This window comes from Medicago sativa, chromosome 6 (genome assembly GCF_051527215.1).
Source record: "Medicago sativa cultivar Bolivia chromosome 6, Bolivia_mono, whole genome shotgun sequence".
Taxonomy (NCBI): domain Eukaryota; kingdom Viridiplantae; phylum Streptophyta; class Magnoliopsida; order Fabales; family Fabaceae; genus Medicago; species Medicago sativa.
Window position 1 is genome coordinate 69,027,095 of NC_140754.1, and position 288,358 is coordinate 69,315,452.

A 288,358-nucleotide genomic window follows, 5' to 3' on the forward strand; every position below is an offset into this window, starting at 1 on the left:
TAAAAAATAACAAATAACTAAATAATTAAATAGAAAAAAAGATTAGAAATCAACCTGGAGATACGTTTTACTATTTGATAAATCACAAGTTTTCTTTCCAACTCCACATAGGCTCTGTTAACTAGTCTCATCCTCACTGATATGGATTTCTTGTGAAGAAGTACCAAATTCCATGTTGTTGTTTTAAAAGGAAAAGGGCTTACACTACACACTACAAGCTGGAAAATAAAAAGCAAGAGATAGATATTTCAATTTTCATTTTGGAATAAATGGGATGAAAGTTTTTTTTGGAAGGATATCAATTTTTTAATATTTTTATTTTTATGTTGGTCAAAAAAGCATTAAATAGAAGAAAACAAAATATTAATTGTTGGTCAAAAACAAAAAGAAACTTGGTAAAAAAACAAAAAATGAAGAAAACAAAATATTGATATTTTATTAATTGTGTAATGTTAATATTAATATGCAAGAGTGATTGCAAAGAACTTTGATACAAATATCATTTTTGTTAATTTCCGTGATTTTGACAAAAGGGTATTAGTTATAGGGACGGAGGTAGTAATATTTTTGGACTAAACCTTCATTATGTAAAATCAATGAATAAAAAATTAAGAAAATTCATTGATATCCTATAATTTTGTTCGATACCGATAACATTCAAGAAACATTAATATAAAATATAAAATTTTAGTAATGGTTCAAACATTAAAATTGATCTAATGTTTATGATTAATTATAAATGTAAATGATTTTTATATTTAAAATGTATGCAAATTAAATCATTAACAATTTTAAATTTAATTTCATGTGTTCTAGTATAAAATTATTTTTTTCGTTTCTCTTTGGAATTCAATTTTTTTTTGGAAGAGAGTAAAAATAATGAATAAATATTCGCCTTTAGTCGGAAAGGATTAAGTTTTTACTGTAAGTTTAATTTTAAGAAAAGTCTGAGAGGGCTTAGATAGGATGAGTTGGGTCTAGTCAAGCTTAATCAGAGGTTAAGTTTACACATATCCCATTTGAGTGCATCATCGATAAAACTATGAAGAAAGAACTTTGCTACTAATTATAGTATTACCTAGGGATCAATCTTTACACTTGTGCATAGAGAAAACCTAATTTACACAGAAGATCATGTTAAGAGAGGTTTATGTTGTAAATCCCTATTAAAAATTTCTTGGAATTTTAGTTTTCAAAACATTTGCCATCAACGATTTTTGATGCGTTGAAGAAAGAACGAGTTGTGTCCAATTTAGATGGCATGTGTGTTATCACAATACGTATGAGTTGGTTTAGAAAGGGGGAATGTAACACGTTGTTTCTTGTGTTTATTTTGATATGTTATTAGAATAGGTGATTGGTTCAAATGTTATTGTGTTTGACTACGTGTGAATGTATTTAATTATGCATGGTTATAATGTGAACATATTGAGAAAACTAAGTCATTTACATCATTCATATTCCTCTCAACCAAAATAAATAAATGTTATGTAGGATGGAAGAATCCTTTATAATTTATTCACATTCCTCAACATGATTCATTGTATGCTCAATAACTACCTTTATGTTCATCTTGATCTAATTGATGTTTGATTGCATGAAGGCCACAACTCCTACATGTATGAATCATAACATGTTAAAGAAAAGCTTATGTAATGATAACAGTAAGGTAATGCAGAAATTATAAAGAAAAGAGATGAATATTAATACTTCAGCAATGTAACAGTACAATTCACTCTCAAATACAAGGATAAGGGCTCAGCCAAAAACAAATGAAAAAGATGGAATTAAAGAAGGATCTAGAAAAGCCGCAGCTTCAGGAAAAGAAGGGAGTCAGGGTTTCCACCAATTAATTCCACACCCAATGATTGGTGATACCTCCCCTATTTAACCTAGTTCTCCACGTATTTTCTGTTAGGGAATTTAGATCTTTTGCCACGTCCCTGCTCCTGTAATTCAGGATCCTGAGCCAAGTGTCCACTCTCCTCAGCTATTGTAATGACCTCTTTGTCCTTATTCATGGTAAACTTACTGATGTCCCCCCAAGTAGCTTCAGCTATTGGCAGATTGCACCATTTAATCAGTGCCTGAGATATCTCCTTGCCATTTTGCAATAGAACTCTAGTGTCCAGCACCGTTTCAGGTTGTAGTATTGGACCAACATCTGTGGTCATGAGGGGTAGAGGCATGTATTGCACATTGTGATCACCTTTGCATAACTTCAAGTTCACAATGTGGAATACTGGGTGAATTCTAGCAGATGGGGGCAACAGTAGTTTGTAAGCCACAGACCCAATCTTTTGGATGACAGGAAATGGTCCAAAGTACCTTAAACCCAACTTCTGATTTTGGTGCAAAGTAACGGAGTGTTGTCTGTATGGCTGAAGCTTAACCAAGACCATATCTCCAATCTGTAACTCAGCAAATTTTCTTTTGGCATCAGCATATTTTTTCATAATTTGTTGAGCTCTATGGAGGTTTGTTTTGAGAAGTTGGATGGTAGCATCCCTTTCAAACAACAGGGCCTGTAGTGAGGGTGGGTCATTGGTGGCAGTGTCATATTTTAGTAGTATAGGAGGGTCTCTGCCATACACCACTTTGAATGGGGTCATGCCAATACTACATTGATAAGAGGAGTTGTACCAAAATTCTGCCCAATCCAATAGTTTAGACCTTTTCTGAGGAGTTTGGCCAGCAAAGCATCTGACATACATCTCCACACACTTGTTGACCGCTTCAGTTTGGCCATCAGATTGTGGATGATAAGTTGAACTCATTGCCAAGGTAGTCCCACTAGATTTGAACAGATGTTTCCAAAAATTACTAGTAAAAACCTTATCTCTATCAGATACTAGACTTTTGGGAAAGCCATGTAATCTGACTACATTGTGTAAGAAAGCATCAGCAACCTTAATGCTAGTGAAATCAGCTCTGAGTGGAGTGAAGTGAGCGTACTTCGAAAGTATGTCTACCACTACCATTACCACAGTGAAACCATTTGAAGAAGGAAGTCCGGTAATAAAATCCATGGACACATCTTCCCATACTTGAGCTGGTATCGGTAGAGGTTGCAAGAGTCCACCAGGAGCAGTGGTGGAAGATTTAGCCTGCTGACATACTAAGCACTTAGAAACAAACAGGCGTACATCACGAGATAAGGAAGGCCACGTGAATTGAGAAGCAATACGAGCCTTTGTACGAGCAATGCCAGAATGACCCCCCAACATGGAAGAGTGGAATTCATGGAATATGGATTGAACAAGTGTATCATTGGGAGGCACCACAATCTTATTTTTCCAATATAAAATGTCCTGTCTCACATGGTATAAGGGGTCAGCATTAGTACCCTGCAGACATTGAGTTTTGATAGCAGATAATGAGGGGTCAGCATTTACAGCACTATTAATATTGGTCAAAAGTGGGTTGACTGGTCCAGAAAAAACCATGAAAAAGGACCTAGATAGAGCATCTGCAGCTATATTCTCCTTGCCCGGTTTGTACTCAATAGTAAAATCAAAACCCAGAAATTTATGTAGCCATTTCTGTTGCTCAGGAGTTTGAATGGTCTGATCAGTGAGGGCCTTCAAACTCTGTTGGTCAGTGTGAATGATGAACTTATTTCCCAAGATATAATGCCTAAATTTTGCCATAGCTTCAGTCACAGCATAAAGTTCTCTAACATAGGCTGACTTGGTCTGCATAGAAGGATTGAGCTTTTTAGAAAAATAAGCTATAGGATGCTTATCTTGGCTGAGAATAGCACCAATCCCTGTTCCTGAAGCATCAGTCTCCAAATGAAAGGCTTGGAAAAATCCGGTAGTGCTAAGACAGGTGCAGCAGTGATGGCTTGCTGCAAGGCAATGAAGGCAGCAGTGGCCTTAGGAGTCCACTCAAAATCATCTTTCTTGAGCAAGGCAGTCAGGGGTGCAGCAATGGTGGCATAATTCCTGATAAACCGCCTATAATAACCAGACAATCCCAAGAAACCACACAATTGTTTCAGATTAATAGGGATAAGCCAATCAAGAACAGCTTTTACCTTATCTTTTTCCATATGCACACCTTGATGAGAGATAGTATGCCCCAAGTAATCAATCTCAGTAAATCCAAAGCAACATTTGGACCTTTTAGCAAACAATGCATGTTGGCGCATCAGTTGTAAGACTTCAGATAAATGATCCAAATGTGAAGACCATGAAGGGCTGTATACCAAAATGTCATAAAAAAAAAAACTAAGACTGTTTTTCTGAGTTGAGCTTGGAATACATGGTTCATGAGACATTGAAATGAAGTTGGTGCATTGGAGAGTCCAAAGGGCATAACTAACCATTCATACAAGCCTTGATGTGTTCTAAAAGCTGTTTTTGGTCTATCTTCAGGTTTAACTAGTATCTGATGGTATCCTGATCGCAGATCTAGCTTAGAAAAATAATGTGCACCATGGAGTTCATCCACCAATTCATCCACTGTGGGAATAGGAAAGCTATCTTTGACAGTGATAGAGTTTAGGGCTCTATAATCCGTACAAAACCTCCAAGAACCATCTTTCTTTTTCACTAGCAAAACAGGGGATGAAAAGGGGCTATTACTAGGCTGGATAATACCCTGAGCAAGCATGTCATTAACCATTTGCTCTATTTGTGCTTTTTGGCTATGATGGTACCTATATGGCCTCACTTTGACTGGGTTACTTCCTTCCACAAGGGTAATAGAATGATCTTGGAATCTAGCTGGTGGTAAGGACTTAGGTTCAGCAAACACATCATCATAGGGTAGTAAGAGCGCTGCAATGTCAGGGTGCAAATTCTGGATTGAAGTATTATCTGTTGGTACAACTTTATCAAACTGCAAGGTAAAAGCTACATCTATCGAATAAGTGTGATTGAGACGTTTGATGTGATGAAACTGGGCTTGTTGTGGACCACTAGGTTTGTCACCATAAAGTGTGATAAAAGTATCTTTGAGATAAAACTTCAATGATAAGGCATTGTAATCAGCAATATGGGGTTCTAATGTTTGTAACCATGGTACCCCCAAAACTAAATCTGCACCAGAGATAGGTAACAAATAGACAGGAAGGTGTAGTGTGTTACCCTGAATGGTTACTGGTATATCAGAGATGTATCCCGTAGTAGTCAAGGAATTACCATTACCCACCAAAACATGAAAAGGAGTGCTTGCTTGAACCGGTAATTGCAAGGATTGTGCAATCCTGGGTTGTAAAAAATTATCAGAACTCCCACTATCAAGCAGAACAGTCACCGCCATGCCCTGAATCTGACCCTGAAAATGTATTGTACCCCTCCGATGTGACCCACTTAAGGCGTTCAATGATAGATGATGCTCTGAATCGGCGAGAGAGACGGAGTCAGGTGTAGGTTGCTCCGGTGGCTCCGGTGGTGGTTCACTGTCATCCTCATCCATTTGCAATAGAAAGACATGGCGATTTGGACATTTGTGTGTAATAGAGAACTTTTCATTGCAGTAGTAACAAAGACCTTTTTCACGACGAATCTGCATTTCGGCCCTGGTTATGTTTCTGACTGGGTTAGGTTTTGGTGGTGGGTTATGCGGTTTGGGGTTTGGTAGAAGTGGAGGTGTGGTGTTGGATTTTGTGGTGGGAAAATGATAGGGTTTGGACGAAGATGAATTGGGGATTTTTGTGGTTGTGGGTGGTGAATACTTATCCTCAAAGAGGCGAGCCAACGCATAAGCTCGAGACAAAGAAGCAGGGGTTTGAGAAATCACATCGCGTTTGATATCTTTCTGAAGGCCACTGATAAAACAATCAAAGGTAGCTTCAGGACTTAATCCTTCAGATCTGTTGGCTAAAGCAGTGAAGGAGGTGTAATAATCAACGACAGAGGAGGTTTGGGTGAGTTTGAATAAGTTGGGCCTGGGAGACTCATAAGGAGAGGGGCCGAATTCCAATTCCAAGGCCCGAGTGAACAGAGCCCAAGTCTGAAAGGGTTGGCTTTTAGACACCATCTGGAACCAAGGTACTACATCTTTCTCCATGTGCACCGCAGCAATGATAAGTCGTTGATTATCCTTTGTACTGTAATAATCAAAGAACTGCTCTGCCTTGAAAATCCAGTTGAGCACATCAGAACCGTCAAAGCGAGGGAAATCCAGCTTGATATTTCGCACCTGGAATGGGGAAGAAACTGAGGATGATGCATCTTTGTTGTTGGCAGCTTGCGCGGAATGAATCGCACTGAGTTGGGATTCGACACGGTCAAATCTCGCCTGATCCAAGTGACGTTGGTGGGCGTGCTCGTCGCGACGACGATCTTCATCTTCCACAAACTTTTGGAAAAGTTGCTTCAGCTCTGCAAGTGAGTTCTCCATGCTTCTCATACGTGTATTGTCAGCCATGGTTAACTCAATGAAAGCACCAAATGTAATGATAACAGTAAGGTAATGCAGAAATTATAAAGAAAAGAGATGAATATTAATACTTCAGCAATGTAACAGTACAATTCACTCTCAAATACAAGGATAAGGGCTCAGCCAAAAACATAAATGAAAAAGATGGAATTAAAGAAGGATCTAGAAAAGCCGCATCTTCAGGAAAAGAAGGGAGTCAGGGTTTCCACCAATTAATTCCACACCCAATGATTGGTGATACCTCCCCTACTTAACCTAGTTCTCCATGTATTTTCTGTTAGGGAATTTAGATCTTTTGCCACGTCCCTGCTCCTGTAATTCAGGATCCTGAGCCAAGTGTCCACTCTCCTCAACTATTGTAATGACCTCTTTGTCCTTATTCATAACAGCTTACTATGGTCACTGTGAAAATTGCTTGTGAAATGTACATAACATGTTGTAATATGATTGGACTTGTGTGTAAAGCATATCTATTAACAAAATATTCTTAAATTTCAAAGTTCATAAATTTAACAAAAAAAGGTAATTAAAATTTTTCCAAATGAGGAACTATATCTTTAAATATTTTTACCACTACTTGTTTTTTACGACAAAATTTTGGCTTCTCGTCATTTATACACAAATTTTTATGCTACTCACCAACATAATGCACAAATATACAATCTATAACCAAAAGACAATAATTGTAAGATGGATTATACAAATATTTTGGCAACCAATAATAATTATACAAGCTGCCTCTTGTTGGAAACAATGATGTGTATCTTGATGAAGCAATTGTCGACACCATTCCTCTGTACTTACATTCCCATGCACACCTTACCTTCCTAACCATATTGCACTCAACCTATGTTCAAAAGCAAAAAATTGGAACTATTAAACATCATATCAACAGCCTAGTAATACAGAAATTTCTCCAAATATTAGACTTTTATTTGGATCCCTTGTTCAGTCAATTTCAACACTTTCACTCTTTCCCTTCAAAATCCATGACCTAGTTTTAAGAAATACATAAGGATATGGATATGGAACTAACCTTCCACACCAATGTTTCTTATGTGTGCGCTTCTTTTAACACATGCAAGAATTCCTCTTTGATTCAAGCTTCAAACCATAACATTTTTAACAATATTAGAACTGAAAATATGTTTATTATGTCATATTATGTGGTGAGAATGTACATTTATATAGGTAGTAGGAGTCTCCTAGTTAACCCCTAATTAATAAGGAAGATTAATCAATACAATGACTAGTGGAGTTAAAACTAAATAGTCACAATCTTTTCAATATCTCCACTAAGTACTTGATTAATTATTCTAACAGTCCCCCTTCAAACCGAGGGTGTCACAAACCCTCAGTTTGTCTCTAAGATAGATGAATCTAGCAGTGGACAAAGGTTTAGTGAGAACATCTGCCCACTGATCTTGAGCAGGCACATGAGAGACCACCAGCTCCTTTTTGATAACCTTTTCTCTGACAAAGAAAATATCAAGTTCCATGTGCTTTGTTCTTGAATGAAGCACAGGATTGTGAGCTAAAGAGACTGCACTCAGATTGTCACAAAAGATTTGAGGGACTTTACTTTTTACTTGTAGTTCCTTAAGTAAAGACTGTATCCAGATTATTTCAGCAGAAGCTTGTGCAAGACTTCTGTACTCAGCTTCTGCACTGGATCTAGCAACAAGTGTTTGTTTCTTTGCCCACCAAGATACCAGATTAGGACCCAAAAAGATGCATGCTCCAGAAGTACTTCTTCTGTCGTCAGGGTCTGGATCCCAATCAGCATCACAAAACCCTGTGATTGTAAGGGGCTCAGTAGTACTGGCAGGTGTGAGAAGCAGGCCATGATGCAGAGTTCCTTGCAAGTATCTAAGAATTCTTTTTACTGCTTTCCAGTGCTCCTCCTGAGGTGCAGATAGAAACTGACACACCTTGTTCACAGAGAAGGAGATTTCAGGCCTTGTAATAGTTGCATACTGCAGAGCACCAACTATAGACCTGAAGTAGGAAGGATCAGAAACATTGTTGGAACCAAACTTTGATAATTTTGTGCTGGATGCCATAGGTAAGGCCATACTGTTGGCATTTATCATGTTGGCTCTTTGAAGCAGATCTTTGATATATTTTGATTGGGACAAGAGTAGAGAACCTGATGGTGAATGGTGAACCTCTATGTCAAGAAAATAGTCCAGTTTTCCCAAATCCTTGAGAGAAAATTCTGAGTTAAGCTTATGCACCAGTTGTTGAATGGTAGTGGTAGAATTCCCTGTGATGATAATATCATCCACATATACTAAAATAAAAATACATTGAGTTTTAGTATGTAGGGTAAACAATGAAGGGTCACATCTGCTTGACTTAAAACCAAAGGTAAGAAGAGTTGCTTTAAGTCTTTCAAACCAAGCTCTAGGGGCCTGTTTCAATCCATAGAGTGCCTTATTTAGCTTACATACCAGGTTCTTGTCAGAAGCTAACCAGGAGGCTACTCCATGTATACCTCTTCAGTAAGCAAGCCATTGAGAAAGGCATTGTTTACATCAAGTTGTTGGAGAGGCCAATGTTGAGTAATGGCTAGAGTTAAAACTGTTCTCACTGTGACTGGCTTAACAACTGGTGAAAAAGTCTCTGTAAAATCAAACCCAGCTTGCTGATGAAACCCTTTTGCAACCAGGCGTGCCTTATACCTATTGACAGTACCATCAGGGTTCTCTTTGACTCTGAACACCCACTTGCACCCTATAGCATGTCTGTTTGCAGGAAGAGATACAAGTGTCCATGTTTGGTTATTCGTCAGGGCATTAAACTCATCTTTCATAGCCAGATGCCACTTAGGATCTTTTAGAGCAGTTTTGTATGATGTAGGTTCAACATGGGTGAGTAAGAGAGTAGGATGAAGTCTGGGTTGGACAATACCAAGCTTACCTCTTGTTCTCATAGAATGAGTGTTGTTAGGATGAATTCTATGAGGAACAAGAGGAGGAGACACAAGACTAGCAGAGTGAGAGTCAATAGTGGCAGCAGAAGACTCAGGAGAGGAGTTTTGTGAAGGAGAAGGAGATAAAACAGTAATGGGAGTGGGATTTAGCACACTCATAGGTGTGGATGAAAAAGTAGGATTATGAGATGTAGCTGATGAGTTGACAGGAGTATGAGTAATAGGGGATGCAGGTTCAGATTCAATAGATGGAGGGTGGTGAGCAGACAAACCTGAACCAACAGATGAAAAAGAATGAGAGTTTGAACTAACAGTTGAGACAGATATTGAGACAGGTGTAGGTAAGAAGGTAGACAAAGTTGGACCATCTGGTTTAACATGGTAATCTGATTGAGAGGGAAACAGTTCATGGAAAGGAAATTTAGCCTCATTAAACACCACATCTTTGGAAACAAATATTCTACCATAAGCATCTAGACATTTGTAACCTTTGTGATAACTGGAATACCCAAAGAACACACACTCCTTGGAATGAAAATCAAGCTTGTGAGAGTTATAGGGTCTTAAAAATGGGAAACAAGCACACCCAAAACTCTTAAGAAACTTATAGTCTGGAAATTGGAAATTGAGTAAAAAGAAAGGTGACTTGTTAGCTAAAGCTGGTGTAGGCAGTCTATTAATGAGGTAAGTGGCTGTGAGAAAAGCATGATCCCAAAATTTGAGGGGCATTTGAGCATGGGATAAAAGGGTGAGGCCTGTTTCTACTATATGCCTATGTTTCCTTTCAACAGACCCATTTTGATGGTGAGTATGAGGACAAGTGAATCTGTGTGTGATTCCAAGATCATTAAGATATTTGGTGAAGAGTAAAAACTCACCACCTCCATCAGTTTGAACATATATGATTTTGTGGTTTAATTGAAGCTCAATCAAAGTCTTAAAGTTCTGAAATGTGTGGAGTGTGTGGGATTTAAGTTTCAAGGGAAATATCCAAGTGTATCTAGAGTAGGCATCTACACAAGTAAGAAAATATGTATATCCACATGAGGACTCAACAGGTGCAGGACCCCATAAATCACAGAAAATTAACTCAAGTGGTTTAGTATATGTCATTTTAGATGCATAGGAAGGAAGTCTATGAACTTTACCAAGACAGCAAGCATTGCAAAAATCTGAAATATTTTTATTTGGTAATTTGACATTACAAAGTTTGATAATGCTTTGAAGCACCTCATGATGAGGGTGTCCAAGCCTACTATGCCAAATGCTATACAAAGAAGGAAAGGACTTAACAGAACTGCTAGTTGAACCATTTGATAAGTGTTCAACATTATTACACTGAACATTACTAGAGCTGAAACCATGATTGACTTCTAAAGGAGTAAAAATTGAAGAAGTATATTGAGCTGAAACTTTATTGTTGACTCTAGGAGTATGGCAGATAGGAGCAGGAACCTTGAATGACTTGGTGTCCTCAAACTGATAGAGGCCATCAGGTCCAAGAACACCTCTTAGGAGCACCTTAGAATAGTCCTGAGATTTTACAAAACAATGATTAGCATGGAATTCAAAGTAAACATTATTGTCTTTTGCAAACTGACTGACACTAACAAGATTCTTTGTTATAGAAGGAACAAGCAACAGATTATTGAGTTTTAAAGTAGTAGTAGGGTGTAAGGGAGAAGGAAACTGTAATGAACCAACAGAGGTGATGGCCAAACCTTGTCCATTTCCAATATGGACCTGATCAGAACCTGAAAGAGACATGGAATCCATGAGGTTGGATGCATCAGGGGTGACATGATGGGTAGCACCTGAGTTAGGGTACCAGACATTGTTGAATGAATTGTGTGGATCTGAGCCAGTTAAGAAGGCCTGTGGAGCTTGACCTCTCTGATTCCCAGCCTGAGACTGTGTAGGAGGCCTAAGAAACTGTCCAGAATGCTGAGGACGTTACATGTTCTGCATCCATACATTTGGAGCTGCACCATAACCTCCTGGTGAGCCATAGGGACTGTAGTAATCATACTGTGGGGCAGAGAAACGGTAGTGACAATAGCTTGCATCATGACCAGTTTTTGAACATATTTGGCACTGAACATTGGATCTTCCACCAAAACGGCCACCTCGTCCTCTGAATCTACCACCAAAACGGCCACCACGTCCTCTGAACTGCCCATTTCTTCCTCCAAAATTAGGGTTAGAGTTAGGAAACTGATTGTTTCCAGTGCCATCAGTATAATTGTGGTTTTGAGAATTAGGACCATGAGATTGGGATTCTGAATTTGCAGTTTCAGTGAGATTAACTGAAACAGGTTCAGTGATGGCAGCTTTCTTGAACTTCTCATTTCTAGATTCTTGTGTGAGAAGCTGAGATTCAAGTTCATCTAAAGAAACAACCTCAGATTTCGCATTCACACTAGCAACAATAGGGTCAAACTCTTCAGGAAGTGCTTCAAGAACAACTTCAATTAGGTCCCTGTGAGAGACTGGATCTCCAATTGAAGCAAGAGACTCTGAAATTGCGCGAATTCGAGCAATGAATTCAGCGACAGTGCGTGAACCTTTAATATGGTATCTAGAGCTTCTTGATCCATAGCCATGTCTTCTGCTACGCCTTCTCCTACTCCCTCGGATGCGCAACGCGTAACTGCTGCAGCATCCAAAATCTTCAAACAAGTAGTTTCTGTTAAGCTTGATGATACAAACTACCTTCAATGGAAGCAACAAGTCGAAGGTGTTCTTCACGGAACGAAGATGGTGAAATTTGTGATTTCACCTGAGATTCCACCGGTTTATCTCACAGATGCAGCATGCGAAGCAGGAACGGAGAATCCTGCTTACACTGAATGGGAAGAACAAGATTCATTGCTCTGATACCATATTAGAACTGAAAATATGTTTATTATGTCATATTATGTGGTGAGAATGTACATTTATATAGGTAGTAGGAGTCTCCTAGTTAACCCCTAATGAATAAGGAAAATTAATCAATACAATGATTAGTGGAGTTAAAACTAAATAGTCACAATCTTTTCAATATCTCCACTAAGTACTTGATTAATTATTCTAACAAACAAGAGTGGTTTTTTATTTCATAATTAGTTTTTAAAAAAATGTATCATTAAAGAGTTTATATTAAATTTCAATACATTTACCTATCTCTCTAATTTTATACACATTTAATTTTGACTAAGATAACTTATGAATGGTGATAATTCTATCAGCAACTGTTTCAACATTTACACTGATTTCCTTTGAAAATATACAAATAAATCACAAGATTTAAAAGTATCTATCACATACTGAAAAGTTCAAATTTTTCACTGAATTTTGCAACAGCCTTCTCAACCTCAACTTGAAGAGTTGTTACAAGCTCTATCTAAGCTTGGCTGCCTGGTAACTTGTGAACTTGAAACCATCATCTTCGGAATGCTTTCAATGGTGTTGTTATACTACAAGAAAATCACTGATTTGCTACGAGACAAATCGTAGCTAACGCTTAGGTAATTTCTAGCAAAACTCATTTAGCTACTATTTAGTTGTGATTTAGTTGTCATACTGGCAGTAGCATGAATTGGACGGCGAAGTACCTTGCAAAATATTTCCTAGCTAATTGGCAACTAATAATGAGAAATTCCTAGCTATTTTCAAGATAATACCTTGCAAAGTACAATTCAAAATTTAAGTTTCCTAACTATTTGGCTAGGATATTGCCACAATAACTTTAAAGTATATCTCTAGCCGCAAGTTCCTAGAAATTTCATAGTTTCTTCCTAGCTATTTATATTGTTATAATTTTATTTTTTTTAGTATATCTAATCAAAAATTGATTAAGCTAGATTGTGAAAAATATACTTAAAATGTCGATTACTAGTCAATAAATATGCATTTATTTTTATTTTTTTTGAAGAATAATTATTAAACAATTAACAATAATATATATATATATATATATATATATATATATATATATATATATATGCACACACACACGTGCCATCACAATTAATCAAACAGTCAATTATATGTGCCCTAACATGGATTCATTTCAATAACAACACACGTTGCTAGTAAGTAACAACACATTTGCATAACTATACAAAAGCGGAGAAGTAATATAATTGGACTTTTCACTTTCTTCGCATGCCTTCACATTAGATACCTTCTCTCTCTCTCTCTCTCTCTCTCTCTCTCTCTCTCTCTATTTCTGCAAAAGAAAACATGTTATTGGAAACAAAGATGTGTATCTTGATGAAGATATTGGCAACCATAAAGCGTAGTATTAACATATGTCTACACGCTTTGTCTTCCTAACGACATTGTATTCAACATATGTTCAAAAGCCTAGTATTGCATAAACTTCTCCAAAAGTTAGACTTTTCTTTGGATCCCTTCAGTTTAGTTTCAACAATTTCACTCTTTTCCCTTCAAAATCCATGGCCTTGTTTTCAACAAATCTTTGCATCAATGGATATAGAAATAACCTTCCGTACCAATGTTCATCAAGTGTGTGCTTTTTAACACATGCAATAATTCCGCTTTGATTCAGGCTTCAAACCATAATACATGCAATATTAAAGAATGCATCATTAAAGAAATTAAATTATATTCTTAAAATAACATTTGTTGCTCATAATAAATAAACATTAATATCTGCAAGTTTACCAATAGATATGTAATTTTTTTTTTTGCACAAAGCAAACAATAACATGTATTTTTTCATCCATCACATGATTTTATACAAAATCAAACTGTATGTTACAACAGTTTCATTCACTTGATCTAGCATGTAACATATACAACATGAGGAGCTTTGCCATCATCAAAAGGCAAACTTACATAGTGCCTTGAAAACTCTTCCGTAATCTTTGAAGCAATCCCTTCCACAACATGAGAAACTTTTGGATTGCCTTCTTTCTACTTGTAGACCTTTTCATATTTGCTTTCTCTTAGCCCTACAACCAAAGCAGAAACGTAATATATGATTAGTCATGAGATAGTGAGAGAATGACAAAGTCACTACAAAAACTATTGTAAAAATATATATCTACTATCATAAAGATCAAAGGGCAAAACAATCATAAACAGGCAAGTAAAACATTCGAAACCACGTGTTTACTGGTGAGTTGAACAACAAAACATTGAATGAGACTCAAAATGTTGTGTATACTATGTATGTTGTTTTCTAGATGTTTTCAAAATTTGTATTGCATATTGAAATTCATGATCATAGATATTATATATTTTCATAAATTTGTAAGTCAATTCTAATAAATAGAATTGCCATTGCAATGTTTAAATTACCTGCTGAAAATTACTATTTCAGGAAGTACATTTAAACTATATATAGTCATACATGCAATTGTGAAATAGTGTCTACAACATGTTAAAAACACAATCATTTTATGATTTTTCACAGATTGTTATTATCACATTCTAACACGGGAATTGAAAAACTAAATCCAAAGTGTTATTAATATCAATAAAATACCATTATTATATCAATAACTTACTTGCAACGACTGCAGCTGCATATGCCTTTACACCTTGGACATATCCAATCATTCAACATGGCTAGTTTTTCTTCATTTTCCTTGTATCTGAGTTTAACACATATCCAATAATTTATTGTGTTATTAAAAAGAAATTATAATAAAATAGTCTACCTTTGTACTCTTGGTAAAATAGAATAGTTTTGATAATAAAACCTAATTAAAAATAATATAATGTGTACCAAACCTGCATAGGCATTTGTAGCAGAACTTGAGGACACAAGGCTTCCCATTTCCTTGGTTCTTACATTTATAAGTCAGATTTGTTGTTTTTTTATGGCACTTCAATGTTGAAAACCAAACAAACAAACTTGTTAGCATCAAAATGAACCTTAAAACCAGAAACCAAATGCATAAACCTTTTCTAAATAGTCAAATTTAACGTAAAAACATCATTATCCTACAACCCATCGAAGGCTTTTAAAAAAAGGGTATTCATTTGCAATATGTATCATGAGCTAACAATATACTCAATGAAAACTAATCACAATAGTCATTTATGTTAAACACAATACTTTAAACAACTATTTCAATCGTTTAATTAAACTTCATAATTAAGCTCATCCTTATAATCACAAATGTTGTTTATATTGGACAATTTTATGTTTGAGAAACATCACATGCATACTGTTTTTGATAATATATATTTCATTTCAACACTCAAAATTCATTAGACACCATCATTAAGCAAAGACATCTCATTAGAAATTACTTCACATTAAAAACTTTTTTCAGCGCCGGCATAGACACCAAAGACGAGATTAACACTCCGACATTGATAATCATATGAAAAATTAAAATAATTGAATGTAACTACATATCAGTGCTACATGGATCTGAACTAAACGAATATGCATTATTAATATTCTATCATCCATTGGTATCTACAAACATTACAAGGATCAAACATGAATCAAATCAAGGAGCTGAATATATATTAATAAATTATTATTTGATAATTATTTTTTAGCAACAGTGGTTTCTACCAACAATATTTATTCTAATGTCCTCCTTAGTTTGAATTTCATACAAGAACAAGAGCATTGTTAATCATGAACTAAGTGAAAAGACATAAAGAATTTGTATATTATATAAAGAATACAATGAGATAAGGAGCTAAATAAAATCATACAAAATGAACAGAAAGTAAGAAACAATCATGAAAGCTTAGAAATCAACCTGATGACAAGATGTGCCATTTGTGCGTGAGTTAGTAGCATCAACCTCAGTGTCATCGAGTTCCATGCTATTGGTAGTGGTTGCGGGAATGGATTGAATGGGAACGACATACATTGTTTTGGTCTTCTTTTGGATTGAACTGACACAAAACAAAGCTAAAAAGATTGACAAAACAGAGAGAGAGAGAGAGAGAGAGAGAGAGAGAGAGAGATTTTAGTTTGGTTTAAAAGTGTGAGATATTATTAATAAGTAGAGGGAAGGGGCTAAGAACAACATACATTGTTTCGATATGAAACATTGCATCTGTTCGGTTCGAAATAAATGGAAATTTTTGTAGAAGGGATAATATCAACTTTTTAATTATTTTTAGAGTATATACTAAATGGAAATATTGACCTTCAAATAGTTTTTTTAAGCAACCTACAAATCCATATACACTAAGTAATAAATATAGATTATTTTTATGATATTATAATAATGTTAATTTTTACCAAGAAAAGTGAGTAATTTTTTTTTTTTGAAGAAGGTAAAGTGAGTAATGTTAATTATAAATGTAGCCTCATATTTCCTTTGAAAATAATTTATACAGGTATCATATAAATATAATATTAAAGAGCTTGTACCGCTTGTACTCCATGAATATATTTTTTCCCCCAAAAAATATTGTTGGTAGATACTAGTGGATATTAAAATTAAAGAGCTACAAAAGAAAAGAGCATGTGCCGCTAGTACACCAAATAGATATATTTTTAGATACAAAGGCTTAGGTGACTTGGGTTAAGAGATTAAGACTTTACGGACGAGTCAACTACTTATTAACTAAACCTATTTTTGTTACCTAAAAAAGATATATTCTTTTTACCGGATTTTAATTATAATATATAAATCAATTATTTTTTTACTAAAAGTAGTAATACACCTTTGACCATTTTGAATTTACTTTAAAATATAAGTTGTGTTTAAATTTAAATTTTGATTTGTGTACTCATTTCCAAGATTCAATAATGACCCAAAATATATTAAAAATTCTAATATTAATTCTAAAATAATATTTTGAAACTAACTTTTTTATCCTTTAACCATTGAATACACATCATATGTCATATTTTATCGTTCTTAACATACATATCTATATGACTACGATATATATCAATTGTTATCGTTTTCAACATACAGATCTATCTAACTACAGTATATAAAACAAAATTTTAAACTTTTTAGTGCAAAAACATAGGATTCAAATAACACAAACCCTCACCATATCATCTTTTTCAATATATCAAGTAATATAATTTTCTAAGACTTTTTAAAAAACTCAAATATTTTGACTGACATTTTTTTCATCGCAAAGTTTAAAATTTCTACGAGATCTATACTCATCAGGACCCGATATATCACTTTAGAAAGGAGTTTACAAGAAAAATTGAAAAATCACACCTAAAACCCATTATAGGAGTATCGCAAAAAGAAATGATACAATAGGGTTTTTTCTCGATTTACCTTCAAACGAGTGATTGATCACGAGCGTAGATGAGTTGATCTATCACTTTGGCACACTTGGATCCAAGATAACCCCCCTGAAAAACTCCAACCCACCCCAACACTAGTGTAACGTTTTCGGCCCACACGATCAAATTAGCATTGGTGTTTAATTTCTAGCCCCCAAATATACTTTTACCCATTACATTAGCAACTAATATAATTATAAAATATCTAATCTTCTTACCGACTCTAATAATATGTCACCAATCATGCTCTTATCTAATTCTCAATAGAGTATTATTCCACTCCTATAATATTTTTAACCCTTAAAAATAAAAATAACTCTACCTGCTCAGAATATTTTTTTAAACTAACACGTTAAAAAATTATTCTTCAACTAAAACCTTGATCCAAGACTTTAAAAAATATAAACAATTTTTTTTAAGAAAATGATGGACCATCATTTGCATACCCTGATAGATAAAATAAATAGAAAACTGGGGGAACATAGAAAACCTAACCTAGTGAAAATAAAAAATAGCAGAAAACCACCTTAAAGGTATTACAATTCAGCCTAAAAGGTTACAAGACAACAAACAAACATACATACACAACCAACAAAATTCAGTGAGCCCACGTACGAGCCCGAAACTAAATTGAAAAAAGAGTCATGCATGATGAACATAAGCAATAACAACCAAATACAAGTACACGTGAACTCGGACCATTTTTTAATGGTCGTGAATCCAAACACCATCACGATAGAGGATCCATAAACCAACCACTCACAGTGACACATAACATCAAGTTGACATGGCCATTTCTAGCCAATCAATATGAATTCTCCTTCGTATGGAGGTTCCAACACGAAGAACCAACGCCCAACAAGCAAAGCTAGCAGTGAAGAGAACCACCAGAAGAACAAATTTGAATTTTAAACATAGGAACAACACCTTCGATGAAAGGAAAAAGTAGAACAATGTAAATGCCATATATATTCCTTGTTTTGATATCTAACATTTATCTTCATTTTGTTGTTGCTCTTTAACTATTTGCAAAAAGAATTGAGCCCAATGTTCTCTCATATCATCAACGCCATCTTTCTCATATGGTGATGGATCGTCATATATCTACAAGTTAAAAAAAAAAAAAACATTAAACAAGTGACATGCTTTTCATTAAACCAACATATATAGTAAAATGTTTAAAATGTAATTACCTCATCTAGTCTTTGAAAAATACATGTTTGAACAATGTCAAACATATTTTTCATAACATAATAACCACAAGCCCAATCATTGTTTTGTTGATGTGTCTACAAATGAATGTTAACTATTACTATAAAAAGTCAATGAATTTAAGACAATGCATTTACAGTGATAGGTATCAATATAGGCTTTTTGTTACACCTTTCAAGGTATCATATCCTCTCACAGCCCTAATAGAATAATATTCAACAAAAATATAAATATGTTCAGTAAACACGTAATTCTAATAAACAATCAATAAATCTCAACAAAATAGTAAAAAGAAATTTCACCTTTCAAGCATGTCCTTAAAAGTCTCGTTTGGCAAATTCCCCAACGAACAAAACCAGTAAGTTATATTATCATCTAGACAAATTACAAACAATTGACAGTGTTTGCTATAATTTCACAAACAAGAATCAGAAGTGCAAACAAACAAAAGAAGAATAAACTAGCAATTTGACAATGAAATTAGTAATATAAACTTATCCATTAACACGTGGTCCTACGTAACATTTTTTGGTTGATTAATCAACTTATTTTGTATGAATATTTGGATGGTATCATAGGCACCAGGTTTGCTGTTAAATGTCTTTATTAGATCAAAGAAACCAAATTGCTCGCTAGAGCCCTTGGAGATACACAAACGATGCAAATACCTAAGTTATTTAAACAATTGTTAATTATAAATCATGCGTTGCAAATACCTAAATTATTTAAAAAAATGTTAATTATAATTCATACATAGAAAATAAATTTATGTAAAAATATACTTACTTGCACTACAAGGACAAGACGCGCATGGAAATCCATTTGTTACTAACCATTGCAGTAAGGTCATCTACATCAACATAAAAGTATAGATTAGTTTTCTCATGATCCAATTCTATTTTCAAAGTTTCTTTCTTGTGTTTGATCATTTCTTCTTTGAAATTCGCAATATTCCTGATGAAATCTCCTTCATTTGTCATAAACATCTTCGAATGACTATCCTCAGTGGTAGTATCCAATGTAACTCATGCAGCATCACAATTGTTCGTCACCATGGTTATGTTGGAAATAATTAAATCAACTAGTACATAAAATATTACAGAATTATGACTTGAAGTTATTCTTCCTCACTAATCAAGTATATGATTGGACCAAAGAAAAAGTATTTGTTGACACCATTCAAAATCATGCAGCACCGTTTTGATTTTTTTTACATAATGTATCTGAATTCATTCTTTAGGAATTAAGTATAGTTGTACTAGTTTTCCTATAAAGTGGTTTGCTTATGGAAGTAAACCTCAAAAACAACAGCCTCATCGAAACACCCTTTCTAACATCTTGAAGAGTAGAGAATTTCAACTTATAATTATCACAGAGGCTACTACAAACACAGTAAAGGTTCATCTTGAGGTAAACATATGTTAAGGATTTTGATACTTTTTTAATGCACTGTAGAATTTACCACTGTTATTATCTAAAACTAATCTTCATTGATTAAATTGTTTTTAAACCATGTTGTCTGTGACAGCAATTGCAACTCGTTAAATTTTCTAAAGTGTTGTAGAAGTAAACTTTCAATGACCAGTCACAATTTTCTGTGTTAACAAATTACTGCCAATGCACACATAATCTACAAAACCAAAACTACAAAGCAAATGAATATTACCCAAAAACATAATCTACAAACAAACAAACCCCATATTGAAAATTATTTAACGAAAATGTACCTCCTTCATCCCAGTTAGTTGCTGTGAAAAATTCATTACAATTTCTCTTTGGAACTTTTCCATCTCATCCTATTGGACCTTTTTCATCTCCTTCAATTTGTTTTCGAACTCATTTTCAACCTTCTCTCGAATTTTATTTTCCATATGTTTGCTCACTGCCACCAGGTCATCCATAGAGATACGTTGTGAGGTGGATCTTGTAGATTTACCATAGTAATAGTTAAATCCCATGTACCAACCAGCAGTGCGTACACGACCCGGGCACTCTTTTGTCCCAATGGCTTTAGTCAAAATATCCTCAAGTTCTTGGGGAATATAAATACCCTGCGTGCTTTTATCAACTAACTCCCCCTATGACATATACATACAGAATGTGCAGCAATGCATAAATTACAAAAGAAACACACTTAATAAAACAAATATTTACTTACAATCTTAGAAGCCACCATTTTTGTTTCCTCAGATGTATAATCACCTGATGACTTTTGTTCTGGCTTTCAGCCATACTTCGTATCGTGGTAGTGTGGGAAGATCAATCAAATTTGAGCATTTTTCACGCATTTGTTTCATCCTCTCTTCCATTAGATTGGCTTTAAGCTTATCGTAACCACCACATAACAGTCTGTGTGGGTGGACATTTTTTGATCATTTTTGTTGCCCCTTTCCCTTTTCTCCTGTAAAAATAGAACACAATAAAATAAAATTCAATAAAAAAATCAAATTAGCTAAGCCATAGAAAAATCTATTATTTCAACAAACCAAAAATTTCGTTGTAATTCGACTCTTAACAAACTTATTCCACTGATCCTTAAAGATATATTTGTATTTATGAATTTGCATTGAGTTGCCATCTTTATCTCCATTTCCTTTGCTTTTCACTGCAAGATAAAAGTTTTTTTAGGCAACATCTTCAAATAAATCGAATACTCCATAGAAACCAAAACTAAACAAAATACCGTAGAATTAGAGAACAATTGCTCTTGCGAAGTAGACTGGAAGTTTTCTATTAGGCACATTTTCGACTAAAATATAATTTGTTTAGTTGTGAAGATTCTCTCCATTTTATGGATAATAAATACCACAAATATTTTTAATATTAGTAAGACACATAATTAGGAACAAAGGGCCCCCGAAAAATATCACAAATTTCTTGGCACATTATTAGGAACAAATGGTCCATTTTTTTATTTGGGAGGGTGTAAATAGAAAGCTTGGTTTTGTATGGGGTATATATAACAAATTGCATCAAAATGGCCAAAACAATAACAGACTTCAGCCCAGTATTTAATGTCAATGTTTTGGGCCTGTCTGTAGGAATATTTTACTATATAAACCCCCCAAAATCCATTTCTTGCTATATACACCTCACGGATAAAAAAAATTTTAGGGCCCCCTACAGGCATGGGCCCTAGGCCGTCGCACTCCCGGCCTATGCCTAGGGCTGGCCCTGCCCTTAGCGATGACGATAGGGGAACCTCTATAAACACTAAATATATGTGAAAAATCACTTATTTAAATAAAAAGAAAAAAGTATAACAATTTAAAGAGGTAATTTCAGGTTAAAAATTGACGATAAATCATTCATTTTTTATGGACGAAGGAGAAGAAACTAAAAAAGCTAACCGTTGCCTTATTATAATGTTAAAGTCGTAGACATTAATGTATTGTAACATTCGCTAGGAAATTCCCTTGCCATCTCAACTGAAAGCAACTCATGATTGAACAAGTGATGCCGCACAAACTTTTCATTTGTTCCCCAACCCAACTTTTTGTTGTATAGCTTGCAATTATTTTCAAACTATTGAATTTGCATACACTTCAAGGACAACAAAAGTCACTTTGTTTTATTGACTTAAGCTTTACCCTTTACACTTTGCTTACACTTGGTTAAAAATTGCAAAAGGTCGTTGCATTGTATCAAAATTATAAACATTACTAAAAGTCAAACCTAAATTGGTCCCTAGAAATAACTCTTACAATTGCTTTGGGACAACAAAGGAATTTCTAACTAAACAACCAAGCAAAAGGGTAAAGTTCAACCCATCTCATGACCTTTTACGAGTTCATATTTACTTAAATGATAGAATAATATAACCCATTAATGGGTCCATTTACTAAAAGAGTCTTACTAATTTACCATTTGTGTATATCTTTCTTATAAACAAACTATAAACTGAGCAAAAGTAAATGAATTAAACATGGACTCATTTTACAATGATATATACTAGATTACTAGTCATCCAATCTCCCTTGAAACAAATTAATTTTTTATTTTTTTTACTAAATATATACGTGAGTTAATTAGACCGTTCTGTATTTCCAAGGTCAAGATACATAGAGATTTTTAAGAAAATTTAGGGTCAAGCAAAGATGTGTGAAAATGTTAAAAGTACACTTACATAAAGAGATTTATATTTCCTTCATTCTTAGGTCATTACTAAGATTCGAACCCATAACCTCCAAAATATTTTTATCACTAAACCAAATCTTTGGAACTATTCGGCGACACATTTTAAAATTTAAATAGCGTTTGCTCACAAAAAAGTTATACATGTTCAAAACTGTGTCATCGTTGCGTCTGTGAAATTATTTGAATTTTAAAGAGAGAGAAAAACAGAGATGATACTATATCAAATCTTTTACATGTTCTCAATTCGGCAGTGATATTTAAATTCCCGTCTTTAATTTGTGAGACATGAGTTGTCCCTTTAACAATTAGTTCAACCTTAATATATAATATACATTGCATCCCCTTGATACCCTAATATATTGGAAAATTAAGTAGATTAATGTAACTTCACTCAATATGTTCAAATTCAAAAATACTACTCAAGTGAACAGAACAATATCCCACTCCAACTAAATTTATAAAACCGTGTATCAAAAAATTATTGGACTCTTCTCCAAAAGTATTGGACCCCTTGTTAATGCCGGCTTAAATGAACATTTCTATGATTGGTTCTTACAGCTAAGCCATACTTAAGACTACTAAAAATCCTTGAAGTAAAGGGCATGGCCTTCCATTCTAAAATATATGACCTAATTGACTGTTTTACATGTGTCAATACATATTTTTCATCTTTAATATCTTTAATTATATATTTGTAAAATTTATAAAAACTTAATATTTTGAAAATATTAATCGAGGTAAATCCAACACATTTGTCTTTATTCAATAGTAAAAAAAAATTACGGATAAAGTATGTTATATGAATGATGCACACATTCAAATAAGTCATTTATTTAAGGATAGAAGTAGCATTTATGTTTTGTAGCAACTGATGATCTTCACCTCAATCCTAATACTAGCTCAAACGAATGTTTATTTCAAGGTAAAAAGAAGTAATTGAAACCAGAGTACAATCATTTGTTGTTTTAGTATCTACTATAAAATACTAAGTAGAGAGAGAAGGGATCCACTAAAGTAGAATTTACCAAATATTTAAATTCTGTACAACAAGAAAACATATTTTTTTTAATTAACACTTGAAATATAATTTTCAAAACTAGTAAAATACTACTATATCACAATCAAACAATGTTGGAAAATTCAAGAATGATTGGCTAGTGGCACAATATTCTATATTTTAACGGGTCAACCTTGCAAACTATGGAAGACAAAGTCCACATTGTGATTGCTGACCTTGTTGGTGGATCTTACAATGCCGTATTTAGCCACCTACATCCAAACAAAAAATGGTCTACTTCCTCGGTTCCAAAACATTCATTCTCGAATTTTAGATCAACAAGTAAAAATGTCGAAATTATTAATATTAAGATAGATATAGTGATTGATGTGAGAATCTTTGTTCTTTTATTTATTGATGATTTTTCAATAATTAGCGTCGTTTTGTCTATCTTAAAAAAGACTTCCGTTGTTAAAAAGATTAACATTAAATAAAAATTAATTAACAGTTGGGTATAAATATCAATTAATGTATTTTTTTTTTGTTTAAGCAAGGTGGAATTTAATAAGAGTACAAAAAAATATATGGTAAAGTTACATACATAGTAACCAAAAAAAAAAAGTACATACATTAAAAGTAAAAAGACATAAAAAGACAAAAAGAATCGTCACTTTAGAGGAGCATTAAAAGTAAAAAGACATAAAAAGACAAAAAGAATCGTCACCTGACCTGAGAGGAGATTTGAACTCTCGTGGGGGAACCCCATGTACTTAGCAGGCACACGCCTTAACCACTCGGCCAAAGTGACATTGTTTACTTCTTTTTTAATGTTTTCTTTTGATATTGTTTACTATCTTCATATTATATTGGCTTGATATTGTTCATTAAATTAAATGTTATATATTTCATAATAATCATGTAAAAATTCCTGTAAAAAAAAAAAGTAATGTCAATTATATTAAGATTATCACTACCAAAAATTATATTAAGATTATGTATTTGAAAGAAAATTTTAAATATGTCTTGGATTTCTATTTCCAAAACACCTAAAGTTTCAAAAAGAAATTATCAACAATTAAAAAAGACAATATGAACTTTGGGATTCGTCATGATTTGATGAGTCATCGAGCCCCAACTCATCTAAATTTTTTTTAATAGTAAATGTTAGTAAGTTACTCCCTCCGTTTCAAAATGAGTGTCACTTTAGCCAAAAAAATTTGTTTTAAAATGAATGTCACTTTACATTTCCAATACAACTTTAATTTTTTTCTTCCAACTTTACCCTCTCCAACTTTTCTCTCACAATTTTTAATGCAACTTTAAGTTTGTCTTTTTCTTATAAAGTAAGGGCAGTTTAGTAAAAATGTTATGTCTAATGATTATTTCATTCCATTCCTTAATCTGTGTGCAATTGGCTAAATCGACACTCATTTTGAAACGGAGGGAGTAATTCTTATGTTAATTTTTTTCTCCTTTACCATGATACGAATCTCGGACCTTACTCATTACGTCCTATAATCATTTACCTCAATCAACTGTCCTACCCATCTCGTCCGCCAACTCATCTATAAGATAAAAAATAATAAAAAACAACAAAGTGAATTACTTTCGGTATTTTGGACCCCTAAGACACATTCAATTGCTTTCTGTATATTTCTATTTATTTTCTTGTATATGCCGTTTGGCAGAATGCAACAAGAAATCATTAGCTGGATAGAAAGAAAATAATAATAATAATAATAATATTAAACAAATACATATAAAAAACACTTATCTTTAACTTTAGAAAACAGAAAAACCCAAAAAACAAAACATGGACAACCTTAGCCAAAATGAAACCTCACAAACATGCCCTCATCAATGTTGTTGCAATGTCTCAATTTTCAACTCACCAAATTCACAAAACACAAAACCAAAACACAGAAACAGTTCATCCGAATGTCGTCGCACTTTCGCGTCATCGACGACATCTTCAATCTTTCCAAACACTCATTTCACAAACCATGAATCTCTTCCATCATTTCAAGAATCATTCAATGAATTCAATAAAGTTTATCCTCAATATTCTGAGACAGAAAAAGTAGATCATGTTAGAGATAAAGAATATTCTCATCTTTCATTTTCCAACCATACTTGTCTTGATTATATTGGTATTGGTCTTTTTTCTTACTCTCAAATGCAGCAATATCATGATTCATCGAAAACAAACATTTCGACTCATGAAAAAACACAAGAATCTCTACCTCAATTTTCCGATATGCCGTTTTTTAGTATATCCTGCAAAACAGGAAATTTGAAGACTTTGCTTCTACATGGTGGAAAAGATTCCGAATTCGAGTCAGCAATGAGAAAAAGAATCATGAATTACCTTAACATATCGGAAAACGATTACTTCATGGTTTTTACTGCTAATAGAACATCGGCTTTCAAACTTGTAGCAGATTGTTACAATTATCAAAAAAGTAGAAAGCTTTTAACAGTTTATGACCATGAAAGCGAAGCCGTAGAGGCGATGGTTAGTTCGTCTGAAAAACGAGGAGCAAAAGCTTTGTCAGCAGAGTTTTCATGGCCAAGGCTGAGAATTCAATCAACAAAATTGAGGAAAATGATTGTAAGTAAGAGAAAGAAGAAGAAAAATAAGGGTCTTTTTGTTTTGCCTCTTCATTCAAGAGTAACCGGAGCAAGATATCCTTATATATGGATTAGTATAGCGAAAGAGAATGGTTGGAATGTTTTGGTTGATGCATGTGCATTAGGACCAAAAGACATGGATTGTTTTGGTCTTTCGCTTTTTCAACCAGATTTTCTTATATGTTCTTGTTATAAAGTTTTTGGAGAAAACCCTTCTGGATTTGGTTGCCTTTTTATCAAGAAAAGTGCTACGTCGATTTTGGAAACAAATTCTTCTGTAGGAATAGTGAACCTCGTGCAAGAAAAAAAACCGCGAGATTCAATACTTACCTTACATTTAGAAGAAGAAGAACCATTTTATATGACATCTTTGTCTAGTATGATACAAACATCGCAACCTTCAAAATTCGTTGAAGGAGAATCTTCTGAGACGAAGATTGTAGAGGAACCAAGTGTGTCAAAACCATCTGAAATTTGTGAAATTGAGGAGGTGGAAAAGCAAGTTCAAATAGATGAAAAGGGTGTTAAAGAAAGTGATAAAAATGAAAACTTTGATATTGAATGTAGGTGCTTAGATCAAGTGGATTCATTAGGATTGTTACTGATCAATGATCGTGCGAGGTACTTGATTAACTGGTTGGTGAATTCGATGTTGAAGCTTAAGCATCCTAACTCCGAAGGGGTATCTCTAGTGAAGATTTACGGTCCAAAAGTTAAATTTGATAGAGGACCTGCAATTGCATTCAATATATTTGATTGGAAAGGCGAAAAAGTTGAACCTGTTCTCGTGCAAAAACTTGCTGATAGAAGTAATATTTCCGTTAGCTATGGATTGTTGCATCATATATGGTTTGCAGATAAGTATGCAGATGAAAAGGGAAGAGTTCTAAAGGACTGCAAAAAGAAAGATAAAGAAAAAGTCGGAATAACTGTCGTTACTGCTGCATTAGGTTTTCTGGCTAATTTTGAAGATATCTATAATCTTTGGTGTTTTGTTGCTAGGTTTCTTGATGCTGATTTTGTCGAGAAGGAGAGGTGGAGATATACTGCTCTCAATCAGAAAACTGTTGAAGTTTAGTGGTGCTTTAGCGTTATAGCGTAGAGGAATTTGAGCATATTGCTATTGTTCCGTGATATACTATTTGCTACAAACTGTAGTCAAATGGCAGCTGTTATGTCGCTATAGCCATGTAGCGATTGGAATATGACCAGGACGTTGTTCTCTGGGATCAGCGATTCGCAACATTTCTTTAAGCTCGATTGTGTTTTTTTTCTGTATTGTGTGTGAATTTGGCTGAAATTTCATGTATATGGAAATTTGATTTTCCAATGACCCTATTCAATCAATCATTCATTCATTCATTTGTTTAATGAGTTCAGAAACTAAGTTCAATATTCAAATTATGTTATGCACACACTTACGTTTATTCTTCTTTCCTATTTTGCTCTTGTTGAAGATGGCAGATATTCACTGATATGCGGACAGATGAGATAAAGTATAACGAGCGAAGTAGAGCGTCGGTCCATTGGGCTTGTCCCATTAATTGTTTATTAGGTTCCAACTTACAACTAAGAGGGTCGGGGGCGAAGCCCGAGAGATTAGGGGTAAAGTAGTAAACTTCGCTACGATTTTTAAACAATGTACTTTATGACACTTATTTGTTGCATAACAGAAAACGTACAGCAGCCACTCTGCTCTCATAGACGTAGGAACAATTGAGCGAACTCCATGACCAAACGATGTGTTCTCCCGTGTTTATCTTCTTCCTTTCGATCCGGATTTCCTAGTTCTAGCACATGAATTCAGTGAACATTGAAGGGCCAATTGTATCAAGATAATTGAAACAAATATTTGATTTTAAGGGGAAAAATATCAGCTAACTGCTGAAAGAAGTGTTAGTTCTAAACACCTCCCACTTCTAACCACCGAAAGAAGTGTTAGTGTTAGAACATCAACTAGTAACAGAAGATTAAAGAAAATGCAAATCACAAACAATAGAAGCATATCTCATTGGTTTGGTTGTCTTTTTCCTGCATCATCTTATCTATGACTGAAAATGATTAAATAGCTAACTTGCACCAAAATCATTCAAGTCTTGAAAGTGATGATAACTAGTTTGGTCATGGTTATGGGCTATGACAACTAGTTTGAGCTACAAAATTAAGATGAATGTATCATAATTGAATAAAAACATTTGAATTGATTATCAAACGTAATTTGTACTATGTTACAGTTATTTCTTTATTATGTTAGGTATGGCATGTGCTAATGTTTTTGCTCTGACATCATCTACCAAGAATCGTTTTATATGTGTAACAAACAAAAATGATTATACTTCTGTGAAAAATAAAATGCTAGATTGGAAAAAATTTCACTAGAGAAACTAGAAAATATTACATTGTAAGACTTGCACTAAAGACTTTATTTTTAAACTGTTAATATTTTTATTTTAAGTAATTGTCGGTGTTATCTTGAGTGGAATTTGAACCTTTAACCTTCTTATCATTCTATTTTTTTAACTCTTTAACCTCGGTCACAATATCATTATTATATCCTCTAAGACCACTTGCAATGGCTTATTTAATCTGAGTTTCAACAAGTTGTGCCTTTCCAATGGTGTATTGAAAGTCCGTTGAATAATGACATGGATGAGAGAGATGATTTATCCATTCAACACAATTGAAACCTGCCGAACCGCCACATGTCGAAGCTTGAGTGGACAGAATCTAGAGCGTGTAGAACACGCGCCGACATGTCGCATGGATAGCAGAAGACGGAGAGAGAAGAAGAATTCTGGAATGAGTGTTGCTTGCTGATTGGTTTCCAAGATTTTTATAATTTTAATAATTGGACCTCAATTATTTCGTTGTAAATTAATTTAAAAAAAATAAAAATACCAAAATTCATGATTTTTTTTTCTCTCTATAAATAGACACTTGGTTCATTTGATTTGGACACAGAAAAAAAACCAAATTTTTCACTATCTTCTTCGTATTATTATCTTTCTATTAGCAAACTAAGTGAAGTTTTAATCTTCTTTTTAGTGAAATGGATCCCAAAAAAAAATTGTTAAGTGTTTCTTTATTTTAATTTAATTATAATCGATAATTGTAATTTTATGTAAGTATAAAAACAAAAAATATAAAATTAAATAAGAATAAGAAATAAAAGGTGGTGGGGTAGAGTGTTGAATGAGAAAACCATTGGAGAGGTAAAAATTGAATATGTGTTGAATTAAGAGAGAGAAAATGATGTGGAGTGTTGGGAATTGAAAAAGTGGATGTTGAAGGTTGTTGAATGTAAATGATCATTGTAAATGGTCTAATAAGAGAGGACTTGATAATAAGGTCAACCCTTAAGATGACATCATCTTTCACTTGAGATTATTTTTTCTCTCCTACAAACCGATCCAAAACAAAATTGTAAACTAATCTAAAAAATCGAAAAAAAAACTTCATTTTTGGTTCAACATACTAAATGAGAGAATTGATTCAAGTCCACTTTCGATGTGAAGATTTATTTAACGGATGATTTGTTAGTATATATGTAAATGTTTTTTGAATATTGAGATATGTCTTAACTCTAGTGAGCCTCGTAAACCCAACTTAATTAAATTTTCTTCCATTCTTAAATCCAACCCAGTTAAATTTTGTTCCATAAAAAAAAACTTTATAAAAATATCCCCTAAAAAAAAACTTTATAATAACATCATTCATTCTCAACACACAAACAATATTTAAACCTCTTTCTTTTGTCAAAAAAAATAATTAAAACTCTTTCCATTCATTTCAATTCAAACACACTCCTTTTGTCAAAAAAATAAAAATTCAAACAAAACCTTAAAATTTTCCCTGAAGGAGTTAGTTGAAAAAAAATATACTCCCTCCGGTCTCAAATATAAGAAAATATTCCTTTTTTAGGTTCATTGAGTAGTTAATGTATCTGGTCTACATTGTAAAGCAGATACATTAATTATTCAATGAATCTAAAAAAGGAATTTTTTTTTTATATTTGAGACCGGAGGGAGTAGTTGTTTCCAAATCCACCACAACACTAGATTCATTCGGTGAAGTGAAAAAAAAAAAACATCATTTTAAGAAAACACACAAATCGTACAACACAAACATGACTTCTTCACTCCCCAACAATGTTGGAATCCTCGCTATAGACATCTATTTCCCTCCCACTTGTGTTCAACAGGTATATTATCCATCATCATGCACTTTCTTCTTCACTTCTTAGATCACTTTCAAAAGAAATGTTTTTTTTTTCTTCTTATGTGGTTGTTGAAGTGATTTTTTATGTTTATTTTTTAATTTAAAGTTGTGATTGTGATTTTTTGTTGTATTAATTTTTTTTTTTTTGCTTTTTGTCCAAATGGGTGGTTGAAATTGTGATTTTTATTAATTTTGAAGTTTGTTACTTTAAAGTTGTAATTTTCATGTTCATTGTGTTTTGTTTTGTTTTTTTTTTTTTTTTTCATTTGTGGGGTTAAAAAATGAATTTTTTTTTTGTTTATGGTGTGATTGAAATTGTGATTTTGATGTCTGTTTTATTTTAAACTTGTGATTTTTGTTTTTATTTTTAATTGTTATTAGAGATATAGTAAATTATAGATTATGAGTTAGCTTGGTACTGTTTAGTGATTAGTCTGATGCACTGACACTTCTGATTGAAGGCATGTCCTGATGTTCCACATTGAAGGCATGTCCTGATGTTCCACATTAATATATCATTTTCTCAAAATTTTATCGGTGCTGATGTTTTAGTGCGTCACTGTCTGTGTGTGTTCTTCATAGATAATTCTGTTTTTGTTTTTTCATTTGTGGGTTTGTGTGATTCTGGTAGGAAGCTTTGGAAGCTCATGATGGTGTGAGCAAAGGGAAATATACCATTGGACTTGGACAAGATTGTATGGCATTTTGTACTGAGGTTGAAGATGTTATTTCAATGAGGTAACTACTGTCAGTCTGTCACCAATTATATTTTGAGAAAATGAATTATTTAAACGTAGTGACATGTATCAGTGTCATGTTGGTGTCAGGCACCAGACACCTTTGATCAGAGGTGTCAGTGTTACAAAGATGTTTTTCATTCGTTTTAATCAATGATTTGATTAGAACATTAATAGCTATTCTAAAAAATTAGGAAAAAAAGAAAACTATAGTAATATAATTTCTTGATTGAATATCTGATCCAGCTAGCATTTGTGATGGACTTGTTTGATGCAGCTGTAACGGTTTTCTTGCTTTTATTTTGATGAATTTTTTTTGTGTTTGTTTTTGAAATTTCCAGCATGACTGTTGTCAGTTCACTTCTTGAAAAATATAATATTGATCCAAAGAAAATCGGTCGATTGGAGGTAGGAAGTGAAACTGTCATTGACAAAAGCAAATCCATTAAGACCTTCCTGATGCAAGTTTTCGAGGTATGTCATTCTCAGTTTTTGTAATCTCCAACTTTTCGCTTAATGATGTTTTTAGCAGATTGTGTTAGTTTATGAGGTTTGAACTCTGAACCGTCTAGTTTCAACTCTTTCAGTGTCCTTCAGCTCATCAACTGAGTTATCTGCTTGGAATGCTTAACGATTATGATGTCATTATTTTATCATATGTAGATTATATTTTTATACAAACATTCATAGTATATGAACTAGATCCATCAGCTTGATGAAATTCCTGGATCGTTCTCTGTTTGTGAGGTCACTTGTCTCTGGAATCACAACTTTTTTTAATGATCTTCTGCATTTTTTCGTAATTTGGGTCTTCACTACCATATTTCTGTAACCGACAACATAAATTTAAAATCATATTTCTTCACTACCAAGTAGCCGACCCCACTTAGTGGGATAAGGCTTGGTTGTTTTTGTTTCAAGTTGCATCCTGTATCTTGACCCTTCTTTTGGTATACTCATGATGAGTGACAAAAAAGATGATATCTGATGTAGTTTTTATAAAGATCCATCCGCTTTATTGTTTCCGAAACTTACGGATCAGATAAATTTGGTAGGAACTAAAGTGAACAAATTTTTCATGTTCTTATGGTACATCTCATCTTATATCATGTATGTTGTAATAATCAGGACTGCGGTAATACTGACATTGAAGGTGTTGATTCATCAAACGCTTGCTATGGTGGAACAGCAGCTTTGTTTAATTGTGTGAATTGGGTGGAGAGTAGTTCATGGGATGGACGCTACGGACTCGTCGTATGCACAGACAGTGCGGTATGAACTCCTAGCCAACAAATATCTTTCTCAGCTTCATTTCTTTTGCTACTTTTTTTGAGATTTACTTCTTCAATCTGTATAAAGAGATTGAATTGATTGTTAAATTTTTATCTTTTTTTTTTTTTCTTTCTATTATTTTCTTTTCAAATGATGTATTTACAATGTTGAACAAGCACCGTTGACATTATTTTTTCAGGTATATGCCGAAGGACCGGCTCGTCCTACTGGAGGAGCAGCTGCAATTGCAATGCTTGTAGGGCCAGATGCTCCTATTGCTTTTGAAAGCAAACTCAGGGGAAGTCACATGTCTCATGCCTATGATTTTTACAAGCCAAATCTTGCAAGTGAATACCCAGTAATGCTTTTCCACCTTCTCTGTATTAGTTTTACTTGCATTATAAATGTCTTATATGAAGTGGTCTTAGTTTTATGAATAAAGCATTTTTGTTATGATTACATTAAAACCAAATTCACTTAGGGCCTATTTGGATTAGTTTATTTGAGTTTATCTGCTGACGTAAGCAATTGTAAGAGACTATTTGTGAGAGCTCATGAAAACAACTTATGAAATACTTATAGATTGTTTTCAGCTTATTTCTATTACCTAGCTATCTTTATCTAGAATAGCTTATGAAAACTTCTTGTATCTTATACTGAATCAGTTCGACTTTATTTTTATATTTTTTTTATTGAAATATCTTATAGATAACAACTTATACAATATGTGCTTATGTTATAAGCACTTAATTACATAATTTTTCCAAACAAGGCCTTATTAGAGTCAAGTCCTCGACGTGTTGGAGCCGGAAAGAGTATGCTTCTATATTCCGATACTGGAGTGAAGTTTCGACACGTGTTGTACGAGTGTCAAATATTGCATCTTAAAGAGATAGAAGAAACTTAGTGACACTTACACTGATAACTTGTACCACAAGTTATCTAGACAGTTAGTTATAACTATCTTAGGTTTCCTATATAATACAGCCATTGTAACATAGCTATCCTACACCTCTATGAACTCTATATAGGTTGTAATGCTCCATTTGATCAATTAATGAGAATCTATTTCATTCATTTCTTCTTTCATAATATCAACAATGGTTTGATACTAAGATACACTTTCAATCTGAAGCTTTTGTGCTACAAACAACAATTATTACTGTTATGCTCAAATGCTTGTTGATTCTTTCTACCAACCAGTCTACAAACATAGATTAAATTTTCTGACTTTTAGTTTTAACCTTTTTCTCGTGTAGGTTGTTGATGGAAAACTCTCACAGACCTGTTATCTGATGGCACTAGATTCTTGCTATCGGGTGTTTTGTGAAAAGTAAGGATAAACACAACCAAAAAGCTCTGGATTTTTATTGTTTTCTTATTCTGTTCTTGCATGTACAGATTTGAAAAATCGGAGGGGAAGCATTTTTCAATGGCAGATTCTGATTATTTTGTTTTTCATTCTCCATATAACAAGGTAATCATATGATTAACTTTTGTAGTCATGCTGAAATCATTTCTCCATACTCGGATTCCAGTTTATTTTTTTAAAAAAGACGATGTTATGTCATAATAACGCTGCCTAAAATCAGCTCTTTGTTTAATAAGCAAATGCTCTTTGTTTAATAAGCAAATGCTAGTATGTTAATTTTTCTTCTTTACCAGGGTTTGAACCCTATTCTTTTGACTCTTTCAACTTGTTTTAACTTTCACGAGTGTTTTTTTTTTTTTTATATATTGCAGCTTGTGCAAAAAAGTTTCGGTCGGTTATACTTCAATGACTTCCTCAGAAATCCAAGGTTTGTGGATCTTTTGCTTCAATGCACTGTTAATTCTTGGTGCCAAGCTATATAATTCCATTTCCCTTTTGATGTGATTGGATCTATTTATTTAAGTATATCTACTATGAACTTGTGAGGCTGCTTGGGAGAAATTATGAAAACAACTTATGACACATTCATAAGTTGTTTCCAGGATAACTTATGAAAATAGCTTATAGCTTATATGAAAACAATTTGACTTTATTTTATCCTTTGTTATATAAATAGCTTATAGATAAGAACTTATACGATAATCGCTTATGCTAACCTATAAGAGCTTGACTAAGTTGTTTATCCAAACATGCTAAGATGATTTTTTATTTACCTTTTGATTAATTTTAATTGTAATAAGCCAAAAGGTGGTACATTTTTAGATTTCGTTTGAATATAGTAGTTTAACTTTTCTGCAAGATTTTCTAGTACTTTTTGGAAAAAGAGTAAAGCTTATTGAAACATGAAATTTCTGCATGGTTTACAAAGATAACTCTTTGCTTTATGCAAATGCAATATTATATTATATCATAGGGTTAATATATGTTTACCCCCCTGTAATATTAGCGAATTCCGGTTTACCCCCTGTAAAATAATTTGTTTAGATTCCAACCCTGTAATTTGAAGATTTTTGGTTTTGGACCTTCATGAATTTTGACTGTACAAAATCAATGATATGGCAGGTCGTAACCTGAAATGTCAATGATATGGCAGGGGGGATAAACCGAAATTCGCTCAAATTACAGGGGGCGAAAGTACCTTAAATTTTTTAATTTGATGTCATGAAGGTTCAAAATCAAAAAATCTTCAAATTGCAGGGTTGAAATCTAAACAAATTTTTTACAGGGGGTAAACCGAAAATCGCTAATATTACAGGGGGTAAACATATATTAACCCTATATCATATTCTGTTAGGTAATTTTCGAGTAAGCACTAACTGCTCCAAGAAAACCAGGAGTACATGAACCATAAAATAAACTTTTGTTTTAAGTTAATTACTTCAAATCCTATTTATAATTGTTTTTGTTCTCTGGATGTTATATTGTACCAGTTTTGTTGATGAGGTTTCGAGGCAAGCTCTAGCACCTTATGCATCCTTAACCGGTGATGAGAGCTATCAAAGTCGTGATCTTGAAAAGGTAGCTAATCTTGTGGAGTTTGAGTCATGCACATAGACTATAATGACTTCGAGAAATGTAACTTAAGTGTGGGTTTCGTTCAACAGTGACGAAAATTTATTTTAATTGAAACTGATTTTAAGTTAAAATGGTTTATATTTCGATACATTCACATGAAATGAGTTGAACAATAAATTTGAGTGTAATGTTCAAAAAACAAATATTGAATGTAGAAATCACGTTTGGAGAAAAAAGTTACAAACACTAGCTCCACGTTAAAATCAAATCTAAAAAACAGAATCAATCCAGTACCACCAAACATACTAAACTCAACTAGAAGTCTTTTGATCTAAACACGAACTTAGATGCCAGCGGTCGTTGTGATTCTGTAGGCAAACCAGCAAGCTGCAAAAAAAATATATGACGCAAAGGTACAACCGAGCACATTAATCCCAAAGCAAGTTGGCAACATGTACACTGCATCTCTGTATGCAGCATTTGCATCTCTCCTTCACAATAAGCACGACTCACTGGTATGGCTTTCCACACTTGTATCTTTGTTTATTTTACTTCCTTATGACGGTGACAACATGTATCTTTAAATGTGTAGGTAGGCAAAAGGGTAGTCATGTTCTCATATGGAAGTGGTTTAACCTCTACGATGTTCTCCTTCCGCCTTCAAGATGGTGAACATCCCTTTAACTTGTCGAACATTGTGACAGTGATGAATGTTTCTGGCAAGTTGAAGCAGAGAGTTGAGGTATGCATCTTTGACCACTTAAGTATTTTGGCTCTGTCCATCTTAAAAAAAAGTGTTTTGGCTTTGTTATAATGAAAGCACATAACATAGGTGTCGTCTGTGTTGTTTAAATCAAATTAAGATTGAATTTTGTTTGAAATAAACATGTCTGGAGTATGTGTCACACTGATGATCTCAAGCCCCTATGTTCAAACCAACGGCCGACATGCATTCTTGGTCACCAGAGTGGTTGAAAAATCTTAAGTGGACAAGCAGTTACACACACGTGAAAAATTTGATAGAGACTATGCTACAGTTGCATTATGGTTATCAGTATCTTACAAATATGTGAGCCATATCTCGATTTGGAACAAAACTGAACCGATCGATACAAAACTGAATCTCAATTAGCCAACCACATTTTTATCATTTCGTGTAGCAATCAGCCAATCACTTTTGTTTTCGTTATTTTGATTTATGACATGAATCTTTCGTATATGATAGTCACTTTTGTTTTTTGTAATTTCTGTGTCCCGTGTTTTCTCCCACCTTATCTTCTTTCTCCTCTCACATTCACTTGTACTATTTGTCTCCAAATATCATTTCTCATATTAATACCAAGCATCATCATTAACGGAACCTACTTTTGTTTGCAGTTACCACCTGAAAAATTTGTCGAAAACACAAAAATCATGGAGCACCATTATGGTGGAAAGGACTTTGTGACTGGTCAAGACTGTAACTACTTGCTTCCAGGCACATTCTATCTCACCAAAGTTGATTCCATGTATAGGAGATTTTACGCTAAGAAAGACGCTGTGACGAGCACGTGACAGTTCGATAGAAGATGATGACTGATATAATTCAAATATATAATTCAAATGATGAAATTTGAGAAAAGTAGTTTGTTCTGGTTAATCTTCTGTATTTGATGCCTTATGGCTATTTATTCTAGTTATTGTTTATAAATGATTTTTATTTTTTTATATGTAGTTTGATCAGTTTGTATCCAAAATCAGTTGCTCCACAAGTTGTTAACTGTTTTTCAAAGAAATAATATATTTGCTCAAAAAAAAAAAAAATAATATATAAAATTTAGAAGTGTGATGGAAATATGCAATTAGTCCCAACAAATACAGTTATTTTTGGTCTTGATCTCCGTACGCTTTTTTGTTTGAATTTCTTACCAGCAAAATCATTTTGGCTACTGTAGTGATTTCACGCAGTTCCACATAGTAGTTAATTTCGACCGTAGATTTGTGATCCAATGATTCAGATTTATCCAATGCTGATTTGACAATTTAACACAGTATGTGATCTCGACCCTTCATTTTTTATTAGACGGTTAGTAGCGGTTATTAGACGTTTAGGTTGGGGTTAAAACCCCAACACCCACAAAAAAAAAAAAAATTATGCAATTTTTTTGGATAAGTGGATGGTGTTTCGGTTCAAGTTAGGGTTCCAACGCTGAACCTTCAAATATATGGCTTGCTTTTTACATCACCAAATTCACTTGAAGTATATGAGCAAGAAATATCTCTCTTGAAAGTGACATGTATTAAAGTACCATTATCGATCATCCAACTGGATGCATTATCAACAACATTAACAACATCATGCTCTTCAATGAGAAACAAATCATCCTCTATCACATTACCATTGTCTTCATCTCAATCTTAATTTTTACCTTTACATTTGTCCTCATTCTCTTTTTCAAAGATTAACAATATCTCTATTTATGCCTCTTTTTACCACGGTTGTAACAATCAACAACTTTGTACCTATTCTTGGAATTGCTTCTGCTTTGGTCTCTATTATCTGAATAATAATTCATGTTTCTCCCCTTTGATTCAGTAACCAATACCACTGGTTTTGAAGACGAGTCTTGAGACTTTCTTTTCATGTCCTCATTCAAAACATTGCTTTTGACAAGGTATATTGACGGCACACCATCACAAGCATAGTTAAATAACGACCATTGAATTTCATCATAAAACTTAATACTTGTATTAGATAGCTGATTCATACATAATTCTTTGAAAAACATTCAAATGATATGCACATGAAGTTCCTTCTTGGAGCCTCAAACTAAACATATTCTTTATGAAATACTTAAGAAAATCATCTAAATAACAAACGTGATTACAAAAATAACATACTCAAAATTCAATCGAAACAGAGATCATTGACAAGAGCATACTTTTGTCATCAAAATCCACAAAGTCTTCCTCTTTGCTCTTTGACCACACACATGTGGCACATGGGCCTAAACCCCGTCACACACACAAACACAATCACGTGTAGGCATCCCATCATGAAAAACACAATTTCTTTTTTAAAATTAATGTTAGAAATTGGTGTCATTTTCTTTATGAAATTTCATTCAAAAAAGACAATATATATATTGTCTTAGCTAACAGCTAGATTGGCATATCATAGGTTAATTTTATTGTCGAGAGATGGCTTATATTTTCAACATATCTAACCAAATTTCTCTGCGTTTTCTCATCTTGCTGATAATCGCCTTTACTTTGTTCATGCAATTGGCTCCAGTTAGTGCAGGTTTGTCTTTATCCACATTGAAATTAACGAACTAAAAATGTACAAATTCATGCATGTTAATAATGTTCAAATATATTTTGAATTTTTGATAATCATGTATAATTCAATTTGTAGATATGAAGATAAGGAAATCGGGAAACTCACTATCACCACCTCCTCCACCTGAGTCTGCCCAACACCAAGGGTCGGGTCATTGACGGATTCAGAAATTTTATATATAAATTTTAAATATTGTAAATTTTATTATAAATTTTAAATATGAACGTATACATGCACACATTCTGTTTTATACAACAGTCTTCTAGTTTAGTACATTTCGTAATATAAGTGATCTTGACTCCATCTTTTAGGAAGACATTCATTGTTTACTTTCTTCTAATGGCTGTGTGCAAGTACTATTACATTGTCATTCAGTGGCTCATATATCTGACAGTGCATTATGTTCAGTTTATTATGGCTAAATTACACCAGAGGTTCTTTAAGTTTGAGGTTTGTAACAGATTGGTCATTTAGGTTAATTAGTCACACATTAGTTTTTAAGTTTGTAAACATTTTCAATTTAGTCATTCAGTTAACCAAATATTACAAAAACGAAGATGTGGCAGAAGGACTAAATCGAAAATGTTTACAAACTTAAAGGACGTGTGTGTGAATAAAATAACTTAAAGGATCAATCTGTTACAAACCTCAAACTTAAAAAACTTATGTGTAACTAAAATAACTTAAATGACCAATTTATTACAAACTTCAAACTTAAAAGACCCATAGTGTAATTTAGCCATTAATATACTATGACAAGTTATACTATATCGTGAGGGGTTAATATCTCAGTGAGGGCACTTGCCCCATCTGGGCAAAGGTGGATCCGACCTAAGGCCGGTCCTAATATTTTTTGTGCTTAGGCGAAACAATAAAATTGTGCCTTTTTAATTATTTTAATATTTTTCTTTTTCCTTTTTTTTGTTGCAAAAGATTCATTTATAGTCAAAGTTGTATAAAAATATATTTTTCAATAGAATTAATCAAAGTGAATTAAAAAGAAATATATCTATATAGTACTAACTACTAAGTAAAAATAATAATTTTGGTGCCCTTTAGGGCTGACAATGAACCGAACCAACTCGAATAGAGTTCATAATTCGATTCGACAATTGATTCGTTGAACTTGGTTCATGAACCAAATGAGCCGAACTTGAGCTGAACATTAAGTTCGTCAACTAATTGAGCTGAACTTGAGTTATATGTAGTTCGTCTCATTTGGTTCACGAGATGACTCAATTATATATATATATATATATATATATATATATATATATATATATATATATATATATATATATATATAACACCTAAAAAATATTTTAAATTTTTTAAGCAATTGATTTTACACAATTAGATAATTGATTTTATATATATATATATATATATATATATATATATATATATATATATATATTACTTTAAAAAATAAGACAAGTATTTAGCAATAATAGGATAAAAATAAGCTACATTAAAATTTATAGACAACGCCATGCCGAGGAACGCCTCTGTTTCCAGATGATATGGTGCAGGCTATTCTCGACACACCTCTGTTTGCGGAAGTTCAGAATGATAGAATAACGTGGATGATGCATCGGAACATGCATGAAAAATGGAGGATACAATTATCTATAATAAGAGAAACATAGACACAAGAAGGCAAAACTGGATTTGGTGGTTGCATACCGATGTTAATTACTGCGTGTAATAATAACCTCATCCAATCCGTTGAAAAATGGTATAAATTCCAATATACTTATGGGTCAAAAATTTAAATTCTTTGATTTTTGAGTTACGTGGTTCAAGTGGCTTTACTCATTTCCATACCTAAATTTATGTGCTTTAGAACAAACGAATTGAACCTAATGAGCCGAATCAAACTGTTTGTGAACTTTAAACGAGCCGAACTCAAGCTGTAAAAATTTTTGGTGTCAAACTCGAACCGAGGTTCGAACCGAGCCAATTCTCAATGAGTCGAGTCGGACTCAGACAGGTTTAATTCGACTCGACTCATTTCCAGCCCTAATGCCCTTGAAAAATGGTGCCCTGAACTTCCTCCCCTCCCGCTCACCCTCAGGGCCACTCCTGATCCACCCCAGGTCCGGTAATGCTCCACCGAGGTCATGACCCAAAAGATTTAGGAGATTCATTTCCCCTAGTTTTGGGATAGGCTTCATAACTCCCGTCCTGCAGAAACCCCTATTAGATATTAATTAGTTAGGGAGGAAAAATGCAAGGGATTAGGTTTAAAACACAAATGGTGGTTTTTGTTTCTGTATGAATTCACAACGCATTGGGGGTGTAACTCTCGAACTTGAGTGATCGGGAGTTATGAACCGAGGAAAGCAATTTCGGAAATTCGATGAGCCTATAAGCATATCAAAGGGCATGATGAGCAATTTTGATTGTAAGATGGACTAAATGAATGTAATTGTAACCCCTAAACTTCAGTGTCCATATTGGAATGTGCTAGATGGAATAGAAGATGGAAGGGTATCAGAGTCATGCAACACCATCAACTTACCTGCTCCAAAGCCAGATGTGAACCAACTCAGCCAAAGATATAGAAACACTATATTGTTGTTAATGGTCGCACCCTTGGCAAGTTGGCATTGACATTAATTTATCAAATTTGAACAATTAATTTGCAATAAACCTTACAAAGAAGTTGATGGTAGTATAACAGTATAACCATATATCATATAAACAAAATTATAGCATATATCTACATATATTGATTATAATAGGCTCCATGAGTATTGATAGATCATGAGGGGCGTCTGCATTTGTGAGAATGAGTGGTTAATCGTCCGCTTGCTCAAACTTCCACAAAGAGATAACTATTTATATTCCAATTTGACAAACTTTAAATGCAGTGTTCAGTGAAATTCTGGCACGCAGTAAGGATGTTGTACACGATGTCAGAACAAGTGCAATGTTATGAAAGATGTCAAGACATCGTGATAGCACAAACAATAATCAAATGGAAATAAATAATGCAGGAAGTAAAATGGCACAAGTTGTTTGTTAACCCAGTTCGGTACAACTTCACCTACGTCTGGGGGCTACCAAGCAAGGAAAGAAATTCACTATAGTAGTAGCAATTCGAAGCATACATAAAAACTATCTCCAGTCTACTAGCTTCTCACTTGATCACTACCCGTGCAATTTCTATCAAAGACTCTTCCTAGATATGAGATCCCCTAGTCGCTTCCTCTCAATCACAATCCACTCATGATCGACTTAAAAGAAACAACAGCAATGGAGACACTCCCCTAAACAAAGAATCAACTCGTGCTTATAAGCTTTGAGTGATTCAGAGTTTTACAACTCAACCAGTGGCGGAGCTACATATGCCTTTGTGTGGGCATGTGCCTCCACTAATAATATAATTCATGGTGTTAAGTCTACTTCATGCCCCCATTAGTTAGTAAAAACAACTCATATTATCAAAGTAAAATTAGTTAAATTATTTAATATCTCAATTATTGATAAATTGATCCATTAATCATAACTCATATTCCCTGTGAGCTTAACTCAGTTATTAGGGACGTTGTATAATACATGTAAGAGTCGTGTTTCGAACCCCGAACATCCCACTCCTTCACCAACCTACTTGACAAAAAAAAAATATAATATATATTTATTTATTTTTTTTTTTGACATTCATACAGAAACATTTTGTTTTATACATTTTGTTTTGAACATCCCACTCCTTCTCTAATAACAATGAAAAATTTTATTTTAAATTAAATGATCATTTCAATTTTTAATGCAATCTTAATTACTTTTTCTAATTGTACACTAATAATTATACTATTCTTAAGTATGGATGAAAATAGGTTAGGCCGACCTACAACCTAGTCCACATCAGATCAAGCCAGAATTTTTTCGTTTAACAGAGAAGACCAAGACTTTTTTAGAACCCTTTTAACTAAAAAATGTCAGGTTCCAACAATAGAAAATGTCTTTTAGGCCTAGAAGACCAACCTATTAAGTACATACAAATAACTTGCAAAGTCGAGCTCATACCAGCCTATTCCACTTTGTATTTATATAAACGTAAATATGTTAATATTTGATAAGAGTAATTTTGTAAAAGTATTATTATTTCTCTTGTATTTATATATTATTGTAAGATGTTTATTTTACTTTGACCTTAAACAATCTCAAATAATATGTATTTTTTTAGTAAAATAACATTTTTAGTATTATAGTATCTTAATATTGCCCCCACAATCTAAAATTCATGGCTCCGCCACTGAACTCAACTACACAGTCCAACTCTAATATCAAAGAGATACAAGAGTGGTTCACAAATAACAAAGGACAAACTAAAAACCCTAATTGACTCTTTTGAAAATTGAAACTTTAGTGACAAATTAGGTCTTGAGTCTTCCTTTAAATAGCCTGATTGCAGAATGGACTTGATGCATGAATCAGGCTAGACATCCAACTGAATCACGAAATTCTAGCACAAATATTCTGAAGCAGATCACATGTTTCCTTAAATGTTGCAACAACATACTTAAGAAAGACGCTAAGTATGACCGCCTATCTCTACTTCCATAAACAGCACGCTTCTTGGTCAACTTTTCACGTGAAACAAATCATCGGAGAAAATTCAAGAGTCTTCACATTTTAGATTAATCTCCAAGAAAGAAGAATAAGGCACGCAATGATGTAGTACCAACATGTCAAGACATCTTGCTAGAACTCTTGTTTTAACAAGATGCAGCCAACACATGTCTACAAACCTAATATTCAGTATACAATGGGGGCAACAACAGAATTAAATGAAAATTACTCTTCTTATTTCTTAAATTGCTCAAAGAAATACTTGTTGTTAACTGTCGTTGGACATTTTTTAAAGCAGTTCAATTATTTTATAAATGGGTTTAATCGATCTTAAAAGTGCCTAATGACAGTGAACTACTACGGGAAAGATGGACGACTATTAACTATCACTAGACCAACGACAATTGAAAAAAAGAGTAATTTAAAAAATGAGAAAAGTAATTTTCAAAACAAAGTGACTAGAAATGGGCTGCTCTCAAGTGGCATACATACGGACTTACTTACCCATGATAGTAAGCCCGCACAAATCATTTTCCCAGAAATCTAATTAAATAAAAAATAAAAGAAAATTGCTCTTATTCATTTTAAAATTACTCATTCCCTTAAGTTAGCTAGAGTTAACTCCCGCTCGACATTTTTCAGCTATAGTTAACTACCGCTGATACTTTTAACTACCGCTGATACTTTTAAGATCGATTGAACCGACTTAAAAAGTGATTGAACTGATCTTAAAAGTGCCAGCGGAAGTTAACTCTAATTAAGTTAAAGGAATGAGCAATTTTGAAAGGGAGAAGAGTAATTTTATAAATATAATGTTTTTCACTAATAATCCCAAAAAAACAACATATTAGGATAAAATCATGTAATTGAGATTGACAATATTTTACAATATTTTGACATCTAATTAATCTAAGTCAGGGCTGGCCCTAGGCCTTAGGCTGAGGGTGCGACAGCTTAGAGACCTTGTCAGTAGGGGATCCAAATATTTTTTTTTATATAAAGTGGGGTTTATAGGAATAATTCGTTTATGGGGTGTATATATAGCAAAGTTCACATAAGGCCTCAAACATTGACATGATGAAGGGCTGAGCTGAAGTCTATTAATATTTTTTGCCCTTTTGGCGTGATTTGCTATATGTACCTCCTATACCACAAAGATTTCTGTATACACCCTCCCTAAAAAAATGGTTGATCTTAATAATGTGCCAAAAAGATCATTATCGAAGAAATTGGTGATATTTTTTGGGGTCCTTTACTCCTAATAATGTGCTTCACTAATATTAAAAATATTGGTGATATTTATTATCCAATTAAATGGGATAATTTTCATAAGAAAACAAATTTTAGTTTAGTTGAAAAAGAACCCTATAGAAAATTAGCAAGTGAACTAATTTAAATCGAAGTAATAAAATGTTCGTTTCCACAGGGACTGTTTTAATCTTTACTCAGCAAAAGTGGTTAATGTTAAGATGTAATTAAAATGGGGGTTGCCTTAGGCAAATTGGTTTTGAGTGCAATTGTAATTAAAACGATAAGATTAATGTTGGTTTTAGAAATAATTTAGAGAGATGACTAGGTTATTCGATTCATCTGCACACCGCTCATTAGCAACCTCTTTCTTACGTCTACGAATGTCATAAAGTTAACGACAAATTACCAAAATAACTTAGGTCAATTCCTTGATCGTAAGTCCTCTTATCTAATTATAATTCCCTAATCTCTTAGGTGAACCTATAATCATCAAAGGTTTTAAGTCCGTTAATTCAATGATCACAACCTAACAACGCACTATCCCTAGATTGTCCATTAGATGGAACAGTATAAATATTTCTGAGTTATACGCTAGTGTCAATAGTCGTGTAATCTCTTGTTTGATTAACCTCTTGTGTCACAATGCGAGTGTTTTGCCGAAATCCGCAGATTTATATCTCAAATCTCAGCTTCCTATCATGGACTCGACAATGGAAAGGTTGGAAAAGAAAGGACCAAGAGTTGCACCACCGGAGGCACACCACCAGCAACACCATGCACCACTAGAAGCTGATTACCCACCTATGCACCCGGCGCTAGCTGAATACATACATAGCTTGGCAAATTGGACGGATGAGGCTTCTTCTCATTTGTACATTGAGCCCCCGCGTTTCTCTCAACAATTTTCCAAGATGGCAATCCAGCACAAGAAGAAGCCGGGTGGTTCTTATGAGAGGTTTAGCTCTAGAGATCATATGAGGAGCTACTTCCAGGTGAATAGGGAAAGAGCTGAGCAGAGGGAGAAAGACATCGAGGATGACTATGATTATGGAGAAAACATGGAGCTTGCACGCATGTTATCTGATGCTCCTCCACTGGAAGATGGGTTTGACCAGGGTGATCAGTCAGACCAGCATGATATTTGATTCTGCATTTTACATCGAATAATTTACTGGTTTATTTCAGTTTTTTTTATTTTCCTTCTGTCATTTGAATAAAAAAAATGTGTGACTGCTGCTAGTGTTTTGAATTTTTAAATTCCCCATATTTTATAATTGCATCTGGATTTGTCTATTATTAATGAATTTACTTTGATTCTGAAGTTTACCAGTTTAGTAGCATATAGTTCATCAATGGTGTGTCAAAAGTTCAAAGGAGGTAGAGCTTGCACAAGGTTCAACAGTGAAGTGTACGATAGTGTAAATTGTCACAACTTCTATAAATCTCAACCTGTAAGTTCATTAGCCAAATTTTTGTTTTCCAATTTTCACAAACATGAGTGTTCCATGCTGATACTATTTCTAGGATTTGCGAACTTTCTTTATGTCAATTGGTTGCATCTCATAACACACTAAGGCAAAGTGCTTGTACCTTGAGCCTTTGAAGCCTACCCTTTACAATTAATATTTCCATTTTTAAGCCAACTTTGAGCCAATAGGTTAGACCCCGTTGTTTCGGTGACAAACCATATTACATGCCTAGAGACCTTAGGATTATAAACCCAATTTTCGTTGGAGTTATGCATTGTTATGTGTTGGCAAAAATATAAGTTTGGGGTTGCTCATGGGATAGCAACTTTCTAAGTTTGGGGTAAGGGATCTAGAGAACAAAGAAATGATAAAAGATCACTATGCCTCATCTTACAAAAAAAAAATGAAAATCAAGTTGAAGTACAGAAATCAACTTACAAAAAAAAAATCATTATAAATTGAGACAAAAGAGTTGTAATTATAAGTGATTGAGAAGCTTCATGGTGCTCTCTAAATTCCCAAATGTTTGTCAAGTGGTTCCATATTGTGGGTGGTTTATTGTCAAGAAAGTAGCGTAACTCCAAAGTGTTGTATTAAGCCTACTTCCCAAATGATCCCACCTTTAACGGGGCCACTTTCAAGGTGTAACGGGGCCAAGGTTAAAGGTGAGATCATTTGGGAAGTAGGCTTAATACAACACTTTGGAGTTACGCTACTTTCTTGACAATAAACCACCCATAATATGGAACTACTTGACAAACATTTGGGAATTTAGAGAGCACCATGAAGCTTCTGAATCACTTATAATTACAACTCTTTTGTCTCAATTTATTATGATTTTTTTTGTAAGTTGATTTCTGTACTTCAACTTGATTTTCATTTTCAAATTTTTTTTTGGTAAGATGAGACATAGTGATCTTTTATCATTTCTTTGTTCTCTAGACCCCCTACCCCAAATTTAGAAAGTTGCTATCCCATGATCAACCCCAAACTTATATTTTTGCCAACACATAACAATGCATAACTCCAACGAAAATTGGGTTTATAATCCTAAGGTCTCTAGGCATGTAATATGGTTTGTCACCGAAACAACGGGGTCTAACCTATTAGCTCAAAGTTGGCTTGAAAATGGAAACATTAAATGTAAAGGGTAGGCTTCAAAGGCTCAAGGTACAAGCACTTTACATTAGTGTGTTATTAGATGCAACCAATTGACATAAAGAAAGTTCGCAAATCCTAGAAATAGTATCAGCATGGAACACTCATGTTTGTGAATATTGGAAAACAAAAATTTGGCTAATGAGCTTACAGGTTGAGATTTATGGCAGTCGTGACAATTTACACTGTCGTAAACTTCACCATTGAACCTTGTGCAAGCTCTACCTCCTTTGAACTTTTGACACACCATTGATGAATCATATGCTACTAAACTGGTAAACTTCAGAATCAAAGTAAATTCATTAATAATAGACAAATACAGATGCAATTACAAAATATGGGGAATTTAAAAATTCAAAACACTAGCAGCAGTCACACATTTTTTTTATTCAAATGACAGAAGGAAAATAAAAAACTGAAATAAACCACTAAATTATTCGATGTAAAATGCAGAATCGAATATCATGCTGGTCTGACTGATCACCGTGGTCAAACCCATCTGCCTGTGGAGGAGCATCAGATAACATGCGTGCAAGCTCCATGTTTTCTCCATAATCATAGTCATCCTCGATGTCTTTCTCCCTCTGCTCAGCTCTTTCCCTATTCACCTGGAAGTAGCTCCTCATATGATATTTAGAGCTAAACCTCTAATAAGAACCATCCGACTTCTTCTTGTGCTGGATTGCCATCTTGGAAAATTGTTGAGAGAAACGCGGGGGCTCAATGTACAATTGAGAAGAAGCCTCATTCATCCAATTTGTTGAGCTATATATGTATTCAGCTAGCGCCGGGTGCATAGGTGGGTAATCAGCTTCTGGTGGTATATGGTGCTGCTGGTGGTGTGCCTCTGGTGGTGCAACTCTTGGTCCTTTCTTTTCCAACCTTGCCATTGTCGAGTTCGTGAAAGGAAGTTGAGATTTGAGATACAAATCTGCGGATTCCGGCAACACACCCGCATTGTGACCAAAGAGGTTAATCAAACAACAATATGCCCCAAAGCAGTATTTTTAGTGATCATCTCGTTGATGTTGGAGGCTATCAGCTATCCTACATCCATCTGCTCATGTTCAGACAATAACAACAAGAGGATAAAAGCACGTATAATGATCATCTTGGCAGCAGATGAAGTGTTAACAATGGTGAATAAAATAAACAATGCCCAAGATCTAGGTACAGGAAGCAGATCAGCGGTGTCAATCCTTTGGGGGTTATTTGTTGGGTGTTTTCTGACCCAGCTTTTCCCCTCCTTCATCAGCCCTACGATCAGTCCATCCCATTCCTCTTGACTTCTAGGCCAATTCTCTAATAATCTCGTCCTTTCAACATCGCAAACCTCTGGTACCGGTAGCCCCAATGTCTGGTTAATCATATAGGGACTAAAATCAATCCTTTTTCCTCGCACACGAGTCTGATAACTTCCCTCTTTCTCACTAACGACATTTGTAAAGAATTCCAAAGTTATGGATTTGTTGCTTGACTTGTCCACCATAGCATTTAGACTCTCCCAACCCTTCTCTCTCAAAGTTCTCTCAAAAGTAGGGTGCCCAGTTAGTTTCTTGAGATCAAAACCTCTTTCGCCTATGAAATCATACTCCTTAATAACCTGAAACCTTTCCTCAGCTTCTTCAGAAGTGAATCTCTAGTAAGTGGGTGGTTGAATTTATGGTGGTTGAACTGGTGGTTGATTTGGTGGTGGGGGTTTGATGAGGATGCTTTGGTTTGATTTATGGTTCTTTTTCTTGTTTGCAAATCAGTGTTGTTCGATGTCTTGGCCAATTGTGTGGGTTTGGGTGAAATTTTTGTTATGTGTTGAAGGTGTGTGAGAAAATGGGTAAAAGAAGTTAGATGAATTTGGGGTTTAGAGATGGTTTGATATGTGTTTGTGGTGATGGATTAGTGTTTTTGGAGTTAGGAAGATGAAAATAGGGTGATGTTTGAGTGGGAATGGTGATTTAGGGTTTCAAGTCGAAATTTGAGCAGAGTTTCGCTTCAAAATGGGTTTGTATGGTTATGGAAGCGTTCTAGGTTTCTATAGATCTCAGAAATCGTAGCCCGATGGAAAGATATCGGAGCACGATGCACTTGTAACAATCAGAAGTTTAGGAAAGATTCCCGAAATCGTAGTCCGATTCCCATAAATCGTACTACGGTTTTTTACGATTCAAAAGTGTATTTTGCCTTCATAAATCGGAGCACGGTGGGAAAGGATCGTTGTCCGATTTTTCCTTTTTTTTTTAAAGAAGGAAGGAAGTAATAAATCGTAGTCCGATTGGAGGGAAATCGTACTCCGATTCTTTACGAGAGCAAACTCTAAAAAAAGATATAGAATCGTAGTCTGATTTGAAATTATCATGGTACGATTCTTCATTTATTTCTTGCTCTTTGTAGACTTAGAATATTTTCAACACCTTTCTCTTTTTCCATTTTTTTATACTGAAAGTAAAAAAATAAAATATAAATAAGCATATTACCTGAACTTAAATTCAGTGGGTTGCCTCCCACACATCCCTCGTTTTCCGTCATTACCTTGACTTCAGACGACCTCTTAAAGGTCAGTAAGTACCAAACCTACCCTTTCTTTGGGCAAGTCACCTCCATGATAGGGCTTAAGTCTTTGCCCATTCACCTTAAAGCTTCTCTCTCCATCAGGTGTCATCACCTCCACAGCTCCATGTTGGGACACATTCTTCACTATGAATGGTTCGGACCACTTGGACTTCAATTTCCCTGGAAATATCTTTAACCTGGAATTGAACAATAATACTGCTTGCCCAACATAAAACTCTCTATGGAGAAGGTTGCGGTCATGATATTTTTTCGTACGTTCCTTGTAAATTAGCGCATTTTCATACGCTTGCAACCTCATTTCTTCCAATTCATTTAGTTTAAGACGTCTCTTCTTACCAGCCTGAGTGTGATCAAAGTTCAAAAATTTAATAGCCCGGTAGGCTTTGTGCTCTAACTCAACTGGTAAGTGACAAGCCTTCCCGTAAACTAATTTATATGGTGAAAAACCAATAGGAGTTTTAAAAGCAGTTATGTAGGCCCACAATACATCATCAAGTTTCTTTGACCTGTCTTTCCTAGATGATGCTACTGTTTTCTCTAGGATTTATTTCAAGTGTCTGTTAGACACTTCCACCTGCCCACTAGTCTGAGGATCATAGGGAGTAGCAACTTTATGCTTCACATTATATTTTGCAAGAACACTTTCTAAGTATTTGTTGCAAAAGTGCTTCCCCCCATCACTGATCAAGACCCTAGGGGTTCCAAACCTAGGAAAAATGTTTTTCTTTAAAAAATTAACAACAGTATGGGCATCATTAGCTATGCAAGAAATTTCCTCCACCCATTTGGTCACATAATCCACACAGACAATGGTATAAAAGTTCAAATAAGAGGAGGGGAATGGACCCATGAAATCGATGCCCCAACAGTCAAAAGGTTCAACCTTAAGAATTCCGTTTAGGGGCATCTCATTCCTCTTAGAGATATTACATGTCCTTTGACACTTGTCGTAGTGTCTGACAAACTCTTGACAATCCTTAAACAGTGTTGGCCACCAGAAACCACTTTGTAACACTTTGACTGCGGTCCTTTCACCGCTGTGGTGGCCTCTATAAGCTGAGCTATGGCAGTGCCACATAATGCTTTTCACTTCATCACCTGCAACACATCTACGCAACAAACCATCAGTGTTAGTTGTAAACAAGTATGGGTCGTCCCACACATAGAAGTTTGCCTCCTTGAAGAATTTCTTCTTCTGCTGGTAGATGAACTCTTCGGGAATAAAGTTCCCTGCTTTAAAATTTTCCATGTCTGCAAACCATGGTCTTTCAGCTACCACAAACAGTTGTTCATCAGGAAATTAGGCCTCAATGGCCTTCTCTTTCTTGGTCACCTCATCGTTCTCCAACCTGGAGAGGTGGTCAGCCACCACATTCTCTACTCCCTTCTAATCTCATATTTCTAAATCAAACTCTTGCAACAAGAGAATCCATCTCAGCAATCGGGGTTTAGAGTCCCCCTTAGTAAGCAAAAATTTCAGGGCTGCTTGATCTGTAAAAATAATAACTTTGGATCCAATGAGATAAGAGCGAAATTTTTCCAGAGCAAATATTATAGCAAGCAACTCTTTTTCAGTAGTTGAATAGTTGACTTGGTTTTCATTTAGAACCTTGCTCGCATAATAGATGGCATGGAAAAATTTCTCATGGCGTTGTCCAAGCACTGCTCCAATCGCGTAATCGCTTGCATCACACATGAGTTCAAATGGGAGGTCCCAATTTGGTTCAATGATTACCGACGAAGTGACCAACTTTTTCTTAAGGGTAGGAAAGAGAACGATCAACAAGTGTAAGAGTCATTTTTGTTGGCTTTGGTTCCCTGCATCCTAACTTTTTCATCATGGATAATGACATCAGATTAATGCTCGCTCCTAAGTCACATAATGCTCTTCCAACACTCACCTTCCCAAAAGTACAAGGAATGGTGAATGCGCCTGCATCTTTCAACTTAGGAGGAAGTTTCTTCTGGAGGATAGCACTAAAATTTTCTAACGATGCAATATTTTCATCATCTCTAGGCTTCCTTATTCCAGTCAGCAGGTCCTTCATGAATTTTACATACACAGGCATTTAATCAAGGGCTTAACTAAATGGAATGTTTACTTGCAACTGAGAGAATAACTCCATAAATTTCTTGAAATGCCCTTCCTGCTTTTCCTTCTTTTTTGACAAGTGAGGGTATGGTAGTTTGACATAAGAAGGCATTTTCTGTTTTTTCTCTTCTGCTAAAATTTGACTTTTTGTTCTTCGCAGAATATAATCTACATCAATCAGCCTCTCATTATTTTCTCCCTCATCTCTCTTTTTCTTATTTTTTCTCCATCTGAATTTTTCTCTTCTTGTTCATCTTCAACTCAACCTTTTTCATTTTCAACTTCTTCACTTTCTTTTTCTACTAACACCTCATCCTCCTTCACCTCATCTACTTCTTTTCTTTTTGGAACAACTGGATTCAACACCTTCTTGTTTCTCAACTCTATGGCCTTACAACTTTCATTTTTGGGATTGTCTTGTGTGTTACCAGAAAATTCTCCATTTGATTGATTCGCCATTTGTTTTGCCAGCTGCCCAATTTGGTTTTCCAGGCTTTTTATAGATGCTTCATGATTCCTATGAGCTGCTTCTTGATTCCTTTGAGCTGCTTCTTGACTCGCTTTCATTTCTTGCATATTGGATGTTGCCATCTTCACAAAGCTAGTTGTAGCCTTTACAAAAGTCGATGGCTTCCTTTGTTTTTGAGGTGTCGGGTTAGGTAAAAGTGGGTTCAAGGTGTTGGTGTTTGAATATTTAAAGTTAGGGTGTTGTTCCCATCCCGGATTGTATGTGTTTGAGTAAGGGTTATTTTTTTTATGGTTTCCCATATAGTTGGCCTCCTTATTCACTCCTTTAGGTACACACTCCCCATTAGCATGGCCTTCTCCACAAAAATCACATCTAAGGGTTGTTGCTTGTTAGACTTAACCTTGACCCACACTAATGCCTTGAACATGTTTGGTTACTTCTTCCAGCTGTTTACACATGGCAGCTTGGTTAGCAAGTATAGCGTTGTTTTCACTCAACCCAAACACTCCCTTCTTTTTGCGCTCACTTTCAGCACGATACTCATTTTGGGCCATGTTTTCAATCAAGGTTTAAACCTCATGATCAATTTTTACTCTCATACTACCTCCAACTGAGGCATTTAAGAGCATTCTTTGGTTAGTCCTTAATCCTTCGGTGAAGATTTGCATTTGGGATTTCTCACTAAAATCATGGGTTGTACACCTTTTCAAGAACAACTTAAACCTCTCCCAAGCATCATAAAGAGACTCGCTACCCCTTGCGTGAAGTTTGATATTTCGTGCTTTTTCTCCCAATATTTTGACATAGGGAAAAACCTCTCAAGAAATTTCAGCTTTAACTCATCCCAAGTTTGTATTTTTCCACTAGGTAAAGACAACAACCAATCCTTAGCTCTCCCAGATAAAGTGAAGGCAAAAAGCCTTAGTTTCTTTTGGTCTTCGATAACATGGGCTGGTGGTACACAATATTGGCATGTTTCATAGAACTTGCTAAGATGCTCATGAGGACATTGGGATTCTCTCCCCTCAAATGGGTTATTGCTCACCCTTGTTGGACAGAAGTTTTAATGTCGAAAGCGACAGGGTTAGCTGGCTGAAAAATGTGAGTTAAGCCACCACAGTAAGTAGTTAATCCGTAGTCACCCATCAAAGGTCTAGGTGGGGGCGGTGGTGGTGGTTCTCCCATGGCTATGAGTTCAGTTTCAGCAGGATGGATGATTATAGGTGAAGAATTTATGGGTATACCTTCAGCTGATCTAGCTAATAGAACTGATGTTTGATTAGCCCTTGCAGTCTTTTCGATCTCCGGATCGTGCAACAAGTCCTGAGGTTGGTCTCTACCTCGCATAAACATCAAAAGAATACCTTATTAGCACTGCACCATAAACAACCAAATAATATTTTTTTTCAATATACAGATAAAAATGTAAATGACATAAATCTTAACAATTAACGTTGTTGCCTTGTTGAAATTAATCAACAGTCCCCGACAATGACTCCAAAAACTTGATAGAAAATTAGCAAGTGAACTAATTTAAATCGAAGTAATAAAATGTTCGTTTCCAAAAGAACTGTTTTAATCTTTACTCAGCAAAGTGGTTAATGTTAAGATGTAATTAAAATGGGGGTTTCCTTAGGCAAATTGGTTTTGAGTGCAATTGTAATTAAAACGATGAGATTAATGTTGGTTTTAGAAATAATTTAGAGAGATCACTAGGTCATTCGATTCATCTACACACCGCTCATTAGCAACCTGTTTCTTAAGTCTACGAATGTCATAAAGTTAACGACAAATTAACAAAATAACTTAGGTCAATTCCTTGATCCTAAGTCCTCTTATCTAATTATAATTCCCTAATCCCTTAGGCGATCCTATAATCATCAAAGGTTTTAAGTCCGTTAATTCAATGATCACAACCTAACAACGCTCTATCCCTAGATTGTCTGTTAGATTGAACATTATAAATATTTCTGAGTTATATGCTAGTGTTAATAGTTGTGTAATCTCTTGAATCAATTATATTGGGTCAGAATCATAAAAGCATTAAGAACCATTTATACTGAATAAACTAGAATGACATTCATAAAAAGTAAGAGTTTCAGACTACATAAACATCGGCTAGTACATAATCATCTCTTGACCTAATCGAAAAGGATTTAGCTACTCATGGCTAAAGCATAAATAACTAATGTAAAAGAAAGCTTCATTAAATGAATTGGATAACCAGCAATGAGTTTTGATGGTCTCCCACCTTGTTCTCAGATATCCAGCTCCAAAAGTCAGTTTCCTTCTCCAAAATTCCGAACCTTTACTTCAGAAAACAACTTCGCTTTTATAGGAAAAATCTCAGATGCGCTAAAATCGTACTACGATGCTGTAAATCGGAGTATGATTGCTCATTAAAATCAGATCCCAGCTAGAGCGTCTTCAAAATCGTAGCCGATGTGACGAGATCGGAGCACGATTTTTTACGAGACAAAATGTCTCAAAATTGAAGTCAAATCGTAGCCCGATGATCATAGATTGGAGCAGGATTTCCTCTTTTCTTGCAAACATCAAACATGTCATTTCTTGCCTCTAATTCATGCATAATCACCTAAACTCAGCTCAAAAATTCATAAAAACTGAAATAAATGAATGTATGACCTAGTCTCATCAGAACCCACTAGAGAAATTAATCTTTATCTTTTCTTTCAAAGGTTCCAAAAAAATAAATTACATCAATATAATAATGTCAACTTTCTGGAATTGATTGAAAAGATTGCATAGTTAAATTTGATAATGCAACATCATGCGGGACACATTTATGTATCATCATAATGAACTTGTTAGAGATACCTATAACATATAAAAATAGGAATGATGTACTTCTAGTATACAAAGGAGTTCTTCTATCTATTATTCCTCTAAAAAGTCTAACATTAATTTTGTATCATGTATTATTGTTGTTATGAGTTTAAAATTTGAGAATTTTGCATCCAAAAGTTTAAAATTTAGTTAATTACGAGTTAATATACTTTTAATTTTTTTGTGTTATTATTCTTAGGAGTTAAAATTTCAGTCTACTTCGCATGTGCTATTGTTATATACTTCTACGATATTTTATTCTGTTTTGGTGTCTATGGAGTATTTGATTTATTTTTAGACATTGCCTAAAAAAACATTTATTTGGTAGTTGATGTATATAAAGACTTTAAGTGCTTTTGCTAATGGCAATTTTTATCCGTTTGCAACAGAGCGAATTTACCTATTTTGGTTGCAGAAAAGTAAGCAACTGTTAGGATTCTTCGAATCCCCTCTGTATATTCGTTGTTGGATAATAAGTAATCTAAATGTCGCGTTTATTTATCTTAGGGTGACTATAAAAGTGATGAGGTCGTTAGGAGTTTCCTAAATAGGTAGGGTATCCTACGTCTAGGGTCAACAATTCCTATGATATCTTTGGCTAATTATTAATCAATTACTTCCTAGACAGATAGTTATCAGTAAAAGGATATAAATATCAAGATATAAGCATCCAGTTAGTGATAGAAATATTAGGCCCTGTCACAACCTAAATACCTAATCTAGGGTTGCACCTCTCACAAAAATAAAACTATGTCCTAATAAAACTTAATAGCGAACCAAAGAATAAATAAAATAAAATAAACGACAAATAATATTAAATAAATATCCAACAAAAATATACAGAGGTTCATCTTAGAACTCTAACCTAAAAAGATTTAGTTACACATGGTAACTAAAAACAAATTACTAAAGATAAAAACATACTTTAGAAAATCAACGAGAAGATAGAAACTCTCCTTCATCTCCAAAGTCGCCTTCCTCTTGAACTGCCACAGTTCTGAACGAGAAATTCTGAATGAGGAAGGATAGTATTTATAGTGAGAGTTTCTACTTGGGTTTGGGCTAAAAGTGCGGGCTTTACCCAAAATAATAACAAGAAAAGACGCTTGTGCCCCACATTTTCAGATGCACGGGGCACATTGCTATTGTGCCTAGCGCATGACTGTATGACAAAAGCCATACCCTAGGCGCATGAACAACTCCCTAGGCGCATGGATGCCTACTCCATGTGCTAGGCACATTGCAAATGTGCTAAGCGCATGGCATCTCCTTCCTGGGCCCAAATTCTCCGATTTTCTATCGTTTTAAGTCTTCGTCTTCAAATAACTTGTCTCAGGACTTGGGAACATAATTCCTCACATTTGTAAGTCTTCTTAGGCCTGTTGAATCTTCATTCGCTGCTTCCTTGAATCTTAACAATTCTTTGGATGTTCTTGATTTGCCGATTTGCATGATTTCTTCGTGAATTACTTCAAAAACCCCCTAAAATTGCTATGTTTCGGGAAAACTACAATTACAGACTAAAATATAGAAAACATTACAAAAGTCCCGAAATAATAGGAAATCATTCTAATACTCCTCCTTTATGCTGCTAAAACCTAATTAAAATAACTGAAAAACATGCTAACAATAACGTAAGATGACCTGTCATCAGTAGTGGAAAGCGGGAAAAAAAATGAAATGAAGAGTTAATAAAATCACAACAATGAACTAACAAATTTTATGATGTATTTATTAGCTTGTGTGTTTTAATCAATTAGCAAGTGTTTAAGAATATGTTTTGTTTGGATATGTTTAAGAATATGTTTTGTTTGGATAAGTATGATTAGGTAGTTACAAGAGACTTGATCTCTAAGTCATTGTGTATATATACTTGCTTGTAACTCTTTTCAATACAATGTGTGAATAAAAATTTTCAATACTATTATCTCTCTTTCTTCAATCCATAACAACCTCTAACCACCATAACCAACTTCATATTCTCCATTGAAACCCTAACCCTAATTTGACAGTGTTGCTTGCGCATGAATAAACCATAAGCTGCACTAATAGTATTATGCAAGGGGGCCATTTTCTCATATTATACCTAAGGTTCTTAAAACTCTAGGAACGGCCCTGATCTAACTATCACAAAATGAAACTAGATATGTTCGTTCACATTAAAATAATCCAACAGAAATGGTCAAAATCAATATTTATCAATAAGAATCAAATTTGATAATGGTCCAAATCAATATTTATCAAGAAGAATCAAATTTTCCTTCAAAAATCAATAAGAATCAAATTTGATATTATGAATTCACAACACTCACGCATTCTAAGACATACTCATTAACCACTTTCAGGGCAGATCCATGAACAAAGTTTTTGTGGGGCCTAACAAATATCAATTTATTTTGAAATTTTTATACTCTAGCGACCAAATTTTTGTCACTATTTTTGCCACTAATCAAGTTTGTGACCGATTTTTAATAGTTTGTACATTAGTGATTGACATTTGGGTTGCTTTATTCGTCGCTAATCAAGTTAATGATCAACTTTTATGCTATTACGACCAAAATTGTGGTCACTACAGTAAACAACTTTAAATTTTTAACCCTCATCTGCGCTAATAATTGGCATCTAGAGCCTTGGGTTCTCATTCAGGGAAACACGAGAGATATTGTGAAGGGTGAATTTTCTGGGAAACACGAGGGAAGTGTGAAGATTCATAGGTTTCGTGCGAAGCAAGAATGGCCAAGAATGGAGGTTTTGGTCCAAACATACTGGTTCTTGATGGGAAGAACTGGGAGAGGTGGAGCGCATTGATGAGATCACTCTTTGGTGCGCAAGATGTTCTTGAATTGGTGGAGAATGGATATGAAGATCTTGCTGCAAATGCAACAGATGTTCAAAGAGCTGCATTCAAGGAGCAGAAGAAGAAAGATTGCAAGGCATTGTTCTACATTCAACAAAATGTAGATTCAAATCACTTTGAGAATATCTCAAAGATAACAAGATCTAAAGAAGCATGGGATATCTTGGAAAAGTACTATGAAGGAAGTGATAATGTGAAGCAAGTGAAGCTTCATTCATTAAGGAGAAAATATGAGTTGATGCTGATGGAGGATGATCAAAGGATCAATGACTACATCTCCAAATTGCAATCTGTAGTGAATCAGATGAATGCATGTGGAGAAGAAGTATCAGATCAACAAGTTGTGGGTAGGATAATGAGATCTCTCACATCTAAATTTTATTTCATAGTAGTTTCTATACAAGAATCCAAAGATGTTAAAACTCTGAAGATTGAGGAACTTCAATTATCATTTGAAGCTCATGAGATGTTAGTGATTGAAAGAAGTTCAGAAAGAAGTTCTCAACAAGCCTTGCAAGCTCAAACCATCAAGAAGGATATATATGACAAAAATTCAAAGCCGAGAGGGAAAGGAAAGTTCAAGAACGGAAACTGGGGTAAGCCTGATGAAAAGGGTGAAAACTCAAAGTCTGGTGCAGCTTCTGGCAATTATCAGAACAAAAGGAAGGATGTTGATAAGAGAAAGATTCAGTGCTAGAACTGTCAGAAGTTTGGGCACTATGCTGATGAGTGTTGGCACAAGAAAGATGGAGGGTTGTCTTAAATTTTAATATGTTGTTGCTGTTATGATGTGAATTTTGATGAGAAAATGATGACGAACGAATTGAAAGATGAGAATTGAGGAAAACTAGTTTAGGTTTTCGAATTGAGTTTTAGTTTTAAAAACAGTGGATAATCTGGTAGGTTAGCGAAGAATTAGTGTTTGAATGATAGGTTGATGATGGAGTGAAGATTAGGGTCGAGTTTGGCGAGTTTAGGGTCGAAAACGGAGTTAGGAAAGGTCCCTTAATTCTAAATCGCAGATGCGAAATCGCAGAAAATCTGCGATTTCTGTACTCGAAACAAAAATAAAAACTGGGACTTTTCTGTTCAGAATTAGGTTTTGGTGTCTTCACAAAAGTCATAACTATGAATGTTAGCTTTAATTGGGCGTTGGTTTAACCTCATTCCAACATATAGAACTCAAAATATGATCAAAATACTACAGATAGGTCAGCAAGGTCGTGCTCTTTTCCAGGCTTAGGAAAATCAACTTTTTCACTCTTTTCTGTTCTGAACTAGGTTTTTATTTAAACATAAAAGTTGTAGATATTGATGTTATATTTCCGTTGGCTTTGGTTTTATCTCAATCAGACATCCACAACGTAAGTTATGATCAAATTACCATGCATGGGTCAGTACAAACGTGCATCCCTCCCAGCCTTAAGAAAATATAATTTTCCATCATTTTCTGTTTAGAATTGGATCTAGGTTTCTTCATGAAAATTGTAGGTATTGGTGTTAGCTTTCATTACCCATTAGTTTGAATCCATTAGTCCCTCTAGAACTTGAGTTATGATTTAAACACCACGCCTGAGTCATGCTGCGTTGTTAATGAAATTTCAGCACAATTCTTCTAGTGGACTCTTCAACTCCTATAAAAGAAATAGTAACTTTAATAAAGCCATTAATGTTTAGAGTAAAATTAAGAATCCATAGGCAACATATCTAGATGAGGGAATGTGTTCGAGCATAAAAGAAAGGGGTTGTTTCAAGATAAAAGCAAGTCTAAATATGAACCGGAGATAGTAACATATGAGAATCTAATGATGCTAAATATGGCCTGGAAATAGGGAGTGAAATACAATGATAGGAGGGGGGGACAAGGGTGACGTTTAAGATAGATGACTAAGCTAATATAGGTCCGTCGAATTAGAGATGAGCCTAAAACGGTGAAGTAGTATAAGTAGTAGAAGGGGAAGTAGAAGTCATATAGATAGGTAGTTCATGGCGGAGTGACAACGAAGAGAGTAATCCCTTAGGGTATTTAAAAAGTCTAATGTGGCAATTCGATTACGATATAAAATAGGAAAGATATAAAGAAGTGAAAAAGACGATGATGAGCGAGGATATGAAGTAGGTGCTTTTGGAGTAACTGACAAAGTCAAACTTAATCTCCGTAAACCAACGATGAGCTTAGGAGTATTGTTAATTGAAGAGTGAGAGAGTCATGGTAATCAAATAACTTAAGGCGAATGTTATATAAGAACGTATGAAGTGTAAAAACGAATAAAGAATATAGTGTAGTCGAATTAGGGGATCGTAGACAAAATGTAAGGAAGAATAGAGAGTTGTGAGTTAAGTAATGAAAGATAATAGGAATGATGATAGAGATGAATAAGATGGGAATCGATTAGAAGAGAGATATTAAGATGAATAGGAAAGCAGATAAGAGGTAATAGTTATAATGTTTTACGATAATAATAATGACCGGTATCGAGAGAATAAAACCTTGAATTATAATAAAGTCTTGGTGAGGGAAGTTTATGAAGTCGAAAGTAATGACGAGGTGCGATAATAAATTTAGATTAGAACAAGGTTCAGATTAGGAGAATGGTTGACGTATAAATGAGGATGAATGTGAGGACGAAGTAATAAGATGTAAAGTCGCGTTAATGAGAAGAATAAGTATGAAGGAGTTAATGACGATGGTGGAGTATAACCTAGTTGTAAAGAGAGGAGATGTTATGATAACGAATAAGTAAACAACTTAAGACTAAGAATGAGCAATATGGTATGATATCATAATAAAGTATATATAGTCGTAGAATAGATGAGAAAATAAAGTATGTCTGTGAGATAGATAATAAAATAAAATAGAGGGATGGTGACGTGAAAATGAGTCGCGCGTAAGGGTTGGATTAATGAAGGGATAATGTGGTGATATAAATGTCTTGAGAGGAAAAAAATGGTGAGGAATCTTAGGATTGTAATGAAGAGTGATGATGAGTAATGTTATGTAAACTTATAAATACGTGCGATGAAAGTTGATGAGGTCTATATCATAAAGATGCTAAGAGTGATGATGTCTGTATTATGATATGAGAACCGATGATGTTTATATGATAATGATGAAGAGAATGGTGAAATTTATTTCTAATAAAAGATGGGAGTGAGAGAGTTAAAGATCATAGAAATAAGAATAGGTGTTGTTTGTTTATATGGGCGATGAACTTGGAGATGTTTAAGGAGTATAAGAACAATAATGGTGACGTGTATTTTAGTTGATGATGAAAATAAAGAGTTTTAAAATAATTATTGCGGTGATGTTGTTGATGTTTAATAATATTTGGTGATGTAAGCGGTGATGGTTATATATGGTGATGTTTAGAGAGTATGGTGATGAAACGGTGAGAATATTTACAATTGGTGATGAAAATGGTGGTGTTTAATTATGGTGATGTTCTTGTTTATGTTGTGGTGTTTAGCATATTAGGGAGAGTCATGCATTAATGAATGATGTATTGATGATGTGTTGATGCATATTTACTTGACGAGTCGGTCCCCATGCATGCATACTAGAATTGAGTCTAGTAAAAATGGTGATGAATTGGTGATGAAAAGTCCAGTAATATATCTCTGGCAATTTGGTGATGAAAAGTCCAGTAACATATCTCTGGCAACCCGGTGATGATAGGTGTGGTACCACATTCATATAGGTCTTAGGATGAGTCCATATGCATTTAAATGATGTATTTGTTCTTGATATGTTTAAATGTGAAGTGTAATGTGATGGTGTAATATACGACATGTTGAGAAAGAATAATAGATGTTGATGATCTTGTAATGGTGGAATATTGTTCTTATGATATTTCAATATTGTGAATGTTTCCTTATAATTTGTTATGGCTGGATTTCTCACCCCTTTCTTGTTGTTGTATTTATGATGTCTGTACCTGTGGGGGTACAGATACTTAGGACGAGGAGATCTAGTTACTGGACGCTTAGAAGGTTGCGACGAGACTTATCTTCCGTCAATTTTATTTTAGTGATGATTAGACATGTAGTCGAATATGAGCTCTGATATGTAATAGCAGGGTTGGGGTTGACGATGAATTTATTTATCCTTGAATTTAAATCTTGAGAACTATAGTTATTTCTATTTCGATGTTGAATGACAAGAGAAATTTTTATTAATGAGATTAGAGAATTATTTTCTGTTGTTAAAATTATTATTTAAAAGAAAAATTTATGCTATTATGTGATATCATGTGAGGTTATGTAACATCCTAATTATTAAATTTATTCTTATTATTTAATAATTATCGTTGGGAAATAGGGTGTTACAAACATAGCACAAGATGGTTCAGATTCTGAAGTAGTGTTGTTGATGGCTACTACATGTGAAGGAAATCCACTGTGGGAAGATTGGTACCTTGATTCAGGGTGTTCAAATCATATGACTGGTCATAGAGAATGGCTGATTAACTTTGATTCATCAAGAAAAACAAATGTTAGGCTTGCAGATAGCAGAAATCTTGTGTCAGAAAGAATTAGATTGAAGAAATGCACTAATTGAGAAAGTGCTACTTGTTCCAGGAATGAAATGCAATCTATTGAGTATTGGACAATTGATTGAGAAGGGGTTTTCAGTCACTATGCAAGGCAATGTTTTGAATCTATATGATAAACAACATAATCTGGTACTGAAGTCAAAATTAACAAAGAGTAGAACTTTCTTGTGCAGCATTCAAAATGCTAGAGATGTGTGTATGTCAGTTGTTACTGATGAAGATTCAAACTGGTTCTGGCATATGAGGTATGGTCATCTAAATTTTAGGAGCTTATCATATTTGAGCACTAAGAATTTAGTATCTGGCTTACCAGTCTTAGATGCAGATAAGAAAACTTGTGAAATATGTTTGAAGGGTAAACAAAGTAGGCTTCCTTTTGGGTCTGAGAAGCCTAAAAGGTCAAAAACTGCACTAGAGGTCATACATTCTGACATTTGTGGTCCATTTGAGGTACCTACAATAGGTGGAAGCAAGTACTTTATCACTTTTGTAGATGAGCATACCATGATTCTATGGTTGTATACTATAAAGCTAAAGAGTGAAGCTTTAGAAGTGTTCAGGAAGTTTTAGATCTCAGTTGAGAAGGAAAGTGAAAAATCAATTAAGATCTTGAGAACTGATGGTGGTGGAGAGTATATCTCTAAGAGTTTTGAAGAATTCTGCAACAATGAAGGTATATCTCATGAAATCACATCTCCCTATACTCCTCAACATAATGGCTTAGTAGAAAGAAGGAATAGGACTATCCTTGACATGGCCAGAAGTATGTTAAAGCAGAAGAATATGCCACATATGTTTTGGGGAGAAACAGTCAGTACAGCTACTTACATTTTGAACAAATGTCCAACTAAGAAGCTGAAGAACAAAGTGCCAGAGGAAGCTTGAAATGGAAGAAAACCAAGTGTCAAACACTTGAAAGTGTTTGGTTCAATCTGCTATAAACACATTCCAGATGCAAAGAGAAGCAAGTTAGATGATAAAAGTGAAAAAATGATTTTACTTGGTTATCACTCAACTAGAACATACAAATTGTATGATCCAATAAGTAAGAAAGTTCATATTAGCAGGGATGTGATAGTAGATGAGAATGAAGACTAGAAATGGGAGACTAACACTGAAATAAGAAATGTGAACTCACATATCTTCACTGAATCTGATCAAAGTGAAGCATCTGATGAAGATATGGAGGTAATTCAGAATGACATTGAGACTGCAGTAGAAACTGATGATGATCAAGTCAAACAACCAGTTATGAGGCCACAAAGAAATAGGCATGCTCCAAGTAGATTAGAAGATGGTGAGGTATTGCCTGATAGTGCAGTGAATGATGAGGGTGAACTAATCCATTTTGCTCTACTAGCTTATGCAGAGCCTCTAAACTACAAAGAAACAATTCAAAATGAAGTATGGAAGAAAGCTATGATTGAAGAAATCAAGGCTATTGAGAAGAATAACACCTGGAAACTAGTTGAGTTACCTGATAAGAAGAAAACTGTTGATGTTAAATGGATTTTCATAGTGAAATTGAATCCTGATGGTTCAGTTTCTAAATACAAAGCAATATTGGTTGCTAGAGGCTTCCTACAAAGATATGGTGTTGACTATAATGAGGTATTTGCTCCTGTAGCTAGATTAGAGACTATAAGATTGGTGGTGGCACTGGCTAGCAGCAAGAGCTGGTCATTATCTCACCATGTGAAGTCTGCATTTCTAAATGGACCATTGGAAGAAGATGTGTACGTTACACAACCACCATGATTTGAAGTAAATGGGAAGGAGCATATGGTGTACAAGTTACACAAAGAACTCCATGGCTTGAAACAAGCACCTAGAGCATGGAACAAGAGGATTGATTAGTTCCTACTTCAAATTAGTTTCAACAAATGCAAATCAGAATATGGAATATATGTTCAGAAACTGAATGATGAGAATATAACTGTGATTTGCTTATATGTAGATGATCTATTGGTGACTGTAAGTAACCAAAGTGAGATTGAGAAGTTCAAACACATTGTACAGTGTGAATTTGAAATGACTGATTTGGGAAGGCTATCATATTTCCTTGGATTTGAGTTCAAAACTAGCAAAGCAGGCATAATGATGCATCAACAAAAGTACATTGAGGAACTTCTTGAAAGGTTTCAAATGACTGATTGCAATACTGCATCAAATCCATCTGAAAAGAATGCTAAATTGGATGAATGCAGTAATGAAGAAAGAGTGGAACCAACTGAATTCAAATAGATAGTGGGATCATTGAGGTACCTATGCAACAACAGACCAGATATATGCTTTGCAGTAAGTATCATCAATAGATTCATGAATGATCCAAGGAAATCTCATGTCACTGCAGCTAAAAGGATACTGAGATATGTGAAAGGTACTTTAAAGCTTAGTTTGATATTTCCAGCTACCAACAATGAAGGAGAAGCTGAACTAGAGGGATACTCTGATTCAGACTGGTGTGGAGATATAATGGAAAGGAAAAGCACTTATTGATACCTATTCAAGTTCAATGGTGCTGCAATCTCATGGTGCACTAAGAAGCAACCAGTTACTACTATATCTTCATGTGAAGCTGAGTACATTGCAGGCACATTTGCAGCATGTCAACCAATTTGGCTTGACAATGTGATGAAGGAACTTAGCTGTGATGTGAAGAAACCACTGAAGCTGAAGATTGACAACATATTAGCTATAAATTTGGCCAAGAATCCAATAGCATATGGCAGGAGAAAGCATATAGAAACACGATTTCACTTCATGAGAGAACAAGTCACAAAAGGAATGATTGAAGTGGAATACTGTCCTACTGAAGCTCAACTAGCAGATGGTTTCACAAAAGCTTTGAAGATTGATAGGTTCACTTGCTTGAGAGACAAGTTAGGTCTGATAGAATGTTAAGATTATGGATTAAGAGGGGTGTATTAGCTTGTGTGTTTTAATCCATAATCATAATTAGCAAGTGTTTAAGAATATGTTTTGTTTGGATAAGTATGATTAAGTAGTTACGAGAGACTTGATCTCTAAGTCATTGTGTATATATACTTGCTTGTAACTCTTTTCAATACAATGTGTGAATAAAAACTTTCAATACTATTCTCTCTCTTTCTTCAATCCATAACAACCTCTAAACACCATAACCAACTTCATCTTCTCCATTGAAACCCTAACCATAATTTCACAGTGTTGCTTGCGCATGAAGAAACCATAAGCTGCGCTAATAGTATTATGCAGGGGGCCATTTTCTCATATTATACCTAAGGTGCCTACAACTCTAGGAACGGCCCTGGTCTAAGTATCACAAAATGAAACTAGATATGCTGGTTCACATTAAAATAATCCAACAGAAATGGTCAAAATCAATATTTATCAATAAGAATCAAATTTGATAATGGTCAAAATCAATATTTATCAAGAAGAATCAAATTTTCCTTCAAAAATCAATAAGAATCAAATTTGATATTATGAATTCACAACACTCACGCATTTTAAGGCATACTCATTAACCACTTTCAGGGCAGATCCATGAACAAAGTTTTAGTGGGGCCTAACAAATAGCAATTGATTTTGAAAATTTTATACTTTAGCGACCAAATTTTTGACACTATTTTTGCCGCTAATCAAGTTTGTGACCGATTTTTAATAGTTTGTACATTAGTGATCAATTTTTAGCTATAGCCACACTGAGGCTTATGCAGGTCCGCCTCTGACCAAGTCATAAATTATCACTTATTCACTCCTAATTTTAGATATATATACGGACATGAGATTGAATTATACACATTGCTTAGAAATAATGCTTTGAGTGGATAGTTGCCATCGATCTTAATCTTAATTAACCTTAAACAAATCCGGTAATTTTTCATCTTAATGTTGGTTTTTTTTAACCCTCATCTTGCTTTTTTTTAATAAAACAAAAATTAATGAAAACTACTCAAGTCATAAGATGTGTCAATAATACAATTACAAGTCACAAATGCAACAACCCAAGACCCAAAAACAAGCTAACATCAACTCAACTCATATCCTACTAACACAAATAATAGAGCATAACACTTAAAACGATAAGATGTGTCCACTATTAATGATGCTCAATGCTATAACATTTATGTTGATCCACCACCATGCAACAATTAAATTGAACTCTCATATTTCATCTGAATTTTAAATACCTTAACATTTATTTTGACCCACCACCATAAAAAAATTTAATGGAACTCTCATCTTGATCTTTGTTCTGAATTTAAAAATAATAAAGTACCATGTGAAAATAAAAAATGTATCCATTAATATTGCTATTGCTCTCTAAAATTAGTTTGAAAAAAAATGAACCCTACGTACATACATAGAATAATTGCTTTATTTTTGTAACTATTAGCATTACGATTGACGTGTCATTCATAATGAGGTCATTGAAAGTAGGAGTAGTAACAATTCTTATTCAACGAGAGAATAATTTTTTATCCTAACTATGGCAGAAGAAAATTACACCACATGGGACACGAATCGTTTGTTTCCAACATATATATATGTATGTCATATTTCAATCATAGAATTAAAACATCTATTTCTGGATTCAAACAATTATTTTTTGGGAAAGCTCATTCGTTATCCCTCTCATGCAATTCAGTTTTATTTTCCATCCTTTTTCCTAGAAGACAAATAAAATTATTGACATTTGATACGTACTAATAGTAGATTTTATTAAGGAATAGTTTGTGTGTGCCTATGCTTTAGCCTACATACTTACATACCATACGTACTATATTCACTGACCCAAAAATATGCAGAGATATATACTTACATACCATACGTACTATTAGGCATTTTTTATTTTATTATTAAATAATCTGTCAAAAAAAATATTTTATTATTAAATAAGTTATGTTAACTCGTGAATAATTGGGCTGGAAATGAACCTATAAGTGGCCCAATTAATTTATTAATTAGGCCCAGGTATACAAAAATTAATAACATATTAATATTTGTATTTAAGTAACACCTAGTAATACATACCCTTTTTTGAGTAAAGATAAAACATATTTCCCCTAAAGAAATCCTATTTATTAGGAAGAAAATTCGATTAACGGGGAGCACCCACCTTGTGTGCCCCACATGTTCTTCGACACAAATTAGTCACCGCTAAACAATGATGAAAACTTCATAGCCGTAATATGGTTCCAAAACTCATGGTATTGAGAGAGTTGGTAACATAACTATCTCTCTTGAAAAAAAATCTGAGTCAAAGTTATGGTGTCTATGGAGATATCTCGAGGCGTCTAATGTGGGTTAACAACTATAATTATAGTAGAGTAAAGAAAATACATAGCTACTTATCACCGCATGTCGGGTGGAAACAACTTGTCCCAATAAGGAGCATAGTCACAAATGTAGGTTTGAATTCTTTGAGTCACTCCCATGGTGACACTTAACTGAATCGTATAAAAGTATCCTCTATCAGTTGAACCAAAGATTAGTCGAATAGTCAATCAAAGTCCGAAACTTTACGAATATGATAGTGGATCCTCTAATGTATTTATTTATTTTTTTGGTTACAATCCTCTAGTCTATTAAACATCTTAATTAGAAAAAATTTAAATAAAAATATTAATCAACTAATTAAAACAACTGACGTTGTCAATTTTTTTTTTTGGTTACATAAAAAATACAAAAAAATTAATAATTTGAGCTATGTTAGTATAAATGTAGTTTAATAATTTTTTTTATTAATATCCAATAATGAATAGTAATAATGACTTTTCTGGTTGGACATATAATTTAAGATACAAGAAATTATTTTGAGCAAAGTCAGTATCTTTCTCTCTTTTATTAAATGGCCCCATGTTCTATGTCCCTTTCAATTAAAACAAAACAATTAAAATAATTTTTTTTTAGGTAATTATACATCAATAGTGAATGGGACACTCTGCAGATGTTTCATTTTCTTTCCCATACTCAATAATACTTTGCCTTAAAGACTCAGAAATTTGAAACATAACCTTTTATATATACCCAGACAGTATTATCAGAGAGATATATGTTCTATCATAATCTTTGTGCTATGTTAGTATAAATGTGTCCTTTTTTGGTTCCCCATGGTTTACCCCATTAGATATCCCTACCATTGTCATGTTTTTAGCTGTACACATATAGAAAACTAATGTGTACCCTAATTTTTTTTTTATTTTTTATATGAAGTAACGTGTTATTATTAATTTATTTCAAGTGTGTACCCTTTGTCTAATTTTATTGTCACAAGTTTAAAATTTTGGCTCTCCACTTTCAAAATGAATATCTCAAATTAATGACTTATGTAACACTCTAACAAAAAAAGTCAAAGGAGATAAAACATATGTATAAAGAACAGATAATTAATTAATATAGGGAAGGAAAAACTTGCAAGCATCTTTTAGTATGAAGTATCTGATTTGATCCTTTTAGAAAAATAAATAAGTTTGTGTTTATTTATGGTATTTACTTTTTTTTTCCTAAAATAAACTTAATTATGAGAAACTAAAAAAGTGCGTTTTAAATTATATGTTTAAAATTCTTCTATAAATATTAAATCATTGTTTTTCGAAAAATTATTCTCTATGATTAACTTTCATCCTCTCTACCACAAATAAAAGAGAATTCCAAGCTAATTGAATATTAAAAACATTGCTAGAAAATAAAGCCGCACTAAATTATTATAAATGCATATTTTTTATCACAATGGCTCGATATAATTCTAACATACTCATATTGATAGCAAACACATGCTAAAATAGTCAGGTTCTATCAAATAGAATTAATTGTGTGTTGTATCAAAGTGGTATTTATCCAAATCCCACGTCGTGTAATGAAAAGAAAAAAGAAATAGAGTTAGTATATATAAATTAAGAGTTGGTTCAAGTTTTCTTCACAACATCTCTTGTCTCTTGAGCGTATCGGTGGTTTGGGTAGTTGTGTGTCATGAGAGAGTTTGAATTTTTTTTTTTTTTTTTTTTTTTAAGATTAATGGTTGCGTAATAACCTTGTATATGTAGATGTAAAGTATCGAACCACAATTGATATGTTAGTTATATATATTTTTTGTAGAGATTTTCTTTCGTGGATTTCTCAACATTGTGGTAGGAGAATATCCATGAACTTTATAGCAAAGAAAAATACAAGCAATATTTTGCATATGTTACCTGAATCTCTTTATTTTTTTGATGAAGACATTCTACCTGATCTGAAATCATATGGTAACCACTCAAAAATGATTAATTCCCATACTTTATAAATATTAATATTTTAAGATCATTCAAAAGGCCCCGCGAAGCTGAACCGCGCCACTTCAAATTTAAGATATAATAACATATCATAGAAATATAAATTTGACATAGATTATGGAGGACTGTGTATTCTTCAAAAAAAAAAAAAAAATTATGGAGGACTGTGTAAGAGGTCAGGAATAATGTAAGAGGAATCTGCCAAGTTTTGCGCAAAAATTGAATCTTGTTTGAATCTGCCAAGTTTTGCCAAGTTTTGACCACATGATGTGCACATTCAAAAGGAAAATAATAGCTTTATAGCATATCATTTATTAACTGTTCATACTTTATAAAGGATATATGTATGAAAATGTGTGCATAAGTTAGGGCTAAGATGTTAGTTTCAAAATACACAACAATTTTTTAATTGAAAAGTTAAGATAAAGAAGACTATCTTTTTAGCATTTTATAAAGTTTTCTGATGAATATTATTTATTTGTTACTCCCATATCTTGCTGTGAGCATGCATTAACACACCAGTAATCAGATTGAGTGCCCTAGTAAAAACTAAAGTATATACATGCCTGTTTTGGTTAAAATAAGGGTAGAAAAAATGTTCAGTGGTGAGGTGAGTGTACTTAACTTTTAGAAAATAAAATATTTCTATCATTTAAATTAAAAAAACGTTATTTATAACCTATTGAGAGCTCAAGAAATTAATGAAACAATCATTAACTAGACTTTACATATTTTTTGTTGAGCTTTAGAATATAAAACCATCTTTTCCAAAGAATAGAATGGTTAAAACAAACAAAAAATTGAGAAAAAAACTAAACATTTGAAGTGCAATACTAAAATTAAATTCTTTTTAATCACTTTGTTAGCATTTTGTTAAAGTATGACTCATAGATACAAGACACTAAAGAAGGCAAAGGGGTAATTTGTAAACTAAATCGTAGTAGTACTATATATATTACTTGTAACACTAAAACCCTAATCATCACACTAATACAAATACAAACAGAATTGTAGTTGTTATATAGTCGCAGAGGTGGACAACATCGGTTGATCTACATTAACAAATATTGTGTGTTCATTGTCTTTTATTTTTGTTTTTTTATTAATCTTCTGTTACTGGTTGATTTTCTATCAAATTTGAAGTTAATTCTTTTAAAATAATTCCATTTATTTCTGGTTGATTTTCTATCAAATTTGAAGTTAATTCTTTTAAAATAATTCCATTTATTTGAGTGCCGTGTTTACGAAATAACTAGTACATGAGATTTCTAAACACGTGCTATGCAATTGAATTTTGAGCTAAGTATGAGCTTTCTTAATTTGCATTGAAGCTCCATAATTTATAACCCAGATAGTAAGTAGGACCACATCTACAACACTTCACTTTCGAAAACGACACCACATTTAATTGCTCATATTCATGTCCATGTGAGATGAATTGGAAACTATATGGTGTCCAATCAAACATGGAGAATAGAAACATTTGAAAGGATGGGGGTTCTTGTGGTCCCTTTTTGCATGATTATTTATTTACTAATGTTATTAATGTAAGTGTTGCTCTACGCCTATAGGTCCTGACAAACGGGTAATTTTTCAGAATTTTTTTTTCTTCTACCCCTATCACCAAAAAAAATGATATGTCTGCCCCTACTTAAAAACAATTGATCAAAATACCCCTATTCTTCATTTTGGATGGCGAGCATAACCAATTTTCAACAATCCCTGCAAGTTTTCAGGTTTTTTTCTGAACAAACTGTATGTTCTCCATTTCAAATGGAGAGCAGGGATTTTTATTTATTTTTTTCCTGTTCTTCTTTTCAAATGGCGAGCAAGCCATTTTTAGTTTTTTTTTTGTGTTATATTTTTAAAATGGCAACCAAGCCATTGATTTTTTTTTTCGGTACAACTTTTTGTTTTTGTTTTTTAGGTACATTTTTTTTGTTTTATCCAGGCGAATTAGCCACTTTAGTCACTGAATGCAGATAAATTGCAAAATTGTCCCTGAATGTAGACTATGTTAGTCAATTTAGTCCCTGAATGTAGACTCCATTAGTCACTTTTGTCCCAGAAACAAACACACCTAAAATAATTTAGTCACTTATGTTGATCAATTTCAGGGACAAAAGTGACTAACGGAGTCTACATTCAGGGACTAAATTGACTAACGGAGTCTGCATTCAGGGACTAAATTGACTAACATAGTCTACATTTAGGGACTATTTTGCAATTTATCTGCATTCAGGGACTAAAGTGACGACTCATTTCTTATTCAGGGACTAAAGTGGTTAATTCCCCTAGATAAAACAAAAAAAGTGTACCTAAAAAACAAAAACAAAAAGTTGTATCCAAAAAAAAAAAATCAATGGCTTGGTTGCCATTTTAAAAATATAGCACAAAAAAAAAAAACTAAAAATGGCTTGCTCGCCATTTGAAAAGAAGAACAGGAAAAAAAATAAATAAAAATCCTTGCTCTCCATTTGAAATGGAGAACATACAGTTTGTTCAGAAAAAAAGCCTGCAAACTTGCAGGGATTGTTGAAAATTGGTTCTGCTCGCCATCCAAAATGAAGAATAGGGACATTTTGATCAATTGTTTTCAACTAGGGGCAGACATATCGTTTTTTTTGGTGATAGGGGTAGAAGAAAAAAAAATTCAATTTTTCAAGTGGTTTCATATTTTCAAGTGTCGGAGAAACTGCACACACTTTTTGGTCATTCCTTTGCTCTATAGTTTCTTCTCACATGGCATGCACTAGTTTCTTTTCTTTTCAACAAAATTGATAAAGTGTAAGCCTCATAAAGCAATACATCAAATGCATACAAACATCAATATCAAACAACTGAACAAGGTTCATTCAACTCTAGCCCAATTGACAACATAAAATGTGTCTCAAAAACACCACCTAATAGTATTCAACTAACTAGGACACGTTGTTGTAGTATTGATTGAAACAAAACAACGTAACAATGTTAATGCATTGAGGATAGTTTAGACTTTTGTGAGTTTACTATTTTTACGTGATTTGTCGGTGAACAGAACTAGGATGACGTGATCTAGATGCTCATATCCAGTAGACTACGGCGGAGACTATTCCTCAACGGTTGGGAGAAACTTGCAAAACAAGTAAGTGCTTCGACGTACAAGTCAGTATGTAAACTTGAGAGGGAAGTGTGAAGAAAGCGTGTAAAATACTTGGGTATTGCGGTGATGTCATGCTTATATAGACGAGTTGATGCATAAGTTTCCGTGAAACCCGACAAAGAACGTGAGAGTCAATTAGAGATCAATTGAACGATCAGATCATTCTAGGACGGTGCTCACAACTGACCTTCCCTAAGCGCCTTTAAAATGGTTTATGGGTTACCAGAGCTGTTGAACTGGGTCGTTGTATGGGCTGAAATCCAATCTGAAGCAATACTTTTCTGAAAGTTGCTTTTCTGACATCAAAAGTCTCCTAAAAACACAAGTAAAATACTTAAATTCTTATAGCGGTAGTTAACTACCGTTGAGGACCCGGCAGCAGTTAACTACCGCTGGCCCAGCGGTAGTTAACTACCGCTGAGAAATTTCTTTCTTTAATGGATTGCACAAGTTGGTCTTCTTCTTCTATTCTTTCAAACAACTATCTTAAAAAATCTTTATTGCCACTAGCATGCTTTTGAAAGGCTTTATTAATTGTAGGTTAATTTAATGAGATCTTGTGATGCCTAAGCCATCATCAATCATGTTATGTAGTTTTTATTGCAAAACCAAACAGAACCAAGAGGTCGGCGTTGGTACACATGAAGATTCTTTGTCATCTCTGTCTCCAAAAATCACCACTAATTCATATTTCATGAAGATGAAGCTTCATTGGATGATGCATGCTTTAAACATTGGATTTTTTTTCTTTATGCATATTTTAAATGAATTCGTTTTGTTCTTATTGAAGCTTCAATGGAGTTTTTCTATTTCTCCAGATCTACAAATGTTTCATCTTTTGAGACACTCAGATTTAAATTCCTCTCTTCTTCTTCAATTATTTTGTTCTTATTCAAGCATCATCATTAATCCACTAACCAACAACATGAATCCAGAGAGATGAATGTAACAAATTCAGATAATTATTTTGTCACTTTATCTCTCTATAACCAAAGTAACCAGTACCGCTTTCTCTCTCTAAAATCAACACTGCATTTTCCTCCCCATTTTCTTCTATAAAATTGGGTGTTGATGAAATTTAAAACGATAAAAAAAAAAAAACAAAAAAAGGAATTAGATGGATAATTACAAATCTTGATGTTGGTTGAAACAATTAGTGGCGTTGGGGGCTTTAAAGTAAATTACTTAAGTCAATGAGAAGTTATGAATGTCAAAAAAGCAATTTTTTACTTTTATTTTGTTTTGTATTGTTTAGACCATACACTACTATGTTGGAATTCTAGTCTCCTTTATTTTTTGTCTTGTCTTTCATCTCTATGAATCACATTGTTAATATTGAGATTTTTGTTGTTTATATCATTGGGTTTGTTTTTATGATGTTTTGATCAGACCCGATTTTGAGAGGATGCAAATAGCTCTACCGAGCAGGGCCTCAAAAAATTTGGTGCCCAATTTTATTTTATTTTTTAAATATGTATGAGTAAATTACACTCTCCTCCCCTCAAAGATGTTTGAATTACACACCCCTCCCCTCTTGTGTTAAAATATACACTCCTCTCCCCTGAAAAGAAAAATTTATACTCCCCTCCCCTATAAGATGCTTGAATTACAACCTCCTCCCTTAATAATTAAATGTGCACTCCACTTTAATCTATTTTAACTTAAATAAATATGATTATGATATATACTAATTTTGGAGCACCATTTGAGAAAAATAAATTCATTTCTTTATAATTTAAATCTCAATGCTAATTAAATTTAAATATTTTGCTAGTAATTTTATATTTTATAGTATAAAATTAAATTGTAATAACCATACTTTATTGTGAAGGTGAGAAAAACAAAAGAAGGGGGGTTGAATTGTGTTTTGAAAAATTCTTCGTTTCTCCTAAAACTGAACACACTGATCAGAAGCTAAGTGAAACAACTTCTGAAGTGATAATCAAAATCTGAACGCAGCGGAATAAAACAGAGAGAGAGAAGAAGAACGACACAAAGCAATTATACTGGTTCCTTCCACAATCCGGAAGTAGTCTTGTCCCCCTTGCACTTCCAAGGAGATTTCACTAAGAGTAATATCTGATTACAATTGCTCAAGCACACCTGCAAGAGACTTCCTTTGCTCAAGCACACTTTGCAAGAGTCTTCCTATGCTCAAGAACACAATCAAGAGACTTCCCTACTCAAGCACAACTGCAAGAGACTTCTAACTAAACAAAATTACACAGAAAATTGTTTAAGGTTGAACACTTGATATACAATCAGAGGTGCTCACAATACAAATCAGATACAAACTCAATAACTTAGGAATTTCTAGATGAAACTTTGAGACACAGAAATTCTAAGTGAATGTAGAACAATTTCAGCAGAGGTTTGGCACTTGTAAGAATGTTGTGAGTCTTTCGTTCAGCATTACCAAATCTCTAAGTCTTCACTCCTTTATATAGAGGTGTGAAAGAGACGTTGTGAAATTGCCAGCACATCAAAGAGTCGTTGTTGAAGCTTGATCTTTCACCAATGATCTTTTGCCTGATATGGTTGTTGTCCTATGAAGAACCAATTTGAAATCCATTCCCATTGTGAAGGAACATCTTTGCAGGCAAGCTGTTATTCTGGAGTTGTTTTCTTGTCATGTAGCGTGGACACAAAACAGAGTAGTGGAGAAGGTAGTTGTACAGTGCGTACAAAGTACAATGTCAACGCTTTTTGAAGATAAGGTTCTAATGCCTTCAAATCTTCACCAAAATGACCGTTGCAACCATCCACTAGTCTTCTGTAGTGTTTTCGAATCCAATAGACAGCTTTTGAAGTGTTGATCTTTGAATCTTCAGCTTGTGGTGATAATCAGCTTCTGATGAGCTTCAGCTTCTGATGAAGTCGCTTCTGAACTATCTGCTTCTAATGACTATTCGCTTCTGAAGGCTATCCGCTTCTGTTGACCTTCAACTTCTGATGACCTTCAGCTTCTGATGACTTTCAGCTTCTGATGACTTTCAGCTTCTGATGATCTTCAGCTTCTGATGATCTTTAGCTTCTAATGACGTCATCATTCGTCAGTAGCACTTATGACTTCAGATGCACTTCTTTTTCAGATGCTTTCAAGCTTCCTTTTAGTCCATAGCTCTCTATTTGTTCTTCAGAACCTTTATATGATGTAAATTTTTAACTATGGTCATGTACACTTGAACAAATATTAGCTAGTCCAATTTACAATTTTTAATACCTTGTTATCATCAAAACTCTTTAAGGTTCATTGTTAAACACATTTTGTTCCAACAATCTCCCCCTTTTTGATGATGACAAACAATAGTATTTAAAATTGATCAATTGTTGTTAATCTAATTAACAAGTTGACTTTGGGGTTCTGAGGTTTGTAAGCTCAGAATCTGAGGTTTGTAAGCTCAAACTCCCCCTGAGTCTGATAGTCTTTAAGGTGAGGTTTGTAAGCTCCCCCTAAGTTCTATCCAGGTTAATTAAATTCATTTAGCGCACAATAATAATATCAGAGCTTAAAATTGAAAGAATTAACTTATAGATAAGAAGAATGGTTCAATTAATTATTATTTGAAATTTGATACTCCCCCTTTTTGATACACCCCTTTTTAGGTAATACGAAAGGATAGAAGTTTTTCAAAATTTTCAAATATTATTAATGGGGCTCAGAGCCTTTAAATACTATCACATATACTCCCCCTTTTGTCATTATCAAAAATAACAAATAAACATAAAGGACAAAAGGATTTGAGAAAACTCAAACAAGAAGAGAGTATAAATATGATCAGAACCTATAGTCTTATCAATAATATGATCAAAGCAAAAATAAATCAGTAAATCAGAGCAATGAATGTAAACAAAAATATTCAGGCATTGTTAGTCAGAACCATTAAGAATTCAGAAGCAGTAAGAAACGTAAGACAAGAGGTATTCAGAAGCAAGAAATAGAAAAGGATTAAAACAAACAACAAACAAAAAATAAACACTAAGGTGTGCAACTAAGGTTTGGTTTGTAGTTGTTTCATCATCTTCTCCATTTCTTCTGCTTGCTTCTTCAACTGTTCTTCAAGAAGTTGTTGCCTCTGGAGAAGAGCTAATTCCCTTGCCTTAGCTTCTTGCTGTTGCTGTGCCATCTGCTGCCTCAGAAGCTTGAACATTCTAGTTTCTCTTGTCATATAGTCAGCTTCTGAGTAGAATGGCTTGTTTGACAGAAGCAGCCTTGAACTTTTCTTGGCTAACTCCATATCCTTCAAAAATTTCCTTACAGTAGCAGCCTTGATTCTGATGCATTTCCTACTTACAGATGCTATCAGATCAGTAGCTCTTTTCTGCAGGGATTCCCATTGCTCTTCATACGCTGATGACAAATCAATTTCCCATCTTTGCTGAACAAGATCTTGCATCTCTGAAAGAATCTTGAGCAACTCAATGTCAATGTATTCAGATTCCAGTATGTTCAAGGGTGGTTGTTCAAGAATTTCTAGGTCTGAGGATTGGTCAGAAGCACTAGGGGAAAGGTCTTGAACAAGAATGGATTCTGGAATGATGAGATGTTCAGCTTGGGTTGAGGATGATGGTTGGTCAGGATCAACGTGTGAGGTTGAGGTTGAGGCTTGAAGATTGACTTGATGATTGTCAATGTCCATGGGAATGTGTTGGGGAGAGGATTCAGGTTGTGGTTCAGGTTGTGGTTCAGTATGCTCTAGTTGTGGGTTAGATTGAGGTGGTTGTTGTGGTGATGTTTTTTGAGTTTGAATGTTGGGTTGGGGGTCAATGTCAACTAATGGTGATTGTGGTTGTGGAGGTGAGGAGGGTTTGTGTGGTTCTGGTGTTTGTTGTTGGGGGCTTTCTGAAACAACTTTTTAGGAAGCAACTGCTTCTGGGGTTGTTTCAGAGGCTTTCTCTGAGTTAGGTTCAACATTTTCAGGTATGATCATGTTGAGAGGTTGAACGTTGAGAGGTTGGGGGTGATGGCGAAGTATACTATCAATGACTTGGTCTCTCCTTACAGCTATTTCAGCTAACTTTTCATTGATAATATGACCCACTGGCTCATAAGTGCTTGACTGAGAGGGCTTTTTGGTTGTCTTGGTTGGTGTTGGATGGCTTTTTACTGGTTTTCAAAAAAGGAGTCCTATGGGTATATCATCATCAGAATCTGATGATGATGAGGATGCGGAATCTGATGATATATTGACTACCTCTTCTGGTTCAGGATCAGAATCCTTCTGAGCAGTCTCACTTGCCATCAGCATCAAGTGTTTAGCTTCTGAAATTACATACTCTTGTAGCTCAGATGCAATTTCCAAGACTTTTTCAGCTTCTGCCTTCTTCCCTTGTAAATCCTTCAAGGCCAAATCAGAAGCAGCTTCAGCTTTCTTGGTAACATGAGGAAAGTCCTTGGTCCTCCTTACTGCTGGCTTCCTCTTCTTCTTTGGTATTGCAGGTTGATCAAGAACAATACCAACATCCAGGATCAACCTTGAATCCATTTCTTCAATAGCTTCTTCAATTGATGGTACTGAGGAACAACCAATCTTGAGCTTGTCAGAAGCAACTTTTGCCTTCTTAACAGACTTTTCAACCTCCAGATACTCTTCTGCAGTCATCTTCCTCTTTGATTTTCTACCTCTGGCTCGTGGTAGTGCACCACCATACATCTCCTCAGGTACATCTTCCAACCTGATTCTTTCATTGGTTGCCTCAAAGTGCTCCTTGATGTAGTACATCTGCACTTCAAGAGGATCCTTCTTGCAGATGGGTGGAAAGTCCTTCATAAGATCAGACTTGACATGGGATTCACCTAAATCAGTTTGAAGCTTGGTGACAACAGTGATCAACTTCATATTCTTGAGGGTTTGAGCATTTATGAACTTCCCAGTCTTAGTATCAAGCAGCTTATCTGTGAAGGCTTCAACACTGCTTAGTTTGTCCAAAACTCCTCCTTGATAGAATATTTCTGACAAGAGTCTTCTATAAGGTACCCAGGTTCTATTCTGCAGCTGACTCTGTTTCAGACACTCTATCAAGTACTTGAACATGTATTTTGGCACGTTCACTTTTTCCTTCTTAATGAAGTGCTGGAGAAAGACTTTCTGTGCCAAATTGGGTTTCTCACTTCCACCACATGGAAGCAAGTCCTCATTCTGAATCTTCAGAAGCAGCTTCTTATCCATGCTTAGATCAACATACTTTCCTGCCTATATGGAATTGTACAGAGCCAAGTTTACTTTCTCTTTCCAGATGCGTTCTTCAGCTGTGCTTGAGAGATCAATTCTAGAGTATTTCCCAGAAGCTTCTCTACGGAGTACAGCTTCTATCTGCCATTCTGCAATTCTCACTGGAATACCACAGATACTAGACCTGATTTCAATGCCAGTAAATGGCTCAAGTCCCATTTCTTCTCTAGTTTTCCCTTCCAGTTCTGGATAAATCAAAACCATTTATCTTTCTTCAGCTATAGATGCAGCTTTGTCATATACCTTAGCTCTCACCCAGAAGTGTCTAACCAATGCTTCGTATGTCGGTCCATTCAACATCATGAAGTAATGCATAAGTTCTTGCACTTCATAGTAGCTTCTGATCCAACATTCATGGAAAGCGAGTGATTCAAAATCCACCGGATTTTCTATTTGAACCTGTAGTTCCCACTCTTCCAGTTTCATACTTCTTCCTCTGTAGTCATATTCAGGAACCTTTCGTGCTGTAGATTCTGAAACTCTTGAACTAGATGATGCCATTTGATGATTGAAGAAGATGATGATTTTAGGGTTCTAAGATTGAGAGAATGCGCTTACTTCGCAAGAGGTTTGAAAGCAAAGTGTTTGTTTGTGAAATGAGTAGTGTGTGAATTGACAAAGTGTTAAGAGTAAAAACGATTGCAATTCAAAAGAGACAAACATACATATCATTAATGACAAATTGGGGGCGCGTGAAAGTACTTTTCAAAGCTATTAAATCATCATTGCCCTTTTTAGTTATACACCAATACAGACAGGCCACGTCAGAAACTTTAACAGTAACTACCAAGTTAGTGGGCCAGAAGTTACCATAAAAAGTAACTCCCAACGTTTCCACTAACTCTACTATTCAGAAGCATAAAATCTAGCTTCTGGACTTCAGATGCTGACGTCATCATCAGAAGCTAGTTTTCCTCAAAACCTCAATAAAGAGCTTCTGATGGACTACTGCTTCTAAACTAACTTCAGAACCTAAAATCCTATTCAGGAGCAAGCAAACATTTAATCAGACACAAAGTGCATGTTCAAATTTTTCTTTATAAAATCAAACCTTTCAACAGTTAAAGGCTTAGTAAATATATCAGCCCATTGTTTTCAGTATCAATGAATTGTATATCTAAAATTCCTTTTTGAACATAGTCTTTGATAAAATGGTGTTTGATTTCAATGTGCTTAGCTCTTGAATGCAAAATTGGATTTTTAGACAAACAAATAGCAGCAGTATTATCACAATAAATGGGAATACTGTTAGCAATTATCTGATAGTCTTCCAACTGATGTTTCATCCAAAGTAGTTGTGTACAACAACTTGCAGCAGAAATGTATTCTGCTTCTGCTGTAGACATAGCAATAGTTGATTGTCTTTTGCTAGCCCAGGATATAAGATTATCACCGATAAATTGACAATTGCCACTAGTTGACTTTCTTTCAATCCTATCACCAGCATAATCAGCATCACAGAATCCAATTAGCTTATAATCTAAGGATTTCCTATAAAGGAGTCCAAGATTAGTTGTTCCTTTCAAATACCTGAAGATTCTCTTGACAGCAGTCATATGAGATTCTCTAGGATCTGATTGGAATCTTGCACACAAGCATACACTGAATAAAATATCTGGCCTAGATGCAGTGAGGTATAACAAAGAACCAATCATACCTCTGTACAGCTTCTGATCTACTTTAGCTCCTTCATCTTCTTTGCTTAAGGTGTACGTAGGGTGCATTGGAGTGTTCATCACTTTACAATCTTCAAGCTTGAACTTCTTCAGAAGCTCCTTTGTATATTTTGATTGATGAACATAGACTCCATATTTGCATTGATTAATTTGAATGCCCAGGAAGAACTTCAGCTCTCCCATCATGCTCATTTCAAATTCATCCTGCATTAACTTAGAAAATTCCTTGCAAAGAGATGCATTAGTAGAACCAAATATTATATCATCAACGTATATTTGCACAACAAGAATATCTTTCCCAAGGGTCCTTCTGAAGAGTGTTGTATCAACCTGTCCTCTTTTAAAATCATTTTTGATTAAGAAATTACTTAGTCTGTCATACCAAGCTCTGGGAGCTTGTTTCAAGCCATATAGTGATTTCTTCAGCTTAAAAACATGGTCAGGATATTTAATATCCTCAAATCCAGGAGGTTGCTTGACATACACTTCTTATTCTTTGACACCATTAAGAAATGCACTCTTGACATCTATCTGATATAATATTATGCCATGATTAACTGCATAAGACAGAAGTAACCTGATTGCTTCCAATCTTGCAACTGGAGCAAATGTTTCAGTGTAATCAATGCCTTCTTGTTGACTATACCCTTGTGCAACAAGTCTTGCTTTTTTTCTTGTTACTTCTCTTTGCTCATTCAACTTGTTTCTGAATACCCATTTTGTTCCAACAATGTTCTTGTGCTGAGGTTTGGGTACCAGATCCCACACATCATTTCTTTGAAATTGATTCAGCTCTTCTTGCATAGCTAAGATCCATCCATCATCTGAAAGTGCTTCATCAACTGTTGTAGGTTCAATCATTGAGATCAGTCCAATCATTGATTCTTCTTGTCTGAAGTATGATCTTGTTCTTCTTGGACTATCTTTGTTTCCAATGATTAATTCCTCAGGATGTGAAGACTTGTGCTTGAATGTGTTTCTGGGAAGATCTGCTTGATGTGAGCCATCTTGTGCTTCATCAGAAGCAATTTCATCTTGCGCTTCTGATGTGGGTTCAGCTTCTGGACTTTCTTCAGATTCAGCTATCTGATCAGGTTCTGGAGTAGCTTCAGGAACCTGTATCTCTGCAAAACTTTCACCTTGCTTTGAAGTTTTATCTTCAAGCTCTTTGTCATCAAATTTCACATGCATAGATTCTTCAACAGAAAGTGTTTCTGAATTATACACTCTGTATGCCTTTGACCTTTCAGAGTAACCTAAGAAGATTCCTCTTTGGGCTTTGGCATCAAATTTCTTTAGGTAGAGCTTGTTATTCAAAATGTAACATGTACATCCAAATTGATGAAAGTAAGAGATATTGGGTTTCCTTCCTTTAAAGAGTTCATATGCTGTTTTCTCCAAAATAGGTCTAATATAGATCCTGTTCTGGACATAACATGTTGTATTCACTGCTTCTGCCCAAAAATGTTTTGGTAAATTGTTTTCATGGATCATGGTTCTGGCCATTTCTTGTAAAGTTCTATTCTTTCTCTCTATAACCCCATTTTGTTGTGAAGTTCTAGGAGAAGAGAATTCATGGACAATTCCATGTTTTTCACAAAAAGCTTCAAATGGCTCATTTTCAAACTCTCCACCATGATCACTTCTGACTTTCAAAATCTTTGATTCTTTTTCAGATTGAATTTGAGTGCAGAAACTACTGAATACATCACAAGCAACATCTTTACTCTTTATGAATTTCACCCAAGTCCATCTGCTATAATCATCAACAATGACTAATCCATATTTACTTCCATATAAGGATGCAGTACTAATTGGTCCAAATAAATCAATATGGAGTAGTTCTAAGGGTCTGGAGGTTGAAACAACGTCTTTGGTTTTAAAAGATGATTTCACAATTTTCCCTCTCTGACATGCACCACAGAGTGCATCTGAATGATAGTCAATGTCTGGTAGCCCTTTGACAAGTTGTAACTTACTAAATTTAGAGATTAATCTCTAGTTAGCATGTCCCAACCTTCTGTGCCACATCCATTTCTTATCATTCACTAATAGAAGGCAAATCACCTTCTGATCAGCCAGTTCAGAAAAATTGATTTTGTAGACATTATCAACTTTCTTTCCCTTGAACACGATGGATTTGTCTCCCTTGTTGATTACAGTACAGTTGGTTTTCTCAAAAAGCACATCATAACCATTATCACAAAATTGACTAATGCTCAAAAGGTTATGTTCAAGACCATCTACCAACCATACATTATTAATTGAGGTAGAGGAATTACCAATAGTTCATGTACCTATGATCTTGCCAGTTTGGTTGCCTCCAAATTTCACACTTCCTCCTTCCTTCATTATTAGGCTGAGGAAGCTGGACTTTTCTCCTGTCATGTGTCTTGAGCAACCGCTGTCTAGGTACCATGATTTTTGCTTTGGTGCTGCTCTTAGACATACCTGCATCATTGACATTTTCAGATTTAGGTACCCATTGTCCTATGGGTCCTGAAAGGTTAGTACTTGAGGTTTTACTCTTCACTTCATGTACCTTGTGCTGCGAGTTGGATTGCTTCTGATTAACCATCACCTTAGGTTTTGGTACTTCAGAAGCAGTAACTGTCTTCTTCTGAAACATAGACTTCAGAACCTCAGAATTTGGTTTCACCAGACTCTGAGGAACAGGTTCTGATCTTTTCAGGATCCTGATCTTTGAAGTCTTGGATTCATATTTGATCATAGCCTTTGGCTTAGAGTTCTTTGGCTTTGAAGTAACCTTAGCCTTAGAGCCAGAAGCTTTAGGTTCTGATTGAATAACAGTTTCCAACTCAGCACCTTCAGGTACAAAGAAGGTTTTCAGACCTTCCTTGATGCATTCACAACAAGATTTAAGATTGGTTTTCTCAAGTTTAACTTCTAGAAAACCAATTCCTCTGCCATTGTTCTTGTAAATGCTATAAATCATAGAAGCCACTCTGCTTCTGTCAGTGCCAGATATGATAAAATCTTCAAGAGCAATTTCATGGTTGCTTAAAGGTTTTTCATTACACTTTTCTTGTAGCTTCTGACATAAGAACCTGAGCTGATCTTCATAAGTTTTACACATGAAGTCAAAGCCCCTAAGTCCTTGTTTAGAAGCTTTCAGATCCAATAGAGTTGATTTTTGCTGTTTTACCAAATCAGCATATTTTTCTTTTAAATCCTTCAACTCATTGGTTCTTACTTCAAAATGTGTAAGAAGCTTTTTAAGTGACTCAACAAGTTCATCTCTGGGAATCTTAGAATATACCTCATTTTCATCTTCAGAATCTGATTCTGATCCAGCTTCTGAAGTTATTGTGGCAACTAACCCAACTGCTACCTTTGCATCTTCATCAGCTTCCTCTTTATCAGATCCAGATTCACTTCCCAAATCATCCCAGGTTGCCATTAAACTCTGCTTGATCTGCTTCTTGAATTTGCTTGGTTTGAAAGTTGACTTCTTTGACTTGTCCTTTGACTTCTCCTTCTGAAGATCAGGGCATTCAGCAATAAAGTGTCCAGACTTCTTACAGTTGAAGCATCCCTTCTGATCTTCTTTCCTTGAGCTTCTGGAGTTACTCCTTCAGGCTAGAAACTTTCTGTTCTTCTTGGCCAGATACTGAAGTCTGTTGGAGAGCATGGCCATTTCAGCAGCATCTGGTTCAGAATCTGAACTTGATTGTTCTTCCTCTTCAGATTCAACCACTTTGAGTGCTCTTGATGACTTGCCTTTGGATGAAAGAGCTATTGATTTACTCTTCTTAGTATACTCATGTTCATTAAGACTTAACTCATGAACTTTGAGAGAACTAACAAGATCTTCGACACTTAAAGTGTTTAAATCTTTAGCTTCCTCAATGACAGTCACCTTTGGTCTCCATCTTGCAGGCAAGCTTCTGAGTATCTTGCTCACATGGTCAGAAGCAACATAGCTCTTCTTTAGAATTTGTAGCCCAGAGACTAAGGTTTGAAACCTTGAGTACATCTCCTCAATAGTTTCATCATCCTTCATCTTGAATAACTCGTACTGATGTACAAGCATGAGAGCTTTAGCTTCTTTGACCTTTTTGCTGCCTTCGTAGTTAGAACAGAGAGAAGCAAACATAGCTTTAGCAGTGGATTTGTCACTCATCTTCATGCACTCTGCGTTGGGTATGGCAGTGACAAGAGCTCCTCTGATAATGTGATGCTTCTTGTAGAGTTTCTTCAACTTAGGAGTATGTTTCTTTCTATCAACAGCAGCTCCTTCTTCATCAAGGTCTAAGCCACTAACACCATCTTCTAGAATATCCCATAGTTCTTCATCTAAGCTCATGATATAACTATAGAAGTTGGTTTTCCACCAAGAAAATTCTTCAGCATCTCCGTTGAACTTTGGAATCTTTTCAACACTGGATTTCTTGTCAACATTGTAATCATATGCAACACCTTTGTTGTTGTTGTTGCCAGATCCATTTCCAGAAACAGATTCGTCAGACATGTTTTTCTCAGATCTTGGACTGTTACACTGTTAGGTGTTATCAACAAAACCAAGGCTCTAGATACCAATTGAAGGTGAGAAAAACACAAGAAGGGGGGTTGAACTGTGTTTTCAAAAATTCTTCGTTTCTCCTAAAACTGAACACACTGATCAGAAGCTAAGTGAAACAGCTTCTGAAGTGATAATCAGAATCTGAACGCAGCGGAATAAAACAGAGAAAGAGAAGAAGAACGACACAAAGCAATTATATTGGTTCCTTCCACAATCCGGAAGTAGTCCAGTCCCCCTTGCACTTCCAAGGAGATTTCACTAAGAGTAATATCTGATTACAATTGCTCAAGCACACCTGCAAGAGACTTCCTTTGCTCAAGCACACTTTGCAAGAGTCTTTCTATAATCAAGAACACAATCAAGAGACTTCCCTGATCAAGCACAACTGCACGAGACTTCTAACTAAACAAAATTACACAGAAAATTGTTTAAGGTTGAACACTTGATATACAATCAGAGGTGCTCAAAATACAAATCAGATACATACTCAATAACTTAATAATTTCTAAGATGAAACTTTGAGACACAGAAATTCTAAGTGAATGCAGAACAATTTCAGCAGAGGTTTGGCACTTGTAAGAATGTTGTGAGTCTTTCGTTCAGCATTACCAAATCTCTAAGTCTTCACTCCTTTATATAGAGGTGTGAAAGAGACGTTGTGAAATTGCCAGCACATCAAAGAGTCGTTGTTGAAGCTTGATCTTTCACCAATGATCTTTTGCCTGATTTGGTTGTTGTCCTATGAAGAACCAATTTGAAATCCATTCCCATTGTGAAGGAACATCTTTGCAGGCAAGCTGTTATTCTGGAGCTGTTTTCTTGTCCTGTAGCGTGGACACAAAACAGAGTAGTGGAGAAGGTGGTTGTACAGTTCGTACAAAGTACAATGTCAACGCTTTTTGAAGATAAGGTTTTAATGCCTTCAAATCTTCACCAAAATGACCGTTGCAACCATCCACTAGTCTTCTGTAGTGTTTTCGAATCCAATAGACAGCTTTTGAAGTGTTGATCTTTGAATCTTCAGCTTGTGGTGATAATTAGCTTCTGATGAGCTTCAGCTTCTGATGAAGTCGCTTCTGAACTATCTGCTTCTGATGACTATTCGCTTCTGAAGGCTATCCGCTTCTGTTGACCTTCAACTTCTGAAGACCTTCAGCTTCTGATGACTTTCAGCTTCTGATGATCTTCAGCTTCTGATGACGTCATCATTCTTCAGTAGCACTTATGACTTCAGATGCACTTCTTTTTCAGATGCTTTCAAGCTTCCTTTTAGTCCATAGCTCTCTATTTGTTCTTCAGAACCTTTATATGATGTAAATTTTTAACTATGGTCCTGTACACTTGAACAAATATTAGCTAGTCCAATTTACAATTTTTAATACCTTGTTATCATCAAAACTCTTTAAGGTTCATTGTTAAACACATTTTGTTCCAACATATTGTCTTTGGTAATTTTTCACATATTTTAATTTTATTTTGGGTTGTTTTATATTTGATATTGGAGTTTAAAGCTATATGTTAATGAAATTGTCAATAAATAATAGCGAAAAATATGTATTCAAATTTTGATTATATTCAAATAGACTTGTAACGTTTTTTTTCCCAAAGTATGTTAGATTATGTTTTTCAAGATTATTAGAAATAAAAAAAATATTGAGGGATTAAAGTGTAAATTTTAACATAAGAAGGAAGGGGAATGTAATTCAAGCTTCTCTTAGGGGAGGGGAGTGAAATATTTTATAATATCTTTTGAGTAAGAGGGGAGGGGAGTGTATAATTTAACATAAGAGGGGAGGGGAGTGTAATTCAAGCATCTTTGAGGGGAGCGGAGTGTAATTTACTCAATATCTATTGGTTGTGAATTATTAGAAAATTGCTCTTCTCCCAATAGGTTTTGCTCACTCCAAACCAAACATTCGAAAATGCCCTTGGCGTGAGTTAACTCATGCATGTGTTAAACCAACGTGAATTAACTCACGCAGAAGGCTAGCATGAGTTAACTCACGCTGCGTGTCATTTTAAAGGTCAGACAGCAGCTCAATTTCTCATTTCACATCTATAATCTCCAAAATCTCTCTTAAATCACCCAAATTCAAAATTCCTTCAAGTTCAAATCAAACAACACTCCAATAACAAGTTAGTTTTCATAATCAAACATCATTAACCGTTTATGTTTATATGTTAGATTTTTTATGTTTATATGTTAGATTTTTCCTCTTAAATTAGAATTTTTTTTAGTTGTATGATTTGTTTAAATTTTCATTTTTTTTTGGCAAGAAATGATACAATGTTACATGTAAATGACTTATATTGCTTAATTGTTTCGGTGTTTGCATGTTTATGTTGTAGTTATGAGTTTTAGGGTTTATGTATAATTTGCACTCCAAGTGTTTGATGAAATGTTTGAATGAGCTATTCAATGATTGTTTAATTTTTATGGTGTAGATCTGAAACAATGACCGATTTGTTCAGTGTTTGAATAAGCTTTAACGGTGGAAATCCTCAGTTATTCAAGGTTTGGTACATTAATATCACGTTAAAAGGTCTGAAGGATCAACTAATGAAATCAACTAAGGACTCAACCCCGGAAACACAAGGCGAGATGAATATGTTTAGTATAAACGTCCAACATTGGACGAGGAGAGAATATCATTCAGTCGGCTAGAACAAACAAACGACGACGACATGAGGAACATGTTCACAATTTTTTGGCAGCACAACATGTTCCGGTAAATCGATATGTTTGCCACGTTGCTGAGACCGCCTGAAGATATTCTCAAGAGTTTGATTCCGCCAGAACTAGAAGATAATGATTAGGTTTTTCATTACTATGTAGTGTCTTTATTTTGTTGGAATAAGTTTAATTCTTGTTAGTTTGCTGAAGATGTTGGTATTGAAGTGTCTTATGTTGAATGTAGTGATTTGCAAGCATCTTTGAAAATTCAAAAGATTAAGAGAACACAACATGTATTCTGCCGAATCAGCTATATAGGTTACCACATCGAATTCCTTCGTATAGGATGAGTGTCATGGATGAGGATGCACTTCTAAGACGCTTTTTTGAGCTTGATCATGCTCCTCTGTCAATTGAAATTTGTCAGTTGGCAGGGCAGTAAGATTAAGTTCAAAGCAACATCTTTGAATGTCTTCCTTCATGTAATGACGGGAATGCAGCTCTAAGAGGTTTCTTTGAATTGGATCATGCTTCTCTGTCAATTGAAACTTGTCAGTTGGTAGGGCAGTAAGATTCAATTCCAAGCAACCTCTTGAAATGCATTCCTTTCTGTGATGACTCATCTTATATGAGGGAATTTGATGTGATAACCTATAGAGTTGATTCTGTAGAATACATGTGTTGCGTTCTCTTCATTCTTTTGAGTTTTCAAAGGACACAGCAAATGACTACGCTAAGTATAAGACACTTCAATGCCAGTATTTTCAGTAAACTTTCAAAAATTAAACTTAAATCCAACGTCATGATGATACCATATATATTTAGGGAGAATGTAATGTTATGTAGATGAAATTAAAACTAAATAAAATTGTGTATTTTTTGAAATTATTTTGTGTACTTGTGAAACTTTATTTGAATTTATTCAATACACAATTTTATTCAAATTTATTCAATAAGCAACTTTATTCAAACATATTCAAGCCATTACATTTAAAAGGAATGTAAAAAAACATCCAACTTTATTACAAGCCATTACATTTAATCATCTACTTTGTCGCTTAAGTCAATTGGGTTGTCCTCGACAGTCGTTGGGGCACCTGCTTTTGGTTGAGGACCAAAATAACAAGTCCTTCCGCTCCTCCTTAGACTGGAATGATTGTACATCGGCACGTTTGAATTGATTTTGTTTATGAAACCATCACATTCGTTTCCATGCCATGTCGGAGTCAATTTTGTTTTCTTCTTCTCACACTCATTTTTCAACTGAACATCACCTTGATTCTGAGACATAGTGAAGGAAGAGGAGGAGAGAGTGTGAGATGATGGTTTGAGAAATAATGAAGGTTGGAAGGGTATATTTATAGGGGAATGGATGCCTAGGTTGTATCTAAGCATTTTGGTGAGTCAAAAAACGTGTAAAAAAACAAGTTTTACCATTTGACCATCATCCAAACCGTCTAAAAAACGTGTTTTATGTGGTGCAGAAATGAGCGTGAGTTAAGTCACTCCACCGGCCAAAGGTGCATGAGTTAAGTCTCGCGGACTGCCAAAGGTGAGTGAGTTAAGTCACGTAGTGTGAGTTAACTCACGTAGGAAGTACCCAGCGTTAATTAAGTCACGTATGGGTAGTTTGGTCATTTCATTTGGGAGGGAGCGTTTTTTGTTGGGAGAAGAGCATTTTTCAAATTATTAATATATACAAATAAGTGGTAACCATTTCATATGCATAGCATTGGTCCAGCAGTTTCAGCTTTTGTTTCCATATCCTTGGTCATGGGTTCAACACTGACACGACTTTTTTCTTCTTCAATTATTTTTTTTTCCTTTTTTCTTCTTTAAGTAATTTTTTTCCTTTTTTCTTCTTTAAATAATTTTTTTTTAGTATGGATTTGAGGATCATATGTCCTCTAGACCCTCTTTTTTCTCCAATTCATCTCAAATCTCCTCAACATATTGAATTATATATTTACAAATATAAAGACAATATAACATTTTTTTCTTCTTATTAAAAAATTGTGTTTTTTTTTATTAGGGGCGTATTTTTATTAAAGAGTCAGGCCTCCATTTTCATAGGAACGGCCCTGGTTTTGATATAGAATGTTAGCTATAGTTTTCTTGGATGATGTCTATATAGATAGTAGTTATGGCCTGGAAACATTTTAAAGCACTTGGCACTCTTTTTCGTCATGTCATATGATTCTTAGATGCCAAGCAATGTTTTTCATATGCATAAAAATCTTCCTTTTGAGTAAGAAAACTTTTTCTATGTACTTGATTCAATTCAAAATTTTCTGAATCGTATGAATTCTCCTCTCTGCCATTGTTGGGCTTGTATCATGCATTTTGATACGATTCATGATTTTTTGAATCGTATCATTTATGAATCGATTCAAATTTATGTGATTCATATCAATGATTCTTTCTGGATTTTTTTTTCAATGTGTTGATTCGATTGACATGTTCTTGAATTGTATCAACCTTTTTCTGGGCAAGATGGTATCAGATCATATATTGTCTGATTCGTATCAATCTTCATATTTTCAGATTCATCCTTTTTCATAGTTCCAGATTCTAATGATTCAATTCATTTAGTTGTTTTTGGTCAAAATTTTGCACTTCCCACTTATGTCTATATATAGTCATATCCTCAGAACTCCCAAATTATTGAATCATTTGCATCTATTATCTCTAGGGTCTTCAAACCTCTCTCTCCACTTGTTCTTCAGATCAAACACTTTTCTAAGGATCATTATGGTCTTTGAGTCATAGATTGCTTGACTGTTTTAGGGATTGTAAGTTCATTGTTTTCAAGGATCTTGGTTGGAATCAAGGTTCCAAAGTGATTTGAGTAATTTCATTCCACATCTAAGGATATTGGGGGTTCTTTCTAATCTTCTCAAGTTGAAGGGGATCCAACCATCGGACATAGCAAAGAAGAGTTCGAGGTAAAGAGCTTCAAGGATTGCACGGGTGATTGAGGATTCGAAGATTTGGAGAATCACAAATTTCAAGGGTTACTTGAAGATTGGGTGTTGTGGTTGCATTTGAATTGAAAATTAAGGTAATTGAAGGAGTTCTTGTGATCAGAACATTGTAATCAAATTTCAATTTTAGTGGAAGTCTTTGATAGAGACCTTTTCTATCAAGAAGAGTAGATGTACCACGAAGCGAGGACGAAAGGGGGAACTACTATAAATCTCGATGTTGTTTCTCTTCCCTTTCCTCTTTTACTTTGTTTTATTTTGCGTATATGAATGTTTGATAATTGTTACTAATTGGTTAGAATGCGATCAAAGCTTTAATTGTAAACCTAGTCTTGATTCATTTAATTAAGTTTTCTTTCTAACTCAATATTGATCACAATTGAATTCAATCAAGGTTCAATGCATCAAGTTCAAATACCTTGTGTTCGTTAGTAATAGCTTGTTTTATTGCTTTTAGGTTTGGTTTGAGAATTGTCTAGTTTTGTATATTCTGATGAGAATTATTGATAGTTGATTGTATTAAGATTTAGCAATTGAATCTCTCAATTCAATAGTAAATTTTATTGTATTATTCATTACTTTAATTTTGTTATCAATATCAAGCAGGAATCCAATAAGTCAAACTCTTTTTAAAACACTCTTTCACTAAACTCAATTTTTTTGAAAAACTCTATTCACGCCCCCCTAGCGCATATTTTGGCTTAACATATAGACCAACAATTTTGGAACCTTATTAAAAAACGAATCCAGCCCCCTTAACTTTACCCATTTTTCAAATGTCTAATTTTGACCTGGTCAATGCCTATATGGCTTCTCACTTATGTGAGTTAGACGTCCCGTAGCAAAATTCATCCAATTTGAATCATATTTAGGTGGCTCAATGAAGGACATTACAATATGCTCATTTACTATAGATTCATGATCATCTTTTAAATATTCAAAATAATTTTAGAGTTTTGAGAGTTCCTCTTCCAAATTAAGAATTACCTTATTTTAGGCACTTATTTTTTTAAACGCCTTCATTGCAATGCCATGCATTTCTTCAATATCATTTTGTAATTCACTATAAGAAGGATTATAATCGGAGTCGAAATGAATTACCTCATGATGCTTGTGTCCCATGTGACAGGTCGACAATATCACTATTGTCCAGATCACTTAGAGGGGTTGAGTTATCATTGTCCTCCTATGCAATATAGGTTCTCCTTTCCTTTCTCTTTCCATTAAAATTAAAGTTGGACTTTCTACTCGCTTTGGTCAATTTTGGACATTCACTTTTCAAGTGATCCAATTCTCCACATCCATAACCATTTGGCACATTTTCTTCCTTCTTGAATTTAGCTACTTTAAGAATTTCTATCCTAAAGATTATGAGATTTTTGTCACTATGCTTCAGCCTATTGTTCTTAATGTATATATGGTACCGGTGCACAAATAATTCCATCTCCTCATCCTCGATGAGTTATTCATTGATATCATTATCCTCTTCCACCAAGTGTTTAGCCTTGGACGACGAAGCTTTGACCGTGAAGGACTTCCTTTCCTTTTTATTGATATCTTCATCACTAGCTTTCAACCTTAGGATCTTGTTCTCATGTTCATTGAGTTTACCAAAAAGAGTGGTGATTTCAAGAGTGTTGAGGTTTTGAGATTCTTTGATGACAGTGACTTTGGGCTGCCATTCTCTAGTCATGCATCTCAACACCTTGTTAGTACAATCTTAGTTTGAGATGGTTTTTCCTAAATTTTTTAATTTGTAAACAATGAAAGTGAACCTCATTTGCATGAAGGAGATGGTTTTAAAATTCACCATTCGAAATAGCTCATATTGTTGGATGTGGGTATTGATTTTTGATTTCTTAACGTCCTCGGTATCCTCATGGAGGGTTTCTAAGGTGTCCAATATTGATTTAGAGGTCTTACAATGTGAAACAAAGTGGTACTCATTTACGCCGAGGGCACAAATGAGTATGTTTATCGCTTTCAAATTGAATTGGACCTTTTTCTTATCATCATCTGTCCAATCAGCTTTTGAATTGTTTTACATGACACCATTAACATCTATTTGCGGTTCAAACCACCCATTGACAACGACATCCCAAACATCCAAGTTAACCAATTAAATGTGAGCAATCAAGCATTCTTTCCAATAGTCATACATAATTTTCACCGTAAAAATAGTAGCTATATTGTACTCCCCTTTAGGCTCTTTGTTCGTCATATCGACTCTTCTGATGATTAACCGTTAGTGAAAAGAATAAGGCTCTTGAGGCCACTTGTTAGTCTATATTACGATACAGGAAGTGTACTAGAGATGAGTGAATAGCGTTTTTCATTTTCAAAAGACTTTATGAAATCCTGAGTCAAAATCGATTATCACAATTGGATCGTGTTTGATAATGATGATACAAGTAAGGTAATGATAGGAAATAAAGATAAAAATATGAATTGAGAATTTCAATATTGAATATTATGAGACACATCAACAATCAATACACACATTCAAATTTCAAAACTAAACTATCTCAAACCAAAACTATTAACAATAAATCACACTAACAACTAATGAACACAAGGTATATGAAGAAATTGTTTGAAGTTAACTTTCAACTTTGATTTTGAGAAAATTGATTTGATATCTCAATTGATGAAATTGAGAATAGGTTTTGGAAAATAGTGAACTAACAATCAAATAATGATTACTTCATACAATGAATTCATGTACACAATTATAAGCTAAAATTAATTAAAAGGATATGGAAGAGAAGAACACCAAGATTTATAGAGGTTCCCCATTTTCATCCTCACGAGGAGAACGTCCTCTCATCGTGATAGAAAACGCTTCTATCACGGTGTTCCACTATGATGAAAAATGTTTACAAGTGTATGAATACACAGATTCCTTCGATTCCCTAATATTTTATGCTAAGCAATCACACAAGATCCAATATTCAAAACCTCCTGAAGTTGGACACGTACGAGATCTTTGAACCTCAAGCTTCCATGAAATCCTTAGAACTTCAACTCTGAGAATTCGTCTTTGCTATGTTTGAAGCTTTGATCAATTTGAACCATGCATTAATGAGAAACCCCTAAAACCCTTTGGAGGTGAAAGTGCCTTCTTTTCTTCAGGTTTTTTATCCACCACCAAGACCCTTGAGAGAAACAAATCTTACAAGTCATATATAACACTAACAACCTAGACCTTACACTCCACAAAGATCTTAGAAAAAGTCTTTAATCCACCAAAGATGTATAGAGAGAGTGTTTGAAGATTTCATAGCCTATTTGCAAATTGTTTCACTAAGTGGGAGAGTGAGTGGATGGAAGTATATATAGGTAAGTGAGATAGGAGTAAGTTTGGCCCAAAATAATACTAAAAAAATGGGTTTGAATCAAATCAGAAGAGTCTTGAGTCGATGCACTAGTGTAAAATCTGAAATCTTGGTTGTCATGAAGATTGATAGGAATCAGACATTCTTTGAACCGATTCAGATGAAGATTGATAGGAAAAAAATAATTTTGAGTTGATTCAAAATTAATTTTCATGAGTCAAACACCCGAGAACTTGAATAAACTGATTCAACATATACATGAGTCGAATCAAAACATTAAAAAAAATTAATTGAACAATTGTTCAGAAGCCTGACACCCAAGAGCTTGAATGCAATATATAAATCGAATCAAATCACTTAAAATGGATTTTGGAGACATTGAACATAAAACTTGACTCCAAACATCACAACCTTTCAAACAACAAACTTGTGCGGAGTATGTGATGTAACTGAAAGGGTGCTTTACTAAAACTAATGACATCACTCAAAAATAAATACTACTTAATCAAAAGTAGTCAAAAGATAGAAACAACTTTCACTTTTGCACAAGAAATCTTATTTCCTGGAACCTCACTTCGATCCCCTTCAAACTTGATTGTTTAAGAAACAACCCCCACACAATTATTTATGGAAGTGAAAATCACCTCCTTTTCCTCTAGATCATTGATGCTCCTGCAAGACCCTTGAATGAAACAAAACTTACAATTATCCTATAACACACTAATAATCTAGATCTCAAATCCTACAAGTGTTCTTAAAAAAAATGTTTCATCTGAAGAGGTATGTAGAAAAAGAGACAGAAGAAAATTTAGAGTGTTTTTGCAATTCGGTTCAATCGGTGAAAGAATGACTGTAGGAAACTATATATAGGAGCGTGAGATAAGAACAAGTTGAGATAAAAATAAAAATAAAAATAAAAAAGTGTGTTTGATTCGAATCAGATCCGAATCGATATTGTATTTTATGAATTTTGAGTTGTTATGAAGATCAAGTCGATAAACAAGAAAAATGATTCAAATAAAAGTTTTCCAGATAAAGATTGATTCGAATCACCATAATTTGAATAGAATCACAGCTACAGAAGAGTGGAATGAATCGAATCAAAGTGACTAGGAGAGAGAGTAATGATTCAAATCATGATTCAAAACATGAATTCCCGAGGGAAGCACTGAATCCAATCAAACGGCTCAGTGAGAGACATAAATTTGAATCAAAGTATAGCAGATAAAGTTTTTAGAAAATGAATAATGCCAACTTGCTTTTATCCTTTCACTAACTTCCTAAACATGATTTGTATGGAGTGAGTGATCGAGAATGAACGAATGAAGTACGAAAACTACTTAAAACATCAATCAAAACAAAAATAGAAAGACAAAACTAAATCACAAAATATCTTCAGTTTCAAATTTATTAGGCGTTGTTATAGTGAATCACGACGACACTTCTGCACATCTTGAACATTTTTGTTGCTTAGTGTGGTTTTTCTAAGCAAGGCTCCATTGATCTTGAAGATTATTTGGCTCTCTTCTGTGCGGGTTATTTGAAAAGAAATAAATAGGCACATGTTTCAACACATGGAGGAAAATACACATACTTTATGTGAAAAATGAATCTTCAGTCTTATTGGTAGTTGAAAGCGAGATACCTTACTTTTGTTTACGATTACCATAACTGGTGGTTTAACCCTCTTCAATGGTTGATGTAACACCCTCAAACTCCACATGCAATATTTAATAATAATTCAACAGATAAATACAAGGTTCAAGATGTTACTCCTTCAATAATCCAAATACATGCCTAATTCATTTTCATAATTATAAAGCAGTCGCAGCGGATTCATAAAGTAAAACAACATAACACCAACATCTCAACATCTCAAGGTATATCATCATACACATGAGGGTTTTCTCAATAAATAATTCAACAAATGAAAATAAACAAAATTTCGACAAAGTCATAAATCAGAGCCTACACCACCCAAACAAATGGCATAGGCGGAAACCCGCAAAAGCGAAGAAGCATCAAGCCATTCTGGGTACTCACAACGATCACGTGTCCTCAATCCTGCATGTCTACACCACCCAAACAAATGGCATAGGCGGAAACCCGCAAAAGGGTTAGAAATACTCAACAAAGGAAATCATGGACATAAGAATAGATTCAAGTAATATTCTCATGCAAGTAGGCATATCAATTCTCGAATTATAAAATCCTAGATACATCAAGTCTTTACATCACCACCTTATCATCAAATCAATTCACATTATTCATAATTCAACACCATCATTACATGTGCACAAATATCATCAAATATTCACATAACATCATCACTTGTAATCACATAATTGAATACATGACTCTCATATCAATCCATATGCATGCAATGTTCTAGACACAACTCTACATGCATGTGGTACCATTTTTGGATGTCGGAGTTCTTTTACCGATTTATCCCATCGTCACTCATCGTTAATTAACATCTTCACTTACCGATTTTTGGATGTCGGAGTTCTTTTAAACAATGCATATATTTATAAAATATAACACATGTCATCAACATCGTCACTTATACATACTCCCGGTCTCAACATCATCATTACTAGTCAACATCATCACAAGTCAACATCATCATTTTTCAACGTCACTAGTCAACATCATCATTTTTCATCGTCACTTTTTATATATGTATATTCATCATAAAAAATCATCATCACTATAATCATCACTAAACATTTCACACATCAAGGAAGCAACATCTCTTCATTGAGCAAAATAGAATTTTAGACGATTAATCATTTACACCTATTTAATCAATGTATCATGCATATATCAATCACTAATTCAACTAGTATTCATAAACTTATCATTATCATATAGTCATTTACAAGTTAACATAGCATGATTCATTATTCTACTAAGTTTGTCTATTTTCCAAAGTTCATCTATTTTCTAAGGTTCGCATAAGCTAAGTTTCATGTTCTCATTCATCTTCATCATTCCTACATCATATTCACTTCATTAAACACCCTTACTTCACTTCCCATAAAACATCTCATCCATTCAATTAGTCACCAATATTTCATATTTAAGAGAGCACAACATTTTACTTTGATTTAATCATGGAAAAACGTCTTTTGTCAAAAACAAGTTCCTACCCTTATATAGAGTTTAGAGACAATTGAAAGGTTTTAAAAAGGCATTTTTAAGGTTTCTAGCCTGACAAAAGGGTAGTCCGATTTCCTTAAATCGTAGCCTGATTTTTGTCGAATCAACACCAAAATCTGGTCAAAATCGTAGTATGATTTTGGCAAATCGTAGCATGATTTTGGGTTGATAGACAAAATCAAATTTTCAGTTATAAAACGCAATATTTTCCAAATAATCACTTTTAAGCCACTTTAGTCAATTACAACAAACCCAAATCAATCGAAAACGTAATCCATGACCATAACACCTAAACACTTTCACCACTTCAAATAATCAATTACACATCCAAAATCATGATTCTTCAACCATTTTCTCAAAATCTGAAAAAGACCACATAATCACTTTTAAACTATGAACTTATCACTTAAAACTTCATATAAACAGAACCCACACATATCCAATGATATGACAAGTACTTAGAACATGGTTTGAGCAATATTCATCAACAACTTCATGTTTTTCACATAATTAAGCTAAAATTTCAAAAACACTTATTTCATATAACCAAACACTAGTTTTAGCACAACAACAACACAATTCACAACTCTTATCATACCCAAAATTAACATAATTAATGGAGTACAAAAATTAACATGATTAATCAATATTTTATGAAAAACACAACAACCAAGATTCTACCCATGTCCTCAATCAATCCTATGAAGAATAATCTCACACCCATACCTTAGAATTCAAACCTTAATCTTTCCTAGCTCCAAACTTCCCCTCTACTTGATCTTCAAACTTGTTCTACCTCTTTCTCCTCTTGGGTTTCCTTTCTTCTTTCTTCTCTCACAATTTTCTATCTATTCTCGCTTTGTCTCTTTCTAGGTGAAACATACCAAATGAAATTCCAAACCAGGGTTATGACTACCACTAGTCTTATATACTCATCCAACTGAGCTTAGTTAACTTAATATCTATTGTGCTCAATCTCATTCTTACTAACAAATAACTCTTCTCTTTCTAATTCACTTAATTCTCCTTTTTTACCATTTAACTTATTCTAGTAATTCCACAAAGTTACTACTAACCTCATAAATTAACCTTCAACTCTAATTTACTTAAATGTCCTTCACTCTCCAAATTACCAAAAATACCCTTAATTTCTCTATATCTAATAAAACACAATTAACCCAACAATTAAAACACATCAAACAAATAAATAATAGTAAACAATTAAATAAATAATATCCTAAAAAAATTGGGCCGTGACATTTGTTCCATGGTTGTTTCTTTTCTTTCTTTCTTGTTTTTTCAATTTTGTATGAAACATTGTAATGACGTTTTTAGTCTTCCCTAACACTATTTGTGGTAGAAAGAAATTTGTTTGGTTAAGTTAATATATTTCATTTTGGCCTTTAAAAGCAATAAAAATAAATAAAAAAATTAAGAAAGATGGTACACATAAACATAAAACCAACACTTTATATATTAACATTTTTATATATTTTTTTTAAGTAGTCTGGATGTTAGAATTCATACATTTTAAACGTGAAAAAGTGGATGTTTGAGATTATATATGTTAGTCTTCCCTAATATGCAATATTCCTATTAACTAAACTAACCTCACCTAGACACGAAGAGAGAGAAAGAACCGTTGGTGCGTGGTCATATCGTCATACCTCCTCCAATTCTTAATTCGTTAAACCAAATTCACTTCCCAATATCAGGGCAGCGTTGGCCCCTTCTGGAATTGGTCTGGTTAGAGCTTGGAAGTGAGTGTTATAAAGTTAAAAAGTTTGAGAAAAAATATTATACCTTTTTGAGAAACAATAACAACTTTGTCCCCTCACATTCTTTTACTATATCATCACTACCATACAAATTAAACCAATGAAATTAAATTTTTGCTTTTTTTATGATCATATTATTTTTAAGATAAATTACTTATATCTCATACTATAAATAAAAAATTTAGAAAATGGGGGTCTTGATTTAGCTTGTGTTTAGATATGAGGTTAAAACCGCATTATGTTGTGATCTCGTGTCGCAAAGCACTCAATCGTAAAAATTGTGAAAGTATGTGTTTGAAGAAGATTATGCATCATCGTGATTTTCTACAACACATTTGATCAGTTTGAAGTATATCCAAACATAAACAAGCTCACAACAAAAGAGTTGAATGAGTTGAAATGTTTTTTTTTTTTTGACAAAAACAAACGATATTCATTCATTCAAATTGATAGAGTACATCAGATACAAACATCGCTAAAAACGTAAAGGGTGAATCTGCAAACAAACTCACAGCACCCAAGTTAATAGCATAAAACGGCAAAATGCCTACAAAAAATATGATAAAACCTAAGTCACCGAAATTAACATGCTTCCGGATCTGCAACGTTGACGCCCAAATCATTTGTTGAATTTGTAATTGACTGATGCCGATCTTTCAATAGGAACTAAACGAACACCGTGAAAAGACGTGAAATCAAACGCCGCACAAGACGACGAACAACACAGCGCCGCACTTAGACGACGAAATCACAAAAAAAAAAACACAAAAGAAGAAACTTGATCTATGTGAAAACCACTTATTTAGATTGAAAGAAAAGAGAAAAAAGATGTAGAGGGGTGATTCTAGGTCAAAAAATGACCTAAAACCACCCATTCTCGATGAACGAAGGGGAAAGAAAGTTTAGAGAGAAGTTGGAGTTTCTCTCACTAATTCAAATTTTATAGAATGTTAAATAATAATCCTTACGAATGAGTTGAAATGTTGAACTTCAAAACTCATTTTATTAAACAATGAAGTTTAAATCTTGATGGAAGGATACACATTATCATAATAACTAATATATGAGAAATGCTAATAAGTACCCTTGAGAAATATACGTTTGATCAAATCTTGATGGAAAGATATATATTTACATAAAATTCATAAATTATTTCCTCTTTTAAATCCTTAACAAGTGCCCTTGTTAACATAACCTCTAATGTATTAGTTAAAAAAATATGTTGGGTGCATTAAAAAAATATTAATAATTAACAAGTCCTCTTTTTAGAAATCTATCGGAAAAAATATTAAAAATTTTGTTAAAAAATTAAGTGCCTATTAATGCACTTAAATCCACATTCAATGCATATTAATAATTTCTAAAATATTTATCTCATAACTATAACTTTTTTTTAAACAATCTCATAACTATAACTTGAATGGTAAATGTTTCATAGACATTTGATATGTTGGGTGCATGTTTGAACCATCGTTTGTAGGAAAAAAAGTTAGAAAATCATTTGAAGTTGATACTTTTTACTTTGCTAACACTAAAGTCCATACCTTAATAGACTTCATGGAACAAAATTGTGATATAATCTACAACTTTTGCCAGTAATATTTGTGTTGTTTAATCTACACAATCATTATCTAATTCTCTTAGTGCTAGTTCAAGTGTACGTATATTTGAATTTTTGATAAATATCACTTCATATTTTATTACATCATTAAAAAAGTATACTAATAAAATATTCATATTTTTGTCTGCATTTTATTTTATATTCCCAATTTTTATGTTCTCAGTGTTTGTGTACTTAATTCCTTACACTGTGACCCTTTTATGCTTCAAGGATCCTCTTTTTTCTCCTCTCCATCTACATATACTAAGAACTTCTCTTTCTCTCACTCTCTCTCTCTCTCACTAAATCTAATACTTATTGTGTCATTTCATTCAAATTTCTTCACTTATTTGACAACCCATTTTTCCATATAATCTTCCAACCTTGTTTTCAAACTCAACCAAATAATTAATCCTCAAGAAGTTACCAATTATGGGTAAGGAATGGTATGGTGTTAGAAAATCTTCCAAAAGAAGTGTTATAGTTGAAGGAAATGAAACTACTACACCAACACCACCTAGTGGTTGCATGTGTGCTTTTTTTCAATTCTTTGATTTTCATCCATTTCACTTTCCAAACACAATAAATCATCAACAAGAAATCACATCTTCTTCATGCATCTCAAAAGAACACACTCTTGATGCCGGGTCTCGAACCGAGTTTCTCCAGGTTGAAAAGAGAAACTCTCAACCAAGTGACTTCTCGGGAGACAGACTCTCAAAAGAACACACTACTACTAGTAGTGTCTCAAAAGGTATAGTAATGAAGTTTAATTATTTTTACAGTGCTTTGAGGTTAAATTTTTTTCAAACAAGTTTTATTGTTTAACTACCTTTTATGTTTCTTTCTTTGTCTTTTTCTCCATGCTTTTTTAATGTTGTTGTACAATTTCAGGTGCTGAAGTTCCTAGGAATAGCTTGAAATCTGAGGATAGCATAGTTTCAGCTTCTCTTTCAAAAGAAGAAAATTTAAAAATTCCAGTAAGTTTATTAATTATTTGCCACTCTTTTTTCAGCTATGTATTTTTGGATTCAAGTTCTTTATAATGTTCACTTTATAGTACATAAAGTATTTTCATCACAAAAAAGTACATAAAGTAAATATTGTATGAACACATTTACGTGTTCTATTAAATAGACTAAGTTTACTTTCTGAAAATTTTAGTTTTTATTTATAAAATATATTTTTATTTTAATTGTTAAAAAGTTTTTAGATTAGAAAGTTTATTTTAAATACTGTAAAAATTTAGTTTTTATATACGTATTTTAATGGATAATATTGTGATAGAGATAAGGTGAAAGACAAGTTAAGAAAAATATCCCTCAAAAAAAAGTTAAGAAAAATATATTTTTAGATTTTATTTTTTTGTGATAACAATATTTTTTATGAATAGAATTAATGAAAAATAGTGTAATGACGTTTTCAAAATTTCTGAAAATGTTAGATTTTTTTTTTTTGAATAAGAAAATGTTAGATTTTGTTTACAAAATTGTAAGAGAAAATAGTGCAGAAAATATTGAATGTATATTGTACTATGTATATTATTTGAAGTGCAGGTGGGGAAAAAAGGCAAAACTTAGCAAATATATATATGGTAATTTTTTTCTTATATTTTCTACTAACTTTTGAGGAGACAAAATCTAAATCCAGTATTTTGAGTTTCATTTTTTGAAGTTCTAGTTCAGTTTGTTTATTTTGTAAAGTGAATAATGATGGTGTACTATAAAGTGATGATTTTGATTTTGACCCACACTTACTAATATTTTATTATTTTTTTTAAAAATCCAGAAGAATATTCAAATCAAAACAAAAAGGAGCAATAGTGGAAATTTGACTGATTTGTCCTCAGAAATTAGCATTTCACCAGGAACAAAGACACCAACTTTGGTTGCAAGATTAATGGGTTTGGATCTTCTTCCAAATCCAAACTCACCCTCTTTTTCTTCACCTCTTTCAACACCAAATTCACAAGGGAAGAGCAACATTATTCAACATCTTCACCAAGTTAGAACAAAGCAACAACAATTTCAAACCAAAGCAAGAAACAGCATTGATAGTAGTGAGATTACAAGAATGTCCTCATCTAGAAAAACAGATTTTGAGCATCATAGACTCTCTCTTCAAATAAACAAAGAGAATAATCTTGGTGGTGAGGATTTTGAGCTACCTAGATTTTCATTTTCAAAGAGGAAAATTGATGAGAATAGTTGCAAAAGTCCAAGTCACTATGCAAAACAAATTGTGAAACAAGTTAAGGAAAGTGTTGTTAGTAGAAAAGTTGGTCAAGACATTACCAACACTCTCAAAAGCAATCAGGTAAACTCTTTCATGCCTTAAAATTTTGTTGGATATATTATGATATCTAATTAAATAATTTAATGTCATATCATTTTTTTTTTATATCTCATCTCTAAAGCATGGATACTTGTAAAAAGGTGAAGTACCCGTATCATTTTTTTTTTTTTTTGCTTAGTATTCTTTTGTGAATAAAAACTGTGGTTTTCTCTTATATATTAATTTGATGATATAGTATTACATGTGTATGAGTTTTTTTTGCTATGTAACGAACTCTAATTTTTTTTTTTAAACTTTTATCTTGATAATTTTGCTGTGAATCGAAGAATTTAGCTTTCTCATATTATCTTATACTAGCGTCCAGACGGGCACTCCCGTGCCCGTCTGTCCGCTTTTTCTACTGCGCTAACGTAGGTATATACTTGACTATGTTTCTTTATATAAATTAGCATATATTTTTTTTTTTGAGAGATGAATTAGTATATATTATATCATACACAAAAATAATTTATTTAACACCATCTAGTATATATATAGCTTATGATATAATTAGATATAAACTTGATGAACAAAGATCTCTTGTTGCCATTGATCTAGCCGCTCTCTTTTGTTTTGGGTCTTGAGATGTCACTGTTGTTGGCACCCCGCTCACTTCTACTACAGTATCTTGTTACTCAATTGTGTTCCAATCTTTCCCTTCTTCCTCGATCTCTTCACTATAGCTATTTGCATGAAGTAACTCTTTTCTTCCTAATAGAAAACAAAAGTTGAATTACAATCAAAATTTTCCCCAAATAAATTATAGAATAAATAAATCATAAACAAACATATAGACAATTTTAAACATTCTTAGGCAAAAGAAAATAAAGCCTCTCAACAATACCGATGTAAATTCACTATATGTAAATTTCCCTCAAAGGCAAACGAAAAGTAGAAGACAAAAAAAAAGAATATATATTTTTAGATCACGTGCCAAATTAAATTAGTAACCATCTTAAAACAATAGCATGATAAAAGAAACAAACAATAGAAACATAAATTATTCAAAAAAAAAAAAACAATAAAAACATAAAGTCACCAAAGAATTGTTCCGGAATGGAAATGGGAAAAAAAACATAAGGAGTTTGTAAAAAAAACATATGGACTTTTGACAAACCAAATTACACTGTTACTTCATTTCCTATTGATTAAATTTTGATTTACAATAAGCTCTAACCTATATGAAAAGGATGTTTTGTCAAAAAAAAAAAAACTATATTAAAAGGGTGTATTACCTTTGCAATTTATCAAATGAGAATCACCATGGCTAAGGTTCAATTTTTTTCATTTATCCATGCAATCCAAATGCTTTGTCACTCTGGAAAGAAAGATAGTTACATTCATTACCATGTAATTGTTGAAAACAAACAAAAGCGAATTAAAAATGCATCCAAAACAGGTAAAATCAATCACAGAGAGCAAGGAAGTAACCAAGAGAGAAGATTAATAATCATAGTCACTACAACGGTGCAACGCTCAACCAACCGCCATGTCCTAGTTGAAAGATGGACATTTCAACAACCAATTTGCTTCTACAGCGTTGCCGCCTTTTCGGTGACATTTTCCCGTTACCAAAATGTGATCATGTTGAACTCCATATCTACCGCTCACCTTATCTCTGCGGGTGTTTTAATTCAAAGAGATGTTACATGTCAAAGGGAAGTTACACTATTAGATTTTGAAACATGGTAACTAACTTCACTTCCACCTATTTATTTTTTCTTCTTAGAATATTTTGAATTAATGAGGGGTAAACCACCATAGTCATATACTCCTTTTGAAGAATTTATAAATAAAAAGTGCATTAAAACTCCAAATATACATACTCCTAGAAAATCCCTCAACAAACAACATAATTTCCCATACATTAACGTGTCAAATAACATAATAAATTACCAATGCTGATGTTGTTGGCATTCGCTCCTAGTGCTCGGATTATGAGAAGAATATGACAGATAGTAGAGAGGAGGGGGAGTACAATTTTTTGTGCTGCAATATCTGACCTATTGGAGAAAATAAAAATTAAGTAGGCATAAACATGTAAAATACATGCATTCCTGAACATGCACTCAAACTCCTGTTTCATGGTCTTTTCAAATGTACTTTAAGTTCCGTTTTAAATACATGCACTGGACTTCAAATTGAAAATTAAGAAGTGTATCTCTTTACAGACAGGTACTTCCCTAAATTATAACAGTCAGGGACTTTCTAAATAATCTAAATATTAATTAATGATTATTCACTTACATCGTAAAAGTGAGGCACAAACATGTAACCAAATAAAAATTCAAGTCATATTGAACAACACACAATGTAAAATTCTGTGGAAAGAAACCATGAAATAAGAAACAAAAGAGAAGAAAGCATTTCATGCTGATAAGCAAACGCCAAACAATGTTCTTAAGAGAAAGAATGCATGAAAGTTTTGTTTTAATTTTTAAGCATTTGTAAAAGATTCCATGAAAGTGGATTGTATGTAGAAAATTATCAAGCAATTATAATTTTAATGAAAGTAAGAAACCTGTATGTTGAAGTAGGTTGAATTGGTCCTCCACACTCTGCGCACAAACTGGTTTCTTCCTCTCAGCAATTTTTCAATTATAGTATGCTTTATTCGTAGACTAGCGTCCAGACGGGCACTCTCGTGCCCGTCTGTCCGCTTTTTCTACTGCGCTAATTTGTGAAACTCATAAACAATATGTTTTTCTTTAATGTTTGTTTACTTTTTCTTGATATATCTTGGACAAAACTGTCAGAATTAAAAGAAAGATCTTACATGTAATTGATATAAAAACTCGAACTTGATTAAAAAGGTAACATGATACATTTTTTTTTTTTGAAGAGAGGTAACATGATACATGTTCACCTTCAATACAATGTAGTAATTCACCATTAATTTTGATTAATCAACACAAAATATTCATGTTCGCCAAAAAATTAAATATTTTATCAATGGAAATCCCATATTGTGTCATAATACTTTTTTTTTTTTAAAGAAATATTGTGTCATAATACTTGATCCTTAATATCTTCATGCCATTACTTCTGGGGGGGACCTTTTCCCTCACCATGTGTACGTTTTATGGTGTGTGCACCTTCTCTTGAAAATTTCAGCTATCTAATGTCCCATGTCTCAAGTTTGCTCTGATTTAAAAAAACTACAACTCTTGAGTAACGAAACTATAAACCTTTAATATATCCAAGCAAGAAGACAATCGGAGAATAATCAATATTAGTATGACAATAATTATAAGACTTTGGTGATCATTTCAATGGACAATTCACTTTCACTATTTCCTAAAATGAACGGAAAGAAGAAATTAGTTAGAAATATAATTAAAATTAAAATTAGAGGAATATAACTTTTATGTTTTCAAAAGAAAGTAAATATCGTGGTCTTACTCAATGTTGGTAAGTTTCTTTGAAAAAAAGTAAGTAAACTTCTATCTCAGTTTCTGACGCCTTTCCCTCTACATACCATCATCTCGTGTAAATATCTCATAAGTTTGCGTTTAGATTGCAGACTGAGGATGGGAATCTAAACAAATTTAGGAGTTACCCCATTCTTAAACATATTTCTAACGTAAAGCTACCACATAGTCTTATAGTAAAGTAGTTACATAATCAAAATTTCCTAACAAAATTTCACAACGAAGAAGTTATACTATGGATGCCAATCAATGTTCATAAGGATCATTATATAAACGGAAATGGAGTAAATGAACAATCCTAGCAAAGCAAGAAAGCAAGGAGAAGGCAAATATGAAACATGAAATGGGTAAAATGTAGCTAATATGGATAACTTAAAGTTTTCTTTCTAAAAGTGATAATAAATTAAATTAATGTGGTTAAGAGATGGTAATTATCGTTGCAGTTCAGAAATGCATTATGGCCTCTTAACTTAGTTGACTGATTTAAATCTATATTTGCACACACCATTTAAGTTACTTCATGAATATAGTTAGGAATGACTATTAAATATATTTTCTTCTACAAAGCATCAGCACATACAGACAGACATTATTAACATGTGAATACTGATAATTATTTAAAAAGATGACATGATTAATTGTAATTACATGTGTTGTTTGTGTCTGCATCGAATATGGATACGTGTCGGACACCAGATATGATTACGAAAGTGTCAATGATACATAAATTAGCATTGCAATTCACCAAATGAAAATTACCTTCACTACAATTGAAATGAAGGATGACCCCATAAAATTTTCACTGCACCATGTGATCCCAATATCTTGACCTCATCAAGATTGGTGTGTATGCTACCATGGACATAATAAACCAAATAAGAACAGATAAAAAAAATGTAACCCGAACAAAAAGGCTGACATCTTATATTGAGAGAAGAGCAGTATCTACCTTTCCTCAAAGAGAGAATAAAGAACATGAATGACTTTGTTAGTAACCGCATCTGCCTTACCGCGCCATTAACATAGCACGACCACCACCATCACCCGGTTAAAAACTTAGCCCCCCCTGCACCAATTGCTTTGTGATTTCTTCACTGCCACCAAAATGTCCCCATTTCCCTATCGCAAAACTGTCCGTTGAAAAACATGGCCTTGATGCCCCACTCCTTTCCTATTTCTTTATATTGTCTTTGTCTCTTCAAGACCAAGTGTAATAACGATCACTTGCTAAGAATAGAATTGGAATGATAAAAATCCAGATTAAAGTTCCCTGTCCTCTATGAATAGAATTGGTCTCCAGATTAAAAATCCAATTGGTATGAAAAATTAATTTTGGAAAAACACACTTACGGTAAAGGGAACCATAAATGTCCATCATAAATTCTGTTAACAATTCTCTAAAAAATTGAGAGACCAATAAGCAAAAATGCAAGATAGCAAACAAAAACAAATACCAAGATAACAAAAATGGGATCAGAATAAAACGAAAGAAATGGAGTACTAACCGTTCAGCGTGGAAAAAAAATGATCATGGTGAAGGGCTGTCATATACTCATATTGTTGTGCTTTTAAGTCCCCCAATAGAAAACATAGTCTACACTTATAAAAGTAAATTTTGTGCAATAAACATTATTTACTGATTTTAAAAGATATTAAACTTTTGATACATACTTGACAATGTCCTCCTTTCCTCTTCTGCAAGTAATTTTACCTTTTTCAATCAACCGTTGTTTCCATTAGATGACTTTTATCGCTTTGTATTGTTATTAGTAATTGGCAAATATAAACTATCATGAATCATGAAGTCCAAGTTCTTCAATAAAAAGTAGGAAAGAAAAGGAAGTATGCAAGTGGTCTATTTGGTTTTAAGGAGTTATTATGAATATGAATATTAGTAACCGTGAAAGGATGTCACTTAATTAAATTCAAACTCAAACTGTCAAGGGTATTTTAGGAAGTAAAAATAGGCTACACCAAAACTAAGTATTGCCTTTATTAATAGTTATAGATGATATTATCATACTAATTATTATCTAATTATTAGTCAAATGATATATTTATTTGTTAGCTTAAATCATGCCAGTTTTAACTTCTAGAGGGCAAAGGGGTTTTTTATTCATGGAAGAAACATAAAGGATTGCATACTTATATAGCTTCACAAGCAATTAACTTACATGATACAAAGCTTTTGACACTTTGGAGTGGAGCTTTCTAATTCATGTGCTAAAGAAGTTTGGTCTCAGTGAAACCTTTTGTGACTGGATAAAAACTATTCTTGAATCAACTCATCTTTCAATTTCTATAAATGGATCCCAACATGGATATTTTCAGTGTACTAGAGGTGGAGGCAAGGGGACCCTTTGTCCCCCTTGCTTTTTTTGTCTTGCAGAAGAGGTTCTTAGCAGGGGAATCTCAAAGTCTATTTAGAATGGTGAGCTTGAATTAATGTCAGGTACTATTAGATGCCAAGTTCCTTCTCATACTTTATATGTTGATGACATAATGATTTTTTGCAAAGGGAAGCTTTCTTGCATCAATTCTCTGATCAAGTTGTTTACTAGATATGCTCAAGCATCTGTCCAGATAGTTAGTACAAGCAAATCAACAATATTTTCAGGTTCTACTTATCTTGCCAAGATAGAAAATATTGTTGATCTCATTGGAAAAAGATTTTCAAACCTACTTAGCAAGGAGGGCTAAGGCATTAGAACCTTGGCAACTAATCTCAAACTCTGCTGAAACTAGTTTCACAAGAAAGGAGAATGGTCTGAGCTGATTCTTAGTAGATTATGCGAAATAGTAGTTATTTTCAAAGTCTAACTTATTCCTTGACTATATAAACAACAAACATGCATTTTCCGACAATTTGGGATCAGCTACGTGGATCAAATTACGACATAATGATTTATTATAATTACGTATTTGGTCTATATCATAGAAATTCAATAAAGTTTTGTGTTGGGTGTAGAGGCCTATCACAATTCACTATATTAAATTTCTTTTCATTTGAATAACAATTCACTATATTGATGAATACCTTGATTTTATTGCTGCTACTCTCAACTCTAGAGCACCTTCAAAAACTAAAAGGTTAATTCATGTCCTCATATGTTACAAGAACAAAAAATCTTGCAAGCACAAATTTATAACAAAAAATTACAAGGCCAAGGGTTTTAATTTTGGAAGGAAAAAAACTGGACAAGCTTAGAATCATTTAAGCTATATCAATAGCTCGACAAATCATAAAAACTAAAATAAAATAAAATAAAAAATGCAACTATTTTATATTACAGCTGCTTCTAGTAAGAATTGTGAAACAGCTTCCTTTGTAGGAAGTGAAGGAATTGCACCTCTTTCTGTAACTGTTATGGCACCACATACATTTGCAAAATACAAAGCTTTCTTCAGACTTTTCTCATTCTGCCAAGAAAATATAAATTTCATAAGAATGATTAAGATTTGATATGATTGTTAACTGAATAAGTCATACTCTTTAAATAGAACTCCCTTATACAGCATAACGACACATGAAATTGATTTTGTAAAATTGATTCTTGCGAAAAGTGAATTAAATTTAGCCTGATTTATGCTTGCATACGTTCATGTGCTTACTCGTTTAGCACAAAGCTACAAAGTTTAGCACAAAGCTAAAATCAATTATGAAAGCAAAAATGTGCTTACTCGTTTTTATTTTTTTACCAAAAGATATGAGTATACTCGTTAAGAGCATAATTAAACTGATAATGTAAATGTTCCCTTGACAGAAAATGATAATTTGATTCCATTTGTAAAAAAAAATAATCTCCAATTTCAGTTCCTTTATCTTTATTTCCATTATCAAGAGTTGATTCTATAAACCAGTAAAAATACTCTTTTTTACGAGGACAGTAAGATATTTATGGTTTTTAATCCCCAGTAAAAATATTTTTTGACTAAGGTATGTACAATTTTCAGCATCAATATCAATGAAAGTTAAGCTGAAATGAGCAAATACAAAGATAAGGAATTTAATTTTTATCTACTATGAAAATGAGTGAAGATTAAAAACAAACCTGAAAAATACTCGGATCAGAAGCTATACTGTACAGAAATCCACTAACAAATGCATCACCAGCACCAGTTGTGTCAACAGGTTTAACTTTAACACCTCCCACCCTGCCTCTAAATTCCTGCATAGAAATTTGGCCCCACAATTATTAGCCCATGTTTGGATAGACAGCTTAATTAAGCGCTTGTCATAAAAGTGTTTATGTGTAAGCTATTTTTATAACAAGATAAAATAAATTCAAATTTTGTCAAAAAAAAAAAAAATCAAATTGTTTCATGTAAGTTATAAGCTATTTTCATAAGCTATCCTGGAGAGTTTATGAAAATAAACTGAAATAGGTTATGAACATGTCGTAAGATATGTCGTAGGTTATGAACTGAAATTTGTGTAGTCTTCCAAGTGTTTATGCCAATAGATATGTTCAAATAAGTCAACTGAACATGTCTGTCCTACTATATTAAATTATTTTTACAATAACTATTTTACTATCAGTTTCTCACAAAAGATGAAATTAGTTTCTTATCTCAATTTTTTCAAATCTTTTCTAATTTAACTTCCCCTGAAATAGGCATCTACAACCTTATAAGGACTTTTTCGTACGTCAATGATCATAAACTTATTTTCATTCAAAAGCTAATCCAAACAACACCTTAGGCACCACTGTTTTGAGATCTGATAACTAATAGTAGGACGGACTCTTTAGATTGAAGTTGTGATAGGTGCGGTGTCTGACACAACACTGACACATTGATGACATTCAATTATTTGCATTTTCGCAAATTATTACTGATTTGACGTGGTAAAGAGTCATGTCCAAGCTCATTGTCTCTGTCGGTGCACACAAGTGCATCCAACAAGACATGTGACATCATATTCAAATTGATATAGCAAGCATACCTTTGTGTAATATCTACAACCCTTAGAACCTTCGGTAACAATTAAGAGTTTGAGATTACGATGAAAAAGTTTCTTCAAAACAACATCATCATCATTAGGATCATCACCTTCAGTCAAAAATGTAATCTCCTCCTCACTTATCTGTACATACATAAAAAAATACAACATCAGGTCTATGATTGAATGATGCTGTAATTTGTTTTACCGTGACAATGCTTACTGATTAAACTCAATAGGAAAAACGATAAACTTTTTTATACTGCCACAACATCATGTGTATAATTTCTTTACCTTAATGACATCGGCTTGATCCCATATACTCATTATGCCATTCCGAGCAGCCTCGGCAGACGGCCATAATGCCAATCTTAAATTTGGATCGTATGAGAGAATGCAACCAGAACTTTTGGCAATCTTCATAGCAGCAATGTGTGCTGATTTGCATGGGTCATCAATTAAACTAATTGAGCCAAAATGGAAAATTCTTGCCTGAAAAATTGATGTTATCAAAATCCGAAATTAAACAATAGGTCTTGCACCGCATTTCATGAAATAAACAAATGAAATTCAAAATACCTTCTTTAAGAGATCTCTATCAAGTTCTGATTCGTGAAGAAGCATATCAGCACTTGGATTCCGGAAAAACAAGAACTCACGCTCACCGTCGGATCTAAGTGTGACAAAAGCTAATGCAGTCCTTGCATTGGCATCAAACCTCATGCCAGAAGTATCGACATTGTTCTGCTTTAAAATATCAGCCAACATGTAACCAAATTCATCTGCTCCAACCTAATACACAAATAATAAGGAAATAAGATATGATTTTCAATATCAAATCTAGTTTCAAATTGTGAATTCGAAGACCTATTTTTAAGTCATGAATTGAATCTTGTTATGAATCATATACGAACATCAAAATAGTTCAAGATTCAAGTCATAATAAATCAAATGACAAAAGAAAAGTGTTTGACTACACAAATTTGACACAAAAAAATAGTCGACTACACTATACAATAGAACTAATCGAGAATCTCAGTTTTGAAACATGAACAAAATCTTGAAGGAAGATGAACATAAACTTATTTAAAATTATACCTTGCCTATAAAAGCAGATGAACCTCCCAATCTGGATATACCAACAGCAACATTGGCAGGAGCTCCACCAGCAGATTTCTTGAAAGCCGGTGCCTCGGCAAGCGACACTCCTCCCACAGTTGGCACAAAGTCTATCAACATTTCCCCGAAGGAAACAACCAGTGAACTTGTTTCCTTATGGTCTTCTTTTCTAAGATCATTGGATTCAACTGCAAAAACGCAGCAGCTTTAACCAGTATAAACAATGGTATACAACATTTTACTAGTTGCTAGTAACCTATGAAACACTGACACAGTATCGAACACCGTATACGCTTTCGATGTTGGCGTAGCTAGTAACAATCTAATTGCAGCGAATTCAGTCAAAATTTAACACATCATACCTGTAAGAGTCATACTATAAAACATTTTGTATGCTTACTCATTTAAACTAGAGGAACCAACATAAACATGTTCTCCTATAAACTGTTAACGAACAGAACCATCAAATGCATCATTAGTTCAATCAATGCAATTTCCAGATACTCGCATTTTTGCCACTAATGCAGGATCCGTAGTCAAGATCATATAAAGTTAATTTACTGATCGTGTAATTTGAACCCTCTAATCTCAAATCTATAGTTAAGATTATTAAAGTTGATTTACTGATTGTTTAATTTGAACCTTCTAATCTCAATCAAATAAGTGGTTGATATTGATTACTGCGTGTAACTATATGATGTGTCAGTATTGTGTCTAGTGTATGTGTCATTGTTTCCTAGCCCCACCCTTCTCTAAAATCGAACCAAATTTTTCATATCAACTGCTAAAAGGAAATATAGTAAAAATTTTAAGACTAGCAATGACTAAAGAAAGGCCACATTCATCATGTCGACGTGATCTGGTATATACCGATCAATGTATATTCAATCAACGTAAAGTGTATAAGTGGTTTTCCGTTGCAACGGAGCAATCATAGTTCACGGCAGAGGAGAAATCTGCAGAGGTATTTCTCCGGTGAGGTTCCAACAATATTACAGGGAGCGTCTAGAGAGAACTCGATAGAAGAGTCGGTGAAAGTGGTGAAAAATGTGTAACTTGTCCTTGTGATGGCGCACAGCACAACCACCTTTAGATAGGGGAGCTCGTATGTAACCGTTCCCATGAAACCCAACAACAAATGCGAGATCATTGGAGATTACCTCAACGGTTCTAATCGACAGAGATGACCTTCTATGCGGCCAAGTGCACGGGAGATCCTTTGTCGTCTATAAAACATTTGTATGCTTACTCATTTAAACTAGAACAACAACCATAAACATGTTCTCATATAAACTGTTAACGAACAGAACCATCAAATGCATCATTAGTTCAATCAATGCAATTTCCAGATACTCGCATTTTTGCCACTAATGCAGGATCGGTAGTCAAGATCATATAAAGCTAATTTACTGATCGTGTAATTTGAACCCTCTAATCTCAAATCAATAGTTAAGATTATTAAAGTTGATTTACTGAGTCTGTAATTTGAACCTTCTAATCTCAATCAAATAAGTGGTTGATATTGACTACCACGTGTAACTACATGATGTGCCAGTATTGTGTCTAGTGTATGTGTCATTGTTTCATAGCCCCACCCTCCTCTAAAATCGAACTAAATTTTTCATATCAACTGCTAAAGGAAATATAGTACAAATTTTAAGACTAGTAATGACAAAAGAAAGGCCACATTCACCATGTTGACGTGATCTGGTGTATACCGGATCACTGTATATTCAATCAACGTAAAGTGTATAAATGGTTTTCTGATGCGACGGAGCTATCCTAGTTCACGGCAGAGGAGAAATCTGCAGAGGTATTTCTCCGGTGAGGTTCCAACAATATTACAGGGAGCTTCTAGAGAGAACTCAATAGAAGAGTAAGTGAAAGTGGTGAAAAATGTGTAACTTGTCCATGCGATGGCGCGCAGCCACCTTTATATAGGAGAGCTCAAATGTAACCGTTCCCATGAAACCCAACAACAAATGCGAGATCATTGGAGATTACCTCAACAGTCCTAATCGACAGAGATGACCTTTTGTGCGGCCAAGCGCACGAGAGATCCTTTGTGGTCTATTATGAATCATGGAATCATAGGGAAGAAGATCATAATGATCAAACACGATATAGATTGATAAAACATAATAGAAATGCTATAATGAGTGTTCCTATATATAGATATTAGTTCGAGTATTTAACTCTAACTAAGCTATTAACTCTAGTTAACCAATCAACTAACTCCAGTTGTTTATGTTCGAGTACTTAACTCTAACCAAGCTATTAACTCTAGTTAACCTATCAACTAACTAATGTTGATTAACTATAGTGTAATATAGTCCCTAATCTAGCTAGGATTATGCGTTATTGGGCCGGTGACATGTATTGTGGCCCAATCTGGAAAAAAAGGACACATCAAATCAGCAGCACAAAACTCTGAAAAAAATCTCAAGCGTATTGCTCGTCTTATCCCATTTGTTTTTGCTTATTCTCGTCCTACGTGAGTTAACTCAAGCTGAAAAATACATCTAAGTGAGTTAATTCACGTTGAAAATACAAGTTAATTCACGCTCGGCTTTTTTTACGGGGAATGAGCAATTCTAAATGGGAGAAGAGCAATTCTCAAATCTCAAATCAGATTCTGTGAAACAAATCACAAATTTCATCAAAACCCATAATCCAAAACCCCACAAAGATGCAAACTTTGTCTTAAATTTCTAGTTCCAACATAGGTAAATAAAATCCTTAAAATTCTCAAACAAAAACAAACACAAAAAAAAAAAAAAAAAAGAGTAAAAGAGAAAGAAGAAAAAACCTGATGGGGTATTAGAGTGAGCCATTAATAAAAAACAATGGAGGTGGTGTTTGATTTTGTAACAACAACAAAAAAAAGTTTCAGAACAATAAGAAAAAAGCTATAAATAACTATGTTGTTGTTTGAATAAAGAAGAAATTAATGGACCGAAAAGGGTAGATGATAATATTTATGAATGAAAGGAGACAGAGAAATTCAACAACGTACGTAGCACACAGATTTTTACTACTTTTAAGTGTCGTTTAAAGTTTCGACACACGGATTAAGAAATGAAATAAAATGATTATTAGACATAACATTTTTACTAAACTGCCCTTATTTTATAAGAAAAACACAAACTTAAAGTTGCATTTAAGATTGTGTGGGAAAAAAATTAGAGTATTTATTGAGGGTAAAGTTGAAAGAAAAAATTAAAGTTGTATTAAAAATGCAAATGACATTCATTTTAAAACGATTTTTTTTCATAAGTGACACTCGTTTATGAACGGAGGGAGTATTATGTTTTTCCAACTTTTTGCCTACACTTTTTCAAAGTATCTTCTTCTAAAGTAGTAACGTGTTGTTTTTTTGCACATTTCATGCTGGTTTTGATGCATTTCATGTAGACACTTGTCATTTTTTAATCCCTTTAGACATATGGACACCTTTTTATGCTTTAAAAGAGGTTTGTTATGCGACATTTGAACAATTATTTTGTTGACAACTTATGAGATAGTCATAAATTTATAAAGAAAAAAAGATATTAACACAAACATTAAAGCAATATGAAGATAAAGTAAAATAAAACATAATGTGAGTATAAAAAAAAATTATCACAAAAGTTATCATAAAATGGTTTGTACAAATATCACTTATCTTGTTAATATATTTTGTTTTGTCCACTTTGAAAAGAAAAAAAAAAGAGCTAATAACTAAGAAAAATATTTCATTAACACTCATCCACTTGATTGACAACTTGGAAGTAACATAAAGAATGAGATGTGATAGATCTATCATGTTGGTGACGCGATGAAAAGAGATATAGAAATAAAAGAAAGCCTTGAATTTAAGTATTTTTATCTATATAAAAAAGGAATAAATTATTTTGAGCTGATTTTTATCTTATAACTTATCATTCATTTAAACTATTCTAATCAAAATTTCATCTTTTGTGTGAAATTATTTAAACATTTAGTTAAATAAGTATGTTAAATTCTATTATAATAGAAATGATTTCATTACAATATTAAGAACAATGTAACTTAAATATTTATTTGATAGTAGTATATTGAAAAAAATATAATCAAATATAATAAAATAAGCATACAATTATACACAATATAAAAAGCAGAAATGTGAACACATTAGTGCCCATCTTGATACTAGTAAAAATAATGCATTATAACCAAATACAATAAAATAGATGTACAATTACTCTTCATGATTACTACTTTTTCCTTAAGATTTAATTAACGTGTCAGTGTAAAATTAGGTTGTCGAACCCTTCCTTCTCACTCCTCGTCTCCGATTGAGCTTTCTTTTCTCTTCACTTCTTGATGTCGTTATCCCCTTGATCCAAACCCTTCCTTTTCAAGATGTAGACGCGGTGGTGGGTGGCACGATAATTGGCGTTTCGCCATACGCACCACTACGACACCAACTCTTCTGGTGGATGCGTTGGTGGTTCGTACGTGGGGGTTTGATCTCGTTCTGTGAGTCATTCTTGTCTCCTCATATTCAGATTTTGTGGCGATCTTTATTTGTTTTCGGTGGAGAATCGTAGCGATTTTTATTGTTTACGGTTGATGGTTGTTGTTCGTTTCCGGTGGCCGATGCAGCGCAGGTGGCTCATAGTGGGTGAGTTACGGGTCTGTGTCACTTATACTGGGTTTCCAGATCCATGTGTTTCCTACAGTGTTTGTAACGGTATGTTCCTTGCAGCGTTCTTACAAGCCTATGATGCTTCCTAACCTTCTCCGGTTGTCCTTTTGGTCGTCATTGACTTTAAGGTCTGCCAAGGGTTGCATAGTGGTGTTGTTATGTTGGTTGTTGGTGATTTGTCTTCAGATAAAATTTATATTTATTTATACGTTATATACAATTGAGTCGCTCTTTGTGATTCTATTCCATTGTAATTTCTCCTAATACAATTTATTTTCCCAAAATTAAAGAAAATAATTTGCTCTATTTAGAAGTTATCATATAAGTTTATAAGATAATTCACAATAAATTTAAGTTGTATTTCGTTGTTATGATAACTATCTTACCACTTTTTGGTTACCCAAAAGAGAAATTGGCTGACCCATTCTTGTATTTTGACAAGTGCAGATGCAGTTCGATCAAAAATTGATTCAAATATGGGACTTCATAAGGAAAGAGTGTGAGTGTTTTTTTTTTTTAAGATTACAGAAAGTAGAAGGACTCCCATGTTGAGTGGATATCCTCATGAAAGATGACTCATTCTTTTCGTAACAAATAACTTAAGATGTGAAAGAAGAAATAGGTGCAAAATCAAAGAACAGCGAGGCAACAAGAGCTAAAACATCATTGTGGGTAATACATAAGAAGGTAAGGGTCTCAATTTCAATGGATATTTACAAACAGTATTAGGAGTGAAAATGTGACATCTAGTTATTAGTATTTCTTATTTCGTTTAAATTTCATTATTTAACTGGTTTTGTAGCTAGAAGCTTCTAGTGGTATGAGTTGTGAATTTTGATTTAAATTTCTTGTCCTAGGTAACAAGTAATGAATTTTATGCATGCATCTTATGTATTTAAAGTCTTGATGGACAATGAAATAGTGAGATAATTTATTGAAATCATATCATCCTCTCATTTACTCTCATTATCATTGTTATGTTATAGTTGTTTTTCCAATGAGCTTCTGTCTTTAACTATTTCTCCAGACAAAAGTAAGGTATTACTAGATTCTAATCCCTATTATCCAAATCCGTGCTACAGGAAGGAAAAATATGCATCTTTTCCACCACCACCATGAAACAAGGAATTGCTCTCTTAAAGCGACCTAATAGTTATGACGTGTTCTAAGAACCGGGACTACTCGAGGAAAAATTTAAGTATGGTACCACTATGTTAGGAGGTAAATGCAACCAATAAGTATGTAATAGTTGTCGAAGGGAATGCATTACGAGTACATGTTAAGTTTACCATGTGATTCAATTTTATGAAGTAGTGGGAAGTACAAGATTGTTCCATTTAGTCGGAACATGTGAATTCATAAGAACAACTCCGGAAATTGAGAACCATGTGGCAGAGAGAGTGTGACATTCATTAGTCTCAACGGATTATGTCTATGGCCAGCTGATAAATCAGAGTGGCGCAATGGAGATTGATCGGTAAGGATTGAGTAAGAAGTTTGAAGCATCAAGTTCAAAATAATGAAACTCGGATAGTCGATAGAAGGCGTGGTAAGAATTTAATGGATGTGTCCTTACCTAAGTCAAGAGATGTTGGAATCACCTCTAGTATGGCAATCAGGTTGCTTAGTTAGTAATGTCGAGTACGCGCAAGAATCGTCAGTCGGTTAAGAAAGGATTATGTACTAAGACAAGAGGAATGCATGTAAGATTCAGAAGATTCTTTCTTGCGACTCAGGGTGACGACCTAGACATCAAGTGTAGCAACCAGTATCCGAATAAGGAGGTACTACTCAGGAAGAGTTAATAACACTCGAGCCTTATCTGGATATGAAGTTTTGAATACTCAAGTTCAGTGTTCTTGGAGCAAGGGAAGGAGATGTCGACATGTGGGTCAAGGATTCTACATGATTTAGGTTATGCGGTAATGTGTGTTTGAGATATACATATAAGTTAAAGAGGAATATAGAAGGACCCATCTTGAAGTTAGGAGTTTTACTACAACGGAAGACGCGATTCTTAAGTTATGTACGATGAGATTTATACCCTCTTATGCCATGCTTGTTAAGTGATAACGATACTCGCTATAATATTGTCGAATCCTGATTTTTATGGCCCTTAGAGTTAAGATATGCATTAGGGGACTTGGGATTGAAATTTATGTTAAAACACGATTTTTGCATCTCTGAAATTGATGAAACACGCCATAAGTGAGTAAACTCACTTAAGGCGTGCAAAATTTAGAGCCAACTCGTCATTGGCGAGCTTGGGGCGAGTTGCTCAACTTTTTCAAAATGTATTGACTCGTCCCGTGGTTCTGTAGTACTGTCACGGGCTCAGTTTCATAGTGTTTCTTTAAAATTAATTACCTCTTCATTCCAAGGACCCATGTGCTAATACTTAAAGTTTTCTCGAAAGAAAAATATCGGACAAGTATTGTTATCAGTAAACAAGGCATGACACTCGAGAGTATGGAGATGTATAAGTTGTTTCCGGATAGTGGGCTAAACCTTGTCGAATGCTTTTGGGAGTTACCATTTTAAGGTGAATCACTCAAGTATTAGATCCGAATTGTAAAGTTAAAGTTGACAACGTCAATATAGTGTTCACTAAGCGATCGTACAAAATATTCAGAATTTCGATAAGGTATTCAAGTGCAAGAGGTCTAAGTCAGAAATTTTGGGAATGTGTGAATTAAGAGACTTGTTAATAACTATCAGATGTGTTGGCGTGTTTGATTTAGTTTTCTCCATGACAAGTTTGTATAAGTACCCAGAAATTCATATTTATGTTGGGATTTTTGGAGAATTTCCTAAGACTATCTCAAGATTTTTCATCGTTATGAGATTGTGCCCAAGTTGTGTGGACCTATTCGTACACCCGAAGTATCAATTCAACAAACCATCAGTAGGCAAATATGGTTGTGACAAGGATATGTTGAGTATGTACATGGACAACAAGATGCTTCAACAGCAAGTAAACACTGCAGGGCAAACTTGAGATACATCAGAACCCCAATAGAAAGGCAAATCCTGAGTGCTTCAATTATTACAAGGATAGTGGTGCAATTAGTTACTGTTAAGCGGGTAGGCTACGGACCCGAGGCGACTAGTTGAGATTGAGCAAGGATAAGTTTCGACCACAACATTTTAAGATAATTCCAAGTTTTGAGAAGATTTCAAGGATTGAAAGGATCGTATCCGATAATATGCGGATTAAATCAGGCTTTATTGCATGTTTTCGGTGAAAGAAGTATACTTCAAACCCTTTTGATCGTGTATGATCGGACATCATGTAACTGAAACTAGAGATGGCATGTATTAGTCACAGTGATTGGTAAGTGATCTCTAAATTTCGAGGACGAAATTTCTCTAAGGGGGGTAGAGTGTAATATCCCATTCGTCAGCAATAGGAGTTATACCAATTGGACGTGTCAGAGGTGAGTGTTCAAGAAATTCATTTACGACGAGAAATGTTTTATGATGTAGTGTTAGTTAAGTACAGGTTCAGTTATCAGTATCAGATTAAACACGATTAAGACGAAGGGCATTCTGGTATTTGCATCAAGGGGGTATATAAGGGTGTTTGGAGTTAAAATCTTCATAACTTCATGTTGTTTTCTCTCTAGGTTTTAAGATTTGGGATTCTCTCTTCCTTCTCTCTAAAAGTGGCGACCCCTCCCCCAATCTTCTTCCCTCAAGATTCCATAGTTCATACAATGGTGAATCAAGCATGGATATTATTGACTTAACAAGCAAGAAACAATTAGAAGAATGGATTGAAGCTTTGGGGTTTGGTTTGGTGAGCTAAGAGCCATGAATGCAAGTTGATTCAAGAGCTAAGGTTTGATTGGAATGCAAGGAATGCATGTTGCTAAGAATCATGTTAAGGTGAGTTCTATAGATAGATTTCCTACCTATGGGTTTATGTAGTCTTGAGTGAGAAATATGGAAAATAACTAGGTCTTACACTAGAAGGATCTTAATACCCAAAGCAATTCTTGTTGCTCATATGTTAAAATTGTCATGCATGATGTATTTTAATGGTTATGTAAGTTGCTAGGCATGTAGTGTGCGTTGCAGGATCAAGATTTGATGAATTTGGGGTTAAAATGCAAAATCTGCATTACAAACCCGAAGAAACTCACTATTAGCGGAATTTTTCGCTAATAGCAAAATTCTTCCAGAGCACACACGCCATTGGCAAGTTGGGTCTGACCTCCCAACTTTCCAATTGGCTTGTTGGCTCGTCCTGTGGCCTGTAGTGCCGTCCGAGGCTTTTTCTCGCAATGTTTTCCAACCTAAAAACCTCTAAACATCATCAAATCAATGCACATTACATCGAACGATTCTTGAAATGAAAATCATGGACAATCTTAACATATATGACAAGAATGGCCCAAGAGAGTTTAAGTATGTTTATGTACGGGTAGCGATAAACCTAAGGATGGGAAGATTATAGAGCCTCGATGTAGATCGTCAAGAACTAGTATGTTAGTATGAAACCTTAGTATGTTAGGCCATGTATTGATAAGTATAAGCAAGTGATGATTCACCGTTAAACGAGTAGATTTCGGACTCGTGGTGATCATTCAAGTAAGTTAGGTATAAGCTCTTCATGTATGAACAAGACTATAAATAACATGTAGGTGTCGTGTCTCTTGCGATCCACGCCAAGGGGGATTTCAAGAGGTTCACGTTAGGGGGACGGGATACGCTCTGCAAGGTAGGCCCACATAGCTCTAAGAGGAGTCCGATGTACCTTATCTAGGAATTCATCGGTTAAGTAAGGGATTGTACTCGGGGTTACTCGACCCGATACACCTCGTAAAATGAACCAAGATAATGTTGTTTGTTACACGCTAACCTCTAACGTAATGAATGACTATGAATACGATATGATGTGATTATGATATGTTATGAGACATGTGTAAGTTTATATACAAGGACAAGATATAATGTCGATGATCTTAGTACCTCCCCGATCGACCAGTTCAAGACCATGTTATGAATGACTCTTGTTTAGGTCTTGATGCGTCTATCGTATCTTGACGTAGCGGTCTTAGGTTCCCTTGAACGCCATAACATGTATGATATAAGACAAGACTTGTAAGTTAAGATACAAAGAGCCTTATGACGATACTAGTATCCACGATCGTTTAGGTGAGCATGTTTCACACACGTAAAATCAACCGAATGGTTGTATTGTAGACACATGGTAACCTTAGGTTTTCCCCGAGGTTACCTATAGCCTAGGATTAGGTAGAACTCACTGAGACATTATGTCTCATCCCAATCCTATTTTGTTTCAGATAAGGGTCGGCCTTAAGATTTTTGGTGCCCTGGATGAAACTATAAATTGTGCCCTTTTAATTATTCAAATATTTTTCTTCTTGCATTTTTTGTTGCAAAATATTCATTTATAATCGAAGTTATCTAAAAATATTTTTTCAATAGAATTAATCAAAGCGAATTAAAGATATATATACATATACATAGTACAAACTATTAAATAAAAATAATAATTTTGGTGCCCCTAAAACAGTGGACAAAATCTTGGTAACCAGAAAAATTCTCCCAGCATTTTAACATGCGCACCGGTCTTGGACCCCAGTTCTCCTCATCAATGGACAGCTAAATAGGACAATGATCTGATAACCTACGTGACAAAGCCAACTGAAAACAATTTGGCCACGTCAAACACCATCTCTCCGATAACAGAAAACGGTCAATACGACTCATAGACTTTCCATCTCCCCGAAACCAAGTAAAATTATGACCCCTAAGAGGTAAATCCACAAAGACAAGATCTTCAATGAATTGGTTGAAAAAACTGCACCCTGCTTGAGAACTAGAGTTTCCAGCACTTTTGCGTTCTTCGACACTCCGGACCGCATTAAAGTCACCACACACACAAACCTTATGATCAGAAATATTCGACAACCGAGAGGAAATATTATGCCAAAGGTTTTGTTGACAAAGAGTATCACACGGAGCATAAACATTCAACACTGTAAACTCCTCACCAGTTTTCACAAAGCGACCTTTGATCCCTAAAACATGCTCAAACTGTAAAGACGCCCAAACCTCCACCTCCGAACAATCCCAAAGTGTAACCAAACCTCCCGATGCACCCGTCGATGGTAAAAACGAGTAATCAATATTAGGCTCATTCCATAAAGACTTACACACCACCCTATCGAAGACAGACAACTTTGTTTCTTGTATACACAAAATGAATGGTTTTTTCTCCTACACCAAATGACCCACCTCCCTTCTTTTTTCAAACCCACCTAAACCCCTGACATTCCAAGAAATAATCTTCATCACAACCACAACACACCACCCCCCCCCCCCCCCTCACACCGGCCTCGCGGCCTAACCCTCTTTCCCAACTCCCTCTGTTTTTTTCCTTCCCTTCCCTGACAACACCTTAAATCTATTATTTTTATCACCGTCATAATGCAACCCCACCAACTTCCCAATCCCCCGAACATCATCTGACAACGACTTATCATTACCGTGAAGCACCAACCAATTTGTCCAATCATTGCTAACCGACGCTTGTGAATCACTTTGAGAAGAACATTCTTTGTCAGTTGCCTTTTTCTTCGAAATTTTTGAATTCTTTAAACGTCTCAGATGAGACTTCCGTAGTGCACGAAGAACCTGTTTACGCTCACCTTCCGACAATCTTGCAATACGTTTCAAATTACGAGCACAATGACGAATGTGTCCACCACCTTTCTTCCTTGAATCTCTTTGCACACCAGATTGGGATGCTTTATGACATTTAGATTCAGATGGTTTTACATCACTAACAGAAACACGTTTTTGCCTATCTAACCAATCCATACTCCAAGGGCCAGCAGAAGCTGAATGAGCATTACCTGGAGGACAAGATGAAGCACGTGTTGCTGATCTCCCGTCACCATGAAAAATATGACGAGAATGGCACCCTCCAGCAACAATAATATTCGGTGTAGCCTCATGTTCAGCTGACTGTAGTTTCTGTCCAACACCCTGGTCATTCCTCATACCTGAACCATCGCTCCTAATTGCACCAATCAGAGACTTTGTGGACTGCACCACCAAGGAAGGCTCAGGCACTTCATTATTTTCTGATTGCACCTGATTCAAATTACCATGTTCAGCTGGTTGTTGATTCTGTCCAGCAGCCGAACCTATCCTCCTGCCTATACCTTCGCTAAATATTGCACCAGAAATAGAGTTATTAGACTGCTCCTCCAAGGAAGGCGCAACATTATGATCTGGTTGCACTTGGCTTGAACTCCCCACATTAGCACATGATGATAGCCGTGCTGCATTCACCATATCTTCCCTCTGCCATTCCTCAGATAAGTGGTGTAAAAGGGCATTAACATCCCCATCAGCTGCCTCCTCTTCTTGAATATCTTCTTGATGGGATACATCATCAGTTTGCACCTCTTCCAATTCACTTAAACAAGCATCCTCCCCTAGTGCAAACCCCCACTCCTCAACAATTGTAAAATCAAGTACATCACCTTCCACCATAACCTTGGCGCCCGTGTTAATAATTTTCAAGGATGACATAGAAATTAACACACGTGCGTAGTCAAACCGCTCTTTGTTCAAAGTAAAATCGTCCAACTTCAACAGTCGACCAATATCATAAACACATAATTTGAAAAATTCTAAATTCCACACATGCAATGGTACTCCATAAATCCGCACCCAAACACCTCTATCTCGGACAATCACATCTTTCTTCCAATTAACAACATTAGAGAAAAAAGTATGAAAAAATCAGCAGCTTCTGAAAGTAAACTACGAACATCTCCCTCATCTTCCCTACGAAGAAGTACCTTATCAGCTCCCATAGGAATAATTGACAACTTATCAAAGCCAGCATCAAAAATTCGATGTTGAATAACAGGAATATCTTCTCCATTTAAAACAGTAGCCACCACTCCCTTACGAGCCCAAAGAACATCTTGTTCCGATGGTGTATACTTCGGTACAAGCTTCTTTCCTTCTTTCACCACCTCTGCTACCTCCTTAACTCTCCCTCCTTTATAAGTCTCCAATGCTTCACCCAATCCCTCCCCACGTACCACTTGCGCATAACCACCATCTTTCCTCTTCTCTCCGTCATTAACAGTCTTACTTTTTTCTCCCTCAATACCCTTCCGACTCTCTAACTCTCCTTTTTCTCCCTCAATATATTTTCCTCCCTCTCCAAGATCCTTATCTCCACCATGTTTGTTTCCAAACCTATCAAAACTAGCCACCTTCGCCACTACCCTCCAGTCACCAAACCACACATTATTAATCGCCTGTAACAGCTTATCGACATCTTTCACATTCCCATATCTCACAAAACCGAACACCCCACCATTGACATTCTGTTTCCTTGCCAAATAAACGTCTTTCATAACACCACACACCTCAAACCCTTGCCTCAAAGTAATATAAGATATATCATGCGGTACGTTTGTGAAATAAAAAGAGAGAAAGTTTGGAGTAACCGTTTTAGGCTGATCTTGGCGAGCTGATACCTTGATATGTGAATGTGAACGTGAACTGTGCACTGGCTGCTTCTGCTGACCGCGACCTGTATCAAGACGTGAGAGTGCAATACGCTGCTTCCTAGTCGCATTCTGGTCCTGTTGGTATGGCAATGGATGTCGCGGTTCCAGAACATGACTATCTGCATAAGTAAGGCCATCTCGATCCTTAACCCTAGTTGGTCTATTGTACCGGACAACAATCCTTCCATCATTCAAAATCTCCTGATTACCTAGGTCAAAATCCTCCTCTGTATCATACCATGTTGACGAGTGAAATTGAGCCCTAACCCTAGACTGTCTCTGACGACGAACCCTTGACCTTCCGTGACGCTGATCTTCCCGAAGCCTATCCCGTTGCCTGGCCACCTGTTCCTGCGCTTTCCCTTTTCGCGATCTCACATCAGACCAGTAACCCCCATCCCCCCCATATGGTGGCACCCTGCTTGGCCCCCTTCCCCCCTATAGTACCTTACTTCCGGTGAAGGTGAATACCGACGCGGTTGTTCCCGGTGATGATGGGAATAACCACCACGCTCTCTCACCAGACCACACTCTCTCACTCTCTCTCTAGACATTTATTCTAAGTCCTTTTGTATAAGAGAACTTCCCACTTATAATCTAAAGTAGGACTCTTAACAAATCCTTAGTTTATAATCATTATTCACATTTTTTTAAATTAATGAGATGCTTTTTACAAATGATAAAATCGTGATGACTCAATAATTCGTCAAAAATCTATTTTTCTAGCAGTAGTGATATTGTACATATATTTGATGACTACTTTGTTTTTTTTTCTTCCCTCTTTTTATTGGTTAAAATCAATGGACAGAGAAAAAAGAAGAGAGAGGAAAGGAACATCATGTGAGTATATGAGTTCCAAAGTTGTCATAAAATGGATGCACATATATAATATATCTTTTTCTAGACTTTTTTTTGATAAAATCTTTTTCTAGACTTGACGTGGAATCATTGGTGCATCGGATAGAGGTCGAACCTACGTCATGCTTGAGGACATACAAACTCTTTAGCTCTTAACCTCAATTGGGGGAAACTCTCCAAAATACCAAAAAGTCTCACATTATTTGAGGATCGAGATTGAGTGTAATTCATAAACAACACCCAATGTCGCTAACGATACACAAAAAGTTCTTACATTATTTGAGAATCAAGATTAAATGTAGTTTATAAATAACATTCAAAGTCTTCAACCCAACAAAACTCCTTTAAAGATAGACAAAACAATGAATGTTCACGAAAGGATTGAGGTGGTTAATATATCGGAAATGCAATGTTGTCGACTTGAACTCTGAAGAAAAGGGTATACATATACAAGAGAAATGTTAGGAACACTCTCTTTCTAACACTCTCTCTAACACCCACTCTCCTATTAGGTGAAACACATGTGAGTACCACACTTTGGAAATGGATCCCATATAAAGTTGTGAGACCCACATGTATTTCACCCAATAGGAGAGTGGGTGTTAGAGAGAGTGTTCCTAGCATTTCTAACATATACAAATATCTCGAGTATTATGTTTTTCACACGCCGAAACTTTCACCATAACTTTTTCACTTGTAAGCAATTATATATATATATATATATATATATATATATATATATATATATATATGATATGATGGTTCAAATATAAAGAGGGTAGACAATCTTTGCTTTTTCAAATGATGGTTTTCTATTGGAATGCTTACATGGGAATTAAATCCACATTGATATAGCGGATTGGAGTACCATAAATGCTCATATTTTAATAAAGTTGACTTATAAAAATATGCACATGTAGTTAAAGAGTGATTGAGAAGGTATTAGTTTAACTCTTACCGTCAATGTGACAATCTCTTTGATAAATATTTCATTAAATATCATATGATATTTGACATGTCTACTCAAGCCGGTCACCTTCTACAATTCAACTCAATTAAACTATTTTGTAGTAAAAAAACGTATTTCTTATAAACATAAATATTAATAATTAATTTTTTTTGACAAAATAAATATTAATAATTAATTATTAGGTTAATATATTATCCTCTAATTTCTTTGACCCTTGGCTCAAATTAACTCAGTTATAAAAAATAAAAATAAAAACAAATATTATCAATGAGCCCCAATAGGAATGACTTTAATAATAATATTACCTAATCACCTAGATGATTTCAGATGCTACATCACAAGTTAAGATTACAAAGATGGTGTAACTTTATCAAGACTAACTATTAATAAATTCTTTAAAATATGAAGTTTTATTTTTTATTTTTGAGAGAGTTTAAAATATGAAGCTGACACTATCAAAAGTACAAAGTATTTTAGCTGCATTTTTTTAATGAATTAATTTTAGTTGCATGAAATTATATAAAAGTACGGACTTTGATGATTCATCTGAAAAACATAAATCATAAATTTGATGAAACAAATAGCTTGGCCCCTCTACCTGCTGTTACTAGGCAGATGGCAGCAGAATTACAGGGATTATTTTTGAGTACAACTGTGTCTTCTTCTCCTTCTTTGGGATTCCCTTTATTCATCATACAAAATAATGTTAGTTAACCTTGAAAATTTTACCCCATTTAAGCACTTCAAGACAAAGTATGATATGGGAATCATAACTTTTTTTTTACTTAGTTTAAGGTTAGTTATTCTAGAGGCTATTGTGAGTAACCAAAGTAATTAGGGGGTTCCAATGTTCTATATTATATGTATGTGGGTGTTGTGCCTAATATAACAAAAGATAAGCATTTTTTTTTAACAAACAATTGATTAGCAAAATAAACCATAACTAACTTCTATTTTTAATAACTGTATATTTAGTTTTCCTAGAAAAAAAAACAGTTGTATATGTAGTTAATATACATATAGTACACACTTGCGTAGACAACTAGAGGGTTATTAAGTAATTTTATTTAACATACAAACAGCTGGTGCGCTCCTAATGCCACACTGATAAAGACACTTTTAATTGCATGTTTGGTCCCTTATGTTTATTTTAGTTTTCAAGTTGGTCCCTTACGTTTTGAAAGTTTCAAGTTGGTCCCTTATGTTTATTTTAGTTTTCAAGTTGGTCCCTTACGTTTTGAAAGTTTCAAGTTAGTCCCTTATGTTTATTTTAGTTTTCAAGTTGGTCCCTTATGTTTATTTTAGTTTTCAAGTTGGTCCCTTATGTTTTGGACCGACTTGAAAACTAAAATAAACATAAGGGACCAACTTGAAAACTAAAATAAACATAAGGGACTAACTTGAAACTTTCAAAACGTAAGGGACCAACTTGAAAATTTTTAAAACGTAAGGGACCAACTTGAAACTTTCAAAACGTAAGGGACCAACTTGAAAACTAAAATAAACATAAGGGACCAAACATGCAATTAAGCCTAATATCTTCAAGTCTTCAGCTCCTTAGATAGAGAAAAATCTTACAAATATTGGAGAGGTGTCAGTGCATTACGTTGAGTCCTTGAGAAGCTTGATCATATACGTAGGAATATTTCTTGATTTTGGTAATGTCATTGAAAGGACATTTATAATTCCTTAATAAGTTCAAAAGGAATTATCCGTTTCATTCGAATTGTCATTGAAGTTCTTTGTCTGTTTTTGCACGTGGTCAGAAGAGAACAAACTATACTATCTGAGACTGATAGCGACCTCTTCAGAAGATGACAAAACTAATTTGAGTCTTACATGCTAACATGGCCTCCATAGTCTGAGTCCTTCATAAGCTACACTTATTCAAAGTCCATGTCTTTAGATTCTGACCCTTCAGAAGCTACACTTCTTTTGAGTCTGCTGTCCTTCAGATTCCAGTCCAAAACTTCAACATCACTTCAAATTCCAAATGCTCTTGTATATATTCTTTCAGTACCAAAACTGAATTTAATACATTGAATGTTAGTCTATGGTCCTGCACATTTGAACATACATTAGCATATCATGTTGTTCTTTTAATGCTTTGTACAAAACTAATTTTTGTTCAACAACATAAACATCAATATTTTCATAAGCATCAGATTCCTCTTCTTCATCATTGTCTGAATCAAATGGAGATGCACCGGGGGTGTCACTCTGATACCATGTCAGTAATCAAACATGAATTCAATGAAATTGTTAAATTAAAAATTTCAAAGCTTAAATGTAGTTATTATTCCCTATTTTTATTAAAATTGTGAGTTCTTGTAATAACAATATTGTAATCAAACATTCAATTTTTGTGGAAGTCCTTGATATAGAAGTTTTCTATCAAGAAGAGTGGATGTATTCCGAAGCTAGGACGAAAGGGAGAAACCACTATAAATCTCGGTGTCGTTTCTCTTTCCTTTCCTATTTTATTTTGTTTAATTTGAGTATATGATTGTTTGATGATTGTTTATAATTGATTTGAATGTGATCAAGTCTCAATTCTTCAACATATACCTTGTGTTCATTAGGTATAGCTCCTTTTATTGTTCTTAGGTTTGGTTTGAGAATCGTCTTGTTTTGTATTTTGTGTGAGAATTATAATCATTGATTGTATTAAGATTTAGCAGTTGAATCTCTCAATTCAATAGTAAATCTTATTGTGTATTACTTTGTCTTAATCTCTTTGTCATTGTTATCGTTTTGAGCATAAATCCAACTAGTCAAATTGTTTTCAAACTCGCTTTCGCTAAAAACTCGATAAAATTTTTAAAACGTTGTTCACCCCCCGCCCCCGCTCTAGCACATATTCAATCTTCCTATGTAGACAAACATGGAGTTTTGGCTTGGCCCCCTCCATTGTATCACTCTTTTATCTAATATATTTTGGGTAGGTTAGCTTCTTCTTCCTCCCTTTTTACCTAAAAAACAAAAAGAAAGCACTCTTTGGTCTCAGAAACCAGTCATAGACAAGACAAGGTGTGTTCGTTTGTTTTTTCAAAATCCATTATCTAGAGATAGTTAATCCATTATCTAGAGATATATCTAGAGATAGTTTTAACTGTGTCAATAGCCTCTTTCACACTAGATACCTTCAACAAAAAAAAAAAAAAACTCTTCAACACTAGATGATTTGTAAGAAAAAATTGATTCATGTTGTGCCCTCATATTGATTACAACATTGTGTGGCATAGCATCATCATTATTTCCTTGTATATCTTCTTATTGAGGAGGTAGAAGCAAAAACTCACCAAAAAGGTAAATAAATATGGAGGAAGTACCGTAGTCCTCTATAATATTATTTGTAAGAATAAACTATATTTTAAAAGTTATTTAGGAAAAATGGATAGTTTTAATCCTCGAAATAGTCCATATAAAAGGTAAACAGGGACTTAAGAGTGAATTTTTTTTAGGGACTAAATTTGAAAGCTCTTTATTTTGTAGAGACTAAATACATATTTAACCGTAAATTTTAATATTTTAATTTTTGTTAGTATAATATATTACATTAATCTATTGTTTGTTTTTTTTTACAAATAATATATTGTTTATTGATTTTATGTTTTTCGAAACAATATTATTCTTTAGATTTAATCTATATTCTACTACGTCATATATTTTAAGCAAAATCAATACTTTTCATTCTGTAATATTAATTTCTAGTATATTTTATCTTCTATCTTCTATGAAACCTAATTCTTTCGTCCTTGTGTAATATTAATAAAATATTAGAATATTAGAATTATATTTTAGACATTCAAAATCTTATCCAAATAAAACCGTATTTAATTGAACTAGATCGAATCTCGTGGGATTTTTGTTTTGGACCAGATTCCTTAAAACAGATCCAAATTGCACTTCAAACATCCCTTGTTCACATATTTTGATGAATGCTACACTGATGAACAAATAAAATGAGTGCACATAACTCATATGCTACACTGATGAACAAATATGATGAATGCTACACTGATGAACAAATAAAATGAGTGCACATAACTCATATGCTACACTGATGAACAAATAAAATGAGTGCACATAACTCATAAATGTTTTTTTTGGTGGTGGCTGGTTTTTTTTGGTGGTGGTTGGGATTCGAACTCCAGACCTTGCATATATTATGCATTGTCCATACCAATTGAGCTAAGCTCACGAGGACAACTCATAAATGTTTGATAGTAATGATAGTCTGTATTTACAATAATAAATTAATATTTTCCTCCCAAAATAAAAGATTAAATTAAGATATTCTTTAGAAATCTCGATATATACAAGATCGTTACAAATTTGAGTAAGAAACGGTCTAGGTAAATATTAAAAGTCGTGGTATCTTGAAATGAACAAATATAGTATTTATTTTTTTTTTGGTTCAAAACAAATATAGTAGTTATTAAACTCTTGGGATTTTATAATTTTTTTTTGGATATCACATAATCATACTTCTATTTATATTATATCGTTTTCTTTTTGACAAGAATAGTATTTTTTTTTTTTTTTGGTTCAAAACAAATATAGTAGCTATTAAACTCTTGGGATTTTATAATTTTTTTTTTTGGATATCACATAATCATACTTCTTTTTTTTTTGAAAGGACATTATCATACTTCTATTTATATTATATCGTTTTCTTTTTGACAAGAATTTATATTTATATTATATCCTAGAAAAGATAATTACTAAAAGTTGTCACCATTTTTGTCAAAAAAAAAAAAAAAAGTTGGCACCATTTCATGGCAACTTCTATTTATTCTAACGGACACAACTTTTCAACTTAAAATATATAACCGTTTCAAGACTAAAATTTAGCCTATAAATAATATCCATTACCAACCCAAAGTCACACATTTGGGAACTCTACACAATCTTTTTATGTCCTTCCTTTTCTTTTATCAGTGTCGTATCCATTATCAGTGTTTGTGTATCGTAAAAAGCACCGTATGATAAACATATTTATGCATAATTTATATTTCTTTGTGTATTTGTTATTGTATCTGGTACCAATGTTTGTGTTTGATCTTCACAGTTTCAGATTATGGAGTAATTTCTAATGAGCATCAATATACTATACTTGGAGCATACAACATTGAGTGGTAGAAAGGTAGATATTTAAGTTCCTTGACCAACTAATTTAAGATTCAAATTTTTATGTGTGCATATAAAAAAATATTTATGTTTAGAAATGCAAATATTTTAACTGAATTTTTGTTATTTCAAATAATTAGTCTTTGCATTTGTACACGAGAAAACATTGTTTAGCCCAGGAAAAAACATATGTTGGATGATCATTTCCTTGTCATAAATAATTTGATTTTTGTTTTTGTCAAGTAGACTTTTCGCTAGAAATTTACCTCTTAAGGTGAATAAGTGGGTGTCCGGAGTTAAAAACCCCGCCCTTGTATAATTTTTGAAGAAGGCAAACTCTCCCACTAAATTTGTCTCAATAACCCTACATATATTATACAATGTCCCTACCTACTAAACTAAACCCAAGGGGTCTTAAATAATTTGATTTAATTCCTACAATAATTAATAATCATTATAAAAGTGTAAAGTAATAATTAAAAATTAATTATTGAATATTAATTTCAGTTATCAACAACTTAAATGAATGTCAGTTATATCACATAATTATTCTTCGCAGTTATACACGGGAATACTTTCGTTTACCTAGAAAAAGAAAGCCCTTTGAAAGATTATTTATTTGTAATAAATAATTAATAATCATTATAAATCTTGTAAACAAAATAAAATAAGCAATTAAGAAATAAATATTAATTCCAGTCATAAAATATTAACAAACAAATATATCATTTGACTAATAATGAGATACTAATAATTAATATGATACTATTGTTTAATAGTGAATCAAAAGATAAAGATTTAATATTCATAAATATAATATAAAATAATATCTTTCAGAGTTAATAAAAAAAAATTAAAGATGTAATATGCATAAAAGTATTTTAATACAATTTTCCTTAGTGAATAGAAAACTTAGTATCAATGGGCTTAATTAATAGAATATTATTTAGGCTTAGTTGCACTTTTGGTCCTCGCATTTGAAACAACTCACGAAATTGGTCCTGGCTTTTACAAATCGAACAAAGCTATCCCTATTCTATCATGTTTTTTGCAATTTTCATCCTAACACACATTTTCCCTTCCCAAAACGATGATGTGTCTAATTTTTTAGTGATGTGGCCAAAATAACTCCTATGTGGCAATTCCCACATGGAAAATGTCATTAGACACATCATCGTTTTTGGAAATGAAAATGTGGGTTAGGACGAAAATTGCAAAAAACACCATAGTATAGTGATAGCTTTGCTCGATTTGAAAAAGCAGGACCAATTTCATGACTTGGTTAAAATGCGAAGATCAAAAGTACAATTATGCATATTATTTAATAGTTCCCCTGAAAAAAAGTATTATTTAATAGTTAATCAAACGATAAAGATTTGATTATCATATATATAATATAATATAATTATATTATAACTAGAAAATAGTATGCATTTGATGAAACATTAATTGTTTACTTTAAAAAATTGAAGTTTTTATTAATTATTAAGTAATGATATATTATTTTATATTTATTATGATTAAATAATAAATAAGATTTTTTTGAGAGAAAAATTTGAAGTGTTGAAAGATAGTCAATTTTTTTTATAGGATTTATAATAATAGTTATATTATATAAATGATAATCAAATATTTATCTTTTGATTAATTATTAAATAATATTTTTTTTGGGGGAGCTATTAAATAATTTTCTATTAATTAAGTCAAATGCTACGAAATTTTATATGCACTAAGGAAAATTATATTATATCATATTTATGAATATTACATCTTTCTCTTTTGATTAACACATAATGATGTTATATTCTACATTATAGTTATGAATAATAAATCTTCGTCTTTTGACTTACTATTAAATGATATTATCATATTAATTATTATCTAATTATTAGTCAAATGATATATTTATTTGTTAGCTTAAATCATGCCAGTTTTAACTTCTAGAGGGCAAAGGGGTTTTTTATTCATGGAAGAAACATAAAGGATTGCATCCTTATATAGCTTCAGAAGAAATCAACTTACATGATACAAAGCTTTTGACACTTTGGACTGGAGCTTTCTAATTCATGTGCTAAAGAAGTTTGGTCTCAGTGAAACCTTTTGTGACTGGATAAAAACTATTCTTGAATCAACTCATCTTTCAATTTCTATAAATGGATCCCAACATGGATATTTTCAGTGTACTAGAGGTGGAGGCAAGGGGACCCCTTGTCCCCCTTGCTTTTTTTGTCTTGCAGAAGAGGTTCTTAGCAGGGGAATCTCAAAGTCTGTTTAGAATGGTGAGCTTGAATTAATGTCAGGTACTATTAGATGCCAAGTTCCTTCTCATACTTTATATGTTGATGACTAATCTCAAACTCTGCTGAAACTAGTTTCTCAAGAAAGGAGAATGGTCTGAGCTGATTCTTAGTAGATTATGCGAAATAGTAGAGTTATTTTCAAAGTCTAACTTATTCCTTGACTATATAAACAACAAACATGCATTTTCCGACAATTTGGAATCGGCTACGTGGATCAAATTACGTCATAATGATTTATTATAATTACGTATTTGGTCTATATCATAGAAATTCAATAAAGTTTTGTGTTGGGTGTAGAGGCCTATCACAATTCACTATATTAAATTTCTTTTCATTTGAATAACAATTCACTATATTGATGAATACCTTGATTTTATTGCTGCTACTCTCAACTCTAGAGCACCTTCAAAAACTAAAAGGTTAATTCATGTGCTCATATGTTACAAGAACAAAAAATCTTGCAAGCACAAATTTATAACAAAAAATTACAAGGCCAAGGATTTTAATTTTGGAAGGAAAAAAACTGGACAAGCTTAGAATCATCTAAGCTATATCAATAGCTCGACAAATCATAAAAACTAAAATAAAATAAAATAAAAAATGTCAACTATTTTATATTACAGCTGCTTCTAGTAAGAATTGTGAAACAGCTTCCTTTGTAGGAAGTGAAGGAATTGCAGCTCTTTCTGTAACTGTTATGGCACCACATACATTTGCAAAATACAAAGCTTTCTTCAGACTTTTCTCATCCTGCCAAGAAAATATAAATTTCATAAGAATGATTAAGAGTTAATATAATTGTTAACTGAATAAGTCATACTCTTTAAATAGAACTCAACGACAAATGAAATTGATTTTGTAAAATTGATTCTTGCGAAAAGTGAATTAAATTTAAAGTGATTTACGCTTGCATACATTCATGTACAAGTGGGTTAAACAATACATTCGAGACTAAAAATCAATTCTAGATGCAAAAGCTACAAATTTTAGCACATAGCTAAAATCAATTATGAAAGCAAAAATGTGCTTACTCATTTTTATTTTTTTTACCAAATGATACGCTTTTAATCGTTAAGACTAAGAGCAAAATTAAAATGATAATGCAAATGTTCCCTTGAAAGCAAATGATAATTTAATTCCATTTGTAAAAAAAGTAATCTCCAATTTCAGTTCCTTTATCTTTATTTCCTTCATCAAGAGGTGATTATATAAATCAGTAAAAATACTCTTTTTTTACGAGGACAGTAAAATATTCATGGTTTTAGTTTTGGACCGGCCAGAAGGCAATTCAACGCTGACACGTGGACAGAACGTCCACCAGACCAAGGCACATCGTCTGAGGGAGCACACCAACAGCAATGCACGCCACCTCACTGAAGCACGCGTCCGCACATCAGACACCGCACACGTGTCCTCCAACGGGCTCCTGATGATGCGCCACATCTCATTGGGACGGTTATTCTCACACACGCACGCCTATATAAAGATGACTTAGCTTCACCCCCAAGGTATGATTCACTTTTCCCACACATTCCATCTCATTTCCCATACTGACTTAAGCATTGGAGTACTTTCGTCCCACCGCGAAGACTCATCGCCAACGTACCGGAGAACTTCCCGCCACCGTTGCCTCTATCAGTTTCTCACCGGACAGATTAGTTTTTAATCCCCAGTAAAAATATTTTTTGACCAAGGTATATACAACTTTCAGCATCAATATTAATGAAAATTAAGCAGAAATGAGCAAATACAAAGATAAGGAATTTAATTTTTATCTACTATAAAAATGAGTGAAGATTAAGAACAAACCTCAAAAATACTCGGGTCAGAAGCTATACTGTACAGAAATCCACTGACAAATGCATCACCAACACCAGTTGTGTCAACAGGTTTAACTTTAACACCTCCAACCCTGCCTCGAAATTCCTGCACAGAAATTTGGCACCACAATTATTAGGCCATGTTTGGATAGACAGTTTAATTAAGCACTTATCATATGAGCGCTTATCATAAAGTGTTTATGTTGAAGCTATTTTTATTACAAGATAAAATAAATTCAAATTGTTTTCATGTAAGTCATAAGCTATTTTCATAAGCTATCCTAAAGAGTTTATGAAAATAAGCTGAAATAGCTTGTGAACATGTGTCTTAAGCTCGCCCATAAGTCTTACAAGTGTTTATGCCAATAAATATGTTCAAATAAGTCAATCCAAATAGATTATAATTCCATAACTTATTACTGATAATACCAATTTGCATAAGCATAAACTTATTTAAAAGCACTTATGTGACAAGGAATATTAAATTATTTTTACAGAAGAAGATAGGAAATGAGAATGAAGTTTCCAACTTGCTAAAACAGTGAAAAATAGCTGGCAAGTTTAACATTACCTAATCTTTCAATCCATTCTGATGTTTTTTTTTTTTTTTTAAGGAATCCGTTCTGACATTGCCCTCAACTCAATCTTTCTTTTTCCAACATTAATAATTGTAAAATTAACAGTTAAAAAAATCTAAAATAGTTAGTACAATGTTAAAATTAACATTAAAAAATAGGACATTGTTATGTTAGTACAGTTGGATAGCCATTTAACGTAAAAACCTACTGTAATAATTGTGTGTGGTAATATTTTCAAAATAAATGGAAAATAGAATATTGCATATATATGCTAACCTAATTTGTAGTTAACTACCTAATTAACTAGCTAGTTTAAAATGAAAATACTATCAAAACTTTTTGATATATGCATTACTAACTTTCTTTAATTACATGTTTGATTTATTTTTATTTCATGTTATTTAACACTGATTAGTTAAGTAAGAAAGTGAAAAATTACATTCAGCAGAAGAATAAAAGCAGTTGAAAACTAAAACTTGTAAAAACTTAGTCAATGATATTTAGTGTATATGATTGGTTCACGCGGCTATAGGAAGTTGCCAAGAAATTTCACAGACCATTTTTGTCATAAGTTTTTCTCCTTGTTTTATAGTTACATATCAAAGACTTCACAAAAACTTACTCATTCATATTCTCAAACTCTTTTTTCATCCAAGTTCTCTCAATTCTCATGGCTATGCAATCACCTTCCTCTTCCTCTTCATTTTCCTCTGCATTCACTTACCAAGTGTTCCTTAGTTTTAGGGGCACTGACACTCGCCACGGTTTTACCGGCAATCTCTACAAGTGTAATACCCCAAATCAAGAATACCAATTAGCACTTAATTTTTAGTGTCTCTGAGTGTATTAAGGGTTATTAGTGGCTTAAGGAATAAAATTAGACTTTGGGTTTTTAGTGATTAACATTGTAACTTAAGGGCGTTTTAGTAATTTCCACATGAAACCTCCCCTATGTAAATGAGAAAGTCCAACATTTTAGTCAAAATGATTAATTTTCTTCTTCCTTCTTCCTTCTTCCTCCTGTACGATTCAGCAACCACAACACAAGAGACACATTTTCTTTCTTCCTTAACCAATACTACATGCAACCTCAAATTAAAATATCAATCATTTTACATATATCAATTTAGTATGTAAACCATAGAAAGAGAGGGTGAATTTACAGAAGTAATCTTTTTCAGGTATAATTTATAAGCTATCTTGGAGTCAATTGGATATCGGATCACAAGTGTCTGGAGTCTAAATTTCTGAGTTATAGTTTAAACTTTTCCCTTTTTGTAAAAACGTGGCTGATTGTATTTAAAGTTCTAGTTTAGTTCTCAAACTTTGTATTTTAATTTATGTCTGTTGTTAAAGACTTTTTATTGGAAACTTTCAGTTTAAAATCTCTGGTTGTTACAAATGGTATCGGAGCAGGTCAATCCAATTCGGCCTGTGCGTCAAGTTTAGAGTGATCCGATTAGGAGTGTCAGTCTCTTGTTTGTTCTATAGATTGCAGTTGTTTCTAGATTCTCAGTAGAATTTAGTGGGATGGCCGCTCACAGAATTGTATTGAGAATGGGAAACTACAAGCACTCCATAGAACATTTTTGTCATGTTTTTTAACAATGATTTTTAATAGTGTAGACACTAACTTAGTTACTCTCCCGGCTGCAGACGAGATGAGTAAACTAAGTCATTCTACCCTAAGAGATTTCAAACTCTTACCTGTCTTCCAAATTATCCTGAGAACAAGTTTTCTGGCGATGTTTTTACCCGGATGTTTTACAAAATTTGATAAATTTTGGTAGTTTAGAAAGTTTGTCATGTAGCATTCCAAAAGGAAATTTTATAAGACATTCTTGCATATATAAGTGTGTGTGTGTGTGTGTGTGTTTTAAGTTATTACATACCATGTAGATCACTAAGGTGATAACTCTAAGATGTGGTGTAGATACTATGAGGTAGAGAGTGTAGTAGTGTAATTAAGGATAGTCATTTCGTCGAGATTGAATGATTAAATCAGATGGTTCGTAAGTGCTCTAAACCATACCAGCAGATGCATGAGTTGGTAGTAGGATACTAGTTAGACTTAGGGTAGGAGGGTTTGCACCTAAGAGGATAATTACCCGAACATGTAGCTTAACAACCTTGCCTTATCTGTGAGAGTAGACGGAAGATCATTAAGGAAAACGTAGAGTCGGTAGATTAAGCTAGGAACCTTTTATTAGAAAAAGGTACTATTAGTCAACACATTCCGCGTTAGTTTCGCTAAAATACGAGATAGCTTGCTAGTGAGTTTATGTAGGTTGTGAATCCTCAATTAATTCTTTACCATGAGAAAGTTATTTCATATGCGCTTGGTTGGTGAATCAATTTTTTGTATGACTTGTTAGTAGATGTAGAATGTTAAGGAATTATGTATTTCAAGTGTGTTTCTTCTATTTGGTTTAAAAAATGTATTTAATTTACTCTTGCACTTGGCTTTAGTGGTTGACAAGCTTGTATGTAGCTTATAGTTAAATTACCAAAGCACCTTTTATACTTTATGCTTCATGACTTTGGTTGAGGCCTTTGTCACAAGAACCACTTATGAGGCTGAATTAGTTTTATGCAATGACTTCATGCTTTCTTCCGTCCTTCTGTTTTTATGTTATTAGTTTCATTGATTTGCTCCTTTTAACCCTTGCATTGATATCTCCATTATTGTGATCACTATCTTTGTATAGCGAAATTTTTGACATCAAAGGGAAGCAATTTCTAATAGTTTGTAAACTGTTTATTCTAGTTTTAATCAAATCAACTAAATGATTTCTATTTTTGAGGTTATAGAATTAGTTGAGAAGAATCTAGTACTGCTATTTTTTTAGAGTCATGTATAGGCATTTATTCATTTGCTCAGTTACTCTTTTCTCGTTTAAGTTGTTTATTCACTTTCCTGACACTCATTACTAAACTATGCAAACTTTGTTGAAATGTTGATTCATTGTGTCTTCTTTGAAGGGATTTGTCTATTTTGTTTTACATTGCTAAATTTCCATATGAGTAAAGGTTTCTCAAGTCTCAAACCACAATGTCTAAGTCCTTTTATTCATAATTTCAGTGTTTTTACACCATTAATTTATTTGTTATTAAATTCTTAACTGCATAATTTATCACTTGATACTAGCTTTCAAACTTGACACTGAATGGTGATCGATGTCATGTTCTACTTTTATTTTACAACGATCAACATGATGTTAAAAAAAAAAAAAAAAAAAAAAAACTAGTAGCGGCATTGCACATGGTCCCTTGCAAGTTGCAACTATTGTTGTGTTGACTTTGTTTCTTGCAAAATAGCCTATTGTTTATATTTGCATTTGGCTCTGCGGAATTTCAGTTTTTAATAATGTAGAGAATGTTCTTTTGCACATAGTAGCTCAGTTGTGGTAGGTATGACCTGTTCTTGCAACATATACATTTTTTCCTTCTGCATTTGGGGAAAGATAGATAAATTTGAGTGTCATTAGTAGATTAGGTGATTGTTAGGTAACCTTTGTTCATTATATTATCATTCATGCCAAATATACTTTGATATTTCCTTTCATTTCATTAACTGTGGGGGATAAAATGATTGTACCTTTTCTGGCTATCGAGGTTTCATTTTAAAATTGATTCTGTAGGAAAAGGCCATGCTCATGTTCCTCGATTGAGTTGGCGGAATCATATTGAGTCAATATGACATTAGCAAAAACTACAATATGGAGCATTAATAAAATCATGATGTTATAGTGTTTTGTCATACTCGCTCTAATTACGAGAAGCTCCCAATTGAATGTAGTTGGTTTTGTCATACTCATTGTGATCCCGTACAATTGCCGATGGAAATTCTTCTGAAACTATTTTTAATCATTATGTTTCGATTGCTGAAGTTTAAATCTTATTTTATAGTTTCTTAAGCACGATTTCTTCTAAATTATTTGGCACATTGAGTTGTTTTCCTCAAATTTAAGTTTTGGAAGTTTAAGTGTGGTTTAATAGTCACTCATTACTAGTTTATTTTAATGAGATGAGTGAATCAGGATAATCTATGCTATAAGGTTTCAAAATATTATTTACATTGCAAATCTTTAAGAAGAGAAAAAAAAAAGTTTTTCTTTCCTTGCAATATTTCCTTATATGTTTTGTAAATTAGAGTATGTTTTGGTAGATTAGCTAGTAAATCATAATGCATTCTGAAATGAAATAGTATTTAACATTCATGCATATCATTCTTGTAGCTTCCTAGAGAGTAGCTCAAGAGTAGCATTCCTTCCTAGTTAGAATTATATTTTCATTAGAATAGTGCAGCAGGAACTCGGAGATTTTAGTTAGGCCACAGAATTTCGGGGACGAAATTCATTTAAAGGGGGGAAGAATGTAATACCCCAAATCAAGAATACCAATTAGCACTTAATTTTTAGTGTCTCTGAGTGTATTAAGGGTTATTAGTGGCTTAAGGAATAAAATTAGACTTTGGGTTTTTAGTGATTAACATTGTAACTTAAGGGCGTTTTAGTAATTTCCACATGAAACCTCCCCTATGTAAATGAGAAAGTCCAACATTTTAGTCAAAATGATTAATTTTCTTCTTCCTTCTTCCTTCTTCCTCCTGTACGATTCAGCAACCACAACACAAGAGACACATTTTCTTTCTTCCTTAACCAATACTACATGCAACCTCAAATTAAAATATCAATCATTTTACATATATCAATTTAGTATGTAAACCATAGAAAGAGAGGGTGAATTTACAGAAGTGAAAAAGAATAAGAATATTGAAGATTAGGGTTCATGGATTGAAGATGGAGAATTGGGAATCAAAGTAGAAATTGAAGAAATTAGGAGCAAGGAAAGAATGATTGAAGCTTTAATCGTCAGTTTCAGCCTAGAATTAGAGGTGGGTTCCCCTCCCTCATTCCTCATGCATTATATTATGATAATTAGGATGTGTTAGTATATGGATGAAGATAATCATGAACCATGCATGTAGTTCTAAGTTATTGATGTTATGCATGTTAAATTATATGATACTTCCTTGATTAAAAATGTATGATATGTTTTAGAATTGTTTCATATGTTTGCTGGTTGTTGGGACAGATTTAGGGGTCATAAAAGACCCCAAGATATTGAATATTCATGTAGGAATTAGTGAGAACAATAGTGTAAAATTCTGCAACCCGTAACTGATATACCCTATTAGTAAAATACGAATATCTTCTGCTATAGAGATCATTTGTGAGTGAAACTTGGACCATTATAAAGTAGACAAAATTACCTACAAGATAGACACAAGAAATGTTGAATTCTATCGAGTAGAGTGGGAGAAATCCTAGATGCAAGTTAGATAGAAGTTTATGTTCAGCTTCTGGACCTGTATGTATTCTTTATCTAAACTGATTTAAATGGATATTTACATTCCAAAAGAAATGTTATATTTATAAAGTTGACATTCTAAGCTTTCCATGGAATACTCGTTTACTCAATCTGGACATCGTTTGATATTTTAATTAAATAGACGAAGTTGAAGTCTGATTTACTAACAAAACTGAGTTTTGGGACTGTTTTTGTAGAATTGTATGCACGTATGATGTTAGATGAAATAATTGTTAATATGAGACTTATGATTTAAAGTACACCTTGCATATGTATGTTCTATAATTCTGAGATGACTAAGCATTAAGATGAAGTATTAGCATTGGTAGAGTTCGATTGATAACATACTAAGGTAAATGTTATGTAAAGAATATATAAAGTTATACTATTTTACTTGTTCTTTTAATATTAAATAATATAACTTGACACTGGTGATTGTTAGTCATATGTGTAAGTAAACATAAAAAGAAATGAGTAATCAGTTAGTATACTTTGTTATTAATCGTTAAAGAAGTTACAAGATTACAAGATTTATATATAATCTTGAAAGTAGATCTTGTTTATGAATCTTGATCTAGAAAAGAATCACTGATGTGATTAGAGTTGATACTCATACTTTATGTACTCGAGTATTAAAAAGTAAAGCATGATAATAATTTGTGAGGGTTACACCGGAAAGGGTTTGATTCCACCCGGTGGGTTTACATTGGATAGGGGTTTGATTCCTCCCGATGGGCGGTGACTCTTGAGAATACTCACACTCAAGGGAATCCGAAGTAAAGTTTGACAATATAATATATATTGTGCTAAGTTATTATGAGGCATTGCAGGGCAAACCTGGATAAATTAAGATATCCAGTAGAAAGGCGAATCCTGAATGCTTAGTTATTAACAGTTTAGAACTGCAGGGCAAACCTAGATGAATCAAGATGATACTTGGTAAAGAAAGGAATTTAATGCTAGAAGTATATATTATTATGTCTTAAGATCATAATCTTCCAGAGATATAATTAGTAGTTATTTTCCAGATTGGCATACTATGTTTTATCCCGAGTTTGGGAACTCACTGAGATCGTAGTATCTCATCCCACTCTGTTGAATCTTTTTCAGGTATAATTTATAAGCTATCTTGGAGTCAATTGGATATCGGATCACAAGTGTCTGGAGTCTAAATTTCTGAGTTATAGTTTAAACTTTTCCCTTTTTGTAAAAACGTGGCTGATTGTATTTAAAGTTCTAGTTTAGTTCTCAAACTTTGTATTTTAATTTATGTCTGTTGTTAAAGACTTTTTATTGGAAACTTTCAGTTTAAAATCTCTGGTTGTTACAAATGGTATCAGAGCAGGTCAATCCAATTCGGCCTGTGCGTCAAGTTTAGAGTGATCCGATTAGGAGTGTCAGTCTCTTGTTTGTTCTATAGATTGCAGTTGTTTCTAGATTCTCAGTAGAATTTAGTGGGATGGCCGCTCACAGAATTGTATTGAGAATGGGAAACTACAAGCACTCCATAGAACATTTTTGTCATGTTTTTTAACAATGATTTTTAATAGTGTAGACACTAACTTAGTTACTCTCCCGGCTGCAGACGAGATGAGTAAACTAAGTCATTCTACCCTAAGAGATTTCAAACTCTTACCTGTCTTCCAAATTATCCTGAGAACAAGTTTTCTGGCGATGTTTTTACCCGGATGTTTTACAAAATTTGATAAATTTTGGTAGTTTAGAAAGTTTGTCATGTAGCATTCCAAAAGGAAATTTTATAAGACATTCTTGCATATATAAGTGTGTGTGTGTGTGTGTGTGTTTTAAGTTATTACATACCATGTAGATCACTAAGGTGATAACTCTAAGATGTGGTGTAGATACTATGAGGTAGAGAGTGTAGTAGTGTAATTAAGGATAGTCATTTCGTCGAGATTGAATGATTAAATCAGATGGTTCGTAAGTGCTCTAAACCATACCAGCAGATGCATGAGTTGGTAGTAGGATACTAGTTAGACTTAGGGTAGGAGGGTTTGCACCTAAGAGGATAATTACCCGAACATGTAGCTTAACAACCTTGCCTTATCTGTGAGAGTAGACGGAAGATCATTAAGGAAAACGTAGAGTCGGTAGATTAAGCTAGGAACCTTTTATTAGAAAAAGGTACTATTAGTCAACACATTCCGCGTTAGTTTCGCTAAAATACGAGATAGCTTGCTAGTGAGTTTATGTAGGTTGTGAATCCTCAATTAATTCTTTACCATGAGAAAGTTATTTCATATGCGCTTGGTTGGTGAATCAATTTTTTGTATGACTTGTTAGTAGATGTAGAATGTTAAGGAATTATGTATTTCAAGTGTGTTTCTTCTATTTGGTTTAAAAAATGTATTTAATTTACTCTTGCACTTGGCTTTAGTGGTTGACAAGCTTGTATGTAGCTTATAGTTAAATTACCAAAGCACCTTTTATACTTTATGCTTCATGACTTTGGTTGAGGCCTTTGTCACAAGAACCACTTATGAGGCTGAATTAGTTTTATGCAATGACTTCATGCTTTCTTCCGTCCTTCTGTTTTTATGTTATTAGTTTCATTGATTTGCTCCTTTTAACCCTTGCATTGATATCTCCATTATTGTGATCACTATCTTTGTATAGCGAAATTTTTGACATCAAAGGGAAGCAATTTCTAATAGTTTGTAAACTGTTTATTCTAGTTTTAATCAAATCAACTAAATGATTTCTATTTTTGAGGTTATAGAATTAGTTGAGAAGAATCTAGTACTGCTATTTTTTTAGAGTCATGTATAGGCATTTATTCATTTGCTCAGTTACTCTTTTCTCGTTTAAGTTGTTTATTCACTTTCCTGACACTCATTACTAAACTATGCAAACTTTGTTGAAATGTTGATTCATTGTGTCTTCTTTGAAGGGATTTGTCTATTTTGTTTTACATTGCTAAATTTCCATATGAGTAAAGGTTTCTCAAGTCTCAAACCACAATGTCTAAGTCCTTTTATTCATAATTTCAGTGTTTTTACACCATTAATTTATTTGTTATTAAATTCTTAACTGCATAATTTATCACTTGATACTAGCTTTCAAACTTGACACTGAATGGTGATCGATGTCATGTTCTACTTTTATTTTACAACGATCAACATGATGTTAAAAAAAAAAAAAAAAAAAAAAAAAAAAAAAAAAAAAACTAGTAGCGGCATTGCACATGGTCCCTTGCAAGTTGCAACTATTGTTGTGTTGACTTTGTTTCTTGCAAAATAGCCTATTGTTTATATTTGCATTTGGCTCTGCGGAATTTCAGTTTTTAATAATGTAGAGAATGTTCTTTTGCACATAGTAGCTCAGTTGTGGTAGGTATGACCTGTTCTTGCAACATATACATTTTTTCCTTCTGCATTTGGGGAAAGATAGATAAATTTGAGTGTCATTAGTAGATTAGGTGATTGTTAGGTAACCTTTGTTCATTATATTATCATTCATGCCAAATATACTTTGATATTTCCTTTCATTTCATTAACTGTGGGGGATAAAATGATTGTACCTTTTCTGGCTATCGAGGTTTCATTTTAAAATTGATTCTGTAGGAAAAGGCCATGCTCATGTTCCTCGATTGAGTTGGCGGAATCATATTGAGTCAATATGACATTAGCAAAAACTACAATATGGAGCATTAATAAAATCATGATGTTATAGTGTTTTGTCATACTCGCTCTAATTACGAGAAGCTCCCAATTGAATGTAGTTGGTTTTGTCATACTCATTGTGATCCCGTACAATTGCCGATGGAAATTCTTCTGAAACTATTTTTAATCATTATGTTTCGATTGCTGAAGTTTAAATCTTATTTTATAGTTTCTTAAGCACGATTTCTTCTAAATTATTTGGCACATTGAGTTGTTTTCCTCAAATTTAAGTTTTGGAAGTTTAAGTGTGGTTTAATAGTCACTCATTACTAGTTTATTTTAATGAGATGAGTGAATCAGGATAATCTATGCTATAAGGTTTCAAAATATTATTTACATTGCAAATCTTTAAGAAGAGAAAAAAAAAAGTTTTTCTTTCCTTGCAATATTTCCTTATATGTTTTGTAAATTAGAGTATGTTTTGGTAGATTAGCTAGTAAATCATAATGCATTCTGAAATGAAATAGTATTTAACATTCATGCATATCATTCTTGTAGCTTCCTAGAGAGTAGCTCAAGAGTAGCATTCCTTCCTAGTTAGAATTATATTTTCATTAGAATAGTGCAGCAGGAACTCGGAGATTTTAGTTAGGCCACAGAATTTCGGGGACGAAATTCATTTAAAGGGGGGAAGAATGTAATACCCCAAATCAAGAATACCAATTAGCACTTAATTTTTAGTGTCTCTGAGTGTATTAAGGGTTATTAGTGGCTTAAGGAATAAAATTAGACTTTGGGTTTTTAGTGATTAACATTGTAACTTAAGGGCGTTTTAGTAATTTCCACATGAAACCTCCCCTATGTAAATGAGAAAGTCCAACATTTTAGTCAAAATGATTAATTTTCTTCTTCCTTCTTCCTTCTTCCTCCTGTACGATTCAGCAACCACAACACAAGAGACACATTTTCTTTCTTCCTTAACCAATACTACATGCAACCTCAAATTAAAATATCAATCATTTTACATATATCAATTTAGTATGTAAACCATAGAAAGAGAGGGTGAATTTACAGAAGTGAAAAGAATAAGAATATTGAAGATTAGGGTTCATGGATTGAAGATGGAGAATTGGGAATCAAAGTAGAAATTGAAGAAATTAGGAGCAAGGAAAGAATGATTGAAGCTTTAATCGTCAGTTTCAGCCTAGAATTAGAGGTGGGTTCCCCTCCCTCATTCCTCATGCATTATATTATGATAATTAGGATGTGTTAGTATATGGATGAAGATAATCATGAACCATGCATGTAGTTCTAAGTTATTGATGTTATGCATGTTAAATTATATGATACTTCCTTGATTAAAAATGTATGATATGTTTTAGAATTGTTTCATATGTTTGCTGGTTGTTGGGACAGATTTAGGGGTCATAAAAGACCCCAAGATATTGAATATTCATGTAGGAATTAGTGAGAACAATAGTGTAAAATTCTGCAACCCGTAACTGATATACCCTATTAGTAAAATACGAATATCTTCTGCTATAGAGATCATTTGTGAGTGAAACTTGGACCATTATAAAGTAGACAAAATTACCTACAAGATAGACACAAGAAATGTTGAATTCTATCGAGTAGAGTGGGAGAAATCCTAGATGCAAGTTAGATAGAAGTTTATGTTCAGCTTCTGGACCTGTATGTATTCTTTATCTAAACTGATTTAAATGGATATTTACATTCCAAAAGAAATGTTATATTTATAAAGTTGACATTCTAAGCTTTCCATGGAATACTCGTTTACTCAATCTGGACATCGTTTGATATTTTAATTAAATAGACGAAGTTGAAGTCTGATTTACTAACAAAACTGAGTTTTGGGACTGTTTTTGTAGAATTGTATGCACGTATGATGTTAGATGAAATAATTGTTAATATGAGACTTATGATTTAAAGTACACCTTGCATATGTATGTTCTATAATTCTGAGATGACTAAGCATTAAGATGAAGTATTAGCATTGGTAGAGTTCGATTGATAACATACTAAGGTAAATGTTATGTAAAGAATATATAAAGTTATACTATTTTACTTGTTCTTTTAATATTAAATAATATAACTTGACACTGGTGATTGTTAGTCATATGTGTAAGTAAACATAAAAAGAAATGAGTAATCAGTTAGTATACTTTGTTATTAATCGTTAAAGAAGTTACAAGATTACAAGATTTATATATAATCTTGAAAGTAGATCTTGTTTATGAATCTTGATCTAGAAAAGAATCACTGATGTGATTAGAGTTGATACTCATACTTTATGTACTCGAGTATTAAAAAGTAAAGCATGATAATAATTTGTGAGGGTTACACCGGAAAGGGTTTGATTCCACCCGGTGGGTTTACATTGGATAGGGGTTTGATTCCTCCCGATGGGCGGTGACTCTTGAGAATACTCACACTCAAGGGAATCCGAAGTAAAGTTTGACAATATAATATATATTGTGCTAAGTTATTATGAGGCATTGCAGGGCAAACCTGGATAAATTAAGATATCCAGTAGAAAGGCGAATCCTGAATGCTTAGTTATTAACAGTTTAGAACTGCAGGGCAAACCTAGATGAATCAAGATGATACTTGGTAAAGAAAGGAATTTAATGCTAGAAGTATATATTATTATGTCTTAAGATCATAATCTTCCAGAGATATAATTAGTAGTTATTTTCCAGATTGGCATACTATGTTTTATCCCGAGTTTGGGAACTCACTGAGATCGTAGTATCTCATCCCACTCTGTTGAATCTTTTTCAGGTATAATTTATAAGCTATCTTGGAGTCAATTGGATATCGGATCACAAGTGTCTGGAGTCTAAATTTCTGAGTTATAGTTTAAACTTTTCCCTTTTTGTAAAAACGTGGCTGATTGTATTTAAAGTTCTAGTTTAGTTCTCAAACTTTGTATTTTAATTTATGTCTGTTGTTAAAGACTTTTTATTGGAAACTTTCAGTTTAAAATCTCTGGTTGTTACAACAAGGCTCTCATTGACAAGGGAATCCATACCTTCATTGATGACATCGATCTTCAAAGTGGAGATGAAATCACACCATCACTCATCAAGGCCATTGAAGAATCCAGGATTTTTATTCCCATATTTTCGGCAAACTATGCATCTTCTTCATTTTGTTTGGACGAACTTGTCCACATCATTCACTGCTACAAGACAAAGGGTCGCCTTGTTTTGCCTGTTTTCTTTGGTGTGGAACCTACTAATGTGCGACATCAGACAGGTAGTTATGGTGAAGCATTGGCTGAGCATGAAAAGAGTTTTCAAAATGATAAGAATAACATGGAGAGGTTGCAGCGATGGAAAGTGGCTCTGCGCCAGGCTGCTAACTTGTCCGGCTACCATGATAGTCCTCCTGGGTACCCAACTTTACTTCAATTTAAATTTCACAATAATCTCATCTTAAAAGGTTAAATGGGAAATACCTTTTTTATATATGCATTAAAACAAGTATTAGCTATTTATATTTCGAAATAGTTAGAAATATATTATGTATTACGATTACATGTATGTGATTGTGATGTTGTTAGATACTAACTTATCTTATTGCACATGAATAGATATGAATACAAGCTTATTGGAAAGATAGTCAAATGCATCTCCAACAAGATTAGTCGCCAGCCCTTACATGTTGCCAATTACCCTGTTGGATTGCAGTCTCGAATACAACATGTGAAATCGCTTCTTGATGAAGGATCCGATGATGGGGTCTATATGGTTGGAATTTATGGGATTGGAGGCTTGGGTAAATCAGCACTTGCAAGAGCAATCTATAATTTTGTTGCTGATCAATTTGAAGGTTTATGCTTTCTTCATGATGTGAGAGAGAATTCAGCTAAAGATAACTTGAAACATCTCCAAGAGAAGCTCCTTCTAAAAACAACTGGATTGAAAATTAAGTTAGATCATGTTAGTGAGGGGAATCCAATGATAAAGGAAAGGCTATGTCGAAAGAAGATTCTTTTAATTCTCGATGATGTTGACGATATGAAGCAACTCCATTCTTTGGCTGGGGGACTTGATTGGTTCGGTCGTGGAAGCAGAGTCATCATTACCACTCGAGACAAGCGCTTACTAACCTGTCATGGGATAGAAAGTACGCATGAAGTAGAAGGGCTGTATGGGACAGAAGCTCTAGAATTGTTGAGGTGGATGGCTTTTAAAAGTGACAAAGTTCCTTCAAATTATGAAGAGATTTTAAATCGTGCAGTTGCTTATGCTTCTGGCCTTCCGTTAGTTTTAGAAATAGTTGGTTCTAACTTGTTTCGAAAGAGCATAGAAGAATGGAAGTATACATTAGATGGGTATGACAGGATTCCTAATAAAGAGATCCAAAAGATACTTAGAGTGAGCTATGATGCTTTGGAAGAAGAGGAGCAGAGTGTGTTTCTAGATATTGCTTGTTGCTTCAAAGGATGCGAATGGGAAGATGCCAAATATATGCTCCATTATCATTATGGCCATTGCGTAACACATCATCTAAGAGTGTTGGCTGAAAAATCTCTCATAGAGATTAGTTCTGAATACCGTTTGGAATTACATGACTTGATAGAGGACATGGGTAAAGAAGTCGTCCGACAAGAATCACCTAAAGAGCCAGGAGAAAGAAGTAGGTTATGGTGTCAAGATGATATAGTTCATGTTTTAAAAGAAAACACTGTGAGTAAGATTGATATCTATGTTCAATTTTTTATTTAGTTTTAATACAACTTTGCTCATTTTGGACTAAATATGACCATCTCATACTAGTATTTTTTCCACTTAATTCCATGTAAATTTCTCTGTATCAGATTTTTATTGTGGTTGATGCATTTTTTATTTTTTATTTTGTTAAAAGGGAACTAGTAAAATTGAAATGTTATGTATGAATTTCCACTCCATGGAATCCATAATAGACCAGAAGGGAAAGGCCTTCAAGATGGAATCCGTAATAGACCAGAAAGGAAAGGCTTTTAAGAAGATGACAAACCTGAAAACACTTTTCATTGAAAATGGCCATTGTTCTAAAGGTCTCAAGTATCTTCCAAGCAGTTTGATAGCATTGAAATGGGAAGGATGTTTATCGAAGTCTCTATCATCTAGTATTTTAAGCAAGGCAAGTGAAATAACTTCATTTTCTAACCGTATAAATTTATAAATGTACAATGATTTTTTTTCCGCCAACATAAAAGAAATCACTATGAAAGCATAGTGTTTGTTTTTTAATTTATTTGTTTGTTTCTTTCATGTGTTTATGCAGAAATTCCAGAATATGAAAGTCTTGAGATTGGACTTCTGTGAATATTTAACACATATACCTGATGTGTCATGTCTTCAAAATTTAGAAAAGTTATCGTTTGAAAATTGTGATAATTTAATTACAATTCACAATTCGATTGGACACCTAAATAAACTTGAAAGGTTAAGTGCAAATGGATGCAGCAAGCTCGAACGTTTTCCACCTTTAGGGTTGGCATCTCTTAACGAATTGAATCTCTCTTTTTGTGAGAGTCTCAAGAGTTTTCCAAAATTATTATGCAAGATGACAAATATTAAAAAGATTTGGTTGCAGAAAACTTCCATAAGAGAATTGCCATCTTCATTTCAAAATCTCAATGAACTTTTTCAGTTAACACTATGGGATTGTGGAATGCTGAGGTTCCAAAAACAGAATGATAAAATGTATTCAATAGTGTTTTCAAAAGTGACAAAGCTTAGTCTCCAAGAATGCAACCTCTCAGATGAATGTCTCCCAATATTTCTCAAGTGGTGTGTTAATGTGACACATCTAGACTTATCGGAGAACAATTTCAAAATTATTCCCGAGTGTCTTAGGGAATGTCACCATCTTAAGCATCTTGATTTGTATGAATGCACATCTCTTGAGGACATTAGAGGGATTCCACCAAATCTTGAATGGTTTTCTGCAAGGGAATGCATTTCATTGAGTTCATTAAGTCGAAGAATGTTAATGAGTCAGGTTTGTTGTTGCTGTTGTTTTATTGCACTAGTATTTGACATATAGTATTTCATATATAATTCATAGTGTAATTATTACTCTTTTGTATAAACTAACAGCAACTGCATGATGCTAGACGCACTTATTTTCTTCTCCCAAATGGAACAGAGGGGATTCCAGATTGGTTCGAACACCAAAGCAAGGGACCCACAATTTCTTTCTGGTTTCGTAAAGAAATCCATTCGATTACTTGTATTTTTATTCTTCCGGAAGGCAATAAATGGGCGGCTAAGACAAGAGTCAATTTATTTGTGAATGGATATGAAATTGAGATAGATTATTGTTACCCCTTTAGGTATGTGTACTGGGAGCATACAACTTTGTTTCATACCCCGAAATTGAATGAACTCTATAATATGGAGAAAGAACTTTTGAAAAATGAATGGATCCATGTGGAGTTTAAGTTGCGGGGGGGGGGGGGGGGGGGGGGGGGGGGGGGCGGGGTTTATTGGAATTTGAGTCTTAGTGAGGAAGAGAAGAATAAAATATTAAGTCGTGTTCAAATGGGGATCCACGTGTTAATGGAGAAAAGCAACACGGAGGAGGATAATGTTATATTCACCGATCCTCGTATTAGAAAGACAAAAGCAGATGAATATCTCAATGCTTCATTATCATTATTATCACAAAAGAAAATGAAACGAAAGAAATTTTCAATCCGTTTAAATCCTAAATTCAGGGCTAGATTCAGAAAACAAAAAGAGCACCGGAGTTAAATTCTCTCAATTAATTGCAGGTTTGTCGATTGCTGTTTATATTTTACATTATTATTATAAACGTTGATTAATTTATGTATTTGTGCAGTCTAAACTATTGTTTGAAATTAATGTGGAGGATGGTTTGTAGCACAAAAAATTCTCATAGAAGGCGTGTCTGGTGCCCAACATGTGTTTGTGTTCGACACTTAAATTAATATTGTACATCAAGAAGAAAAATGAAATGGTATAACTTAATAGAAAGAAAATCCTTTTTCCAAAACATTGATTTACTTGTATCTGCTGCTCCTTAACCTTTTTCTTACATTTCATTTGAAGTTCAGACAAATTGGTTCACCATTTCTCTTTAATGTATCTCATGCTTTAATATTTCCCTTATTATGTCATTTTTACTGCACATTCCCTGTTTCTATGACGTATTTTCTTTTCAGAATGCCTTGTCGGTAATTTATGCAACTTTTCTCTATTTATAAACTAAGTATTCGTTCTTCTTTGACTGTACATTAGTTGTCTGGCTTTTTGCATTGTCATACGAGATGGTTCACACCACAGAATCTGTGGCTTGTTCGAAAGGGCGTTGGGTAATGATATGCTTTACAGCTCAGTTGGACATTGAGTATGAATGGGACATTGCATATGATCCTTCTGCATCTCGACGTATCATCATTCTTGCTATCCATGCCTGCCCCTGGTGAGTATTTTTGTTTTGACTAGGTGTTATGACTTCTGACAGATATTTCGTAGAACGAGAAAGGAATGTAGAGATATCTCTCCACTGTTGCTAAGCTATATGGGAGAAACATATATGTTTTTTGCTGAATGTGAATAGTTGTTCTACACAAAAATTTTGATAATGAAACGTGACTACTTTTTTGCTTCTATATTGTGAGTAATTATTATTTGATTTATGTAAATGTGCATACCAGGTTGAAACAACTTTTGTTGGACGGAGTCTCAAACCATATTGTCCTTACTGGAAATAAGCTTTTTGATCTACAGGAAGAATGTGGGATAAAGAATTGAATCTGAGAACCTACATTCATTAGATGCTTTTGCTAGAGTCGCGACTTTTGTTCTTAACAACCAACTTCAGTGTTCTGGTATTCATATGGTGAGACCTGATGTAAGGTTTTGTGGAGGATGTTTGTGCTGCAGATATTGTTTGAATTTGATGCTTTGGATAGCGTATTTGAACGTTTCACGTGCTTGTAAATATGTTCCGAAAAAAGCAAATATCAGGAACTTTGATGTTGCTAACTTTTTTTGTTCAATGATTGTTGATTTTTTTATTATATAAATTATGTTGCATCAATATTTAATAAATCATTAGCTTTTGATATCAATACAATATTTATTGGCTGCCATAATAAATCTTAATTTACACAATCAGATATGGCCCATATTTGATTGTGTAAATTAAGATTTGGTTATTGCAAGGGTGCACGGAAGGATAGAGAATAGAGGGAAAAGATTCCAAAACTTGTGACATGCCTAGATTTTCTACTTATCGTGCCAATTGCATATCTGATATTTAAAAGCCTTATACAACTTATCCCTTAATTGATAGTGTAATATTTCTTATGCTAAGCTAACAGAAGCTACATGAGGCTAGATGCACGAATATTTGATTGCCAACCAGAACAGAGGGGATTCAAGGAACACACTCTTTGTGGTGTCGTAAAGAAATCCCTTCTATAATTGAAAAAGTAGTCAATTTGTCTGTCAATGGCTATGTAAAAGTAGTCTGGATTCCATCGAATCAATAGGTTTTTACTTCATTTCTTTTTTCATGTAAATATTTCAGAAGATCTTCTAATAGGTTGTAAATGGAATATTTTTTTTTAGCAGGCTCATCAAGCTGGCGATTCTTCACATGTTCCTTCAATTGTTCAGCAAGAATCAGACAATGATTTTGTTATAGAGGATAATCAAGATAAGGATGAATGTAAAGATGTTCATTTTGTTATAGAGGATAATCAAGATAAGGATGAATGTAAAGATGTTCATCCCGAAGAGATGATACTGAAATTTCGCTAAACTGCTGGGAATTGATATTAATGCGAGGGATGGTAGCAAGGTTAATGATGACCTGGATCAAATGCTCAGGAAAAGAGTCTTCAAGAGATCGTGATGAGTCGATGCCTGTTCAAAGGAAGTCGAGTAGGATTTTATCACTCTGGACTAACGATTATTGTTGTTATTGGATTTCCAAACTGTTGTATATGGATTTCCAAATCCTATTATCTACCGAAGTTGTTACTAGGCTGAGTCACGACCAGGTCGCTCTCTTTAAGACGTTTCGTGGCACTGCGCAAAATTATGCAAGGCAAACTATCAACCACGCCGCCTCCAGGATAAAACAAGTCCAGCTACAACTGTTCGATTAACTACTGCACTGTAGAAAACCGTTTGAGAATTACACCTACAATATGGTATCAAGACCATTCTTTTAATACTGAAACCGCTTTAATATGGTACTGTTACCACTTTATTATGGTGCTGAGACCACTCAAATATGGTGTTACCACCATTCTAATTATTAACTTCTCCAACTATGATACATGATCACTCAAATATGGTTTTACACTATTCTAACGTCTAACTTCTTCAAGAGTCAAAGAAGAATATATTTTAAGATCGTTCATAATTTTGAAGGGACATTATACCGAAAAGGGATTATGATCTTAAATTATTATTTATTCCGTAGGACATAAAAATATCGAAGGGACTATGAACTTAAGACCATTCCTAATTCCGAAGGGACATTAAACCGAAAAGGGACTATGGTCTTAAGAACACTCTTAATTCCGATAGGGACAGAAAAAAGGAGATGAAGAGAAGAAAGACTCGTCAACACAAGTCAAGAAAGGGAGAAGAGAGAAAGAGTTCCCGAGAACTCAATGAAACTTTTTGGTGTGTTTTTTTGAACTATGTGAGCTCTCCTTTTATAGGGAGAGTTTGTAACTAATTTGGAGAAACTTAAGAATTAAGTAAACTTAAAAATTAAGCAACCCACAGATTAGCTCAAGTAACAAACTAATCGGATAAGTTCAAAAGAAACAAACCCACAAGATTAGCTGAAACAAACTAATACAAGAAAGATAGGAAATTCAGTTGGATTCTCACTCTTATCACAAGATTGGCAGAAACAAACTAATTTGCGTTATTTTATTCCTTTATTTTTCGTATTTTAATTATGAGTGAATGCTTGGTTGAATGAATGCTTGAATGGATGATGAAAAAATGATGAAATTGACTGAATTGATGTATTAATGAATGAAGGAATGAAAAAAATTAGGGAATATGCAGTTTTTGGCTGTGCAGGTTTTTTGCACAGACTTAACATGAGTTAACTCACACAGGCCATGTATCATGTGTGACTTAAGTCATATAGAGATTAACACTAGCGTGAGTTAAGTCAAACTGCGTGAGTTAAGTCACGCAAATTTAATACTACTTAACTCACGCAGGGGTATTTTGGTATTTTCAGTTGGGAAAGAGCAAAAATTGTTGGGTAAATAACAGAATTCACAATTTAAAAGAATGTGAATTTTTTACTTCAAAAAAAAAATGTGAATTTTATGCTGTCTAAGTATACTTTCAATCGTCCTGGAATACACTTTCCAAAATATATTTGATATTTTGTATAAAAAAAAATTGTTATTTGTTTAGAATGTTGTGGGTGAGGAAAATTCTTCCCTTCAAATGAAGACATTTTGATATATGCCCTCAACATTAAAAAATCTAGCTCAGTTGTATTATGTGCTCTTAACATTATAAAAGCTAGTTACTTTTCTATCTTATTCCTTGAGTATATATTGATGAATACAACAACAAAGCATTTTCCCATTATGTGTAGCAAGTAGATTAAATTACACCATAATGTTTTATCATAATTACGTATTTGGTCAATCATAAAGATTCGACAAAGTTTTACGTTGGTTGTCGAAGCCTGACACAACCCACTATATTGATGAATACCTTGATTTTATTGCTACTCTCAACTCTAGAGCACCTTCAAAAACTAAAAGGTTAATTCATGTGCTCATATGTTACAACAAGAACAAAAAATCTGGCAAGTCCAAAGATTATAATTTTGGAAGGAAAAAAATTGGAGAAGCTTACCATCACCTAAGCTATATTAATAGCTCAACAAATCATACTAACTAAAATAGAAATGTCAACTCTTATATTACAGCTGCTTCTGTTAAGAATTGCAAAACAGCTTCCTTTGTTGGAAGTGAAGGAATTGCACCTCTTTCTGTAACTGTTATGGCACCACATACATTTGCAAAATACAAAGCTTTCTTCAGACTTTTCTCATCCTGCCAAGAAAATATATATATAATATAAAATTCATAAGAATGATTAAGATTTGATATATTTGTTAACTGAATAAGTCATTCTCTTCAAATAGAACTCCCTTATACATCACAACGACAAATGGAAATGATTTTGTAAAATTGATTCTTGCGAAAAGTTAATTAAATATATAGTGATTTATGCTTGCATACATTCATGTACAAGTGGGTTAAACAATAAATTCGAGACTAAAAAATCAATTCTAGATTCAAAAGCTATAAACTTTATCATAAAACTAAAATCAATTATGAAAGTAAAAATGTGCTTACTCGTTTTTATTTTTTTACCAAATGACATGCATTTACTCGTTAAGAGAATAATTAAACTGAAAATGTAAATGTTCCCTGAACAGCAAATGATAATTTAATTCCATTTGTATAAAAAATAATCTCCAATTTTAGTTCCTTTATCTCTATTTCCTTCAGCAATAGTTCATCCCAGAAACCAGTAAAAATATTATTTTTTTTAACAAGCAAAAATGATATATATTAACACTGACAAGCAACGTCTTCAACACAAGGTGTACCAAAGAGATCAGTAAGAAGATCAGTAAGAAACCAGTAAAATAATATTCTCTTTTTCTTTTCGACGAGGACAGTAAAATATTCATGGTTTTTAAACCCCGGTTACAATAATTTTTTACTAAGGTATATACAACTTTCAGCAACAATATCAATGAAAATTAAGCATTCATGGTTTTTAAACCCCGGTTACAATAATTTTTTACTAAGGTATATACAACTTTCAGCAACAATATCAATGAAAATTAAGCAGAAATGAGCAAATACAGAGAGATAAGGAATTTAATTTTTATCTTTTTTTTTTGTGGTGGCTGGGATTCGAACCCCGGACCTTGCATATATTATGCATTGTCCTTACCAACTGAGCTAAGCTCACGGGGACATGAGTGAAGATTAAAAACAAACCTGAAAAATACTCGGGTCAGAAGCTATACTGTACAGAAATCCACTAACAAATGCATCACCAGCACCGGTTGTGTCAACAGGTTTAACTTTAACACCTCCAACCCTGCCTCGAAATTCCCGCACAGAAATTTGGCACCACAATTATTAGGCCATGTTTGGATAGACAGCTTAATTAAGCACTTATCATATGAGTGCTTATCATAAAGTGTTTATGTGGAAGCTATTTTTGTAACAAGATAAAATAAATTCAAATTGTTTTCATGTAAGTTATAAGCTATTTTCATAAGCTATCTTGGAGAGTTTATGAAAATAATCTAAAATAGCTTATGAACATGTCGTAAGCTCTACAATAAGTCTTACAAGTGTTTATGCGAGTAAATATGTTCAAATAAGTCAATCCAAATAGACTATAATTCCATAACTTATTACTAATAACACCAATTTGGATAAACATAACCTTATTTAAACGCACATATGGGACAAGGAATATTAAATTATTTTTACAATAACTATGAGTATTTTACTATCAGTTTCTCACAAAAGATTAAATCAGCTTCTTATCTCAATTTTTTCAAATCTTTCCTCATTTAACTTTCCCTGAAACAGGTATCTACAACCTTATAAGGACTTTTCCGTACGTCAGTAGTCATAAACTTATTTTCATACAAAAGCTAAGCCAAACAACATCTTAGGCACCTTTGTTATAAGATCTGATAACTCATAGTAGGACTGACACTTAAGATTGAAAGGTATGATCGGTGCAGTGTCCGACACGACACGGCACTGACCCTGACACATGTCCATTACATTCAATTATTTGCATTTTCGCAAATTATTACTGATTCGACATTATATACAAATTGATATGGCAAACATACCTTTGTGTAATATCTACAACCCTTAGACCCTTCAGTAACAATTAAGAGTTTGAGATTACGATGAAAAAGTTTCTTCAAAACAACATCATCATCATTAGGATCATCACCTTCAGTCAAAAATGTAATCTCCTCCTCACTTATCTGTATATACATGAAAAATACAACATCAGGTCTATGATTGAACGCTGCTGTAATTTGTTTTACAGTAACAATGCATACCGATTAAGCTCACTAGAAAAAATGATAAACTTTTTTATATTGTCACTACATCATGTGTATAATTTCTTTACCTTAATGACATCGGCTTGATCCCATATACTCATTATGCCATTCCGAGCAGCCTCGGCAGACGGCCATAATGCCAATCTTAAATTTGGATCGTATGAGAGAATGCAACCAGAACTTTTGGCAATCTTCATAGCAGCAATGTGTGCTGATTTGCATGGATCATCAATTAAACTAATTGAGCCAAAATGGAAAATTGTAGCCTGAAAAATCAATGTTATCATCAAAATCTAAATTAAACCATAGGTCTTGAACCACATTTCATGAAATAAACAAATGAAATTCAAAATACCTTCTTTAAGAGATCTCTATCAAGTTCTGATTCGTGAAGAAGCATATCAGCACTTGGATTCCGGAAAAACAAGAACTCACGCTCACCGTCGGATCTAAGTGTGACAAAAGCTAATGCAGTCCTTGCATTGGCATCAAACCTCATGCCAGAAGTATCGACATTGTTCTGCTTTAAAATATCAGCCAACATGTAACCAAATTCATCTGCTCCAACCTAATACACAAATAATAAGGAAATAAGATATGATTTTCAATATCAAATCTAGTTTCAAATTGTGAATCCAAAGACCTAGTTTTAAGTCATGAATCAAATCTTGTTATGAATCATACACGAACATCAAAATAGTTCAACATTCAAGTCATAATAAATCAAATGACAAAAGAAAAGTGGTTGATAATACAAATTTGACACAAAAAATAGCTGACTACACTATACAATCGAACTAATCGAGAATCTCAGTTTTGAAACATGAACAAAATCTTGAAGGAAGATGTTCAAATAGAATGTAACAAGAAAATGAAGAAATCAAATAACAAACTAGATGAACTGAAACTTATTTAAAATTATACCTTGCCTATAAAAGCAGATGAACCTCCCAATCTAGATATACCAACAGCAACATTGGCAGGAGCTCCACCAGGAGATTTCTTGAAAGCCGGTGCCTCGGCGAGCGACACTCCTCCCACAGTTGGCACAAAGTCTATCAACATTTCCCCAAAGGAAACAACCAGTGAACTTGTTTCCTTATGGTCTTCTTTTCTAAGATCATTAGATTCAACTGCAAAAAAGCAGTAGCTTTAACCAGTATAAACAATGGTATACAACATTTTACTAGTTGCTAGTAACCTATGAAACACTGACACGGTATAGATCACCGTATATGATTTCAATCCTAAATGTTGGCGTCGCTAGTAACAATCTAATTGCAGAGAATTCAGTCAATATTGAACACTTCATAGTGTCGTCAGTAAGAGGCATACTATAAAACATTTTGTATGCTTACTCATTTAAACTAGAAAAACCACCATAAACCTGTTCTCATATAAGCTGTTAATTAACAGAACCATGAAATGCATCAGTAGTTCAATCAATGCAATTTCCAGATACTCGCATTTTTGCCACTAATGCAGGATCCGTAGTCAAGATCATATAAAGTAAGTGGTTGATATTAAATACCTTGTGTAACTACATGATGTGTCAGTATTGTGTCTAGTGTATGTGTCATTGTTTCATAGCCCCACCGTCCTCTAAAATCGAACCAAATTTTTCATATCAACTACTAAAAGGAAATATAGTACAAATTTTAAGACTATCAATGACTAAAGAAAGGCAAACGTGATCTGGTGTATACCAGATCAATGTATATTCAATCAACGTAAAGTGTATAAGTGGTTTTCCAATGCGATGGAGCTATCCTAGTTCACTGCAGAGGAGAAATCGGCAGAGGCATTTCTCCACAGGGAGCTTCTACAGAGAATTCGATAGAAGAGTCAGTGAAAGTGGTAAAAAATGCGTAACTTGTCCTTGCAATGGTACGCAACCACCTTTATATAGGGGAGCTCATATGTAACCGTTCCCATGAAACCCAACAACAAATGCAAGATCATTGGAGATTACCTCAACGGTCCTAATCGACAGAGATGACCTTTTGTGCGGCCAAGCGCACGAGAGATCCTTTGTGGTCTATTACGAATCATGGAATCATAGGTCCTTTGTGGTCTATTATGAATTATGGAATCATAGGGAAGAAGATCATAATGATCAAACACGATATAGATTGATAAAACATAATAGAAATGCTATAATGAGTGTTCCTATATAGATATTAGTTCGAGTATTTAACTCTAACTAAGCTATTAACTCTAGTTAACCAATCAACTAACTCCAGTTGTTTATGTTCGAGTACTTAACTCTAACCAAGCTACTAACTCTAGTTAACCTATCAACTAACTCAAGCTGAAAAATACACCTAAGTGAGTTAATTCACGTTGAAAATACAAGTTAACTCACACTCGGCTTTTTTTACGGGAATGAGCAATTCTAAATGGGAGAAGAGCAATTCTCAAATCTCAAATCAGATTCTGTGAAACAAATCACAAATTTGATCAAAACCCATAAACCAAAACCCCACAAAGATGCAAACTTTGTCTTAAATTTCTAGTTCCAACATAGGTAAATAAAATCCTGAAAATTCTCAAACAAAAACAAACACAAAAAAAAGAAAAAAAAAACAGTAAAAGAGAAAGAAGAAAAAACCTGATGGGGTATTAGAGTGAGCCATTAATAAAAAACAATGGAGGTGGTGTTTGATTTTGTAACAACAACAAAAAAAAGTTTCAGAACAATAAGAAAAAAAGCTATAAATAACTATGTTGTTGTTTGAATAAAGAAGAAATTAATGGACCGAAAAGGGTAGATGATAATATTTATGAATGAAAGGAGACAGAGAAATTCAACAACGTACGTAGCACACAGATTTTTACTACTTTTAAGTGTCGTTTAAAGTTTCGACACACGGATTAAGAAATGAAATAAAATGATTATTAAACATAACTTTTTTACTAAACTACCTTACTCTATAAGAAAAAAAAACAAACTTAAATTGCATTTAAAATTGTGTGAGAGAAAAGTTAGAGTATTTATTGAGGGTAAAGTTGAAAGAAAAAAATTAAAGTTGTATTGGAAATGTAAATGACATTCATTTTAAAACGATTTTTTTCTCTAAGTGACACTCATTTATAAAGGGAGAGAGTATTATGTTTTTCCAACTTTCTGCCTACACTTTTTCAAAGTATCTTCTTCTAAAGTAGTAACGTGTTGTTTTCTTGCACATTTCATGCTGGTTTTGATGCATTTCATGTAGACACTTGTCATTTTTTAATCCCTTTAGACATATGGACAGTTGGACACCTTATTATGCTTTAAAGGAGGTTTCTTATGCGATATTTAAACAATTATTTTGTTGACAACTCATGAGATAATCATAAATTTATAAAAAAAAAGATATTTACACAAACACTAAAACAATATGGAGATAAAGTAAAATAAAACATAATGTGAGTGAATAAAAAAAATTATCATAAAAGTTATCATAAAATGGTTTGTACAAATATCACTTATCTTGTTAATATATTTTGTTTTGTCCACTTTGAAAAGAAAAAAAAAAGAGCTAATAACTAAGAAAAATATTTCATTAACACTCATCCACTTGATTGACAACTTGGAAGTAACATAAAGAATGAGATGTGATAGATCTATCATGTTGGTGACGCGATGAAAAGAGATATAGAAATAAAAGAAAGCCTTGAATTTAAGTATTTTTATCTATATAAAAAAGGAATAAATTATTTTGAGCTGATTTTTATCTTTTAACTTATCATTCATTTAAACTATTCTAATCAAAATTTCATCTTTTGTGTGATATTATTTAAACCTTTAGTTAAATAAGCATGTTAAATTCTATTATAATAGAAATGATTTCATTACAATATTAAGAACAATGTAACTTAAATATTTATTTGATAGTAGTATTTGATAAAAATATAATTAAATATAATAAAATAAGCATACAATTATACACAAAATTCACTCTTGGCAAGGCACTATAATTATACGACCGTCCTATCCTAATGTTTCTCTCAAGTATGGGTAATGGACTTATCTCACCACTCACGTTTAAGAAAGGAGATAGAAGAAGGAAGAACAAATATACACGTAATTTCCATCTTTTATTTTTATTTTTTAAGCAAGTTATAGAACAAAAATTAAATAAGACCAAAGGCTCAACCCTCTTAGGGGGTCCCCAGTGAAGTCGCCATTTCAGTCGCGTCATTTTCTGGAGATCAAGGCTATTTGATTAGCTTTTGACTCACTTATTATTTCACGACTTTGAAAAAATTTATTTAAATTGGGGGGTCCGGGGGTTGGTTATATTTAAGGAAGGTATTAGCACCCTAAATATTCGTAGTACTCTACGAGAACCACTTGATTTTATTTAACTTTTTTGTGCTATAAACTTGCTTACTTTTTTTTTTAAAAAATGAAATTTTGAAATGATTAAAAAAGGAAGACCTAATTATCTACATTTTATTGATTTGGAAGGACGAGTGTCCTCTTCCTACGTACCAGTGAGGGATCAAAACCTCGTAGTTCGTGGTAGAAATTGACGTTTGATTGGTTGTGTGTTTTTTATTAGTTTTGAAAAAAGGTTTTAAAATAAAAAGCCAAGTGGCAAATAAGATTTGGTTTGTGTTTTTTAATTTAAAAGAAAAATGGACTCAAGGTATGATTAAATTGATTGAAGTTTGATTAAGAAAGAAAATAATAAAAAAAAAACGATCACTTGATTGAAAATCAAGGTTTATTGTGAAAATATTTTTTGTGATTTTTTGGTTATTAGCATGTTATTGTTGTTTTTGAATAATAATTAAACTAAAAATAAACTAACGTAGCAATAAAATAAAAGCGTGAGAATTTTGTAGTGACGTTGGATCACCACAAAATCTCCTAACCTAATCTATTTTTTTTGCATTTTTGATATATAAAGTAGTAAAAGAAATAAAAAGAGACACACACACACTCACACACTCACACACACACACACACACACACACACACACACACACACTTTTTTCTCATTTATATTTGTACAATTGGCCTAGGATACATTCTAATTCATATGCAAAAAATAAATGACGAAAAAAAAAATACATATGCATGAATAACTAATAAAGATGCAGACTAACAAAAATGCATGAGTAGTAAAAAAAAAAGATAAAATGCTAAAGATGACTAGGAAATGCATGAAAGACTAAAAAATAAAAATAAAAAGGGTCCAATCATAAGGTGGGGTGTGCAGGGATTCAACAGATCGGATCTGGGCCATTGATTTGATCAATGGCCGTGATCTGATCTAAAGCAGCATCATCACAGGCCGTTAAATCTAAAACAAAGGGATTTAGGATGTGAGGGTGCATGCTAGAGCCATGCACCGACACACACATGATCATAAGGTCATAGAAATAATTCTGTCGTCCCTATTCCCTTCATTTCCACACACTCCTTCTCTCTCCTATCCTTTTCTTTTTCTTCTTTCTCGATTTCTTTTGCTTCTTTCTCCTTCTATAATTCTTAATGATAATAACAAACAAAAAAGGTTATATGCAAAAAAAGAATCAAACAAAGAAATCAAACGTGGCTATACCCTTTTTGTATGGATCTTGATTGACTCGGTTGTGGTGGTTCTTGGATTACGTTTTGGATTGGGTGACAGGTTCGATTGAGTTGTACGGCCGGTTCAGTTTTGAGATAATGACAGTTTGAGGCTTTGTTAATTCTGTCGGCGGTTTGTGATTGGGGATCGGAACAGCTCCTGGATTGTGGGTTTGGCTTTGTACGTGTACCTGTGTGTGATTTTTGATATGGTGAAATCGTGAACTGCTACCTCTGTGTAACTTTGCAGGTTTAGAAAAATGGCTCCCCTATTCTGATGATTTCATCTCTTTCTTAAAGGCCAAATTGAATTCAAAAGAGGAAATGGAATTAACAGGAATTGATGGGAGATTGAATGCGTTTAAGTGTGGAACGCGTTTGTGACTGGAATTGGAAAGAAGAAAGTACTGACCCTGTGATGTTGCAGTGGAAAGTGGCGTGGAAGGAAGAAAGGAAAAAAAGGACCCTGGACATGTTTTTTCTAACCTATTGACATTTTGTTTTTTTTTGACTTGGACAAACTAAATTAAAAAGTGATTAAAATAAAATATGAAAAACTACTAATTAAAAGACGAAAATAAAAATTAGAATTAAAATTTAAAAATTACAAAATTAAATAAGAGATGGAAATTACAGAGTAAATAAAAAATAATAATGAAACTAAAGAAAACTAAAAAAGTATAAAAATATAAATAGAGAAGAGGGCCCGACTCGGAACCAAACATGGGGTATTTTAAGATACCTCTCTGCCGATTTTTCACTAAAAAGTCAAAGACTAATCAGGATCAAACGGTGTATGCATGTGGGACCTTAGGTCAAAAATTGGGGTATGACTGATGCCCCTATTTAAGTTTCTTCGTCCGGAGACTTGAAGATGAAATCTTTGATTTGACATATCGAAGAGACTTAAATACAAAAGTACGCCAATTTTGGACCTAAGATGCTGTGAAATGCTCATGATGCAAGTATGAATGCAAGACGACAAAGACGATGTGACTGGGGTGGAAACAATAACGGGATACCAAAATTCGTGAAAGAAAGGGATCCGACTCCGCTGGGGAATTACAGTTCCATTGGGGAAGAGATTGTCTACTACCGTATCGGCTTGGAACGATAGCTTAATCAAGACAAAACTTTTTAGCGACATCACTTGAACAGTTAAACTGGGGATGACAGTGAAAAAAAAAGAAAAAAAATGTGATTTCAAACTGAAATGTGACGAAAGGTAAACTCAAGTGGTCCGTTGTTTAGGACTGACAGCTTGGAACAAGACAAAAATGTAAACTTAAGCGGTCCGTTGTTTAGGACTGGCGGCTTGAAACAAGATAAACTCAAGCGGTCCGTTGTTTAGGACTGGCAGCTTGAAACAAGATAAAAAGGTAAACTCAAGTGGTCCGTTGTTTAGGACTAGCAGCTTGAAACATGATAAGAAGTAGATTCAAGCGGTCCGTTGTTTAGGACTGGCAGCTTGAAACAAGATGAACATTTGCGAGAATCCACTCGACTTTTGCGAGAATCCACTCGGCTTTTGATAAGGTTTGCGAGAATCCACTCGGCTTTTGATAAACATTTGCGAGAATCCACTCGGCTTGGTAAACATTTGCGAGAATCCACTCGGCTTGGTAAACATTTGCGAGAATCCACTCGGCTTTTGATAAAAATTTGCGAGAATCCACTCGGCTTTTGATAAACATTTGCGAGAATTCACTCGGCTTGATAAACATTTGCGAGAATCCACTCGGCTTTTGATAAACATTTGCGAGAATCCACTCGGCTTGGTAAACATATGCGAGAATCCACTCGGCTTTTGCGAGAATCCACTCGGCTTGGTAAACATATGCGAGAATCCACTCGGCTTTTGCAAGGTTGTGCCGGAATCCACCGGGCTTCATAAGAGTTTTGCAAGAATCCACTCGGCTTTTGCAAGGTTGTGCCAGAATCCACCGGGCTTTGTAAAAGATTGCCGGAATCCACCGGGCTTTGTAAGAGTTCGCCGGAATCCACCAGACTTATAATGAGTGACATCTCTGGACCGGACACACTGGGGATGACACTTTTGATTGTAAGAAGGTAAAAGTCAAATGTTCATGTGTGGAAACTTGCGGCTTGACCGAACTGAAGAGACACGACCGAAACAAGATTTTGGTGACTAATGCAATCATGTGTGAATGATGTCATGTATATGTTGTGTATGCATGAGTGCATGAATGCGTGAAAGTATAAATGTATGAATGTATGGATGTAGCTCGTACGACTATATAAATTGGATATGACAGGCGACTCGACGAAACGAGACAAGATATGTAGGATGGGAGGCGGACTGACATCGCAGTACAAACACTCGGCAAACTTCCTTGGAGATGATATTATTGTGAACAAATCGAGCCGTTGGCGGTGTAAAACCCGACACAAGGTAGCAACTGATGCCTCTTGGGGAGAGAGCCCATTGTTTAACCAAAAGTCTAGAAGAAATCGCCGTTTGTAAACTGGCGCAGAGTGCTCTTCCTCTGGCATGCTACAACAGTCATGTATTTTTCTTTTTTGAAAATCCCTAACTTTTGTCTGGACCGCCCTTTCGGGTTTTCAGTCCACCGGGAGTATATTCTTTTTTTTTTTTTGCCCCTAATTTTTGTCTGGACCGCCCTTTCGGGTTTTTAGTCCACCGTGAGTATATTCTTTTTTGTGCCCCTAATTTTTGCCTGGACTCCCTTTCGGGTTTTCAGTCCACCGGGACGCTCTTTATTGCCTAAGTTGCCTTTTCAGGTTTTCAACTTAGCGAGCTTTGATTTTCTTTTTGTTTTTTTTTTTGTATCCTTGGACTGTGACAGCATCTTGCTCAAAACAGAGGTCCTCTCCATAGTGTTTAACCATGTTTCTCTTCCGGAATGTAACCGTTCTCGAGACGGATGTTGATGTACGCTTCAACTACTCACGAGTTCAAAGAGATTGTGTTTGTCGTTCACACTTTTCAAAAGACGTAAAAAAAAAAGTTTTGTATTTTGAAAGTTTTTGCTTCAAGTATTACCATAAAAAATAGAAGAAATTTTGCAAATAGAATGAATGGGAGTTCCAAATAAATGGGCACAGGCTCAAATTTGATGAATTGAGTGGTGACCTGCCAATGGCATGGCTCCACAGATCTTTGAAAAATTTGGAAAATGGTAAATATATTGGAAGGTACATTGAACACAATAACCGTTATACTCCCTGACAACTTTGAATGCCTCTGTTCCGAGTCTTTGATCTGTAGATGCTTTGAATCGGAGGTCTTTTGACGACTGGATGCCCCAAGTGGACTGTGCTGACTGATGCAGTTACTTGTCATGATCCTTAACTTTTGCATAGATCGCCTTTTCGGGTTTCAACCTATCAGGATAATCATTTTGTTCATGTCTCTAATTTTTGCCTGGACCGCCCTTTCGGGTTTTCAGTCCACCGAGACGCTCATTTTTGCCTAAGCCTCTTTTTAAGATTTGCGACTTATCGAGCTTTTTTTTTGACAGAGTATTTCTTGACTGCACCGGCATTCATAGGACGTGTGAATTTGTCACCATCCATAGTTGTAAAAGTCACTGCACACGAGCCTTCATAGTTAGACGCCCACTTGCCCCTGGAGTGTGGTGGGAAAGTAGTACAAAGTTCCATTCTTGAAATTCATGGGGATGAACCTTTTTGTTAGAAGCTTGTTTCAAACCTCTTTTGATATATTTGTACAGGGTCATCATGCGTTTAAATTTGATCAAGCTTGGACTTTAGCAGAACTCCTATTGACGGGACTTCGACCTCCACGGGAAGCACGACCTCCATGTTGTATATTGGGGAAGGAGGGAGGGTTTCCCCTGTTGAAATATGTACTGAAGTACGATGTCCATGCGAGGCAACGGTAACATCTCATGCCAGTCTTTGTGAGTGAATGCCATCTTCTGGACAATCTTCTTGATTTTTGACAGCTTCGATGGCTAAGAAGCCCCAGTTTGCGAGAGATTTTGTCGGTAGTCTCTTCATTCTTGTTTTCTTCAGCTTCGGATACAAGGAACTCAAAGTTGGAAGAGAGTACATGGTTAATGTGTTCAACGGGTTTATTAATGCATGATTTGATTATTGATTTTGACAAGTAAGTATAAGTTATGATTATGCAGATATTTGAGAATGATTAAGGAAGAATTTTTTTGGTTTTTTTGTATTACCATTTTTCTAGAAAAAGCACAAAATAAAAACAAAGTCGGGATCAAAACGACCTTTTTAATAATGATGGGAAATTCATGAAGCAAAAAGCCTTAAACAAGTTCACTTTCGTCTCGGACGGGACGAGAGGATGTTTTTGAAAAGCGAAAAGCAACAAACAAACATTATTTGAAAAAATAAGTAGTAGGAGGAACATCAAAACGACCCAATTGCAGATATCCACTCCATGTGTCACAATATAATTTGGCAGTGGATTAATTTGCACATCCGAATTCAACCTTCAAAGAGCAACATATTGGCTTCAATCAGCTTCTAGACTTCAATCTTCAAAGATAAACAGTGCTCGATGTCATGGTCGGGTGCCCCTTGATGAAAGGCACATGAGAGGTCAGGTTGATACCCAACCGGCAACTCGTTAGGCACTCGAGGAGGCTTTCTAGTTTTGACAAGGTTCTTCATGAGCAAGATGGGAAGCAACTCCACATACGTCATTGGGATTGGGTCAAACGGCATCTTTGGAGCCTGTTGTTGAGACTGCTGTTGATGTTGGTGTTCGGGCCCTTGCTGGAACTACAGCTGATTCTGCGAAGGTACTAGTGAAACCACCAGGGTGCTCAGTCTCTCTGACTTGGCATGGAGTGTTGTGATCTCTTGTTCAGAGTGATATGTTCACTCTTTTTGTTTGCACAAGTGTTGTAGGTGCGAGTTGGCCCTGGACGAGGACAGTCGGACCACTTTTGAAACAGATTGACCTTTTGTGGAAAAGAAATTTTGTGAGACTCGGAATTGAGACTATGAAATGCAAAATGAAGCATGACATGCTTATGCAAAAATGGACACATTTTTTTTTATTTTATCAAAGGATTTGTCAAAGTAATTGTAAACATCATAAGGAACATTGTTTCATTTGATAATTTGAGATATTTAAAAACGGTTCCCTTAAGAACAAAAGCAAAGCCAAAGACAAAGTCACCGACAAAGCTAAGGTCTAGTTTAAGACTTTTGAAACTGTATTCCTTGGTGTCCCTCTTTATAAGGTCCACACCTCTGATGTTTACAAGAACTTATCTAAGTCCTTCGATGTTTTGATGAGAAAAAGTTTTTATGAATGTATGCATGTATGCATGATTATGCTAAAGAACGGTGAAAACATGGTGAGGTTTTGGGTCCATAATGATGGAGTCAAGGGTAACAACGTCATTTGGTAAGGACTATGGTTTTCAAATGTACCTGTATCACGGGTTCTACCAAGTTCCCAGAGTTATCAACCACTTCCGAACACTATCGGGTTACGGAAATACTTCCGATCCAACAATGTTCGTAAGAAAGTCTCGTATGAGTGAAGTATCGCGTATCAACTAAACCAAGATTACTTATGATTAGCCACCGCACTACCTCCTAAAAGGCCAAGAGGGGTTTAAAGGTAACTAGGTTCTCAACTTTTAGCGGTCACATGAAAATAACATGCCAAACACGAATACTCATGCCAACATAGTATATTTCCAAGATCCCTCGGTTGAGTGGGGTTATCACATGTGTCACAAACCAAAATTCACTCTTGGCAAGGCACTATGATTATACCACCGTCCTATCCTAATGTTTCTCTCAAGTCTGGGTAATGGACTTATCTCACCACTCACGTTTAAGAAAGGAGATAGAAGAAGGAAGAACAAATATACACGTAATTTCTATCTTTTATTTTTATTTTTTAAGCAAGTTATAGCACAAAAATTAAATAAGACCAAGTTAGGCTCAACCCTCTTAGGGGGTCCCCAGTGAAGTCGCCATTTCTGTCGCGTCATTTTTTGGAGATCAAGGCTATTTGATTAGCTTTTGACTCACTTATTATTTCACGACTTTGAAAAAATTTATTTAAATTGGGGGCTCCGGGGGTTGGTTATATTTAAGGAAGGTATTAGCATCCTAAATATTCGTAGTACTCTACGAGAACCTCTTGATTTTATTTAACTTTTTTGTGCTTTAAACTTGCTTACTTTTTTTTTTTTAAAAATGAAATTTTGAAATGATTAAAAAAGGAAGACCTAATAATCTACATTTTATTGATTTGGAAGGACGAGTGTCCTCTGCCTACGTACCCGTGAGGGATCAAAATCTCGTAGTTCGGGGTAGAAATTGACGTTTGATTGGTTGTGTGTTTTTTATTAGTTTTGAAAAGGGTTTTAAAATAAAAAGCCAAGTGGCAAATAAGATTTGGTTTGTGTTTTTTAATTTAAAAGAAAAATGGACTCAAGGTATGATTAAATTGATTGAAGTTTGATTAAGAAAGAAAATAATAAAAAAAACGATCACTTGATTGAAAATCAAGGTTTATTGTGAAAATATTTTTTTGTGATTTTTTGGTTATTTGCATGTTTTTGTTGTTTTTGAATAATAATTAAACTAAAATAAACTAACGTAGCAATAAAATAAAAGCGTGAGAATTTTGTAGTGACGTTGGATCACCACAAAATCTCCTAACCTAATCTATTTTTTTTTGCATTTTTGATATATAAAGTAGTAAAAGAAATAAAAAGAGACACACACACACACACTCACACACTCACACACACACACACACACACACACACACACACACACACACACACTTTTTTCTCATTTATATTTGTACAATTGGCCTAGGATACATTCTAATTCATATGCAAAAAATAAATGACGAAAAAAAAAATACATATGCATGAATAACTAATAAAGATGCAGACTAACAAAAATGCATGAGTAATAAAAAAAAAGATAAAATGCTAAAGATGACTAGAAAAAGCATGAAAGACTAAAAAATAAAAATAAAAAGGGTCCAATCATAAGGTGGGGTGTGCAGGGATTCAACAGATAGAATCTGGGCCATTGATTTGATCAATGGCCGTGATCTGATCTAAAGCAGCATCATCACAGGCCGTTAAATCTAAAACAAAGGGATTTAGGATGTGAGGGTGCATGCTAGAGCCATGCACCGACACACACATGATCATAAGGTCATAGAAATAATTCTGCCGTCCCTATTCCCTTCATTTCCACACACTCCTTCTCTCTCCTACCCTTTTCTTTTTCTTCTTTCTCAATTTCTTTTGCTTCTTTCTCCTTCTATAATTCTTAATGATAATAACAAACAAAAACGGTTATATGCAAAAAAAGAATCAAACAAAGAAATCAAACGTGGCTATACCCTTTTTGTATGGATCTTGATTGACTCGGTTGTGGTGGTTCTTGGATTACGTTTTGGATTGGGTGACAGGTTCGATTGAGTTGTACGGCCGGTTCAGTTTTGAGATAATGACAGTTTGAGGCTTTGTTAATTCTGCCGGCGGTTTGTGATTGGGGATCGGAACAGCTCCTGGATTGTGGGTTTGGCTTTGTACGTGTACCTGTGTGTGATTTTTGATATGGTGAAATCGTGAACTGCTACCTCTGTGTAACTTTGCAGGTTTAGAAAAATGGCTCCCCTATTCTGATGATTTCATCTCTTTCTTAAAGGCCAAATTGAATTCAAAAGAGGAAATGGAATTAACAGGAATTGATGGGAGATTGAATGCGTTTAAGTGTGGAACGCGTTTGTGACTGGAATTGGAAAGAAGAAAGTACTGACCCTGTGATGTTGCAGTGGAAAGTGGCGTGGAAGGAAGAAAGGAAAAAAAGGACCCTGGACATGTTTTTTCTAACCTTTTGACATTTTGTTTTTTTTGACTTGGACAAACTAAATTAAAAAGTGATTAAAATAAAATATGAAAAACTACTAATTAAAAGACGAAAATAAAAATTAGAATTAAAATTTAAAAATTATAAAATTAAATAAGAGATGGAAATTACAGAGTAAATAACAAATAATAATGAAACTAAAGAAAACTAAAAAAGTATAAAAATATAAATAGAGAAGAGGGCCCGACTCGGAACCAAACATGGGGTATTTTAAGATACCTCTATGCCGATTTTTCACTAAAAAGTCAAATACTAATCAGGATCAAACGGTGTATGCATGTGGGACCTTAGGTCAAAAATTGGGGTATGACAATAGATAGATTTCCTACCTATGGGTTTGTGTAGTCTTGACTGAGAAATATGGAAAATTACTAGCTCTTACACTAGAAGGATCTTAATACCCAAAGCAATTATTGTTGCTCATATGTTAAAATTGTCATGCATGATGTATTTTATTGGTTATATAAGTTGCTAGGCATGTAGTGTGCGTTGCAGGATCAAGATTTGACGAATTTGAGGTTAAAATGCAAAATATGCATTACAAACCCGAAGAAACTCACTATTAGCGAAATATTTCGCTAATAGCGAAATTCTTCCAGAGCACACATGCCATTGGCGAGTTGGGACTGACCTCCCAGCTTTCCGATTGGCTTGTTGGCTCGTACTGTGACCTGTAGTGCCGTCTTAGGCTTTTTCTCGCAATGTTTTCCAACCTAAAAACCTCTAAACATCATCAAATAAAAAACAAACATACATGTATAGATTGTCAAATTTCATAAACATAGCAGCGGAACATATATATAACATCTCCAAAATCTCATGACAATAAATACATCTCTCCGATACAAACAATATCTCAACTCCAAAACTACATAATCAAAACAAAATCCAACATGCAAGTACTATCCTAGATCAGAGCCCTAATCTAGACACTTGCACATAAAAAGAGGAACTCCGCTCCTCGGCAACATCAAGCATATAGTCTAAGCATCTTGCACTCCATCTACCCGTCCATACGGAAAGGCAGGTGGTAAACCACTGAGGGTTAGCATTACATCATCATAATCCATAGTAAAATTAATCAAGAACATTGGAAATAAAAGATATATTCAAGAACGGAGAATAACAAGTCATACATGTACTCACAAGTATTCACAACATTCATATCATTCAAGATCATTCAATATCATCATTCCAAGTTCATATCAACAAGTGTATCATACACGTATCACAATTTCAACCATGTCAATTAACAATTAACAAACTCAATCGTCATGCTCAAATCAAATGCATTTAAAATCACCAACAATGTATGCAATGGCTCTAGACTCATCTAGATGCATGCGGTACCATATCACCTCAAGGTCGTCACCTTCGATGCAACAAAAACATCGTAATCACCTCAATTGGATATAAAATCCGCCACCATCAGTCATGAATGCATGAACATATGACTCGACTACAATGCATATGTTCACACAAACAAATCACCTCAACATCACCAATACTTGTATATATGCAATCAACAACAATTCACCACCACTTAACATAATCACCAACAACATCCATAATTCAAGCAACATATAGTTGTCACATATATACACCACCAATCATCTCCACATAAGGTATAACAACTATCCATAAAGGATTCATAAGCAATTGGCTCTCAAAACTCATTTTCAACAAGGTTCGTCTCTCAAAATCACAACATTAGAAATAATTGAGCTTTTAAGCCAAAACCAAGTAAACAAGTTCCAATGCATCAACTAAGTATACCTCTAGGCCACATATAAGTGCAGTAGAGTATACATTTACGTTTCAACGGCTAAATACAACGAAATCATAGGATTCACCAAGTTCATCTCTTAGTTAATTCATTTCAATGCCAAGCAACATAAAAACTCAATAGACCCCTTTAAACAAAGTTATTTCCTTCATAAAAACACCCCTAGATAGTTAGGATAAAACCCCTACACTTTGGAACAAGTTTGGAAACAATTGGGTTGAAGAAAAATGCGTTTTTAAGGTTTCTTGTCTGACAGGATCGTGGCACGTGGGTCTCCCATCGTGGCACAATTTTTCCAGGACCAAAAACACTAAAAATTCTGGTCAAAATCGTGGCACGTTGGTCCCGTATCGTGGCACGTTCATAGCCTGACAGACAGCACCAGATTTTCAATCTTCATGTTTTCGCGAATAAAAATCAAACCGTTAATCCGTTTTCGATGCCGTTTTCGCCTACACGTTCCTGACACTTAGCCCTATCATAATATACAGAAAAATTCAAGTTTCAACCATCCCAAAACCATTTTCCAAAACCTCACAACAACACTCATTTTTCAAACGGTTAACACTCGAATTTTCACACGAAAATCCTGTTTTCTCCCAAACGACTCGACTAACACAATTACAACAGGAAAACAGAAATTCTACCAAGTCCAATTCATCCAACAACATCAATAACTCAGTCAACAACTTCATATATCAAAAGTCCATTTTGGTACTTCACATGAACAACTCAACAAAAATTCACCAATTCACCAAAACTCTCTTAGCTTTCAACAACAACAACAAATCTCATCATAATTCAGAAATTCGTCATACCCAATGCATCAGTTCATCAACAACACATCTAACAACAACAACAACAACAACAACATGTAATCATGAAATCATCCCTAATTTAACAACCACAACTCCATTCTTCATCAATTTCACACAAAAACATATCATATTCATATATACCCATTTTGACATACAAATTCAACAACAACAACACAATTATACAAATCATGTTCTCAAACATAACAACAACAATCATGCACGAATTTACACCAATTAAAATCAATTCATCAATTTCATAAAAATGGGTAAAAGGGAAAAGTTATGAAATTACGAGTGAAGCCTAACCCTCTTACCTCTAGCACCAAGAATCTCTAACCCAAGCTTCAATTTAGCTCCTAGATGAATTCCTCTTCTAGCTCTAGCCTCCAACCCCTTTCTATTGTTCTTCTTCTTCAACCCTTATCTTCTCTCTATCTCTATCTTTTCTCTATTGTAAATGTTGGTGAAAAACCTTATTTCTCTACTAACAAGAGTTTATATAGGTTCACCTAATTGGGCTTAACTCACAACACCTTAATGAGCCTAACCCATTTCTATTCTTACCCAAATGTTACTACTCACTTAACGGTAAAATGTAACACTAACGGTTACCTACCGGTAAATAATTAAATTACTACAACTCCCTAGCACTTAGTAAAATAACAACTCTCACTAAGCACTAAAAGTAATCCTCAACCAAATTACAAAATTACCCCTACTCTCAAAATGACCAAAATGCCCTTAAGTCCAAAATGACTAAAATACCCTTCTAACACCGAATTCTACAATTCCCAACCAAAAATACACACAGAGGCAAATAATCACATAAGAGCACATATAACACACATAAAATGAATCTAGCGAAAATCGGGCTGTTACAACTCACCCCCACTAAAAAGAATTTTCACCCTCGAAAATTACCTGAAGGAAACAACTCTGGATACGCAACCCTGATCCTACTCTCCGATTCCCAAGTGGCACTCTCTCCAGTTGGTCCAACCCAAATCACTTCAACCAAACGATCTCCTTGCCACGCAAATGCTTCACCTCCCGATCCTCAATCCTCACTGGCCAAGTCTCAACGGTCAAATTATCTCTTACTTCCAAATCATCCACTTGAATCACATGAGAAGCATCGTACACATACTTCCTCAATTGAGACGCATGAAACACATCATGAAGATTCGACAAAGATGGTGGTAACGCAATCCGATACGCTACAACCCCAACCTTCTCAACAATCTCAAACGGTCCAACAAAACGAGGAGTTAACTTCCGACACTTCAAAGCACGACCAACACCAGTTACATGATTCACTCTCAAAAACACATGATCACCAACCTGAAACTCTATGTCCTTCCTCCTCTTATCATGATTACTCTTCTGCCTACTGTGAGACACCCTCATCTTCTCTTGAATCATCTTAACCTTCTCGGTCGTCTCTTGCACTATTTTCGGTCCTAACAAAGCACTTTCACCTGACTCATACCAACACAAAGGCGTCCTACACCTCCGACCATACAAAGCCTCAAACGGTGCCATTCCGATACTAGAATGAAAACTGTTGTTGTACGTAAACTCAATCAACGGTAAACATTCGACCCAACTGACACCTTGCTCCAACACACAAGCTCTCAACAAATCTTCCAAACTCTGAATAGTCCTCTCCGTCTGACCATCAGTCTCGGGATGATAAGCAGAACTTAATCTCAACTTAGTTCCCAAAGCAACTTGCAAACTCTCCCAAAACTTAGAAGTAAACCTCGGATCCCGATCTGACACAATACTAGAAGGAATACCATGCAATCTAACAATCTGCTCAATGTAGATCGCAGCTACCTTCGCCACAGACATACCTGTCTTGATAGGAAGAAAATGTGCCGACTTCGTCAACTGATCAACAATCACCCAAATCGAGTCAAAACTCTTCGTAGTCTTCGGCAACGCTCCGACAAAATCCATAGAGATATTATCCCACTTCCACTCTGGCACAAACAACGGTTGCATCAAACCTGATGGCCTCTGATGTTCAATCTTAGACTTCTGAAAAACCAAACAAGCATACAAAAACTCTGCGATCTCTTTCTTCATTCCAGGCCACCAAAACAACCTCTTCAAATCCTGATACATCTTAGTCGCTCCTAGATGAATACTTAAACTACTTCTGTGACATTCTTCCAAAATCTGTCTCTTAAGCTCAAGGACATTCGGTACACAAACACGATCACGAAACATTAAAACATCATTCTCACCCAATCTGAAGTCTCCACGCTTACCTTGATTAACCAACACCACTCGATCTACAAGTTCCAAATCTTCATTATGGCCATTCTTAATCTCTTCCAAAATATTACTCGTCAGCTTCAACATTCCCAACCTCACACCATCCGGCGTCAACTTACTAACCAAACTCAAATCTCGGAACTGCTCAATCAACTCCAACTCTTTAACTATTAAAGCAGACATATGCAACGACTTCCTACTCAAAGCATCAGCAACAACATTTGCCTTCCCAGGGTGATAACTCAACTAAAAATCGAAATCCTTAAGATCCTCCAACCGTCTCCTCTGCCTCATATTCAACTCCTTCTGGTCAAACAAGTACTTCAAACTCTTGTGATCACTGAACACTTAACTTAGAACCATACAAATAATGCCTCCAGATCTTCAACACATACACAACAGCTGCCAATTCCAAATCATGAGTCGGATAGTTCTTCTCATGCACTCTCAACTGCCTCGATGCATAAGCCACAACCTGACGATTCTGCATAAGCACACCACCAAGACCCATCTTAGAAGCATCACAATACACAACAAATGATTCCTTCGGATTCGGCAAAATCAACACTGGAGCTGAAGTCAACTTCTTCTTCAACTCTTGGAAACTCTTCTCGCACTTAGCATCCCAAACATAAGCTTGCCCTTTCCGAGTCAACTGCGTCAATGGCAACGCCAACTTAGAGAATCCCTCAATGAACCTCCGATAGTAACCTGCCAAACCAAGAAATCTTCTAACTTCAAAAACAGACTTAGGTGATTCCCACTGCAACACTGCATCAACCTACGGATCCACGACAATACCACCTTTAGAAATCACATGACCAAGGAAACTCACTTCCCGCAACCAGAACTCACACTTCGACAACTTAGCAAACAACTTCTTCTCCTTCAAGACTCCCAACACGACCCTCGAATGCTAGGCATGCTCTTCCTCAGACTTCGAATACACCAAAATATCATCTATAAACACCACCACAAAACGGTCCATAAAAGGATGAAATATTCTATTCATATATTCCATGAAGACACCTGGCACATTAGACACTCCAAATGGCATCACAGAATACTTATAGTGTACATACCTCGTTCGGAACGCAGTTTTGGATATATCTTCCGCCTTTACTCTAATCTGATGATATCCTGATCTCAAATCAATCTTGTTGAACACTTCTGCACCAACCAACTGATCCATCAAATCATCAATCCTCGAAAGCGGATACCGATTCTTAATCGTCACGTTGTTCAACTGCCGATAATCCACACAAAACCTCATGCTTCCATCCTTCTTCTTAACTAGCAACACAAGAGCACCCCACGGAGAAACACTCGGCCTGATAAACTACTTCTCGAGCAACTCTTCCAATTGCTTCTTCAATTCACCCAACTCTGATGCAGACATCCGATAAGGCACAATCGAAATAGGACTCGTTCCTGGTACCAAATCAAGTGCAAACTCAACTTCCCTCTTCGGCGGTAACTCAGTAATGTCATCCCGAAAAACTTCTGGAAACTCTTGCACTACCGGCAAATCACCAACTCCTTTCTCTCCACTTTCCTTCAAGGAAGCAAACATCATGAACACACTAGCTTCAGCGTCCAAAGACCTCTTCACTTGCTCCGCGGTTAAGAACTTCTCACCCATCTCCGCTACCGGCTTAGAAAACGTTATACTCTTGGTTAAACAATTAATGTTAACACCAAAAGTCAACATCCAATCCATACCAAAAATCACGTCCAAATGCTTCAACGGAAGAGACACAAGATCCAACTCAAAAACAACAGGAACCTTAACACAAACCACAACCAACTGAGCCTCTGCAGCCAAATATACCTTCCCTTGCTAGACTAACACACTAGAAGCAAATTGTTACTCCTCCACTATGCTCAAACCCACCAAAAAGAACGGAACAACACAACAAATATCGACAGTACTTCCGTACATGTCGTATACAACATGGAAAGTCAACCGGTTTTGGTCAGGACAAGAAATAGATGCTACGTCATTGAATAAAAAACAAACATACATGTATAGATTGTCAAATTTCATAAACATAGCAGCGGAACATATATATAACATCTCCAAAATATCATGACAATAAATACATCTCTCCGATACAAACAATATCTCAACTCAAAAACTATATAATCAAAACAAAATCCAACATGCAAGTACTATCCTAGATCAGAGCCCTAATCTAGACACTTGCACATAAAAAGAGGAACTCCGCTCCTCGGCAACATCAAGCATATAGTCTAAGCGTCTTGCACTCCATCTACCCGTCCATACGGAAAGGCAGGTGGTAAACCACTGAGGGTTAGCATTACATCATCATAATCCATAGTAGAATTAATCAAGAACATTGGAAATGAAAGATATATTCAAGAACGGAGAATAACAAGTCATACATGTACTCACAACTATTCACAACATTCATATCATTCAAGATCATTCAATGTCATCATTCCAAGTTCATATCAATAATTGTATCATACACGTATCACAATTTCAACCATGTCAATTAACAATTAACAAACTCAACCGTCATTCTCAAATCAAATGCAATTAAAATCACCAACAATGTATGCAATGGCTCTAGACTCATCTAGATGCATGCGGTACCATATCACCTCAAGGTCGTCACCTTCGATGCAACAAAAACATCGTAATCACCTCAATTGGATATAAAATCCGCCACCATCAATCATGAATGCGTGAACATATGACTCGACTACAATGCATATGTTCACACAAACAAATCACCTCAACATCACCAATACTTGTATATATGCAATCAACAACAATTCACCACCACTTAACATATATACAATCACCAACAACATCCATAATTCAAGCAACATATAGTTGTCACATATATACACCACCAATCATCTCCACATAAGGTATAACAACTATCCATAAAGGATTCATAAGCAATTGGCTCTCAAAACTCATTTTCAACAAGGTTCGTCTCTCAAAATCACAACATTAGAAATAATTGAGCTTTTAAGCCAAAACCATGTAAACAAGTTCCAATGCCTCAACTAAGTATACCTCTAGGCCACATATTAGTGCAGTAGAGTATACATTTACGTTTCACCGGCTAAATACAACGAAATCATAGGATTCACCAAGTTCATCTCTTAGTTAATTCATTTCAATGCCAAGCAACATAAAAACTCAATAGACCTCTTTAAACAAAGTTATTTCCTTCATAAAAACACCCCTAGATAGTTAGGATAAAGCCCCTACACTTTGGAACAAGTTTGGAAACAATTGGGTTGAAGAATAATGCGTTTTTAAGGTTTCTTGTCTGACAGGATCGTGGCACGTGGGTCTCCCATCGTGGGACGATTTTTCCAGGACCAAAAACACTAAAAATTCTGGTCAAAATCGTGGCACGTTGGTCCCGTATCGTGGCACGTTCATAGCCTGACAGACAGCACCAGATTTTCAATCTTCATGTTTTCGCGAATAAAAATCAAACCGTTAATCCGTTTTCGATGCCTTTTTTGCCTACACGTTCCTGACACTTAGCCCTATCATAATCTACAGAAAAATTCAAGTTTCAACCATCCCAAAATCATTTTCCAAAACCTCACATCAACACTCATTTTTCAAACGGTTAACACTCGAATTTTCACAGGAAAATCCCGTTTTCTCCCAAACGACTCGACTAACACAATCACAACATGAAAACAGAAATTCTACCAAGTCCAATTCATCCAACAACATCAAAAACTCAGTCAACAACTTCATATATCAAAAGTCCATTTTGGTACTTCACATGAACAACTCAACAAAAATTCACCAATTCACCAAAACTCTCACAACTTTCAACAACAACAACAAATCTCATCATAATTCACAAATTCGTGATAACCAATGCATCAATTCATCAACAACACATCTAACAACAACAACAACAACATCTAATCATGAAATCATCTATAATTTAACAACCACAACTCCATTCTTCATCAATTTCACACAAAAACATATCATATTCATATATACCCATTTTGACATACAAATTTAACAACAACAACAAAATTATCATACAAATCATGTTCTCAAACATAACAACAACAATCATGCACAAATTTACACAAATTAAAATCAATTCATCAATTTCATAAAAATGGGTAAAAGGGAAAAGTTATGAAATTATGAGTGAAGCCTAACCTTCTTACCTCTAGCACCAAGAATCTCTAACCCAAACTTCAATTTAGCTCCTAGATGAATTACTCTTCTAGCTCTAGCCTCCAACCCCTTTCTCTTGTTCTTCTTCTTCAACCCTTATCTTCTCTCTATCTCTATCTTTTCTCTATTGTAAATGTTGGTGAAAAACCCTATTTCTCTACTAACAAGAGTTTATATAGGTTCACCTAATTGTGCTTAACTCACAACACCTTAATGGGCCTAACCCATTTCTATTCTTACCCAAATGTTACTACTCACTTAACGGTAAAATGTAACACTAACGGTCACCTACCGGTAAATAATTAAATTACTACAACTCCCTAACACTTAGTAAAATAACAACTCTCACTAAGCACTAAAATTAATCCTCAACCAAATTACCCCTACTCTCAAAATGACCAAAATGCCCCTAAGTCCAAAATGACTAAAATACCCTTATAACACCGAATTCTACAATTCCCAACCAAAAATACACAGGGGCAAATAATCACATAAGAGCACATATAACACACATAAAATAAATCTAGCGAAAATCGGGCTGTTACAGTACCTCCCCGATCGTCCAGTTCAAGACCATGTTATGAATGACTCTTGTTTAGGTCTTGATGCGTCTATCGTATCTTGACGTAGCGGTCTTAGGTTCCCTTGAACGCCATAACATGTATGATATAAGACAAGACTTGTAAGTTAAGATACGAAGAGCCTTATGACAATACTTGTATGCACGATCGTTTAGGTGAGCATGTTTCACACACGTATAATCAACTGAATGGTTGTATTGTAGACATGTGGTAACCCTAGGTTTTCCCCGAGGTTACCTATAGCCTAGGATTAGGTAGAACTCACTGAGACATTATGTCTCATCCCAATCCTATTTTGTTTCAGAATTCAGATCAGCAGGTTGGTTTAGCAGGAGGTAGCAGGCATGTGACCGAGTGGATAATCAGCAAGTGCTCGTTCATACCCGCTGCTGGATATTTTATGGATTCAAGAATGTATTTCTATGTTTTGGATAGATAGCATGGTATAGATAAAAGTACGAACGTGAATTGTTGTATATATTATTCATTTGAAGGCTTTTTGTTGTAAATTTTAATGTATCAAGTACTAAAGATAACGCACATGCTAAACTTTTTAGATACGTTTAGTATGGGCGTTACAAAATATAAATAAAAAGAAATGAACAAAATTAATACATATAACAACATCTCATTTTATTAATAGAATTCATACAATAATTGATACATTTATTCGAATTCACTAAATCTACTTAATTTATTTTTACCCTCTCGTTGTAAAAAGTTCTTTTTTCCCTTTTGGGGTAAAAAGTGATCAGTCATGGGGTAAATAGTGACCACCCTTCTTGGGGGGGGGGGGGGGAAACATCATCAACCGTTGGGCTAAATTTAAATTTTCTTCTTTTTATACCCCAATAAGATTCTTTTTACCCACGGTAAAAAGTGTTTGGGGTAAAAAGAAGAAAATTTAATTTTATCCCAATGGTTGATCTCTTTTTCCCCAAGCCAGCTAGCCACTTTTTACCTCAAGCCTGACCACTTTATACCTCAAAAGAGATAAAAAGAAACTAGAGACAATTGAAGAAAAAAGAAAGAAGATAAATAGGGGGAGAGAGTGAGGAGAGCTTGAATGTGAGATGGTGTGAGGAAATGGGGAAGTTTGGAGGGGTATTTATAGGTGGTTTAAGGTAACATAGCACTTAATGAGGTCAAAAAACGTGAAAAACTTAAAAAGAAAGTGTAAAAACCATTAAAATGCATTGACCAAAGTCCAAAAAACGTGTGTTCTTGAGCTCTGACCAACCGGCGAACCTACGTAAGTTAACACGCGCACCAGCCAAAGAAGCGTGACTTAATTCACGCAGAGTTATAAGGTGCGTGAGTTAAGTCACGTGCCATGACTTAACTCACCCATGGACATATTTGGCAAATAAGCTCTGCGTGAGCAAAATGTGCTGGGAGAAGAGTAAAATTCTAATTTTTGGGCAACACTTTATGTTGGATATTTGTATGTTGGCTTCACTTTTGCCTAAAACAAATATTTATGTGAGATGTTGGACACGATGTTCCAACATCCTGGCATGGTTCAGTTGATTTGCACCTTGCCTTGTTTTTCGCATGCGTTATTTTATTTAAGGAATCCACGCTTTTATTCTTGTTAGTCAAGCTGCATGCTTTTAGTACAGAATCAGATCATTTGTGATTTCCTTAGATATTGCTATTTAATTAGGAAAGTTTTGGAGGTGATCATGATGTTCCTAATTATGTGCCTACATATTAGGAGTTTCCTTTTCTGGTTCTAATGTTTATGAAATGGATCACCGATTGTTCTGAAACCCAACAAGATGTTATAACCCGTATTGCTTCAGTATAAATTCAAGACTTCAAGACCTAATTATTCACCGAAGCCGTCAAACTAAAAAGGTTTAGTTTTTAGGGTTTTGAGTCTTTGTGTGTTCTACTCTTGTATCGTGTTGATGCAAGTTTAGTTCTGTTTTATTGTGAGCCTTTCTTGTATCATCTTGATACATGCTAAGGACTGTTTATTGAGTTGTAAACTCGTTGTGATACACCAAATCTTTTAAGCACGGTGTAGTTTTGTTTGAAGGTAACTTCATCTTTGAGTTTGTGTTTAGGTCTGATAGGTCACATGGGCTATGACTGACCATAGGGAGTGAGATGGGATCTCAGATCTAGGAGTTCCTAAGTTGAAGTCTATACGGGTAGGTCCTAGGTCATATCGTGTAAACGAGGAGTTTGCTGAGAGCTATTGAATATGGACTACACTAGTGGATTTCCTTCCTGGCTTGGTAGCCCCCAGATGTAGGTGAGTTGTGCCGAACTAGGTTAACAAACTCTCAGTGCCGTTTACTTTCCTGTCGTTTATTTTGCTGTTTGTTTATGCTTACTGCTAGTATGATGTTGGAACATTAAACGGAACATCTGCTTTCTGCGCATCTGGAATTGAAACATCACATAAAAACAGCTTCTAACTAACGCGCTAAAATTCAACATATGTTATATTTGTCTTGATCTGTCTGTTTTCTGCTAGCTCGATGTTAAAACATCTTACTCGACATTATGTTCGTATTTGATGTTGAAACATCGTATAAAACATCTGAAAGCTAGCCTGCCAGAATTTCACTTTATGTCTTGGTTGATGTGGTATCTAACATAAATTGGCCCAATCCCATTGTCCATAAATTTGTTGGCCCATCATCTCTTTTGTTGCTCATTCAATATAAATGTGGCCACATTGACAATATTTTTCTCATTCATTTCTTCTTAGTATTTTCAATAATGCTTGACCTTATCCTTGAAAAACAATGCTTAACCTTTATCTTTACTTCGTCTTTGTTCTCGATTTTCTTTCTTGATTTTTTTTTTGACAAGATTTCTTGATTTTTCTTATAATTTGTTTTTACTTTCTTCTTTTCTTTGATATTCAGTATTTATTAATCATTTTTCAAGATCTCGCTGCCTCTTTAGATCCACAATTGATTAGTTCTTAAATTTCTCTTAGAAGATCATAACTTAATCTTATTGTCAACTTCCTCTCAGAAACAAATCTTGTTGCCTACTTGTTACCATTCAATTTTACTTACATCTAGTTTAACGATGACAACACCCATTGATAGAATTCTCGATCTAATAGCTTGTAAACTCTATTAAGAGTTTAGTTTTTGCTCAAACTTTGTAGATCGATCGGTCCAGTTTGATTGTTGTAACAGTGGATGAAAGTTAATGTGTAGATCAAGATGAAGATGTTCAAATAAAAGTATTTATAAATCACATAATCAAATCGACGAATTAAAAAAGGTATGCCATCGATAATATATGTTTTTCTTATTCATATTATTTGAATATATCCTTGCATCATTGTAAGTTTATTGGATGCCCTCGAAGGATAAAAGGTATGATTATATTATTTTTAATGCTTATTTTGTTTCATATTTTCTGTTCAATTATCAGGTTAATTCTGAGTTTGTAGAAATAATTTTTTGTTGTTCAAAAAAAGTTTACGCATAAAAGTAATGGATATAACATCATTGATGTATTGATCGTCAACATTATTTTCTTTGTCATTAGTACAGTTTTTTGTTTTAATTTATCATTTTTCTTTTTCGTTAGTATATGTCGTCTTTTTCTTTTTCATTTTTCTTTTTCGTTAGTACAAGTCATCTTTTTCGTTAGTACAAGTCATCATTGTGGGTAATACATAAGAAGGTAAGGGTCTCAATTTCAATGGGTATTTTACAAACAGTATTAGGAGTGAAAATGTGACATCTAGTTATTAGTATTTCTTATTCCGTTTAAATTTCATTATTTAACATTTGGTTGTATAGCTGAAGCTTCTAGTGGTATGAGCTGTGAATTTTGATTTAAATTTCTTGTCCTAGGTATGAGCTGAAGCATCTTATGTATTTAAAGTCTTGATGGACAATATGAAATAGTGAGACAATTTATTGAAATCATATCATCCTCTCATTATCATTGTTATGTTATAGTTGTTTTTCCAATGAGCTTCTTTCTTTCATTATTTCTCCAGACAGAAGTAAGGTATTACTAGATTCTAATCCCTAATATCCAAATCCATGCTACAGGAAGGAAAAATATGCATCTTTTCCACCACCACCATGAAACATGGAATTGCTCTCCTGATGCACTTAAATTTCCCGAATTGCAACGGTTTCCAAGCGCAAAAGATCATTAAAAGTGGAAAAAGATAGTGTTGATCCACCTGTTGTAATAATCACAAATAGTAATGTGATGAACCCAACGACTATTTATAAATACACACTGGCTTCATATCAACATCATTGACAAATTCATCATCCTCACCTCTGAAGCCTACTCAACTTGATGACGTCGATTTCCATCAACTTTGAGCACATACATCTTCAGGTATGAGAGCACCATAGTTGAATCTAATGCTTTTAATGTTCATGTGTCATCTAGTCACCACCTAGATCATGTTCTCTATGATACACCTTCCATTTAGATACAATAATATACTATTAGTCATGTTCAAGCTTCACATTATTTATTGAACCAATATTATTATCTTTTAAATGGTGACGTTGAAAGATATTGGAAGAATCTTCAATAGGGACAGTATTATGAGAATGGATAATTATAGGAGCCTTTGCATCATCCTCCTATAGCTGTACGTACAATGGATTTTCAAACACAATTTTATCAAAATAGGAGAACTCCAGGTTTTGAGAATGTTGTGCCTCCTGCATTTCATGGTATACCACCAACATATGCTTCTGATTCACATGACTACATAAATCAATGCATTCCTTTTTTGCTTCCCTGAGTTAGTGGAGGCACCCAAACTTTCATGCCAAACCCACTTACTTACCACGCGGTTAATACTTGTTTCATCCTTTTACCTGGAAATGTTATATTTCACCGTTTTTGTTGATTTAGTTAAGCATAATATATTTTAAATGTTTAAATTTTATGTAGAGATATTACTACAGAGAAATTTATAACAAACATCAAAACGCTAACAATATAACTTAGAGAAGAGGGAATTCCAAATTCAATTTAAGGGAAGGTGTTCTAAGCTCGGCTAGTTTCACATGCAACCAAAAAAATTGAATTCTAATTCGAGGCAAAGGTTTTCCATCCTTGGACGAAATCATTACAGATGAAATGAGAAGCCATGTATCTATATAACTCTTTTTCTGTGGTCAGTTTGCCATATGACATTGATTCAATTAGATTTGTAACTATCTTTTTCACTTTACCTTTTTGATAAGGTTATCATTATAAATATATGACTATTGATTATAATTAGGAGTTGTGCTTGTGCTTGGTTCTCTTAAGAAGATCCTTAATTCCTTATGAATATTTAACTATTGACTATAATCAATAGTTATATATTTATAATGTTATCCTTATGACAAATTAAAGTGAAAAAGTTAGTTACAAATCTAATTGAATCAATGTCATATGGCACGATGGCAACAGAGAAAGAGCCATATAGATACACGGTTTCTCATTTCATCTGTAATGATTTCGACCATGGCTGGAAAACCTTTACCTCAAAATAGAGTTCAAATTTTTTGGTTTCCTATGAAACTGACTGGGTCTGGAAGACCTTCCCGCTTAATTGAAATTTAAATTCCCTCTTCTCTCGGATATATAATTTGTGTTCTGATGTTTGTTGTAAAGTTCTATGTCGTAATATCTCTACATAAAATTTAAACATTTAAAATATATTATGCTTAATTGAATAAGAAAAAAAGGTGAAATATAACATTTACAGGTAAAAGGCGGAAAAAGTATTAACCTCATGGTAAGTAAGTGGGTTTGGTATGAAAGTCTCGGTGCCTCCACTAAAACAGACAATCAAAGAAGGAACACGTTGATATATGTTGTCATGCGATAAAATCAGAAGAAAATGTTGTTGGAATACTAGGAGATGATGGAGGCACAATGTTCTCAAAACCTGAAGGTCTCCTATTCCGATAAAATTGTGCTTGAAAACCCATTGGATGTATAACTATGGAAGGATGATGCAAATGCTTCTGTCATTTTCCATTCTCACAATACCGTCCCTATTGAAGATTCTTCCAATATCTTTCAACATTACCAATTAAAGGATAACAACATTGGTTCAATAAATAATGTGAAGCTTGAAAATGAATGATATTGTTGTATCTAAATGGAATGTACATCCTAGAGGAACATGATCTAGGTGGTGAATAAATGGCATAAACATTTAAACCATCATATTCAACAGTGGTGCTCTCGTGCCTGAATAAGTCTTTGCTCAGAGTTGATGGATAATGGACATTATCAAGTTGAGTAGGCTTCAGAGATGACGATGATAGATTGGTCTCTAATGTTGATCTGAATCCAATAGTTAATTTACAAATTGTTGTTGGGTTCATCACATTACTATATGCGATTATTAGAACAGGTGGATCAACATTAACCTTTTCCACTTTTAATGATCTTTTTGCGCTTGGAAACCAATGCAATTCTGGAAATTTAAATGAACCAAGAGAGCATGGCATGTTTCATGGTGGTGGAGGAAAAGATCCATTTTTTTTGGATATGAGGGATAGAATTCGGTCAAACCTTACTTATATTTGGAGCAACAATGAAAGAATGAAGCTCATTAGACAAGACGCTATAACATAACAACGGTAACGAGATAACAATGTTAAACGAGATGATAATACGAAATCAATAAATTGCCTCACTATTTCATTGCCCCGTTGTTATTTGATTTTGCATCTATTTCTTCTACCACGTCTGCAGTTCTGCTACTTTCAGTCATATTTGCAGCTTTATATTCTTCCTTATCAAAAGAATGAGTCATTGTTGCATGAGGATATGCACTCAACATGGGAGTCCTGCTACTTCTTGTAGTCTTTAAAAAAATCACACTCTTCCTTACACAATCCCATTTTCGCTAATGGAAGAATTGTTGTCGACTTTATAGGCATCTTTATCTAATAATACTTTTTAAAAAATATAGTATCACATTGTGAGATATCTTCTTTTGCACACTACCATGTATAATAGTTATTATCAAATCCTCCATATAACTGCAAGTTATACTTATCTTGGCTGTCTATGATCTATTTGCAGTCATTATAGACGTTAAAACTTTGACTGTTTTATCCTTTATTTAGTAAGGGTTCTTTATTTGTTGCATTTATATAATGAAAAATACTATAATACAATCTTTAACACATATTTTTAATACATTACTTTCTGATAACATCTTTGGAATGAGATCGAGAGTGTGCTCCAGCAACACTACAATATTGATCTTTATCATGATGCAATGATTTCATGCATACCAAAGTGAGAGTTTTGCATCTGCTTGTGGAGTTTAAGGATGAGTGAAAACATGAAACTTTAGCAACATGTTGATGAGGTGAGTAACGAGATAGTTGAGTGCACAAATAAATTACTACTCACTCCGGTCCTTTTTACAAGAAACATTTAACTTTTTAGATACAATGGATAATTTATGTATTTGGTATAGATTCTAGACCAGATGGTTATTCAATGTAAATAGGATCGGAGGGAGTATAAGACTAGATAATGGCTAGATGCAACAGAACATGCATGGTAGCATAAATAGCTATTCCACCAATGGGCGGAAAGGCTCAACTGGGGTCGGATAGTGCTATTGTGCACAATTTGGTGAAACCAACTCCATATATGAACAAATGCAATATAGACGTCTCTTTCTTCTTCCTCCCAAACAGGCCAAGCACAAAGGGTAGGCAAACTAGCTAGGCTCGTGCCTAAGGCCTAAAAAACATATATAATTTTTAACATGTACTCCATCCGATCCTTATTATAAGAAGAAAAACCAAAAAACATCAAAACCAAAGTTATCATTAAGTGTTTCGTATTTCTATCTTTCTGTTACTGTTTTGCATCTTTTCTGAAAATTTGCAATGGTTTAGTGAAATGTTTTTACTCACTCGTTATCAACTTATCATTTCCCTATACAGATAAGGAAAATTTGTGTCATCGTTGTTGTTCATAAATTTTGCCTTTAATGTTTTGTTTTACATAAAGCCTCATTAATAAAATTTAGGGTTAATAGGCTTTTACCCCCTGCCATTTGGTCGACTTTTGGTTTACCCCCCTGTAAAAAAAAAAACTTGTAGATTCCCACTTGTAATTTAAAGATTCCTTGGTTTACCCCCCCTCCCCCCCAAAGCCAACGGTCAGCAGCTGACTGGATAAAAATGGTGACGTGGCCAACTGACTAGGTATTATTTTTATTTTTATTTTATAATTTCCACCTAGATTAAACTAATTAAATTTAAATAAAAAAGAATGTGTATAAGATCTCTTCCAAGTGACCCTTATCCATCGTACCATCTCCATCTTCTTCCTTCCTCCATCGAAATTTCTGCCTTCTTCTCCATCTCTTGTTCCTTTCTTCATTCCTCATTCGTTACCTTTGTTCCGTATCCAACGTTGCCTCATTATCCATCTCTTCTATCCTAATCAATTGAAGAAATTAGAAATTAGGGTTTATCATGGGTGGAATCAGAACTTCATCAATTAGTAACAATGGTGGAAACAGACCACCAATCTGCGGTTGTGAGAAGGTTATGAAGTTGTTGATTTCAAACACAGATGAAAATCCTAAGAGAAAGTTTTGGAGATGCCGATTTTCGGGTGTAAGTATTTTTTTAGTTTTCTGGAGATGTCAATTTTGTGCGTGTTTCAAATTTTGCTTACATCTGCAGTTTTGTAATAGTTGCTAAACCTATAACCTGAAACTTATTACAGGCTGAGTATAGTTGTGAGCTGTTCATTTGGGATGATGAACTTGATGAATTTCTACAAAAATCTGGAAAGTACTACGAACCAGGTTGTTTGAAGTCTAAATCTGGTTGCAACAACTGTGTAATGACAATGGAGTTTTTGAGAGAATTTGGCAAAGACTTTGGGAAAGAGTTTGGGAAAGAGTTTGTGAAAGAAAATTGAAAAGAACATGGAAAAGAAATAAGTGCAAAGAAGCATGAGAAACTGAAAATGAAGTTTGAAGCTGAGAAGAAGAAAAATTTAGGCCTCATTGTTGCGCTAGCTGTGTCTTGGATTGTGTTCTCAGTTGTTTTCAAGGTAATGTAATTGTTTAAGTCATTGTAATGTTATGATTATGTAGTAAGAATTATGTCAGCATTTATACTTTTGTTTATCTCAGCAACTAATGTAACTCCTTTAGTAATCTATGAAAAATGTTTGAAGCAATCTTTGCATCATCCTAAACAGGCCATAACATAAGCAATAATGAAAAGCACTTAAAGTGCATATGTCATTACATTAATCAAAAGCACTTATAGTGCATATGTCTGTAACTTCAACAAAAGCACTTATAGTGCATAAGTCTTAAACTAAACTTAGAAACATAAGCATACAACCAAAAGCACTTATAGTGAATAAGTCTTAAAATTAAACTTAGACAAACATAAGCATACAACCAAAAGCACTTATAGTGCATAAGTCTTAAACTGAACTTAGACAAACAAAAGCATAAAACCAAAAGCACTTGTTCAATTAGGCTTGGAGCCTCTCATAACCAGTTTTGGTAAGCCTCTTAACACATTCATACATGTCCCACTTTTTATCACACCATCATTCTCCTGAGTCAAGGTGCCCTCTTCAGACTCTTCAACGACCATAGGTTGATCAAGACTGGAACCAGCACCTTTGATTGTCTCGGTCTTCAATTTCATCAGCCTAGAACTCTTCCTACAATTTTTAGGTTTTACAGATTTCTTCAACCCCAAGGTCTTCACTTTCTGTTCAAATTCTTCACACCATTCACAGTCTTGAATTTGTTTTCTGCTGCCTCAAACATTTGATCAGTGATGGCTGCTAACACACGGTCATCCAGATCATCAAACACATCTGGCCCAAGGCCACTATCAATCTGTGATGCAGGAAGGGCATCATAAAAGTCAGTAACAATTGTTTCTGGTACAGTATTAGTAGCATTAGAACTTGCCACTTTTTGTATCTTGAATGGACGTTCAGGGTGACTGTTGTGATACACAACTTTTGCATTGTGCCTTGATGGTCCTTGAACAGGTTCAGTGTTCATTGGTGGTTGAGAAGCAAATACATGAGGCATTGTTGGTTGAGAAGCAGATACATGAGGCCCTATTGGTTGAGAAGCAGATACATGAGGCCCTGTTGGTTGAGAAGCAGACCCCTGCATAACAGTTGATGGTTCTTGCACAGGTGCACCTTCTTGCACAGTTGCTTTTGAAGTGGCTTTCCTTCTTGGTGTTTTCCTCTTCAACATAAACAGGCATAAAAAGTCATAAGTTAGAATTTTGTACATAATCAGTAAGTATAATTATTCAATATTGAGATGTATTTATGTACCTTCCTATTTGCAGCCTCTGGATTCTGAACAGCACTTTTGCATCTCCTCTGATTGTGTCCAAATTTATCACATTTTGTGCACCTATATGCCACCCCTTGCCTTCTCATCCTAGCTCCATTTTCATCAAACTCTCTGATCCTAAGATTTCTAGGCCTTCCTGGTCCATTCTTATAGTTTGGAGGCAGAAGTTCAGGAGCTTCTACCTCAGGCCACATATCCATACCATTAATAGGACTAATTGCAAAAACTATAACACATGGCATACTTACTCCTAGAGTAGTAATCATCAACATACCGTTCAGGCCTTTGCCTCCTATAACCAAGTGCAGCAACAACATGTCTGCATGGTATTCCCACTAACTCCCAAAAGTTACAGCTGCAACTCCTTTTTGCAATGTCAACAATAAATTGCTGACGGTTATATGAATGTATAACCTGAAATTGTTCACCTATTCAAGACCAAGTTGGTGTCCACTGAGCAGCTAAGGTTATCTCTTTATCTAATCTCTTTCTAGGCATAGGCATCACATTATGTTGCCACTTTTGAAGTTTAGTAGCAGATGCTGCCATCCTTCTCATTAGATAATGTCTAATCCATTCAGCCATAGTTATAATAGGTTGATCTCTAGCAGATAATATTGTGGCATTAAATGATTCAGATATGTTGTTCATCAGTACATCACACTTAGAGTAAAAGGTAAAAGCATGCTTACACCATTTTTTTGGTTCTACAGTCATTAACCATTCCCAAGCTCTCAGATCTATCTTCTTCAGTTCATTCATCTTTTCCAACCATCCTTGATAGTAAGTGGCCTTTGCAGCTCCCATCATCAAATCTCTTATTTGACTGCCTCCTCCAAACTTCTTCTTGAAATTTGCATACAAATGTCTAAGGAACAATCTATGGTCAATACTGTCAAACATCTCATCAAAAACTGACACCAACCCCTGCATAACAGTAAATATATACATAAGTCACAATAAAATATAGATTTGAATAGATCTGAAACAATAAATAGATATAGATCTCATTAGATCTGAAACAATGAATACATATATAGATGAAACATGAATAGATCTAAACATACCTTTTGTTGATCTGATATGAACAGATATCTCTTGTCATGACCTATATCTTCCATCAGCAACTGCATGAACCATTTCCAACTTTCCTTGCACTCAGTTTCAACTACCCCAAAAGCTATGGGAAAGTACTGGTCATTTGGGTCTCTTCCTACAGCAATCAACAGTTGGCCCCCATATCTTGTTTTCAAGTGGCAACCATCAACTCCAACAAAGGGTCTGCAAGCAGATGTGAACCCTTTCTTACACCCATCAAACCAGAAATAAAAAGACCCAAACCTGTGTTGAATAGTTGCAGATGGACCATCAACATTTATCTTGACATTATTATCCCTACACACTCTCTTCAACTCAGCTGCATAGCTCCATATCATTGCATACTGCTTATCTGCATCACCCTCAATTAATTTCTTTGCAATCTTCCTTGCTCTCCATGCTCTGTCCATGGTAATACCCACACCAAAATTAACAGACATTTCATTAAAGACCTCTTCTACAATCATCTTTTTGGTAACTTGCATTTTTGGCACAACTTTCTTAGCAACCCATCTTGAGTTGGCACTATTATTTTCCAACACCTTAACACATGTGTGGGGCCCATGTAATGTCTTTATCTGAAAAGTCCTCCTGTCACCCACTTTTGAACATAAAACCGTATAACTACATTGGTCCCTACACACCACCCTTACCCTGTAACTTTCATTTTTTGGCATTTTAATTCGCTAACCATTCAATACGTTCCACTCAATAATTGCTTCTTTAAACTCCACTAGAGAATTAAATTCCATACCTATCTTGAACTTGAAATCCTTATTTAATTGTTCCTTCCTAAACTGCTCATATTTAATTGTCTCATCTTCTGAGTCATCAGGGTCTGAGCTACCCAACTCCTCACTAAGGTAATCTCCATCTATTTCTTCATCTACTTCTTCCTGTACAACATTCTTTCCTTTCCCATTGTTCAAAAGAGACACTGGTGCAACCACATTGATCCTACCACCAATATTCTTCTTAGGTGATTTTTTCTTAGGTGTTTTGGAACCACACTTCTTGATCCTTACTGTTTTGTTGTTAACTGTGACTTTGTTGGCATTAGCAGGTGCTTCAACTTCAACCTCTTCAAACCCATCTTCAAGTGCAGTGGTTCTTTCATCCACACTATCATAAAACCTATCTAGTTTAACACCATCATCATCACTACTAAACATTGCTACTTCCTTATCATACCCTGCATCCAAATCTAAAAAACTAGGTATGTAACACCCCGTTTTCCCAACAAGAAAATTTCTTATGTAAAATCAGAGTTTAACAACTTTAAACGGAATGCTACACTTCTTAAAAATTCATAAACTTAATAAATAACAATTTATTCTTCAAAATCATTTAACATAAGTATTTTCAAAACTCCGCAGCGGAATTAGTTCATTCAACATAAAAGGTCTTTGGCACGCAGGCCTTATTATAAAAGTCTTATAAATCATAGTCATCGGTGTTCATCAAAGCTTCATAAAATAATATGCAAAGGAATAGAAAACAGTTCATAAATCCCATACCGTTACGTATCAGAGCACCTAAAGACACTGTAAGAGATAGCCACCCACGACTGCAGATAACCTTGATTACCTGCAAGTTACCCATACGAAGAGCAACATTTCCAAGCAGAAGGGTGAGATTTCTCAAACAATAATATTAAACATATAAATCATATAAAGTGCATTCAACAACTTAAACATCTTATAATTCATTAATCATATCTAACAACTTAAACTTCCTTAACTAGTGTCATTATTCTTCCTACATTAGTCATATACTTCATCAATAACCTCAATTATTAATCATAAATCATTATCACATGTCATCAAATAATAGTCACAAACACATTATCATAATCATATAACATCTTATCATAAATCACATAACATCTAACATCAATAATAATCATAAGCATCAACATCTAACATCAATAATATTCATGAGCAAAACATAGCATTTATCGAAAACATCTTCACAATCAAGTTCATAATCAACTTCTTAAACAAACATCATAATTAAATCATAATCATCGTATCACAATCACACTTCATAATCAAACCTCACTTAACTCGACAATGCGACTCAACTCGACTATGCAACTCTTAACATCTCAAATCATCTTAGAATCTTGACAACTTAACAACTTGACACACGACAACTTCACATCTTAAATCATCTTAAAAACCGCTTGATATGCAAATGCATTTGGTACCAATAAAGAGCATCAAGCTCCCAACCAACTTATATGAGCGTAAATAGGCTCTTCAGGGCATCAATCCCCCAACCAACTTATATGAGCGTAAATAGGCTCTTCAGGGCATCAAGCCCCCGAACATAGTGAACAAAAGCTCCAGGGCATCAAGCCCTCACCCATCGTGTGAATGACTAAGCATTCCAGGCATCAAGCCCCTAACCAACGTATATGAGTATGCAATGGACTCAACTTTCTACAACTTAGACAACTTCATGAACATCTCTCATAATTTTATTAATGTGGACAACCTCTTAGATATTTACGACTTAGACCGACTTATACATCTTCACTAAGATTCAGCAGCAACAAACAGCAACAATTGCAGCATATAACAGTGCTTGAATATCATATCATCAATAAGAAATGAATCATATCAACTTAACATCATTGAACATCATAATATTATGTATCATACAATACTCACATAATGTATTCCAACATATCAACAACAATAACCACATATACATTAATCAATTACATTCATATCAAAGTCCAAAACATTCTTCAAAAGCAAATCAAGTTTGATCAATGATACATAAGCCAAATACTCATAAAACACCTCAACTAAACCCCTAATACTTAAGTTGAAGTTGGGAAACCAACCGTAAGTTTTTGGACTAACTTAGGATTATTTATGCTAAGTTTACTTAAAGCTTTCTGAAGACTCACTTGAACTATTTTCATCATAACTCAAAATCTACAAATAATTTTCTAGTCACTCCAAAGCCATTAGAAAGCTAACTCAATTATCTACAACTTTCATGTTTACACCGAAAGCTAATTCAACACGGAAACAGGTGAAAAAGACACAAGAACGCAACAATTGAAGTTCTGACAGCACGCAACGAAAACACAACAAGCAGTGTTACCCATGAGGGGCTGCCTTGCTGCGCTCAAGCGTGGAAAGCTGCGCCCAGGTGTGGGAAGGCAGTAGCCAGTGACCTGCGCAGCAGCTCTGTGCAGTCCTGGTTTTTTCCCGGTTTTACCGTTTCGTCCGTAAAAACCTAACCGTTACCTCGATTCCAATTCCGTTTTCGCCTACGCGTTCTATTCCACAAATCCTATCATATTTTACTGAAAAATCATATTTTTAAATCTCCAAAACAGGTTATCCTAGAATCACTTATTTCTCAAAAAGACTTAAAATCATTTTTTCTCAGAATCTCAACTTTTCATCCATTCTCATGTTTCTAACCATCAAACTACTTCTAATAAAATTCCTATAGGATATCTAAGATCTGTTCATGATTCTCTCATCAATTCTACGGTTCTTTAACATCTAATCATCAAAATCGCTCATAAACCCTAATCCTCTTAATCTCACAAACTCTCCCCAACTTGTTAGATGTAATCTAATGATTTAACAACTTAATATTAATGCAAGATAGTCTCACCCTCACCTTAATATGCAGAAATCGCAGCTTCTTCTCTCCTAGGTTCTTCTCTTCTCTTTTCTCCTCTTTTTCTCCAAAACTGAACGTACGATGTAAACTATTCTCTCAACCTAGCTTCCTCTATTTATATCCTTTCTATTCTTTCTAAATCTATTTTGGCCCAATAACTTATTCTTCTTTCTATTCTAACCTCCAATTCTACTTACACTAATAATTCTCATATTCTAAATAATAGAATAATGCCACATAATAAAATACTAACACCTCATATATATAATTAAATCACATAAATAAATTCTAACTTAATAAAAATAATTAAATAAAAGGAGGGCGTTACAACTCTCCCCAACTTAAAAGAATTTCGTCCTCGAAATTCAAAGCACAAGAGAAAATAAATTTAGTTATTGCTTCTTCAAACAAAACACAAAAAAAAAAACATCAAGATAGTCAGTTAAACATGATCACATAATAAAACATAGCTACTAACTAGAAAACATGACAACACGACACACGACTCATGTACTTGGCCGGACGGACCGACCTGCTCTGATACCAATTGTTACATCCCGTTTTCCCAACAAGAAAATTTCTTATGTAAAATCAGAGTTTAACAACTTTAAACGGAATGCTACACTTCATAAAAATTCATAAACTGAATAAATAACAATTTATTCTTCAAAATCACTTAACATAAGTATTTTCAAAACTCCGCAACAGAATTAGTTCATTCAACATAAAAGGTCTTTGGCACGCAGGCCTTATTATAAAAGTCTCATAAATCATAGTCATCAGTGTTCATCAAAGCTTCATAAAATAATACGCAAAGGAATAGAAAACAGTTCATAAATCCCATCCTGTTACGTATCAGAGCACCTAAAGACACTGTGAGAGATAGCCACCCACGACTGCAACTAACCTTGTTTACCTGCAAGTTACCCATACGAAGAGCAACATTTCCAAGCAGAGGGCTGAGATTTCTCAAACAATAATATTAAACATAAAAATCATATAAAGTACATTCAACAACTTAAACATCTTATAATTCATTAATCATATCTAACAACTTAAACTTCCTTAACTAGTGTCATTATTCTTCCTACATTAGTCATATACTTCATCAATAACCTCAATTATTAATCATAAATCATCATCACATGTCATCAAATAATAGTCACAAACACATTATCATAATCATATAACATCTTATCATAAATCACATAACATCTAACATCAATAATAATCATAAGCATCAACATCTAACATCAATAATATTCATGAGCAAAACATAGCATTTATCGAAAACATCTTCACAATCAAGTTCCTAATCAACTTCATAAACAAACATCATCATTAAATCATAATCATCGTATCACAATCACACTTCATAATCAAACCTCACTTAACTCGACAATGCGACTCAACTCAACTATGCAACTCTTAACATCTCAAATCATCTTAGCATCTTGACAACTTAACAACTTGACACTCGACAACTTCACATCTTAAATCATCTTAAAAACCTCTTGATATGCAAATGCATTTGGTACCAATACAGAGCATCAAGCTCCCAACCAACTTATATGAGCTTAAATAGGCTCTTCAGGGCATCAAGCCCCCAACATAGTGAGCAAAAGCTCCAGGGCATCAAGCCCTCACCCATCGTGTGAATGACTACGCATTCCAGGCATCAAGCCCCCAACCAACGTATATGAGTATGCAATGGACTCAACTTTCGACAACTTAGACAACTTCATGAACATCTCTCATAATTCCATTAATGTGGACAACCTCTTAGATATTTACGACTTAGACCGACTTATACATCTTCACTAAGATTCAGCAGCAACAAACAACAACAATTGTAGCATATAACAGTGCTTGAATATCATATCATCAATAAGAAATGAATCATATCAACTTAACATCATAGAACATCATAATATTATGTATCATACAATACTCACATATTGTATTCCAACATATCAACAACAATAACCACATATACATTAATCAATTACATTCATATCAAAGTCCAAAACATTCTTCAAAAGCAAATCAAGTTTGATCAATGAGACATAAGCCAAATACTCATAAAACACCTCAACTAAACCCCTAATACTTAAGTTGAAGTTGGGAAACCAACCATAAGTTTTTGGACTAACTTAGGATTATTTATGCTAAGTTTTCTTAAAGTTTTCTGAAGACTCACTTGAACTATTTTCATCATAACTCAAAATCTACAAATAATTTTCTAGTCACTCCAAAGCCATTAGAAAGCTAAGTCAATTATCTACAACTTTCATGTTTACACCGAAAGCTAATTCAACACGGAAACGGGTGAAAAAGACACAAGAACGCAACAATCGAAGTTCTAACAGCACGCAACGAAAACACAACAATCAGTTACCCATGAGGGGCTCCCTTGCTGCGCTCAAGCATGGAAAGCTGCGCCCAGGCGTGGGAAGGCAGTAGCCAGTGACCTGCGCAGCAGCTCTGTGCAGTCCTGGTCTTTTCCCGGTTTTACCGTTTCGTCCGTAAAAACCTAACTGTTACCCCGATTCCAATTCCGTTTTCGCCTACGCGTTGTATTCCACAAATCCTATCATATTTTACTGAAAAATCATATTTTTAAATCTCCAAAACAGCTTATCCTAGAATCACTTATTTCTCAAAAACACTTAAAATCACTTTTTCTCAGAATCTCAACTTTTCATCCATTCTCATGTTTCTAACCATCAAACTACTTCTAATAACATTCCTATAGGATATCTAAGGTCTGTTCATGATTCTCTCATCGATTCTACGGTTCTTTAACATCTAATCATCAAAATCGCTCATAAACCCTAATCCTCTTAATCTCACAAACTCTCCCCAACTTGTTAGATGTAATCTAATGATTTAACAACTTAATATTAATGCATGATAGTCTCACCCTCACCTTAATATGCAGAAATCGCAACTTCTTCTCTCCTAGGTTCTTCTCTTCTCTTTTCTCCTCTTTTTCTCCAAAACTGAACGTACGTTGTAAACTATTCTCTCAACCTAGCTTCCTCTATTTCTATCCTTTCTATTCTTTCTAAATCTATTTTGGCCCAATAACTTATTCTTCTTTCTATTCTAACCTCCAATTCTACTTACACTAATAATTCTCATATTCTAAATAATAGAATAATGCCACATAATAAAATACTAACACCTCATATATATAATTAAATCACATAAATAAATTCTAACTTAATAAAAATAATTAAATGAAAGGAGGGCGTTACAACTCTTCCCAACTTAAAAGAATTTCGTCCTCGAAATTCAAAGCACAAGAGAAAATAAATTTAGTTATTGCTTCTTCAAACAAAACACAAAATAAACACATCAAGATAGTCAGTTAAACATGATCACATAATAAAACATAACTACTAACTAGAAAACATGACGACATGACACACGACTCATCTACTTGGCCGGACGGACCGACCTGCTCTGATACCAATTGTAACACCCCATTTTCCCAACAAGAAAATTTCTTATGTAAAATCAGAGTTTAACAACTTTAAACGGAATGCTACACTTCCTAAAAATTCATAAACTGAATAAATAACAATTTATTCTTCAAAATCATTTAACATAAGTATTTTCAAAACTCCGCAGCGGAATTAGTTCATTCAACATAAAAGGTCTTTGGCACGCAGGCCTTATTATAAAAGTCTCATATATCATAGTCATCAGTGTTCATCAAAGCTTCATAAAATAATACGCAAAGGAATAGAAAACAGTTCATAAATCCCATCCTGGTACGTATCAGAGCACCTAAAGACACTGTGAGAGATAGTCACCCACGACTGCAGCTAACCTTGATTACCTGCAAGTTACCCATACGAAGAGCAACATTTCCAAGCAAAGGGGTGAGATTTCTCAAACAATAATATTAAACATAAAAATCATATAAAGTACATTCAACAACTTAAACATCTTATAATTCATTAATCATATCTAACAACTTAAACTTCCTTAACTAGTGTCATTATTCTTCTTACATTAGTCATATACTTCATCAATAACCTCAATTATTAATCATAAATCATCATCACATGTCATCAAATAATAGTCACAAACACATTATCATAATCATATAACATCTTATCATAAATCACATAACATCTAACATCAATAATAATCATAAGCATCAGCATCCAACATCAATAATATTCATGAGCAAAACATAGCATTTATCGAAAACATCTTCACAATCAAGTTCATAATCAACTTCATAAACAAACATCATCATTAAATCATTATCATCGTATCACAATCACACTTCATAATCAAACCTCACTTAACTCGACAATGCGACTCAACTCAACTATGCAACTCTTAACATCTCAAATCATCTTAGCATCTTGACAACTTAACAACTTGACACTCGACAACTTCACATCTTAAATCATCTTAAAAACCTCTTGATATGCAAATGCATTTGGTACCAATACAAAGCATCAAGCTCCCAACCAACTTATATGAGCGTAAATAGGCTCTTCAGGGCATCAAGCCCCCAACATAGTGAGCAAAAGCTCCAGGGCATCAAGCCCTCACCCATCGTGTGAATGACTACGCATTCCAGGCATCAAGCCCCCAACCAATGTATATGAGTATGCAATGGACTCAACTTTCGACAACTTAGACAACTTCATGAACAACTCTCATAATTCCATTAATGTGGACAACCTCTTAGATATTTACGACTTAGACCGACTTATACATCTTCACTAAGATTCAGCAGCAACAAACAACAACAATTGTAGCATATAACAGTGCTTGAATATCATATCATCAATAAGAAATGAATCATATCAACTTAACATCATAGAACATCATAATATTATGTATCATACAATACTCACATATTGTATTCCAACATATCAACAACAATAACCACATATACATTAATCAATTACATTCATATCAAAGTCCAAAACATTCTTCAAAAGCAAATCAAGTTTGATCAATGAGACATAAGCCAAATACTCATAAAACACCTCAACTAAACCCCTAATACTTAAGTTGAAGTTGGGAAAACAACCATAAGTTTTTGGACTAACTTAGGATTATTTATGCTAAGTTTTCTTAAAGTTTTCTGAAGACTCACTTGAACTATTTTCATCATAACTCAAAATCTACAAATAATTTTCTAGTCACTCCAAAGCCATTAGAAAGCTAAGTCAGTTATCTACAACTTTCATGTTTACACCGAAAGCTAATTCAACACGGAAACGGGTGAAAAAGACACAAGAACGCAACAATCGAAGTTCTAACAGCACGCAACGAAAACACAACAATCAGTTACCCATGAGGGGCTCCCTTGCTGCGCTCAAGCATGGAAAGCTGCGCCCAGGCGTGGGAAGGCAGTAGCCAGTGACCTGCGCAGCAGCTCTGTGCAGTCCTGGTCTTTTCCCGGTTTTACCGTTTCGTCCGTAAAAACCTAACTGTTACCCCGATTCCAATTCCGTTTTCGCCTACGCGTTGTATTCCACAAATCCTATCATATTTTACTGAAAAATCATATTTTTAAATCTCCAAAACAGCTTATCCTAGAATCACTTATTTCTCAAAAACACTTAAAATCACTTTTTCTCAGAATCTCAACTTTTCATCCATTCTCATGTTTCTAACCATCAAACTACTTCTAATAACATTCCTATAGGATATCTAAGGTCTGTTCATGATTCTCTCATCGATTCTACGGTTCTTTAACATCTAATCATCAAAATCGCTCATAAACCCTAATCCTCTTAATCTCACAAACTCTCCCCAACTTGTTAGATGTAATCTAATGATTTAACAACTTAATATTAATGCATGATAGTCTCACCCTCACCTTAATATGCAGAAATCGCAACTTCTTCTCTCCTAGGTTCTTCTCTTCTCTTTTCTCCTCTTTTTCTCCAAAACTGAACGTACGTTGTAAACTATTCTCTCAACCTAGCTTCCTCTATTTCTATCCTTTCTATTCTTTCTAAATCTATTTTGGCCCAATAACTTATTCTTCTTTCTATTCTAACCTCCAATTCTACTTACACTAATAATTCTCATATTCTAAATAATAGAATAATGCCACATAATAAAATACTAACACCTCATATATATAATTAAATCACATAAATAAATTCTAACTTAATAAAAATAATTAAATGAAAGGAGGGCGTTACAACTCTTCCCAACTTAAAAGAATTTCGTCCTCGAAATTCAAAGCACAAGAGAAAATAAATTTAGTTATTGCTTCTTCAAACAAAACACAAAATAAACACATCAAGATAGTCAGTTAAACATGATCACATAATAAAACATAACTACTAACTAGAAAACATGACGACATGACACACGACTCATCTACTTGGCCGGACGGACCGACCTGCTCTGATACCAATTGTAACACCCCATTTTCCCAACAAGAAAATTTCTTATGTAAAATCAGAGTTTAACAACTTTAAACGGAATGCTACACTTCCTAAAAATTCATAAACTGAATAAATAACAATTTATTCTTCAAAATCATTTAACATAAGTATTTTCAAAACTCCGCAGCGGAATTAGTTCATTCAACATAAAAGGTCTTTGGCACGCAGGCCTTATTATAAAAGTCTCATATATCATAGTCATCAGTGTTCATCAAAGCTTCATAAAATAATACGCAAAGGAATAGAAAACAGTTCATAAATCCCATCCTGGTACGTATCAGAGCACCTAAAGACACTGTGAGAGATAGTCACCCACGACTGCAGCTAACCTTGATTACCTGCAAGTTACCCATACGAAGAGCAACATTTCCAAGCAAAGGGGTGAGATTTCTCAAACAATAATATTAAACATAAAAATCATATAAAGTACATTCAACAACTTAAACATCTTATAATTCATTAATCATATCTAACAACTTAAACTTCCTTAACTAGTGTCATTATTCTTCTTACATTAGTCATATACTTCATCAATAACCTCAATTATTAATCATAAATCATCATCACATGTCATCAAATAATAGTCACAAACACATTATCATAATCATATAACATCTTATCATAAATCACATAACATCTAACATCAATAATAATCATAAGCATCAGCATCCAACATCAATAATATTCATGAGCAAAACATAGCATTTATCGAAAACATCTTCACAATCAAGTTCATAATCAACTTCATAAACAAACATCATCATTAAATCATTATCATCATATCACAATCACACTTCATAATCTAACCTCACTTAACTCGACAATGCGACTCAACTCAACTATGCAACTCTTAACATCTCAAATCATCTTAGCATCTTGACAACTTAACAACTTGACACTCGACAACTTCACATCTTAAATCATCTTAAAAACCTCTTGATATGCAAATGCATTTGGTACCAATACAAAGCATCAAGCTCCCAACCAACTTATATGAGCGTAAATAGGCTCTTTAGGGCATCAAGCCCCCAACATAGTGAGCAAAAGCTCCAGGGCATCAAGCCCTCACCCATCGTGTGAATGACTACGCATTCCAGGCATCAAGCCCCCAACCAACGTATATGAGTATGCAATGGACTCAACTTTCGACAACTTAGACAACTTCATGAACAACTCTCATAATTCCATTAATGTGGACAACCTTTTAGATATTTACGACTTAGACCGACTTATACATCTTCACTAAGATTCAGTAGCAACAAACAACAACAATTGTAGCATATAACAGTGCTTGAATATCATATCATCAATAAGAAATGAATCATATCAACTTAACATCATAGAACATCATAATATTATGTATCATACAATACTCACATATTGTATTCCAACATATCAACAACAATAACCACATATACATTAATCAATTACATTCATATCAAAGTCCAAAACATTCTTCAAAAGCAAATCAAGTTTGATCAATGAGACATAAGCCAAATACTCATAAAACACCTCAACTAAACCCCTAATACTTAAGTTGAAGTTGGGAAACCAACCATAAGTTTTTGGACTAACTTAGGATTATTTATGCTAAGTTTTCTTAAAGTTTTCTGAAGACTCACTTGAACTATTTTCATCATAACTCAAAATCTACAAATAATTTTCTAGTCACTCCAAAGCCATTAGAAAGCTAAGTCAATTATCTACAACTTTCATGTTTACACCGAAAGCTAATTCAACACGGAAACGGGTGAAAAAGACACAAGAACGCAACAATCGAAGTTCTAACAGCACGCAACGAAAACACAACAATCAGTTACCCATGAGGGGCTCCCTTGCTGCGCTCAAGCATGGAAAGCTGCGCCCAGGCGTGGGAAGGCAGTAGCCAGTGACCTGCGCAGCAGCTCTGTGCAGTCCTGGTCTTTTCTCGGTTTTACCGTTTCGTCCGTAAAAACCTAACTGTTACCCCGATTCCAATTCCGTTTTCGCCTACGCGTTGTATTCCACAAATCCTATCATATTTTACTGAAAAATCATATTTTTAAATCTCCAAAACAGCTTATCCTAGAATCACTTATTTCTCAAAAACACTTAAAATCACTTTTTCTCAGAATCTCAACTTTTCATCCATTCTCATGTTTCTAACCATCAAACTACTTCTAATAACATTCCTATAGGATATCTAAGGTCTGTGCATGATTCTCTCATCGATTCTACGGTTCTTTAACATCTAATCATCAAAATCGCTCATAAACCCTAATCCTCTTAATCTCACAAACTCTCCCCAACTTGTTAGATGTAATCTAATGATTTAACAACTTAATATTAATGCATGATAGTCTCACCCTCACCTTAATATGCAGAAATCGCAACTTCTTCTCTCCTAGGTTCTTCTCTTCTCTTTTCTCCTCTTTTTCTCCAAAACTGAACGTACGTTGTAAACTATTCTCTCAACCTAGCTTCCTCTATTTCTATCCTTTCTATTCTTTCTAAATCTATTTTGGCCCAATAACTTATTCTTCTTTCTATTCTAACCTCCAATTCTACTTACACTAATAATTCTCATATTCTAAATAATAGAATAATGCCACATAATAAAATACTAACACCTCATATATATAATTAAATCACATAAATAAATTCTAACTTAATAAAAATAATTAAATGAAAGGAGGGCGTTACAACTCTTCCCAACTTAAAAGAATTTCGTCCTCGAAATTCAAAGCACAAGAGAAAATAAATTTAGTTATTGCTTCTTCAAACAAAACACAAAATAAACACATCAAGATAGTCAGTTAAACATGATCACATAATAAAACATAACTACTAACTAGAAAACATGACGACATGACACACGACTCATCTACTTGGCCGGACGGACCTACCTGCTCTGATACCAATTGTAACACCCCATTTTCCCAACAAGAAAATTTCTTATGTAAAATCAGAGTTTAACAACTTTAAACGGAATGCTACACTTCCTAAAAATTCATAATCTGAATAAATAACAATTTATTCTTCAAAATCATTTAACATAAGTATTTTCAAAACTCCGCAGCGGAATTAGTTCATTCAACATAAAAGGTCTTTGGCACGCAGGCCTTATTATAAAAGTCTCATATATCATAGTCATCAGTGTTCATCAAAGCTTCATAAAATAATACGCAAAGGAATAGAAAACAGTTCATAAATCCCATCCTGGTACGTATCAGAGCACCTAAAGACACTGTGAGAGATAGTCACCCACGACTGCAGCTAACCTTGATTACCTGCAAGTTACCCATACGAAGAGCAACATTTCCAAGCAAAGGGGTGAGATTTCTCAAACAATAATATTAAACATAAAAATCATATAAAGTACATTCAACAACTTAAACATCTTATAATTCATTAATCATATCTAACAACTTAAACTTCCTTAACTAGTGTCATTATTCTTCTTACATTAGTCATATACTTCATCAATAACCTCAATTATTAATCATAAATCATCATCACATGTCATCAAATAATAGTCACAAACACATTATCATAATCATATAACATCTTATCATAAATCACATAACATCTAACATCAATAATAATCATAAGCATCAGCATCCAACATCAATAATATTCATGAGCAAAACATAGCATTTATCGAAAACATCTTCACAATCAAGTTCATAATCAACTTCATAAACAAACATCATCATTAAATCATTATCATCGTATCACAATCACACTTCATAATCAAACCTCACTTAACTCGACAATGCGACTCAACTCAACTATGCAACTCTTAACATCTCAAATCATCTTAGCATCTTGACAACTTAACAACTTGACACTCGACAACTTCACATCTTAAATCATCTTAAAAACCTCTTGATATGCAAATGCATTTGGTACCAATACAAAGCATCAAGCTCCCAACCAACTTATATGAGCGTAAATAGGCTCTTCAGGGCATCAAGCCCCCAACATAGTGAGCAAAAGCTCCAGGGCATCAAGCCCTCACCCATCGTGTGAATGACTACGCATTCCAGGCATCAAGCCCCCAACCAACGTATATGAGTATGCAATGGACTCAACTTTCGACAACTTAGACAACTTCATGAACAACTCTCATAATTCCATTAATGTGGACAACCTCTTAGATATTTATGACTTAGACCGACTTATACATCTTCACTAAGATTCAGCAGCAACAAACAACAACAATTGTAGCATATAACAGTGCTTGAATATCATATCATCAATAAGAAATGAATCATATCAACTTAACATCATAGAACATCTTAATATTATGTATCATACAATACTCACATATTGTATTCCAACATATCAACAACAATAACCATATATACATTAATCAATTACATTCATATCAAAGTCCAAAACATTCTTCAAAAGCAAATCAAGTTTGATCAATGAGACATAAGCCAAATACTCATAAAACACCTCAACTAAACCCCTAATACTTAAGTTGAAGTTGGGAAACCAACCATAAGTTTTTGGACTAACTTAGGATTATTTATGCTAAGTTTTCTTAAAGTTTTCTGAAGACTCACTTGAACTATTTTCATCATAACTCAAAATCTATAAATAATTTTCTAGTCACTCCAAAGCCATTAGAAAGCTAAGTCAATTATCTACAAATTTCATGTTTACACCGAAAGCTAATTCAACACGGAAACGGGTGAAAAAGACACAAGAACGCAACAATCGAAGTTCTAACAGCACGCAACGAAAACACAACAATCAGTTACCCATGAGGGGCTCCCTTGCTGCGCTCAAGCATGGAAAGCTGCGCCCAGGCGTGGGAAGGCAGTAGCCAGTGACCTGCGCAGCAGCTCTGTGCAGTCCTGGTCTTTTCCCGGTTTTACCGTTTCGTCCGTAAAAACCTAACTGTTACCCCGATTCCAATTCCGTTTTCGCCTACGCGTTGTATTCCACAAATCCTATCATATTTTACTGAAAAATCATATTTTTAAATCTCCAAAACAGCTTATCCTAGAATCACCTATTTCTCAAAAACACTTAAAATCACTTTTTCTCAGAATCTCAACTTTTCATCCATTCTCATGTTTCTAACCATCAAACTACTTCTAATAACATTCCTATAGGATATCTAAGGTCTGTTCATGATTCTCTCATCGATTCTACGGTTCTTTAACATCTAATCATCAAAATCGCTCATAAACCCTAATCCTCTTAATCTCACAAACTCTCCCCAACTTGTTAGATGTAATCTAATGATTTAACAACTTAATATTAATGCATGATAGTCTCACCCTCACCTTAATATGCAGAAATCGCAACTTCTTCTCTCCTAGGTTCTTCTCTTCTCTTTTCTCCTCTTTTTCTCCAAAACTGAACGTACGTTGTAAACTATTCTCTCAACCTAGCTTCCTCTATTTCTATCCTTTCTATTCTTTCTAAATCTATTTTGGCCCAATAACTTATTCTTCTTTCTATTCTAACCTCCAATTCTACTTACACTAATAATTCTCATATTCTAAATAATAGAATAATGCCACATAATAAAATACTAACACCTCATATATATAATTAAATCACATAAATAAATTCTAACTTAATAAAAATAATTAAATGAAAGGAGGGCGTTACAACTCTTCCCAACTTAAAAGAATTTCATCCTCGAAATTCAAAGCACAAGAGAAAATAAATTTAGTTATTGCTTCTTCAAACAAAACACAAAATAAACACATCAAGATAGTCAGTTAAACATGATCACATAATAAAACATAACTACTAACTAGAAAACATGACGACATGACACACGACTCATCTACTTGGCCGGACGGACCGACCTGCTCTGATACCAATTGTAACACCCCATTTTCCCAACAAGAAAATTTCTTATGTAAAATCAGAGTTTAACAACTTTAAACGGAATGCTACACTTCCTAAAAATTCATAAACTGAATAAATAACAATTTATTCTTCAAAATCATTTAACATAAGTATTTTCAAAACTCCGCAGCGGAATTAGTTCATTCAACATAAAAGGTCTTTGGCACGCAGGCCTTATTATAAAAGTCTCATATATCATAGTCATCAGTGTTCATCAAAGCTTCATAAAATAATACGCAAAGGAATAGAAAACAGTTCATAAATCCCATCCTGGTACGTATCAGAGCACCTAAAGACACTGTGAGAGATAGTCACCCACGACTGCAGCTAACCTTGATTACCTGCAAGTTACCCATACGAAGAGCAACATTTCCAAGCAAAGGGGTGAGATTTCTCAAACAATAATATTAAACATAAAAATCATATAAAGTACATTCAACAACTTAAACATCTTATAATTCATTAATCATATCTAACAACTTAAACTTCCTTAACTAGTGTCATTATTCTTCTTACATTAGTCATATACTTCATCAATAACCTCAATTATTAATCATAAATCATCATCACATGTCATCAAATAATAGTCACAAACACATTATCATAATCATATAACATCTTATCATAAATCACATAACATCTAACATCAATAATAATCATAAGCATCAGCATCCAACATCAATAATATTCATGAGCAAAACATAGCATTTATCGAAAACATCTTCACAATCAAGTTCATAATCAACTTCATAAACAAACATCATCATTAAATCATTATCATCGTATCACAATCACACTTCATAATCAAACCTCACTTAACTCGACAATGCGACTCAACTCAACTATGCAACTCTTAACATCTCAAATCATCTTAGCATCTTGACAACTTAACAACTTGACACTCGACAACTTCACATCTTAAATCATCTTAAAAACCTCTTGATATGCAAATGCATTTGGTACCAATACAAAGCATCAAGCTCCCAACCAACTTATATGAGCGTAAATAGGCTCTTCAGGGCATCAAGCCCCCAACATAGTGAGCAAAAGCTCCAGGGCATCAAGCCCTCACCCATCGTGTGAATGACTACGCATTCCAGGCATCAAGCCCCCAACCAATGTATATGAGTATGCAATGGACTCAACTTTCGACAACTTAGACAACTTCATGAACAACTCTCATAATTCCATTAATGTGGACAACCTCTTAGATATTTACGACTTAGACCGACTTATACATCTTCACTAAGATTCAGCAGCAACAAACAACAACAATTGTAGCATATAACAGTGCTTGAATATCATATCATCAATAAGAAATGAATCATATCAACTTAACATCATAGAACATCATAATATTATGTATCATACAATACTCACATATTGTATTCCAACATATCAACAACAATAACCACATATACATTAATCAATTACATTCATATCAAAGTCCAAAACATTCTTCAAAAGCAAATCAAGTTTGATCAATGAGACATAAGCCAAATACTCATAAAACACCTCAACTAAACCCCTAATACTTAAGTTGAAGTTGGGAAACCAACCATAAGTTTTTGGACTAACTTAGGATTATTTATGCTAAGTTTTCTTAAAGTTTTCTGAAGACTCACTTGAACTATTTTCATCATAACTCAAAATCTATAAATAATTTTATAGTCACTCCAAAGCCATTAGAAAGCTAAGTCAATTATCTACAACTTTCATGTTTACACCGAAAGCTAATTCAACACGGAAACGGGTGAAAAAGACACAAGAACGCAACAATCGAAGTTCTAACAGCACGCAACGAAAACACAACAATCAGTTACCCATGAGGGGCTCCCTTGCTGCGCTCAAGCATGGAAAGCTGCGCCCAGGCGTGGGAAGGCAGTAGCCAGTGACCTGCGCAGCAGCTCTGTGCAGTCCTGGTCTTTTCCCGGTTTTACCGTTTCGTCCGTAAAAACCTAACTGTTACCCCGATTCCAATTCCGTTTTCGCCTACGCGTTGTATTCCACAAATCCTATCATATTTTACTGAAAAATCATATTTTTAAATCTCCAAAACAGCTTATCCTAGAATCACTTATTTCTCAAAAACACTTAAAATCACTTTTTCTCAGAATCTCAACTTTTCATCCATTCTCATGTTTCTAACCATCAAACTACTTCTAATAACATTCCTATAGGATATCTAAGGTCTGTTCATGATTCTCTCATCGATTCTACGGTTCTTTAACATCTAATCATCAAAATCGCTCATAAACCCTAATCCTCTTAATCTCACAAACTCTCCCCAACTTGTTAGATGTAATCTAATGATTTAACAACTTAATATTAATGCATGATAGTCTCACCCTCACCTTAATATGCAGAAATCGCAACTTCTTCTCTCCTAGGTTCTTCTCTTCTCTTTTCTCCTCTTTTTCTCCAAAACTGAACGTACGTTGTAAACTATTCTCTCAACCTAGCTTCCTCTATTTCTATCCTTTCTATTCTTTCTAAATCTATTTTGGCCCAATAACTTATTCTTCTTTCTATTCTAACCTCCAATTCTACTTACACTAATAATTCTCATATTCTAAATAATAGAATAATGCCACATAATAAAATACTAACACCTCATATATATAATTAAATCACATAAATAAATTCTAACTTAATAAAAATAATTAAATAAAAGGAGGGCGTTACAACTCTTCCCAACTTAAAAGAATTTCGTCCTCGAAATTCAAAGCACAAGAGAAAATAAATTTAGTTATTGCTTCTTCAAACAAAACACAAAATAAACACATCAAGATAGTCAGTTAAACACGATCACATAATAAAACATAACTACTAACTAGAAAACATGACAACATGACACACGACTCATCTACTTGGCCGGACGGACCGACCTGCTCTGATACCAATTGTAACACCCCATTTTCCCAACAAGAAAATTTCTTATGTAAAATCAGAGTTTAACAACTTTAAACGGAATGCTACACTTCCTAAAAATTCATAAACTGAATAAATAACAATTTATTCTTCAAAATCATTTAACATAAGTATTTTCAAAACTCCGCAGCGGAATTAGTTCATTCAACATAAAAGGTCTTTGGCACGCAGGCCTTATTATAAAAGTCTCATATATCATAGTCATCAGTGTTCATCAAAGCTTCATAAAATAATACGCAAAGGAATAGAAAACAGTTCATAAATCCCATCCTGGTACGTATCAGAGCACCTAAAGACACTGTGAGAGATAGCCACCCACGACTGCAGCTAACCCTGATTACATGCAAGTTACCCATACGAAGAGCAACATTTCCAAGCAGAGGGGTGAGATTTCTCAAACAATAATATTAAACATATAAATCATATAAAGTACATTCAACAACTTAAACATCTTATAATTCATTAATCATATCTAACAACTTAAACTTCCTTAACTAGTGTCATTATTCTTCTTACATTAGTCATATACTTCATCAATAACCTCAATTATTAATCATAAATCATCATCACATGTCATCAAATAATAGTCACAAACACATTATCATAATCATATAACATCTTATCATAAATCACATAACATCTAACATCAATAATAATCGTAAGCATCAACATCCAACATCAATAATATTCATGAGCAAAACATAGCATTTATCGAAAACATCTTCACAATCAAGTTCATAATCAACTTCATAAACAAACATCATCATTAAATCATTATCATTGTATCACAATCACACTTCATAATCAAACCTCACTTAACTCGACAATGCGACTCAACTCAACTATGCAACTCTTAACATCTCAAATCATCTTAGCATCTTGACAACTTAACAACTTGACACTCGACAACTTCACATCTTAAATCATCTTAAAAACCTCTTGATATGCAAATGCATTTGGTACCAATACAAAGCATCAAGCTCCCAACCAACTTATATGAGCGTCAATAGGCTCTTCAGGGCCCCTAACATAGTGAGCAAAAGCTCCAGGGCATCAAGCCCTCACCCATCGTGTGAATGACTACGCATTCCAGGCATCAAGCCCCCAACCAACGTATATGAGTATGCAATGGACTCAACTTTCGACAACTTAGACAAGTTCATGAACATCTCTCGTAATTCCATTAATGTGGACAACCTCTTAGATATTTACGACTTAGACCGACTTATACATCTTCACTAAGATTCAGCAGCAACAAACAACAACAATTGTAGCATATAACAGTGCTTGAATATCATATCATCAATAAGAAATGAATCATATCAACTTAACATCATAGAACATCATAATATTATGTATCATACAATACTCACATAATGTATTCCAACATATCAACAACAATAACCACATATACATTAATCAATTACATTCATATCAAATTCCAAAACATTCTTCAAAAGCAAATCAAGTTTGATCAATGAGACATAAGCCAAATACTCATAAAACACCTCAACTAAACCCCTAATACTTAAGTTGAAGTTGGGAAACCAACCATAAGTTTTTGGACTATCTTAGGATTATTTATGCTAAGTTTTCTTAAAGTTTTCTGAAGACTCACTTGAACTATTTTCATCATAACTCAAAATCTACAAATAATTTTCTAGTCACTCTAAAGCCATTAGAAAGCTAAGTCAATTATCTACAACTTTCATGTTTACACCGAAAGCTAATTCAACACGAAAACGGGTAAAAAAGACACAAGAACGCAACAATCGAAGTTCTGACAGCACGCAACGAAAACACAACAAGCAGTTACCCATGAGGAGCTGCCTTGCTGCGCTCAAGCGTGGAAAGCTGCGCCCAGGAGTGGGAAGGCAGTAGCCAGTGACCTGCGCAGCAGCTCTGTGCAGTCCTGGTTTTTTCCCCGGTTTTACCGTTTCGTCCATAAAAACCTAACCGTTACCCCGATTCCAATTCCGTTTTTGCCTACGCGTTCTATTCCAAAAATCCTATCATATTTTACTGAAAAATCATATTTTTAAATCTCTAAAACAGCTTATCCTAGAATCACTTATTTCTCAAAAACACTTAAAATCACTTTTTCTCATAATCTCAACTTTTCATCCATTCTCATGTTTCTATCCATCAAACTACTTCTAATAACATTCCTATAGGATATCTAAGGTATTGTCGTGATTCTCTCATCAATTCTACGGTTCTTTAACATCTAATCATCAAAATCGCTCATAAACCCTAATCCTCTTAATCTCACAAACTCTCCCCAACTTGTTAGATGTAATCTAATGATTTAACAACTTAATATTAATGCATGATAGTCTCACCCTCACCTTAATATGCAGAAATCGCAACTTCTTCTCTCCTAGGTTCTTCTCTTCTCTTTTCTCCTCTTTTTCTCCAAAACTGAACGTACGTTGTAAACTATTCTCTCAACCTAGCTTCCTCTATTTCTATCCTTTCTATTCTTTCTAAATCTATTTTGGCCCAATAACTTATTCTTCTTTCTATTCTAACCTCCAATTCTACTTACACTAATAATTCTCATATTCTAAATAATAGAATAATGCCACATAATAAAATACTAACACCTCATATATATAATTAAATCACATAAATAAATTCTAACTTAATAAAAATAATTAAATAAAAGGAGGGCGTTACAACTCTTCCCAACTTAAAAGAATTTCGTCCTCGAAATTCAAAGCACAAGAGAAAATAAATTTAGTTATTGCTTCTTCAAACAAAACACAAAATAAACACATCAAGATAGTCAGTTAAACACGATCACATAATAAAACATAACTACTAACTAGAAAACATGACAACATGACACACGACTCATCTACTTGGCCGGACGGACCGACCTGCTCTGATACCAATTGTAACACCCCATTTTCCCAACAAGAAAATTTCTTATGTAAAATCAGAGTTTAACAACTTTAAACGGAATGCTACACTTCCTAAAAATTCATAAACTGAATAAATAACAATTTATTCTTCAAAATCATTTAACATAAGTATTTTCAAAACTCCGCAGCGGAATTAGTTCATTCAACATAAAAGGTCTTTGGCACGCAGGCCTTATTATAAAAGTCTCATATATCATAGTCATCAGTGTTCATCAAAGCTTCATAAAATAATACGCAAAGGAATAGAAAACAGTTCATAAATCCCATCCTGGTACGTATCAGAGCACCTAAAGACACTGTGAGAGATAGCCACCCACGACTGCAGCTAACCCTGATTACATGCAAGTTACCCATACGAAGAGCAACATTTCCAAGTAGAGGGGTGAGATTTCTCAAACAATAATATTAAACATATAAATCATATAAAGTACATTCAACAACTTAAACATCTTATAATTCATTAATCATATCTAACAACTTAAACTTCCTTAACTAGTGTCATTATTCTTCTTACATTAGTCATATACTTCATCAATAACCTCAATTATTAATCATAAATCATCATCACATGTCATCAAATAATAGTCACAAACACATTATCATAATCATATAACATCTTATCATAAATCACATAACATCTAACATCAATAATAATCGTAAGCATCAACATCCAACATCAATAATATTCATGAGCAAAACATAGCATTTATCGAAAACATCTTCACAATCAAGTTCATAATCAACTTCATAAACAAACATCATCATTAAATCATTATCATTGTATCACAATCACACTTCATAATCAAACCTCACTTAACTCGACAATGCGACTCAACTCAACTATGCAACTCTTAACATCTCAAATCATCTTAGCATCTTGACAACTTAACAACTTGACACTCGACAACTTCACATCTTAAATCATCTTAAAAACCTCTTGATATGCAAATGCATTTGGTACCAATACAAAGCATCAAGCTCCCAACCAACTTATATGAGCGTCAATAGGCTCTTCAGGGCCCCTAACATAGTGAGCAAAAGCTCCAGGGCATCAAGCCCTCACCCATCGTGTGAATGACTACGCATTCCAGGCATCAAGCCCCCAACCAACGTATATGAGTATGCAATGGACTCAACTTTCGACAACTTAGACAAGTTCATGAACATCTCTCGTAATTCCATTAATGTGGACAACCTCTTAGATATTTACGACTTAGACCGACTTATACATCTTCACTAAGATTCAGCAGCAACAAACAACAACAATTGTAGCATATAACAGTGCTTGAATATCATATCATCAATAAGAAATGAATCATATCAACTTAACATCATAGAACATCATAATATTATGTATCATACAATACTCACATAATGTATTCCAACATATCAACAACAATAACCACATATACATTAATCAATTACATTCATATCAAATTCCAAAACATTCTTCAAAAGCAAATCAAGTTTGATCAATGAGACATAAGCCAAATACTCATAAAACACCTCAACTAAACCCCTAATACTTAAGTTGAAGTTGGGAAACCAACCATAAGTTTTTGGACTATCTTAGGATTATTTATGCTAAGTTTTCTTAAAGTTTTCTGAAGACTCACTTGAACTATTTTCATCATAACTCAAAATCTACAAATAATTTTCTAGTCACTCTAAAGCCATTAGAAAGCTAAGTCAATTATCTACAACTTTCATGTTTACACCGAAAGCTAATTCAACACGAAAACGGGTAAAAAAGACACAAGAACGCAACAATCGAAGTTCTGACAGCACGCAACGAAAACACAACAAGCAGTTACCCATGAGGAGCTGCCTTGCTGCGCTCAAGCGTGGAAAGCTGCGCCCAGGAGTGGGAAGGCAGTAGCCAGTGACCTGCGCAGCAGCTCTGTGCAGTCCTGGTTTTTTCCCCGGTTTTACCGTTTCGTCCATAAAAACCTAACCGTTACCCCGATTCCAATTCCGTTTTTGCCTACGCGTTCTATTCCAAAAATCCTATCATATTTTACTGAAAAATCATATTTTTAAATCTCTAAAACAGCTTATCCTAGAATCACTTATTTCTCAAAAACACTTAAAATCACTTTTTCTCATAATCTCAACTTTTCATCCATTCTCATGTTTCTATCCATCAAACTACTTCTAATAACATTCCTATAGGATATCTAAGGTATTGTCGTGATTCTCTCATCAATTCTACGGTTCTTTAACATCTAATCATCAAAATCGCTCATAAACCCTAATCCTCTTAATCTCACAAACTCTCCCCAACTTGTTAGATGTAATCTAATGATTTAACAACTTAATATTAATGCATGATAGTCTCACCCTCACCTTAATATGCAGAAATCGCAACTTCTTCTCTCCTAGGTTCTTCTCTTCTCTTTTCTCCTCTTTTTCTCCAAAACTGAACGTACGTTGTAAACTATTCTCTCAACCTAGCTTCCTCTATTTCTATCCTTTCTATTCTTTCTAAATCTATTTTGGCCCAATAACTTATTCTTCTTTCTATTCTAACCTCCAATTCTACTTACACTAATAATTCTCATATTCTAAATAATAGAATAATGCCACATAATAAAATACTAACACCTCATATATATAATTAAATCACATAAATAAATTCTAACTTAATAAAAATAATTAAATGAAAGGAGGGCGTTACAACTCTTCCCAACTTAAAAGAATTTCGTCCTCGAAATTCAAAGCACAAGAGAAAATAAATTTAGTTATTGCTTCTTCAAACAAAACACAAAATAAACACATCAAGATAGTCAGTTAAACATGATCACATAATAAAACATAACTACTAACTAGAAAACATGACGACATGACACACGACTCATCTACTTGGCCGGACGGACCGACCTGCTCTGATACCAATTGTAACACCCCATTTTCCCAACAAGAAAATTTCTTATGTAAAATCAGAGTTTAACAACTTTAAACGGAATGCTACACTTCCTAAAAATTCATAAACTGAATAAATAACAATTTATTCTTCAAAATCATTTAACATAAGTATTTTCAAAACTCCGCAGCGGAATTAGTTCATTCAACATAAAAGGTCTTTGGCACGCAGGCCTTATTATAAAAGTCTCATATATCATAGTCATCAGTGTTCATCAAAGCTTCATAAAATAATACGCAAAGGAATAGAAAACAGTTCATAAATCCCATCCTGGTACGTATCAGAGCACCTAAAGACACTGTGAGAGATAGTCACCCACGACTGCAGCTAACCTTGATTACCTGCAAGTTACCCATACGAAGAGCAACATTTCCAAGCAAAGGGGTGAGATTTCTCAAACAATAATATTAAACATAAAAATCATATAAAGTACATTCAACAACTTAAACATCTTATAATTCATTAATCATATCTAACAACTTAAACTTCCTTAACTAGTGTCATTATTCTTCTTACATTAGTCATATACTTCATCAATAACCTCAATTATTAATCATAAATCATCATCACATGTCATCAAATAATAGTCACAAACACATTATCATAATCATATAACATCTTATCATAAATCACATAACATCTAACATCAATAATAATCATAAGCATCAGCATCCAACATCAATAATATTCATGAGCAAAACATAGCATTTATCGAAAACATCTTCACAATCAAGTTCATAATCAACTTCATAAACAAACATCATCATTAAATCATTATCATCGTATCACAATCACACTTCATAATCTAACCTCACTTAACTCGACAATGCGACTCAACTCAACTATGCAACTCTTAACATCTCAAATCATCTTAGCATCTTGACAACTTAACAACTTGACACTCGACAACTTCACATCTTAAATCATCTTAAAAACCTCTTGATATGCAAATGCATTTGGTACCAATACAAAGCATCAAGCTCCCAACCAACTTATATGAGCGTAAATAGGCTCTTTAGGGCATCAAGCCCCCAACATAGTGAGCAAAAGCTCCAGGGCATCAAGCCCTCACCCATCGTGTGAATGACTACGCATTCCAGGCATCAAGCCCCCAACCAACGTATATGAGTATGCAATGGACTCAACTTTCGACAACTTAGACAACTTCATGAACAACTCTCATAATTCCATTAATGTGGACAACCTTTTAGATATTTACGACTTAGACCGACTTATACATCTTCACTAAGATTCAGTAGCAACAAACAACAACAATTGTAGCATATAACAGTGCTTGAATATCATATCATCAATAAGAAATGAATCATATCAACTTAACATCATAGAACATCATAATATTATGTATCATACAATACTCACATATTGTATTCCAACATATCAACAACAATAACCACATATACATTAATCAATTACATTCATATCAAAGTCCAAAACATTCTTCAAAAGCAAATCAAGTTTGATCAATGAGACATAAGCCAAATACTCATAAAACACCTCAACTAAACCCCTAATACTTAAGTTGAAGTTGGGAAACCAACCATAAGTTTTTGGACTAACTTAGGATTATTTCTGCTAAGTTTTCTTAAAGTTTTCTGAAGACTCACTTGAACTATTTTCATCATAACTCAAAATCTACAAATAATTTTCTAGTCACTCCAAAGCCATTAGAAAGCTAAGTCAATTATCTACAACTTTCATGTTTACACCGAAAGCTAATTCAACACGGAAACGGGTGAAAAAGACACAAGAACGCAACAATCGAAGTTCTAACAGCACGCAACGAAAACACAACAATCAGTTACCCATGAGGGGCTCCCTTGCTGCGCTCAAGCATGGAAAGCTGCGCCCAGGCGTGGGAAGGCAGTAGCCAGTGACCTGCGCAGCAGCTCTGTGCAGTCCTGGTCTTTTCTCGGTTTTACCGTTTCGTCCGTAAAAACCTAACTGTTACCCCGATTCCAATTCCGTTTTCGCCTACGCGTTGTATTCCACAAATCCTATCATATTTTACTGAAAAATCATATTTTTAAATCTCCAAAACAGCTTATCCTAGAATCACTTATTTCTCAAAAACACTTAAAATCACTTTTTCTCAGAATCTCAACTTTTCATCCATTCTCATGTTTCTAACCATCAAACTACTTCTAATAACATTCCTATAGGATATCTAAGGTCTGTGCATGATTCTCTCATCGATTCTACGGTTCTTTAACATCTAATCATCAAAATCGCTCATAAACCCTAATCCTCTTAATCTCACAAACTCTCCCCAACTTGTTAGATGTAATCTAATGATTTAACAACTTAATATTAATGCATGATAGTCTCACCCTCACCTTAATATGCAGAAATCGCAACTTCTTCTCTCCTAGGTTCTTCTCTTCTCTTTTCTCCTCTTTTTCTCCAAAACTGAACGTACGTTGTAAACTATTCTCTCAACCTAGCTTCCTCTATTTCTATCCTTTCTATTCTTTCTAAATCTATTTTGGCCCAATAACTTATTCTTCTTTCTATTCTAACCTCCAATTCTACTTACACTAATAATTCTCATATTCTAAATAATAGAATAATGCCACATAATAAAATACTAACACCTCATATATATAATTAAATCACATAAATAAATTCTAACTTAATAAAAATAATTAAATGAAAGGAGGGCGTTACAACTCTTCCCAACTTAAAAGAATTTCGTCCTCGAAATTCAAAGCACAAGAGAAAATAAATTTAGTTATTGCTTCTTCAAACAAAACACAAAATAAACACATCAAGATAGTCAGTTAAACATGATCACATAATAAAACATAACTACTAACTAGAAAACATGACGACATGACACACGACTCATCTACTTGGCCGGACGGACCTACCTGCTCTGATACCAATTGTAACACCCCATTTTCCCAACAAGAAAATTTCTTATGTAAAATCAGAGTTTAACAACTTTAAACGGAATGCTACACTTCCTAAAAATTCATAAACTGAATAAATAACAATTTATTCTTCAAAATCATTTAACATAAGTATTTTCAAAACTCCGCAGCGGAATTAGTTCATTCAACATAAAAGGTCTTTGGCACGCAGGCCTTATTATAAAAGTCTCATATATCATAGTCATCAGTGTTCATCAAAGCTTCATAAAATAATACGCAAAGGAATAGAAAACAGTTCATAAATCCCATCCTGGTACGTATCAGAGCACCTAAAGACACTGTGAGAGATAGTCACCCACGACTGCAGCTAACCTTGATTACCTGCAAGTTACCCATACGAAGAGCAACATTTCCAAGCAAAGGGGTGAGATTTCTCAAACAATAATATTAAACATAAAAATCATATAAAGTACATTCAACAACTTAAACATCTTATAATTCATTAATCATATCTAACAACTTAAACTTGCTTAACTAGTGTCATTATTCTTCTTACATTAGTCATATACTTCATCAATAACCTCAATTATTAATCATAAATCATCATCACATGTCATCAAATAATAGTCACAAACACATTATCATAATCATATAACATCTTATCATAAATCACATAACATCTAACATCAATAATAATCATAAGCATCAGCATCCAACATCAATAATATTCATGAGCAAAACATAGCATTTATCGAAAACATCTTCACAATCAAGTTCATAATCAACTTCATAAACAAACATCATCATTAAATCATTATCATCGTATCACAATCACACTTCATAATCAAACCTCACTTAACTCGACAATGCGACTCAACTCAACTATGCAACTCTTAACATCTCAAATCATCTTAGCATCTTGACAACTTAACAACTTGACACTCGACAACTTCACATCTTAAATCATCTTAAAAACCTCTTGATATGCAAATGCATTTGGTACCAATACAAAGCATCAAGCTCCCAACCAACTTATATGAGCGTAAATAGGCTCTTCAGGGCATCAAGCCCCCAACATAGTGAGCAAAAGCTCCAGGGCATCAAGCCCTCACCCATCGTGTGAATGACTACGCATTCCAGGCATCAAGCCCCCAACCAACGTATATGAGTATGCAATGGACTCAACTTTCGACAACTTAGACAACTTCATGAACAACTCTCATAATTCCATTAATGTGGACAACCTCTTAGATATTTACGACTTAGACCGACTTATACATCTTCACTAAGATTCAGCAGCAACAAACAACAACAATTGTAGCATATAACAGTGCTTGAATATCATATCATCAATAAGAAATGAATCATATCAACTTAACATCATAGAACATCATAATATTATGTATCATACAATACTCACATATTGTATTCCAACATATCAACAACAATAACCACATATACATTAATCAATTACATTCATATCAAAGTCCAAAACATTCTTCAAAAGCAAATCAAGTTTGATCAATGAGACATAAGCCAAATACTCATAAAACACCTCAACTAAACCCCTAATACTTAAGTTGAAGTTGGGAAACCAACCATAAGTTTTTGGACTAACTTAGGATTATTTATGCTAAGTTTTCTTAAAGTTTTCTGAAGACTCACTTGAACTATTTTCATCATAACTCAAAATCTATAAATAATTTTATAGTCACTCCAAAGCCATTAGAAAGCTAAGTCAATTATCTACAACTTTCATGTTTACACCGAAAGCTAATTCAACACGGAAACGGGTGAAAAAGACACAAGAACGCAACAATCGAAGTTCTAACAGCACGCAACGAAAACACAACAATCAGTTACCCATGAGGGGCTCCCTTGCTGCGCTCAAGCATGGAAAGCTGCGCCCAGGCGTGGGAAGGCAGTAGCCAGTGACCTGCGCAGCAGCTCTGTGCAGTCCTGGTCTTTTCCCGGTTTTACCGTTTCGTCCGTAAAAACCTAACTGTTACCCCGATTCCAATTCCGTTTTCGCCTACGCGTTGTATTCCACAAATCCTATCATATTTTACTGAAAAATCATATTTTTAAATCTCCAAAACAGCTTATCCTAGAATCACTTATTTCTCAAAAACACTTAAAATCACTTTTTCTCAGAATCTCAACTTTTCATCCATTCTCATGTTTCTAACCATCAAACTACTTCTAATAACATTCCTATAGGATATCTAAGGTCTGTGCATGATTCTCTCATCGATTCTACGGTTCTTTAACATCTAATCATCAAAATCGCTCATAAACCCTAATCCTCTTAATCTCACAAACTCTCCCCAACTTGTTAGATGTAATCTAATGATTTAACAACTTAATATTAATGCATGATAGTCTCACCCTCACCTTAATATGCAGAAATCGCAACTTCTTCTCTCCTAGGTTCTTCTCTTCTCTTTTCTCCTCTTTTTCTCCAAAACTGAACGTACGTTGTAAACTATTCTCTCAACCTAGCTTCCTCTATTTCTATCCTTTCTATTCTTTCTAAATCTATTTTGGCCCAATAACTTATTCTTCTTTCTATTCTAACCTCCAATTCTACTTACACTAATAATTCTCATATTCTAAATAATAGAATAATGCCACATAATAAAATACTAACACCTCATATATATAATTAAATCACATAAATAAATTCTAACTTAATAAAAATAATTAAATAAAAGGAGGGCGTTACAACTCTTCCCAACTTAAAAGAATTTTGTCCTCGAAATTCAAAGCACAAGAGAAAATAAATTTAGTTATTGCTTCTTCAAACAAAACACAAAATAAACACATCAAGATAGTCAGTTAAACACGATCACATAATAAAACATAACTACTAACTAGAAAACATGACGACATGACACACGACTCATCTACTTGGCCGGACGGACCGACCTGCTCTGATACCAATTGTAACACCCCATTTTCCCAACAAGAAAATTTCTTATGTAAAATCAGAGTTTAACAACTTTAAACGGAATGCTACACTTCCTAAAAATTCATAAACTGAATAAATAACAATTTATTCTTCAAAATCATTTAACATAAGTATTTTCAAAACTCCGCAGCGGAATTAGTTCATTCAACATAAAAGGTCTTTGGCACGCAGGCCTTATTATAAAAGTCTCATATATCATAGTCATCAGTGTTCATCAAAGCTTCATAAAATAATACGCAAAGGAATAGAAAACAGTTCATAAATCCCATCCTGGTACGTATTAGAGCACCTAAAGACACTGTGAGAGATAGCCACCCACGACTGCAGCTAACCCTGATTACATGCAAGTTACCCATACGAAGAGCAACATTTCCAAGCAGAGGGGTGAGATTTCTCAAACAATAATATTAAACATATAAATCATATAAAGTACATTCAACAACTTAAACATCTTATAATTCATTAATCATATCTAACAACTTAAACTTCCTTAACTAGTGTCATTATTCTTCTTACATTAGTCATATACTTCATCAATAACCTCAATTATTAATCATAAATCATCATCACATGTCATCAAATAATAGTCACAAACACATTATCATAATCATATAACATCTTATCATAAATCACATAACATCTAACATCAATAATAATCGTAAGCATCAACATCCAACATCAATAATATTCATGAGCAAAACATAGCATTTATCGAAAACATCTTCACAATCAAGTTCATAATCAACTTCATAAACAAACATCATCATTAAATCATTATCATTGTATCACAATCACACTTCATAATCAAACCTCACTTAACTCGACAATGCGACTCAACTCAACTATGCAACTCTTAACATCTCAAATCATCTTAGCATCTTGACAACTTAACAACTTGACACTCGACAACTTCACATCTTAAATCATCTTAAAAACCTCTTGATATGCAAATGCATTTGGTACCAATACAAAGCATCAAGCTCCCAACCAACTTATATGAGCGTCAATAGGCTCTTCAGGGCCCCTAACATAGTGAGCAAAAGCTCCAGGGCATCAAGCCCTCACCCATCGTGTGAATGACTACGCATTCCAGGCATCAAGCCCCCAACCAACGTATATGAGTATGCAATGGACTCAACTTTCGACAACTTAGACAAGTTCATGAACATCTCTCGTAATTCCATTAATGTGGACAACCTCTTAGATATTTACGACTTAGACCGACTTATACATCTTCACTAAGATTCAGCAGCAACAAACAACAACAATTGTAGCATATAACAGTGCTTGAATATCATATCATCAATAAGAAATGAATCATATCAACTTAACATCATAGAACATCATAATATTATGTATCATACAATACTCACATAATGTATTCCAACATATCAACAACAATAACCACATATACATTAATCAATTACATTCATATCAAATTCCAAAACATTCTTCAAAAGCAAATCAAGTTTGATCAATGAGACATAAGCCAAATACTCATAAAACACCTCAACTAAACCCCTAATACTTAAGTTGAAGTTGGGAAACCAACCATAAGTTTTTGGACTATCTTAGGATTATTTATGCTAAGTTTTCTTAAAGTTTTCTGAAGACTCACTTGAACTATTTTCATCATAACTCAAAATCTACAAATAATTTTCTAGTCACTCTAAAGCCATTAGAAAGCTAAGTCAATTATCTACAACTTTCATGTTTACACCGAAAGCTAATTCAACACGAAAACGGGTAAAAAAGACACAAGAACGCAACAATCGAAGTTCTGACAGCACGCAACGAAAACACAACAAGCAGTTACCCATGAGGAGCTGCCTTGCTGCGCTCAAGCGTGGAAAGCTGCGCCCAGGAGTGGGAAGGCAGTAGCCAGTGACCTGCGCAGCAGCTCTGTGCAGTCCTGGTTTTTTCCCCGGTTTTACCGTTTCGTCCATAAAAACCTAACCGTTACCCCGATTCCAATTCCGTTTTTGCCTACGCGTTCTATTCCAAAAATCCTATCATATTTTACTGAAAAATCATATTTTTAAATCTCTAAAACAGCTTATCCTAGAATCACTTATTTCTCAAAAACACTTAAAATCACTTTTTCTCATAATCTCAACTTTTCATCCATTCTCATGTTTCTATCCATCAAACTACTTCTAATAACATTCCTATAGGATATCTAAGGTATTGTCGTGATTCTCTCATCAATTCTACGGTTCTTTAACATCTAATCATCAAAATCGCTCATAAACCCTAATCCTCTTAATCTCACAAACTCTCCCCAACTTGTTAGATGTAATCTAATGATTTAACAACTTAATATTAATGCATGATAGTCTCACCCTCACCTTAATATGCAGAAATCGCAACTTCTTCTCTCCTAGGTTCTTCTCTTCTCTTTTCTCCTCTTTTTCTCCAAAACTGAACGTACGTTGTAAACTATTCTCTCAACCTAGCTTCCTCTATTTCTATCCTTTCTATTCTTTCTAAATCTATTTTGGCCCAATAACTTATTCTTCTTTCTATTCTAACCTCCAATTCTACTTACACTAATAATTCTCATATTCTAAATAATAGAATAATGCCACATAATAAAATACTAACACCTCATATATATAATTAAATCACATAAATAAATTCTAACTTAATAAAAATAATTAAATAAAAGGAGGGCGTTACAACTCTTCCCAACTTAAAAGAATTTCGTCCTCGAAATTCAAAGCACAAGAGAAAATAAATTTAGTTATTGCTTCTTCAAACAAAACACAAAATAAACACATCAAGATAGTCAGTTAAACACGATCACATAATAAAACATAACTACTAACTAGAAAACATGACAACATGACACACGACTCATCTACTTGGCCGGACGGACCGACCTGCTCTGATACCAATTGTAACACCCCATTTTCCCAACAAGAAAATTTCTTATGTAAAATCAGAGTTTAACAACTTTAAACGGAATGCTACACTTCCTAAAAATTCATAAACTGAATAAATAACAATTTATTCTTCAAAATCATTTAACATAAGTATTTTCAAAACTCCGCAGCGGAATTAGTTCATTCAACATAAAAGGTCTTTGGCACGCAGGCCTTATTATAAAAGTCTCATATATCATAGTCATCAGTGTTCATCAAAGCTTCATAAAATAATACGCAAAGGAATAGAAAACAGTTCATAAATCCCATCCTGGTACGTATCAGAGCACCTAAAGACACTGTGAGAGATAGCCACCCACGACTGCAGCTAACCCTGATTACATGCAAGTTACCCATACGAAGAGCAACATTTCCAAGCAGAGGGGTGAGATTTCTCAAACAATAATATTAAACATATAAATCATATAAAGTACATTCAACAACTTAAACATCTTATAATTCATTAATCATATCTAACAACTTAAACTTCCTTAACTAGTGTCATTATTCTTCTTACATTAGTCATATACTTCATCAATAACCTCAATTATTAATCATAAATCATCATCACATGTCATCAAATAATAGTCACAAACACATTATCATAATCATATAACATCTTATCATAAATCACATAACATCTAACATCAATAATAATCGTAAGCATCAACATCCAACATCAATAATATTCATGAGCAAAACATAGCATTTATCGAAAACATCTTCACAATCAAGTTCATAATCAACTTCATAAACAAACATCATCATTAAATCATTATCATTGTATCACAATCACACTTCATAATCAAACCTCACTTAACTCGACAATGCGACTCAACTCAACTATGCAACTCTTAACATCTCAAATCATCTTAGCATCTTGACAACTTAACAACTTGACACTCGACAACTTCACATCTTAAATCATCTTAAAAACCTCTTGATATGCAAATGCATTTGGTACCAATACAAAGCATCAAGCTCCCAACCAACTTATATGAGCGTCAATAGGCTCTTCAGGGCCCCTAACATAGTGAGCAAAAGCTCCAGGGCATCAAGCCCTCACCCATCGTGTGAATGACTACGCATTCCAGGCATCAAGCCCCCAACCAACGTATATGAGTATGCAATGGACTCAACTTTCGACAACTTAGACAAGTTCATGAACATCTCTCGTAATTCCATTAATGTGGACAACCTCTTAGATATTTACGACTTAGACCGACTTATACATCTTCACTAAGATTCAGCAGCAACAAACAACAACAATTGTAGCATATAATAGTGCTTGAATATCATATCATCAATAAGAAATGAATCATATCAACTTAACATCATAGAACATCATAATATTATGTATCATACAATACTCACATAATGTATTCCAACATATCAACAACAATAACCACATATACATTAATCAATTACATTCATATCAAATTCCAAAACATTCTTCAAAAGCAAATCAAGTTTGATCAATGAGACATAAGCCAAATACTCATAAAACACCTCAACTAAACCCCTAATACTTAAGTTGAAGTTGGGAAACCAACCATAAGTTTTTGGACTATCTTAGGATTATTTATGCTAAGTTTTCTTAAAGTTTTCTGAAGACTCACTTGAACTATTTTCATCATAACTCAAAATCTACAAATAATTTTCTAGTCACTCTAAAGCCATTAGAAAGCTAAGTCAATTATCTACAACTTTCATGTTTACACCGAAAGCTAATTCAACACGAAAACGGGTAAAAAAGACACAAGAACGCAACAATCGAAGTTCTGACAGCACGCAACGAAAACACAACAAGCAGTTACCCATGAGGAGCTGCCTTGCTGCGCTCAAGCGTGGAAAGCTGCGCCCAGGAGTGGGAAGGCAGTAGCCAGTGACCTGCGCAGCAGCTCTGTGCAGTCCTGGTTTTTTCCCCGGTTTTACCGTTTCGTCCATAAAAACCTAACCGTTACCCCGATTCCAATTCCGTTTTTGCCTACGCGTTCTATTCCAAAAATCCTATCATATTTTACTGAAAAATCATATTTTTAAATCTCTAAAACAGCTTATCCTAGAATCACTTATTTCTCAAAAACACTTAAAATCACTTTTTCTCATAATCTCAACTTTTCATCCATTCTCATGTTTCTATCCATCAAACTACTTCTAATAACATTCCTATAGGATATCTAAGGTATTGTCGTGATTCTCTCATCAATTCTACGGTTCTTTAACATCTAATCATCAAAATCGCTCATAAACCCTAATCCTCTTAATCTCACAAACTCTCCCCAACTTGTTAGATGTAATCTAATGATTTAACAACTTAATATTAATGCATGATAGTCTCACCCTCACCTTAATATGCAGAAATCGCAACTTCTTCTCTCCTAGGTTCTTCTCTTCTCTTTTCTCCTCTTTTTCTCCAAAACTGAACGTACGTTGTAAACTATTCTCTCAACCTAGCTTCCTCTATTTCTATCCTTTCTATTCTTTCTAAATCTATTTTGGCCCAATAACTTATTCTTCTTTCTATTCTAACCTCCAATTCTACTTACACTAATAATTCTCATATTCTAAATAATAGAATAATGCCACATAATAAAATACTAACACCTCATATATATAATTAAATCACATAAATAAATTCTAACTTAATAAAAATAATTAAATAAAAGGAGGGCGTTACAACTCTTCCCAACTTAAAAGAATTTCGTCCTCGAAATTCAAAGCACAAGAGAAAATAAATTTAGTTATTGCTTCTTCAAACAAAACACAAAATAAACACATCAAGATAGTCAGTTAAACACGATCACATAATAAAACATAACTACTAACTAGAAAACATGACAACATGACACACGACTCATCTACTTGGCCGGACGGACCGACCTGCTCTGATACCAATTGTAACACCCCATTTTCCCAACAAGAAAATTTCTTATGTAAAATCAGAGTTTAACAACTTTAAACGGAATGCTACACTTCCTAAAAATTCATAAACTGAATAAATAACAATTTATTCTTCAAAATCATTTAACATAAGTATTTTCAAAACTCCGCAGCGGAATTAGTTCATTCAACATAAAAGGTCTTTGGCACGCAGGCCTTATTATAAAAGTCTCATATATCATAGTCATCAGTGTTCATCAAAGCTTCATAAAATAATACGCAAAGGAATAGAAAACAGTTCATAAATCCCATCCTAGTACGTATCAGAGCACCTAAAGACACTGTGAGAGATAGCCACCCACGACTGCAGCTAACCCTGATTACCTGCAAGTTACCCATACGAAGAGCAACATTTCCAAGCAGAGGGGTGAGATTTCTCAAACAATAATATTAAACATATAAATCATATAAAGTACATTCAACAACTTAAACATCTTATAATTCATTAATCATATCTAACAACTTAAACTTGCTTAACTAGTGTCATTATTCTTCTTACATTAGTCATATACTTCATCAATAACCTCAATTATTAATCATAAATCATCATCACATGTCATCAAATAATAGTCACAAACACATTATCATAATCATATAACATCTTATCATAAATCACATAACATCTAACATCAATAATAATCGTAAGCATCAACATCCAACATCAATAATATTCATGAGCAAAACATAGCATTTATCGAAAACATCTTCACAATCAAGTTCATAATCAACTTCATAAACAAACATCATCATTAAATCATTATCATTGTATCACAATCACACTTCATAATCAAACCTCACTTAACTCGACAATGCGACTCAACTCAACTATGCAACTCTTAACATCTCAAATCATCTTAGCATCTTGACAACTTAACAACTTGACACTCGACAACTTCACATCTTAAATCATCTTAAAAACCTCTTGATATGCAAATGCATTTGGTACCAATACAAAGCATCAAGCTCCCAACCAACTTATATGAGCGTCAATAGGCTCTTCAGGGCCCCTAACATAGTGAGCAAAAGCTCCAGGGCATCAAGCCCTCACCCATCGTGTGAATGACTACGCATTCCAGGCATCAAGCCCCCAACCAACGTATATGAGTATGCAATGGACTCAACTTTCGACAACTTAGACAAGTTCATGAACATCTCTCGTAATTCCATTAATGTGGACAACCTCTTAGATATTTACGACTTAGACCGACTTATACATCTTCACTAAGATTCAGCAGCAACAAACAACAACAATTGTAGCATATAACAGTGCTTGAATATCATATCATCAATAAGAAATGAATCATATCAACTTAACATCATAGAACATCATAATATTATGTATCATACAATACTCACATAATGTATTCCAACATATCAACAACAATAACCACATATACATTAATCAATTACATTCATATCAAATTCCAAAACATTCTTCAAAAGCAAATCAAGTTTGATCAATGAGACATAAGCCAAATACTCATAAAACACCTCAACTAAACCCCTAATACTTAAGTTGAAGTTGGGAAACCAACCATAAGTTTTTGGACTAACTTAGGATTATTTATGCTAAGTTTTCTTAAAGTTTTCTGAAGACTCACTTGAACTATTTTCATCATAACTCAAAATCTACAAATAATTTTCTAGTCACTCTAAAGCCATTAGAAAGCTAAGTCAATTATCTACAACTTTCATGTTTACACCGAAAGCTAATTCAACACGAAAACGGGTAAAAAAGACACAAGAACGCAACAATCGAAGTTCTGACAGCACGCAACGAAAACACAACAAGCAGTTACCCATGAGGAGCTGCCTTGCTGCGCTCAAGCGTGGAAAGCTGCGCCCAGGAGTGGGAAGGCAGTAGCCAGTGACCTGCGCAGCAGCTCTGTGCAGTCCTGGTTTTTTCCCCGGTTTTACCGTTTCGTCCATAAAAACCTAATCGTTACCCCGATTCCAATTCCGTTTTTGCCTACGCGTTCTATTCCAAAAATCCTATCATATTTTACTGAAAAATCATATTTTTAAATCTCCAAAACAGCTTATCCTAGAATCACTTATTTCTCAAAAACACTTAAAATCACTTTTTCTCATAATCTCAACTTTTCATCCATTCTCATGTTTCTATCCATCAAACTACTTCTAATAACATTCCTATAGGATATCTAAGGTATTGTCGTGATTCTCTCATCAATTCTACGGTTCTTTAACATCTAATCATCAAAATCGCTCATAAACCCTAATCCTCTTAATCTCACAAACTCTCCCCAACTTGTTAGATGTAATCTAATGATTTAACAACTTAATATTAATGCAAGATAGTCTCACCCTCACCTTAATATGCAGAAATCGCAGCTTCTTCTCTCCTAGGTTCTTCTCTTCTCTTTTCTCCTCTTTTTCTCCAAAACTGAACGTATGTTGTAAACTATTCTCTCAACCTAACTTCCTCTATTTATATCCTTTCTAAATCTATTTTGGCCCAATAACTTATTCTTTTTCCTATTCTAACCTCCAATTCTACTTACACTAATAATTCTCATATTCTAAATAATACAATAATGCCACATAATAAAATACTAACACCTCATATATATAATTAAATCACATAAATAAATTCTAACTTAATAAAAATAATTAAATAAAAGGAGGGCGTTACAACTCTCCCCAACTTAAAAGAATTTCGTCCTCAAAATTCAAAGCACAAGGGAAAATAAATTTAGTTATTGCTTCTTCAAACAAAACACAAAATAAACAAATCAAGATAGTCAGTTAAACATGATCACATGATAAAACATAACTACTAACTAGAAACACATGACAACACGACACACGACTCATCTACTTTGCCGGACGGACCGACCTGCTCTGATACCAATTGTAACACCCCGTTTTCCAAACAAGAAAATTTCTTATGTAAAATCAGAGTTTAACAACTTTAAACGGAATGCTACACTTCTTAAAAATTCATAAACTGAATAAATAACAATTTATTCTTCAAAATCATTTAACATAAGTATTTTCAAAACTCCGCAGCGGAATTAGTTCATTCAACATAAAAGGTCTTTGGCACGCAGCCCTTATTATAAAAGTCTCATAAATCAAAGTCATCAGTGTTCATCAAAGCTTCATAAAATAATACGCAAAGGAATAGAAAACAGTTCATAAATCTCATCCCGTTACGTATCAGAGCACCTAAAGACACTGTGAGAGATAGCCACCCACGACTGCAGCTAACCTTGATTACCTGCAAGTTACCCATACGAAGAGCAACATTTCGAAGCAGAGGGGTGACATTTCTCAAACAATAATATTAAACATATAAATCATATAAAGTACATTCAACAACTTAAACATCTTATAATTCATTAATCATATCTAACAACTTAAACTTCCTTAACTAGTGTCATTATTCTTCCTACATTAGTCATATACTTCATCAATAACCTCAATTATTAATCATAAATCATCATCACATGTCATCAAATAATAGCCACAAACACATTATCATAATCATATAACATCTTATCATAAATCACATAACATCTAACATCAATAATAATCATAAGCATCAACATCTAACATCAATAATATTCATGAGCAAAACATAGCATTTATCGAAAACATCTTCACAATCAAGTTCATAATCAACTTCATAAACAAACATCATCATTAAATCATAATCATCGTATCACAATCACACTTCATAATCAAACCTCACTTAACTCGACAATGCGACTCAACTCGACTATGCAACTCTTAACATCTCAAATCATCATAGCATCTTGACAACTTAACAACTTGACACTCGACAACTTCACATCTTAAATCATCTTAAAAACCTCTTGATATGCAAATGCATTTGGTACCAATACAGAGCATCAAGCTCCAAACCAACTTATATGAGCGTAAATAGGTTCTTCAGGGCATCAAGCTCCCAACATAGTGAGCAAAAGCTCCAGGGCATCAAGACCTCACCCATCGTGTGAATGACTAAGCATTCCAGGCATCAAGCCCCCAACCAACGTATATGAGTATGCAATGGACTCAACTTTCTACAACTTAGACAACTTCATGAACATCTCTCATAATTCCATTAATGTGGACAACCTCTTAGATATTTACGACTTAGACCGACTTATACATCTTCACTAAGATTCAGCAGCAACAAACAGCAACAATTGCAGCATATAACAGTGCTTGAATATCATATCATCAATAAGAAATGAATCATATCAACTTAACATCATAGAACATCATAATATTATGTATCATACAATACTCACATAATGTATTCCAACATATCAACAACAATAACCACATATACATTAATCAATTACATTCATATCAAAGTCCAAAACATTCTTCAAAAGCAAATCAAGTTTGATCAATGAGACATAAGCCAAATACTCATAAAACACCTCAATTAAACCCTTAATACTTAAGTTGAAGTTGGGAAATCAACCATAAGTTTTTGGACTAACTTAGGATTAGTTATGCTAAGTTTTCTTAAAGTTTTCTGAAGACTCACTTGAACTATTTTCATCATAACTCAAAATCTACAAATAATTTTCTAGTCACTCGAAAGCCATTAGAAAGCTAAGTCAATTATCTACAACTTTCATGTTTACACCGAAAGCTAACTCAACACGGAAACGGGTGAAAAAGACACAAGAACGCAACAATCGAAGTTCTGACAGCACGCAACGAAAACACAACAAGCAGTTACCCATGAGGGGCTGCCTTGCTGCGCTCAAGCGTGGAAAGCTGCACCCAGGCGTGGGAAGGCAGTAGCCGGTGACCTGCGCAGCAGCTCTGTGCAGTCCTGGTTTTTTCCCGGTTTTACCGTTTCGTCCGTAAAATCCTAACCGTTACCCCGATTCCAATTCTGTTTTCGCCTACGCGTTCTATTCGACAAATCCTATCATATTTTACTGAAAAATCATATTTTTAAATCTCCAAAATAGCTTATCCTAGAATCAATTATTTCTCAAAAACACTTAAAATCATTTTTTATCAGAATCTCAACTTTTCATCCATTCTCATGTTTCTAACCATCAAACTACTTCTAATAACATTCCTATAGGATATCTATGGTCTGTTCATGATTCTCTCATCAATTCTACGGTTCTTTAACATCTAATCATCAAAATCGCTCATAAACCCTAATCCTCTTAATCTCACAAACTCTCCCCAACTTGTTAGATGTAATCTAATGATTTAACAACTTAATATTAATGCAAGATAGTCTCACCCTCACCTTAATATGCAGAAATCGCAGCTTCTTCTCTCCTAGGTTCTTCTCTTCTCTTTTCTCCTCTTTTTCTCCAAAACTGAATGTATGTTGTAAACTATTCTCTCAACCTAGCTTCCTCTATTTATATCCTTTCTATTCTTTCTAAATCTATTTTGGCCCAATAACTTATTCTTCTTTCTATTCTAACCTCCAATTCTACTTACACTAATAATTCTCATATTCTAAATAATAGAATAATGCCACATAATAAAATACTAACACCTCATATATATAATTAAATCACATAAATAAATTCTAAATTTAATAAAAATAATTAAATAAAAGGAGGGCGTTACAAGGTACATCTGCCTTCACAGTTATATCCAACACATTGTGCTCAACATAAATATGTTCATCTACTTTATTACCAATTGAATACCCAGAAATTTCATCAGCAATATGGTCCTCATTAATTTGAACAAACTCTTCAGAAACCTATTCAATTTGACCCCAAACCCGAAAAGTATTCTTCTCATATCCCCAGCTAGCCACAGTATTCTGAATATCACACACACCACAGTTGTTACCTTCAATTCCAGACACAATAGTTTGTACACCACCTCTATAAAACATATGTTTATCCCTTACAAACTCCCCACCATGATGGAAAACAACATCAAACAAACCCATTATCTGTGGTAAAAAAATTAAATTTTAATCAAAATTAGCTTGACACGTGTCAGCAACTCATTGGTTTAAACCAGGTTGATAGAAACAACTCAGACAAAACAAAAATTTCAATAAAAAAACCCTAAAAATGGAACTATTGCACATGTAAAAGTACAATAATGGAATCTAGCATCACACTTTTGGGACCACAACCGACATTTCTTCCTCTCTTTATCATCTATTTCTTCCTTTCTTTATCATCTACAAATAGTAACAACAACAAGACACACATGCAAAAAGAGAAAGAGAGAATCAGTAAACTTACCACAAGCTTCTTCTTCAACCTTCTTCGTTCAGTTCGCTTTCTCTTTCTTCGTTCGTTTCCAGATTCGCATAAACCCTAAATTGAGATCGCAGCTTCCCAGAAATCTTTCATCGTTCGCAGCTTCCCAGAAATCGTAGAAATCTTGGTTCGAATTCGCCAAAACCCACATATATTGCTTCGATTCACAGAAAGTTTAAACCCTAGATCTAGTTCGAAAACCATGCCATCATCGTTTTCCCTTTGTTCTTCGTAAGTTTGGTTTTATGTTTTGGGGGAAATGAAAGGGGGGTATGCCAATAAACAACATTTTTGAACTTTTGGTTTTTTTAATCTAGGTGGAAATTAAAAAAAATAAAAATAAAAATAATACCTAATCAGCTGGCCACGTCACCATTTTTATCCAGTCAGATTCTGACTGTTGGCTTTGGGGGGGTAAACCAAAAGGAATCTTTAAATTACAAGTGGGAATCTACAAGTTTTTTTATTACATGAGATAAACCCAAAGTCGCCCAAATGACAGGGGGTAAAAGCCTATTAACCCTAAAATTTATAAAAAAAAAAAGTAACCACAAAGAAAGCCTGCTTAATAAATTATTATAATTTCTCTATTTTCTCTTTCGCTAAGACCCTTTGATTTTCTCTGTTGTTTTCGGTGGACATGAGGGAATCTTTGTGTCTCTATCATTCTAGATAGTGGGTATTTAATCTTCAACTGGATAATCTAGATTTTGTTCTATATTCAAAGCAAGTGATGGATTATTTTTAGTGAGATAACAATGACAATTTGGAATAATTGTGTTTGGGTGTAAACAAAATTGTAGTTTTTTTTTCTCTTCAGAGTTCTCATATGATGTTTACTCAGGGGAAGTCTAATTGGGTCCCTCACGCTTTAGCAAGGTACTGTCATCCTTGTCTTAATAGCGGCGAATCTTCTTAGGAGCGAAAGGTACCTACGACACCCTTTAAAAATTTGATTTTGTTATACAGATGCGTACCATACATTTTCACATCCCTAACATTCCACACAAACTCCTTCCACCGCCGATCTCTCACTTTTCCGTATGCAACCATGTCACTGATGATTCTAATTATGAAATGTTAAAAAAAAACTACCAATTACAATAAAAAAATTAAAAGATCAATTGAACGGCTCTATCTTTGTCGAAATCGAAAAAGAAGTCCGACTCACAATCATTGGGGTTGAAAATTTCACCAGTGGGTTTTAGACTTGTTATAGCTGCAACATCTAGCAACGTAGGTGTGAGCATGCCATATCCTAATTGCATACTATTGGTCGAAGTGTTCCAAAAGTGGAACGTAAACATGGGTTTTTGATATCTAGGGCCATATCATGATAATTGGACCAGGTCAAAAATCCCTATTTCTTTCAAAAACCCTCCTTTCTTTTTCTCAACTTTATCAAGCCAGCTGATATAGGCTTCGACATTTTCAACTCTGGGGGCTGCTCTAAAAGCCTTTGTTTCTAAATAATTGAGGTTATAAGGATTTTTAGGGTTTCGGATGAAAATTAAAGGCCAACGCTTCTTATAGCAAGGGATAATTTCTTTTAGTTCTTCGCTCTCTATTTCCTCAACATGCCCTAAATATACATGTGATAAATCAGAATGAGGAATCAGTACCTGGGATTTCAAAATTTGAGCTTTTTTTTCCTTCAGATCAGCTTCTTCAATGAACCATGCATATCCTTATTGTATTGGGGCTGAGAAATCGAGTAACCTTCGCTCTGTTCGGGTTTGCGTTGAATTATCAGTATCATTCGTCATAGCAGTGAGAGATTGATGGACGAGGGGTTAGTTTCTTTGGAAGGAAGATTTGTTGTTGGTTGAAATTTTGAGAGGTTCAGAAACAGCAAACGCAATGAACAAGTGTCAATACCCGCAATTGACAATTATTAAGGAATGAATAAAGCGCTAGTTCCGAAAATCAGGACGTGGCCCACTAAATGGGATTTAATGACATCATAGAATGTTGTTTCAACTGCCTTTGGATACTGACAAAAGTGATTTTACTTTTTTCGACAAGAAGACACGTTCGACAAGATTCAAGAACGTCTCTTTCTTCTTCTATCTAAAAATAAAAATGAAAAAGACGTTTTTGGGGGGAAATTTGTTAGTCTGTATTTTTGACAGGCTACAATAAATGCAGTCAACTAAGTTTGAGTCAAGTGTTGAAGAAGTCTAAATCAGTTCGACGCTCAAGCTGGATCGAGTTCGTCGACTTAAAGAGATAATATCATTCGATGGAGAGGCTTCGACGAGCAAGCAAGATATCGAAGAGAAGTTGGTATCAGATCGATGAGCCAAAAACAGTTACTGTCAAAGAAGATATCATTTTAAATTCAAAAGATGTCTAGGGTAGTTTCTGGTGGTTATGCCCGACGGTTTCTGTATAGGCAGTTACTTAGTATAAATAAGAGTTTTTCATAAGGAAAACGGGTCACAATTCGCATACACACAAAACTTACACACTCAAACTATCCGCACTATAGGAGAAACGAGAAAACAAGTTGCAAATGTATGAATCTGTGTACCATTTTACATTCATTTATACAATTTAACCTTTTCTTTTAAATTCCTTGCAATTTACTCTTTTTTCTTATCAATTTGCTTCTCAGATTCGACGCGTGTTCGGTCTCGACTTTTATACTTTTTTGGTTCACTTCAAGAACATTCATACTTTCTGTCAAACATAAACATAATATGCCCAGAGATTTACTTATTGATTTCTCAAGTTAACCGTTTTCGGAAACCAGCGTTTGTTTATTGAGAATCAGGGTAAACAGGTCCCTAACTTCAAATATTTGTTAAAAAAGAAAATGTGCTGGCAAACGGAGGCCGACGTGGCGAAGGGTGGGATGGCGTTTCTGGTTTACGTGGACAGACAGAATGATAAATGAGTAGTTTGAGGGACTAAAACCAAAAACACAAATGTACATAGGGACGAAATTGAAAATCCATAAATATCAAAATTTCAAATTTAAAATCAAGATATTCTTCTTCTTCTTTCCTCATTGTCTTCTTCATCTTCACACCATATTCATAAATCATCAACAACAAACCCAGGAAAAGAAAGAAAAAGAGAAACTGATTTTCTTAAAATAAAACTCATAATCATCAATCAACAACAACAAGACCCACTCTTCATCAACACAAAATCTCTTCATCAATTACATAAAAACACAAAATTACACAATTCAAACACATATTCAAATTACACAGTTGAAAATGGCTCTGCTTTCTCTCCCTTTGTCACAATGAAACAACCTTTTCTCTTCATCTTCTCCATAGAAGATGTCTCAAACCCAACAACAAAAACCTCAATCTCCTTCCTTTCTCTGACCCGCGATTGAAAACGCCGCATCTTTTCCACTGTGACTAGAATTCAGAATTTGATTCAAAGATCATGGATTTTACGATTTCATGATTAATAGGAGTTATTATACACGATTTCACCCAAAAAATGATTATGTGATAGATTCGTTACTAGTTTGATATTTCAAAAGGATAAGTGATGGATCACTAAGCTTATTGTTGTTTCTTGTTTGTCTCTTGCTGCTAAAATGGAAGAAACCCATGTGCCACTTCTTTTGGATATTCAAGTATGTGTATGTTCAAATGCCCCTTTCCACAACCTGGCGTTTTCAACATATGAAAATTTGAGAAATTAGGGTTTGAATTTGAATGTGAGTGAGAAAAGATGAAAAGGGATCTGACTATTTATGTATGGTAATTGGTAGCGATCTGGAGGAATAACAGGGAATTGTGGAAAAAAAGAGGGATGAAAAAGATGTATTCTTGCCTTTATTATCTACAAACTTTATGGATGACTTTGCAATCAATTGCAACAAACATCACTAAATTAATCAAACTTAAGTAGCACACAATGTTTCAACTTAACATTACAATCAAAACACACAATATGATTGAGTAATGGAATTAGAAGACATTGTCCAAGGATATGGGTTTTGGTTCAAGGGGGCAAGGTATGGGATTGATTGGGGAAAGTTTGAGAGGAAGAAGAAGACTGAAATTTGAGAGGAAGAAGAAGACTGAATGTTTTTTTAATTTCATCCCTGTGTCAATTTACGTTTTTGATTTTAGTTCTTGTAATTTAACAACTTATCATCTCTCATTCCATCTCATCAACTTTGCCAACTCATGAACTTCCACGTGTGCTCCGTTAGCCACAGGGTCATCAAAAGGTTATCAAAATACAGGGTTTGTTTTAGAACAAAAAAACTTACAGGGCCGAAAACTAAAAATGCGCGAAATTACAGGGACCATTTACATATTTAAGCCTAAATAATAAAAGGGTAAAATTAACTTTCTTTGTGGTTTGTAGGGTGAAGGTAAAGTTGTCGGTGTACAAGGTAAAGTTTCCCTTATTATTATAAGGGAGTTTTTTTTTTTTTTAGTGGTGTCTGGGATTCGAGCCCTGGACCTTGTATATATTATGTATTGTACTTACCAACTAAACTAATCTCACGAGGACCGTTATAAGGGATTTTAAATGCATGTTGAGATTATTTGACTATTACTTTTCCTACCCTACCACCTTCACGCGCGCCCTGTGTTTTTTACGAAAATGCCCATGTGATTTCAGATTTTAGAATCTGAACTGAGTTTTTCCTTTGTTAGAGTGACAAAATGAGTTTTTCACAAATTCGGATTGTATAATCCGTAAACCTTAAAAAAAAATAGGGCGCGCTCCTTGCTTTTTTTTTTTGGATTATAAAATTTGAACACCCCATCAACACCTTTTTTCAAGGGAAAAACAGTTTGGATTATATAATGCGAACTGTATCAGCATAAATTCTGAGTCTATTGTAACTTAGATAACAAGTTTAAGGACAATATTAATTTTCCTAACTCTAATCCTTCTGGTTTAGGTTATTGTTAGTTGTTCCTAGTCAAAAAATGATATCCGGGCTATTTGATCCGATTGCTCCGAAATTTGGCCATAAAATCAGGAAAAAAATCAAGGATCGAGACTTCCCGTAGAATGGACTTCTTACAGGATTCCGTCCCACAAAATCCAAAATTCTGAAAAAATTTGCATTATTTATTTGATTTTTATAATTTTTTTGTGGTATTTTTATATTTTTATGATTTTATTTGACATGTCTTTAGCATTTTTTTTACTTTGTTTTTTTGGTTGTTTTTAAAAGCAAAATTCAAAACTGCTGAAATGAGAGATAATCTGATAGCTGATTATACATAAATATATTTCGGATTATAAAATATGAATAAGTGAAAAATCATTTTGGATTTTAAAATCCATAAACCTCATGGACATTTTCGTAAAAAAAAAAGGCGCGTGAGAATTGCATAGGGTGGAAAAAGTAATAGTCAGGTATTTTTTGGGCAATACTTTATGGCTTGGTTGATGTAGTATCTAACATAAATTAGCCCAATCCCATTGTCCATAAATCTGATGGCCTACCCTCTCTTTTGTTGCACATTCAATATAAATGTGGTCACATCGACAATATTTTTCTCATTCATTTCTTCTTATTATTTTCAATAATGCTTCACCTTATCCTTGAAAAAAAAGCTTCACCTTTATCTCTACTCGTCTTTGTTCTCGATTTTCTTCCTTGATTCTTCTTATAATTTGTTTTTACGTTCTTATGTTCTTTGGTAGTCTTTATTTACTAACCATTTTTCAAGATCTTGCTGCCTCTTTAAATCCACAAATGATTAGTTCTTAAATTCCTCTCACAAAATCATAAATCAACCTTATTGTCAACTTCCTCTCGGAAACAAATCTTGTTGTCTACTTGTTACCATTCAATTTTACTTCCATCTAGTTTAACGATGACAACACCCATCGATAAAATTCTCGATCTAATAGTTTGTAAAACTCTATTAAGAGTTTAGTTTTTGCTCAAACTTTGCAGATCGATGGTCCAGTTTGATTGTTGTAACAATGGATGAAAGTGAATGTGTTGATCAAGATGAAGACGTTCAAATAAAAGTATTTATAAATCACATAATCAAATCGACGAATTAACAAAGGTATGCCATCAATAATATATGTTTTTCTTATTCATATTATTTGAATATATCCTTGCATCATTGTAAGTTTATTGGTTGTGCACGAAGGATAAAATGTATGATTATATTATTTTTATGCGTATTTTGTTGCACAATTAATTGAAGTTATAATACAAGTTTATAAGATAATTCACAATAAATTGAAGTTGTATTGCATTGTTATGATAACTATATCTTACAAATTTTTGGTGACCCAAAAGAGAAATTTGCTGACCCATTCTTGTGTTTTGACAAGTGCAGATGCAGTTCGATCAAAAATTGCTTTATATAAGGGACTGAAAGTAGCTGAACTTAAGATGTGGAAGCAGAAATAGGTGCAAAATCAATGAACAATGAGGCAAAAAGAGCAAAAACATCACATTGTGGGTAATACATAAAAAGGTAAGGATCTCAAGTTCAATGGATATTTACATATAGTATTAGTATTTCTTATTCCGTTTAAATTTCATTATTTAACATTTGGTCGTGTAGCTAGAAGCTTCTAGTTGTATGAGATGTCAATTTTGATTTAAATTCCTTGTCCTAGGTAACAAGTAGTGAACTTTATGCACACATTTTATGTATTTAAAGTCTTGATGGACAATGACACTGTGAGACAATTTATTGAAATCATATCATCCTCTCATTTACTCTCATTATCATTGTTATGTTATGTTTGTTTTTTCAATGAGCTTCATTCTTTCACTATTTCTCCAGACAGAAGTAAGGTTTTACTTGATTCTAATCGCTAATATCTAAATCCCTGTTACAGGAAGAAGAAAAAATGCATCTTTTCAACCACCACCACGAAACATGGCATGCTCTCTTGATGCACTTAAATTTCCCGAATTGCAACAGTTTCCAAGTGCAAAAAGATCATTAAAAGTGGAAATGGTTAGTGTTTATCAACCTGTTTCTAATAATCACAAATAGTAATGTGATGAACCCAACAATAATCTGTAAATACACTCCGGCTTCAGATCAACATCAAAGAACAATCTTTCATCCTCACCACTGAAGCCTACTCAACTTGATGGCTTCCATTGTCCATCAACTACGAGCACAAACATCTTCAGGCAAGAGAGCACCATAGTTGAATCTGATGCTTTAAATGTTCATGTCATTCATTCACCACCTAGATCATGTTCCTCTGTGACACACCTTCCATTTAGATACAATAATATTAGTCATGTTCAAGCTTCACATTATTTATTGAACCAATATTACTATCCTTTAAACAGTGATGTTTAAAGATATTGAAAGAATCTTAAATAGGGATTGTATTCCGAGAATGGACAATTAGAGGAGCCTTTGCATCATCCTCCCATTGTTATAGATACAATGGATTTTCAAACACAATTTTATTAGAATAGGAGACCTTTAAGTTATGAGAATGTTGTGCCTTCTGTTGTTCATGGTATACCTCCAACATTTGCGTCTGATTCGTATGACAACATAAATCAACGCGTTCCTTTGTTGCTTCCCTGATTTAGTGGAGGCACCGAGACTTTCATGCCAAATCCCCTTACTTACTACGAGATTAATACTTTTTACATCCTTTTGCATGGAAATGTAATATTTCACCTTTTTTGCTGATTCAATTAAGCGTAATATATTGTAAATGTTTAAATTTTATGTAGAGATATTGCGATAGAGAAATTTACAACAAACATCATAACACTAATAATATATTTGAGAGAAGAGGGAATTCAAAATTCAATTCAAGGGAAGGTCTTCTAAACTCGGCTAGTTTCACAGGCAACCAAAAAAATTGAATTCTAATTCAAGGTGAAGGTTTTCTAGCCTTGGTCAAAATCATAACAGATGAAATGAGAAGCCATGTATCTATATGGCTCTTTCTCTGTGGTCAGTTTGTCATATGACATTGATTCATTTAGATTTGTAACTAACTTTTTCACTTTACCTTTTTGATAAGGATATCATTATAAATATATATCTATTGATGATAATCAGGAGCTTTGCTTGTACTTAGTTCTCTTAGAGGATAAATAAGAAGATTCTTGTGAATATTTAATTACTAACTATAATCAATAGTTATATATTTATAATGATATCCTTATGAAAAATTAAAGTGAAAAATTTAGTTACAAATCTAACTGAATCAATGTCATATGGCACATTGGCCACAAAGAAAGAGACATATAGATACACGGTTTCTCATTTCATCTGTAATGATTTCGACCAAGGCTGGAAAACCTTCACCTCAAATTAGAGTTCAAATTTTTTCGTTTCCTATGAAACTAACCGGGTCAGGAAGACCTTTCTGCTGAATTGAAATTTGAATTCCCTCTTCTCTCGGATATATAATTAGTGTTATGATGTTTGTTGTAAAGTTCTCTGTCGTAGTATCTCTACATAAAAATTTAAACATTTAAAATATATTATGCTTAATTGAATTAGCAAAAAGATGAAATATAACATTTACAGGTAAAAGGTGGAAAAAAAGTATTAACCCCATGGTATGTAAGTGGGTTTGGCATGAAAGTCTCGGTGCCTCCACTAAATCAGAGAAGCGAAAAAGGAACGCGTTGATTAATGTTGTCATGCGAATCAGAAGAAAATTTTGTTGGAATACTAGGAACTGCGGGAGGCACAACATTCTCAAAACCTGAATGTCTCTTATTCCGATAAAATTGTACTTGAAAATCCATTGGATGAACAAATGTGGAAGCATGATACAATCACTCATGTCATTTTCCCTTCTCACGTACAATATCGCCCCTATTCAAGATTCTTCCAATATATTTCAACATCACCATTTAAAGGATAACAACATTGGTTCAATAAATAATGTGAGGCTTGAAAATGAATGATATTATTGTATCTAAGTGGGTAACTTAGCAAGAAGAAAAGAAAGTCTCATCTAACTTTAGGGGTACTAAAGTGTTAGTTTGAGCAGAAGATGTAAAAGTCTAAGTGGGTAACTTAGCAAGAAGAAAAGAAAGTCTCATCTAGCTTTAGGGGTACTAAAGTGTTAGTTTGAGAAGAAGGTGTAAAAGTCTAAGTGGGTAACTTAGCAAGAAGGTGCATGCCTGCTGAGGCTTAGAGAATACAGGGTTGTAACTGTTCAGGTGAACAAAGATTGTAAGGTGCATGATTTGAGAAGTTATCTCAAACATCATAGTGGAAACTCTCACAAGATTGTGAGGAGTGGACTAACCCACATTGGGGGAACCACTATAAATCTCTGTGTGTTTATTCTCTCTTCCCTATACTCTTTGTTTACTGCAAACACAAACACACACATACACATTTATCTTGTTAAACTGTTTCTGCACTCAGACATCAGAACGTTCTGAAGTCTGTTATTAACTTAACCATTCCAAGTTTCAACTTGAGAATTACTTTTTAAGTTACAGGTTAATTTTTAAAGGGTCACAATTCAAACCCCCCTTCCTTGTGACTATTTTATCCACTTCAGAGTGAAGGATTATTTTTAGTTAGATAATATTGAATTTGGAATAATTATGTGTGGGTGTAAACAAAATTGTAGTTTCTTTTTTCAGAATTCTCATATGAAGTTTACTCGGGGGATGTCCAACTAGGTTGCTCACTCTTTAGCGAAGGTAGTGTCATCCTTGTCTTAATAGTAGCGAATCTTCTTGGGAGCGAAAGGTAGCAACAACACCCTTTAAAAAATTGATTTTTGTTAAACTGATGCAGATACCCTACATGATCTTTTACCTTACAGTCCACACAAACTCCTTCCGCCGCCGATCTCTCCCGTTTATGTATCCAACCATGTCGCTGATGATTCTAATTCTGAAATGTAAACTTAGTTAAAATGGTTGGATACGAAAATGTTAAAAAAAATTAACAGTTACAATAAAAAATTAAAAGATTAACTAAGTTGGGATACATAAAACAAATAGGAAAAGTATAGATTATGTTTTCCGGAAATGTTAAATGAAGTTTTCCGAAAAATTTATCAAATCGGAAAACATTTTTGATTAATAGAAATGTAACGTGGGGTTGAACTCATGAAAGATTGAAAGTGATAATATTAATAAGTAATAGAAGGGTTAAATTGACATTTTTATGATTCGTAAGGTGAAGGTAACGATGATGGGGTACGAAGTTTCCTTCCCACTCTAAGTCTTCACTGCTCACAATTTCCATAAATCCCAGATATGCTCCTACATTTATATATCCACAACCCGGATTAAATAAACAAATAGAGGAAAATAAACAAATAGAGGAAAATTTCTCAAGATGAAGTTGGGAGATTTTAATTTTATTTTACAATAACTTTTTTTAGGGATTATTTTATGGGAAAAGATTGACAGTGCAATTACCCATGTATTTTGACTTTTATTTATTTTAAAAATATAATACAACTACCCATATTTTATTTGCCAGTCATGCGTTGATTTCAGGTACTCCGTCCGTTTTAAAATACATGTCGCAGTCAACCATTTCACACATGTCAATACACAACTTTGACCGTTAATATTTTTAATTATTTAAAGTAAAAAATTATAAAAATTTAATATTTTAAAAATATTTGTCTAGACAAATCAACAACATCTTACATTCTACAGTTTATATTTATATATTATTTAAAAAGTAAGGTCAAAGTAAATCATGTGAATAGTACACATTGCAAAAATGCGACATGTATTTTGAAACGGGGGGAGTACCATATAACAATCCTCTTATTTTATACTAAATATAAATAGTGAGATGACAAAAAAAAAAGTTGAATTATGTATCTTTTATTTTTATGTATGTCAAATTATCCTTCTTGTTTTTTTTTTAAGGGATGAATATCATTCTTATGTTGCAAGGTTAGAGTAATGTAACATTTTTTGAAGAATCCTTTATGCTAATTTATTTGACTAGTAAAAATAACCATAAATTTTTATTAGGAATTTTGTTTTTTAGGGGTTTAGGAATGTTGTTTAGTGGAAATAGTTATGCAAATAAAAACTATCTATGAGTAGTATTTGAAACAACAATGATAAATTAAAAAAGCATCTCGTCTTTTTCAACATCCATTCAACACCTCATTTATCTCTAAATATCTCATCCTATCACATCATCTACTTATTATATCTATCATATCATATTAATATTTTTCTTTCTATCAAGGTGTATACACCTATATAGAACATACACCAAACATTTTTCTATTTGAAACACATAAATGGATGTTCACTTCAACCATCCATTAATATTTTGTTGTTGTCATTGCGGGATAGCTTTAAACTTCTGTGTCATTTGAAGTAGTTTTCATGGTTTAGAAACCAATTGCAACAAAATATATAAGATTAACTACAAAGAACAAAAAAAAAAAAAAATTAGTGTTACATAAAGAATTGCCAAAGCATAAGTAATAATAATACTATAAACTTAGAATTTGTTTTTCATTTTAGTCTTAACCCTTTCATTCCTAGAAAAAAAATGGGCTGGATAATTCTGTTGTGCACTAGAAGATCAAAATTCACATCAGTAAATTTAGATGTACAGAGTAAAAAGAAGTAGTAACCAATTTTAAAGTAGCCTCAAGCAGCAGCATCAACAACAACAACAACAAACCTAGATCTAATATAGTAACCAAGTGTAAAGCACAAACCACAAGAAAAAGAAAACGAGATAAGAGAAACAAACACACCAAACGTTGTTCACCTAGTTCGACCCAACAATGACTTACATCTAGAGGAGAAAGATCTCTCCACTTCACTATTAAACAGTTAATTTCTAGAGAAATACAAAAGGTTTGCATGAAATTAGCTTGAACAAGCTCTCTAAGAATAATCCTAATGTATAACCTCTTCCCGAATCTCTTTCCATGATCAAGAGACACAATGATTTCACTCATCTAATGTGTTTACAATTGTTTTCCAACCCTAGAATCTAACCAAGACACTCAAACTCTTAGACTATAAGTTCGCTCATTTTTTTTAATGAGATTCTCCAAGCTCTCTCAACAAATGGGTCAAAAAAAATGCTTATATAGTGTTTCTGATCCAGAAAATACATGTTACGATTTGAACTCGTACCCCATCACAATACTGAACCTAATTTAAAATCACGCCACAATTTATGCATGTCGCGCCACGATTTTTGCATAAACATAACCTTCAAACTGTTGAGCCAAATCGTGTCACATTATCGTACCACAATTTTGCCGAAACAAAAACATCAAATTTTGAGTCTAAATTCAACAAATTTAATGTTAGCTAGGTCGAGAGGTAATTCAAGTCTAATCAATGATTGAGCCGGCCAGGTTTGGAACTCGAGTTCTTAAATGATATTTTTAACTGAAGCTTATTAACCACTTGCTGATATATCATGTGTCTTTCAAAGTGTTTTATATTCTTATCAAAGTATCCATTTCTACTTTATCATTTCTAAAATGAACTCACAACAATTTATAGTTTATGCGAAATAATTTTACTTATATCTAATGTCAGTACTAATGAGAAGGTTGATACTTGCTAGTTTCAAAATAAAAGAGCCAAAAATAGACGGAGCATACATGTTTTCAAAGTTATACCTTAATGTATATCCTGCAATTGAATATGACTTCTTTTGTCAACAACGAGGTTTGAGGTTTCATCTATTGCCTGCAAGGTAAATATCAGAAGTGCAAGTAAATATATAAGGATTTGTATTATCATTTTTTCACCCTAAAAAAAATTCAATTGAGTAAAAGAGATTTTTAGATCTTAGATAGAACAAATTCTGAATAGATGAAAAGCATAGCTAGTAACATGAATTTTGAAAGGAAAAACCTTGAAAAGGATCAATTCAACAAACCATCAGTTAGGAAAATATGGTTGTGACAAGGATGTGTTGAGTATGTATATGGACAACAAGATGCTTCAACCACAAGTAAACATTGCAGGGCAAACTTGAGATACATCAGAACCCCAGTAGAAAGGCAAATTCTGAGTGCTTCAGTTATTACTAAGATAGTGGTGCAATTAGTTACTGTTAAGAGGGTAGGCTACGGAACCGAGGCGACTAGTGGAGATCACAGCAAGGATAAGTTTCGACCACAACATTTTATGATAATTCCAAGTTTTGAGAAGATTTCAAGGATTGAAAGGATCGTATCCGATAATATGCGGATTAAATCAGGGTGTGTTGCATGTTTTCGCTGAAAGAAGTATACTTCGGACCCTTTTGATCGTGTATGATGGGACATCATGTAACTGAAACCAGAGATGGCAGGTATTAGTCACAGTGATTGGTAAGTGATCTCTAAATTTCGAGGACGAAAACTCTCTAAGGGGGGTAGAGTGTAATATCCCACTCGTCAGCAATAGGAGTTATACCAATTGGACGTGTCAGAGGTGAGTGTTCAGGAAATTCATTTATGACGAGAAATGTTTTATGATGTAGTGTTAGTTAAGTACAGGTTCAGTTATCAGTATCAGATTAAACACAATTAAGACGAAGGGCATTTTGGTATTTGCACCAAGGAGGTATATAAGGGTGTTTGGAGTTAAAATCTTTATAACTTCATGTTGTTTTTCTCTCTAGGTTTTAAGATTTCGGATTCTCTCTTCCTTCTCTCTAGAAGTGGCGCCCCATCCCGCCAATCTTCTTCCCTCAAGATTCCATAGTTCATACAATGGTGAATCAAGCATGGATATTATTGACTTAACAAGCAAGAAACAATTAGAAGAATGGATTGAAGCTTTGGGGTTTGGTTTGGTGAGCTAAGAGCCATGGATGCAAGTTGATTCAAGAGATAAGGTTTGATTGGAATGCAAGGAATGCATGTTGCAGAGAATCAAGTTAATGTGAGTTCAATAGATAGATTTCCTACCTATGGGTTTGTGTAGTCTTTAGTGAGAAATATGGAAAATTACTAGCTCTTACACTAGAAGGATCTTAATACCCAAAGCAATTCTTGTTGCTCATATGTTAAAATTTTCATCCATGATATATTTTATTGGTTATATATGTTAAAATTTGCTGCAACATCTAGCAATGTAGGTGTGAGCATGCCACATCCTAATTGCATACTATTGGTCGAAGTGTTCCAAAAGTGGAGCGCAGATAGTAACATGGGTTTTTGATATCTAGGACCATATCTTGATAATTGGATCAGGTCAAAAATCCCTATTTCTTTCAAAAACCCTCCTTTATTTTTCTCAACTTTATCAAGCCAGCTGATATAGGCTTCGACATTTTCAACTCTAGGGGCTGCTCTAAAAGCCCTTGTTTCTAAATAGTTGAGGTTATAAGGATTTTTAGGGTTTCAGATGAAAATTAAAGGCCAACGTTTCTTATAGCAAGGGATAATTTCTTTTAGTTCTTCGCTCTGAGTTTCCTCAACATGCCCTAAATATAAATGTGATAAATCAGAATGAGGAATCAGCACCTGGGATTTCAAAATTTGAGCTTTTTTCTTCCTTCAGATCAGCTTCTTCAACGAACCATGCATTTCCTGATTGTATTGGGGCAGAGAAATCGAGTAACCTTCGCTCTGATTGGGTTTGTGTTGAATTATCAGTATCATTCGTCATAGTAGTGAGAGATTGATGGACGAGGGGTTGGTTTATTCGGAAGGAAGATTTGTTGTTGGTTGAAATTTTGAGAGGTTTAGAAACAGCAAACGCAATGAACAAGTGTCAATACCCCCAATTGACAATTATTAAGAAATGAATAAAGCGCTAGTTCCGAAAATCGGGACGTGGCCCACTAAATGGGATTTAATGACATCATAGAATGTTGTTTCAACTGCCTTTGGATACTGACAAAAGTGATTTTACTTGTTTCGACAAGAAGACACGTTCGACAAGATTCAAAAACGCCTCTTTCTTCTTCTATCTAAAAATACAAACGAAAAAGACGTTTTTGTGGGGAAATTTTCAACAGGCTACAATAAATGCAATCAACTAAGTTTGAGTCAAGTGTTGAAGAAGTCTAAATCAGTTCGATGCTCAAGCTGGATCGAGTTCGTCGACTTAAAGAGGTAATAACATTCGATCGAGAGGCTTCAACGAGCAAGCAGGATATCGAAGAGAAGTTTGTACCAGATCGATGAGCCAAAAACAGTTACTGTCGAAGAAGATATCATTTGAAATTCAAAAGATGTCTAGGGTAGTTTCTGGCAGTTATGCCTGACGGTTTCTGTATAGGCAGTTACTTAGTATAAATAAGAGTTTTTCATAAGGAAAATGGGTCACAATTCGCATACACACAAAACTTACACACTCAAACTATCCGCACTATAGGAGAAACGAGAAAACAAGTTGCAAATGTATGAATATGTGTACCATTTTACATTCATTTATACAATTTAACTTTTTTTTTTAAATTCCTTGCAATTTACTCTCTTTTCTTAGCAATTTTCTTCTCGGATTCGACGCGTGTTCGATCCCGACTTTTATACTTTTTTGGTTCACTTCAAGAGCATTCATACTTTCTGTTAAACATAAACACAATATGCCCAGAGATTTACTGATTGATTTCTCACGTTAACCGTTTTCGGAAACCAGCGTTTGATTATTGAGAATCAGGGTAAACAGGTCCCCAACTTCAAATATTTGTTAAAAAAAAACAATGTGCTGACAAACGGAGGCCGACGTGGCGAAGGCTGGGATGGCGTTTGTGGCTTACGTGGAGAGACAAAATGATAAATGAGTAGTTTGAGGGACTAAAACCAAAAACGCAAATGTACATAGGGACGAAATTGAAAATCCATAAATATCAAAATTTCAAATTTAAAATCAAGATATTATTCTTCTTCTTCCCTCATTGTCTTCTTCATCTTCACACCATATTCATAAATCATCAACAACAAACCCAGGAAAAGAAAGAAAAAGAGAAACTGATTTTCTTAAAACAAAACTCATAATCATCAATCAACAACAACAAGACCCACTCTTCATCAACACAAACTCTCTTCATCAATTACATAAAAACAAAAAATTACACAATTCAAACACATGTTCAAATTACACAGTTGAAAATGGCTCTGCTTTCTCCCCCTTTGTCACAATGAAACAACCTTTTCTCTTCATCTTCTCCATAGAAGATGTCTCAAACCCAACAACAAAAAACTCAATCTCCTTCCTTTCTCTGACCCGCGATTGAAAACGCCGCATCTTTTCCACTGTGACTAGAATTGAGAATTTGATTCAAAGATCATGGATTCTACGATTTCACGATTAATAGGAGTTATTATACACGATTTCACCCAAAAAATGATTATGTGATAGACTCGTTACTAGTTTGATATTTCAAAAGGATAAGAGATGGATCACTCATCTTATTGTTGTTGCTTGTTTGTCTCTTGCTGCTAAAATGGAAGAAACCCATGTGCCACTTCTTTTGGATTTTCAAGTATGTGTATGTTGAAATGCCCCTTTCCACAACCTGGCGTTTTCAACATATGAAAATTTGAGAAATTAAGGTTTGAATTTGAATGTGAGTGAGAAAAGATGAAAAGGGATCTGACTATTTATGTATGGTAATTGGTAGCGATCTGGAGGAATAAGAGGGAATTGTGGAAAAAAATAGGGATGAAAAAGATGTATTCTTGCCTTTATTATCTACAAACTTTATGAATGGCTTTGCAATCAATTGCAACAAACATCACTAAATTAATCAAACTTAAGTAGCACACAATGTTTCAACTTAACATCACAATCAAAACACACAATATGATCGAGTAATGGAATTAGAAGACATTGTTCAAGGATATGGGTTTTGGTTCAAGGGGGCAAGGTATGGGATTGATTGGGGAAAGTTTGAGTGGAAGAAGAAGACTGAAATTTGAGAGGAAGAAAAAGACTGAATGTTTTTTTAATTTCATCCCTGTGTCAATTTACGTTTTTGATTTTAGTTCTTGTATTTTAACAACTTATCATCTCTCATTCCATCTCATCAACTTTGCCAACTCATGAAAGTCCACGTGTGCTCCGTTAGCCACAGGGTTATCAAAAGGTTATCAAAATACATGGTTTATTTTAGAACAAAAAAACTTACAGGGCCGAAAACCAAAAATGCGCGAAATTACAGGGACCATTTACATATTTAAGCCTAAATAATAAAAGGGTAAAATTAACTTTCTTTGTGGTTTGTAGGGTGAAGGTAAAGTTTTCGGCGTACAAGGTAAAGTTTCCCTTATTATTATAAGGGAGTTTTTTTTTTTTTAGTGGTGTCTGGGATTCGAGCCTTGGACATTGTATATATTATGTATTGTACTTACCAACTAAACTAAGCTCACGAGGACCATTATTAGGGATTTTAAATGCATGTTGAGATTATTTGACTATTACTTTTCCTACCCTACCACCTTCTCGCGCGCCCTGTGTTTTTTTTACGAAAATGCCCATGTGATTTCAGATTTTAGAATCTGAACTGAGTTTTTCCTTTGTTAGAGTGACAAAATGAGTTTTTCACAAATTCGGATTGCATAATCCGAAAACCTTTAAAAAAAAATAGGGTGCGCTCCTTGCTTTTTTTTTCAGATTATAAAATTCGAACACCCCATCAACACCTTTTTTCAGGGGAAAAACAGTTTGGATTATATAATGCGAACTGTATCAGCATAAATTCCGAGTCTATTGTAACATAGATAACCAGTTTATGGACAATATTAATTTTCCTAACTCTAATCCTTCTGGTTTAGGTCATTGTTAGTTGCTCCTAGTCAAAAAAATAATATTCGGGCTATTTGATCCGATTGCTCCGAAATTTGGCCATAAAATCAGGAAAAAATCAAGGATCGAGACTTCCCGTAGAATGGACTTCTTACAGGATTCCGCCCCACAAAATCCAAAATTCTGAAAAAATTTGCATTAGTTTTATTTGATTTTTATAATTTTTTTGTGGTATTTTTATGATTTTATTTGACATGTGTTTAGCATTTTTTTTTTGCTTTGTTTTTTTGGTTGTTTTTAAAAGAAAAATTCAAAACTGCTGAAATGAGAGATAATCTGATTGCTGATTATACATAAATATATTTTGGATTATAAAATATGAATAAGTGAAAAATCATTTTGGATTTTAAAATCCATAAACCTCATGGACATTTTCGTAAAAAAAAAGGAGCGTGAGAATTGCATAGGGTGGAAAAAGTAATAGTCAGATATTTTTTGGGCAATACTTTATGGCTTGGTTGATGTAGTATCTAACATAAATTAGCCCAATCCCATTGTCCATAAATTTGATGGCCTACCCTCTCTTTTGTTGCACATTCAATATAAATGTGGTCACATCGACAATATTTTTCTCATTCATTTCTTCTTATTATTTTCAATAATGCTTCTTATTTTCCTTGAAAAAAAAGAAGCTTCACCTTTATCACTATTCGTCTTTGTTCTTGATTTTCTTCCTTGATTCTTCTTATTATTTGTTTTTACGTTCTTCTGTTCTTTGGTAGTCTTTATTTACTAACCATTTTTCCAGATCTCGCTGCCTCTTTAAATCCACAAATGATTAGTTCTTAAATTCCTCTCACAGGATCATAAATCAACCTTATTGTCAACTTCCTCTCGGAAACAAATCTTGTTGTCTACTTGTTACCATTCAATTTTACTTCCATCTAGTTTAACGATGACAACACCCATCGATAAAATTCTCGATCTAATAGTTTGTAAAACTTTATTAAGAGTTTAGTTTTTGCTCAAACTTTGTAGATCGATCGGTACAGTTTGATTGTTGTAACAATGGATGAAAGTGAATGCGTTGATCAAGATGAAGACGTTCAAATAAAAATATTTATAAATCACTTAATCAAATCGACGAATTAACAAAAGTATGCCATCAATAATATATGTTTTTCTTATTCATATTATTTGAATATATCCTTGCATCATTGTAAGTTTATTGGTTGTGCACGAAGGATAAAATGTATGATTATATTATTTTTATGCGTATTTTGTTGCACAATTAATTGAAGTTATAATACAAGTTTATAAGATAATTCACAAAAAATTGAAGTTGTATTGCATTGTTATGATAACTATATCTTACAAATTTTTGGTGACCCAAAAGAGGAATTGGCTGACCCATTCTTGTGTTTTGACAAGTGCAGATGCAGTTCGATCAAAATGTAGAATGAGTATATCATCAGTTGAAACAACAAGATCATATCTCCATGAAGATTCATAGCTCAAGAATCATGATGGAAGAACTTGAAACATGATGGAAGAACTTACATCACAAGCTACACAAGAATGTGCTTGAAGTTATGTGACAAAACTCACATTGAGTTTTGTGCTATATGATTTGAAGATCTTCCATGGGTAAACAAGATAAAAGGAAACATGCATACAAGCTAGGAAGATTCTCAGAACCTCCTCAAAGTATCACACTTCCAAAGCTTCTGAAGATAAGAAGTTCAGAGTTTAGAATGTTCATATGAACAGAGTTCAGAATGTTCATATGAATGGAGTTCATAATAATCATGAACATTAACCCTGAATATATCCATAAATATTAAAGGATTACTTCATGGACAAACAAGAATATTTCAAGTCATCGGTTACAAGCAATGATGCAAAGAAATATTCTTTTGGACTTCAAAGAAAGAATCATCTTGTTTGTCAAAACAAATGATCTCTCTTTTATATGCTTCAAGTAGTTTTTGAAGGGAATAAAGGAATAACCTTCATGAGGTTCAAAGTGTTGAAGAACATTAGTATGTTTATGAACATCAAAAAGTTCAGCACAAAGTACAACCGTCATAAAGGAATGAACCCAGAAGAAACATTCTGAAGTTCATATGTATGAACCCATAAGAAGTTCATAAAGCTGGTCAGAAGGTTGCTCAGAAGGTTCATTAGAGCAAACCCATTAATCAATGTCCACACCAAGAACATGCAAGAACAGATGTGACATGAACATATCTTATGCATACAATGATTTTGACTTTGGATCAAGAAATCATTAAAGGCATTTATGGTGATTAAAGGATTAATGGACTTTGATTAATTTGTTGGTATTTAACTTGTGCTCTTGAGTGGTTAATTAAGACAGGAACAAGTTTCAATTTATACCAAGAAACAAAGAATCAAAGGACATAAAGACTTAAGAACCCAGTCAGAGTTTAGAAAGTTAAAAGAGTTCAGAAGGTTGGACCGAGTTCAGAAGGTTGTTCATGATGAACATCAAGAACCAAGCCCAGATATTCATGAACAAAATGAAGAACATGCAAGGTCTACGTGACATAAATAAAAGCCCAGTAAAGTACAATGACTAATATCAATCAAGGAATAAAGGCATTTAATTGATTAAAGTCAAAGAGGGCATCTTCAATGTTCATTCAAGACTATGAACATTTGAAGTACAAAACATTAGGAATATTCCATCAAGAATATCATCCTATATGTTTTCCAAGCTGCACTTCATAAATGTTTCACTATTAGGATTTGATTACATCAAATTAAATTCTTACAAATCATCCTAAGTGAAACAAAAAGGAACACTCTGAAGTCCCCTGAGTTCAGAAAGTTCGATCCTGCTCCATGCTTTTTCTGACATGAACAGTACAGTTGTTGGAAAGAAAAAGGCAAAGCCAAAAGCAAGATCAAGTCTGAGTCAACAAGATTTCGACACATAAGGGAGTTGGTACTGTACAAAGCAAACCAAATCCCCTAAAGCATGGAATGAAAGTGACAGCTCCACTTTTTGATATCCTGCACATGTTCCAAGACAGATTTCAAAGAAGATCTGACCCTGGAACTTTCTAAAGTCGTACAAAGCAAATCTTCATAGTACAACCCAGAAATTCATGTGATATTCATCTGCAACAGCCCAGATACATATCTGACCGTCCATTCATATGAACCCAGATGAAGATCATGATGAGCACAACAACATTCTGAAGTATTCTCAAGAACACAACAACATTCTGAAGTATTCTCAAGAACACAGCAACATTCTGAAGTATATCAGTTTTGCCCAGAATTCAAGTATAAGTTGGTGGGTCCCAGGACACGTGGCACAAGACCAGTGGACACTCTCCAACGGCTACAAAGGTTCAAGAAACTCTATAAATAGAGATCAAGGCCTCAGCATAACATGCACCGTTGCAAAGCAACAAGAAAAACAACATGAACATTGTTGTGAAGCTTTAGCAAAAAATTGATCATCACAAAGATTCCAAGAAGTCTTTTTAAATGTAAATCAATTCTCTTTCTCTTATCTTTTCAAAGATAAGTTCTTCTTCTTCTTCTGTTTGTTTCACAAACATTCAAACTCCAAACATCTTGTAAAGTCTCATCTAGCTTTAGGGGTACTAAAGTGTAGTTTGAGTTGAAGGTGTAAAAGTCTAAGTGGGTAACTTAGCAAGAAGAAAAGAAAGTCTCATCTAGCTTTAGGTGTACTAAAGTGTTAGTTTGAGCAGAAGATGTAAAAGTCTAAGTGGGTAACTTAGCAAGAAGAAAAGAAAGTCTCATATAGCTTTAGGGGTACTAAAGTGTTAGTTTGAGCAGAAGGTGTAAAAGTCTAAGTGGGTAACTTAGCAAGAAGGTGCATGCCTGCTGAAGCTTAGAGAATATAGGGTTGTAACTGTTCAGGTGAACAAAGATTGTAAGGTGCAGGATTTGAGAAGTTATCTCAAACATCATAGTGGAAACTCTCACAAGATTGTGAGGAGTGGACTAACCCACATTGGGGGAACCACTATAAATCTCTGTGTGTTTATTCTCTCTTCCCTATACTCTTTATTTACTGCAAACACAAACACACACATACACATTTATCTTGTTAAACTGTTTCTGCACTCAGACATCAGAACATTCTGAAGTCTGTTATTAACTTAACCATTCCAAGTTTCAACTTGAGAATTACTTTTTAAGTTACAGGTTAATTTTTAAAGGGTCACAATTCAAACCCCCCTTCCTTGTGGCTATTTTATCCACTTCAATTGGCATGAGAGCCTGGTTCTATGGTTTGAGCACTTAACAGTGTATGAGGAAAAGATCCAGAAGGAAGTGATGTCAAAACCTGCAAATCAAAGTGCATGTCACATATGCAACATTGTGGGGTACTTCAAAACCCAATGCCCTCTGAAGAAGAAGATGCAAAGATGGCAACCAAGATGATTTTGAAGAAAAAGAAGAAATCAACACATGAGTAAAGAAACACAAGAAGTGAAGAGGTAAGAAATTCTAATCTTTATCTTTTATATAAAGTGTTTAATAATATCTTATATGACTCATGCATTTTATCTTAAAAGTATGAACTTTTAAAATAATAACTTTTCTTGTATAAAGAAAGAAAATGTGAAACTACTAATCCTGAATGATATATATCTTAAAACCATTCAAAAATTGTAGCACTCTCATTTTAAAATATTTGAGAAACATAAGATCATCAATGAACAAAAATTTGTAAGATTTAGAAAAGTCTGAATTTTTGAAACAAAATGTTATTTTGAAAAGGGAAGTAATATTTTGAAAAAGGATATAACCAACTTTCTAAAGTCTGTTAAACCTTTCAAAAATGTTGGTTTAGGATTCATAACCTATCACAAACAAAAGTGAGAAGGTAATTGAAAAATGTTCATTTTGAAAAAGAATTTAAAATTCTGAACCTGTATGTTTCTTTTTAAAAGGAAACTTGAGAAAAATCCTCATTTCAAAAAGACATTATATCCTAAAATAGAATGAGCTCAAAAGGTTGAGATTAGTAAAATATAGTTTTCCTGTTTCAACAAATCTGATCATCTTAAATCAGAATGTGGTCTTAAGAAAGAATCTCTCAAGAAGAGAAACACTAACCTCCAAGGACCCAAAGTAATACGGGTACCAAGAGCTTTACCAATTTGTGATGCAGGAATGTCTCCTAAATTTCTAGGAAAAGCTTGATTCATGGACAAATTATGTTCAAGAAATATGTGGAGATCAAAATGATGAAGATTCTGAAACTTCTCAAGATGATGCTGAATTGTTCTAGAACAATGGAACAATTTAAAATGAGTTCAAGTCAAAGAAACAAAACTTCATTTATTTGCACACCTCTAAGAAGTTATCATCTGTCATCACCTAAACATGAACCACAACCTATCCTAGAATACACCAAACCTGATCATGATTCCACATATCTTAAAGATGTCCCTAAAATCTTCCATAACATGATTAGGCACACTTTACTCCCTAGATATGGAATCTTTGATGTTGATACTGATTTATGTGTCATCTCATGACCAAAACAAAACTCAACATCTGTTTCATAATCCTTCAATATATGATTGATTCTTGTTTGGCTGTCAAACAAAAAGTTGTTGAGTTTCCATATGGGATCCATATGACTCCCATCTTTAAGGTTGCACAAGTATCCCTAGAAGGTGAAGAAAGTAAATACACCTTCATGAGATTCACAACCAAAACCTTAGTAAAACTTCACATCACCACTTCAAACATGCCAACTCCTCCAACTTCAGGAACATCTGGATCTGTGAAAAGATATGCAGATCAGAAAGTTCAGAAAGCTAGGAAGAAAAGAAGAGTTGAGAAGGTTAAAAACCTATCCAGCATACAGAAGTAAGAAGGAGATGGATCTCCTGAAAGTATGGAAGATGATGAAGCTCATTCTCCTCCAGCCCTGGAGATGTTTTAGCAAGTTGCTGAGCTTGCAAGAAAAGAAGTTCAAATTGTTGCTGGTGAGAATGAAGAACATCTTCAGAAAGAAGATGAAGTTGTTAAAGAAGAAAATGTACAAGATAAGGTTGTATCTCGAATGGAAGATAATGAGATACCTCAAGAAGCTCATATGGTTGCTTCAATCACAGAAGATGATACTCAGAAGGTTGATGATGTATCTCTTCAGAAGAAAGATGAAATTGTTGTAGAAACTCCAATAAATGATGCTGAAGAAGAACATCAGAAGGTTGACACACCTCAGAATATTGAAGAAAACCCTTCTGACCAAGATCAGAAAGTTGAAGAAAATACTGAGCAAGCTTCTCACAAAGTTAATAAAGACACTCAGGAAGATGCAGAAATCTTGGCTTCACAAATAATGAGTCAAGGAAATACGCAAGTACAAAAAGATGAACACATGGAATTTTCATCTGGTTTTGATCTCAACATAGAAGATCTAAACTCATACTTCAACACTGATGTGTTTTAAGATGCTCAGGATACAATCCAAATTGTTCAAAAAAACATCTAAAACTGAAGATCAGAATGTTCAAAGTGACTGTATTTCAGAATGTTCAAGAAACATTTGAAATTGAAGATCAGAATGTTAAGGTGTCTGCAGATCAGAATGTTCAGGAAAATGCTCCTGATGCTGAAGCTACTTAATCCAAAAAATTGAAAGCTTCAAAGTTCATCCCTCTGTTTTCAAGCAAGGTAGAAATCTTATACTTTGAGAAAATTAGTCAGCAAGAGCTATTACTCAAAGAACATTCAATAACTTTGGAAGGTTAGAGAATGTTGGATCAAACATCAAGGACCTTACTGGTCATCTGCACTCATATGATGCAAATAAGAGAATTATTTTTGCAAGCTCAAGATTGAAGAAGATGGTCTGATCAAAAGACTTGTCTAAACAATCTCTGCATTCACTTGCTACAATAAGTGAAAGTGTTTGAGTATGTCATTAATGTTGATCATATACCAAGTTCTCAACATATTGTCTTTCAATCTCAACTATATGTTTTTGCAACATATGATTGAAGAACAAGAAGACTTCTCATATTCGATATGAATTGGCTTTCACACTCATATTCAAGCATTTTAAGATGCCTCTGAAAAAGTGAAGTGTATGAGAAGGATTGTCAAATTCTTGACATAAAGAATTTGACAACAATGAGGATCCTCCAACAATGGATCAAGACATCCCTGAAGAAACTTCCAAGAAGTTGCAGACATTGCTAAAGAAGTTGTTCAGAAAATTGATGCAGCTACTAAAAGATGGAACTCAGAAAGATGTTGAAGTTCCTGCATAACAACTTCAGAAGGTTAATGCAATTGAAGAAGCTTCTGAAAAATACCTCAGAAAGCTAACAAAGCTGGAAGCTTTTATTGGAGAAGGATCCTTTAAATCTTCTACTGCTGAAACAATTTCAAAATCTGAAGTGATGTTACTAACATCATGAGTGAACTCCAGTTTGATGAACAAGAAATTGTTCTAGAATCTGATATGGTAAATGATCTTGTGTCATTAAAAAATCAACATATGCATGATGTTGCACTACCACAAAGGAATCTGATGAGGATAAGCTAGCTGGAAATCAAGCTGGTTTTGATCTGAATATGGAGGAATTCAGCTCAGACTTCAATACAAGTATCTTTGAGGATTCTTAGATGGAAAATGATGGAACAATTCCTTCAACTCAAGTTCAGAATGTTCAAAGAAACATTCTTCATGAACGAAGCATTCCATCTGTTGATCATATGTCTGCAGATCCTGAAACATCTGGATATGTTAAAAGACAGTCAGATTAGAAAGCTGGAAAGACTAAGAAGAAGAGAAGGCTACTAATGATTAAACTGCTTCAGAAGGTCATGCTTATTGATGCTTGGAGTTCTCCATGTAGATGAGAAAGTATTTCAAAGAAAGAGAAGCATGCTCTCTTCATTGAATCTCAAAGTGAGGGACATCATCCTATAAGGTACACATTTATTTGCACTATAAGAAATATGATGATTGAATGCATCAATATATGTCATCTTTAATATGTGCTTATATAAAATGTGTAACCCTAAAGGCAAAAACTTTTTCACTTTTTGTTCATACTCATTGCATGATGTCTTATGCTTTAATAAGATACATTAAGGGTGCATTTAAAATGAATTAGTGTTCTTATAATTTAACAAGGGGTTGCTTTTGTTATGTATATATTCATGCATAATATTCTCTCATTGTTGGCCCCAAATCCTTTCTTAATTATCATGTTAAATGTGTTACATCATTTTGTGAATACTTATCTTTTCACACTTGAAATAAATGATTCTGATGCATTTCTATCGGAGTTATTAACATGAGTTACAAACTAAATCATCATTGTTGTTAAATAATTGATAGGAAGAGTTATGTTTGATCATAAATGTTGAATCATGATTGTTCATTGATCTAAAACATAAAAAAATGTTTTAATTTGTCAAACTTCAGAATAATCTAAAACGTGAAGATATTTACTTGATTTTGATGTAGTTTATGAAAATATCATTCCTCAAACATGATTTTAAATGAATCTTATGTTTGAATTAGCATTAGAAGATTTTTTATATACTTGATCTTCATGTTGATGCTGTATATGATCTTGTTATAATCTTCAAATATTGCTCTAAGGTTTGCATATTTTGTTCTTAAACTTATATTGGCCTTGCTTTGAGCATGAAAGTTTGTTTTAAGCATTGTTGAATAATTATCTTACTTTAATTGCAAAAATTGAAGACAAAGATAGAGTTGTAAACATCAATGGCATATCAATATGTGTTTGTGCATAAATTTGCTGCATATACTTGATTGTAAACATGTGTGTTTTCCACAAATTGTGTCAAAAATTGTTGCTTGTAATTGATTTCTTTTAAAGAAACTATCTTGCATCAAATAATACTCTGAAGCATTTCATCTTTTAAAAAAAAAAACTCAGCAATATTTTCCAACATGGGAATATTGTAAAGAGAGAAAGATATTTTCTAAACTCTGATTTCACCGCTTCCATAAATACTTCATTTTCTCTCAATTTCAAAAATTGTTGAAGAAGATCAATTGATCTTTTCTCTTTTAAAGACTCAATTTAGATTAGATAATCATTTTCTAAATTATGAGCATGACTTTGTCAAAATGAAAAACTTATCTGCTATGACAATAAGTAAAAGAAAATAATTATTTTCTTAGAAAATCAAAAGATTTGAAATATAGTAGGATATTCATCTCTAAAACTTAGGGGGAGTTTTCTATACTTGAAAATATCAATCTTTTCGAAAACATTGAAACCAAGGACAAAAACATTTTCTTAAATCTTGAGAAAAATTTCTCATAGTTTGAATATGTTGAGGGGGAGTTTAATTGCATATTCATGAACATTCTTACATTTATTATTATATCCATCATAAAACTTAATATTTATTCAAAAGGTTTGTCATCATCAAAAAGGGGGAGATTGTTGAAGCAAAAATCTTTTTGATGAATATTTTAATGATAACAAACCTCGTGGAATAAATGATAAGTTTTATGAATGGTGATCTACTGATGTTTGCACATGAGTTTTTGTTAAAAGAACAGGAATCACATAAGTGGATAAGATAGAAGCCACCCACATTGATAAGTGCATCATATCTACTCAACAATGAAGAATGAGTATATCATCAGTTGAAACAACAAGATCATATCTCCATGAAGATTCATAGCTCAAGAATCATGATGGAAGAACTTGAAACATGATGGAAGAACTTACATCACAAGCTACACAAGAATGTGCTTGAAGTTATGTGACAAAACTCAAATTGAGTTTTGTGCTATATGATTTGAAGATCTTCCATGGGTAAACAAGATAAAAGGAAACATGCATACAAGCTAGGAAGATTCTCAGAACCTCCTCAAAGTATCACACTTCCAAAGCTTCTGAAGATAAGAACTTCAGAGTTTAGAATGTTCATATGAACATAGTTCAGAATGTTCATATGAACAGAGTTCAGAATGTTCATATGAATGGAGTTCATAATAATCATGAACATTAACCCTGAATATATCCATAAATATTAAAGGATTACTTCATGGACAAACAAGAATATTTCAAGTCATCGGTTACAAGCAATGATGCAAAGAAATATTCTTTTGGACTTCAAAGAAAGAATCATCTTGTTTGTCAAAACAAATGATCTCTCTTTTATATGCTTCAAGTAGTTTTTTGAAGGGAATAAAGGAATAACCTTCATGAGGTTCAAAGTGTTGAAGAACATTAGTATGTTTATGAACATCAAAAAGTTCAGCACAAAGTACAACCGTCATAAAGGAATGAACCCAGAAGAAACATTCTGAAGTTCATATGTATGAACCCATAAGAAGTTCATAAGGCTGGTCAGAAGGTTGCTCAGAAGGTTCATTAGAGCAAACCCATAAATCAATGTCCACACCAGGAACATGCAAGAACAGATGTGACATGAACATATCTTATGCATACAATGATTTTGACTTTGGATCAAGAAATCATTAAAGGCATTTATGGTGATTAAAGGATTAATGGACTTTGATTAATTTGTTGGTATTTAACTTGTGTTCTTGAGTGGTTAATTAAGACAGGAACAAGTTTCAATTTATACCAAGAAACAAAGAATCAAAGGACATAAAGACTTAAGAACTCAGTCAGAGTTCAGAAAGTTAAAAGAGTTCAGAAGGTTGGACAGAGTTCAGAAGGTTGTTCATGATGAACATCAAGAACCAAGTCCAGATATTCATGAACAAAATGAAGAACATGCAAGGTCTACGTGACTTAAATAAAAGCCTAGTAAAGTACAATGACTAATATCAATCAAGGAATAAAGGCATTTAATTGATTAAAGTCAAAGAGGGCATCTTCAATGTTCATTCAAGACTATGAACATTTGAAGTACAAAACATTAGGAATATTCCATCAAGAATATCATCCTAGATGTTTTCCAAGCTGCACTTCATAAATGTTTCACTATTAGGATTTGATTACTTCAAATGAAAGTCTTACAAATCATCATAAGTGAAACAAAAAGGAACATTCTGAAGTCCCCTGAGTTCAGAAAGTTCGATCCTGCTCCATGCTTTTTCTAACATGAATAGTACAGTTGTTGGAAAGAAAAAGGCAAAGCCAAAAGCAAGATCAAATCTGAGTCAACGAGATTTCGACACATAAGGGAGTTGGTACTGTACAAAGCAAACCAAATCCCCTAAAGCATGGAATGAAAGTGACAGCTCCACTTTTTGATATCCTGCACATGTTCCAAGACAGATTTCAAAGAAGATCTGACCCTGGAACTTTCTAAAGTCGTACAAAGCAAATCTTCATAGTACAACCCAGAAATTCATGTGATATTCATCTGCAACAGCCCAGATAAATATCTGACCGTCCATTCATATGAACCCAGATGAAGATCATGATGAGCACAACAACATTCTGAAGTATTCTCAAGAACACAACAACATTCTGAAGTATATCAGTTTTGCCCAGAATTCAAGTATAAGTTGGTGGGTCCCAGGACACGTGGCACAAGACCAGTGGACACTCTCCAACGGCTACAAAGGTTCAAGAAACTCTATAAATAGAGATCAAGGCCTCAGCATAACATGCACCGTTGCAAAGCAACAAGAAAAACAACATGAACATTGTTGTGAAGCTTTAGCAAAAAATTGATCATCACAAAGATTCCAAGAAGTCTTTTTAAATGTAAATCAATTCTCTTTCTCTTATCTTTTCAAAGATAAGTTCTTCTTCTTCTTCTGTTTGTTTTACAAACATTCAAACTCCAAACATCTTGTAAAGTCTCATCTAGCTTTAGGGGTACTAAAGTGTAGTTTGAGTTGAAGGTGTAAAAGTCTAAGTGGGTAACTTAGCAAGAAGAAAAGAAAGTCTGATCTAGCTTTAGGGGTACTAAAGTGTTAGTTTGAGAAGAAGATGTAAAAGTCTAAGTGGGTAACTTAGCAAGAAGAAAAGAAAGTCTCATCTAGCTTTAGGGGTACTAAAGTGTTAGTTTGAGCAGAAGGTGTAAAAGTCTAAGTGGGTAACTTAGCAAGAAGGTGCATGCCTGTTGAGGCTTAGAGAATACAGGGTTGTAACTGTTCAGGTGAACAAAGATTGTAAGGTGCATGATTTGAGAAGTTATCTCAAACATCATAGTGGAAACTCTCACAAGATTGTGAGGAGTGGACTAACCCACATTGGGGGAACCACTATAAATCTCTGTGTGTTTATTCTCTCTTCCCTATACTCTTTATTTACTGCAAACACAAACACACACATACACATTTATCTTGTTAAACTGTTTCTGCACTCAGACATCAGAACGTTTTGAAGTCTGTTATTAACTTAACCATTCCAAGTTTCAACTTGAGAATTACTTTTTAAGTTACAGGTTAATTTTTAAAGGGTCACAATTCAAACCCCCCTTCCTTGTGACTATTTTATCCACTTCAGAGTGAAGGATTATTTTTAGTTAGATAATATTGAATTTGGAATAATTATGTGTGGGTGTAAACAAAATTGTAGTTTCTTTTTTCAGAATTCTCATATGAAGTTTACTCGGGGGATGTCCAACTGGGTTGCTCACTCTTTAGCGAAGGTAGTGTCATCCTTGTCTTAATAGTGGCGAATCTTCTTGGGAGTGAAAGGTAGCAACAACACCCTTTAAAAAATTGATTTTTGTTAAACTGATGCAGATACTCTACATGATCTTTTTCCTTATAGTCCACACAAACTCCTTCCGCCGCCGATCTCTCCCATTTATGTATCCAACCATGTCGCTGATGATTCTAATTCTGAAATGTAAACTTAGTTAAAATGGTTGGATACGAAAATGTTAAAAAAATTAACAGTTACAATATAAAATTAAAAGATTAACTAAGTTGGGATACATAAAACAAATAGGAAAAGTATAGATTATGTTTTCCGGAAATGTTAAATGAAGTTTTCCGAAAAATTTATCAAATCGGAAAACATTTTTGATTAATAGAAATGTAACGTGGGGTTGAACTCATGAAAGATTGAAAGTGATAATATTAATAAGTAATAGAAGGGTTAAATTGACATTTTTATGATTCGTAAGGTGAAGGTAACGATGATGGGGTACGAAGTTTCCTTCCCACTCTAAGTCTTCACTGCTCACAATTTCCATAAATCCCAGATATGCTCCTACATTTATATATCCACAACCCGGATTAAATAAACAAATAGAGGAAAATAAACAAATAGAGGAAAATTTCTCAAGATGAAGTTGGGAGATTTTAATTTTATTTTACAATAACTTTTTTTAGGGATTATTTTATGGGAAAAGATTGATAGTGCAATTACCCATGTATTTTTACTTTTATTTATTTTAAAAATATAATACAACTACCCATATTTTATGTGCCAGTCATGCGTTGATTTCAGGTACTCCGTCCGTTTTAAAATACATGTCGCAGTCAACCACTTCGCACATGTCAATACACAACTTTGACCGTTAATATTTTTAATTATTTAAAGTAAAAAATTATAAAAATTTAATATTTTAAAAATATTTGTCTAGACAAATCAACAACATCTTACATTCTACAGTTTATATTTATATATTATTTAAAAAGTAAGGTCAAAGTAAATCATGTGAATAGTACACATTGCAAAAATGCGACATGTATTTTGAAACGGGGGGAGTACCATATAACAATCCTCTTATTTTATACTAAATATAAATAATGAGATGACAAAAAAAAAAGTTGAATTATGTATCTTTTATTTTTATGTATGTCAGATTATCCTTCTTGTTTTCTTTTTTTTAAGGGATGAATATCATTCTTATGTTGCAAGGTTAGAGTAATGTAACATTTTTTGAAGAATCCTTTATGCTAATTTATTTGACTAGTAAAAATAACCATAAATTTTTATTAGGAATTTTGTTTTTTTAGGGGTTTAGGAATGTTGTTTAGTGGAAATAGTTATGCAAATAAAAACTATCTATGAGTAGTATTTGAAACAACAATGATAAATTAAACAAGCATCTCGCCTTTTTCAACATCCATTCAACACCTCATTTATCTCTAAATATCTCATCCTATCACATCATCTACTTATTATATCTATCATATCATATTAATATTTTACTTTCTATAAAGGTGTACACACCTATATAGAACATACACCAAACATTTTTCTATTTGAAACACATAAATGGATGTTCACTTCAACCATCCATTAATATTTTGTTGTTGTCATTGCGGGATAGCTTTAAACTTCTGTGTCATTTGAAGTAGTTTTCATGGTTTAGAAACCAATTGCAACAAAAATATATAAGATTAACTGCAAAGAACAAAAAAAAAAAAAACATTAGTGTTACATAAAGAATTGCCAAAGCATAAGTAATAATAATACTATAAACTTAGAATTTGTTTTTCATTTTAGTCTAAACCCTTTCATTCCTAGAAAAAAAATGGGCTGGATAATTCTGTTGTGCACTAGAAGATCAAAATTCACATCAGTAAATTTAGATGTACAGAGTAAAAAGAAGTAGTAACCAATTTTAAAGTAGCCTCAAGCAGCAGCATCAACAACAACAACAACAAACCTAGATCTAATATAGTAACCAAGTGTAAAGCACAAACCACAAGAAAAAGAAAACGAGAGAAGAGAAACAAACACACCAAACGTTGTTCACCTAGTTCGACCCAACAATGACTTACATCTAGAGGAGAAAGATCTCTCCACTTCACTATTAAACAGTTAATTTCTAGAGAAATACTAAAGGTTTGCATGAAATTAGCTTGAACAAGCTCTCTAAGAATAATCCTAATGTATAACCTCTTCCCGGATCTCTTTCCATGATCAAGAGACACAATGATTTCACTCATCTAATGTGTTTACAATTGTTTTCCAACCCTAGAATCTAACCAAGACACTCAAACTCTTAGCCTATAAGTTCGCTCATTTTTTTTAATGAGATTCTCCAAGCTCTCTCAACAAATGGGTCAAAAAAATGCTTATATAGTGTTTCTGATCCAGACAATACATGCTACGATTTGAACTCGTACCCCATCACAATATTGAACCTAATTTAAAATCACGCCACAATTTATGCATGTCGCGCCACGATTTTTGCATAAACATAACCTTCAAACTGTTGAGCCAAATCGTGTCACATTATCGTACCACGATTTTGCCGAAACAAAAACATCAAATTTTGAGTCTAAATTCAACAAATTTAATGTTAGCTAGGTCGAGAGGTAATTCAAGTCTAATCAATGATTGAGCCGGCCAGGTTTGGAACTCGAGTTCTTAAATGATATTTTTAACTGAAGCTTATTAACCACTTGCTGATATATCATGTGTCTTTCAAAGTGTTTTATATTCTTATCAAAGTATCCATTTCTACTTTATCATTTCTAAAATGAGCTCACAACAATTTATAGTTTATGCGAAATAATTTTACTTATATCTAATGTCAGTACTAATGAGAAGGTTGATACTTGCTAGTTTCAAAATAAAAGAGCCAAAAATAGACAGAGCATACATGTTTTCAAAGTTATACCTTAATGTATATCCTGCAATTGAATATGACTTGTTTTGTCAACAACGAGGTTTGAGGTTTCATCTATTTCCTGCAAAGTAAATATCAGAAGTGCAAGTAAATATATAAGGATTTGTATTATCATTTTTTCACCCTAAAAAAAATTCAATTGAGTAAAAGAGATTTTTAGATCTTAGATAGAACAAATTCTGAATAGATGAAAAGCATAGCTAGTAACATGAATTTTGAAAGGAAAAACCTTGGGATCCAATGTTTTGTTAACCTCCTCCAAGTGATGCACCTGACAACATATACAGCCAAAGAAAATTAATGACCAGCAGGTCGAGAAACATGTGACATAAGGACAGAAGTTAGCATTTCCTTTTAAAAATAATTACATACTTTTTCACGTAATTCCTCAGCTCGTGCCATGAGCTTCTTCATCTGCAAATTAAGATCGAGATGATTATCATGCTAGAAAATAAAGAGTGCACTTAAAAAAGTATAATACTTTCTCAATTCTTTTCAATTGTTGTTTTTTAGAAATTTTTTTTCCTATTTATTTGCTTTTTCAAAAAAATTGAAGTATTAATAATTGATTTGACAATATTCTCATAATAATTTATTGTAAATAAAGAAATTTGTAGATGATAATAAGTAGTTGAAGATACTATAAAAAATAAATAATTTAATGAAAAATAATAAAATTTAATGGTTTTCTAGTATGTGATAATAACTTTATAACACAAATAAAAAATAAAAGATGTATAATATGTATATGATGGTACTTATGTTTAGTGGCAATACTTGTTGTTGTCGAGCTTGTGTGAGGGTTAAGTCTAGTTGTTCCTCGAGTCTTTGCAATTCTTTCATGCTAAGTTGCTCAAGTTCTTCCCCATGAAAATGCCTTCAAAACAACCAAAAAAAAAAAATATACAATTTATAGTTGTTCTTCCCTTTTGAAATAATTTTGTCATTATACTTTGATTTTTGGAAGGATTGTCATTATACTTATGCAGATGTAACTTGCAAGTGTAAAATGATTTTTTTTTTGTGGTAGTCGAGGTTTGAACCTCGAACCTTACATATATTATATTATGCATTGTCCCAACCAACTGAGCTTAGCTCACAATGACTGCAAGTGTAAAATGATTGTTAATCAATACTTTTGCCCTTATTTTCAATTGAAATGAAACTGTGATCACCTTTTCTAATATATATATATATATATATATATATATATATATATATATATATATATATATATATAATATAGATGATATCATTTGAACATATTAGAGGAGTAGTTTAGTGGTTTGGGAATGAGATGGTAAGATATCTTCTTCAGCTTAAGTAGATGTTTTGAATTTGAATTTAACTTTAAAAATACAGATTAATTTATGCAGTTGTGTGCAGAAGTTATTGAGCTAAAAAAAAAGTTTTAAGGAGACATGAGTGTTAATTTCGTTAATAAAACAATGATGATGGTAAGCATATGTTTAAAAAGTAGGAGTTTCTCTTTTAGAAATTTTTTTTTTGACAAATTCTCTTTTAGAAAATTAATAATAGGAGTTTGTATATATTAGTTTGATTTGAAATTAATTTGAACAAAATGATTTGACGAGGTCAGTTGTAATATCCCGCTTATTAGGAACTGATGTAATATCTGAAAACGATAAATTACGCACGTTTAAGGCAAGGGGTATTCATGGTATTTCTCGTGGAGAAGATATTTATGTGGGTTAGGGCCATCATTTTTCCTTTATGCTTATCACTTTCTCTCACTAGGGTTGGAAGAAAACTTTGCTCTCCCTTCTCACTAGAAAATCGGTCCCCTCCTTTCCTCTCTACACTCAATCTTCATTCAATCTTTCTTCTAGTAGAATCAAGCAAGAGTTGGTTAGAACTAAGGAAGTTTGGCTAGAAAGTCTTGAAGCAAACTTCTCAAACTTGGATTCTTTACCTAGAGCTTTTCCTTGCTAAGTGTTGGTGTGAAGCCATAGAGGTTTAGAGTTTCCTTTCAGTTTGTATAAGGTGAGTTCCTAGTTAGATCCCACCTTTGGGAAGTTATGATTATGCTTGTGAGATGATTATATATTTCTAGGGTTTATGTACATAAATATGATTCACTCTTTTCATGCCAAGCTTACTATACTTGCAAAATACTTGTGCTATGACTGTTTTACAGGTTTTATATGAATACTAGAGTCACCACATGCCTTGGGTCATTTGGTTTTGAAGATTTTGCTTCAAAAACATGTTTTGTGCCGGTGCTGACCTGCATCAACTTGCCACATCGAGCAAGGAGCTCGCGAGGCGAGCAGGATGGCAGAGCGGGGTGTTTACTCGCCCCCAAGCTCGCCACTGCGAGTTGTAACTCGCCATTGCGAGTAAGTTCACTCGCGAGGCGAGTGAAACAGTGCCCAGTGCATTGCTTTGCTCGTCTCATCTCATTTGTCGTCCTTTGGATCGGTTTTCGTTCATGCATTCTTTTACATTGGTAAACACTTTATAACAAGACCCCAAGGCATAGGTTTTAAAATGCTTTCATGATTATTGAAGCAAGAATTTGATGGTATAGTAAAGCATGGCATGTGAGAGATATATCAAGTTTTGATTGGGTAGCAAGCATGTTCCTAGCGGAAAAAGGGAATGAACTAGAGCCTCAACTCAGCAGTTGAGAATTATATGTTAGCCTTGAACGTTTAAGTATGTTAAGTTGCGAAGAATATTTTCTACGCCCAAGAATATGTATGTAACTTACCCAAAGGATCGATCAAGGATCCGAAGTTAAGGAATTAACTTGAATAGTTTAACCTTTCATGTATGCATATGAACAAGACTATTACAAGATGTAGGTGTTCGTGTTTCTTGTTATCCACGCCAGGGGGATACGAGAAGTTCTCCAAGGGGAATGGTTCAAGCCGCAAGGGACCCTCACGACACTAAGGGAGTCCGATGTACCCAAATTAGGTTTCGTCGGTCATGTATGGGATTGTTCTCGGGGTTACTCCACCCGGGGCTCTCCGTAAAAATGAATCAAGATAATATTTGTTGATCAACGCTAACATAATGATAAAATGAATATGACCATGCATGATTATGTTTATGTTATGATGCTAGCCATGAGCAAGTATTGGAATAGAACAAGGAAAGAATATTATGCCGTAGACGATCTTAGGTTACCCTACTCGTCCGGTATAGGTTCTTGCCATGATTATTTCATGTTTAGGCTTTGATGCGTTAACGTATTCTTAGCAAAGCGGTTCTAGGATCCCTCGACCGCCATTCCATGTATGATGATAGCAAAGCCTTTAACAAGTTAAGAAGATGTAAGACGGATTTAGTATGCACATTCGTCTAGGCAAATATGACCACACACGTATAATCAACCGGCAGGTTGTATTTTAGGCACGTGGTAACCGTAGGTTTTCGCCAAGGTTATCACTAGCCTAGGGCTAGAAGAACTCACTGAGGCATTATGTCTCATCCAACTCCTTATTTGTTCAGGTTCACAGGTTTCACGAGGAAAAGGTAAAGAAAAAGTCTTGGATTGATCGTGTTTTCATGGATCCATCTTGGTGTGGATTAGAGATGCATATATTATATTATGAGATGTGTTGTTACAAACTTTGTATTTACACTTCGTTTGGCAAACTTTGGTGTAATGATGTAACATAGAAACTTTGGAATGTCGTTGCATGTAAACTCTCGACTCGATGTCGATTTCTATATTGTATAATTAATGTATCCAATATCAGTTTTAGCGCACATTTGAATATTCTAGACACTTTCAAATTGAGCATTACAATTTGGTATCAGAGCAGGTCGTTCCAGATCGTGCCTTGGGTCATTAATATTACAATCCAAGTAGTCGTTCTTTTATGTTTAGGATATTTGTTCTCATTGTTATATTTGGTTGAAATTGATCACTTTGACTTAAATATGACAGTTAGAGCGAAAATGTCTGGAGCGAGAAGGGGACGAGGCCGGCCAAGAGTTAATCCGAATGTCGAGGAAAATGCTAACCCTGATGCTCAGATATGGGCATAGATGATGCAACAAAATCAACAGGTGATGCATTTGATGCAACAACAGATTCAACAGAACACACAGTCCCAACAGCAGTGGGCTGCAACTATGCAGCAAGGTCCGGGAATGCATCAGCCGCATCCGCCGCCTCCAGTGGTGGGAAATCCAGCTTTCTGAGAATATAACCGGAACTGTAACAGCCCGATTTTTCGATTAGATTTATTTTTATTATTCTTAATTGTGTTATATGTGCTCTTGTGTGATTATTTGCCTCTGTGTGTATTTTTGGTTGGGAATTGTAAAATTCGGTGTTAGAAGGGTATTTTAGTCATTTTGGACTAAGGGGCATCTTGGTCATTTTTGAGAGCAGGGGTAATTTTGTAATTTTTGCGGAAGGTTCTTTTTAGTGCTTAGTGAGAGTTATTATTTTACTAAGTATTGGAGAGTGGAGTAATTATTTAGTTTACCATTAAGTGACCGTTAGTGTTATATTTTATCGTTAAGTGAGTAGTAACATTTTGGGGTTAGAATAGAAATGGGTTAGGCCCATTAAGACAATGTGAGTTGAGCCCAATTGAGTAGAGTTTATATAAACACTAGTTGGTAGTGAAATTGGGGCTTTACCAACATTTCATTTCATTTTCAATTAAGATAGAGAGAAATAAGGGTTTGAAGAGGAAGAACAAGAGAAAGGGGTTGGAGGCTAGAGATAGAAGAGGAATTCATCACCTAGGAGCTAAATTGAAGCTTTGGTTAGAGATTCTCGGTGCTAGAGGTAAGAGGGTTAGGCTTCACTCATAATTTCATAACTTTTTCTTTTTACCCATTTTGTGAAATTGATGAATTGAATCTAATTGTTGTAAATTCGTGCATGATTGTTGTTGTTATGTTTGAGAACATGATTTATATGATAATTGTATGTTAGTATATGAATTAACATGTTGAAATGTATATTTGTGGGTACTTTGTGTTCTTGAGCAAATTTGATGAGAAATGAGGTCGTGGTGTTGAATTGTGCATGAATTTGTGTTCATTAGTTGTTGTTGATGATTGTTGAACTGTTGGAATTGAATTGGTGTAACTGGAATCGTTGTTTATGGATTTGTGAAGAGATTTGTGGTTGTGTTGGTGTTTTGAGAAAATTTCATGATTTTGATGAAATGAGCCAATTTGTTGTTCCTAATGCATGATTCATGTTTGTTTAGATGAATTATAACTATTAGAACCCATAAACACTCTCTGGAACTTGTTTTGGTGAATTGGGGGATTGAAAATTGGATTTTGGGATGAAAATGGGTTGGAACCCGAAACTGGATTTTTGAAATTCTGGGTAGGACGCTTAAGCGTGCAGAGGACGCTTAAGCGTGCTCACCAGTGTGCAGAAAGCGTGCTCCAAGCGAGCAACTTCAAGAGGCTACTGGAAGTTGGACGCTTAAGCGTGCAGAGGACGCTTAAGCGTGCAGCTCCCAGTTCTGCCATTTTTAAATCTTCGTTTTGTGCACTGGGGACCAATCCGAGACTTCTAAAAGGTTTCTTTTGACTTAATTAACCTCCGTTTTTACCTTTAATCCTACTGGAACATGATTTGAATTGGTTTGGACTTGAATTTGTGAAATTCGTCTAACTTTTAAAAAAAGGTCCAAACGTCGATTTTTCCGAAAATTCGTTTTTCTCCGGAATTTGAAGTGGGATTAAAGTTGTATATTGTTTATAGAGTAATGATATTTTGACATCCATTTGATGACAACTTTGTTGACAACCTTGTTTTTCTCACTTCTTATTGGTCAAAAACAATGCAGAGAGAAAAAGGAAGAGAGAGGATAACAACATCATGTGAGTATGAGAGAGAAAGTTGTCCAAAAGTTGTCGAAAAGTGGTTGTCAAAATATCATTTCTCTTGTTTATATGATTTCTAAAAATGGTTGTCATTGGTTTCATCAAGTTTTAACTTGTTTTATTTTAGAAAATGAGAATTTTTGTGAAAAGTGATAAAGGGAGACGAACTTTGTGATTTTTATGAATTCGTCGTAATTGGCTGGTGAAACGCCAAGCTATCCTCTACTGCACTCATATGTGGCCTAGAGGTATGCTTAGTTGAGGCATTGGAACTTGATTACTTGGTTTTGGTTAGATGACTCAATTAATTTCAATGTTGTGATTTTTGGAGACGAACTTGGTAGAAAATAATTTTTGAGAGCCAATTGCTTATGAACCCTTTATGAATAGATTAATATGATTATGAGATGATGTATGAATGGTTGTTGAGTGATGATTATATTGTTTTAGATCATATGTTGTATTTGTTCCTTTATTTGGATTGTAAGGAATTATGTGGAAATGTGGCAACTATATGTTGATTTATGTGGAGATGATTGATAATGTATATATGTGACAACTATATGTTGATTGAATTGTTGATGTGGTTGGTGATTGTATATATGTCAAGTGGTGGTGAATTGTTGTCGATGCATATATACTAATTGAATGGTGATGAACACGTTTATGTTATGTTGTTTGTTGAACATGTTAAATGTTGATTGTTGGTGGTGAATTCATACATACTAATATTGATGGCGATCTTGTTGGTGAATGCATGTATGCAAAATGATGGTGATGGTGAGGTGATTATTGTTTGTGTGAACATATGCATTGAGTCGAGTCATATGTTCATGCATTCATGACTGATGGTGGCGGATTCTATATCCAATTGAGGTGATTACGATGTTTTTGTTGCATCGAAGGTGACGACCTTGAGGTGATTTGGTACCACATGCATCTAGAATAGTCTAGAACATTGCATGCATTTGATTAATTGATGAGTCGTGTCATAATTGAATATGTGACTTGGTGAATTTGTGTAATGGTGAAATTTGGTGAATGTTGTGATTATGTGGATTGGTGTATATGTACATTAGTGGATTTTATTGATGGTTGTGAGTAATTGAATCATACTCTAATTGCATGTCTTACTTGTTTGTGCTTATACACTTGGTGAACCTATTTGATGATAATTAATTTGATAATAATGATGAGGTGAGAATTGTATATGTATATACATGAGATGTGGTGATTTCTTTGATAATGATGATTGCTTGCTTATAACTTTAAAATGATGAATTGTACTTGTTGAGTTAAGTATGCTAAGTGAAGAATAAGGTGAGTAATCCTTCATTGATTGATAATTGATGAACTTATGTCGATAATTTGTTTAGAGATTGGATATACTTGCTATGCCATGTTAATAATGTGATAGCTTGAAATGTAAGTGATGGGGGATAATAATTATGTGATGCTAGTATTCTAGGAGGGATGGTTTGTATATGTGCTATGTTTTCATATGGATTATGATGATGTAATGCTAACCCTCAGTGGTTTATCACCTGCCTTTCCGTATGGACGGGCAGATGGAGTGCAGGGTGCTTAGATTGTGTGCTTGATGTTGCCGAGGACCAGAGTTCCTCGTTTTTAAGTGCAAGTGTCTAGATTAGGGCTCTGATCTAGGGTAGTACTTGCATGTTGGATTTTGTTTTGATATGTAATTTGGAGTTGAGATTTTGTTGTATCTAAGAGATGTATTTATTGTCATGAGATTTGGAGATGTTATTCACATGATTATATATGTTCCGCTGCTATGTTTATGAAACTTGATAATTTATACATGTATGTTTTGTTTTGTGTTGAAGACGTAACATCTATTTCTAGAATATATTTGTATATTCGCGCGTTTTACCTCTTATTAGAAGTACGGTGTTACAGGAACCATCCCCCAGAGTTTGATGGTAGCGGGGAGCCACCTGAAGCTAAGAGATGGATCAAGCATATGGAAAAGATTTTCCTTATGGCTAACTGTACCGCGGAAGAGAAGGTGGTTTATGCAACTAATCAATTCCGAGGTGCAGCGCAGAATGGTGACAAATGGAATAGCAGTGAACTGGGAGAACTGTAAGCAAGTGATGAAAGAGAAGTATCTTCCTTTGTCATTCAAGGTTAGGAAAAAACAAGAATTCCTTCACTTGAAGCAGGGCCATATGTCAGTGACGGAGTTTACCAAGAGATTTGAGGAATTGTCGCATTACTCTACTCATAATGAGTATGCGGACAATGAGATGTGGAAAGTCAATCAGTATAGGCATGCTTTAAGAGGTGAAATCTACGCCGTAGTCAGTCAACAGAGGTTGACAAATTTTGATGAAATGATCCATAACAGTTTGGAGGCTGAAAGAGGTTTTGATAAGGCAGCTAGAGAAGGTTCTGGGGCAAGTGGGAAGAATAAAAGTAACTTTGTTGACAAGTATCACAAGAAGCTGAAACCCAAGGGTTCTCCACAGAGAGGGAAGCACACAGGGCCACCTAGAACTAATCTAACTTGCAAGAAGTGTGGCAAGGCTCATCAGGGAGAATGCAGGGTAGGCACCGGCAATTGTTTCGCATGTGGTCAGGCAGGGCATTATGTGGCAGATTGTCCAACTAGAGGAAGCAAGGGCAAAGGTGTAGGTACCACAATGAGTAAAGGTAGAGTGTATTCATTTGATGGAAAGAAGGCACAGGCTAATGAAGATCTAATTGGCGGTATGTGTTTCCTTGGCCAAAATCCTATTAGAGTTTTGTTTGATTGTGGTGCATCGTGTTCTTTTATTTCCTTTCAATGTGTTGAAGCCCTTCAGTTATCTGTTACATTATTGAATCCTCCTATGATGGTAACTACGGCCACCGACGGAGGTATTGTAGCGAATTATGTTTGTGAGAATTGTCCCATCACCATATCTAGCAAGACGTACTATATAGATTTAGTGTGTCTTCCTATGAAGCAGCTTGATGTGATATTAGGCATGGACTGGTTGTCAGCAAATCATGTATATATAGGATGTTCGGAGAAAAGTATTTACATGCCTACTAGTAATACGGTGGAAGGAGTAGCCTTGTCGGAACTACTTAAGCATACTTACCAGATGGTCCATTTTATTTGTGCTCGAGACAAAGGTTTCTGTGTCATGCTTACTGTGGCTTCAGAGTCGGATATAAGCCCCAGTGACATTCCAATTGTTAGTGAGTATTTGGATGTTTTTCCTGCCGATATCACAAGCTTGCCACCGGAAAGAGAAATTGAGTTTTCGATTGATCTGATTCCGGGAGCCGAACCAGTGTCAGTAGCACCTTACAGAATGTCTCCCTTGGAACTCAAAGAATTGAAATCTCAACTGGAAGAGCTTATCCAGAAGCATTTCATCAGGCCTAGTGTATCTCATTGGGGTGCAACGGTTTTGTTAGTCAAGAAGAAAGATGGCAGCATGAGGTTGTGCATTGATTATCGTCAGCTGAATAAGGTGACCATCAAGAACAAGTATCCTTTGCCGAGGATTGATGATTTACTTGATCAACTTAAGGGGGCATCAGTGTTCTCGAAAATTGATCTCAGGCTAGGATACCACTAGATTCGTATCAAATCTTCAGATGTGTCGAAAACATCTTTCAGAACGCGTTGCGGACATTATGAATTTTTAGTTATGCCATTTGGTGTAACTAATGCTCCAGCAGTTTTCATGGATTATATGAATCGTATTTTCCAGCCGTATCTTGATCAATTCGTTATTATCTTCATTGATGATATTCTGGTTTATTCTAAGAATCCGCAAGAGCATGCTCATCATTTAAGGATAGTGTTGGATATTATTCGGGAAAAGCAACTGTATGCAAAGTTCAGCAAATGTGAGTTTTGGCTGACGGAAGTCAAGTTTTTGGGACATGTCATTTCTCAGGGAGGTGTGGCAGTTGATCAATCGAAAGTTGAAGATGTTCAGAGTTGGGCAAGACCGAAGAATGTTTCAAAAGTTCATAGCTTTTTGGGATTAGCTGGTTACTACAGACGGTTCATCATGAAGTTTTCTCAGATCGCTTTACCTTTAACTCGACTCACAAGAAAAGATGTACCTTTCATGTGGGATGAAGAATGTGAGAAAAGTTTCAGGACTTTGAAGAAGAAGCTAACTCAAGCCCCAGTCTTAACCATATCTGACCCGGAGAAGAGATACATTGTGTTTTATGATGCCTCATCAAAAGGTGGTGGTGTACTTATGCAAGAAAACAATGTGATAGCTTATGCATCTAGACAACTCAAGACGCATGAAGAAAACTATCCCACTCATGACTTAGAATTGGCAGCCATAGTTTTCATTTTGAAGATATGGAGGCATCATTTGTATGGATCACAATTTGAATTGTTCAGTGATCACAAGAGCCTGAAGTACTTATTTGATCAGAGGGATTTGAATATGAGGCAAAGACGTTGGATGGAGTATCTAAAAGACTTCAACTTTGATTTGAAATATCATCCAGGAAAGGCCAATGTTGTAGCAGATGCTTTGAGTCGCAAGGCCTTAGCTCAAGCCGAAGTTATGATGCACACTTGTAATATGTATGAGAAGGTTCGAGACCTTAACCTTGAAGTCACGGAGGATGATGATGGTATTTGGCTACACCGATTAGAAGTCTCATGTGATTTGCGGTTAAAGATCATACAAGCTCAGAATGTTGACTCAGAACTTCAGAAAAGAAGTGTTCACCCAGAATTCTCTTTGGCTTCGGATGGAGCGATTTTATTTGAAGGAAGAGTATGTGTTCCAAATGATCAAGAGCTTAGAAGATTGATTTTGGAAGAAGCGCATAAGAGTAGTTTCTCAATTCATCCTGGTGCTACCAAGATTTAAAGAAGGAGTACTGGTGGCCTGGCATGAAAACAGATATTGCTGAATTTGTAGCAAGGTACATTATATGTCAACAAGTTAAAATAGAACATCAGAGGCCAGCTGGTATGCTTTAACCATTAGAGATTCCTCAATGGAAATGGGAGCATATTACTATGGATTTTGTAGGAGGTTTACCCCGTACTCAGAAAGGTCACGATGCAATTTGGGTGATTGTAGATAGATTAACCAAGTTAGCTCATTTCTTACCGGTTAAGTCTACCTACAAAACATCGCAGTATGCGGAATTGTTTATCTCTGAGATAGTTAAGTTACATGGTGTACCAGTGAGTATAGTATCAGATAGAGATCCAATCTTCACCTCACACTTTTGGAAAGCTTTTCAAAAAGCTTTAGGAACTCGTTTGAAGTTAAGCACGTCTCATCATCCGCAGACCGATGGTCAGTCAGAGAGAACTATTCAGACTTTAGAAGTATGTTGCGTGCATGTGTTCTAGAAGATGGTGGAAGTTGGAATCATCACTTACCATTGATAGAATTTTCCTACAATAATAGCTACCATTCGAGTATTGGAATGGCACCTTACGAAGCGTTGTATGGTAGGAAGTGTAGGACTCCTTTGTGGTGCGCCGAGGTTGGAGATAAGAGTATTATTGGACCAGAGATCATTCAAGAAACGACTTTGAAGATTAAGTCAATACAAGAGAAGATGAGAACAACTCAGAGTCGTCAGAAAAGTTATGCAGACAAGAGGCAAAGACCTTTAGAATTTGAAGAAGGTGATCACATATTCCTGAAAGTTACACCTAAATTGGGTTTGAGAGGTGTCTTCAGAACCAAGAAATTGTGTCCTAGGTATATAGGACCATTTCTAATACTTAGGCGTATCAGACTAGTGGCTTATCAGTTAGCCTTACCTCCAGCTATGTCGGGCTTACATGATGTGTTTCATGTATCTCAATTGAAGAAGTATATTCCAGATCCTTTTCAGCCGGTTGAACTAGACTTTATTGAGTTAAGATCAACTTTGATGTTTCTGTCGGAACCAGAAAGAATAGTAGACCTTGACGCCAAGTCTCTCAGGAACAAAGAGATCCCTATAGTGAAGGTAGTTTGGAAGGGGTCGCCAGATGGTGAAGCTACTTGGGAACTTGAATCAGAGATGTTAAACCACTATCCGGATTTGTTTTTAGGTATATTCTAAATTTCGAGGACGAAATTTTTTTAAGGGGGGTAGAATGTAATATCCTGCATATTAGGAACTGACGTAATATCTGAAAACGATAAATTACGCATGTTTAAGGCAAGGGGTATTCACGGTATTTCATGTGGAGAAGATATTTATGTGGGTTAGGGCCAACATTTTTCCTTTATGCATATCACTTTCTCTCACTAGGGTTGGAAGAAAACTTTGCTTTCCCTTCCCACTAGAAAATCGGTCCCCTCCTTTCCTCTCTACACTCAATCTTCATTCAATCTTTCTTCTATTAGAATCAAGCAAGAGTTGGTTAGAACTAAGGAAGTTTGGCTAGAAAGTCTTGAAGCAAACTTCTAAAACTTGGATTCTTTACCTAGAGCTTTTCCTTGCTAAGTGGTGGTGTGAAGCCATAGAGGTTTAGAGCTTCCTTTCAGTTTGTATAAGGTGAGTTCCTAGTTAGATCCCACCTTTGGGAAGTTATGATTATGCTTGTGAGATGATTATATATTTCTAGGGTTTATGTACATAAATATGATTCACTCTTTTCATGCCAAACTTACTATACTTGCAAAATACTTGTGCTATGACTGTTTTACAGGTTTTATATGAATACTAGAGTTACCACATGCCTTGGGTCACTTGGTTTTGAAGATTTTGCATCAAAAACATGTTTTGTGCAGGTGCTGACCTGCATCAACTCGCCACAACGAGCAAGGAGCTCGCGAGGCGAGCAGGATGGCAGAGCGGGGTGTTTACTCGCCCCCAAGCTCGCCACTGCGAGTTGTAACTCGCCATTGCGAGTAAGTTCACTCGCGAGGCGAGTGAAACAGTGCCCAGTGCATTGCTTTGCTCGTCTCATCTCATTTGTCGTCCTTTGGATCGGTTTTCGTTCATGCATTCTTTTACATTGGTAAACACTTTATAACAAGACCCCAAGGCATAGGTTTTAAAATGATTTCATGATTATTGAAGCAAGAATTCGATGGTATAGTAAAGCATGGAATGTGAGAGATATATCAAGTTCTGATTGGGTAGCAAGCATGAACCTAGCGGAAAAAGGGAATGAACTAGAGCCTCGACTCAGTAGTCGAGAATTATATGTTAGTCTTGAACGTTTAAGTATGTTAAGTTGCGAAGAATATTTTCTACGCCCAAGAATATGTATGTAACTTACCCAAAGGATCGATCAAGGATCCGAAGTTAAGGAATTAACTTGAATAGTTTAACCTTTCATGTATGCATATGAACAAGACTATTACAAGATGTAGGTGTTCGTGTTTCTTGTTATCCACGCCAGGGGGATACGAGAAGTTCTCCAAGGGGAATGGTTCAAGCCGCAAGGGACCTGCACGACACTGAGGGAGTCTGATGTACCCTAATTAGGTTTCGTCGGTCATGTATGGGATTGTTCTCGGGGTTACTCCACCCGGGGCTCTCCGTAAAAATGAATCAAGATAATATTTGTTGATCAACGCTAACATAATGATAAAATGAATATGACCATGCATGATAATGTTTATGTTATGATGCTAGCTATGAGCAATTATTGGAATAGAACAAGGAAAGAATATTATGTCGTAGACGATCTTAGGTTACCCTACTCGTCCGGTATAGGTTCGTGCCATGATTATTTCATGTTTAGGTTTTGATGCGTTAACGTATTCTTAGCAAAGCGGTTCTAGGATCCCTCGATCGCCATGGCATGTATGATGATAGCAAAGCCTTTAACAAGTTAAGAAGATCTAAGACGGATTTAGTATGCACATCCGTCTAGGCAAATATGACCACACACGTATAATCAATCGGCATGTTCTATTTTAGGCACGTGGTAACCGTAGGTTTTCCCCAAGGTTATCACTAGCCTAGGGCTAGAAGAACTCACTGAGGCATTATGTCTCATCCAACTCCTTATTTGTTCAGGTTCACAGGTTTCACGAGGAAAAGGTAAAGAAAAAGTCTTGGATTGATCGTGTTTTCATGGAGCCATCTTGGTGTGGATTAGAGATGCATATATTATATTATGAGATGTGCTGTTACAAACTTTGTATTTACACTTCGTTTGGCAAACTTTGGTGTAACGATGTAACATAGAAACTTTGGAATGTCGTTGCATGTAAACTCTCGACTCGATGTCGATTTCTGTATTGTATAATTAATGTATCCAATATCAGTTTTAGCGCACATTTGAATATTCTAGACACTTTCAAATTGGGCGTTACATCAATGTAACTTTCCTAATTATTATTTTTTCTTTTTCTTTTTCTTAAACCATTTTTCGCAATTATTAATTTCATTCCAATTTCAGGGTGACTATAAAAGTGATGAATGTTTTCTTACCATTTTTTTTAGGAAAAAGCAACGAAGTACAAGGTATTTGAAGTATATTTGATCAGTTACCTCTGCTTGCGGTCGAGAGACTCATATTTTTCCTTTAATTTTAAATAGTCCTGGTATAAATTCTGCAAGGAACAATAAATTAGTTAAAATAATTATCTTATTTTTAAAAGATAATATAGGGCACTAGCAAAAATAATAATAATATAGGAACAATAAATTAGTCAAGAAGGAAAAATTGGAAAACCTGAGATTCATTATGTCCTAATGAATTGCCAGCTTGTGGCTTGTTGTAACGGCATTGCCGATACCTTTCAATGATTTTGTTTATACTGATCACATTTAAAAAAAAAAACTATTAGTTAACTAATAATTAGATCAATGTTGTATAAAATAAAATGTTTAAATATTGTAATATATATATATATATATATATATATATATATATATATAAACAATTAATTAAACAAATTTTTGTGAAAATAATCAATGATATGAATTTGGATTTTGGAGTTAATTACTTTGGGTATGAAGTGGAGTGATTATATCCCAAGTCGAATAGGAATGGAGGAAACGTTAAATATGCAAGATAGGGGACCCATATACCTGATGTCTTAAGGTTTTGGGTAGAGATGTGTTGTCTAAGTCTCTTATGGGTCTTGGACGTTTAGCCCATTGCTGCTCCTAACGCTCCCCAGACTCCCCAACAACTGGTATCAAAGCCCTGGTTAGGCTCAATGGGGGAGCGAGAGTGGGATCTTAGTGTGGATTAGGCTAGTGATGTGGGTGATTCACACTTGAAAGGGACTTTGTTGGGATTCAAGTGTGAGTGATTATGTCCCACATCGACTAGGAATGGAGGAAACGTTCAATATATAAGAGAGATGACCCACCCATATATCTGATGATGCCTTAAGGTTTTGGGTGGAGACGTGGTGTCTAAGTCTTTCTTTTAGGGGTCCTGGATGTTTAGCCCATCTCCACTTCGCCACTTCCGGCGCTCTGGACTCCCCAACAAATCATTGCTTTTAAAAAAGGGTCCTGGATGTTTAGCCCATCTCCACTTCGCCACTTCCGGCGCTCTGGACTCCCCAACAAATCATTGCTTTTAAAAAAAATAGTTCTTGACTTCTTGTTTATAGTTCTTCTTGACTTCTTGTTTATAGTTCTTGACTTCTTGTTTAATATGCACTTGTTTAATATGCAAATTTCTTAGAAAACCATTTGTTTTATGTATGCGTCATTTTACTGAATTGGATGTTAGCTTCATTGCAACATAAATAATGTTCTTATCCCTCACAAATTCCAGAAAACATGACTACACTTTACTTTATAACCAACTCACATTGACAATCATGTAAGATGATTCTGCAATTAAATTTTTCAACAAAGATTTGTTACAATGAGAAGAAAGAAGATCCATAATGGCTTAAATCTTTTTTTTTTAGAAGAGGCATAAACCTAATTGATTGATTATCTAAGCCTATAAGATCCCTTTTATAGTTGGTTCATGGTGTAGCACCTATGAGAAATTTAGATTTAGAGGGAGAAAAAAAGGGATCCTGTATTTTGCACCCTAAAGTAGCACTAAATTAAGGGATATAGATCCTATATTTTGAGAGGAAAAATAAATGAACAAAATGAGAAATTAAAGAAAAGGAAATTAAGAAAAATACTCAGTGCTACTATATTGAAAAAGCTTGCCACGGCTTGAAAAAATGATAAGTGCTACTTCAGCATCACATAGAACACAAAGCTCAAAGGCTTTCTTCAACAATCCACTTCTTCTCTTTGAGAATGTTACTTGCCTATTGATCTTATTCTCTATTCTCTCCAACACTACTCTTCCTCTTCCCATTTTTCTTCTCTCTCTCTCTCTCTCTCTCTCTCTCTATCTCTCTCTCCCTCTTCTTATGTTACTAATTATACTATATAGTTCTATGTAACACTTATTACTCTTCACTCATTATATAGACAAAACTAAAGAATGATAATGTACATAGTTATTCACTTAAAAGCATAAAAGAGATAAGATTCTACTAGTAAGATTCTATATGCTTCATGTTTTTAGAAAGTGACAACCTACCCTCTTTGTCCCATAATACAAGACCAAGAGAATTCATAGTAAAGTTGAAAAATACTATGAGTGTAGCATCACTTTTTAAAACAATTTTTTGAAGACCATAATTTTAGTAACATAACAAAGACTAACCAAGAGTATTTAGATAATATAATTGTTTCTCTTGAATTATTTTGTAAGCTCGAGTTTAAATTGTTGAGAGAGTGTTTTGATGTTTGTATGGTAGATACTACCTTTCTCCCTAATTATAAGATCGTTTTGAACAAAAATTGCCCCATTTTATAAGACCCTTTTGATATTTTCAATTACATTAATTATTTCTTTAACAACATATCCTTATTTTTTTTTTTCAATCAACAATAAATATATGTTGAAAACATAAACAAACTCTCTCTCTTAAGGATAAAATTGTAAAAACATTAGTAATAGTAAACAATTTTTTTTGGTGGTGTCCGGGGTTCGAATCCTAGATCTTGCATATATTATGTATTGTCCCAATCAACCGAGCTAAGCTCACACGGAAAAATGGTATACAAATTTAATATTATAACCAACTTTATTTATTTCCATAATTTTAGCGAAAGGATCATATAATTAGAGACAGGGTAGTATTGGAATTTAAAAATTAATTAGTATCACTTTAATTAATAATAATTTTTTCCATCATCTTTTTTAAGTCTCTTTAGTTACGACCTTTTCTTTAAGTCTCTTTATTTATGCGGTGTATTGATTCCACATTTGTTGAAAATTGGCTTAAAACGTGTTTTTAAGTTGGAGATATAATATCAAAAACTAATATAGTGCCAAATCCTATTCTTTTACCAACTATCAAGTTTGGTTGGACTCAAATACATTTGTCATGTCGGATAAAATGAACTTGTTAAGGTGGCTCCGTGTTTGGCTTAATAGTAGACGACATAACAATTTCTTAGATAAATTAGATTTAAAGTTGACTTAAGAACTATTTTGTTCGTTGGACTCTTCAAAAAAAAAAAAAGTATACTACTTTGTTTAGTTGGGTAAAATGGAAGATGTTGATCACTTGTTCCTCTCTTGCGATTATTTCGGGAAAATTTGGAATGATATTTTACATTGGCTTGGCTTCAGCATGGTGCAACCGGAACATGCCGTAAATCATTTACAACAGTTCAAAAGTTTAGGAGATTCTCACAAAAACATCTGCTTAGTTTTTAATTTCATTTGACTATTTGTGCTAGGGTAATTTGGAACGAACGAAAGGCTCGAGTAATTAGACAATATGGGTCCTCGTTACAGCAACTTCTAGGTAAAATAAAGATTCAATCTTTTTGGTGGCTAAATGCAAAGCATCACAATCTTGTTCTTACCTATCACTTGTGGTGGCTAAACCATTTACATTGTTTGGGAATCTTTTTGTAATGGGGTTGTCTTTTGCCATTTTGGTTCTTTGTT

At 34.1% G+C, this 288,358-nt stretch overlaps 8 protein-coding genes, 5 long non-coding RNA genes and 2 pseudogenes across 23 annotated transcripts; 9 read left to right on the plus strand and 6 right to left on the minus strand.

Annotated features, from left to right (window-relative positions):
- The first annotated feature begins 25,701 nt into the window (after positions 1 to 25,701).
- Positions 25,702 to 27,874, plus strand: LOC146916522 (molybdenum cofactor sulfurase-like). The gene has a single exon (XM_085718583.1). It carries the CDS (start codon positions 25,727 to 25,729, stop codon positions 27,620 to 27,622), a length of 1,896 nt encoding a protein of 631 aa, XP_085574709.1. The 5' UTR covers positions 25,702 to 25,726; the 3' UTR covers positions 27,623 to 27,874.
- A 2,701-nt stretch (positions 27,875 to 30,575) lies between these two features.
- Positions 30,576 to 37,408, plus strand: LOC146916523 (hydroxymethylglutaryl-CoA synthase-like). The gene is made up of 12 exons (XM_085718584.1): positions 30,576 to 30,745; positions 31,394 to 31,500; positions 31,841 to 31,973; positions 32,628 to 32,771; positions 32,971 to 33,129; positions 34,031 to 34,104; positions 34,173 to 34,248; positions 34,515 to 34,570; positions 35,634 to 35,721; positions 36,093 to 36,233; positions 36,311 to 36,460; positions 37,096 to 37,408. The coding sequence occupies exons 1-12, from the start codon at positions 30,671 to 30,673 to the stop codon at positions 37,270 to 37,272; spliced, it is 1,380 nt and encodes a 459-aa protein (XP_085574710.1). The 5' UTR covers positions 30,576 to 30,670; the 3' UTR covers positions 37,273 to 37,408.
- A 20,796-nt stretch (positions 37,409 to 58,204) lies between these two features.
- LOC146916524 (uncharacterized) lies at positions 58,205 to 59,026 on the plus strand. Its single transcript, XM_085721663.1, has one exon. The coding sequence runs from the start codon at positions 58,205 to 58,207 to the stop codon at positions 59,024 to 59,026; it is 822 nt and encodes a 273-aa protein (XP_085577789.1).
- Positions 59,027 to 96,481: 37,455 nt separating this feature from the next.
- LOC146916525 (uncharacterized) lies at positions 96,482 to 98,838 on the minus strand. Its single transcript, XR_015013886.1, has 2 exons — positions 98,620 to 98,838; positions 96,482 to 96,800 (listed from the first exon to the last, which is right to left on the minus strand). It is a non-coding gene; the product is annotated as an uncharacterized LOC146916525 (long non-coding RNA).
- A 2,611-nt stretch (positions 98,839 to 101,449) lies between these two features.
- On the plus strand, positions 101,450 to 103,920 carry LOC146916526 (uncharacterized). Its single transcript, XM_085718588.1, has 3 exons — positions 101,450 to 102,025; positions 102,166 to 102,251; positions 103,060 to 103,920. Exons 1-3 carry the CDS (start codon positions 101,704 to 101,706, stop codon positions 103,606 to 103,608), a joined length of 957 nt encoding a protein of 318 aa, XP_085574714.1. The 5' UTR covers positions 101,450 to 101,703; the 3' UTR covers positions 103,609 to 103,920.
- Positions 103,921 to 104,073: 153 nt separating this feature from the next.
- LOC146916527 (uncharacterized) lies at positions 104,074 to 106,226 on the minus strand. The gene is made up of 5 exons (XR_015015104.1): positions 106,127 to 106,226; positions 105,502 to 105,608; positions 105,037 to 105,223; positions 104,841 to 104,923; positions 104,074 to 104,316 (listed from the first exon to the last, which is right to left on the minus strand). It is a non-coding gene; the product is annotated as an uncharacterized LOC146916527 (long non-coding RNA).
- Positions 106,227 to 110,062: 3,836 nt separating this feature from the next.
- LOC146916528 (putative fructokinase-7) lies at positions 110,063 to 116,150 on the minus strand. Its single transcript, XM_085718587.1, has 7 exons — positions 115,907 to 116,150; positions 113,077 to 113,285; positions 112,558 to 112,770; positions 112,273 to 112,470; positions 111,982 to 112,122; positions 111,089 to 111,205; positions 110,063 to 110,456 (listed from the first exon to the last, which is right to left on the minus strand). Exons 1-7 carry the CDS (start codon positions 115,929 to 115,931, stop codon positions 110,319 to 110,321), a joined length of 1,041 nt encoding a protein of 346 aa, XP_085574713.1. The 5' UTR covers positions 115,932 to 116,150; the 3' UTR covers positions 110,063 to 110,318.
- A 1,230-nt stretch (positions 116,151 to 117,380) lies between these two features.
- On the plus strand, positions 117,381 to 123,268 carry LOC146916529 (uncharacterized). 4 transcript variants are annotated; one of them, XR_015015112.1, is made up of 3 exons: positions 117,381 to 117,894; positions 118,214 to 118,453; positions 118,849 to 123,268. It is a non-coding gene; the product is annotated as an uncharacterized LOC146916529 (long non-coding RNA). The 4 variants fall into 4 exon arrangements; XR_015015111.1 differs by having other exon boundaries at positions 117,381 to 117,811; positions 118,849 to 123,161; XR_015015110.1 differs by lacking the exon at positions 118,849 to 123,268 and having other exon boundaries at positions 118,214 to 118,706.
- A 12,684-nt stretch (positions 123,269 to 135,952) lies between these two features.
- LOC146916530 (putative fructokinase-7) lies at positions 135,953 to 162,901 on the minus strand. Of its 2 annotated transcripts, none has more exons than XM_085718592.1 (7): positions 162,761 to 162,901; positions 161,074 to 161,282; positions 160,505 to 160,717; positions 160,218 to 160,415; positions 159,928 to 160,068; positions 137,407 to 137,523; positions 135,953 to 136,347 (listed from the first exon to the last, which is right to left on the minus strand). In XM_085718592.1, exons 1-7 carry the CDS (start codon positions 162,783 to 162,785, stop codon positions 136,210 to 136,212), a joined length of 1,041 nt encoding a protein of 346 aa, XP_085574718.1. In that variant the 5' UTR covers positions 162,786 to 162,901; the 3' UTR covers positions 135,953 to 136,209. The 2 variants fall into 2 exon arrangements, with proteins under 2 accessions (XP_085574718.1, XP_085574717.1); XM_085718591.1 differs by lacking the exons at positions 135,953 to 136,347; positions 137,407 to 137,523 and adding exons at positions 157,732 to 158,086; positions 159,050 to 159,165 and having other exon boundaries at positions 159,927 to 160,068.
- Positions 142,125 to 155,084, plus strand: LOC146916531 (TMV resistance protein N-like). Of its 5 annotated transcripts, none has more exons than XR_015015107.1 (9): positions 142,125 to 142,892; positions 144,479 to 148,207; positions 149,991 to 150,406; positions 150,608 to 151,706; positions 151,885 to 152,142; positions 152,287 to 153,006; positions 153,105 to 153,781; positions 154,269 to 154,452; positions 154,688 to 155,084. XR_015015107.1 is itself a non-coding variant. In XM_085718589.1 (5 exons), the coding sequence occupies exons 1-5, from the start codon at positions 148,166 to 148,168 to the stop codon at positions 153,049 to 153,051; spliced, it is 2,580 nt and encodes an 859-aa protein (XP_085574715.1). In that variant the 5' UTR covers positions 147,519 to 148,165; the 3' UTR covers positions 153,052 to 153,320. The 5 variants fall into 5 exon arrangements, 1 of the variants encoding a protein (XP_085574715.1); XR_015015108.1 differs by lacking the exon at positions 142,125 to 142,892 and adding an exon at positions 153,850 to 153,987 and having other exon boundaries at positions 147,510 to 148,207; XR_015015106.1 differs by lacking the exon at positions 142,125 to 142,892 and having other exon boundaries at positions 147,510 to 148,207; positions 153,850 to 154,452.
- Positions 159,927 to 162,899, plus strand: LOC146916532 (uncharacterized). Its single transcript, XR_015015113.1, has 2 exons — positions 159,927 to 162,211; positions 162,248 to 162,899. It is a non-coding gene; the product is annotated as an uncharacterized LOC146916532 (long non-coding RNA).
- A 6,769-nt stretch (positions 162,902 to 169,670) lies between the features above and the next one.
- On the plus strand, positions 169,671 to 188,457 carry LOC146916533 (uncharacterized; annotated as a pseudogene).
- A 4,553-nt stretch (positions 188,458 to 193,010) lies between these two features.
- On the minus strand, positions 193,011 to 237,109 carry LOC146916534 (uncharacterized; annotated as a pseudogene).
- A 5,875-nt stretch (positions 237,110 to 242,984) lies between these two features.
- LOC146916535 (uncharacterized) lies at positions 242,985 to 245,492 on the plus strand. Its single transcript, XR_015013887.1, has 3 exons — positions 242,985 to 243,451; positions 243,731 to 243,871; positions 244,242 to 245,492. It is a non-coding gene; the product is annotated as an uncharacterized LOC146916535 (long non-coding RNA).
- Positions 245,493 to 248,448: 2,956 nt separating this feature from the next.
- On the minus strand, positions 248,449 to 286,789 carry LOC146916536 (MADS-box transcription factor 6-like). 3 transcript variants are annotated; one of them, XM_085718594.1, is made up of 8 exons: positions 286,524 to 286,789; positions 285,095 to 285,179; positions 284,911 to 284,972; positions 271,390 to 271,489; positions 270,985 to 271,026; positions 270,842 to 270,883; positions 270,604 to 270,673; positions 248,449 to 248,764 (listed from the first exon to the last, which is right to left on the minus strand). In XM_085718594.1, the coding sequence occupies exons 1-7, from the start codon at positions 286,703 to 286,705 to the stop codon at positions 270,605 to 270,607; spliced, it is 582 nt and encodes a 193-aa protein (XP_085574720.1). In that variant the 5' UTR covers positions 286,706 to 286,789; the 3' UTR covers positions 248,449 to 248,764; position 270,604. The 3 variants fall into 3 exon arrangements, with proteins under 3 accessions (XP_085574720.1, XP_085574719.1, XP_085574721.1); XM_085718593.1 differs by lacking the exon at positions 270,604 to 270,673 and adding an exon at positions 249,990 to 250,059 and having other exon boundaries at positions 248,628 to 248,764; XM_085718595.1 differs by lacking the exon at positions 248,449 to 248,764 and adding an exon at positions 269,049 to 269,378.
- Positions 286,790 to 288,358: the final 1,569 nt, after the last annotated feature.

Excerpts from the sequence above, each read along its gene's own strand:
- LOC146916531 (XM_085718589.1), top strand. The coding sequence starts at position 148,166 with ATGATTGAAGCTTTAATCGTCAGTTTCAGCCTAGAATTAGAG. Across the intron at positions 148,208-149,990 it reads GTTTCAGCCTAGAATTAGAG|TTTAAAATCTCTGGTTGTTA; the intron begins GTGGGTTCCCCT and ends GGAAACTTTCAG. Across the intron at positions 152,143-152,286 it reads CATCTAGTATTTTAAGCAAG|AAATTCCAGAATATGAAAGT; the intron begins GCAAGTGAAATA and ends GTGTTTATGCAG.
- LOC146916528 (XM_085718587.1), bottom strand. The coding sequence starts at position 115,931 with ATGGCTCACTCTAATACCCCATCAG. Across the intron at positions 111,206-111,981 it reads GTTGTAGATATTACACAAAG|GAATTTAGAGGCAGGGTGGG; the intron begins GTATGCTTGCTA and ends ATTTCTATGCAG. Across the intron at positions 110,457-111,088 it reads CTGATCCGAGTATTTTTCAG|AATGAGAAAAGTCTGAAGAA; the intron begins GTTTGTTTTTAA and ends TTTTCTTGGCAG.
- LOC146916526 (XM_085718588.1), top strand. The coding sequence starts at position 101,704 with ATGGGTAAGGAATGGTATGGTGTTAGAAAATCTTCCAAAAGAAGTGTT. Across the intron at positions 102,026-102,165 it reads TACTAGTAGTGTCTCAAAAG|GTGCTGAAGTTCCTAGGAAT; the intron begins GTATAGTAATGA and ends GTACAATTTCAG. Across the intron at positions 102,252-103,059 it reads AAGAAAATTTAAAAATTCCA|AAGAATATTCAAATCAAAAC; the intron begins GTAAGTTTATTA and ends TTAAAAATCCAG.
- LOC146916536 (XM_085718594.1), bottom strand. The coding sequence starts at position 286,705 with ATGGGAAGAGGAAGAGTAGTGTTGGAGAGAATAGAGAATAAGATCAAT. Across the intron at positions 271,490-284,910 it reads TCTCTCGACCGCAAGCAGAG|GCATTTTCATGGGGAAGAAC; the intron begins GTAACTGATCAA and ends GTTGTTTTGAAG. Across the intron at positions 271,027-271,389 it reads CACAAGCTCGACAACAACAA|ATGAAGAAGCTCATGGCACG; the intron begins GTATTGCCACTA and ends CTTAATTTGCAG.
- LOC146916530 (XM_085718592.1), bottom strand. The coding sequence starts at position 162,785 with ATGGCTCACTCTAATACCCCATCAG. Across the intron at positions 161,283-162,760 it reads TCACTCTAATACCCCATCAG|TTGAATCTAATGATCTTAGA; the intron begins GTTTTTTCTTCT and ends GCTTTTTTGCAG. Across the intron at positions 160,718-161,073 it reads CATCTGCTTTTATAGGCAAG|GTTGGAGCAGATGAATTTGG; the intron begins GTATAATTTTAA and ends TTTGTGTATTAG.
- LOC146916522 (XM_085718583.1), top strand. The coding sequence starts at position 25,727 with ATGGACAACCTTAGCCAAAATGAAACCTCACAAACATGCCCTCATCAA.
- LOC146916524 (XM_085721663.1), top strand. The coding sequence starts at position 58,205 with ATGGCCAAGAATGGAGGTTTTGGTCCAAACATACTGGTTCTTGATGGG.
- LOC146916523 (XM_085718584.1), top strand. The coding sequence starts at position 30,671 with ATGACTTCTTCACTCCCCAACAATGTTGGAATCCTCGCTATAGACATC. Across the intron at positions 34,249-34,514 it reads TTCATTCTCCATATAACAAG|CTTGTGCAAAAAAGTTTCGG; the intron begins GTAATCATATGA and ends TATATATTGCAG. Across the intron at positions 36,234-36,310 it reads ACAATAAGCACGACTCACTG|GTAGGCAAAAGGGTAGTCAT; the intron begins GTATGGCTTTCC and ends TTAAATGTGTAG.